Here is a 288,358-nt window from a genome sequence, read left to right on the forward strand (position 1 = left end):
CCATTTGAATTTTGAAAAAGAAGCGTGACGTGTGCGGTATTTTATTTTTTTTTCTTCATGTGTGTCAGCATGGTTTCCAGATAATGGAAGACTGTTCCTTTTATACTCTTTTCATGAATATAACAAATTGCTGGTCATTTTTGTCAATTCATTCAAACCTTTGTGAGCAAGGCAGGAGTCACTTTATAAACGCATACAAATTAAACGATAAAAGTAGGTTTTCACATCGAGAATTAAGAAAATCAAAACCATCAGATGTTGTAAATAACGTCAGAATTCAGGCTGTCTGTTCACCTCGCAATCTCACTGGAGCCGAACAAGAGAGTGGAGGACTCATATGCTGTTTTCTAAATGAAGCATTTAAAAAAAACACTTTAATAGAATTCATACTCTTTGATAAGAGGATATTCTGCCATGTAAGTGTTTGTTCTGTACATGTGATCAGTAGAAATGTACTTCCCTCTTCCTCTGTAATTGGTTTTTGATATGTTTTGATGTGCAAGTGAATAAATTCTGGAATTACAGCCTTAAACTGTGGCGTCTTTTTAATGTCTGTGTGTTTTGTTTTTTCAGATATGACCAGTTTTGAACAGTGTTCCTGTTGAGGGTTTAACGCTGTAGGTGACCGTACATATTTAATTAAAGCAGAATAATATAGGACAGTTTTTACAGTCAGGAAGATTACCACAAAGCTGTGGGCGGAGTGTAAACACCATGTAAAGCACTAGTTCTTTTGTCAGTGTTGATGTTACATTTTTGTGATGAGCACCGTTCTAAAGTAAGATTTGAGGCAGATTTTATCTCTCCTGGACTTCTACAGGGATAGAACTGCATCTGTATCAGCTTCAAAATGGTGCTGTACAGCCCCAGCATAAAAACAGCACAGTGACATCACTACCTTAGGTTATAGGTATGAATTATGAATTAATATTATAATGTTTTCAATAAATTCACTTAATTTTTTAAAATAATAATTGTTATTAGGTGTACTACCTTCTGTTACCTGCTTCATTTCCACTGGGAATGCGGCGAGAAGTGGACATGTACCGTAAGAGTGAGAAACGAGGAATGTAGCTGATGATGTACTGAAACACAAATTCATCCACATTATCTCAAAATAGTGACTTATCAAAATTGCAACCTATTTTTGACAATTATTTAATATTTTGACATACTATGTCGAAATGTCTTGTAATAGTTACTCATTTGTAGTAATGACTTGAAGTAATGACTTTTGTAAAAATATTAATTTATTTAATTTTGGTGATAATTGGCCAAAATTGTGAGTGAAAAAGCCATATATTAATATTACAACATTAGTGCAAAATCTCTAGAAAATACATCATAATTTTTTATAGACAATCAGTTATTACTTTGGCATGAGTAAAATCTTGATGTAATCGGTACGTTAATTAAAATTAAATATTTTGAGAAAATAAATACTTCTTGGAAAAGTCATACTTTTGACTTTAATTAAATATTTTGGCACACTGATCCTCAGAAACAGAGAAGAGGAAAAACATAAGAGGGTTTCACCAAAAAAAAATCTTAGGAGTAAAAACGTTAAACGTTAAATATTCCTTTAACATTAGCCGTTGACTATGGCTGCGTCCGAAACAGCATGCTAGCGTTCTAAATAGTATGTAAAAATTAGTGCACTCCCTTCAGAAGCCCCGTCAGTAGTGTAGTATGAATAGTACGGATAGTATGCAGTTTTGGACGCAGCCTAAACGATACACGTCGCAGTGCCGGATGTGACGTTCTGACCCCCACACAGCTACGCAGAGCGGGAAACTCGAGAGGAGTAAACAGAGAAAGACCGGCGAAGTTTGTTTTCTGATCGTATTTGGATTAAAGATGAGCAAAAAGGACTCTGGATGTGCGTAGAAACTCATTTGATATTTGTTTCTGGTGCAACAAACTATGTTTTATCATCTATTTCGTTTCCTTTTTTGGTGTCAAGTCGGTGGGTTTGTTAAACAGAACAGTGAGTTCGCGTTAAGTTAGCTGACCTGCTATCAGCGCAAACTCTGCGTCTTAGCTTAGCGTTAAATGTCCCACGGCGATCACGGGAAACGTGAAATGTCTCATATTATACGATATCGATGCTCTATGATGCCTGAAAACGACGCTGAGTCAGCTTTGTATTCTCCAGCTTCTTGTTCGAATTTTCCCGTTCCACCTTAAATGGTGCAGCAGTTACATTCTGGCTGCTGAGCCGTCAGAACGTAGCTGCTGCGCCATTTAAGGTGGAACGGGAAAATTCGAACAAGAAGCTGGATAACAGGTAACCAACTTCAGCCTCGACCGGATCGCGAGGATACTAACTTAATGAAACACTTTAAGGGGTTTTACTGCACACCACAGTCTCGATTTGTGGCTTTAGTGAGCGCATGGAAGTAGCCAGTGCGGCTAACCTGTGGAGAACAGACTCTGATACCAAGCTGACTGATGCGTTATTGGAGAATCGCTAACTCACTTTGCCAGATCAAAGGGACACCCCGGGCGAAATGAGAAATGTAACCATCGCCACATATGTTGTATACATGTGTAACTTACTGTACTCGCATCCTACAGTGGAGCCGCAGTGAATTAGTCTGTATAGAGAGAGATTTTCCGATTTAAAGACTCAGACAGTCCCCTTCTGATGATCTTTAAGGTGGCTGGACCTTCGGAAAAATCGCGTGCACTTTGTTGTTTGCTACGGAGCCCCGCTGGTGACATCCTGTATAAATAAAAATAATGCGTGGCCACGACTTAGTAAGGCGTGGGAACGAGATGATTAAGTCGTGGCCACGCATTAGCATCTCGTTCCCACGCCTTACTAAGTCGTGGCCACGCATTATTTTTATTTATACAGGATGTCACCAGCGGGGCTCCGTACTTTTTTAATATTTTTAAATATATTTCTTTTTAATAGAAAGCAAACCATGGTACACAACCTCAGGTGCATTTAAAAGGAAAATATACATAAACAGTAACTATACCCATAAATTTGCTGGGGGGTGATATACATAACAGTTTTAATAGCTTTTTGTTTTAAAGAGGGCAGAATTAATTCAATATAACGTTCCATCTTCTTTCCAAAGGCAATAAAAAATGGCCTTTTGCCTCAGAATCTACCCTTGTGAATATAAAACCCAGCCATTAAGAAAGTCAAATATCATGTCTTCTGTTTACTCTTTTGACATATTTGTGCAATGCATACTGGGTATTGTAGTGAAACAACATAAATGAAGGAAAACGTGAAATTACAGAATAATACATGACAAAACTAATAACACATTAATCTCTTTCAGACATGTCATCCCCTCGCTGGGTGCCTGTAATAGTCATATTGGTCTGTTTGATGTGATTATCAGGTGCTGACATTATCCTCACCTACTTGAATGAGAAGAACCGACCCTACAGTGCCCAGGATGTGTTTGGTAACCTGCAGAAACAGCATGGCCTTGGCAAAACGGTATTGTAAATGATGCCAGTTACTTTATTTCGTTTACATGATGTTGCATAAAGAAACATTTGGCCTACATCATGACCAAACTTCTGCTAGATGCATGCTTTACGTGTAAATGTAGAGAATGACACAGTTATCAAAGCACTGTGTAGCTTAATATAGGCATATAAATGATATGTGGAAATTAATTCAGGATATCTGTACTTGTTTGTCTGCATTGTCATTTCATGTAGTGCATATAGTAATGTATAATACAGCACTATTGATGTAATTTGCCCCAAGTGTGTTTAAATGTAACTGTGCACTAACAGGCTGTGGTGAAAGCCATGGAGCAGCTGGCCCAGGAGGGTAAGATCAGAGAGAAGGTCTACGGCAAGCAGAAGATCTACTTTGCTGATCAGGTGAAGTTACTGATTTAATACAAAAAAAAATGTGCATACTGAATTTTAAAAATTGTTGGCTTAATTTTTGCTCTTAAAATATTTATGCTGTCCTTGCAGTCTCAGTTTGCTGATGTAAGTGATGCTGATCTGAAGGAGATGGACCGTCGCATCACAGAACTCAGCAGCCAAGTGCAGACAGTCTCCCAGGACTGCAGGCAGCTTGATGCAGGTACATATTATAGCTTTATTTGGCTCTGATCTTGACCCGAATGTAGCCTGACAAAATTATCACTGAACCTAAATGTAGTCAGAACAAATTCTGTCTGAACCCGACTGTAGCCCACAGAACTCTGTCTGAAACCGACTGTAGCCCACAGAACTCTGTCTGAAACCGACTGTAGCCCACAGAACTCTGTCTGAACCCCTCTGTAGCCTAACAAAACTGTCTGAACCCCACTGTAGCCCACAGAACTCTGTCTGAACCCCACTGTAGCCTAACAAAACTGTCTGAACCCCACTGTAGCCCACAGAACTCTGTCTGAACCCCACTGTAGCCCACAGAACTCTGTCTTAACCCAACAAAAAACTGAACCCGACTGTAGCCGACAGAACTCTGTCTGAACTCGACTGTAGCCCAATAACAGTTCTGTCTGAACTCGACTGTAGCCCAATAACAGTTCTGTCTGAACTCGACTGTAGCCCAATAACAGTTCTGTCTGAACCCGACTGTAGCCGACAGAACTCTGTCTTAACCCAACAAAAAACTGAACCCGACTGTAGCCGACAGAACTCTGTCTGAACTCAACTGTAGCCCAATAACAGTTCTGTCTCAACTCGACTGTAGCCCACAGAACTCTGTCTGAACTCAACTGTAGCCCAATAACAGTTCTGTCTGAACCCGACTGTAGCCGACAGAACTCTGTCTGAACTCGACTGTAGCCCAATAACAGTTCTGTCTGAACCCGACTGTAGCCGACAGAACTCTGTCTGAACTCAACTGTAGCCCAATAACAGTTCTGTCTCAACTCGACTGTAGCCCACAGAACTCTGTCTGAACTCGACTGTAGCCCACAGAACTCTGTCTGAACTCGACTGTAGCCCAATAACAGTTCTGTCTGAACCCGACTGTAGCCGACAGAACTCTGTCTGAACTCGACTATAGCCCAATAACAGTTCTGTCTGAACCCCACTGTAGCCCACAGAACTCTGTCTGAACTCGACTGTAGCCCACAGAACTCTGTCTGAACTCGACTGTAGCCCAATAACAGTTCTGTCTGAACTCGACTGTAGCCCAATAACAGTTCTGTCTGAACCCGACTGTAGCCGACAGAACTCTGTCTTAACCCAACAAAAAACTGAACCCGACTGTAGCCGACAGAACTCTGTCTGAACTCGACTGTAGCCCAATAACAGTTCTGTCTGAACCCGACTGTAGCCGACAGAACTCTGTCTGAACTCAACTGTAGCCCAATAACAGTTCTGTCTCAACTCGACTGTAGCCCACAGAACTCTGTCTGAACTCGACTGTAGCCCACAGAACTCTGTCTGAACTCGACTGTAGCCCAATAACAGTTCTGTCTGAACTCGACTGTAGCCCAATAACAGTTCTGTCTGAACCCGACTGTAGCCGACAGAACTCTGTCTTAACCCAACAAAAAACTGAACCCGACTGTAGCCGACAGAACTCTGTCTGAACTCGACTGTAGCCCAATAACAGTTCTGTCTGAACCCGACTGTAGCCGACAGAACTCTGTCTGAACTCAACTGTAGCCCAATAACAGTTCTGTCTCAACTCGACTGTAGCCCACAGAACTCTGTCTGAACTCGACTGTAGCCCAATAACAGTTCTGTCTGAACTCGACTGTAGCCCACAGAACTCTGTCTGAACTCGACTGTAGCCCAATAACAGTTCTGTCTGAACTCGACTTACCCTGATGAAATTTTGTTTGTTCACCCACAGAGCTGAAAGAGCTGAACAGCTCGTTGACCACAGCAGAGATGACATCACAGATCCAGGAGCTGAAAGCTGAGTGTGAAGGCTACAAAGAACGTCTAAACAAAATCAAATCAGCTACAAATCACGTCACCCCTGCAGAGAGGGAAAAGGTCTGAAGCCACTTATGGCATGATTTAAAGGCGTTTTCACACCGGGCAGTGCGTTGTGGCACAGTTGCTATCCCTTTGCTGTAGCAGTGTGAATTTCTCCGTTGTGGGACTAATAAAGGATTATCTTATCTTATCTTACAGTACTAATCCAAACCCAGAACAAGCTGTACCCTGAGTACTTAAGTCTGTTCTTACAAACAGCAGTTGATGGACATAAGCAGCAATTCTGTGACAGTTGCGTTGGTCCAATCAAATGTTGTGCACTTTCTAGCTCTAACTATACATTCTGTCTTGGGATGCTTGGTAATTCAGTAAGAAGGGTAGTAACCAAATTCAGCACAAGTACTCAGGTATGGTATGGTTCAGTGGAAATGACAACTGTACCGCACTGTCCAGTAGACAAAAAGCAAGTGTCCAGCACAGTTTGGTGCTCTCACAGGACTGAAAATAGACACTCCTGATGGTGCTATTAAGGGTGCATTTAGACATGGCTGATTAATCAAGTTGTAAAACAAAATCTGACTATAAGATAGTTTATGAAGCTGCACAATTTTGCTGTGTAGCTTTAGGAAATTGAACAAAATAGATATATTTAGTGTTTAGGCATGATTTCAAATGGATTCTGACATTTTACATAAATTCCTGTTTTGTCCAAACCACAGGTTTACAAGGAGAGATGCCTGTTTGTGAAAGAGTGGAAGAAACGAAAGAGACTGGTAAAGACTTCAGTTTATCAGCTTTACCGTTGTATACTTATCACAGACACAGCATTTACAGTGCACTGATATGTTTATTTTGGACTGATCATTCAGGCGTCTGATATGATGGGAGCCATTCTTGAGGGTTACCCAAAGAGCAAGAAGCAGTTTCTGGTGAGTCTCTAAAAATAGAACAATGTTAATATATAATAATATTGTTTAAACTGTGTAAAATCGCTGTAACACATGGTCTCTTGTGGCTTATTGCTTAAATCTGTCAAAATACAATATGACTAAAATATAGCACTATTGAATGAAAGGAGCCCCAAAAAGTATTCAAAAAGTAACACTAAAGTATTTGTCAAGCTGAAAAATTCATGAAGTTAATTTTGCCAAATCATTTATTTTAAACAGACCATTCTAAGTCTGTCATTTTGTTTTTGGCCAAGTATTCATTCAGTCGACATGAGTTTCAGATCTGGTGAGTTTCAGTTTGTTACCTTTTAAGCAGTTTCTTTGCAGACACCTGCAGGTTTGCACACAAAATTACTTCTGCATTCATGATCCCCATCACTGTAAGAAAAACAGCCCGACTTAAGACATTTTTACCTCAAGAGTCGACCATCAGTTTAATGTTGTACTAAAAGTGCTTCTGAAACAGATGTAATTCTGTTAAATATTTTATGAATAACATACCTTGCCCTCCACAAATATTGGCACTCTTGGTAAACATGAGCAAAAAACAGGCTGTAAAAATGATTCTTTATTGTTTATCCCTTGATCTTTCATTTAAAATATACCTTTATTTGAAGTACAATGATTAAAAGAAAGAACCCATATCTTGTCATGGCACAAATATTTTTTTCAAATATATGTGCCACAGTTGTTGGCACCACTAGAAATTCTTATGAGCGAAATCTAACAAGTATATTCACATTCATATTTCATGTTTTAAAGTTCATTTGGGTGAATAGGAACTTAAATATTCAGCCATGGCTTCCTGTTTCACTGGGGTATAAATATGAGGTGACACACATGCCAAATGTCCTCAGTTGTCCGTCAGTGTGAGAAAGACCAGAGAATGTATCAGTGATGTGCGACAAAATGTTGTTGAGCTGCGCAAATCAGCAAAATGGCTTCAAGGAAATGTATAAACAGTTGAAAATGCACATTTTCACTATCAGAGCAATTATTAAGTTTAAAGCAGCTGAAGATGTTAAAGAGTCTGTCAGGGGAAAAAACAGTGTTTTTTTACAGCCTGTGTTGCTCATATTTACCGGAGGTGCCAATATTTGTGGAAGACACCGTAAAAAATTAAGTGGTTAATGTTAAATACTTTAATTAGAGTCCACAGTAAAAATAATTTGTGCATTTATGCATTTGTTTATTTATTTAGGAGGAGGTTGGGGTTGAAACCGATGAGGACCATAAAGTGGCCATTCCTAACATCTGATGCTGAATGCTGTTTTGACTGGGTAACCATGGACACCGGTTGCCAGGGCACCACCAGGACAGTAAGACGTGAGGCACCCAGGACAGCGAAGCGTTTACTGAGCAGGTCTGTCCACACCGTGATGGGCCACCACACTGAAAAAGTACTGCACTGAACTTGATTCAAATGTGTAAATAATTTCACATGCAAAGGTTTGGAGTTTGTTTTGTTGATTTTTCCAGTCAGCATCCTCTACTGGGAACACACTTGTGTACATTTTAATGCATGATTACTGTTTATTTGTATTTAACATTAAAAAAATGTGGGCTGTGCAAAAGTTAAGGCACATTTTAGTTTATTTTTCTACCAATATGTTAATCTCAGAAAATAAATAGAAAATGTGCACTAAAACATGGAGAAAATGTCATATTTAAGCTTGTTCCTTATAGAGGATGTTATTTTAAAAAAATTTAAAAAATCAACAAAATGTAAATTGCAGGGACTATTCAAACTTTTGTGTATGACTGTATAGACACAATTTTGCCTTTTGGTTTATGTGCGTTTGCCAGTAACTGAATCAAGGCAGCATATTTTATCCATGTGTAAATGATGTACATTTTTGAATCATTCATTCAAAGCAGAACTTTTTTCAGTGCAATCTCTGCCTTTGTTACTCACATGAGTGATGCACAGAACTGTAAATAATGTACATAAGTTTAAAGAATGCACAGAACTGTAAATAGGTTTCAACATTAAACATTTATTTTCTGATTACAAACTGCGTTCATACAAAAATATTTTTTGTCTAGAATTCTCTGGTCTGAATCAGCAGACAGTCTTAGGAACAGTGCTGTCTGTGATGCACTGAGTCTCATTTGCATGGAGTCTCTGGTCTCCACTCGCTCCACATTATGGCTAAAGACAGAAAGAGTCCCTTTTTTCCCAGCACAGGTCATTCAACAGCCTGATTAATCGTCATTCATTAAAACACGACCTGAATGTACAGAGATTCAGTTTTCCTGAGTACCCAGTATTCTTAAGGTAAACATTTCCTCATTTTAATTAGTCTTTGATATACATTCCCATTTTAATTACACATTTTTCTTCAGAAGCGTACGTTAAGCTATGTCCTGGACTCTGTTTTCACTTTGTCCTTTAGTCCAGGACTAGACTTAATCCATATGTTGAAAATAGAAATCGCAATAAGTCAAACTGCAGTGTCTTTGTGCTGAACTAAATGAGTGTGGTACAAGGGGCAGCCATAGCCAACAATATAAAATCAGTTCACATCATTGTCATTTTAGACTGAAAACAAACCAAAAAAAACAAAACAATATTTGCGACACGCATGTCTCCCTCCCCCTCCTCATTTTTAATCATTTGTGCGCAGATCTTTGGCCACAGTGCCAAAGAGTAAGACCTCCTAAACTGGCACCCCATATGATCAGAAACGAAATAGAAATATTACTATTTGTTTGTGCCGCATTTGTGTGGATACAGGTTTTGAGAAATTAAGTATAAAATTTTATTACCTGTGATGTCACTCAGCCCCCCATCAGCCAAATTTGTTACGTTTGCGCTATTTTAATTCTCAGGTTATAAAGCCGTAATGTTTTGAGGAGTGATGTCACTCAGCACCTCACCAGCAGTCAAATTACACCACGAGCTTGTTTGTGTGTGCTGGTCTGTGCAGCTAAGAGGAAACAAATGAGACATTTTTGGTGTGATTTGGACGTTTGTGTGGGGCTGAATGACTTGTTCAATTATTCCTTTTTTAATTGTTCTTTAGCCAATAATCTGATAAGACAGCACAAATACGATTTTGGTGCTATTTAGCCGCTGGTGGGGGGTCTTAATGATGTTAATCAAAAAAAAAGGGCTTTCTAACTTGATAATTAAGTTGCTCAAATGTTTGTTTTACTATCACAAAGACCAATTTGATCCATCACAGGGAATTTTTCTCAAAAACAGAACAAGCACAAAAGATTGTTACATTTTCTGGCACGAAAATAAAAAACTAATATTTTTATTCCATTTTTGATCATATTGGGATGTCAGCCCCATAGAGGTAGGAGTAAGCAACAAGTGTCTGTCTCATTTCAGCTTGTATATTCATGAATCATTATTCTGTATACATTAATCAGAAAAACAAAACACAACTGTAATAGATAAAACCCCACGCTACCTTTAGCCCCAGCTTTAAAACAACACAAGCAAAAGTCTGATTTATATTGTGCTTTGGGATGTGAATGAGGTAAGAGAAGATGATTGCGCATAGTACACCAGCCTCATTAAAACGAGTTGGTGGGGAATATTTCAGCAATTTGCTTGTATAGATCACATTATATATATATATATCAAACCTCCAGCCAAAGAGTTCTGACAGTAGAGGGTTTGATATCAGAGGTAAGCAAGAGACGATGCACACTTCAGCTGGAGCAGGCGGGCAGACGCACAACCCAACAGGAGATAATCAACACTGACGTTATTGCATTGCTTTCAGAAGCACTGGAGAGGTGCAGATAAATTCCCTGTGGAACTGGGGTGTGGGTTATTTACTTATCTTATCTATTTTTAACCCTTCTTGTTATGTTCTTGCACAAAACAGCTTAAATCTTAAAACATTTTAGCCTTCTTTTTACATGAATAAACCGGCAGAGAAAAATCCTTTCAAGATTACAAAGAGCTCCGTTTTGTACGCCTTACTGCTGACTTTTTAGAGAGCTTATTAACTGTTAAAGAAACGTGTTAAAAATGTCAGGCTGAACACAGATTAGGCTTAGTTCTAATCTAAAAAGAGTACACAATTGGGAATCTCCAATATCTGTCTGGTTTTGTCCAAAACTAGCCTTAATCTGTGTCCAAATAACTCTGACCAAATATGAGTAAAGATAAAGCAATAGTATCAGGTATAAGCATAAATAATACATATATTTAAGACTTTTCCCTGGTCACATTATGATTACATTTACATATTACATTTTCAGAATTTATTCTATTGATCTAAATGCTAAAATTTAGGTCAATAGAATATACCAATGCTAAAATGTATAGATTTTAATTTTACAATCCAATGGTTTTAGGTAAACAGTGTTTTGCCGACTGATATGATCATCAGTTCGCAATTCTCAAACTTCTCCAACTCAAATAAACAGCAGAAACTTTTTAAAATAATACAAAAATATTGTAGCACCAGTGAAATAATTTGTTGTTTTGGTTTATTAGTTACCTCTTATTTTTAAGGATGCACTGATGTAGAAATTATGGCACAATATCCAATGTTTTTAAGGTACGCATCTGCTAATGCCAATTTTTAATATGTGTATATATCATTTTTAAAAATTCTGAAGGGTTATAAATGCAGTAAAATGAATAAAATACAGACATTTCGGTGTAGTAACCCAGCATAACCTAAACATTCTGCTCTTAAAGAATACAATAAATACTTGATTAAATATTGAAATATTACTAAACATGCTGATATTTTTAAGAAATTCCAATATGATTCCACTTTTAACTTGCATCCTGACTTATTTTTATTACTTCATTTACATACACGTCATTGTGTAACATGCTAAAAGTTATGTTTGGATACATTTAAAAGGTTTTGTTATTCTAACCATGATGGTGTTCCATTATTCAATTTACCTATGACTTGTATGAGGTTACAAACCAGAACAACCATCTATAGTTTCGTCCAGTTGGGCGCAGAATGCAAACCTTAGTGACGCTGCAACCAAGAAGACCAACATGAATAAAAAATGAGTTGTGAACATTGGCTGATGTCAGTCAAGCTCCAATCCCAATCAGTTTTGTAGCAAAGTAGCAAATAAAAAATGCTTGGAATTCACATTTTCTGAACACACCCCAGTCCAGATGTCCCATGTCATGCAATGCAACTTTTAATTAGAAACGACTATGTTAACCAGTATTGATGCATTGTTTGTCTAAATGAGACGTAATTTTCTCCATTTCAAGATTTTGTAAAATCATAGTCACATCACATTCAAATTGTCTGCTCTAACAGTCTAATTACTTAGTCTCACTGCGGGAAACCAAAAGGCTCAGCTGTTAGCCACTTATCACTTGTGTGACAGCCAATTAAGGACCCTTACAGACCGCCTGCTTTAGGTGGCATTAGTGTGTTTGTGTGTGTGTGTGTGTGTGGATAAACCCTGCTGGTAGTTGTGCAGCCAAGAGTAGCCTGACCGCTCTACACAAACTCCAGATCCACAGCCTGAGGGGGAACGATCTCCAAAGTTTCAGTACAGCTGTCCATTCAGCTGCCTCAGAACGCCCACAACAAACTCCCTCAGCGTCTGTGGAAGAACACATACTCAGTGAGGACTACACAGAACAGAACACAGCCGCACTGGAAAACAGTGGAGTAACTGGCCTCAGATCTCTGTAATGGTGTAATCATCAATGATGCTCTTTTAGGTGTGTGTCTATATCGACAAAATTAGAGGACTGTCATTATATTGCTAAATTTTGTGATGTCTTTAAATGTATTAAAACCCCACTGGTGAATTAATAATGAGCATGTTTGAAGAATGGCCTGCACTGTTTTTGAACATCATTGTTTACTTTTATTGAGTTATATGAATACAATGATTCATCAAATATCTGCAAAAACTGGCGTGGATTGAGCACTTTGGGACTGGGTAGAGGACTCAGTTGCATATGGCAGCTTTCTGCGATATCAGAAAGGCCACTATCACTATAACAATTAATATACACATTGTGCAGCCCAGCCAAGAAACTTCCATTTTTGTCAAGTACACTAAGTGCAGTCAGTACACTATGTGCAGTCTCAGGGTCAAGCTACATTTGTGACTATCGACAGATACTGTGGTGGGTTTTGGTACTCAATGTGGTCAACTTTTGACAGGAAGGGGGCATTTGAGTGACATGCAAAATGGCCAATCAGACACTGTTGTTAGCAGTCACTGCATTTCACTGTCTTTTTTCTGAGCTTATGTCTGATGTATTTTCTTCCACCTAACAAAAGGACAAAGGTTTTAATGGACTCAGCTCAAAATATTCCTACATGTATACATACACACCAACCAGCCACTTCATTAAGTGCATGTGTTTGTAGTTCTACTATTACAGACTGTAGACCATCTATTTGCATAACTTTTTAGCCCCCTTTTACCCTTTTACAACTCCCACAAGACCACCTGGTGGTCATTAGGGGTCTGGACCATTGAAGTACAGGGTAAAAGAGGGACAGAAACAGATGGACTACAGTCTATTATAGTAGAACTACGAAGTGCATCTATACAGTCAGTGGAGCTGATAAAATAGACAGTGAGTATAGAAACAAGGAGGTGTATGTAATGAAGTGGCTGGTCGGTGTGTGTATATTATTGCACAAAATAGTTCAAAAACAGAACTGAACAATATGCAGACTAATCTGTGGTGTTCACACAAACACACATCAGGTTCTCTAGCTCACTGAAAACCAGTGCTGATTGTTTTTCTACGCCTGAATGTTGCTTCATGCCCCATACATCACACTTACATCTCTAAGCGTCACTCTGCTGGAGGCTTTCCTTGAGCTAGTGGGGTGCTATGCTAAAGGCTAACTTGAGGCTACAGGCAATTACTACTACACTAAAAGTCTGATGGCTCCTTCCAAATGTCCCTCTAAAGTTCGCTCCTCAGTAACAACCTGGACTAACATTAACACAGACTGTAACTGACTACACAGCGGGAGATGAGATTACTGAAAGAAGCGGCTCAGCCAGTCAGGTGACGTTAAGTGACTCCCATTAGTGTGTTTTGCAATGCATGTATGTTGTTACCTGGCTTATTTGTGGCATACTGGTGAAACTAAAGCCTTAGGAAGAATTCTGGTACATCATCAACTACCACTGCCTTCCTGAATATTTTTGCTGCTGGTGAGCCCACACCACATGCACGCGTCAGTCAGCAGCTTTGTGGTATTGGTATCCCAGAGCTGCATTTAAGTGCCAGTACTGGCGCTGAGACCAATACAGTATCAGTGCAACCCTATTCAATAATACTGACAAACAGCCTTCAAATTAGGACCTTTCCAGAAGAGTCAGGGTAAAACTGCATATAGAACAAAGAGTATGTAACTTGTACACTGAATGCTGTGATCTTAAACATTTCAGTCCAATTCCTGCATCTTGCTCTAACTAAAGCAGGGGTGTCCAAAGTCCGGCCCCGGGGCCAAATGTGGCCCGCGGATTGACTGTAACCAGATTTCCGACTTATATGTTGCAACTGTTCCTTTCACTTGACTGTGGCAGTAGTGCTGCAAGCCTACAATGAACTTACAACTGACCTGCAAATTAATTTACCAAAAGATATTTACTCACAAAAAGTGCAGCTGATAGTGACAACCAGCAATTTCAGGAGTAATGGAACACTTATTCATTAAGAGCCATAACAAATGTGCACCTCATATGTCAAGAAACTGTAGTTAATTCCATATGAAAATACATTATGAAAACTAGTGTGGACATTACAATAAATATTCAAGTGGAAAGAAGGCAAAAAAACTAAACCAGCTTTTTAACTGAACAAATTCAATAGTTTGTACAATAAATGTCACTTGTTTTATATTCTTGTTTTTTTCATATTTTGACTATAGAATATTTAAAGTAATTTATAAGTAATATTTTGGGAAAGAATGACCGGCCGTCAGGAATGTTGATAGGGTCCATTCTGCCCCCTTTAAAAGGTTTGGATATCTCTGCTCTAAAGGGTTCATTATCGTCACAGTGCAGGCAACTGCTTGCTACTGGTGACTAGCTAGAAGTTAGCTTGTTTCCTGACGGACTGATAAAAATAGATGCAGTTAATCAAAGTGTAACTGACCAAATTTCAACAGTTGTGGCCCCAACTTAGCGTACAATAAATATCAGATGGTCTGTTTTCCTGTTATGAGGCTGACACTAAGTCTCAGGAAACGTATGTGTGGTGTTACCTGGGGTTTGCAGTGCTCCTCAATCCAGCTGAAGACGCAGGCAGAGAGCTCCTGAAAGCTGCTGACGGAGACGGAGGTGCTGAAAGACTGGAACAGAGAATCCATGATGTTCTGGAACACGCTGAACTTCACCTGGTCTGACACCTGCTCGCTGCCCTGCTGAGGGTTATTCTGGTGGGCCTTCACTATGTGCTCATAGTTGCTGTAGAACACATGCAGACAAAACATGTCAGAAATACAAGAACATTTGCAATGAGCTGGACAAAATAGCAAAAAATGTAATATCATGTAATTTTCATGATACATGATATGTCAAATTATGAATACAGTGATTTGTACTCAACAGTACATACTGTGCTGCATTAAATCCAGTGAATTAAGATGCTATTATGCTCTCTTTGTACTCAAACATGCAGCTAGGAAGTATTTAAGTTCTGATGATGTTCACAATATATTCAGAAAAGCGTACTGTGACATACTGTGATGTCATTTATCATGATAATGATAAAACACTGTCATATTGCCCAGCCCTACATTTGCATATGGATGCATATTCTAAACTATTATATTGTCAAGCAGAACAGAAAAATTAAAATGTCCATTTTAACCACTGGAACCCTTGGAACTACAAAAAGATGGTTTTATTTGAAACACAGTTAATCAAAAAAAGGAGAAATTCTAATGAAAGTGCAGATTTCAAACTCAATCCACATCACATCTGCGTTTGTACGTGGAAGATAGATATATATATATATATATATATATATATATATATATATATATATATAAAATATAAAATGTGTCATGTTTTTCATTACTTGACATTAAAACAAATAGAAAAAGCTGTTGACACATGATGTAAAAGTAATTAATTGAGTCATTCGCCAGATAATTATCTATGCTATTACATAAGTATGTAGTATAGCAAAACTAAACTAATAATATGTGTCTTCTGAGAGTAAGATTTAAAGGGGGTAGTGATAATTTACAGAACTACAAAGCTGCAAAGTAAAAAAGGTCATTCAGAATGTGCTTTTATTAAGTTAGATGCTTTTATTTGGCTAAATCAAGCTGTGAAGCAAAGACCAGCACCCCCTGCCTCATCTGTCTATTTCATTAATTCAGTGCGCTGCAGGGTGTTGCCGCTGCTGCTAAAGTGGGTCACAAGCCACGTCCAGCTCTCATCCTCTGTGTTTATGTCTGAGCAGTTAGCCTAGTCATCACAAACGCAGCGGGACAAAAACTACAGTCCTGCTAGTCCACCATCAGAAAGCTTTACAGAATACTAAGAGACATGCAGTCTTACCCTCCTAACATAACATCAAGAAATAAGTTCATTCACGTGCATATATATGCATGTGTGTTTTTAGTGTACTATTTCTATTAATTTGCAGAGTTTAACATATTAGGAATATACATATAAAATGTGCCGTAACTTTGGACAGACCACATTTTATGTTTCCTTTTCTAATATGTTAAATTCAGCAAATAAACAGTAATTGTGCATTAAAATGTGCAGAAGTAAATGCACTAGCCCTGCTAGTCAACCATCGGAAAGCACAGTTTTCCCTTCCTAAAATTAAGAAATGCGTTCATTTATGTGCATTTTATGATTATTTATATTTTATATATATATATATATATATATATTTTATTCATGATAAATAGCCCAAAAGAAACAGCCCAGAATGACTTGGAAAAAAGTCTGGTTCCACTGACTTGCATTAAAAGTAAAGTATGTTTTTTCCTTCTCCTGTAAAATTACCACTTTGGTAAAGTGATATATTTTTATAATACATTATAACTTTGGACAGGCCATTTTTTTTCTAATATGTTAAACAGTAATTGTGCATTTAAATGTGCATTAATGTGTTCTCTCTAGAGGCTGTCAACAAAACATGGAATTTTCCCAGTGGAACACAAACTTTTGCATACGACTGTATATAAAAGGCCTCTATAGACAACATAATCATAAGGTCCACTTACGATGTTTGTGTGCTTTTATGTACCAAGTAACAATAATTATTTTGACTATTTTCTAGCCTCTCTTCAACCTTTATTAAACAGCCTTTTTTTGTTACAGTGCCTTTAATATTGATATACGTAAATGTGCACCTTTCTGAATGGCTGTCCTGTATTGTGCCTCATTCAAAAATCAGCCCAGGCTGGAATCTTGTTTCTAACTTCAACATGAATGGGTGGGGCTTAACTGCTGTGACATCACACAAACGACAAATACTAAATGTGCCATTTTCCAGCTTAGTAGCTGTTTATGCACATCAAAATTCTTTTACATCAAAATAACAAGGCAAACTGGGTTTTCTATGATACGGCCCTTTAATGAAGTGTTTTAAAGACTTGTTCATCTTTTTCCAGTGAAGTGCTTTGGAGTCTCTGAAAAGCGATGCATGGTGTGATCCTGTTCTGTTAGCTTAATTTTAATTGTCTGTCCCTTTTTAAAAACTCTGATTAATCATGAAAATAATCAGTCAATTACTAATATAAGAGACTGTGCAGCTACAGAGTCAGTTCATCACCCGTTGTGACAAAATGCAAGTACCCAAATCAATAACAAACAAATTAACCCATATTGCATCACAGTGAACTTCAGTCTGATTGCTTGTGTCCCGGTTCTTGCTGTTCTCTCAGTTGTGTGTTATCTCCTTCTCAGTGAGTGTGAGGGTCAGATAAAACCTTCTGATGTCCTGCCAAATACAAGCAGGCCAGCCTAACGGGATAAGCCCACTTACACTTGTGTACAGAGACATCCAGCCAAACATAACAGTGCCAAAAGAGCCGTGTAAGTGGAATTATAACAATAATACTAGCTAACAGGGCTGTCATTAGCGACATTTAGATGGTAAATTATGTGATCAGATTTTTGCAAAAGGCCAGACAGTTAAAATGGAGTTACCATGCTGTAAGCTTTCAGAGATCATTTAAAATATATAAATATATATATATATATATATATATATATATATATATATATATATATATATATATATATATATATATAAACTACACATACTTTAAAAAGACTTTCTAAACTTTTATAAGTACTATGTAGCAAAAATGGGCATCTCTCACTGTAAAAATTTAAATAAGCATAATTATCAAAATGGACAAGTTATTATTACTAATTCACTGAGAAGGTCAATTTTAATCCTTTTTATTTTTTCAATCAAGTAGTTGGGACAGCCTGCTTCTCAAGCTTAACTAACTGGATGTAACAGGATTTCAGTTCTGGGCTCTTTGGCTTTGCCTGGCTTCAAGTCTCACAATATGGTAAAGCTAACACATGTCATGCTCACTCTACCATGCCCCATGATCTCTGAACCTCACTTACGTTTTCATAATCTTCAGAGCCATCACTTCCTTTCTGAGTGTGGACACTTCCTCTTCCTGCTTTTTCTTCTCTTTATGAAGGAACTGAATGTAGTCTATGGCTGAAAAAAACACAGACAAAGCGTCGCGTCGAGAAACCAATCAAGCAGGCATTAGTCAGTTAGAAAGTGATGCTCTGAATTTACTGGAGTCAAATTCACACACCTACTATATATATATATATATATATATATATATATATATATTATATATATATGAGAGAGAGAGAGAGAGAGAGAGAGAGAGAGAGAGAGAGACCAGTCTCCTGTTAGCAGGGTCCAGTGGCTCAGTTACCAGAATAAATTTTTTGTGGTTTTAATATGAAATAGTGTTGCACTCTCAGACTAAAATACAAAGTTAATTGCTGGGGAAATATTTATTACATTGAGTTTAACAACTATCAAATACAAAGAGCATCCAAACATTGTACTGTTTCCTAGGTATTTTGATTTACTGGTTGAAAATCTGTGAATTTCCATAACAAGGTCAAAAAGCCAGAGTGCATGAAATTTCCTTTTGAAAACCCACATATATTTTAAACAGACACCATTCTAAGAACCCATCATTCGACTGGCTCCGGATGTAATGTACGACATTACATCAAAATTTTAAAGCACCATTGTGTAACTTATAGAAACACTTACTTTTCTGCAGCACTGTGGCTTTGCTGATCTTCTGTGTGGCCATAGCAAACTCAGACTGCTGCTGACAGGTGGGCACTATAGACTGCAGGTCATCATAGCCTTTCTGCGGGTATGCATGCAAAGCAAATACATTCAAAAATGATATTGGTACTGTACTGGATGTGAAAACACTGAATACATTCAAGAACTAGCGTGGGTGCATCAGAAACCAAATGGGCAGGGAGGGGAAAGTGGGGAGGGGCTTTTGTTATACACACACGCACATTAAAATTACTGGGGTCTTTATTATACATTTGAGGGGTTAAGAATTTTGGGGTTTATGTTCTCAGATTAGATATTAGGTAACGGGTATTAAAAAAATGTCTGTATGAGAACAGAAAGTTGTTTATTTCCTTCTTTATGTGGGCCAAACCAATCTGTGTAGTAGATAATTTGCTCTGTAGAATCATTTTTAATCAATTTGAATCATCAAATTGAATTTTGACCTCAGAACTGAAAATATATCTGACAATGCAAACATGATATTCTCATTATTTCTGCTGTATCAAAAAATGTATTATAACTGAAGTTCTGCATTTTGTGTATCATTATAATCCTAAATAGTATCATTTGAATTTAATAAACTCATTTGTCCACTACAGTTCCTCAGTAGGCTGAGTGGGATTTTTACAAATGTTCTTGTCCAACCGAAAATACGTTTTTGTGTGCAAAGCATGGACAGAATGATTCTTCTTGTTTATCTATGTTTTTCTTTATTTCTCTTTCCTCAGCCTCTTTCAGATACTCAGTTTCTTATACCTTAATAGCGTCTCTGCGTTTCTGCTCCGCCTGCGTGTGGGCTTGTCTCCGGCGGTCTTTATAGGAGTCCTTGTAAGTGGTCTCATGTCTGTAGTCGCTGTCTTCATCATCTGAGGCATAAAACCAAAACATAAATCAGACGGCAACTACATAACTGTCCCACTGTGGAAAACGCAATGGCTGCCTTCCAGTTCCGGCTTCTCTAAGTGTTTAAAGGGCATATGCTACATTCGCCTGTATTTGTTTCCCTTAACTGTGTGGTTTTGTGTACCAAAAACAGTTTTATTTGACCATTTTCCAAACCTATTTTTATTCTTTAGCATTAGACATGCTGTCTTTGTTTCTGTGTCTCTAAGACTGATTTATGTAGATGACCACTGTTCTAATGGGCTACTCTGTATATTCAAAAAGAACTCGGAGCTCAAACACCCCTTATAACTTGAGTGTGAATGTGAGGGTTATAGGTTAGAAACTTGTTGTTTGAATAAGTGGATATATGTAAATGCATAGGTTTTCGTGACATCACAGAAACACTGTATTGCAGCTTTATTCCTACATATCGACTGAATGATACATTCTGCAACTTCAAAGTCCAAATAACATGGACAACCAAATCTCTTTCTTTCGAATAAAGAGTTAAGTAATATGCAAACAATGTCAAAGTTTCAAAAGGTACCATTGACTACTCAGTCTGTACAGTCCACATATGGAAACTATGCTGCACAAACAGCCCATTTTGAATTCATTGTTTTTATGATGTCATGAGAACCAACTCATTACATATCAAGGCATATTCAGCCTACAGCACTTTAGCCCCACTCATTCTTAATGAAGCTCTAAGGAGTGTTTCAGCTCTGACTGCTTTTTGAATAACACAGAACAGGGCAGCCAATCAGCTTATTTATCATCAGTCTCGTAATTTCTTTTCCTTTTTTAACATTTGAAATCATCTGTTGCCATGGATCTCGAAAGCCTCAGGCTTTATCTTCAGCTCAGCATCACAGTCTGAACACGCTGCTTCCCTGGGTGAGACTTTTGAGCGGAATCAGCCGAACTGCTGTGCACATAAACCAACATACAGCAAACATTGACAGAACAGTGAGATTCATACATTTACATTGTTTATAGATGCGAATATCCACTCATCTCATTCTGTTTTCCATCACCAAGATTACACTGCCATTTATATTTACAATGAGAAAAGAGCCTCTGTTTAGACTTGATGTACTTTCTGCTGTTTGTATGTAAACAGTTTACTCCACAGGAGTTACTAAACTGGTCATTAACAGAATGAATAGGCTTCACGTAAACACTGCCACTGTAGAAAGAACCCTGCAGAGAACAGATGTAAAATGCATTCTGATCTTTTCTGCACACACAATGAATTATTAGTTTTGACTGTGGGACAAAAACAGGAGGGTAAAACTGAAATAGTCACCTGTATTTGGTACTGAGGAGGCGCTAGTGGATCCTATACTGTTGGCTCTGGAGACCACTGTTCCTTTACGAGAGTTCTCTATGAAGAAACCTATTAAAGAGGAAATGAAGCAATACTTCACATAGGCTTACATGGAGAAATAAACATTAGACAGAGCATTAGGGAACTGCTTGATCAAAACCCACTAAACTGCACATATCGTTACATACCTCGACGAGGAATCAAATGTCAGCCAACTAATAACTATTTTGTATCTTTTACAACAAATACACTAAAAAAAGCAATGAATTTATTAAAATAGTTATACATATTAGGCTACATGTTATTAACTATAAACTATATTACATTAACACAACTTACTTTTGGAAGTAATTGTGTTCACATAGTACAAAACCTTTGTCCAAAAAACATCACCTTAAAATAGTAACTTCCTAACTTTTAATGTAAGTTAATGTAAAGTGATTCCAAGTACATTTCTAGTTGTCCAATCAACAAGAAATTTTCACACAATATAAAGTACAGCTGCTGTTTTAGATGATAAAAATAAAAACTGAAATACATTTCTTTTTGGACAGCAATAACATATAAAAGCTATACTATGTATGTTTTGGGGATTTGGAGCCCTCTCTGGTGGAAATGTGCAATAACATACAACATTTTGTAATGTAGGTTGTGCTTCGGAGTGATCAAAGCAAACTAAGTCTAAACTTGGTGAAGGACGTGTCTTCTGAGGACGTAAGTGAATTATCTGCTATTGCCATCATATTTCCAGCAGTATACTGCTGATTTTAACAGAGCCGGACCTTCTTTTTGAGCCTGAGATGCTGATACGTGGATTTTCAGGGCAGCTCACAGCAGTGCATTCACACCGCAATTTAGCCTGTTTTTTCCTCAGACTCAGTAAAGCTACTTCTTTCAAGTTTTACCTAAAATACATACACAGAGCAACATGTACAATTTATATACACATTTAAATCAAGCAAATTCAGTGTGTTACTTTGTTCAGTGTACAGTACAGGTTATTACTGGACAAACTGGTTTAAGACAATCTTACAAGCAGTCTAATTATGTAAAGCACTTAAAAAAAAAAGTTTAAGCACTTACTGTGGTCAAAGCCATTGTCACTAAAAGTGCCGTCCGTCTGCTGAGCCATGATGAGGTGAAGTGCAGAACAGGGAATAAAGAAACACTTGGATTAGTTCATTCAAAATGACAAAATGATGCTCAACGCTTTCTCTTTCCCTCACAGAGAAGGACTGAGAGAGACACACCGAGATATAAACCACCAACCAGAACTGAAAGTTAACACACCTACACACATGGCACGTCACGTATCTGGGGCGCCAATACTCCCTACTGCGATATGTCCTCAATAAACAACCATAAACACCCAGCCATGCCAGGCAGTGAGGTTTTACTGCTTTACAAAGTGCTGGCACCATGAAAGGGCATGCACTTTAACTACCACTAAGAATTAGACATGCCACTTACAATGCCAGCAGTTACGGGGTGGGCAGTACAATCATACTGTATCGTTATCGTGATAAACTATGTCACAGTGTACTTTTCTGAGCGTATCATTGAGATCGTCAGCATACTTCTTTACAGAGAGATCTTATTTAGTCCTGTTCAGCTTAACCAGATCAGTAAGACATTAAATAAAAATCAAATGAGTGTGTTTACATGCACTTTATGATCCGATCATCACCGAATTAAAGCAGTTATCTCACGTGGTCATGCAAACATGCAAACTCCCATTTCTTGGATTGGATTAAAGCCTCAGTCTGCATATGTGAGAAAACACAGCACTGTCTTGGAAATAGTAGCAACTAGGACCAAAACAGAAACCAGTTACATGCTGCAAAAGTGACTCATCATGTTTATGTCAGGTCTTATTCTGGGAGTTTTTTGGCTGGTTAAAAGTCAGAAATCTGACTGCCTGCCTCATGCAGACCCAGAGTTTTCCCTTTATCTGATTACCCAAGTGCATGTAAACATGTGGAACTAATTACTGACTAAATCTAATCTGCAGTTATCAAATTGTGCATGTAAATGTACTCATTGTACTCAAATCTTCTGTTTTTAGAGGGGAATTTTCAAAATTTCTGCATAATTCAATCATTTAGATAAAGAAATTTACCAACTCTGATTCTTTACAGTGGTGGTGATAGGAACCAGGGGGTGTGATGTATACAATGCAAACACAATTTTTTTGTTTACCATTCAAAACAACCAGTGAACCCAAACATCTTCTGAGCTTTCATATGTAACGTTGATGATGGTAAAATAGTGGTAAATCAAAAGGTTTCTTTATGGACTATTTGACCATAAAAAAGATTAAAACAAATGAACTGAAATACATTTAAGTCAAAACTTTAGCACAAAACTACCATAAAACAATATGCCAAACACCAGACAGCAGATATCTAATCATATATTATAATAACTTTCTGCGAGGGAGCTTTCAGAGGCATTAAAGTCTTCAGATGTCTGGTTCCCATCACCTCCACTGTGAACAATTCTCACTAGGCAAGTTTATCTAGAACTGAGCGCTTCACATCAAACCACTCTGAACGGCTTTGTTTACATCTCAACCATTTAGTTATGTAAATGTTCTTAAAAACCGGTGGAGTTCCCCTTTAATTACAAAGTAAACAAAACACGTAGGTACGCTGTGGACTTCATTATGGAATAGTAAAGTCCCCTAACTGAGCTATTAGGCTAAAGCGTCAACTTATGGTGTTTAAAGATTATAAAAAGCGCAGGGAATATGAACCATCTATGGCAGAAATAAATAAATAAATAAATAAAAAACACAACATATTTCTCCATCATCGCAGTTGAGCTAGCTCAGTTACCTCATCTTATCCAGGGCACGTTAGCTCAACTAACTGGCTAGTTTAGCTGTAGGTCTGTGACAAAACAATGGCCGCGTCCCAACTCGCATACTAGCACACTAAATAGGCTGTAAAAATAGCGCATATACTATTATAAGTGCACTCATTAGTATAGTATGTGAAGTACAGAAGTGTGTGGTTTGGGACGCGGAAAATGTTCTAAGAGATAGGCTAGCATTTAGCAAGCTAGCTTACGTTATTAAGTTAATCTGCAGTGACAGGAGCTGTGTGAGAGTTGACGACACTGAAGAAGGCGATCAATCATTTCACATAAATAAGTTTACAGTTAAGTGAAAGTCAGCTTTGTAGCGTTAACTGAAAAAGTGTGCCGAGTTAGTTAAGCTAAGTTAGCTTAGCATAATGGCAGCTAATTAGTGAGAGGTCTTACTGAGGGGCTCAACTATTGGTATCTTGTTTTTCACCAAAATTGGTTGTATTACAGAACAAAATTAAGAAATTTTTTTAAAAATATGAAGATGTTAAGCTCGTTATTCAGCACTAGCCAGCTCAATAATGCTGAAGTTGGCGTCCTATTTGACATGACTTTTCCGTTCCACCTTAAACGCAGCAGTTAAAACTCTGGAGTCTGCTCAGGCGAGAGAATGTCGACGGCTGCACTGTTTAAGGTGGAACGGAAAATCGAATAAAAGCTAACTTCAGCTTCGTATCAGCTCCTTCCGAGATAATAAATAGGCTGATAGATACTCTTACTGTTTGGTATCTAAACTAACGTTATACATTTTGAATAAAACTGCTGAGAGGAGGTGTTTTACAGGTTCTCACAGTCTCATAATTAGCCAGCTAACATACTTTCTAAGAGTCTTGTTATTCTCTGAGAAGGAGCTGGCTAGCACTAGCTAGCTAGCTAAACAATAAAGCTGAAGTCAGCTTCTAATTCGCCAGCGCCCGAGCTGCCACAATGTTACTGCTGCACTGTTTAAGGTGGAACGGGAAAACCTGAACAAGAAGCTGGGAAGCCAACTTCAGCCTCGAAGCTGAACAAGACAAACGCTCCAAGTTGCTTTTTATTTAGCTAGCCCGCTAACTTTAAGGTGAAAGGAGCTGATTCCAGCGTGCACTGAGCGTCATGTGGTGGAAACCAGACGCGCTAACTATCTGGTTTGGCTTCCAGACACAAACAACGAAAACAGCTTATAATGTTATGATTGGTTTTCCTACTTTTTGCCAGGGATCCTCCGGCGACGTGCTGGGTTCCGTCATTTTGGGATGAACACAAAGATCACGGGATGAGAGGATGAGAACAGGCTGAATAACAGCGCCTTCTGGTGATCACTACTTTTTAGGAGTCAGAAAGAAAACAAGTCAGTCAGTTTCCGCCACTGGAGAAAATACAGCTATAGCCATTTAGTAACTCATAATAATGAGAAGGTTTTTCATAATTATGACTTAGCATCTCATTATTATGATGATGATGATTATTATACTTAATATCCCATAATAATTACTTACCATCTCACATTAATGAGAATATTTTCACATAATTCTGAGATGCTAAGTCATCAATATGAGATGCTAAGTCATAATTATGAGATGTGAAATCATAATTATGGTCATAATTATGAGATGCTAAGTCATAATTGTGAGAGGCTAAGACATTATTATGAGATGCTAAGTCATAATTATGAGAGGCTAAGACATTATTATGAGATGCTTAGTCATAATTATGAGAGACTAAGACATTATTATGAGAGACTAAGACATTATTATGAGATGCTAAGTCAAAATTATGAGAGGCGAAGACATTATTATGAGATGATAAGTCATAATTATGAATATGCTAATTTATTATAAGATGCTAAGTCATAATTATAAGTTGCTAAGTCATAATTATAAGAGGCTAAGACATTGTTATGAGATGCTAAGTCATAATTATTAATTATGAGATGTTAAGTTAGAATTATGAGAGGCTAGATGCTAAGTTTGTCAGGTTCATAAGGAAAACCTTCTTGGTTTCGCCACTGGTGGTTTTTTCCACACCTCCAAAGTTTACATTTACATTTACATTTATGGCATTTTGGCAGACGCTCTTATCCAGAGCGACTTACAATTTGATCATTTTACACAGGTAGGCGAAGGTAGTGTTAGGAGTCTTGCCCAAGGACTCTTATTGGTATAGTGTAGGGTGTTTACCAAGGTGGGGTTTGAACCCCAGTCTACAGTGTAGAAGGCAGAGGTGTTACCCACTACCCACTACACTATACCCACCAAAGTTCAGTCTTAGGCGTTGGTTGCACTTTCTGCTTCTCATTATTGAAACAGTCAGTGATGTGAAGGTCTGGACTCTGGGGTGGACAGTCCATTGTTCTGAGAAATTAAGGGTGGTCTCTGACTTTTGCACTGTGCTATACATTGTTTCTGATATACAGAATGTGTATTGCTATATTTCATTAATGTGGAAATGATACACATTTAAATCACGTAAATTTAATGCATCACCATCGTGTCAGTGCAGCATAGAATGTACCATAAGAAGACGTATAATAGGGACGGGGTGAGATGGAGCGGGGGCAGACAGAAGCTGGATTGCTCCAGGGAAGCTGTGGAGGTGAAATTGTGTGGGTTACATTGGCCTTGAACTGTCTCTGTAAATGCAGTTTGGTGAAGAGATGATTGTCAGGATGGGGTTGTGTACAGGTCCTCTCAGTTCTCGTTCTTATTCAGGGCACGTACGGGGCTCCAGCGATGGTTACTGGCACAACTGATACAGGCAGTTGCCTAAGGCAGTGGATGCTTCGAGCACACATACACACAATCTGTGTTTATGTCTGCAGTCAAAGAGCAAACCTCTCAAACTGTCTCACTGTACAGCTCAGTAAAGTTACATTCAACAAAACATTAACACATGCAAACATATGGAATACTCTCTCAGTCACTTGCAAGCTAGCAATTTGCATCACTTAAAGCAATAATAATAATTTAAAAAAAGGCCTATCATTACTCTGTCTGTGTGAGTGATGTATGGTCAAACACTTATAAAAATGATCCAATAACATTAGAAGAAACTATAGATTTCTATATAATATATAATAATTCTCAATTGATAATATTTCTTATATGTCTTATAATAATCTACCATATGTGTGTAGTGCCCTATAGTAAAGTATAGTGATTCTAACAGATTACTATAACACAAATAGGATTCCTCTTGTTGCTGTACACCACGTAATACCATATTTATAAATCACATGAAAAGATAGTACTTGGGTGAGTCATGATGACTATTTTATATATTAAACCATTGAAGTGGCTAAGCATTAGCTAGCTAGCTCATAACACATTGCTAGATGGAGTTATGACTGACTGGTTAGCAGTAACTAATGGTATTTAGCCAATCACCAATAATCCAGTTGAACCTTCAATTAAAGTTCATCCTCGTGTGAAACACTGGAAACTTTTCATCATGTTGCCCAGGGCCTCAAATGAGCCAGGCCTGCCACTACAGGGCCCCGATAGCAGGGAGCTCAAGGCTAATAACCTTTTTAGCACCGGAAACAAGACACTGTAACCTCAGGGTGGAAGTAGTAATATAGGGCAGTCTCAGTAATGGCGGAGTATAAAGGGGTCAGGAACTATTTATGTAGCTGCCTAAGCTAACAAGGCCTCTGCTGAGCTTCACTGCCATTCATCCAATTTATTATATTGGATAAACATTAAACTAGTTGATTGACTTGTTTCATGAAGTCTAAGAGGAATGTAAAGCTGTGTGTCATCAGTAGAATTGTGAAAATTGATGGAAATTATGGAAATGATCAAATCAAATAGTCTATAGTTGATTCTCATTCATTCTTGATAACCATGCCATCATGTCTCCAAATTGACAATACACTGTGATAGCAGGGCGAGACCTGGGGAGGCGCTACTGCTGCTCCAATGCAGTGCTGCGTCTGCTGTGCTATTTAATAACGTAACGTGAAAAGCGGAACCCCTGGCTCAGCCAATCATATCAGACCATGAAAGTGGTAAGCCAATCATATCAGGCCTTGTTGGTTGTAAGGAAATCATATCAGCCCTTTTGGATGTTCTCTGGTTTGCTCTCTTAGTAAAGTAACCTCAGTCGGCAAACCACTAAAAATACTTACCTGGCAGGGGTGATACCATGATCACGAAGGTGGTTCACCCAGGGCGAGGCTCAGCCATTGCACTATGGTTGTGCTGACCCTTGTGAATTCCCCAAATGCGGGACTCTCGACTGCATAATTTCTGGTAGTGGGGGACTGTGTTCACGATCTCCTGTGACAAGATTTTTGGGGGCGGTCATGGGCTGGAGGTTAGGGAACCAGCCCTGTGACCAGAAAGTCGCCGGTTCGATCCCTGAGTCGACAGTACGTGACTGAAGTGCCCTTGAGGCACCTAAAGCCCAACTGCTCCCTGGGCGCATGAATAGGGCTGCCCACTGCTCCATGCAAGTGTGCTTACTGCCCCCTAATCTATGTGGATACACTAGTGTGTATGTGGTGTTTCACTGCATGGATGGGTTAAAATGCGGAGGTGAAATTTCCCCGTTGTGAGACCAATAAGGGTCTCTTAATCTTAAGCTGAAGACAGGAGTTTGGCTAAAAGCTCACTAAAATAAACATTAGGCCTTATTTAAAAGCTATAATATGCAAACAGTAAGTAGTTACAGAGAGAAGACAGCCTCCTACAATGTGGATTTATGGCAAATTATGGTCAGTTTAGCTGGCTGTCCAGTTTTACTAGGTTGCTAGCTAGCTAATTTTGGGCTTAAGTGAGGCAAAGAAAAAGTGATAGCACTAACGTTAGCTAGCTGCAGACATGCCAACTAGTTGAAGAATATTAAGAAACTTTAGCATACTATATAATGAGAGTGTGAAGGAGCGACAGTAACAGAAATAACGTTGTTGACAGCTCTTTATATTCTTTGTGTTTATGTTTCTCTTCAGTATTTGGAAACATTGGCACCAGTATTTGCCATATGTTGTTGTTTACTGTAAGTCAATGTCAGTGAAAAGGTCATATAACAAGTGTTGATCATAACACAGTTGTAAATCTCTCAAATCCTCAACCTGTAGATGGAAATTAAGGACATTTTCACACCAGAGCGTTTCACACCCAGGTCTGCTTACTCTGCGAGTTTGGTACGTTTGGTCAAGTGTGAAAGCTGTTTTCGAGCCCAGGAATTGGTCAGAGAACCGTTCTCTGGTCCTCTTTAAATCAGTGGTCTGGGGTTTTCCAGCGAACTCTGGGCGGTCCACTGCACATGTGGAAGCTATCCCCTTAGGGCGCCACATGAGGGGTTGCATGATTAGTTCATTTTGTAATCTGATCTCATCTCAATACTTCCCTTTTTTTAAGTTTTCTGATGATGGGAGAGGTTTGTTATGCACAGTTAAAACTGAATTTAATTGAGCTTAACTGAGAAAATGTTTTGTCACTTTATTTTATGGTCATGTTATTTTATGGTCATGTTATGGTGATAAAATTCTGTCAACTAGTTTATTAAACATGCCTACAAAGCAAAATCACACTCTTTCTGATTATACCAACTGAGGCTGAACTGATCTATGATCTTTGTATTTGAATAATGTATTTAGGATTTTGTAGCTTGTCTGAGTGAGAGGAGATAGCATTGCGTGATTTTGTTTGTTCTGTGTCAAACTAGCTTTATGCTTAATACAAATTACAAAGAGACAGATCCACTGTGTGTCAGTTTGACCAAATATCCATTTTTGATACATTTTCTGGTTATTCCTACTTTAAATGTTCATGATGAACAGACAATTTGGGGCCATTGAAAAATTCTCCTGGGGCATGCCCTCCCTTAGTACAGGCTTAGCCCCCCGATCCATAAACCTTTAGTGACACCCCTGGCAACATATAAAATGTAAAAAGGAGTGGCCCAACGACAGACCCTTGTGGTATACCACAGCAAATGCCTTGCTGTCTGGATACAAAACTGGCAAAGTGATGAAATACTGTCTATTAATTCAACGTGTAAATCTTTCCAGAAAGTCTGAAAAGTATAAGGATGAGTAGTGATACTTCGCTCTCCCCTGTATTCAATGTTAGGTCATAAATTACTTTTACCAAGACTGTTTCTGTACCTGACCTGATCTAAATCCTGATTGAATTTTTTCATAGATGTTTAAGTGAGGAAAAAAACATTAAGGTGTAAGATTCAACTTTGCCAGGAAAGAAAGGGCAGATAAAAAATCTGTAATTGGCCATGAAAGAAGAGTCTGAATTGTGTTTCTTAAGTAGTAGTCTTATGGAAGCAATTTTAAGTGGGTCTGGAAAGCAAAATTAAAGAGACAATTAAACAATTAAAATGGTTTGCTGTAACTAAAGTCCATGGAATTTCCTTTGGTATTATTACAGTCCTATTTTATATGGTTAATCACAGGTGGGAGTGCTACTAGCTTGTAGACACTGAGATTGGGTATGGTATCCATTTCTGGGACTGGGACAATGGTGGAAACTTTAAAAATAAGGACTAGCTTTTTGGAGATTAAAAAAAAGCGAAATCTCTCTACTGCAGTAATCACCCGTACCACATGGTGGCGTTCCAAGGTAAGGTTATTGTAAAGAAAGGGTGCCAAAAGGGTGTATATGAGGCCCTCTGTTACAAACCAGATAATTTTAGTGCTCTACTACCAGGTTTATCACATTTCTCTGGCACGATTTCATTAAAAAATAACATATTTATATATATATATATTCATATTTTCATCTTGATAACAGTACACCCATGCCAAATCTTCTCTCTCTCTCTCTCTCTCTCTCTCTCTCTCTCTCTCTCTCTCTCTCTCAGTTTCTCTTGCACTGTTTCAGGAAGCGCTGTGCTTCTGCTTTTCTCTGTGGTTTCCTCCTCTTGCACTTCTACCCTCCCTTGTGTCACTCATAAACGGTTTTTCAAGCAACGAGACAGAAGCACACTCAGACAGGTGTCCTTATCAAACACGGCTGTTTGGAGGGGAATCTCCAGAGCTGTTGGTCAGAGAGTGGACGCTGGAGAAGTTTGAAGAAGGATGCTTCAGTGTGTGTCTCCCTCAGCCCGCCAGCAGAAGAAGATGAGCAGACAGAGGCCTTACACCGAGCACATTCAACACTGAGCCTTAGTGCAGAGCTGGAGGGCGTTCAAAATTGGATTCACTTTGCCTGAAGGACTGCTATTGTTTTTAAAGTGAATGTTAGCATTGTAAGTGGCATTTCTGGTTCCTTTTTTGCCAAGCACAGGTTTTTGTATGTGTCTGGTTGTTTTTTCCCTCCATTTTGAAACAGGAGGTTGCTCAATATAGGACACGTCTTGCTTCTTCTACTTTAAACTGTCAGCTTTTTAAATCATTTTTGCTTCTTGTAATCTATTTTTTTGTTGATTATTTTTGCTTAGTCGTTGTAATTTTGCTGTATAAAAGCCCCTGTGATTTCTCAACTGTTGCTGTATCTGACAGCATGTCACAGAAGAGATGCTTTGACCTCTATCCTGGACCTAACTGACCGGAGAGCACTGTGGAGTTATCAGCTTTAGAAAGGGCGGACTACTTTAGTGAGCTGGCCGAAATTGGTCAGAAGCCGTCTGTTGTGGGGATTGTCATTGGCTGGAGGTTGGTATCCTGGAATTCCTACGGAAAGTAGTGATGGGTAACGTGGCAGGTGGCCCTGAGCCAGAGGGCGCAGAGGCCCGGGCCTCAGTGGGCGGGGCTAATCCCACACCCGGCACACCCAAGAGGAAAACGGCTCCCCCTAAGCTCCCCATGCCCCCCGAAGAGGAACTGGAGGAGCGCTTCAATGTGGTTTTGGTGAGTGTAACCTTTCATGCGAAGGTCCACAAAAGTACAGATTAATGCTAAAGTAAAACAACCCACCACAAACAAACAGATAAAAATGGGCCTATATACCCTCAACTGATGTGCATAAATGAAGAATGTACAGATGTGACTAAGTGCATAAATATTTTCAAATGAACAAATAAAATCTTTCAGATGTGCTTAAATCCTATGAAGGTCTAAAAGTGAATACAGCTTAATGTTAAAGTAAAACTAACCACCAAAACAGAAAATGGAAGAATGTACAGATACCCTAAATACCCTCAAATGTTCAGATATAATTAATACCTTCTTGTATAAAGGTAGAAAATACAGATTACTGCTAAAGTAAAACAAACAGACAAACAAATAGAGGTAGAAGAACAGACAGATATGGCTAAATACCCTTATGTGATCAGGATAAATATTTTTAAATGTAAAGATGTGCACAAATGCTCCAATCTTATAAATATCCAAAATAAACTACAAATGGAAAGTCACCACAATAAACAAACGAGTAAATAAGTAAGGAAATAGCAGAAAGTACAAATGTGCTTAAAATACCCTCAAATGTACAGATCTAGATAAATACCTTCTCATAAAAATGTCCAAGAACAACCAAACAAACAGAGGGAGTAAGATGTGTAAATGTGCCTAAATAGACCTGCATGTACAGATGTGCTCAAATGTACAGGTGTGGATGAATACTTTGAAATGTACTTACGTACACAAGTGCTCTGGTCTTATAATCTTATATTCAAACAAATAAAGTACAAATGTGCCTGAATGTATCCCACATAAATAGGTAAATGAATTAATGAATAAATAAATAATTAATTAATAACAGATGGACAAAAGTATCGAAATACCCCCAACTGTACAGATGTGCACAGAGAAACCTTAATATATCTTACAGTGGTCAAATAAATATAGATGCTTTAAGAAATATAGATGAATACTGAAGTAAAGTAACCTGGTTCAAACAAGAAATAAGCAGTTAAGTTGAAGAATTCCAGCATTAATTTGTCAGATAATCACAGTCTGAAATGACAAATCCAAAACAAATCTGTGATTAAAAAAATATACATCAATAAATTAAATTAAATGAAAAAATCACCATGTTTCTGCTTACAAAACAGACTGTTTTCCTAATGAACCATGCTGTGGACCCTTACTTAGAGAAAATGGCTAGTTAGCTGTTCAGTGATGTTAGAGAAACATTTATTTATTTATTCTAGGGAACAGATGCTTTTCAAGCAGTTTGTTTAATGAACTAAAGCCTGGACATCTAGTTCTCGACTCATGGGGACAATATTAAAAATGACTTATGCTGAAGATATAATTTGTACCTCTTGCACTTTTTGCATTAGCAGGACCCCGCTAGTGTGAGATTAGCGTGTACACTGAGTACTTGCACAGAGCAAAAATATGACAGTGTGACACTGACCTCACTTCCTCTTTGCTCTCTTTTTTGTAGCACTCTGTCTACACCAACATGGCAGGTTTCAAATCTGTAAGTGTTAGGAGGGTGGAGGCCAGGCCTTAACGCGAAAAAATATGATTGAAACTCAAGTTGCTTGGAATGTTTGCTGTCAACGAAAGTAAAGTAATTAGACTGAAAAACAGACTGACAGACAGACAAAAGGGAGAACTCAGATGAATCAATAGTGGACAAAGTACCGAAAAACTCCGCTCAATAAGAAATGCTGGTATTTCAAAAGATCTGCTTAAGTAGGACTAGACATAATGTAGGAAAAGGGAAAACGTTATTGTGGAGGAAAAGTAGTGATGTAAACATATTCATCACTCTCGTATTAAAACTTTAGAACTTTTGCATTTTTACTTTTTGAAACCATTTAAAAACAGCAGCTGCCTTTTGCTTTGTGTGAACATTTTACAACTGATCCAAATTACCTCATTGTCTTTACATAGACATACAGTACTGTGCAAAAGTCAGAGATTGCCATTCATTTTTTTAATTTCCAGTCAAAATGGCTGAAAACATAACAGAAAATTAAACAGAAGCCTCAGCGACTAAATATAATATTAGACTTTTCATAATTTAGTGTGTCTATTATTTCTCTTTATTACAGCTTCCATTCTATTCAGGAGACTAACTTTCAGTTTCTCAACTAAATCTGCAGGGATTTTTTTTTCCACACCTCCAAAGTTCAGTCTTAGAAGTTGGTTGCGTTTTCTGCTTTTTCATGATCCAAGCAACATTCAGTGATATAGAGGTCTGGACTCTGGGGTGGTCAGTCCATCATTCTGAGAACGACAGCAGCTTCTTTGTTTGATGTGTCTGTCTCCTTTTCTCAGTAAGAGCTTCTTAACAGCTACACATCCTTTCAGACCCATAGTGCTGAGTTGTCTTCTCATAGTGGAAGGATGGACAGAAACACCTGTAGATGGTTTCAGATCTGGAGCAGCTTGATTTTCTCCTCTCTCTGAAAGATAAAAACTCTGAGTATCTCATAGTTTTGATGTCTACCAGGTCTTGTACGGTTGTTAGTCCCAGTTTCTCTAAATCTTTTGGAAAGTCCTGTTTTTTCACATATTTTCTCTTGGTTTTCTCCTTCATTATGCAAGTGGATTGTCTTATATCTAATCTGCTCAGAAATGTCTCCTGAAAACTGAATAGCTTGTACTGAATGGTGGTTTTGACTGAATATTAAATAAATGACAGTGGTCTATGCTGAGTTCTTACCCTTGCTCAACATATATATATATATATATATATAGGCTACGTTAACTGCTCGAATGAAGTTTAAATATATTGCTGGTTATTATCATTTCTCACTAAACCGCAGTGGCTTCTTGCTCCGTCCCCATGGTGCAGGCGCCTCCCCACCCCAGCACCCAAGTACCTTCACCCACCGACTTACAAAAAAAGAGAGAACGCCCAAACGGAAACCACAGGCTAATGCAGGAGGAAACACCCAGAGCATGTGATACTGCTTGTCCCCTCAGCGTTACACCCTGTTCTACACCTCAGTCAACGTTCAGAAACAGAGCAGCAAGCCGTTATGGGCTACTGCACTGAGGTGTGGCAGGTGCTTCGGATTGTGCATACAAAGCATTTTGCCTTCTACTTGGTACTTAGAGTCTCTCAGGAAATATTCTGTCCCAAAAGTATAAAACTATGTATTTGCTACAAACATACTGTTTGCATTTGGTATCACAGACAGTGTCTAGATATAATATGTTTTTGCGATCATAGTCAGCCACTATATACAATATGCATTTACTATCACATTCAGTGACTTTTCCACCTTGCCTCAGCCCATCCTAAATGAGTTCAGGCCCAGAGAAGGTGGCAGTGTTTCTGGATTCTGTTTTTATATGGCTTCTTCTTTGCATGGTAGAGTTTTAACTTGCATTTGTGGATGCAGTAACGAACTGTGTTCACAGACAGTGTTTTTCACACGGTTCTATAATATTCTCCCAATACATACTGTTCTAGAATGTTCTTCCATTTACATGGTTCTAGAATGTTCTTCCATTTACATGGTTCTAGAATGTTCTCCCCAATCCACACTGTTTTTTTGTCATTTAACACTTCTTTTTCTAAACACTCCAAAACAACTGCTGACATCAGAATGTTGGTGTTTGTTGGAGAATGTCTGGTCAGTGTGCTCTGGACTTACACACCTCTACCAAATTACAGTAATAGCCAAATATTAAAAAATATTATTAAATATTTAAAAATTGCCCAAGGCCTTTCAAAAATTAAATCTCCGTTCTGGTTCTCCATGAATTTACTCTTTTGTGCTTTTCTTTCGTTCCATCTCTGCAGAGCTCCATGAACCTGCCTCCAGATAAGATGATGCTTCTGAGCCAGTATGACAATGAAAAGAAATGGGAACTGGTCTGTGATCAGGTAAGATGTAAGAAGTGGAATTTACTAAACAAGGACATCAGCAGAACTTTAACTGACTTAACCCACAAAGAAGTTCCTATAGACACTAATACTCTCAGTTTTATATGCATTATGAATTAGTTACTTTCAGGATTACATCAACATTTGACTTTTTAGCAGTAAATAAAGATAAGAAGTGAGAAGACACTGAAGTGTCTGTCATACTTCTCTGATCTACTGTGATTTCCTGTAGCCTTCTTTTTATTTTTCTGACATCACACACAGCTTCATGATAGCGAGGGTAGTTTAGCGCCAAACTGTGGTCAGACAGGTTATTCAAATGAACTCTGGGAATTTCAGTGTTGTTATTTCAGTAGTAGTTGTTTTAGTAAGACCAGAGATCACTGTCCATAATGATTTTTGCTTTCAGCTGTGGGTTTACTCTGCAGGCCACACTACATTTCCAATGATAGGCAATTCACATAAGAAGCCAGGCATTAGGGAGAAGTGAGAAATGAGAAGGAAGCAGGTAGTGGAAAGTGGTACTTCAGACATGTGCTGTTCACTCTGTAGGAGCTTCACTGACACTGAAAGATAAAAGTAAAATGAAAAATTCATGCATTGCTTCATCTCTTGATCTCTTGATCACGAGGAAAGAGAGTTATTTATACCTCATCTTTTAGCTGTCCATCCATTCAAGCATTAATCCAAGCAACCATCCATTCATTCAGCCATTATTCCAATCAACCAACCAATCATCCATCCATCCATCCATCCATTTATCTATCAGTCCATCCATACATTGATTCAGCCATTCATCCTTCATACTCATCGATCATCAAGGTACAAACAATGTAAATGTACCCTCAAAGGTAAAATAGTGGTTTTAGGGGCTGATTGTGAACCTTAAATGAGTAAAAATGTTTTAAAACAGAACAATAAAATAAAAAGCCTGGAGACGAGACAGGGTATGCGGAGTCAGTACAGCTTAGAAAATATCATTTCAGTGGATTATGGTACAGTTATGTTCCCTGAATAAAGGTACTGAGATGTACTCTTGGGGAACCACCCCAGTGACAAGAGGGGAACTGCCCCAGTGACAGTTTCATACCTTTTATCCTGAGAGTGTAGTCACTGAATAATTGTAAACCAGTTTCATGATTAATAGCTAATTAACCGGCCTGCAGTTTAGGGTTTAAGCTGATTAATAACAGAGTCTGTATAGTGGTGTCTTGTGGTGGAAAGATGAGGACAGTGTTGTGGTAACAGTGGAGTGAACCTCTGAGCAGGAGTTCAGGTGCAGAAAACAAAGAGCAGCTCCGATCATATGCATGTCTAGGAGGTGGCAGCACATTTCCTGTGTTAATATTTACATCTCTATGGCAACCACAAGATGCTCGCTGACATGTTGTGGGTGCAAAGTTGTCATAGCAATGCAGCCCACAGGTCTCAAAGCTGTGACGACGTTCTTTTTTTCTCTGTGTGTTTTGATGTGGTTAGTGTAAGTAGGTAGTGGTGTAACTCAGTCGACATTCTGCACCAATGTCCAGATGTACTGAGGTGACTGGTTCCAGTTATCCTATCCATGGACCGAACAAAGCTTCACTCACAAATGCAGTCTTTCATAGAGACTGTTACTAGGATGGGCAAGCTTTGCACAGAAAAATAGTCCATTCATTAATCTATGCAAAAATCAGATAACATCAGAAAACATTCCATCCATCTATTAGTTGATCCATCCATCCTTCCATGCATTCAATCCATCCTCCCATGCATTCAATCCATCTACCCATGCATCCTTATATTCATCCATCCATCCATGCATTCGATCCATCCATCTATCCATCCATCCAACCAACCATCCATCATCCATCATCCATCCATCCATCCATCAATGCTTCCATCTATAGATCCATCCATCCATCCATGCATCCTTATATCCATCCATGCATCCATCCATTAGTCCATCATCCATCTATGCATCCATCCATCCATCCATCCATCCGTCCGTCCGTCCGTCCGTCCATCCGTCCGTCCATCCATCCATCCTTCCATCCCATCCATCCATCCACCCATCCATCCATCCATCCATCCATCCATCTCTATCTCTCTGTGTTTATTAGGAGCGTTTCCAGGTGAAGAACCCTCCTTCAGCATATCTGAATAAGATCAGGAGCTTCTACCAAGACCAAGGAGGAGTGACGCGCAGGGTAAGTTCCCTTCTCTACACCACTCATCTGTTTTCTTCATCTCCTCTATTTTGTAACTATGCTCAGACCTCTTTCAAAGAGATTAGTCTGTAACACTTGGAAATAACTGTAATCAGTTCACAATCTTATGGTAGTTTTCAGAGAGAAATATTCTGTCTAATAAGGTCATTGAATCGGTCTGTCTGTGATCCCACCCCACAGTTTAAGAAGCGGATTCAGGAGTCCACCCAGGTCCTGAGAGAGCTGGAGATTTCCTTGAGGACCAACCACATCGGGTAAGGCCTCATTTCAGTCCCACCTTTACTTTTAAATCAGTGCTTCTTGTTCAGTGCAGAATGTTAATTTCTCTCTCATTTTCACTCTCTCTCATCCCTGTCTCCTCTTCTTTCTTTCTCTCTCTCTAGATGGGCTCAGGAGTTTCTGAGTGAAGAAAATCAGGGCTTGGATGTGCTGGTGGAATATCTATCCTATGCTCAGAGTGATGCACCGTAAGTTCACTGTACTTTCAAGAGAATTTCTCCACTTGTTTTGATAAGCTATCTAACAAACGAGTGACAAATAATGAAACAAAAGGTTTTCAAGGCGTGTATGCAGCTAGATTTAACAATGTGTAGTCTTTCATTATGGACACACAATATGCAAATGCCTCTGAATGCCACTGTGTACTACAGGTTTGAGGTCAGCGAGTCAGTAGAGAACGGTGGCTCAGTTACAGATCATAGGAAGCTGTCAGAGAGGTCAGTGGAGGATCTGACCAAAAACACCAATCATTCACCGACCCACGGCATGTCCAGGGCCGCCCGAGCTTTCACCGTCCGGTGAGTGACCTCCCACACCAGCCTGGCTCAGCAAACTCACGCGGCAGTGAATAGATGTTGCTTACTGAAAGAGCTCTGACACGGATCATCGTCCATCCATACATACATTTAATTATTAATCCATCCATCCATTTATCCATCCAAAATCATCTAACATCAAAAAAACAGTCCATCCATCCATCCGTCCCTCTGGCTGTCCATTGATTCATATTGTTTTAAATATATTGTAGTGTTCTAGTGTTCACCACTATTAGTCATGGTGCTTTGTTCTCCAGCTGTTGTTGGCCACAGCTGTGTCATACATAAGCAACTTTCTCTAGCAGTTCGCTGACTCAGCTCACGTCTTTTATTTCTCTTTCTGTCTCTCTCAGCTCACACCCGCACAGCGGGGTGTGGTTCTTAGCCCTCCCTCTACAATAAGAGTCTAAAGGCTACAGAACACATAACCTAAAACTCGCATGCAAAAGCAGTTAATGAACACACCACAATATTAACATATTGTCTAACTCAGCTCACGTCTTGTCCCTCTCCAAAAAATGGAGTTATAAGCTTTTTATAAGACATCTTTATTTTAATTTGGAGCAATAATTCATATCATTATGAGCTCTTTTTCTCCTTTTTCTCCACTGCTCTGTTTTCATGTATTCTTTCATCTTCTCCCAGGCTGACCAATCTGGCCCACCACAGAAAGTCTCTGAAAAGCGCCCGCCTAGCCAGCCAAAGAGATGACGTCCATGTCTGCATTATGTGCCTGCGAGCTATCATGAATTATCAGGTACAGCAATAAGCACAGAAATACACTGAGATGCTAGTTTATTATAAACAGCTCTCGTGTGCTTACACTCACTGGCCATTTTAATCAGAAACGCCTACTATATCTATTTTTTCCTTTGGCCATTGGTCGAGTTTAACCCCTTAAATGGCCAGGGCCCAGTGTACCAGACTATATACTAGGATGGTATGTTGATGTGTTGAATGTTTTTTTTAGAATTATTACTCATAGAGTGCACTAAGGTAACGTAAGCTTTTTAAGATGCTAACACTATTAGCATGTATGTTAGCTTCCAGACAATGAGTGTGTTTGCTCATAATTTTAGAAAGAAATATAAGCTTTGTTTGATTGTCCACACGATTTTGTGTAATTGTAGACATTTTTGTGGATATTTGAGCACATAAATGTGCAGTTTATCATTTAAAATCATCCAATTATTTAAGCTTACTAGCAAGACAGGTAGCTTATAGCCAAATCAGATGCTTTAAAGTGACATAAAATGTAAAAAAAGGCAATTAATTAGTTATGCTTATTATGACAGTTTCAGCCGTCTCAGGAGGACAATCAAGTGGAACTAGAACCACATGTTGGTTCCAGTTTGGCTCAGTGTTTGTTTTTGAATGTGCATTGGAAAAATGAAGTGTACATACAATCTAGATGTAAGGAAAGGACAGTATAGTGAAGATTCATGTGTGTGGGTTTTTTGTTGGACAGTCTGGCTTTAACCTGGTGATGAGTCACCCACGCTGTGTCAATGAAATTACGCTCAGCCTCAACAACAGAAACCCCAGGTAAGAGTGCGTGTGAGTGTTGTGGATGTTTGTTGATTTAACTATTACATTTGCATACTGCATATAGCAGGAAAGACTGTATGTGTCTATATACAGTACTGTGCAAAAGTCTTGGGAGGCCATACAAATGGGTTGTCACTGTTTATCTTGGCAGTAAGAGTGTTTTTGCTACTAAGAACACTAAATAACAGTCAAATAAATATAAATAAATAACAAATAAGTATAAATACAGATTTATATTAAAACAACATACAAATAATAAACATACAAATAATAAACACATAAAATAATGAATACATAAACAATACATACACCTTTGAACACTTCACAACAACTGAACTGTGTATTACTGCGCCACGGCACGAAAACCCCTTGTGCTGTTAATGGAATAATCTTTGACTCTCATGCTGCTCACATAGACCACCGAGTGTATTGATGAGGCAGGAACCTGTGTTTCTTGTTTAAACTGAGGGGCTGGAAACTCATGTTCTTAACTAGAACTAGGCTGGTCAGCTAGCTAACAGGCTAAAGGATAGCTAACAGCATAAACAATTCCATCATTAATATCACAGCCTTGAATTAAAGTACTTACGGTATGATTTACTGTAAAACTGCAGTATAAAAGTCTAAAAATGTCACTTAAATGGATAAAATGCTTCAAATTTCCATATTTTAGTCAGAAGTCACATCAAACCCAGGCTGAATCCCAAACAGCTCTGTACTCCCTAAATAGTGTGCTAGCTGTGAAAGTTTAGAAGTTCTAACCTCTACAGCCAAACAGTGCATCATTTATCAAGTGTGGATGTGTCTGAGGCCCAAATGACTGTTTCTTAGCTGTATTTTGCTCTGTTGGGCTGCAGAATCCAGTATTTAAACTCCTCTGTAGTGCACTATGTAGGGAGCAGGGAGCCATTTGAGATTCAGCCCCAGTATGAGAGGAGGGTGCCGCTGGATTGGTGCTAAATAAGACTTGCTGTGGTAATTTGGTGACTTATAAAGCTGATGTTTTTGTATTGAAACAGTGCTGCGTTATCATATGTTCATTGTTATTTGACAAAAAGTAAAAAAATTCACGAATGGCCGCAATATAGGCGACCAACCGTTCTCCTCATTCAGTGGTCCATGGTTGCGTGGCAAAGATACCACACTCTAAAGGAACTACTTTTCTTGGCGGAATACTTGTTTACGTCGATTATCATTCATAATAACAAAGAATTTTCTAAAAGTTTTGGTATTTTATCATATTTTATGTTGGCCACCGATTTATAAAAGGAATAAACTGCTTTACTGTGAATTTATCACAGGGAAGGTTGAAAAGACCTCATTTGCATATATCAGTGTTAAAGGTGTGGTAACAAAAGCAGCGTGTTTAAATTCTAAGAAATAAAGAGAGACTGAAAATGGTGACGAATTATGGGCATTTTTGGTACATAAAACCAAAACTAATGTTTTAAGTGAACCTCAAAAGAAAAGATACTAGACGTAAAAATGCAAGAAAAATGTAGAATATGGGCCCTTTAACATCGTCACATAAAGTCAGTGTGTTTATTTGTGCTTATTATTTGTATTTTTAAATTGATATGTATTAATTATACTGTTTTTTTAAACAAACAAATGCTTACTGCCCAGATAAACAGCCATACAGATCATTTACTCAGACGACTGAGACTTTAGATCAGTACTGTATGTGTACGTGGGTCTGCATGTTGACTGTTACTGTTAGATTTGCATGCTGGTTATATTTAACACTGTGTTTGCTATTTCCAACAGGACAAAAGCTTTAGTGTTGGAGCTGTTAGCTGCTGTATGTCTTGTCAGAGGTGGACATGACATCATTATTTCAGCCTTTGACAACTTTAAAGAAGTAAGAACTGCGCGCACACAGAGTTTCCTCTTATAGATGTGAAGGGGGTTTCTCAATCTTCCTTCCACTCAGTTTGTGCAACATCCTACTCATGACTATGTCATATTTTCCTGTCATGGTGGAGTCACTTGATTCTGCATCTAAACTAAACATCTGAATGTTCCATCCCTACAAAGACAGTAAAACAAAACGCACTGCACAGTATTCACAGCAGTTTAAATGATATGTTGAATCTTTAAACATTCTCCCTCAATTTTTACATAAAAATACAAAAAAGATCACTAGAGCAGCTTATCAGGTTCGTCACAAGGTTATTCAGCAGTTCCTGACACAATCTGATCGGTTGAAACACATGTTGTTATGTCTGATAAGTTGGTGAAGTAACTGAGTAACAGATAACAGTAACAAATATTGGTATTTTCTTGTTTTAAAAAAAACTGCAGTATAAAAGCAATAGAACAATAAATATCATGTGTTTCTGTGAATAACATGATGGCTGTAATAATCTGTGGCTGAGCTGACCAGGCCTGGCCCTGGTGATCTACTGCCCTTAGTTTCAGTACATCTGGCTCTAATATTCAGATGCTCCTGAAAACCTTGATTAACCAGATCAGGTGTGATAGGTTAGGGCTGTAGCAAAACTCTGCAGTGGGGACAGATCATCATAGATCAGCATCATCATACTCCATTAAAAGCCCCATATTTTTATAATACTCCTTTATAATTCTTACCATTATCAACATACACCATTATAAGCCTTATTTTTTCATAAATACTCCATTATATTCCTTATTTTAGCATAGTACTCCATTATATTTTCATGTTCTAACATCCTCTGCTGGGGACAGATCCTCAGGATGAGGCTGGGCCCAACCCTGTATTTATTACATTATCATCATGCTCCATTATAAGCTATATATTTTCATAATACTCCATGATATTTATTACCATTATCGTAATACTCCAGTATAAGCTTTATTTGTTCATAATACTCCATTATGTTAATTACCATTGTCATCATACACCATTATAAGCCTTATATTTTCATAATACTCCATTATATTCATTACCATTATCATCATACTCCAGTGTAAGCCTTATCTTGTAACATACTCTATCATATTCCTTTTATTTTCATCATACTCAATTCTATTTCTTATATTATCATCAAACTCCATCATATTCCTTATACTTCTATCATGCTCCATTATATTCTTTACATTATCCTTATATTATCATCACATTCCATTATTTTCTTGATCATACTTTTACTCCATACACTTACATTGTATTATATTATACTCCCTTATTACACTCCATTAGTCCTAACATTACCATAATATTCCCTGCATAGTTATATTTCATGATACCCTTTATGACACGAGCCAAAGTGACCACATCACAGCTGTGATAGTATTCGTGATAATACACTCCCTCTTGTATTGCTTAACTATATTAGAGAATACTACAGTTTTATTTCGGTTTTTGGTATTTACTTGTTGATCTACCTTGCCTTCCTCCTTTTCAGGTGAGTGGAGAGAAGAACAGGTTTGAGAAGCTGATGGATTATTTCAGCAGTGATGACAGCAACATTGACTTTATGGTGAGTCCATTACTGCCTGTTACATTCATATTCCATTATATTAATCATCATATTTCATTGTATCCCTTACATTATAATCGTACTCCATTATATACCTCATATTGTCACTATATTCCAATACATACCATATATTATGATGTTATAACCCTCTGGTATTTACCTAATATAGTCATAATCAAATGTTCTCTTTACATTGTCATTGCAGTTCTGTTTTTTCCTATTTTATCATTATGCTTTTATCATATCACTGCTGTGGGAACAAAACCTTTTACGTCCATTTTGTCGTTTTTTTAGTTTTTGACGTAATTTTAAAATGCCTGCTTTGCATTGCGTGTAACTTTTTATGATCAATGGACTGAAAGAAATGGCCCGAAACATTCATTTGCATCAAACATGAAATCTTTTTTGCGTCTCCTGTAACATTATCATTTTCGACAATGTACAATGTTTTATTCCGACAGCAGTGATATAGACGTTATGTATTTAGGATATTCTCATACATATAGCATTATATTGTATTATATTCCTCATTATCCTCCATTATAGTCCTAATGTTAGGACTGAACACCTTATATTGCTGTCATATATATTAGACTCGGTAGATTACTACAGTATTGTATTATGGTGCATTATGTTCATTATATTTCACCATTATTTAGTGAATAATTGTTCACTTGTACTGATTATGTGGAAGAATATACAGTCCAGTCAGTCTTTGGATTATTTTACTTTAGTTGTCGTGCTGGCAGTTACCAGTTACACAGTAAAAAACATCTCTGCCATCTTCTTCGGTCACTTTGTCCTTACTCTCTTACTCTCTCACCCTCTAGGTGGCCTGTATGCAGTTCATCAACATTGTAGTTCACTCAGTGGAGAACATGAACTTCCGTGTGCATCTCCAATATGAGTTCACTCACCTGGGCCTAGACCAGTATCTGGAGGTCAGAACAGAGCAGGATTTTTTATGAATTTGTGTCTATAAGCCTTCAGTATACTCTATTAAAATAGCAGTGCTGCTTATTTCGGTGCTTAATATACACACATATATATATATATATATATATATATATATATATATATATATATATATATATATATATACATACATACATACATATATATAGAGGTCGGCAACCAAAATGTTAAAAAGAGGCATTTTAACATTTCATGTCCATTTTATTGAAGTAATGTTTCACCATATTGACTGTAAATATGTCTCAGTGTGTGCTAATGTGCTAGAATAGGCTAAAAAATAGAACATAAATAAAAATGCAGACTTACTTTGCTTTACTTTATGCTACAGCTCAGCTATAGCTGCTTTTCTTGCATCTTTCACAGAAAACTTTTCCACAAAAGTAGAATAGTTTCTTGTAAAATGTCTCTTAATGTTTGACTGAAGTCAACTTCACATTTGCCACCTTCTTGTTAGAATTTTCACATTCCACCTTAAATGTATGAATGTAGATGACTATGTAGCCAACTGTTGCCAGCAGTCTGCGCACCACCCTTCAGGGTTAAAGGATGCCATAGCCACACGTTGCCGACCCACGATATATATATAGGTTCAGCTCTATTTTACCTGGCGTCTCATCAGTGATACATTTAAAGTCTTTTTCTCCTTTATCTCATTAAAATCTGCCCCAGAATAGCTGGTGAGCGTGCATGTCCATGTTAATCATAGTAAAATGGATCAGCATGAGGAACTAGAGCTTTCTGTGTGCTACCATGTTTCCTATCACTGTTTAAAAGAAGCTCCACATTGTTTATATTGTTGGGTGCACTGAGAAAGTTATGCGCGAGCGTGTGCACACATTCAGAACATCGCTATAGAAATGCTCATTATTAATTTCATCATATTAACAGTAAAAAGCCAGTGTAAATGCATATTCATGTGTTTGCTTGTTTTAAAAGGCAGCAATAGATAATTTTTTGCTTTTGCATTAAAGGAGCAGTTTGGTGAAAAATCTAATTTACACAGTTTTTCCACTTATCCAAGATGTACTCGATCAGTCAAGACATGATTGTTGCCCAAAGTTTGCTTCTTTATATATAACCTGGAGCTATGAGGCTAATGTTGCTAACAAACACTACGAGTCAATAGTCACCCAAATCTTTTCTGTAAATACTTCCCCAAAGCTTCTCTCAAACCACATCCGATTCTTCATTAAGGTTGTGCAGACTAGTTGGTGTGGTTTAGGAAACAGTGTGACTTACTGTGGACTATAAAAATGAACAAAACTTCACAGTGTAGCTGAATATAGTGGGCAGCCACTTCAGACAACAGGAGTGGTTTGCTGAACTCGCCTTTGTGTGCACAGTGTTACGCTTACGCAGGCATATGGATGCTACAGAATACGTTTATGTTTTCTTTTGTGTCTTTTTATAAATAACTGTTAAAGGGGAATTCTGCTGGGTTTCAAAACATCTGCATAATTAGATTGTTGAGATGTAAAGACATTCAAAACTTGCACAAACTTACCAAATTGTTCAGAGTGGTGGTGATAGGAGCCAGATGTGTGAAGAGTTTAATGCCTAAAAGCTATGACATGTATGTCAAATACATTCATGGCAGAGTGGAACATGAAAGGCTTTGTAAAGCAATGTAGCACCAAAAGAAAACATCAGATTTATTACTATTTCTCCATTATCAGTGTTGCATATAAAAAACTCAACAGACTTGTGTAGGTCCACTGGTCATTTTGTGTAGTAATAAAAAAAATGGCTATATTTGCATTATAGACATGGCAACCTCAGGTTTCAGTCACCACCACTGTAACGAAGTCAGAGTCAGTAGCTTTCTCTACAATTAACCTACAAATGAATATAAAACCTCTATGATTGAATTCTGCTTTTTTATATCACTGCAGTTCCTCTTTAACCTTATATTTTTGAGCTGAAGATACAGTGGGGTCCAAAAGTCTCTATCTTCAGTTTAGAAGTGACCACTATTGAAAATACTTTTATTTTGCCTTCCTTTCTAATTTAATGCACGGCTTTTCAATACAAATTATATTGTCAGCATAACAATTTGAATGAAAAGTAGTCTCTTCGAAATTTTAGCATGAATCTATTTGGTATGTCCCCTTTTTGCTTTAACTGCAGTGTGCAAAAAGGTCTGATGGACAGATTAGAAAGAGTGGTCTGAAGATGAGCTTCAGTAGAAGAGATAAGACTCAAAACACACAAAAAAAACGTTTTTATACAAAGGCCTTAACATGGTCGATGTGAACAGTGACCTAGAAATACTGCATAATATTGAATCATTTTACTTGTTTTTACTTATTTTTTTTCTAAAACTGGTTATTTTGGGGTTTAAATGAAAAATATCCCACATTTCCAATGTGATCTCAGACTTATGGACCCCACTGTATGTGTTTATTTGTAGAAACAACAAAAATCTCAAATGTAACCTATCACGCACACACATACAAAGAAACAAAATGTGTACACTAAACATGTCTTGGCTGATTGACTTGGGCTAAGTGGAAATTTGGGTCCTACTTTATAATAAGTGCCTCTAATAACTGTGTAGTTACACATGAATAACATATGCAACAACACTGTAACTGCTGATGCTTTAGCCAGTGTTACAGATGAATTACACAAGTACAGCCTATGTAATTACACGTGTATCAACTTCAGTTTTGCCTCATGTAATTACACAAGTGTATCTTTTTAAATCTTTTCCAGCAGTTAAAGGAAGTATGTTTTATATAACATTATATTTATGTTTTACATAATTACTGTGGAATAACTGTGTTGTAACAAGATAACCTAATCACAATGCAACACATTTAATTAATGTCATAAAAGTTACATTTTAAGATAAGGTGACATCTGCTGTACTGTCACATTACAGACTGGTTTGAAGCACTAGCAACATAAATGCTAGCTAAATGTTAGGGAAGCTGGCAGATACAGTGTAAGTAATATATTAATGTAAGTTATTACATACTTTCTTTTACTGCTGGAAAAACCTCTGAAAAAAACTGCTGTTTCAGTCTGATTACAAATGTAATTACATTAATGTTATTACCCTTGTGTAATTACATGAGAGACAATAGGCTGTTACAACTATTAAGATACCCTTGTGTAATTACATCAGGCAAAACAAGTTGATACACATGTGCAATTACATAAGGTGTACTTCTGTAATCCACCTGTAACAGTGCCTAAATCATCTGTAGTTACATCGTTGTTGCATATGTTGTTCACATGTAACTACAAAGTTATTAGACACTTAATATAAAGTGGGAAATTATGTATTTTGGTGAACCATTCCTTTAAAGGCTTAATGTATGTCCACAGTTTCAATGTTAGATTGTACGTTTGTAACATTTAATATGTGCATGTTTTCAGACCCTGAAGCTGACGGAGAGTGAGAAGCTGCAGGTTCAGATCCAGGCCTATCTGGATAATGTGATAGATGTGGGCGCTCTGCTGGAGGATGCGGAGAATAAAGGAGGAATTATGGACCATGTGGAGGACTTGCAGGAGCTCAATACACAGGTCAGACACATTCAGAAATGTGCACACAGTCATGTACAGCATGCTGTATAGCCACGGGTAAAAAAGTACTTTAGTAATCAATACTATCCTTAATAATTATTTTGGAAGATTTGTACTTCTGTATTGCTAAAACGTAATACTTTTACTGAATTACATTTCTAAAAGAAAAAGCTTGCTGCACATTTAAATTTGTTGTTGTTCTTATGATTGTGAAATAAAACTTCCCTTTTTTGCTGAAACCACATCACACATCACCAAACAAAAAAACCTTTATTAGTTATGTTATAACTTACGTTTGGGGGGAGGAACATGGCTCCCTTCCTTATTCCCATCTAACACCCTATAAATTCACATCCTCACCTTCCGTTCCTGTGACGAAGGGTTTGCAATCCCCACCGCCACCCCATCTCCTCCCTGTTCCTCAGTCCTGCATCAGTCCTACTATAGCTATGAGGGGGGTCTGCCCTTCTAGCTACAGACAGAAGCTGCCCAGACCTCCAGCCCAAGTTCTCAGATTTCTCCTCCTCCCTCAATCAGTCTTCTGTCATACTATCACCATCATGTTGAAGGCATTTAAAACAAAATATAAATTTATTTTTTTATAAATTTATTTGCTAAATTGTTTGCTTTTTACTTTTATATACCTGAGTTTGTTTAAATGTAGATACTTGCTGATTTTAAGTCTGAGTACAATTTTGATGCAGTACTCTTTGAGACTGCTTTATACATTTACATTTTATATTTACAGCATTTAGCTGAGACTTTTATCCAGATCGACCTCCAAAAGTGCTCTGTTGTCAACTCAGAGAATGTATCTTAGCTAGTGCAAATAGGTTAGAGTAAAAGCTAGTCCTCAGATATTGCTAGAAACAAAAGCCCATGTTGATACCTAGAGAAAAACAAACAGAGTTAGACATTAGACAGTGCAATACAATACATTTCAATAAGTACTTATATCAGTGCTCATTTAAGTGCTATATAAAGTCTGCGTTTGAAGACAGCAAGAGACTCTGCTGTTCGGACAGCCAGTAGGAGTTCTTTCCAGCACCTGGGTGCCAGTACAGAGAAAAGTCTTGCTGCTTGTCTTCCATGCATCTTGAAGGATGGCGGGTCAAGCCGAGCTGTACTTCAAGCTCGAAGGGGTCGAGGTACAGTTCGAGTTTTGACCATTGCCATTAGGCTGGTCCGAGGTTTTAGATCTGATGCATGCAGCTACAGGAAGCCAGTGAAGAGAAGCACAGCAGTGGGGTGATGTGACTGAACTTGGGGAGATTGAAGACAAACTGTGCTGGTGCATTCTGGATGAGTTGCAGAGGCTTGATGGCCTGCATTGGAAGACCAGCCAAGAGTGAGTTGCAGTAGTCAAGCCCTGAGATGACAAGAGACTGAACGAGCACCTGGGTGTCCTCTGGAGTGACAAAGGGTTGAATCTTCCGGATGTTGTACAGGAGAAACCTGCATGACCGAGTTGGGTTCTTGATATGAGCTGAGAACAATAACTGGCCATCCAGAATCACAACGAGACTTCTTGCCTCTACAGACGGAACAATCAGAGAGTTCTCGAACGAGATGTCAACATCACGGTGAGGACCTGTAGTTCCAGGGATGAATAGCAGCTCAGTCAAGAGGGCGGTGGGGGAGGTGGAAGAGGAGAGAGGAGACGATGCTGAAGAGCTTGTGTGGATCAGATGCTGATGCTTCCAGTTTCCCTCTGTAGAAAGATGACTTTGCAGCAGTTACTTCAAGTGGTGGTGGCATCCTGTGTAAATAAAAATAATGCCTGGCCACAACTTAATTATCTCGTTCCCACGCCTTACCCAGTCGTGGCCACAACTTAATTATCATGTTCCCACACCTTACTAAGTCATGGCCACACATTAGGATCACATTCTCACACCTTACTAAGTCATGGCCACGAATTAGGATTTCAGTCCCATGCATGGCCACAACTTATTATCTCAGTCACATGCCTTACTCAGCAGTGGCCACAACTTAATTTTCTCGTTCCCACGTATTACTACGTCATGACCACGACTTAATTATTTCGTTTCCAAGTCTAAGTTGTTGCCATGGCTTAATTATCTCATTCCCATGCCTTACTAAGTCGTGGCCACACATTAGGATCTCATTCCCATGCCTTACTAAGTCGTGGCCACACATTAACATCTCATTCCCACACCTTACTAAGCTGTGGCCACAAATTAGGATCTCATTTCCATGCATTTCTACGGCGTGGCCACAACTTAATTATCTAAGTGGCATGCCTTACTCAGTCTTGTCTTTAATATACTGTTCCCACACCTTACTAAGTCATGGCCACACATTAGGATCTCATTGTCACGGGTTACTACAGTGTGGCCACAAATTATTTTTGTTTATGTGGGGTGTCACCAGCAGGGCTTCATAAGTGAGAACATAGAAAGGAGAGATTGGTAGGAGCGAAGATCGGAGTTAAGCTGGGAATTTCATCCACCTTCTCTCCACCTTTATTAGCTGTTGCCGGTTGCTGCACAGGACACCTGTCAGCCAGGGTGTGGGCACAGCTTTCTCATATAATTTAGAGCCTTTCACTTCTTTTTGATATTTAGATATTTAGGAATAATACATGTTTAATTATATTTTCAACCTATGTGACATTTTTTACTTTCATTAAAAGATTGTTAGATATTACAACTTTGCTTAGATTACTTCATAATGAATTTAAAATGTGTGTTTTGTATCCTCACTGCTTCTGTGTGTGTGTGTGTAGTTGAATTCAAGGCTACAGGACTGTGAGAGCAGAGCGATGGAGAAAGTGGCTGAACTGGAGCAGCAGCTCATGCAGGCCACCAAAGAGTCTGCTCTACTGAAGGTACTGTACGCCATCTCTCTGTTTCTGTCTCCCCTGTTTCTTCCTCTCTGTCTGCCTCTCTGTTTCTCTCTTTATTTTTACCTGCCTCTGTCTTTCTTTATCTCTTTCTGCCTTTCCCTCTCTCCCTCTATCGATATTTCTGTATATCTGCCTCTCTCTCTCTCTCTCTCTCTCTCTCTCTCTCTAACCTCTTGTTTATGCGTGTGTAACAGGAGAGTTTGCGGGAGTCGTGTGCTCAGGTGAGCTCTCTGCAGCAGAGGGAGCGTGAGCGAGAGATCGAGAGAGAGATAGAAAAGGAGCGAGAAAGGATATCTCAGCCTTCTCAGGTAGAGAGAGAGACAGAGACAAGTAAAGAGAAGGACTCAAGGCTGGAGGTGAAGCTAAGAGAGCTGCAGGAAAAAGGTTTGGTCAGACTGGAGCGAACTGCCTCTGGGTGTTTGGACATCGAGGTCATCCCTGTTACCATAGTGCAGACTGTACCTGGACCTGCCCCAACAGCTGTCGCTCAAGCAGGTACAAATCAGACCAAATGGGTTTTGGGATCAGGATCACAATTTGAATTCTCTAAAGATTTTCAATTGTGAATCACTACTGATACTACAGTGTAGTCATGACCTAGACTGCCATGTCCAGGAAATTGGGACTGGATTGAATGGTTTCAAAACATTTTCAATTTACACCTTTCTGAATTAAACAGGCCATCAGACAGTTTGATTTAAACTTTCGCTGACATTTCACAATGTCACTGTCAACTTACTCATTGTAACATTTAATTGGATCACTAGGGGGTGCTATAACTATGATTAGGATCAGTTGCCATTTACTGCTTGGACCCCGATAATTGCCATTTGCGGCTGTGTTTTTTTAAGGGTTTTTTCCAAAATCAGGCTCTGGTTTAAAGTGTGTTTTTGTAATATGTGACTTACTTAATAAATGTCCTGCTTAACGTCATTCCAACAGACTCAGGACTCGCCAAGGAAGCCGCTCCATCCTCAGCTGCTCCTCCACCTCCTCCTCCTCCTCCTCCTTTACCTGGATCTCCAGAGCCGTGTGGAGGCTCAGTCCCACCTCCTCCACCGCCTCCACCTCCCCCAGGATCTGGAGCTCCCCCTCCTCCCCCTCCTCCTCCGCCCCCAGGTGGGGGTCCGCCACCTCCCCCGCCTCCTCCTGGCTGTGGACCGCCACCTCCACCTGGAGCTCCGCCTGCTCTAGGGGGTGAATCAGGTAAAGACGGGGATAGAATGCAGTACAACATTGAGAATGAAGTTATGACAAATCAATAGAATGGAGTTATTATTATCAATATCTAGAATGTGCTGCATTTCAAAAGTGGTGATCAAATCTGGAGGCAGAACAAAATGACTGTTAATAGATTGATGCAGATTATTATTCATCATTTAATAACTTCTTCTTGTTCCCAAAATCTTGAAATATTGAATCTAATCTAAAAGTACCTTTTTTCCGGACAACTTTTTATCTAAACTGTTTTTATTTTTTAAAAATATCAAAAATCATGATTTCAGACCTTTAATCTGCAATATTATTGCACTTTTAAAGATGATCGCACACATGCAGGTACGAGGAGAAGAGGATTCATTCTCTGTGTTTTCCCCCAGGTGTTAAGAGCCGCAAGCCCATCCAGACTAAGTGCCGGATGCCGCAGCTGAACTGGCAAGCTCTGAAACCAAATCAAGTGGAAGGAACAGTGTTCAAAGAGCTGAATGACGAGCATCTGTTTGAGGTACAACCTGCACAAACAGCAAATATAACTGTAAAAACCCTTCAGCGGAGATCATTTCATGCTCTTTCCATTTCATTTTAATCACTTTATCTAACCATCTGTGGTCCCACACTTCAATTTCTCACTCTAATAACTACATTACTTACAAATAAGTTTAATAGAAGCTTCCAAATCATTCATAGTTGTAGTCATATGCAAAAGTTTGAGCACCCCAGTTAAAATAAGTGAATACATCCTCTACAGGGAATAGACTTCTGCATATTTTAATGAACAATTACTGTTTATTTGCTGAATTTAACATATTAGGGCCAAAATAAAATTTAATATGTGGCCTGTGCAAAAGTTATGGGACATTTTATATTTTGTTTTATTTTTTTCCAGTATGTTAAACTCAGCAGATGAATGGAAATTGTGCACAAACATTTGTAGAGAAATGCCATATTGGAGTCTCCTGTAGAGGATGTGTTCACTTATTTTCACTTAGAAAATCAGCAGCACATGTAGTTTGACCAGGAGTGTTTAACTTTTACAAACGACTGTGGTTGCTGAATAATATGCCTTTTTTAATGACTGAATAAAAGTAACACAACTGTAGTCTAAGTAGTTAAATCTGCCTGCTGATTCCACGTCTCCTCTCTTTCCTTTTCTCTCAGTTAAATTAGCTTTTTTCGGTATTAAAATATTACATACTTTTTAGCCTAAACATTTCTGTTTACATTTGTTATACTCATATGCTGTTGTGACGTTTGTTGTCTGCTGTTGGGTCCAGTATTTTCTATCATTGATTTTGTAAGCAGCCTGGAGATTCTACATGTAGTAGAATTATTACATGCAGTAGATTTTTTGTTGTTTTTAATATATAATGCAAACTGTAACTGAAAATAATGGGTTTTATTCCAAAGCGCATCAAATGGCACTTTCTCTCTTTTATTTATGTTCTTGGAGATCAATGCTGTATTATGTTTAATACCACCATTATCTGAGTATATTTTTTCGGAGTACGTCAGCTGTTATTCTTTGCAAACCTCTTTATATCCAAAACTGTTGCAAATGAAAATACAGCATTTTGAATTGAAGTCTTTAAATGGTATTTGGTTATAAAAACCTGGGTACATGTCTCAAAGTGATGCTTACTTTCCTCTCTTTTCACTCAGGAGCTGAATATGGACCTGTTTGCAGAGCGGTTTAAGACGAAAGCTCAGGGTCCTCCAGCAGACCTCTCCAAGCTGAAGGCGAAAACTCAGAAACCTCCCACTAAAGTCTCCCTCCTGGAGGCCAACAAGGCCAAGAACCTGGCCATCACCCTTCGCAAGGCCGGCATGAGCCCTGCTGACATCTGCACCGCCATTGAAATGTATGTAGAGCATCCCTACGTTACTGCATGTCGCTGTTTTTGGATGAAAACCTCGTATCTCCAAAATGGTAACTTTATAGGAGAAGGAAAAAACCTACTTTACTTTTAATGTAATTCAATGGAACCAGACTTTTTTTCCAAGTAATTTTGGGCCGTTTCTTTTCGTCCCTTCATCATGAAATGTACATGCAATGTAAAGGGTAACAGGTATTTTCAAATTACGTCAAAAACAAGATACAAGGTTTTCTGCCAACTATAGCGATATGTGGGTTTAAACAGGCCGAGCTGAGAGCAGTGATATACCTCAGTTTTGGTCCTGTAGTCCCTCTCCCTGGCACGCTTTAGTGTTTTACCTGTTACAGCACCTAATCACAACTCCTCAACTCATTACTTCATGAAGAAATGATAAAAAAGGGAAATGCTAAGGCTGCTTTCATACCTACCTCATTTGGTGCTGACCAATCAAACCAATCAAAATCAGTTGCTGCTTGTTAGAATGCATTTTTCATTCATGTTCCACACTAAAGCTTGCTTTCCTGTTCTCGAAGCAGGACGTCAGTGCTGTACTGTCCGCACAATCTGTTTATAGACACTCATATCTTCGCAGCATATGCTAATAATGGCAAGATGAGCAATAAAAAAATAGCTAAGCAATGCATTTGATTTTGGCACATGGATTGTGGAATGTTTTGTTGGCCAAGCTTCAGCGACCTTTGATCATAAAGAAGCAAGTATGGTTAATTTTTATTGCTTTGATTGTGATTCACATCTGTTAAGTGTCTCTATTATAGTACAAAGTAGGTGTAGGGTGATCTAGATTATACATGAGAGATAGATATGGATGTTATACAGTGATAGGCTAGTGAAAGACAAAAAATGTAATAAATCAACAAACAGCCATGTGTGTAATTTTGCGCACTTCAAATATTGTGGTGTGAAACCAAGAGAACCTAAAGAAAAAAGATACAATGTCACAAAAACCCAAACTCTGGTGCACACAGAAAACTAAGTGTGAAAATTCCCTCCTGTGTGCATATATATATATGTATATATGTATATGTGCATATATACAAAAACTAAGCTGCAAAAACAGCCCATTTTGAATGTGTTGTGTTTGTGACATCACAACCATGAACACCTCTACATAGGAATTCCCTTTCAGTCAACAGTAGTTCTGCACCCATTCATGTTGAAGTGATGCAGAGTGTCGTTCCTGCAGTCTGTAGCGGAGTTATTGCAGTGGAAGATTTGAGAAAATGATTAAACGTTGTACTGTTCATGGCTGTCGGGAGGCAAATACATCAGTGTAGTCTTCCAAAGCATTCACGCCTCTAAAAGGACTGGCTGAAGTTTATTTTCAGTTCCAACTAGAACAATTTGTTGCACATTGCAGCCTGGACTGTTTCTGAATGAGTTATAATACAGGGCAGCCAATCAGAAAAGAGACCATTTACATAGATCAGTCTTAAAGGCACAGTAACAAAAGCATCTTGTTTAATTTTAAGTGTAGAGAGGTTAGAAAATAGTCATATAAAAACAAATTCTGACTATTTTTGGTACAAAAAGCCATGCAAACATTATAAATGCAATCCAGGGAAAAGATAAAATCCTTTAAGCAATAACTGGTGAAAAATAAAACTAAAGATGGCTGATGTTGTACAACAATCTCTGAAAGTTAATTTTACATGACCATTTCTTCGCTGTCAGAACATTTTTTTACATAAATTGAAAATGACAGCTGCCCCTTACATTGTGTTGAAATTTCATGATGAATGGACCAATAGAAAAGGGCCAAAATAACTAAGAAAAAAATGAACAATTTAACTCCTGTAAAGTTACCTTTTTGAGGATATGGTGATATTTTTTCCCACAGTGAAGACAGTTTCCTTGGCTTAAAGGTGAAAACTTTGGAATCACTCTCCTTCTTGCGTTCTCTCTCAGGTATGATCAGCAAGCTCTGAGCCTGGACTTCCTGGAGCTGCTGGAGCGTTTCATCCCGTCTGATTACGAGCTGAAGCTGCTGCAGAACTATGAGAAGGAGGGTCGTTCACTAGAGGAGCTGTCTGAGGAGGATCGCTTCATCATGCGCTTTGGCAAAATCAAGCGCCTGGCTCAGCGGATCAGCACCCTGACCTTCATGGGAAACTTCTCCGACACAGTCAAGCGCCTGCAGCCGGTCAGCACAGTACTGATTGTGTGCACTCACATTAAAGTGAGCTGGGCATTTTAGTGTGTTAATGTCTTTTGTTCTTCTACCTTTTACCACAGCAACTGAACTCCATCATCGCAGCCTCCATGTCCCTCAAGTCTTCCACCAAGCTGAAGAAGATCTTAGAGGTAAGCAGCTGAAGGTGCTGTTGGTCACAGGAGAGCCAAAGATAAAGGCATAAATGACGTTCAAAAGTTTGGAATCACTGGTTTCAATAATTTAAAACGAGGCAGATGTATAAAATGATTCTACTATGATGTTATTGTTCTTTATACGCTTTAAAATGCTAAGTGACAAAAAAATGTCTTTTTTGTTTATGGTGTCACAATGTTTGGGTAGTCCTAAGTAAATGGGTTCATGGTTGTGACATCACAACCATGAAGAATTTTCAATAGGCAGTTTTTGCAGCTTAGCTTCAATATTGTCACTGGTATCTCCAAAAAGATTTTTCTTCAAAAGATTTTCTTAACTTTGAATGGAAAACTTATCTACTGGTTTACTGCAAATCAAATGTAATTACATTGTAATTTTGTCACATTTCTTCAGTTCATGGTGATTCTAATAGAAGATTTTGCACTAAATTCAAATCTGTTTTTTTAGTGACACAATGCAAATGAAAAAAAAGCATAATTAAATTAAAATTTAGTGGAAATAGAATAATTTTGCTTCTGTAAAATTCAGGAGGCATAACATTAAAAATGAAGTTATAATGAATGAAGTTATAATACAGCCAGAATGACTCTGGTGTGGTGATCAAATCTCAGGACAGATGCCTCAAAATACAAACACAGTTCCAAAAAAGTTGGGACAGTAAGTAAAATGCAAATAAAAACAGAAAGCAGTGATTTATAAATCCACTTTGACCTGTATTTGAACAAAAACAGTACAAAGACTATCAACTTCATTGTTTCCAGTAAATATATACGTTCACCCTGAAATTGACACCTACAACATGCTGCATAACAGTTGGCGGACAGGAACATTGTGAAATTTTCAGAAAGCATCTTGAATGAGTGATGCAATTGTGCTTAGATATAAAGGAGTGTCCAGGAAAGGCTGAGTCCTTTATAAGCGAAAATGGGTCGAGGCTCACCACTTTGTAAAAAATCCATCAGCAAAAAATCCAATAGTTTAAAAATAACTTTCCTCAGCAAGCGATTTTAAAGAGTTTAGGTATTTCACTCCCCACAGTGGATAATATCATCAAATAATTCAGGGAATCCATAAAAAATTTCTGTGAGTAAAAAAACCTTTGAAATACCGTTGTCAATAAACATCATCTGTCGCCGCATCCACAAACGCAAGTTAAGACTGTATTATGCACAGTATAAGTCACATGTCAACGGTGTCTAGAAACACTGCCAACTTCTCTGGGCTTGAGCTTATCTGAAAATGGACTGATGCACAGTGGACACGTGTGTTGTGATGGCTGCGTCATCAGAGAGTGCAGGTGCTAGATAGGCCTACTGGCAGTCCAGAACTGTCTCTCACTGGAAACATGTTTTATTAAACTCAAAATATGACAACAAAGGCTCTGTACAGTTGGACAGCTGAAGACTTATATAGTAGAAGAACAGCAAAAAATTAATCTTTCAAAACTAGATCAGTTTGTGTCTTCAGTCCTCAAAAGATTTGTATATGCTGTTAAAAGGAAAGGTGATGTAACCCGCTCCAGCTTTTTCTGGAACATGTTGCTGGCATCAGAGTGCGTATTTACCGAAAGCAATCAAGTTCATTAGGTAAAACGTAAAATATTGTGTTTTTGTACCGTTTTCAATTTTAATACAGGCCAAACAGATTTACTAATCACAGGCTTGTTTTTTTAACATTTCACATACTGTCCCAACTTTTTGGGAATTTGTAGATAAAAAAACCTGAGACAGTAACAAAAAAAATGTAAATACTGCATAAAACATTTACAATAAAAGTTTACAATAGAGTCTAGATGGTGTAATTTACTGTCAGATAGGAAGATAACAATGATGATTAATATGACCCCGTATGAATAATCTCATTCCAAACTTTCTTCTTCAGATCATCCTGGCCTTTGGGAACTACATGAACAGCAGCAGTAAGAGAGGAGCAGTTTATGGCTTCCGTCTGCAGAGCCTTGATCTGGTAAGACTGAACATTCTGTGATTCAATGTTTGTATTAAAACCACCCATAAGATTAGGAGAGAGGAACACTTTTGGGTTTATGCTAAATCATTGTCAAACAATTTGTGCAAGAGTAATATTTTTTAATACAAATAACTCACAAATAAAACATAAACCGTGGGTTTCCAGCACATACCATCTGTCCATCTGTGAACAATTCAGCTGAAAGTGCAAATGTTAGAACTTACCTTACGGGGGAGTTAATTGTAACACACTAAAGGATTCATTCCGAAAAATGCCTATATCCATAAATATACACACATCAGGAGGTTAATTCGTGAAAAAAGAGGTTGTCGAACACTGGCGAATTTAGTTTTTACTACAAAGTGGAACAGCAATATAGGTAATATATATATATATATATATATTATATACCATCTATAATTTTAAAATGCCTGTTGCCTTTTACATTGTGTGTAAATTTTGTGATGAATGGACCAAATTAAATGGCCCAAAATTAAAAAAAAGTCTGGTTCCATTGACTTACATTGAAAGTAAGTTATTGTTTTTCCTTCTCCGGAGAAAGTTTACCTTTTTGGAGATACATACATATATAAATAACACAATAAACACATACACATACCTTTAAACCAAGGAACAACAACGTTAACAACACAAATGACAACATTTAGTGTCCATTTGGTGGAGGGGGCGGGGCATGTCACGCCACTCTGTATACCACGCCTCTAAATCCCCTTCTGCGAACCAGAGCAAGTGTCAGCTTCCACAATGTGTGTGTGCGGGTGTGTGTGCATGTGCGTGTGGCTCACCGCTCCTACCACTAGGCTACAGGCCAGATCAGAGACGTGTTTTACTCCAGGCTTAAGCTGAGTTACACTTTACCCTGCATTCATTTGTGCCCCCCTCTGTTATACATATGTGAAGTAAAACTAAAGACAAATGTGAAGGTAACACAACCCAACCTTATCTGAAGATTTCAGGACTATAAGAGATCTTATTTGTTCTCTCTCTGTCTGTCTTTCTTAGCTGTTGGACACCAAGTCCACTGATCGCTCTCAGACACTGCTGCACTTCATCGCAAACATGGTGCAGGAGAAATACCCTGACCTGGCCAACTTCCACTCTGAGTTGCACTTTGTGGACAAGGCTGCACTGGGTAAGAGCTTTCAACACATTCAGAGCACACTGACCATTGACCTGCACTCTTCAAAAAAGCAGGTTTCTTTAGGGTTCCTGGCTTGGACATACAGTTCTATAAAGAACCTTTGATTAATATAGAGATTTTATGTGGAAACCTTTTTAAACCAGAAGTGGTTCTATGGCAGCACTTCAGAGAACCCTTTTTGGGGCTTTTATTTTTAAGAGTGTGAGTGGCAAACCTCTTTCTTTCTCGTAGTGTCTCTGGACGGCGTGTTGCAGGACGTGCGTGCTTTGGAGCGAGGAATGGAGGGAACCAAGAAAGAGTTTCTGGTGCAGGATGACATCCCAGCACTGAAAGAGTTTGTCAAGGTCAACAGTGACCCGCTGGACTCGCTTGTTAAAGATGGAAAGACAGCACAGGTCAGACAACATAAGGACACATACACAGAGTCTCTAACTGTATCATTTCTATCAGTTCTTCTCAAACCAGTCCTCAGGGCCCACCAGGTGTCCCACATTTTTGATCTAACTTAACTCCCAGTATTCTTGCCCCCGGTGTTCAATGTTGTCAATAACTTGGTTCATTTGTTGCTGGGAGCCCAAATGAGGGTCGTCTGGTGGGCCTGGAGGACTGTGTTTCAAAAAACACTGACTTATTTGACTTGTTTTTACGTATTGTCAGTTTTACTCAGAGCTTTCTCTTCCACTCCTCTAGGAGGTATATATGTCAGTGGTGGAGTATTTTGGAGAGAACCCAAAGACCACCCAGCCCTCCCAGTTCTTCCCTATCTTTGTCAGATTCATTAAAGCATATAAGGTGAGTGATTGCTGTTATCTCAAGTGTTGTTCTGCTGCAAATGTGAAAGATGTATTCAATGCATTAAGACTTCATATAGCAGATGCTGCAAAAGGTTCCTAAAATTGACTTTGAACATACAAAAAGCTTTAATTTAACTCTTAAAAATAAAGGTGCCTGAAAGGTTCTTTCTACAATGCCATATAAAACCATTTTCGATTCCCTGAAGAACTTTTCAGTGTCCTTTAGAGAACCATTTTTGTAAATGAGATGTAAGAAGAACCTTTTTAAAGTCAAGTTGAACCCCCACATCACAAAGAACTATTACGTTGTGTGAAGGTTCTTTAAACCTTTAAAAGGTTCTTTATACTCACAGATATCTTTATCAAACACGGCTCTTTTGGTAACCAAAATTGTTTCTTTTACGGTATTGCTCAAAGAACCTTTTGTGGCACCTTTGTTTAAGAGTGTGGTCTAGAACTTTTACATTACATAAACATTACAAAGATATCTAAACTTTACAAAGGTTCTTCACACTTGCATATCCAATATGTAAAAATGGTTCTTTATTGAGGCTTTTTCGGGAAACCAAAAATGGTTCTTCTATGGCCCATAAGTCAAACATAAGATCAGGCCCGCAACGCAATCTTATCCATCCATCCATCCATCATCTAAACCGCTTATCCTTCTGGGTCGCGGTGGGTGCTGGAGCCTATCCCAGCTATCATTGGGCGGAAGGCAGGATACACCCTGGACAGGTCGCCAGTCCATCACAGGGCAGCAATCTTATCTGGCCCACAAAATTAATTTAATTTTCTATTAATATTAGCCAATTTTACCCATTTCATAATGCCCTGTACTACAACCCCCAGCATGCACTGCAATGTAACGTGTGCTAGTTCAATTATATAGGTAGGTTCAGACTCCTGGGGGCTTTTTATTTTAATATTTCAAGTTTTCATGTAATATATCAAGGTCTGATACAAGTGCCTACATACCTACGTTTTGCTGCCCAGTTCAGGTTAAAGCAAAATATTATTTAATAATAAAATAAAAGCAAAGATGTTCTCTGGCATATTTTGGTGGCCATTTTTAAAAGATTTTCAATCATAGAATTTATGCATTTACATTTATGCATTCAAATAGCTCTTTAAGTGTTTAAGGTTCTGTATAGAACCATTGCCTTTTTAAGGAAGAACCCTTGAAGACTGTAGGAATTGTCTCAGCTCTTTCCTGGTTCAGACAATGAAAAATAAAGTAGCTTATTTTAATAAAGGTTTTTATTCGCCAGATGTATATAATACATACTATTTTCTCTAGAAAATGTCTTTAGTATCTTCTACTTTAGAGAATGAATAAAAAAGTATAATAAACAGCTTTGAAAATAACACAGAACAGGTGAAATGCTAAACTACGCTTTCAACTGTTTTAATGATTTCATGTCTCTGACAGCAAGCGGAGCAGGAGAACGAGCAGAAGAAGAAGCAGGAGAGTGCTGCTGAAGAGCAGTCAACCCCCTCACCCAAAAAGAAAGACAGCACGCCACAAAAGGTCAGACTAATATCCCCTTTACCTTTGTTCCTGTGTCCTTTATCTCTCTTTTATTTTCAGTTCCTGTGAACACTCTTAAAAATAAAGGTTGTCATAAGGTTCTTGGTTTGAACTCACAGATCTCGGAAAAATATTATAACTGAAGTTTGGGGGGAAGAGCATGACTGAAACCCCTTCTTCCTCCAATCTAATGCCCTATAAATTCACATCCCTTTACTTCTTTATCACATCTCCTCCCTGTTCCTCAGTCCTGCGTCAGTCCTACTACAGCTGTGAGGGGGTCTGACCTTCTAGCTACAGGCAGAAGCTGCCCAGACCTCAAGCCCAAGTTCTCAGAGTTCTCCCCCCCTCCCTCAATCAGTCTTCCCTCATACTACCACCACCATGTTGAATGCATGGTTGGAACTCACAAACTGGGTTTAAACTTTAAAAAAGTATCCTTCATGCTTGCACATCTGCACATCTAGCAACCACCTGGTATTACCATAGCAACCACCTAGCAAAGCCTTAATAACCACCAAGGATACCACAGCAACAACCTAGCAATACCATAGCACAGTATAGTTCTTTAAAGAACCATCCATTGATAGCTTCTTTGTGGGAATGAAAAGTGGTTCCTCTGAGGCTTCGCACCAAAGAAGCGTTTTTGGCATTATTGTTTTTAAGAGAGACTGAAATGGCACATACATGGCAGAAACAGTTGACTGACTTTACTGTTCTGTTTTGGTGTAACTTCTCATTTCCTGTGACCATCATCCTCCGTCAGGGTCCCATGATGCCCAAGATGCCTCAGATGGACCTGATAGCTGAGCTGAAGAAGAGGCAGGTGAAGGCACCGGTCACGGACGGGGCCATCGAGGGAATCATCACAGGTAAATAAGAAAATAACAGGAACATAAGAGCTTAATTTAAATATATGATGTGAATTGTGAATAATATGACATATGACAGGAAGATCAGCTATCAAGGTAAAAAGGTCCATTTTAATTTTGACCTTACAAGTATTGGTATCAATGATAATATAGTAGTTTTCATATCGCTCTAGCTTTCATTTATCACATTTTTTATAATGATTTGAAATAAATGAAAGAAATCTCAAGGGGTCAAATGCTATACAACCTGGTTGGTTTTGGGGTTTTCCATGCAGTCTACTACTACAAGGGCCGAGTCAGGAGATTGACTTGACAAAGCAAGCCCCTTCACCTTCTTTCGAAACCAGTCTAGTTATTTTGGGTGTATGTTTGGGGTCATTGTCTTGTTTGTTTCTTGGCTGAGGTGATTCAGTTCATCGCTGCAGTCTTGCCTACTTTGTGGACGTGAAATGTTCCAGTAGGATCATATGCACAACCTTCTCTCTCCAAACCTGACCAGCTTAATTATTTCCAAAGAGTTCTGTTTTTGTTTTATCTGATTAGAGTACATAGTTTTGCATGGGGTGAAGGAATGGAGATGATTATGGTGCAATTCACTGCTTATTGTTCTCTGTATGACTGTAGTTCCTTCTGTTTTCAGTCATTCTGTAACTCTTTTCATGTGACTGCTGGCTTCTGCCCTACCTTCCCTATCATTAGTCTGAGAGTGTGTTGTGAAATCTTGAATGGTGCACCTTTCCAGGCATGACTAGTTGTGGTTCCGTCACTTTGCATTGGCATGTTATCAGACCAATTGTATGGGAACTGAGAACTTTAAGAAGCTCCTTCACCTTCACCATAGTTACTACTTGTTGCATGAAATCTTTCCAACCAATGGCAACATCTTTTATAATGATGCCTAACGCAATTTGTGCAAGAACATTTTGCATGATCAATATCTAGAATAATATCTAGTTTCCATTCACTGTAAACACAGTGTTCCCATGAATGTATGAGCCATTCTCCATTTGGAGTGGGAATTCAGGTGGATACATTCTTAAAAAATATATTTTTAAATAAATAATCTTAATAAATAATCTTAATATATCCAGTAATACGTTCAGTAAGGTACAGTAATATCTCCTATGCAAAAAGGAGAGCTTAATTCCAAACATAGTTTACAGTCACTGGTATTATATGAATATGGTGTAACACCAGTGACTGTGACTCCAGTGACATTCAGGTTAAAACTGAGGATTTTGTAAATTGGCTGACTCATTGGTGGTCAGGTGACCTTGACCAGCTATTTAAAATCAGTAATAAAAATGATATTTGGCATTATGTTGACATAATTTTAATTACCCAGTCATTAAAGCACATAACACCATTGACATATAGAAGTTCTGTGCTTCCTGATGAACAAAATTATTCATAAATTAATTAAATATAGTGAGCGAGTGTGACTCACCTTCTCATCCCTTGAGACGCTTCCTCTCTGATGAGCCTCGATAACACCAGTGATCAGAATCTCTGTGATGAATGTTTTTTAAATAATATACACATTTTTTAAACGTAGTATAACATTAATGATATAGAAGTCAACATGAATCTGTTTTATACAAATTCCTAAGTTAAACCTCTTAAAAATATTGTTTTATATTAAAAATTATTTCTCAAATGTTGAACATTGTTTATGTGACGAGCTGTTTTACAGATGCAGAGGGACTATGAACCAGGATAACAAAAGGGGAAATCAGAGAAATTCTAAGGGAAAAGTGTTATTTAATCTTAGATCAACTGTGTAAATGTACATACTGACTTTTGGAGCTGTGCCTGATATCTTAAGCCTCTTTTTAAGTCCTGCAACCTTTGTGACACGGTTTTCCACTCCAAATGGAGAATGACGCGTATAGTCCACCCAAAGTCTTTAACCGCATTTCTTCTCTCTGTGTTTTGTTTTGTTTTGCCAGACTTGAGAAATTCACCATACCGGAGAGCAGATGGCCGAAGAGCAGCCCAGCGACAAGACAACTAACACAGTTATTCAATCTCACACATTCACATGCAAATATATACCTGCCTACACATAAACAGTGTTATAGTCCTGAGTCTTATTATGCTTATGCAATAAAAACAGCGCAGACACATTTTTAGACCGTCTCATATGGTGCCGCTAGCAAAATATAAAGAAGAGCAAATATGTATGATACTGAGTACACAAACACACAAAACGCACACTAACAAACACACACCATACACTTACTCACACACACAAATACTTTTTATGTACTGTCAGTCATTTAAACCATTTATAATAACTGTATATAAGCCAAAAAACATCATTTATACTGTATGCTAACCTTATATATACCACTTAATACTTCAGGACCTATAAACTACAGTGCCTTTTTACAGCTTTGCTCACACTGATAAAAAATCTGCCAAAGTATTTGTAAAAAAGACAGCTGTCATTTTTACAACATTAAAACAGAGAGATGGTCAGCGTCAGTGTTAAATGGTGCATTTTCGAACAAAGAAGCAGCACTTACATTATAACAGCTGCTGAAATATTTGTAAAGAAGTGTTTTTAAAAGAAATGTGAAAGATGTGTGAGACCATTTTTACAACATTAGGACAAAGAGACAAAGAGCATCAGGGTTTCAAGCACATAAGTGACAATTCTATTTAAATAGCTGTATATTTAAGGCCTAAAATCTGATTCAGAACCACTTGTCTCCTACATGCTGTATGCTATCCTTATATATCTAACATTTATTACTTTTGGATTTATGGTATCTACTATTGCCTCAACTTTGCCTTTTTTAAAACTTTGTATTAATACTGCCAAACTTCATAGTGCCAAAGTGTTTGTAAAAAGTTTTTTTAAGTGAAAAATGTAATGAGATGATTTCTACAACATGAAAACATAAAGACTCAATAAAAATCAGTCTCAGTGTTAAATTGCTGCTTCTTTATTGTTCTGCTGTGTGCCAATTTGTGTCATAATTCTTGATCACTGGATCCTTTTGGATCCTATTTATATATGACCATGGCAACCCTTCCAAAAAAAGAAGCTCATTCAAGTGTGCTATTAGTATGCTTCTTTTAAACTAAATGTAAGTGAGTATGCCTTCAGCATACGTTTATGTACCGATTAGAGATATACTAGACAAAATTATACTTAAGTATACTCGGCTCATACTTACAAGTATACAGAAAAGTTTAACGGCATGGTGACACAGTGGGTTGCTATCTGGTGTCGACCAGAGGAGGATGGGTCCCCTTTTGAGTCTTGGTTCCTCTCAAGGTTTCTTTTTCTTGCTCTGAGGGAGTTTTTCCTTGCCACTGTCGCCACTGACGCTCACGGGGGCTTGGACCTGGATTTTTCTGTAAAGCTGCTTTGTGACAACACCTGTGGTAAAAAGTGCTATATAAATAAACTTTGACTTGACTGACTTGACTTTGACTAGCACTGTTGTCTCACAGCAAGAAGTGTCTGGGTTTGATTCCCCAGCCGGGTGACCAGCGTCCTTTCTGTCTGGACTTTGCATGTTTTCTCCATGTCTGTGGGGGTTTCCTCCCACAGTCTGAAGACATGCAGTCAGGCCAATGGAGATATATATATGTGTGTGTGTGTTTGTCTGTATATAGTTTTACTTGTGGTATACTTCAAAGTATACTTTTATAAACTAAAATGTGGGCCAATTTAGTCTCAAGAAGTACTGAAATAGTACACTTACAAGTGTACATTTTACTTATACTTTACTACATAAAGTATGCTTGGGAAATATACTTGAACTTAAGTTTACTTAAGAAAATGAACTTTAAGTACACTTTTTTTAAGGAAAAAGCGCATCAATTATAAAGCTAATCAATTTACCACCATCAGTGATCAGGTTTGAGGTCTTTCCTGTTGCCATACGCTTTGTTTTTTTCACATCTCACCCTTAAAATGTTTTTCCAAGGTATGTTTTGTGGTAATGTCAGAGAATGCAAAAGTCATTTCCAGTCAAAACGGCCATTAAGTACATGTACAAGAAGAGGAGCTATAAAATAATCTCCAAAAGGAAGGAGAAAGTTAAAGTAAGTGAATGTTAAAAGCTATAGAAATGGGGCTCCTGACAACCATACAAGACCTGGTAGACGACCAAAACTGTCCCCGTCAGATAAACACCACTCCAAGCTTTCATCTGTGAGAGAGAGGAGAAAATCAAGCTGCTTCAGATCTGAAAACATCCACAGGTGTTTCTGTCCATCCTTCCACTGTGAGAAGGCGACTCAGCGCTATGGGTCTGAAAGGATGTGTAGCTGTCAAGAAGAACCTCACTGAGAAAAGGAGATGGACACATCAAACAAAGAAGCTGCTGGTGCTCTCAGAATGAAAGACTGACCACCCCAGTGAATGTGTTTGGGATTATTTGGATCGAAAATGCAACCAACTTCGAAGACTGAACTTTGGAGGTGTGGGAAAAATCTCCCTGCAGATTTCTTTGAAAAGCTGAAAGCGAGTCTCCTGAAAAGAGCAGAAAATGCAATAAAAGTAAAAAAATGGATTCGCTAAATACTGAAAAATGTGATATATTTAGTTGTTGGGGCTTCTGTGTGATTTTCTGATAAATGTATGGTTTCTGCTTTTTTCTTGATGCTAAAAAATGAGTGACTGATACTTTTGACTGGAAATGAAATAAACGAATGGTGGTCTCTGACTTTTGCACAGTGCTGTATATACAACCATAACAACTAAATTTAATATGTAAAATGGTTCTTCTCTTGTTGTATATGGTTCTTTAAAGAACCTTTTTAAATGGGTTCTATATAGCACCAAAAATGGTTCCACTATTGTTACAAGTCTGAACGTTTTCCTCAGCACTGTATAAAACCCTTATTGCTAAGAGTGCATCACTTATTTTTTTCCTCTATCTATACGATCTGCTGCATTTGAATTTTAAAACTATGCAAAAGTTTGTGCACCCCTGCTCAAATGACGTTTTGTTGATTTTCTAAGTGAAAGTAAGTGAACACATCCTCCACAGAGAGTACACTTTAATACACACACTTTATTTGCTGAACATATTGGGAAAGAAAGCAAAACATAAAATGAGGCCTGTGCAAAAGTTTTGGCACATTCTCTATTTTATGTTTCATTTTTAGGTATTGGTTAGATGCATTGTTAATATGTTACTTCCATTACGAAAAACCTAACCTTACCCAACCTTCCCCAATACCTAACCGTCAGTCTGTCCCTAATCCTAACCCAAACCTTAACCTCAACCCAAAACCTAACCCTCACCCTGGCCCTATTCCTAACCCTGACCTTAACCTCAACCCAAAACCTAATCCTAACCCTGGTCCTAATCCTAACCCTAATCCTCACCATCACGTTTTTGACGTTACTGAGACTCTGTTGAGTGTTTCATCTAAAAGTACCACCCAAAATAAAGTGTCCCCAGTACTTCTTGTTTGGGGACTCAGTACAAAAAAGTCAGTGTGAGTGTAAAATGATGCGCTCAGAGTGTTTTTTCCCTCAATAATGAGCCACTGAAGCAGAGCTGTAGAAGAGAGCTGAAGTTTATTAGACACACAACCACAGCAAGTATGTACAAAAGAGTTCAGCTCTCTGATTCTCTTACAGGGGAAATGTCACATTTCTCACAAAGTTATCATCATTGGCATCCACACTGATAAACGTCTTTTTTCTCCAGTATAGGCATCTATATTTATACATTTATCTTATTTATGTAGAGATCTATAGTTTCGAGTTGTCGGTATATCACACTATTCTAGAGATGGTGGGGGGCACGCTGGGGTTCGTGGGGGTCGCACCGCGCGGTTGGTGGGTCGATGGCGGCGGAGGTGAGTTCACCTGGCTGAACCACTCTACACACTCAGCACCTGTCAATCAAATCTGGTCACCACGTCACCACAGATTACAGTAAGATCGGACATGCCTGCGCCACGAAGATATCTGATGTATAAAAAGTAGTTTTTTTTCTTCCTACTTTAACTCTACGGTTGTAAACCATTTATATCTTGTGCCCTTCTCTTATATCTCTTTTTTTTCTGATAAAACATGTAGACAACTTTTTTTTTTTTAACAATGGCACCGTGCGACTGTGTTTAGAATATACATGCATTGCTATTCTTTTTTCATATATACTTAGAACTCCATCTTTTTAGATAAAACTTCTTTTTTTTCTGGACATAACATTTTCGTATAACTCTAAGAATGATGCTTTTTATTTACATATACTTGTACTATTAGTCTATTTTTTTTAGTTTACTCTGATGCCAAGATTCTGTAACATCCACACGGTCAAGTAAAAGTTTCCTAAAGGGATAAAATTTGACTACAATAATCTACAGAAACTTCCATATTCATTCCATAGTTCATAAACATGTGCTTTCATTGCTTATACCAGTGTGCTATAAGGACAGGACATAACTAGCCAGCAGCAGAACCTTAACCCAGCTACCTTCCTCACTTTCCTACAGGTCAAGCGCTTATTTTTCTAAAAGAGTGGACGGAAAGTGACGGTTTGCCCCAAATTAGTGAGTACCTGCCGTCTGAAAGAGAGAACAGGACACCGCAGTACCACTCATCCACCACAGGGCGCATGCAGTTCAATGCGATTTGACATTTGTTTAAGTTCTCGCACCAGAAAGGACACAAATGACCAGTTCTCCTCAGAGGACATTACAGATTAGGGCTACAGTAAGTGCAGAAACAGTGCTCACAGTTTCAAGACTCACCCCAACGCACGATTTCGGGTTTTCTGTTGGCGGGTAAGACAAAGAAACCCAAAGAAATAAAAACCAAATCAAAATCAACTAAGAGCCTCAGATTCACCCCACATTTCAAATACAAGAACCAATAGAAAATTCTTATTAACAAAACTGCTAATCACACATCTAAAATGATACCAACTCTATATTACATATGATCAGTACTGTACATTTAGGTAAATATATATTCAACTCAATATATAAAATGTCTTTTCTTATGAATAAATAATTAGCAAGTATGATATAGATTTCCTAAGAATTACAAAAAAAATGAAACAAAAAGGGAAAAAATAAACGTATAAAGGAAGTTCAGTTAATATAAAACAAAAAGATGACAATGTAAAGCTTTGCATGATTCATTTTTTCTGTGTTATCTGTATTTCAAACACAGTTCTAACTAAATTATGACTGTATACTGTGGGCTCCCATTGGAAAGTGAAATATATTATTATATTGAATACATACATTTTGTCAGGACTCAGAATCCCCCCTGAGTAGGGGGCTAGATTTAATCTGGGTGCAGAACACCAGGCCTGTGTGCTGTATGTGGATATGTAAGAATCTGCCTCGAGTGAACACGAAGTCCTTCCCATTTTCATCACTGGAAATTTGTGCACATTTTCTCGGACCCTCCCGCAGCCCTCCAGGGTTTAAGAATATTAAAAACTCCTTTTTCGCTCTGCTTGGTTCTGCTCTTTACTCCGGGGGAAAAGAGAGAGAGAGAGTAGAGGGAATGGATGTCATGGTCAGTGCTGTAGCTCTTTTTTTTTAGCTGCTCAGCGTCTCCAGCAGGGCATGAAGCCCACTTGTGCCTCCCAGGACGAGCACAGCGCTCCGAATTAGGAGCTTTTTGTGGATTTGGCTCTGATCACTGCTGCATGAATAAGCAAATTTCTTGTGTTTGGCTTAACTTTCTAAAACTCTGCGTCTGAGAGCCTTTTAAGCCACAGCATGATGCTAACTTAGCTGACTATGAACATATAAATTCTGTAGCCTTTCAGATCAATTCAGAGATTAAGTACCTTTCGAAGTAAAGCAGGTCTGCTTCATACATTTTGGGCGGGGGGAACAGGGGGTCTATGCTCTGCCCACAAACACGTTCTTTCATAGCAACTGTTGTGAAAGCTTTACAGAACCACTAGAACCATAACACTTACTACATAATCACCTGATCGCTATCTAATACAACTAATCGCAATTATTTTTACAATTGTATGTTTATGTTGCCACAAACAGAATGTGAATTGGGTGTGTTTTCATCGGTTGGGTTTGAGACAAATAATATATGGAAATAAAAGAAAGCAGAAAATGCATTTATTGACACAACATGTCTTAAGAAAACACAACAAAAGCTATAATATCTTGTTTGTTAACAACACCTTTAGGTGGCGGCACTGAGTAATATTTGTTTATTTGATGTTTGCTAATAACACCTTTAGAGGGCGGCGGTGAGTGATGTTTGTTTATTTGATGCTTGTTAATAACACCTTTAGAGGGCGGCGGTGAGTGCTGTTTGTTTATTTGATGTTTGCTAATAACACCTTTAGAGGGCAGCGGTGAGTAACGTCCGTTTATTTGATATTTGTTTATAACACCTTTAGGGGGCAGCAGTGAGGCTGAGTTATACTTTCGCAGCAGAGTGTTGCACATGATTCCACACCTGGTGAACAAGTGAACACGTTAGCATTCATAGAGCTCTCCTGCACGTGCCTGTAGAAGCGAACCAGCTTAGCAAATCTCCCTGCACATTCATTCATCTTGAATAAAGCAACGTGAGCACCAAGCTACAAAAAGTCTGATGTCCACGGTCACGCTTGGCCAGCGCACAGGGTCAGTGTCGCTATGAATTTGTTGCGCACACCCTCGCGACACTTACCATGCATCAAGTATAAACCTAGCTTAGCTGAGTAGCGTAGCATTTTAAACTGAAAACTCAATGTTGCTCCAACCTAAACTTCAATGGGACTTTTTGCCATTATTCTATAAAGCTTGTCAAATCTAGCAACAACTGTCATAAGGGAATTATAAAACTTAGCAATCCCTAACCTAGCAACCGTTGCTATATAAGAATTTGTGTGCGGAGCATGGAGCTGTGCAGGCCTACTAAAACGACAATTACATGCACCCTCACACCTACACGCCCACACACTAAAGACTCTCCACACGTCATCTGCAGGTGTCTTTAGTGTTTTGTACCCTGAGCCATTAGAGTCTGTAAGCCTAAAAAAGCACCCCAGTGCCACTCAAGCCCCTCAACTCACTCTGCAAAGCTGCTTGAGACCCCACATCAAGAGCTCTCAGGAGAGAGAGTGTGGCACGACTCTCTCAAACCAAGGCAAATCTGGAGCAGGGAGACAGTTTTGTCTTTTACTTTTTCCAAGAAATGGTAAAGAACAGGGATGCAAAAGCGATGCTTCAACTACGTTAATTTTCGAATGCTTAAAATGAATAATAATAACATTAAATACCCATTTAGTAAAGTATTCAATAAAGCATCTGCTCATTTTTCAACATATTTAGTATTCAGTGCCATTTACTGAAAAACATTCATTAAAGTATTCAGTAAAATAAAGTATGTGCTCATTATTCAATTGCAGTATTTAATATTCAATAAATATGTTCTCCATTTTTGGCCAAAATATAATTTTCTAGCTATTTTCAGTTGTAAAGTACAGAACAAAACTATTATATTGATTATACTGATGGTCTATATTGCGCTGTATAGGTAGCTTCTCTAGCCATGTTTTATATATTCAGTAGATTTAAAAAAAATAACTCTGAACTGTACCAGAATTCTCATGAAATATATGATTCATAATTCATAATCAAGTCAGATCATTATGAGGTAAAAGATCTGCACCAGTAGCACACTGGGCAGCACTATATATATTGCACTTTAAATCATAAACTAACAGAATGCGATGGATTTTGTTATGTTAGCTAAAGCTAGAGGGTGTTGGCTGTAATTAACCGGATTCCTCTTGTGGGACAGGACAAGCTGGAGATCCAGCACTTCCAGCCTCAACTATCCTGCCGAATCAGCCGTGAGACACTGAGCGTGAGTGCTAATCTCTCCTCCGGCAGCCTGCCGCTAACACCGCCCCCCCACTCACGCCATTGTTTTCATCCCTGCGCCAAGACGAATCCAGTTCAAACGCTCGTTCTGTCAAACAGCTGAATAGAAAACTACCCTCATTCTCCTCACTGTCTGTTGTTCTTTTGCTCTCTCTCCATTTCATTCTCTCTCTCTCTCTCTCTCTCTCTCTCTCTCACCCTCTCTCTTCAGGCTATGAGCTCTCTGACAGGAAATCCGTAAGCCGTGTCGATGACACATTGGCTGTGTAAGACTTATGACCCACAGCAAGAAAGCCATGAGCATGAGTGTGTGTTTGGGTGAGTCAGTCACGAGGTTAAGAGCAGGCAAAAAGATAGCTAAGGTCAACCAAGGACTCTGGCGCTTCTGACTCTTGACCACAATGTCTGTTATGCACACAGTGATGTCACGATCATGAAATTTTACCTGATGATTTGCTGCCATATAAATAACTGCAATTAAAATATGTCTTACTGTTTGCTGTGTGCAGCTAGTGAAGCAGAAGTCTTGAACCGTGGACACACAGGACTGCCACCTTGCTATTTTCTTTGTGGGGGTGGAGCAAAAGAGGGGCAAGTACAGGGGGTCCTGATCTGAGGTAGTTTTGGGAGGAACACAGTTCAGTAAACAGTTTGCTGTAAGTGACAATCGACATTATGTTTACTGAGAAACTTTACAATTTTTCAGGAAGGAAACGCCACCGCTCGTCCTCTTGTCTTCTGCTAGCTGATGATTTTGAGGTTTCGTGAATTTGCGGGGTTAAAGTTCTCCTGGATGAATTTGCCGTAAAGCAAACTTTAATGTTAAATTTGTGTTTTTGGTTCTTTTCCTATTCTAGAGAATTGACTTTTACGGCAGGCAGATTTTACTTGCATTTGGTGTGAGCGCAGCTTAAAGTGGCTACCCAGTTAGCAAAATTTGTCCGGCCCACTGGTGGGCCACATCCTTGTTTGTTCTGGCCCAATATATGTCTGGGTCCTCAGCCCAGATCTGGCCCACACACTGTAAAGTGAGTAGAACTAAAGGATATGGCCCAAATCTGGTCCCAATCTGGCCCAACTACATTCACAACATTCATGCCAGAATTGCCCCACGAATGTAGACACGAAGCAAAACCATAGGAAGCTGTCCAGGATCTGGCCCTATTTTGGCCCACATGCCTAGCATTTACCCAGTAGTCAACCAACACTCAATAGGAAAGCTAGAATTGGCCCAAAACTGTCTGTTATCTGGGTAACTGGTTGTTTAGCCATCTTGCTGTCTAGTTATCAATACTTAGTAGCTCAAATGAATACACATGACTCACTACTGCCCTCTAGAGGTTGCATCAACATACATTAAAAAAACAAATGTTACTACTGCCCTTTGAAGGTGTTATAGCATCAGTCATAAGTGTTGTTGTTTCTATAGGACCCAATAAATGAATTGTGACATGCATTTGCCTCAGTGCAACAGATGGAAACACACCCAATTCACATTCTGTATGTTGTGAAGTCAAAATATTGTGAAAGCTAACAACTGGGGTAAATAACTGATGATAGCTCAAATCATCGCAATCAGGTGATTGTGTAATAATTGTGACAAGCCTAGTCATCATTTGATGTATGTGTGAGTGGCTGCTACTAAAGTGTTTGCCAAATTTCTTTAATTTTCACCTATAGGCCTCTTTTAACCCTTACAAGTTACACTTATTGTCAATATCATTTCTCACTGAAAAAGCAGAGAAATCCTCTGGAATTTTCACAACATTATACATGTGGCAATTCAGCAAGGCTGTGGATTAACACATTAATGCAAAAAATAACATCCTTGGTCAAGAATTGTGATGGTATTATCATCCAATTTTCCAAGCTCTGCATTACATAGCTTAGCTTTTCTCTACTCAAGCACACTGGATTTAGCTCAAGAACAGGTTGATAATCATCTAATGATATGGTGTGCAGGGAAAATACAAAACTATGTACCAACGCACCATTTCAGTACTGATTCACATGCCCTCACTGGCTTGACCTCACAACTCTGTCTAGTGTAGCGTTTACGGTGCTGAAGTGGCTGCTTGTTGGGGAGGAGGGGACAATGAAGAGTGTGTTGTTCTATAGGACTTATCCTCAGCTACGCTAGCCTCAGTGAGCTAATGAGCTAGCTAAGCAAACTTTACAATAAAAGTTTAAGAGGTTTGAACATAAAATACACAAACTTCATGAACGTTTATCCTTATCTGGCTTTAGAATGAGAAACGCGGTGTGTTTCCTTTTTGTTTTTGCTAGTGATGTGTAACTTAGCTTGCTAGTGCACAAACTACATCGCTAGTGAGAACAGAAAGGAAAGCAACACACCACGGTTTTCATTCTAAAGCCAGATAAATACGTTTTTCCCAAAGTTTGAGTATAAAGTACATAAACCTTATGAAACATTTCATATTTTCTGGCTTTAGAATGAGAAATGTGATGTGTTGCCTTTCCTTTTTGTTTTTTGTTAGCGATGTATGACTTAGCTTGTGAACTAACAGAAGTTACCTCAGCAGTCAAGTATCACAGACGGAGTTAGCTACATAATTTTCAGTTTGAACATTGCAAATCAAATACTGGAGATAATATCAAACACTAAAGTCTTTTCTAAATGAGGTTTGTGTGCCGTTTGTTTTTGTTTTGTAAAACATCAGATCGCAACAGTTTCTGGGCAAATGCTGCTGCTGAAGTTCCACATTTATGATAACTTGAGTGTTTACCCCTCCAAGGGGTCATCTAACAAGCTTACTGAGCTAACACAAAGGAATGGACGTTAAAATGGCCTCTCCAAGGGGAAATGATGAGGACAAGTCAATGAAGGCATGTTACAAACTACTGTTACAAACTACTGAAACAGAATACAGTTGGAAAACACTGCGCTAGCAAACCAGCCTGATTTGACCATCCACAGAAGAAACTACTAGAACATTAGACCCCCTTCTGATTGGCTTGTTAGGAGAAGCCACTGAGCAGGCTAAAGCTGTTGAGCGCTCAACAAAGCTTCAGTCCACATTCCCACATCGGGGACTCATCTGTCTGTGTTTCTACATCTTCGTTAATCTGAAGCTTCTCACTGTGGCGATTTCAGAGGGTAAAAATGAAGCGTTTGTGCCAAATCTTGTGCAGATTGTCAGATACAATCAGAAGATTTCTTCTATTGTGTTTTTTTCACCTCTATTTACGGCCAGATTTTGTGGTTTGTGCTTTTTGTGCAGTGACCACATCACAAATGTTGTAGTAATGCAGCTCAAACGGCCTTTGGGCAGACAGCTCTCTTAAGGCATGTTATCTGGGCCAAAACCATCAGTCTCAGAGCCTCCTGCTCTTTCTGATTGGACCACGTCCGAAGAAGCCGGCCAAACTGCCAGCGTCCCACAGTCCATCTGTCGCCGCGGCAACCTTGTGCCAAGTAACGAAATAAGGAAAAATGACAAACTAGCTGTATTGAAAGCTATTCTATCTGTGTGTGGCCTGAAGATGGAATGTGTTGGATTGGGGCAGTGTGGTGTGCATATAAGAGGGATCATCTATTATATAGAAAAACATGACCATACTTTGTATTCCTTTTACATCAGTTTAAAAATGTCACTAGGATGATAGCACCAGTATTGTTTTAGTGTTATTACCCAGAGAAAATGGTTCCGGAACTCAAGATGCTGATTACAGCTTTGTTTTTGCTGTTTTGTCTTTCTTTTTTTTCACATTCTGTCATTTTAAATATTTATATGACTCATAAAAATCTGAACACACACTGACTACTACTGTACTGACTTCTTCGATTATTATTGCAGACTCTACTCGGAATTGGACAGTTTCACAGTCTAGCTATTATTACACTTGATGAGAAAATCTACTGGACTTCACAAGGTCTCCAACATGTGAGATTTGGCAAACAGACTGCAGGGTGGGTATAGAGTCGTTTTCCTCGGCAGCGGTATGCTGGCCTTGTGGTGCTATGAAGCTCCAGGCTGGAGACTCTAGGGGGTGGGTGTCCAAGCCCATCTGTGGGCTCCTTACTTGGGGATCTGGCAGTATGGCTGAGTGGCTGGATTTCAGGAGGATCCAGATGGGAGTAAAGCAGGTCCGTGATGAGGGAGACATGATAGCACACTGTTAAAAATAAAGGTGACAAAAAGGTTCTTTGGAGTGACACCATAGAGGAACCACTTTTGGTTCCCTCAGGAAGGTTCTTTATTGAACCAAGGGGCAGACTGACTAAAGGAAGTGGTAATTACCAATGGTCTACAGACAGTTGCCATTTTAGAGGGTTATCTATGAAGAATGTTCAGGCAAATGAACACAGGAGCAACTTCCTAATGAACATATGACCAGCTCAATATAAACCCCTCCTGACCTTTTTGAATGGAAGCCTGTTTCCAACAAGTAGGAGAAAAAAAATCGCTGTTTGTTTGTAATTGATACTTTTTCTGGCAGTATGTCCATGTTTTTACTTTTAATGTCAAAAGTCAATATCAGTAAGTCGTTATTCAGAATTTCAAGAAGTCAAACATGAGGCACAATTTGACATGCTGCTGCCGGAAACAGGAGAAAAAAAAACAACAGGTGACTTCTTTCCACCTGCCAGAAAAAAGCTTCTGTCATGTTAGCGCCAGAAATAAGAGAGGTTTTTCACAGGTGTTACAGTCGGAATTTACTATCAGTCTACTATCAGGTAAATGGGAGTTACATTATAATGTACATAATAATCTTCCCCCAGTATTTTGCGCTTCGAGAAGGAACCTCTCTAACGCATATACAACATTGCAACAGCTCAAAATGTTAGCAGATTTGCTCCCAGTAGTGATCCAAAGAACTGGTTTTGGCACCTTTATTTTTAAGAGTGCAATGGCGTGTAGGCTGAAGTCAGCATCTCTCCAGTGTGAAGTATAAAGGAGTGTTTGATGTGGTTATAGTTGAGGAAAGATGCAGGAGAAGAATCTCTTTAACCTCTTAAACTCCAGATGCCAACCAGCAGGTCCAGAGTTCCCTTGTTGACCCTTGACTTTATAATAACTCTGATTTCTGTGCAGATATTGAATAACACACCTTTGAAAGTGGACACAGGAAGCATAAGAGGTTTAAGTCAACTGCTGATCCAAAGCTTGCTCCATTGCTCTTTTACCTCACTGTGGATATCCTTGGTGTTGAGGCTAAACCCTTTAGCAGCTGCATCTTTTCACCGCAAAAGGCTGGTGGGAAAAAAGCCAAGCATCATATGAGTGCGTGTGGGTTTGGGTGAGTGAATGATGATCAGGCAAAAAAACATCCTTTCATTCTTTTGAAGGTGCATCCTCATTGCATGTTAGCACTTGAAGCAGAACTAGCCACAGCTTTGCTAGCTTCTTTGTCATCCTTGCTAACCTCCTTGTCCTGCGTGAGGCTGCAGTTGGCCAGGGGCTTCAGGGCCAGTGAAGAGAGGCTGAGAGCAGAAAAAGGGGAAGGGGAAGAAGAAGAGGGGGAGGATGGAGAGGTAGGGGATGTAGGCGAGCGGCCGTTGGACACCGGAAGGGGCAGCGTAGCCGAAGAGTTAGCGCGCTGCTCCCGGAGTAGCCGGTGGTGCCTGAAGGTGGAGGACAGCAGCAGGGCCTCAGCGGAGAGGCTGGTGGTGGCCGACAGGCTGGCCAACAGGGCTTTGGCTTGGCTGGAGGAGGACAGTGCCCCCTCTTGGGGGTACTTACGGAGGCCCGATGGCAGCCGGCCCGAGAAGCTAGCGGCCCGGGTGCTGGAGAGCAGATGGTCGGACGCTGAAGATTCCCCCAGAGCCTACGTTCAGCAGGGAGTGAAGGAATGGAGAGAAGAGCGAAGAGAAAGAAAGAAGGAAGTGAGGAGAGTGGACTGTTCTTTCATTGTCAAGGGCCTGGCTAATGTTTGGTGGGGCACTGGGCATATTCTTCTTTGTTTATTTGTTGTTTACTTCTATTTTTTTCACAGACAATCAGTCACACACACAAATGTGGACATGTAGGCCTGGTGGTTGGGTGTACAGGGGGCCAGTGTTGGGGGTGGGGGGGTGGTATAGACAAGGCCTAGTAGGGTTGGCTTCAGTGAGAGAAGACTCTGAAGAGGCAGATGAGAAGAAGAAGAAGAAGAAGAAGAAGAGGAGGAGAAAAGAGAAAGAGAGAGGTGGTCGAACGAGCCTGGTTCAGATCAGGTCATGTTGTCTCTCTTCTCACTGCTGCGAGGGTCACAGGGTCAAGGGTGTTGGGTTGCCATGGGGACACAGTGGTGAGAGCATCATCGCCGTGGAGATGATGGCAGGTCACGGTGAGGATGAGGAGGATGAAAGAGGGAAGGTAAGGAAGAGAAGGGATGGAGGGATAAAGACAGAAGACAGAAGACAAACATCAGTTAGTATCAACCATGCATGATACCAGGCAGGTGCAGTAAACATGGCATGTAGTCTCACAAGCCAGACATTTACGTAGTGACAGATAGTGGGTAGGTTTCATTGCTCAATGTGGCCAAGAACGGTCTACTTTGACAGGAAGGGGCTGATTGACTGACATGCAAAATCTGTGTTTTAGCGTGATGTAAAAGCGGGTATTTGTTCAAAAGGTGCTACAACAAAAACAGACATTGAAACAAAGTCCCATGGGCAATAGCTTGTTTTCTTGTGGTTCACTGGTTCCATCAAAACTCCTGAAAAACCTTTAAAGGTGCTGTAAACTTTATAATAAGCTCAATTTATATTGCTCAATCTCAGTATAATTATAAACTTCATATTTTGCCCTGAAAGGCTTACTGTAAACACAGTAATCAGGTAGCTGCTATCTACTGCCAACTATCTAGCATTTAGGTTCATTAGTCAGTCAGATAGTTAGTCATATAAAAACCGGTGTACAGATGTGCGTACACATAGTGCAGATAATGTAATTTACCACCACAAAGCAGGTTCTATTTGGGTGGTGGTTCATGCTCAGCACTGCAGTAACACTGATGTGGTGGTCGTGTGTTAGTGTGTGTTGTGCTGGTACGAGTGGATCAGACACAGCAGTGCTGCTGGAGTTTTTAAACACTGTGTCCACTCACTGTCCACTCTATTAGACACTCCTACCTTGTCAGTCCACCTTGTAGATGTAAAGTCAGAGACGATAGCTCATCGGCTGCATAGTTTGTGCTGGTCATCCTCTAGTCCTTCATCAGTGGTTAGAGGACGCTGTTGGCTGGATATTTTTGGTTGGCGGACTATTCTCAGTCCAGCAGTGACACTGAGGTGTTTAAAAACTCCAGCAGCACTGCTGTGTCTGATCCACTCAGACCAGCACAACACACGCTAACACACCACCACGTCATAATGGTCATAATGTTTTGCCTGATCGGTGTATAGTAGCCAATGAGAGCACTAGAAAACTCTTAGGGAACAAGGAGTGAGCCATCAATATAGCCACACTGAAAGAATTTTTGGAGAGTCTGCGCTTATTCACTGAGGGTTCTGCTTACTGCCACTATAGGGTTGGGGTAGACTCACATTCTCAGCTGTGCAGGCCACCTGCATTCTGCACTGAGGCTATAAGGCTAAATAAAGAGCATGTATCCTTGTTTAAAATCTTTAAAAGTCCATTTTTTCTTCACTTTTTCCAGCACAAATTAGTGCAGTAACAACAGCTACAGCAAACTGCTCAAGCTCCAGTTTGACACACGCCAGTTTTGTGTTTATTCCGTGAAGCAGTTGGGTTTTATTATTAGGTGCATTTGGCACAGATCTGACTGGGTAAAATGTTGTGAATTCAATCACTTGTGTAGTGTCCACCATTACATCGACAACAGCAGGTCTCAAGTGATAAATGTCATGTAAAGCAGCAGTACAGTGTGAAAACCTCTGTGGGCGGAGCAGTAGAGACAGAGACTACATGGCTTGTAGGTTTCACAGCATAAGGAAAAAAATCCACTTCACTCAGACATTTTTCAGTCTGCTAACACTGCACCATTATTAATGCAGCAGGCTGTAATAGTTCACTATTTACTACAGACATAGACAAAAGTTTGGGCACCCCTGGACAAATCACACATTTTATTGATTTTCTATACTTCTGCACATTTGACTGCATTACTGTTTATTTGCTGAACTGAATATTTTTGAAAAAAATAACATAAAATAACAGGCTTTGCAAAAGTTATGGCACATTTTTTATGCTTAATTTTCCCATTATCTTAATATCAATATCAATATTAGAAAAAAAACAGAATTTGTTCACTAAAATTTGCATCAAAGTGCCATATTTAAGTTTGTTCCCTGTATAGGATGATTATACTTATTTTCACTTAGAAAGTCAACAAAGCATGTCATTTGACTGGGTGCAGTTTGCAAGCAACTCTATCTAATCAGGTCTAATGAATATGAAGGCACATGTATTTAATTCAGCTCAGTTCATTCAATATCAAAATTCAGTAGCAAATGAAGTAATTATGGGGCCAATCATAATTACTTCATTTTTGTAAGAGTTAAGTGTAATGAAACTACTTGGCATCCATGATTTAATACACTGCAAACAATTGTTAAGTGTGTCCAAAGTAGATAGAAGATAAGGCTGGAGTGTCATCAGCACATAAATAATAGTTCAAGCCATGCTGACAAACAATGTGACCAAGAGGGAGAATATAAATACTAAATAAAAGTGGTCCAAGTACTGACCCTTGTGGAACACCATAGGTGACAGCAGATGTGGCTTACTGCGTCGCATTATCTCTCACAAAGCGCTGCTGATTTCTCAAATAAGACCAAAATTAAGACAGAGTGAGGCCAGTGACACCTACACGACACCTCCACATGCTCTCCATTTGCATTTGAAAGAATGCGCTCCACAGCAGAAGTGCTCCTGTACTTTCAGCACCTGAAGGATCAGAGCCTTTCCCCTCAACTAATCACCACCCTGCAACACCCCTGCTAAATTAACTTAAATGGCTTTGATCCAGTAGTGCTCCAGATGGTGCCTTACTAAAGCACATAAGTCTAAGCGTAGGACCAGACAGAGAGAAAGAGTCAGGAAAATGAGAGAGAGAGAGAGAGAGAGAGAGAGAGAGAGAGAGAGAGATGTGAAGGACAGAAGGAGAGAAAATGAAGTCTCAGATCAAAAGCAAGAGAGAGGTTCACAGACAAAGATATGAGCTGTGGGATCTCTGATTTATTATCCTTGCAGATCTCACATGCACTCTTTATTTATTTAACATTCGGTTATTTATTAAACATAGACAAAACATTCACGGCAAAACGCTTTCATCTCTCATTACATTTCTGCCCAGTTTCGTTTCAAACAGAGGCCAATAATACAACAAATAAACAAGTTATTTAAGAATTAATGAGCAATGAACAAATCTTTTAATAATCAGACAAAATAGTACACAAACTGTGAGCCTCAGATATTCAGCCTTCACAGTTCAGTTTATGATTATTTATTTATATTATTACAAATAGGGAAGATTAAAGAGAGACGCTGGATAGAAAATAAAGTGGATAGAAAAGAAAGAGGGTAAGAGAAAAAGAACAAATGGCAAGAAAGATGGACTAAAGGAAATAGATGGAAAAAAGCAAAGAGATGGAGAATAATGGGAAGATATAGAAAGGAAAGAAAGGTAAAGATGGAGAGAAAAAGAAGAGCTAGTGAAAGATGAATAAAAAGGGAAGAGAGAGGAAAAATAGAAGCAATAGAAAGGCGAGAAAAGGAGAGAATGGCAGGAAGGGGAAGAGGGAGAAAATTAAAATATGGAGAATAATGGGAAGAGTTGGATAGAAAGGGAGGAGATGGAAAAAGGAAAGAAAGAAATAGAAGAGAACAGAAAGACAGAAAGTTACAGAAAAAAGAGAAGGAATAAAGAGAAAGGGTAAGAGACTGATAAAAGAAAATATAAAAAGAAAAGGAAAAAAGGGAAAGAGAACAGAGTGGCAGAAAAGTAAGTGATGGACAGAGAGGAAGGAGACGGAAGAGATGGATAAAAAGGGAGGAGACGGAAAAAGACAAAAAATGGAAAGAAAGGGAATAGACAGATAGAGGGAAGAGGGAAGAGAGGGAGAGAATTGGAAAAGGTTTTGAAAGAAACAGAAAAGGAAAGAAAAGAGATGTAAAGAAAGAAGAGATTGATGGAAAGGGAAAATACAGAAAAACGGATAGAGCTTACAGACAAGACTAAAAGTTTAGAGATGTTGAAAAGAAGGGGGATGGAGGGAAAAGAGAGTTATTACAAGAAGGAGGGAGAGAAGAAGAAGGTAGAGAGAGAGAAAAAGAGAGTGTTCTTCTGTGGCCTGAGGTGGCCGGTAGAGTTTGAGCCAGGCCGTTTATTCCACTCTGATGGAGCAGAAAAAGAAGCTCGCCTCTTTCTTTTCTCCTCTCTCTCTCGTCCACCTCACTCTGCTCTTCCCTCTCTCGTTCCCTTCATCTCCCTCACCAACACTGCAGGCTTGCTGCTCCACGCTCTATTTAGCCAGTCCTTTCATAAGAGCCTCAGAGCGCAAAACGCAGCAAGAGAGGCTGAAGTGCTCTCTGCTGATGGGGATAATAACCACGTACAGTAAAAAAAAAAGAAAAAAAATATATATGTAGCCTCTGATTGTTCTTGCATGTGGACTTATTCTTAAAAATAGCTAAAACTTCTTGCCGTACAGGAAGTAAATGACAGCTGAATGGACTGCAGAGACATATTTCATATAGAATAATGAGCAAGGCTTGCCTCAGTTTTCTCACTGGCTATTTTAATCACATATAGCAACTTCAGCACTGGCATTATTTAATGTTTGTCTTTTTAAAGCAACAGACTGATGAAAAATCATATTTATACAATTTTCCACCTAATACAGTCGATGGACCAAGACAGGTTTGGTGTCTTAAGTTTGCTTCTTCAGTTTTGCACAGGAGCTACAAAGCTAAAGTAATGGAGGCTTACACCTTACTAATTAGCACCATGCTAACTGCATGTCTAAATCATCGGACACTAACTTACTCCAACTGTGTCGAGTTGTTAATTAATCTCAAGTAGACTACAATCTGTCTACCAGAAATGGGGACTCGAGTCGCGAGTCAGGTCAACATGTTACTTGAAAATGACTCAAGGCCCCATTTCTGGAAGCCACATTGTGGTCTGAGTTTTGTCCTTGTTATAGGTAACAGTATATTATACACAAAGCAGGTCTACGTAAAAGCAACACTGTTTGAGTGATTCGGTGTGTGATGATTAAGACATTACTCTCAGTACCAGCTGGGATGTGCAGCACGTGTGCTGTTGTCCATGCCAGGCTAAAGTCTAATGCCAGTTTCCTTCTGTATCATTCTCTAACGTCCTCTCCCTTAACAACAAACTGGAATAACTCAGAGGACAACTGGCTACACAGTGGGAGGTGGGGGGCTGCTGCATTTTCATTTTCAAAAAGCATGACTGAAACACTTCTGACTCAGCCATTAAGCTAAAGGGGATAACAGTAGCATGTGTGTATGTTGTGCTATTGTGGTGTACCGACATAAAAGCCATGTAAAATTAGATCTTAAAGCAGAATTCCAATGATTTATCACAATTTCGGCATAATTGAATGGTTAAGATGTGAAATTCTAGAGACACTTTTACAGTGGTGGTGATAGGAATCTGATGTCTGAAGGGTTTAATGCCTCTAAAAGCTCACTCACCGAAATGGTCGTGAATACACTGCTTGATGCATGTGACACTGTTTTACAACAGTTTTGAAATAAGCTAAGATGTATTTTTTGAAAATGTATTTATGACAACGGGGTACATGCATGCTTTGTATGGTCGGCAAGACCATCTAAGCTGAGTTTGCACATCAAATATGTGTAGCATCAAATAAATCACATCAAATGCACATGCATCACATCAAATAGTGACTGTCTCCGAAAATGGCGGGTGGGGAAACACAGGGATGTGAATGTGAATGGAGTGAGGAAAACATTTTTACGACAATTTAAAATGCATTTAGCACATTTAAACATATATTAAACAACGGATTATCAATATGAAACACAGTATGTTTAATACTGAGTTGTTAATGTGAGTTTACACCGTCAGCCAGTTACCTTAGCAGACTCCTTGCAGCTATGCGGCTTTATACCCCTGCCTCACTTTACCAGGCTTTTTTTCCATGGTAGCCTCGTTCATTGCACTGTTTATACTAATTTGTTTTTTTAAATATATAATAATTAATGCACATTTTTAAGCAATTAGATTTCATAAAGCTTAAAATAAAATGCAGCAAAATACTGCTTCTTTTGTGGAAGCAGGGGTACGGAAAATTGATGACACAGATGGCATTTTTTTCTGATTTCTTTAAAAGTATTGACCCAAATATATACAATCAAAATTTATTTTAGTTGCTAGGCAGATTTTGCTTAGTCCAACCAATCATTATATTCATTTGTCTTCGAGTATTTCTGCAAGAACTACTGAAACGCCAAAAGGGTCGAAGTACTGTATGGAATACAGCACTCTTACGTTGCCAACAAAACTAAACCACATGTAGGTTTAACTGGTCATATTGGATAGTAAATAAAAAAGGTAATAATCATGTTATGACCCCTGGTTCCTATCACCACCACTGTAATGATTTAGGCTTGCTTGCACAGTGCTAACTGGAAGCAAACATTACTTGATAGCTACATTAGTCTCATAGCTTGAGTGCAATTAGAAGCAAACTTCAGACACCAAACATGTCTTGGCAGGTTGACTGCATTTGGGGAAAGGTATAAAACTGACTTCACACTATTGTGTTAATCCACACACAGGGTTGGCCAAAGGGTCACAAGGTCAAAAGGTCAGGTTTGAGATGCTGTCCAGACACACAGGGGGCAAAACAAGGGGAATAAGAGACCGTTACCTTGAGCTGAGAGCCCAGCAGAGAGGAGACCCATGGAGGGCGTGTCTGAGTGTCAGTCAAAACAACAACAATAACAATCAGTCAGTGCATGGAAATGTGGGACTGGTTGCTAGGCAACACTAGAGAATGGGACATGGCCTATGGAGATAAGAGGCACAGAGGGTCACCTAGCAACAGCAGAGGGTGCAGGTCACTAGGCAACTGAGATAAGGAGGCACAGTGGCTCATAATAATAGAGTCAATTGAACTCCTGCATTGTTCAGTTATGGAGAATAGGAGGGAGCAGGAGTGAAGTGTATATTGCTTATAGATGAGGTCTTGGAGCGAATATGCATGGCTGGAACAGAAATGAATTACTGTATGGGATAGAAGTGCTACGACGTACATATTAATTTTCATTTTTTATATGGGGTTTGGAAGACAATACACACACTGAATACAGAAAAAAATATGCAATAAAAATATTTGTGACATAGGAGACATGCTGATATAAATTTGAATGTTTTTCATGGAAATCATATAATCAAAATCATTATAACATAAGGCCTTATAACATAAGATGGCAACAACATACAATATGATATACAATATGATAAAATGTTCAATAGTTTGTTTAGAGTGTGTTACTGTTGCCAAGCAACAACTTTCAGTCACTCATCCCTGAATACTGCAGTCATCTCATATACTTTTACATTTTTTGTCAAATAATTATGAACATATCATAATATAGCAGTGTTTAATGCAGAAACATGCTTTTTCTTAAGAAATTATCACTTCAACAATAATACTAATTTTTGCTAGCACCTCTGTGGGATTTTCTGTGTTATGTTAGCATAACACACTGGGTCTAACCAAAAACACAAACATTGGAACTGAACATGAATTTCATTCTGTATCATTCAGTAAATACTTCACTACAAAGCTTAAGACTGAATGTTAAAGGAGGAGCCTGCTAACCTGTTAGCTGTCTGCTGAGCTGATCAGCCAAGTTCTCACTGTTAAGCAAATAGGTGTAAACAAAATTGTGTTCTTATGCAGGCTATATATACACACTGATGAGTGTGTACAGAATTCAGTCTTTGTCAGACATGTAGAAGCCAATATTGTAATAACTTCCCAAATGTAATAACACCAAAAATGTAATAAAAAGTTGAGCTTAACCTGGTGAGAAATGTAATAAAACCCAATTAATGTAATAACTTGTGCAGGAATGCAGTATGATGTCTTAACTGATACTGTAATAATACTTTCACTGATAATGTGATATTTTATTACATTATTGGGAATTGATTACATTTTCAGGTTGACCATATATTACATTACATATACATTACTGGAAATATATTACATCATCAATGTCCAAAGTGAAACATGTGTCTCCAAAACAGTAAATTTTTAGGAAAAAGCAAAAACATTCCTAACTTTTAATGTTATTTACTGTAAAAAAGTTTAATTCCAAGTGACCTTCAAGCATTTCTTTTGATCCATCCATCATGAAATTTTCACACGATCTGAAAGACAGTGAGTTCAAATGATGTAGATAGTTTTTAGATAGTAAGTCCCTCATTTTTGCTCATTATCAGTAAAAATCTTATTATATGATCAGTTCAGACATTGCATTACATAATTGTGAAAGTTATAATGTTAACTGGTTTTATTATATTTTTGACCAAAATCGTATTACATTATTACATTACTGGGAAATGATTACATTATTGGACTATAGGACTACAAGGTGGTTATAGGTCATATACCAAACACTGTACAATGGCTTTGAACGTGGCTCAGTCAGTCAGTCCTTAAGGCTGAAACTATCCACTGCATGATGTTCTATTAAAATCACTCTATAAACATTATTTCACTAAAAGAGACAACCACAAAAGTAAGAAGAAAAAAAGACCCATCTGCTCTGAAGGCACTTTGTGTGTATTACAAATGATTTGTCTTTTAAAATAATGATTTGTTTGCGTTAATTATGCTGCACCAGGCACTGCAGTCTTGCTTTGGGAATTGTACATTCATCAAAACATAAAAGCAAAATAAAAGCTAGCATTCCCTTTTTATTCTGTAGCAGAAAAGTGCTGTATTGTAGTAAAAACACCGTACATATTACTGTATTGCTACACCCCTGATATGTGGTGTGGTTTACCATCATAACAATAACATCATCACAATAACAACAGTTTGTAGCACCAGAGCTGATGATTTACTGTCATTAGGAGCCTGTAGGAGTTGTAGGAAGGAAAGAAAGTGTATAGTAAATAATGGATCCCTCTTCAGTGCTGGGTGAATAAGCTGTCTCTTGCTCTGTCTGCAGTGCTGTGCAATGTGTGCAATGCTACTGGCATCCAGACTGACACCCATTTAGATTGTGCTTGTAGCCAGTTCACATGCTGTTATATCTAGAGTGGAGTGGAGCTGAGAGGACTGAGAGAGGATGCTGAGTGTGTGTACAGGCCTGTGGAGAAAGAGGAGCGTGTGCAAGGAAGCATCAGCTAGAGAGAGAAAAACAGATGGACAGAGATACACAGGAGAGAAGCTTTGCTTTGTATGTAGACCATTCTGCTAAATTAGTTCAAACTGTGGACCCACAGTGAGAAAACTAAAAACCTAAAAAACAAATAAGTATTCTGGCCTCAGATATTTACTAGGACTGTGTTATGATCTATGTAAATACAGATCATTATCAGAGATAGTAATAAGCTAAATATGTACAAAATGATAATTTATATGGTATTTTCTATTGAGAGATGTCTGTCTTGAACCCTAATCCCTACAGTCACACTTGTGAAAATAATACTTTTTTTGTTTTAATGTTTTTGAAGATCTCTTTGGACCCTCCCAGAGCAGGTACTGTTTGGGTGGTGGGTCATTCTCAGTAGTAACACTGACGTGGTGGTGTGTTAGTGTGTGTTGTGCTGGTACGAGTGAATCAGACACAGCAGTGCTGCTCTAGTTTTTGTAAACACTGTGTCCACTTACTGTCCACTCCATTAGACACTTCTGCCTTGTCAGTCCACCTTGTAGATGTAAAGTCAGAGACGATAGCTCATCTGCTGCTGCACAGTGCGTGTTAGTCATCCTCCAGTCTTTCATCAGTGGTCACAGGATGCTGCCCACAGGACGCTGTTGGCTGGATATTTTTGGTTGGTGGACTATTCTCAGTCCAGCAGTGACACTGAGGTGTTTAAAAACTCCAGCAGCACTGCTGTGTCTGATCCACTTGTACCAGCGCAACACACACTAACACACCACCACCACCACGTCAGTGTTACTGCAGTGCTGAGAATGATCCACCACCCAAATAGTACCTGCTCTGTGAGGGTCCATGGGGGTCCTGACCATTGAAGAACAGGGTGAAAGGGGGCTAACAAAGTATGCAGAGAAACAGATGGACTACAGTCTGTAACTGTAGAACTACAAAGTGCACCTATATAGTAAGTGGAGCTGATAAAATGGACAATGAGCGTAGAAACAAGGAGGTGGTCATAATGTTATGCCTGATCAGTATATATATATATATATATGAATAAAGAGAGAAAAAAAAGAAAAAAGATGATGAGAAAATGAAGATGAAGGTGATGAAAATATAAGCTTGAAATGAAAGAGCAAATGTGTGCATGTAGGTGCTGTGTGTGTGTGTGTGTGTGTGTGTGTGTGTGTGTGTGTGTACACATCTATATGTGATAGTCTTGGGCTCATGTCATCCACTTCAAAGAGAATAACTGTAGAGCCTAATCTCTGATCAAAGCCAGCTTGGCTGGAGTGCTTGGATTTCCCTCTGATTTCTCACTGTAATTCCTTCCCTTTGTGAATCCCACTGTAATTACTACCGTAATTACTACTGTCATTCTCACGGTAATTCCCACTGTCATTCCTGCTGTAATGTCCACTGTCATTTGCACCGTAATTCCCACTGTAATTGAAATGGTCATTCCTACCGTAATTCCCCTTGATATTCCTGCTGTACTTCCTACGGTCACTCACAATGGCATTACCACCGTAATTCCCATTTTAATGCCCACTGTCTTTTCTACACTCCTTCTCATTGTCATTCCTCTTTCTTATTACCACTGTAAATCCCACTGTCATTCCTATTATAATTCCTGCTGTCATGCCCATTGTAATTCCCTCTGTTATTACCACTTCAATTCCCACTATAATAGTATTAGCCCTCTACTTGCATCTCTCTCAGCCAGAACAGGTTATCCTCACATATTCAGGACTTGCTGTACAGGGGACTGAGGACTAAGACTAAAATGATTTTTTAAAAGAACAATTTCAGCAGACATTGGTGTTACTACTTTGTCCCAGAGAAGAAGGAAAAATACACTAAACGTTTGTAGAGCACGATTTTTCCATTCTATGTTGCATAAAGGCCTGTAGCTGTTCATGCATGAGTCCACGAGACTCAAAGTGATTCACTTGTTTCCTCTCCACCCTGCCTCTGTCTTTCTCTTCCTCCTTCTACCTGTCTCTTGTGCCCTAACTTAAGTTCACTCTTCCCTCCCCCCACTCCCTCTCTGTCGGGACCCATGGGAGCGCCTCAGAAAGTTTTCTTTTTTGTTGTTCTAGAGGGAAGATATAAGTGCACTTCACAGTCCCTGATTGACGTTGCTGTTTCTGCTCTTGCATAGACGCGACTCCCATCACGGCTGGAAAGCTCTTTTTCAGCCTCGCTTCACTTGTGACTGACTGACATGCACCCGCGCGCCCCTCCCTCCCCTGGGTCAGCTGTAAGCACAGGGAGAGAAGGAGTCTCTGTGCAGAAGAATGATTTGAGGACAGCTTGTGGGAAAACATTTACATGGCCATTCTGTTTCTAGAAAAAGCTACTGAGCAAGCTTCGAGATCTACATCTGTATATACAAAATATTTTTGACATTATGATGAAGTGTTATAGTTGTATGCTAAGGTTTGGGCATCCCTGGTTAAATTACATGCTTTGTTGTTTTCCAAGTGATTTTCTAAGTGTTTATTTGCTGACATTGAACATACTGGGCAAAAAAAAACCTAAAAATGTGGGCGGTGCAAACGTTATGGACATTTTGTATTTTATATTATGTATATTTTATTTTTTCCAATATGTTAAAATCAGCAAATAAAAAGAAATCGTGCACTACAATTTGCAGAAAACTGCCACTGTTCTTTTGAAGCTTGTTCCCTGTAGAGGATGTGTTACTTATTTTCACTCAGAAATGTTCAACAAAACATGTGATTTGACCAGGGGTGTTCAAACGTTTGCATACCAGTGTACAAACTACTTTTTGCATACCATAAAAAAACTGCTAATACTAGTACTTATAAGGCATTCTTTCCCCTAAGTACACTACTGTTCCAGTGTTTGGAATCATGTGTGATATTAATAATTGATGTTTACTGTATTAAATAATAATTTCTATAGTTCTATAGTGCAGAAGTTATTACGTCTCTAGTGTAGACTGACATATTATAAACTTCAAAGGGTATTTTTAGATATTTGACATATATGCCATTTGACAAACACTCTGATCCAGGCTTACAGTTCAATCATGTTACAGATGGGGGCGAATGCTGTGTTAGGACTCTTATTGGTTTAGCATGTTTTTATCTGGGTAGGGAAATCGAACCCCAGTCTGCTCCATGGAGGGCAGCAGTGTTACCCACTTTGCTATCATAGCAATCTGTTGCTGGTTGACGATGCCTCAGAGAAAGTCAGCAGGCATGGCCATACAATTGGACTTTAATGTTGTTTGAATGTCATTACTTATTAGTGTAAAGAAGAGTTTTATGTTATTTGTGGTTTATTGTGCCTGGGGTTGTGGGTGTTTTGCATTGCTGGTTGGTTACTGTGAGGATAAAGCCTATGGCTAGTGGTGACCTCCCCCACGGGTTCAGTGCTTTGTATGTGCCTTTCTGCTGATGTTTTAATAAAAAAGTACTCCTCCTTTGCCAATGCCACACTGGGGTCAGAAGTTGGACAGTGCCATCCAGCAGTCTGCAAAGAACTTCAAGGTGAACGGTGAGAGAGACAGCTTGGCAAGAGACAGTGATGGTATGGACAGTGCTGCGAGGCAACACCACACTATTTTTATACTGATTTGTAGTCATTTTCAATCTTCTCAAGTTGTCTGCCTTGGGAAGTTCAGCATTTTTCAAATATGAAGCATGTTAACTTTCTACATTTAGAATAATCCAGGGGTCTGTTCATCAGTCTGGACACATCTAACAGTTCTTAATTTTCACAGATTTCTACAAATTAAACCTATAAATCTGTAGAATACCAGCGTTACATATCAGTAATGAAAAAGTTGGATAAATCAATGTTCAAAACAGTGTATAGAAATTTAAAACTATCAGTGATAAGCCTGAATATGTATGGCCCATATTCCAAACTTCTGAACAGTAGTGTACGTTTACTGGGGAGACCTACTTTTTTAATGTTGAGTACAATATGTGCTGCTGAAATATTGCCTTGCTCCTATTGCGTTAGCGAAAATGTTGAAACTCTACCTGCTGTTCCCCATTTATCTCCCCCCCACACCTCAGCTTGTTCTGTTATGCTGTATTCAAAGCCTGCGAAAGAACTGCACTGAAGAAAGTGATGCACTGTTTGTACCTGATTTGAAAGTTTAATCAGGTTTCAAAGCAGCTGCAAATGAAGTAAAGCACTCTGAAGGTGAGGGGGAGGGGGAGGGGTCAGAACACTGTCATACCTGTTGCTGTCCCTGACTCTTGATGAAGTCGTCTCTCTGTTTGCCCAGTTTACTCTTCTCAGATCCGCCCTGCTGAAGATGCTTTAGACGAGATATCGCTTTACCACTACCAGACTGAAAGAGAGATAGATAGATAGAGAGAGAGACAGAGAGAGAGAGAGAGAGAGAGATGGAGAGAGAAGAACTGTATTAAATTACTAATATACAAGTGGTGCTGTCTGTATTATCAGCAGTGAGAATGTGTTCTCCTGTTGTCTAATTTACAGTGAGACTGTGAAGAAGAAGGAAGCAGCAGGAAGGTGGAAACGGAATATAAACGTCACGAGTTCACAGTGTATATATATATATATATATATATATATATATATATATATAACTACATAATACATCCTTAATACAACTTACATAAGTATCTATATGTAAACATAATATGTTCTGTAAGTATGTATATGTAAGCACCTTTATGCAAGTCCTGCATGTATTATTACATACGTTCCTTTGTAAGCACAATGTGTCCCATACGTATTTTATACAACATAATATGCCCCATATATATTAACCCTATGTATTAAGAACCAAACCCCAACCTTAACTGCTATAACTAGAAAGAAACGTGTGTGTTGTTTCAGTTTTAAGAAATAAAACTTTCTTGGTAAAAAAACTTTAAAGAGTTGGGAGCATTTTGTTGCTCCTGCAGTTTAGCCCTGTTTCTCTCTGGTGAAAACATTTTTGTTCAGAAAAGAATAACACACTATCACAGCTGGGTACTGACTCAGAAAAATATTCCACCTCCAAAGCCTGGGAAATAATAACAGCTCTGTCTCTCAACCTATTTCCCAGTCAATTTTCTGACCATTAATACTTCTTTCCCCTGTCTGTCCAGTGACTTAGCCAGAGCAGAGGTCAGCTGATTGAGTCTCTGTGGATGTGCCCGGCTGTAATGAGGTAAACCTGCTGTACCAGATCGCTTAGATAGCTCAGATAGCCTGACGAAACCACACACAACAATTCTGCAACCAGTCTGACAACCAGGACTGAAGGAAACTCTCAGAAGAATGACGGGAGAGAATGACATGCAGCAATACAGACATGCATGATAAATCTTAAAAATGTTCAATTATACAGGAGTTCATTACAACCACACAGCCTGATCAGCTGAGAAATGAACTTGTGTAGTTTGATAACAGCATGTTATGTTTTCACCATGTCTGCATTATTCCCTGACCACCAGTTCCGAGGTAACAAAACGGTCAGTTCACTCTAAGGTAATGAAAAACATTCGAAACTATATTTGCGGATTCTTCGCTTCCCTTTTTTCTTTACTTTCTCTTTCTTTACAAACCAAATGCTGTTTAAAAGTAAAGGAACACTTTTAGTTATGTGTTATCACAACAAACACACTCTCTTTCATGCTCTGTTGCTAAATAAATGTGTCTAACCATGATAAAATCCCATTCAGCCTAATGGGAAAAGATAAGGCACAACTCAATTCTGTCAAAATACCTACATCTACAGTATGTTGTTAATTTTAAATTGGATATTTTTTGAATGCATTTTTTGTCATGTAACAATCAGATGGTGGCAAATTTGTTGTTCCAAACTGCTCAGTCTCAATTAACTAATGTAGTCCAGTTTAGTAGCGTAACATTTTTAAAATTAAAACAACAATATGTAGCAAAGCTAAACTGCAAACTATGTTCAGACAGACAAGTTCTTGCCTGGTTTAGCTCATAACTGACACACTGCTTTAAAATATATCTTTAAACAGGGAGTTTCCATAACAGAGAAGGGTGCAATATGGTGTCCCACAGGGCTCTGTTTTAGGGCCCTTACTGTTGTCCCTATATTTACAGATTCTTAGGACATATAATGTGCAAACACAATGTTGGTTTTTCTCATCACTTTTATGCTAATGATACACAGAACCTAAATCGTTTTCCAGTGCAACAAATGGTACAAAGACTTTGCTGTAACACTGGATGCTAGTTTATCATTTGTGTCCCATATCAATAATATCTCTAAAGCTTTGTCCACACATATCTGGATAGTTTCTCTAAATCTTTTTGAAAGGTCTCACTTTTGAGAACACAAAAGTGACCAGAGCACATCAGCCCCGCAGGGGGCGATAAAACCTCATAAAATATGACATCAAACACCTCCGGAAGAACACACTACGCAAAATATACGTCGTGAAGCTAAAGCAGAGTTTTCTAACACAGTATCACACAAATTCAAAGTCTGATTTCTGCCAGAAAATAAAAGCATAACATGTGAAAAACAGCCTGCTGCTGTGGGGGTTGTTTACATTGCCATGGCTATGCCACAGTCTCAGAAATGTCCACTCCCTTCTGATTAGGCAGAGAAGTGAGTTTTTGTAGCTTGTCACTCCATGTGAATGAGAAATTTAGGATTAGGATTAGAGTTAGGATAAGACAGATGCTAATCCTACAATGCTGAGAAATTAGCTCATGCCAGGCAGAAGCTTCTGCGTAACAGGACTTTTAAGGGAGAGACCTACTGATGAACACCTATCAGTTCTATATGTTTCTGCTTGAAACAGTACAGTACAGTGTGTTCACTGTTAATATACACATACATGAAATGTGAAAATGATCTTGTCGTTTAAAAGAAGCAAAATCTTTCATAGAATTGAAACCTCTAGATTCGTCTACTGTTACGTTTCCTGGCTCTGAAGAGGCTTGATCAATGCCAAATGAATGCCTCTATGTTGAATTGAATAGCCTCTATCTTTTTAATAAAGAAAGTCCTCCAAATGGACAAAGCCCCTGGTAAGAGCCTGAACTCATACATACTTGACAGACAATCACTCTGGCATAATAGCAAGGCCTACTAAACCTCGAACAGGCATGATGCCAGCTAAAAAATTTACCTTGACTCAACAGTTGAAGCAGAGCAGACTTAAAACTATCTAGCTTGAATTTTACTGTCTATAATTAAGACATAAATACAGAGCCAGACCACACTATCACTGAGATAGAAGGTCAGACCCAAGCAGGCTGTCATGGGAAGTAAAATAAAGATAACCCAAGACCTTGCAGTGTTTGAAAGGAAACGAGCGAAGGAGAATAAGGGAGAAGCAAAAGCAGTTTATTTCCGTGATGAGACAGTTATGGCCATGGTTACAGAGAGCGAAAAGGAGAGGAGAAAAAAGACCAGTTTAATCACCATTGAAAACAACCCAGACCCGCTGTGTTAAAGAGGAGAGAGCGTGAGCATCAATATATGTATAGAGAGAGAGAGGGACTGAACGTCTCTTTAAGAAAGTAAACAGTAGACATTAAGGGTGTAAATCTCTGATTTGACTTGATTGCCATTTTTCAGGAAATAATTAATTGAATTCAGAATCATGTAAAGAAATATACTGAATATACACAAATGAGACTGGAAGAACTATTTCCATCATCGTCGAATATATAATTTCAAAAACTACACTAAACTTCTAAAATTACTTTTGTTTTTTTTTATTTTTATCGGTATCTTGAAATTTAGTGTATTTATATGAATTTGGTTCATATAAATACATACTATTCTACATACGGACTTCATAACATATGAATGAGCATTGAATGATGTATTTAAAAAGCAATATCTAGGCATTAACAGCTTATATCAGCATTCATAAGATGGCATATGATATTGACCCTGTATTGACATAAGAGCTCTTAAACTTAAGTGATGGACATTTATTACTTTTATAACACTGTTTTGAAATATCATTCCAAAGTAATGGAACATTTAAGGCAGAGGCCTAGTTAACCCTTTAAAATCCCAGACTTATTACATGCTTTTTATTCAGTAACAACAGGGATTTCATTGCAAACTGGTTGAGCTATTCTTAGGTTATAGAAGTGTGTAATAAAACTTTGGGTTCATTTGCAGCCCCATGGTCATTTAAGGGGTTAAGAACACTGTATGTATATGTTCCATTACAGTGTTATAGATGGAGCAAATGTCTGCAACATTAGTTTTAGAACTCCTAATGTAAATACCATGTAATTTACTCAAGCAATGCTTTATAAATGCATTATTAAATGCTTATGCCTGTGTTATGAAGTCCTTATGTGGATAGCCCTCAAATAAAGTGTCAGAATTTTGTTTTTGGCTTAAAAAATTAGATATACATACATATAATAATTAGTTATAACATTCCAAATTTCAGTGCGGGTGGGTCACCACCTGCAGATGCGTTTTACACCCCTATTGGGGAGCAAACTGTAGGAGGACGTGGAGAGGCAGAACCCCAGGAGAAAGCCCAGAGAAAGAAGGAGATGTTAACCGATGAGTGTGGGGCTGAACCTTGGTTAAATCTGTGCTGATGGAAGGTTTGGGTGGGACAGGGGGTCTCTGGGACTCTCCTGGGCTCTTCACTCTGGGTTCAGAGGGAGAGGCGGCACTGCTGGACCTCTGTAGCTGGCTAGAGGCAGTGGGACACTCTGCAGAAGGGCCGTGAGGCTGAGGTAGGGTTGGATAGTGTCCCATGTTGGGATGAGTGCTGAACTCCATCAGGCTGAGCTCCAGCTCACGGATGGTCTCCTCCAGACTGTCCAGACGGCGGTAGGTGCTGTGTTTAATGTCCTCCTTACCGGCCTCCTGGCCAACTCCTTGGGTGCGGGTCACACTTCCGAGGGCTTTTGAGGGCTCATTTGGTTCTGGCATCGTTCTTCTCTGTGGGAGCATCCCTGGTCTCAGATCTCCCTCACCCATGTCTGTTTGGTCCTCTTTCTCAAAAGACTCTTGGATCCTCAGCTCAATCTTCCTTGGCTGTTTCTCTGCCTTCTCCTCAGGCGAGGCTGAGGGTGTCCCAGACACAGCCGGAAAACTCCTCAACCTTCCCTGGAACTCCTTCTGGTCCCTGTCCAAATTCTGCAACTCAGAACGCTTTTTTTGACTGGCTGCCAAGTCCTGTTTCCATAGAGACAGACTAGGAATCTTAACGATGTGGCTAAAGTAACTGAGAGCGATGTCACTTCCTGTGTTTCTGTCCCTCTGTGGCACGTTGGAAAGCTTTTCCATGTCAGAAAAGCTTCCTCGCTCTGAGCTCTCAGTTGGGGAAGTGGGAAGAGAAGTGCATTCTGTCAAAACTATCTGAGGGACTGAGGTGGAGGAGGATGGGCCACGCTGAGCCTGCAAGGCAAAAGTCCACAATTACACATAAAGACAAGCTTTTTGGATAAAGTGCTATTCCAGCTGGATTAGTTTTACCAGAGGAGGTTGTGGAAGGCCACAGCAGAAAGTGTCTATGTAATTTCCATAAACTCCACAAATTCCAGCATTACTGCACACTCAATAACAATAACAACATGGCTGTGTCTATTAGCAGGGTTAGTTAATTTATTAGTGTAGATCGGAAAAGGACTACTATTACTTAGCGAGCTCTGGGTTCAGCCAATTACAGAAGATTATACACAATTATTACTGTGAGACTGTAAAAATTGCAGATTCATACTGGATTAAAATTACTCCACAATTATTACCGTTAGGCTGTAAAAGCTACATATTCATACTGAATATAAACTCCCTCCACAATTATTAATGTCAGGCTGTCAAAACTACACATGCCACAGATTCATACTGGATTAAAATCGCTCCAAAATTATTACTGTAAGACTGTAAAAACTACACAAACTGCAGATTCATACTAGATTAAAATCGCTTCACTAGTATTAGTGTAAGACTGTAAAAACTACACAAACTGCAGATTCATACTAGATTAAAATCGCTTCACTAGTATTAGTGTAAGACTGTAAAAACTACACAAACTGCAGATTCATACTGGATTACAATCACAGATCTCATTGAAACTCACCTAAATTATAATGCCTCCCTAGGTAAAATGAATCCAGCTTGAATAAAGCTTCATTTTTAATTCCAAGACCTTGCATATTGTATGTATATCTTACATACACTGCGATGCTAACCTGCAAGTAAGCTGCTACCTTGGTCTTTGAGTTGCTGGTTGTTACACACTAATATTAGTTTGTTTTACATGTAAACTGTCTTTTATTTCTTTCTGGCTCATAACGTGAGCTCTCAGTGATGACACATTAGATTTATTAAATGCATTGAATATAAATATAGTACATAAACAGGTAGCATTAAGGAGTTGGTCTCTTACCTGTGTGTCCAGTTTTGTTTCACTGATCCGGTCATGTAATCTTCCCTGAGACTGTGTGAACTGCTGATATAGGAACATGCAGAGTGTGACACCTCTAATACACACACACACACACACACACACTTAGCCAGAATATTACACTCTCACAACAACCTGGAACATTACATGCACAAACACACAAATACAGGCATACATGAAACTCAGCTGCAACAACGTCTTCAAACCAGACATGCACTGGAGCTCAAAAGTGATTTTTGGGTGGGCTCTTGTGCGGGCAGCATGTGGTGAATTTGTGTGTTTGTGTGTGTGCATACATTAGTGTGTAACTGTCATATATCTGTGCATGTTTGCTATCAAGCACCGTAAGGCACAATCAAGGGGACATTTGTGTTGATGTGGACTTTTTAAAGGAACAACAAGTACAGTATTGTGGAAAAATCAGAGATCACCATTCATTTATGTCATTTCCAGTCAAAATGACAATTAAGCACAAGTTACTCATTTCCAATGTCAAGGAAAGAAGCAGAAAACAAACGCTATATGGATGAATGCCTGCCTGACTGCATTGTGCCAACTGTAAAGTTTGGTGGAGGAGGGATAATGCTATGGGGTTGTTTTACAGGGCTTGGCCTAAACTTGGAAAGAACCTTCTGTTCCAGCATGACTGAGCCCCAGTGCACAAAGCAAGTTCCATAAAGGCCTGGCTGGGTGAGTTTGGTGTGGAAGAACTTGACTGGCCCTCACAGAGCCCTGACCTCAACCCCATCAAACACCTTTGGGATGAACTAGAATGGAGATTGTGAGCCAGGCCCTCTCGTCCAACATCAGTATCTGACCTCACAAATGCTCTTCTGGATGAGGCAAAAATTCCCACAGACACTCCAACATCTTGTAGAAAACTTCCCAGAAGAGTGGAAGCTGTTATAGCTGCAAAGGGGGTCCAACTCCATATTATTGCCTATGGATTTAGAATGGGATGTCATAAAAGCTGCTGTAGGTGTGATGTGTAGATGTCCCAAAACTTTTGTCCACATAGTGTCCATTTAAGAATTTTCAGGAGACTCACTTTCAGTTTTCCACAGTAATCTGCATCTTAAAGTTCAGTCTTAGAAGTTGGGTACATTTTCTGCTTCTTACAATCCTAGTAATCTCAAACACATGCAGTGAAGTTGAGGTCTGGACTGTGGGGTGTTCAGTCCATTGTTCTGAGAACACCAGCAGCTTCTTTGTTTGGTGTGTCTCCTTTTCTCAGTAAGAGCTTCTTGGCAGCCACACATCCCTTCAGACCCATAGCGCTGAGCTGTCTTCTCACAGTGGAAGGATGGACAGAAACACCTGTGGACGTTTTCAGATCTGAAGCAGCTTGATTTTCTCCTCTCTCTCAAAGATGAGCTTTAAGTGATGTTTATCTGATGGGGACAGTCTTGGTGGTCTACCAAGTCTTGAGAATTAGGAATTCTGTAGCTTTTAAAAGTTTATCACTTATTTTCCTTTTACTTGACTTCCTTATGGAAGCGTATTATCTGCTGAAAAATCAATCATTTGTACTTAATGGCTGTTTTGCCTGGAAGTTAAATAAATGAAGGGTGGTCTCTGACTTTCCTAGCACTGTAAGTGTGGAGGAAACAATCCATCTCTCTGCACACACTTGTATGTGTGTCAGCAGAGGGCAGCAGTCCACGCAGGTTCACACTGAGGGTCGTTACCTGTCCTGCTGCAGTAAGCAGGTGCAAGCTGGAGGGGGGAGAGAGGATCCTGGAAAGGGGACGGGGCTTTTGGAGGGGGAGGGAGGGGCTGAGACGCTCTCCACACAGAGCTCGCTCAAACTGCTGGGGGGTCACAAGAGCGTATGAGAAACAGAGAAAAAAACAGCTTAATAAATTCTAAGCATAAAGGTCAAATACTGGAGCACACTCATCAATAGTGTAAGCTTCTTCATCTAATAAACAGAGCAGCACTGTTCCAGCCCCAGAGTTTGCATTTGTAGGAAGACCTTATGATATATACTCCATTCAAGAAGTCTGAACAACGTGGGGGGGGCTGTGATATACTGCACTGGGTTTTCCATTACAGGTGCACTTTGTAGGTGCACAGTTACTGACTATAGCCTATCTGCTCTACTCCATTCATCAATAGAAAGGAGTGGACCACTGCTGACCAGATATTACACACATCAATGTCACTTGGGTTGAGGGTAGTCCACCCAGGGGTGTTGGCTGCATATAAAGATCCAGGGTCTAGTTCAGTTTATTGCAGGATTGTTCTGGAATATTGTCCTCACACTTTTTATACCCTGTAAAATATGCAGTTGCTACTTTTTAATTTAATATGAAGATTTACAACAACAAAACATGCAGGGATTCAGCAATGATTGGCATGTCTTCCAAATTCCATAGCAATGGCCTAACAGCGCATTAGCAACTACCTGGGATAACCCTGCCAACAGCCTAGCACCACCTTAACAACTGCCTGGGATTCCATAGCAATAGCCTAGCAATGCCTTAGAAACCACCTGGGATACTATAGCAACATTCTAGCAACACCTTAGCAACCACCTGGGATTCTATGGCAATGGCTTAGCAACATCTTAGTAACCACCTGGCATAACATTGCAGCACTTTAGCAACCACCTTGGATGCCATAGCGATGACTTTGCAACCATCTGGGATTTCACAGCAATGCCTTTGATGAGATAAAGTCTTCTAGCTTTTCTGCTTTTCTGTGTTACTTACAAAGCCCCTTTAGACGTCCATGCATAGACTATTTCCTCAATATGTCACAAAGGTGACGTGTGTTATACAGTCACTGACAATAAATCAACACAGCTCTTCAGTTATTAAACAGATAATGAAATGTAATTCACAGAAATGTTAATACTTTTTTGAAATACTTTTTAAGGTCTACTTAAGGAAGTATCTGGAGAAATAACAGACAAAATAATTAAAATAGCAGCATCTAATAATAGCATTCATGTTCCTAGGCATCGCTAGTGTCTAAGGGCTCTCTCCACCATTAGAGGATTGTGAGTGAATCCCAGAGATGCCATCTGTGGTATGGAGTCCAAGAGAGTGTGTGATCTAGGGAGTCCTAACTACTGAGTGAGAACTGGCTGTGACTAAACTGGATAAAAACCAAAAAAGTAAATAAAAGCTGTCAGACTTTGAACTTTTTTATTTAAATAGTAACTGTAAAGTATTTATTTATAGTAGTCTCTTGGCAAGATATCTGCCTCAAGATTTCATCTTCACTTTTCAATTGTGTGCCATTCTGTATATTAATTTCATGGTTTATTATTTAACCAATTAGTTTGAATCTCAATATTATACTTTCCAAATCTACAATTCATCTAAAATTTCTTCAAAATATATGATCAAATCAGACTGATTTGTATATTTTTGTCCTATTTCCTATTTCTATTAAGTTTGCTTGTTCAAAAAGGTAGTTTGTGAGACAAACTAAGTAGAAACCTATGAATTTTCAGCTTTGTTAGTTAATGTCAAAATATGTCAACTACAACACCATTACTGGGAGGAGGGATAAGAGGAATTATACAGCAGAAATAGCCATAAAATAGTTTCGACTTTACAGGGGAATTCCACCAATTTTTCAAAAATCTTGCATAATTAAATGTTAAGACGTAAACAAAGTAATTCAGAGTGGTTTGATGTGAAATGCGCTGTCCTAGAAAAAATACTCACAGCGGTGGAAACAGACGTGAAGAGTTTAACGCCTCTAAAATCTTCCTCACATAAAGTTATTACATAAAATGCATATGAATACACTGCCTGATGTCCGATACACTGAGTGTGTTTACATGCACTCAATAAACTGATCATATTTCTGCATATATTTCTGCAGTTACCTGATTATTCAAATGGTCATGTAAACGCCATACTCCGATGTAGAAATCCAATTAAGAAATCTGATAAAGAGAGCTGGATTTTAGCTCAGTAATCAGATTTCTCAGTGCATGGAAACTCTTACTCTGATTTCTTTCGGATTTCTCAGTCTGTACATGTATGAAAACAGACTGCTGTACCAGAAAATAAGCAAGCAGCGTTGCCATGAAACGCAGCAAAGCACTTTTGGAGCGATGCTGAAACCAAATACATGCTTGACCAAATGAAACATTTAAATATTCCTCATCTTCTAGATGTTGTATGTGCATGTTTTCAGCTAAAGTGGTGCGATGTTTTTAAAAAAAGGCAAGACATTAAGAAATCTGCTTACTGTCTGACTCATGTAGACCTGGTGTTTCCCCATTATCTAATTACTCAAGTGCAAAAAAACTAATTTATTTAGATTTATGACTATTTTACCATCATCAGCATTACATATAAAAACTCAGAAGACAAGTGTAGGTTCACTAGTGGTTTTGAATAGTAAATAAAATTTGTGTTGTAGACATTGTGACCCCTGGTTCCTATCACCACCACTGAAAGAAATCACATGAACCATTTCACATTAAACCCCTGAGTTACTTAATGACTCAATGACTAAATTATTCAGAAATGTTAAAAAAGCTTCCCCTTTGAAGGGTTAAACATAAAAATATGCAGTCATCCACAGGACATGATAATGAGCCACTACAGCTCTACTGTAGGCCAGTAAGTGAAGGAGCCAGACCGGTGTGCTAAGACTCACTGGGTTTTGGTGAATGGTCAGTGAAAGGTCAGTGCACCAGAGTATGGGCCTTTCCTGGGGTTTCCCACAGAGAGCGCCAGGGGCATGGAGGACATGTGGCATCCACCGCTCTGCCCTCTCAACCGCTCAACCAAAAGAGCCCAATCTGCCTGCCTGCTGACGCTAATGAGCCTCGCAGAGAGAGTGTGAGACAAGTGTGTATTTAGCCCGTAAGCTAGGAGAGCCCAAAATGAACAAACACCAACAGAGTTCAAGCATTGTTACACTCCGCATCAGTGTGTGTGTGTGTGTGTGTCTGAGGATGTGTAATGCTCAGCTGGTGTGCAACAGGCACATCTGCTGCTACTTGTAGCGCGAGCAGAAGCCATAAGCTCACAGCAGCGTCAGCTCTGTGAGGATACACTTACGCAGGGCTGCACGAAGCTGGGGAAAAAGTCACACTGCAGTATTATAGTAAAAATTTGGTGAACATTATTGTTGAAAAATGGATCATGTGAATACTTTAATATATCCGAACCCGAACGTCTGTGATCCTGTGAGCGTCAGGCTGCTCACAGTATTAACACAATGGTGATTGTTTAGATTCTCTTTTGTGTGCAACAAATTATTCAGTAACTTCTACACATTATTTGATAACTACTATGAATTATTCAGTAACTACTATAAATAATTCAGTAACTACTATAAAATAATTGATAACCAAATTATTCAGTAACTACTATAAATTATTTGGTAAACACTATAAATTATTCAGTAACTACTATAAATTATTTGGTAAACACTATAAATTATTCAGTAATTACTATAAATTATCTAATTACTAGAAATTGTTTGATAACTACTATGAATTATTCAGTAACTACAATAAATTATTCAGGAACAACTATAAATTATTTACTAACTACTATAAATGATTTGATAAGTACTATAAATTATTCAGTATCTATTCAGTATAAATCATTTGGTAACTACTATGAAACTGTCTGAGATCTGTGTTTATGAGAGAGCAGAACAGAGGTGTGTCCCACAACCAGAATTTAAAAAGTCATAAGACATTAATGGCTTTTAGCCTCTGTGTGAGGAGGATTAGCTGTGACGATGTATCTGTGTTTAAGCTGTGATGTTGATTCTACCTCCAGCTCTGCTGCCACTTTCTCCTCCTCTCCATCCTCTCTCTCTCCACCTGCCACTGTGGGTGGGGTGGAAGCAGGTCGGGGGGCTTCAGACACACTCCTCCTCAACTTTACATGGGGCTTCTGAACCTCTGTCTCATCGGATTCTGATTTCTACAAATAGAAACAGGCATTAATGACTCTGCCACATTAGAAAAGAGGTGGATTAATGGGTGCATCTCACTCAAGGCCTTTACACACCAAACACCACACAGACAAACGGCACAAACGTGTGAAACATTCAGGAACTGTTTCCACCAAAACTATGAACACTGCAGAAGATTACATTGCATGATTTTTTCTGAACACTGTTGTATTTTTTTAAAGGTTTGAAAAAAACATGAACAAGACAGACAAAAGATCTTCTTGAGGTGATGAGAACGTCTTATTTTCCTCTAAAAAAGTGCGAATGCCTCCACTATTCTATAAAACAGGAGCCAGAAGAATCTTATTCAGGAGCTGAAACATTAGTCTAATGAGTTCTCTCATAGGTTCTTTCATGTCTGTTATGCAGTGTGAGTAGCTTTTGGAGATGTGAGCTCCACTAATGAAGCAGAGGAGAACCCTGTAGGCAGTCAGTAGAGCAGGGGTCTCTCAAAGCCTGTTCGACTAAGTCTGGGTTAGCGGCTTCACGAATGCCAACAAACGTAACTGCAGTTAACTTATTTTACAATGCTGAGTAACAATGCTCTCTCTCAAAGGAATGGTTCTAAGAAAAATTATTAAAGCAATAAGCCGCTCAAGGCCGTGGGTTACTGCAGTATTATCACGGGGAAGGGTGTTCTTTGGCACGACGCGAAGTGGAGCGCCTATAACTCCCCTCCCCGTGATAAAATCACAGTAACCCACGGCCTCGAGTGGCTTATTGCTTTTATAAAACGGCAGCCAATATAAAATATATTAAAATACACAATGTTTTAGATAATTATTTAAATTATTATTAGTAATAATCGACATAAACAAGCATTCTGCCAAGAAATGAGTTTCCTTCAGAGCATGGTATCGTTGCTAAGCAACTATTGACTGCTGAATGAGGAGAAGAATGTCGCCCATCGCTGTGGACTGCAGACATTTCATGATTTTTTACAACTTTTTTCATATAACAGTGAACATATTCGAATGTAGCACTGTTTAAGTAATTTTTGGTCACCAAATCATCACCGCGGGTCTTCTGCCAGTCTGACGGCACCACTTTTCTCACGCTGGGTCTGAATCTCAAACAGCTCCCAGCTCCCTACATAGTGCACTACTTAGGAATTTAAATACTGACTCTTGCACCCCAACAATGCAAAATATCTCTAAAAATGGTCATTTGGGATTCATCCACATTCGTACTCGACAAGCAGTGCACTATTTGACAGCAGAAGCTAGAATTTCTAAACTTAGTGTTACACAGCACACTATACAGCAAGGAGTACAGAGCCGTTTGGGATTCAGCCTGGGTTTGATGTGACTTCAGACTGAAACACGAATGTTTGAAGCGTGTAAGTCACTCAAGTGACATTTTTAGACTTTTATACTGCCGTTTAACAGTAAATCATCGTAAGTACTTTAATTCAAGTCTGTGATATGAATGATGGAGTTGTTTAGCATGTTTGCTATCTTTTAGCCTGTTAACTAGCTGACAAGCCCAGTTCTAGTTAAGAACAGAAGCCAGCCACACAGTTTAAACAATAATGGGTTCTCACTTTATCAGAACACACGGTTAAAAAATTAATCCATTTACTGCAGAAGGGTTTTCGTGCCGTGGCGCAGTAATACAGCTGTGATATATCGTGGATTTTACAATGGCTTCGAAAGTGGCTCAGTCAGATTTTAGCACCGGAACAGTTTTATAAACACATATTTTCACTTAATGCAGATGTACTCAATTGGCCAAGACACGTGTGGTATACACATTTTGCTTCTTTAGTTTTAAACTGCAGCTACAAGGCTAATGTTGCTAACACTAGAAGTCAATAGTCACCCAAATCCTTTCTGTAAATACATTCCAAAAACATCTCACCACCCACTCACACCACATCCAGGTCTTTACTAAGATCGCACAGACCTGTTGACATGGTTTAGGACACAGCAGGACTCACCGTGAACGGTAAAAACGAACAATTTTTTCCATGTAGCTAAAAGCTTCAGGCAGTCACTTTCAACAGCTAATATTGTGCCAAATTCTGACTCCCCCACAGAATCTGACTCCCCTTCATGTTCACACACATCACACATTTTACATGCACAGTTACTGTTGATTTTATTTATAAGCATATATTTTAAGCGTGAAAATTCAAGATTAACAGTTATTAATAAAAAGAATTATGAGCGCAATCTGTAACGTGCATATGCCTGCGTGAGGAGTCAGAATTTGGCACAACACCTGTTGTCTAGACAAATACAGTGATACACAGTGTTAAGATTCACAAAGTTTTGTGCATTTTTTATAGTTCTCCGTGAGTCACACTGTGTCCTAATTGACATCTTAAAGTGTGCATGAGCTTAAATGAAGACCTGGATGAGGTTTGAGCAGGTTGTGAGAAGTTTTGGGGATGTATTTACAGAAAAGATTTGGGTGACTATTGACCTCTAGTGTTTGTTAGCAGTATTAGCCTTGTAGCTCCAGTTCTAAACTAAAAAAGCAAAATTTGGACACCAAAAATGTCTTGGCTGATCAGCTACATCTGGGTTCTACGGGAAATGGCATCAAATCAACATGGCTGCTCACACAGTCAACAGTAATAAAGACTCATTTGGTACTTTTAAATAAGATCTGCTTCAGATCCGTCAACATACAGACACAGTAACCAGTTAAATCTGTAACACTGACCATACTGTTCCCTGTGTGGAGAAGATAAATACATCATGAATGTTAATGTTATCACTCACATCACTCATTTCAAGCTCCCCCTCTAAGCTAATTCCAAAGCAGTCTTTGGGCGAGATTCCTACCACTACATTTGCATTACTCTGAAATATGATTAGACCATCCGTCTGGATAAAAATGCCACATGCTGTAAATTAAATTGAACTGAATTCACATTCAGGTTGTGCTTTTTTTGTTGTCTGTGCTCATCAATCTAAACAATGCTAGCAAACATGTTAGCTGATTTAACAGAACTGGCAATTAATGACCTCCTTTATGCGTGATGATCTCCTCAATGACACTGCATTAGCATCAGTTCAAAACAAGTTCCCCTTCCTATTCCAGCACTGTATGATGCAGGTGGCCATGACCACACTGGTGAGTATAGTGCCTCTGCCTTCTACACTGAAGACTGGGGTTAAATCCATGCCTGGACAAGCACCCTACACTAAACCAATGAGAGTCCTTGGGCAAGACTCCTAAAACTACTACCTGTGTAAAATGATCAAAATTGTAAGTTGCTCTGGATAGGAATGTCTGGCAAATGGCAGAACCGTAATTGGTAATAAAACTGGAAAAAATCAAACAGAACTGCATTTGCAATGTGTGCTTTGACATAAATACTATTTTTGATGCACCGAGATTGTCATATGTATGTTACCTTCAAGCTCTTGCCGGGTATGATCACCTCTCCGCTGCGCGTGGTAAGGCCTGGGGAAGAAGGAAAGCTCCTTCGGGGTGGTGGGGGAGGTGGGGATTTGGAGGGTTTCTCGGTCCGATACCTTGCTACTGTAAGCTCATCGGACCCCCGTCTGGACCCCCCCTCCTTGCTGGACACCTTGTGGGCATGCTGGGCTTTGCTGGGTTTGTGCTCAGGTGTGGAGTTGGCGATAGAGGGTGCTTCACTCTGGTTCTGGTTTTGATTCTGATTCGGGTTCTGGTTTTGGTTCTGGTTCTGCACTGGTTTGATCTGCTTGGCGGCGAAGTCCAGGTCCGGAATGGCCTTCATGAGCTCAGCCTGGGTCTCCTCCAGCAGCCGGTTAATGTCCTGAGCGCTGTACTGGGTCAGACTGGCCCGCTTCTCCTCCCAGTCCCGCTCAGCAGCCTGGATTTATTGAGAGTGAAAGAGTGAATGAAACAGAGGTGTAGTCTGATGATAAGTTGTGCGTTCAGTCAGAAGTGCAGACTTGAACATGTTAAACCAGAATGTAAAGGAAATGTAAGCGAGAGACCACCATTCCTTTATTTGATTTCCAGTCAAAATGGCCATTAAGCACAAGTTATTCCTTTTTCAGCTCCAGGAAACAAAAAAGCAAAAACATACTTAACAGAAAACGACACAGAATCCTCAACAACTAAATACGATATTAATATATGAATATTTTTCAGTGTGGGGTTGGTGCTAGAGGGTCCTTATCACTTTAATGTCTTTATCTTTTCATGAGACTTGCTCTCAATTTGTCAAAGAAATCTGCAGGGATAGTTCAGGGATAGGAAGGGATAGGATACTGCAGGGACAGGAAGTTCAGTCTTAGAAGTTGGTTGCTGTTTTGTTTTGTTTTTTTTTGCTTATCACCATCAAAATAACCCCAACACAGCCTGTGATACTGAGGTCTGGACTCTGGGGTGGTCAGTCCATTGCTCTGAGAACACCAGCAGTTTCTTTGTTTGATGTGCTACACATCCTTTCAGACCCATAGCACTGACTCAACTTATCACAGTGGAAGGATGGACAGAAACCTGTGGATGTTTTCAGATTTGAAGCCGTTTGATTGTCTGCTCTCTCACAGAGGTGAAAGGTCTTGCACATTTGTTTGGAGTCCAATTTTCTCTGTATCTTTTTTTTTACTTTTAGAAAATTTTAGAAAAGTTTGGATTATTATTGGATTATCTTGTATCTAATCACCTCATAAATAGCTTCTGAAATATGAATAACCTGTACTTATTGCTATGAATGGATTTACCTTAACAAAACAATTTCACCGTTTAATGAATATTAATAAAAAATTTTAAATAAAAGTAAAACACTAAGACACTAAATTGAATGAAAGTGAAATTGCACAGAGATGCTATTGGGGAAGTCACAGTGTGTAATAGCTGGGCTAGTCTAGTCAAGCAAGACTCGATCAGCTTGTCATAGTGGACGCATTATTTCTGACTAAATACACAGTGATATCTGAACAGATGTATAAAAAAAGATTAAAAAATACACATTAAAATGTCAATTTTCAAATTCAAACTGTCGATCAAAGTGAACCTAATCCAGCACTTACCAGTCTGACCTCCACAGATGAAGCCTTATCGGATCCTCCTCGTCCCCCTAGTTCCTCCAGAACCCGCCCCTTTAGTGACCCAACTCCATGAGAGTCCCGCTCACGCTGCCCTGACGAGGGGTTGCCGTGGGAGTGGCCGTGCGTGTGGGTGTGGACATGAGGGCTCCAGTTGGCCAGGCTGGACTCATTGAAGTTGAGCGGAGGGCTCGTGGGAATGTCAAAGTCAGAGCCTTTCCTGAAGTCTTCTCCGCCCATGTGTTTGGAGGAGGGGCTGGAGAAATCATCCTGATTCTTCCAGATTCCCTCATTCACCTGCCTGCAAACAAAACAGGGAAAACTTGCTTCCAAAAATGTTTCTAATATTAATTATTAGTTACTTCATTAAATTGAACATCACCAGCATGCAAATATTTTGCACTTGAGTAAAATTGGTATTAAAGTCAACCTGAAATCAAAATTGACCTTTATTACTCTGTTATTTGTCCCTCGTCATATTAAGTATGATCATTTATTAACAAAACTCTTGTTTCTTGGTAAATTATAATTAGAATGTAATAACTTCTGCCTGCCTCTGTTTATCTTTTGAGTTTTGACCTGGTCACTGTGCACCACTGTGGGACATCATTGTGCAAAAAACACTCAGCTGGCTCAAGGACCCTTCTAGGTATTGTATTTTACTTGGACATGCATCAGGGTATGGAAGAAAAGCAGAAGAGGAGATATTTTTTTAAGTATTTTATTAAGAATTTGTTGTTGTGTCACTGAAATCATTGAATCAGTCGCAAAAAACGTGGAAATGTGTAACTGCATGCAATGTGTGGAAGAACATTTTTGTAATGTGAGCTGTGCTTCGGGCTCCTTCCCTGAGCGGATGAATTTGATGATTTAAAAGGGTCCTCTGCCTTGCTACTCTTTTTTTATTCCCCTTTTTTCTTTTGTCTTGTGTATACTGTTTGTATGTTGTATGTCAATTCTCACATGTTTATTTCCAATTAAAACCAATAAAAAAACTTTACAGTTACACTGCATTTAAAGATGTTGTTGATAGATGTAAAGTTAGTGTGTATATGTGTGTGTGTGTGTGTGTGTGTGTGTGTGTATGTACCTCTTGAGTGTGGCAAGTGTGTCAGTGATGGTTTTGCAGCGTTTGAGCAGCGCGTCCAGCCTGTGAGGCTCCTCCTTCAGAAACTTCACCGCCTCCACCTCCACCCTCAGCACCACACGCATCTTACTCTGCAGCCCAGGAAACTGATCTACTCACACACATACACACACACATACACACACACACACAGGAGAAGCAAAACATATTTACTCATATAAATATACACATATTTTGCTTGAAAAAACCCACACCTTGTAATGTTAGAACGCTGACTATTACTGCATTCAGAAGTAACAAGAATTTATTTTTTCAAAAAAGTAGTTGATATAGTTGAGCTAATCTGAAAAACAGACATTTGCTTCTGGATTTCTCCTCAGTGCCCCCAGCCATTACATGGATTTGATAAATTCCACCATTAGTACAAACGATTTAATTTAATGAAGTATAAAAAAAACATATCAACGTTCGTTGTTTTGATTTTTTGTGCATCATTTGAAAAGTCAAGTTAGAAAGGTCCATTTTTGCCTTGAAAAAAAGCTCACTTCCATTACATGTTAAGAAAGTTTTTTGCTTCTCCTGTAAAGTAAAAAAACCTCCTTTATATATCTAAAAATATCTATATCCTATAAATCACAAAAGAGAAATTAAGCCACTGTCATTTGGTTAACTCATAGGAGTTGAAGTTGCTGTTGAATCATTGAGTGTGTTTACAGGAACTCAGTAATCCGATCATTATCAGATCTATGCAGTTATTTGATTATTCAAATGGTCATGTAAACAGCACACTTCGATTTCTTACATCGCAGTAAAGTCTAGAAATCCTATTCAGAAATCTGATAAAAAGAGCTAGATTTTAGCTCAGTAACAGATTTCTCAGTGCATGTAAACTCTTACTCAGATTTCCTTCGGGTTTCTCAGTCTGTACATGTGCAAAACAGACTGTGGAACCGAAAATAAGTAAGTGCCGTTGCCACGAGATGAAAATAACTATAAATAATAAATGTTTGATGAAATGAAATGAAGGATTTAAATATTCTTCATCTTCTAGATGAAGTATGTTCATAGTTTCAGGTGAAGTGTTGTGATGTATTAAAAAAAAGCTGCGTTTTACATTACATTTACATCACGTGAGGTTGGTTGCACAGCAGAAATCTGATTACTGTCTGACTCATGTAGAGCCAGAGTTTCCCAATTATCTGATTGCTCAAGTGCATGTAAATGTGTTGATTGGATTACCGACAAAATCTGATTTTCTGCAGTTATAGGATTATTAAGTCATTTAAACATTCACTGGTGATAACAAAAGCATGGTTTAATTTATATGTAACTGATTTCACACGTGTAGCTCATTAAAGCAAACTGGGAAATTCTGTTCAAAGTGTAGTACATCCAATATTTGCGCTTGTATGTCTAAGAGGAGTTATTTTATCACAGAAAGAATAACATCTTTTAGATTTTGCCATGTTTTGTCATTTCTTGAGAAATAAAAGTCAGAATGTACAGAATGTGAATGTAATTCATTGTGAAACTAACTATGTCATTAATTACAATGTTATAGAATGCAATAGTAAGTCAATATTCACTCTAGACTACTATAGATCTAAACTGTATGGTTATGAGCATGTGCTAATGAATGGTGGTAGCTAGTGAATGATGTTTGTTGGAGTAGGTGATGTGACTGTTCTCTCACTCTTTAGCTCGGTTAGCGTCTCTCCCAGTCGCCGCAGCACCGTGGCCTTCTCCTCCAGCTCCTGCACTGTGATGTGCCTGTGGTTCACTGAGCTCTCCTTCTGGATCTCCTCCACTGACTTCTCCAGATCACTGAGAGACACAAAGACATCCTCTGATTAGCCAGCCATTAATCCTCCTGGCTCCTCAAAACATCTCATCTTATTTTGTTTTTTTTCTCACTCTTAGTTCACTGAATCTGTTGAAAGTGTGGATTCAAGACCTTCAATTAATTGTGTTAATAAGTACACTATGTGCAAAAGTTCCTCTGAAATCATAATAATAGAGAAATCAGAATAATAGAGAGTTTGTCCCATCTTTGCTGGGATATCAGGCTCTACTCTTCTGAGAAGGGTTTATAGTAGATGTTAGAACATTGCTGTGAGGAACAGATTGCATTCAGCCACAAGAGTATAGTGAGGTCACCGATGTTAGATGATCAGTTCTGTCACTCTAATTCATCCCGAAGTTAATAGATGGAGCTGATCCACTGCTGCACAGCCTAATGCTGGGGAGGCTTTATCTCCCTCTAGCTGATGCTTGGCATCGGACATGCATTGGCTCATGCACAGTTTCTCCAGAGTGTCCCATTCTGTTGGTCTATGCTTTTCTATGGAGAAAATCAAGCTAGCATTAGTGTAACTCACAAAATAGACAAAATAGAGAAGAAAGCAGGGACTCTATCTTTATTTAGCTCAAAATGGACACCAGAGACTAGACACAGAGAAAAGAAGTCAAACTGGGGTAAGGTATCCAGATAGCAAGCTGCCTTGCTCGCTTTAGCCTTTAGCTTGTCCTCCTCATCTAACAAGTCATTTCTTTTGAGTCATAATTTTTTCCAGTGTAATGGTGATTTGAATACAGTCATTACAGTAAAAATAATAAATAAATAGGCTACATTTTTCTTCTATTTGTTTTTTTTCCCCCTCAGGTCCACGTACAACATTTGTGTGGATTGATGTACCAAAATGGTCATAATTCATTTTTCCATGACCATTTTTCAACCTCCCTTTATCCCTCAAGACCAATATAAGATAAATGAGGTCTGCTCTGATTGGCTGCCCCGTATTGTGCCTCATTCACAAGCACTAAGAGCTGAAACTCTCCTTATAACTTCAGATGGAGTGGGCGGGGCTAAACTGCTACAGGCTATGGGCTGTTTTTGTAGCTTATTGTCCACATATATGGACATTTTTCAAAAGTTCCAGCCACCAAGGAGTTTTCCTAGTCTTTAAACTGGAAAATCTCACTCTATACTTTACTGCGGCACCACTGTAGGAGGTGAGTATGGATGTTTACAACAGATGTAGTGATGGTTACATTTTGGGTGGATCTTTCATTTTGGGTGGAGTGTCCCTTTACGTTCTATGGGCTGCCATGGTGCTTCAGGTTGAAATGTTAGAGAACAGTTTACTCAGAGGCCTCCATCCATGTTTATTTGACAGGAACAATAGAGAGTTGATCTGAACTCTCTACAACTTACAGAGCAATCTTCATTCTTTCTCAGCAACAAATCCCTCCACTCTTTCTCTTTCCCTCTTTCTCTCTCTCCCTCTCTCTCTGTGCGTGCGTTTTTGCATCTATCTGTCAATAGCAGTCTATGTGAGCCAGCCCTGCTGCAGATACCAAAATAAGCAGAGCTCAGTCAGGGTCTTTACACTGATGAAAATCCAATTTAACCACATCAAGCAAATCCACTCCCCACCATATGCTGCAGAACACCAGCGCTGTGTAAATAATTGAATCACATCAAATGGCTGTTAGCTACACTTAATAAGCAGCATCAATTAACAAGAACGCGTCGGATTCAACAGCAGGTCAGAGATGCAGATTAAGAGTCTTAAGTGCTTCAATTGTTGTGGAATGAATTGCTCAACACTGTCATTTGACAGGTTTTGGATCTTGAGCAACGTGCGATTGTGCTGAAGTTATGTAGAACATATTTTGAACATACAATGAGAAAGGTGGACAACATTTTTCCTGAGTCTGGTGATCCATGAGCATAGCCCAAAAGTATCCAGACACCCTTTCTAATTAGTGAATTCTGACAAGGTGTTCAATTGTGGACATACGGCTTGAAAAATCTCCTTAGAAAAGCATTGACCAATAGAAAATAGCCTTATTATGACGTTATCAATCAGTGAGCTTCTGTCTTTGATGTTCTTAACTAACTAGAGATGCAGCACTGATCTGCCTCAGGGTGGCGCTGTTGCAAATTTGTTCACCCAGTTGACAATGGCAGCAACGATAACTACGTCCAATATACCTCTGAAAAACTTTAAATTGCGAGTGGCGAGTGAGTTAGAAACCAGTCAATGTGGAGTAGCCAGCCAACATGGGACCAAGGGGTATTTCACACATTGGCTAGAGGGGTACAAGGCCCCCAGCACTGGGCTGTGGAACAGAGAAACTGTGTTCTCTGGAGTAATGGAGCTCCATCCAATTCCTTTAGGATGAGCTGGAATGATCAAGAACTGATCATCTGACATCAGTAACTGATCTCACTAATTTTCTTGTTAAATTCAATCAAATCCTCACAGCAATGCTCTAACATAGTCTAAACCCTTCTCAGAAGAATAGAGGTCATTACCGCAACACAGAGGAACAGCAATGGGTGCAAGAAGCTGAAAGCACTAATCAGAAAGGCTGTTTGGATATTTTTGGACATATAGTGTATAAAACGTGCCATAACTTTTGCACAGGCCATATTTTATGCTCAGTTTATTTCACTAAAAAGTTAAATTAAACAAACAACTATTAATATGCATTGAAATATGTAGAAGTGTGTTCTCTGTGCACCAACTTCTGCACACAACTGTATGTGAGTATAACTATTATAGGCATTATAAAGAAGGAGGAGACAGTTTACCGTTTGGAAATAAATGGGAAAGCTCGGAACGCTCAATATGGCGTCTGTCCACGAAGAAAGTCCCACCATTCAATAAAAAGGGAAAAGCTGCAAGCAGGAAAATGCCCCTTCATTGTGGAGTTTGTGTGCAGTTGCATGAAACAGTGCCTAAAACCCCTTCCCTGTGATAAAATCACAGTAACGCACAGCCTCTAGTGGCTAGCCAAGAAAGGTAGTTTCTTTAGAGTATAATAACGTTGCAAAGCAACCATGGACCACTGAATGAGGAGAACGTTTGGTCTCCCATTGCTGTATATTGTAGTCATTTCATGATTTGTTTTACTTTTTGTTGTATAACAGTGAACATATGATATCACAGCACTGTTTAATACACAAACCTTTGCTGTTTCAGTACTTTTTGGTCACCAAATTATCACCGTGAGTCTTATTTAGCACCAATCCAGCAGTGCCCTCTTCCCCTGCTGGGGCTGCATCTCAGATGGCTCCCTGCTCCCTACATAGTGCACTAAATAGGAGTTTAAATACTGGATTCTGCAGCCCAACAGAGCAAAATACGGCTAAGAAACAGTCATTTGGGACTCAGACACATCCACACTCGATAAATGATGCACTGTTTGGCTGTAGAGGCTAGAACTTCTAAACTTTCACAGCTAGCACACTATTTTGGGAGTACGGAGCCATTTGGGATTCAGCCTGGGTTTGACGTTCTTTTTGACTGAAACACGAAAGTTTGAAGCATTTAATCCATTCAAGTCACATTTTTAGAGTTTTATACTGCAGTTTTACAGTTAATCATATCGTAAGTACTTTAATTCAAGCCTGTGACGTTAACAATGGAGTTGTTTAGACTGTTTGCTATCTTTTAGCCTGTTAGCTAGCTGACCAGCCTAGTTCTAGCTAAGAACATAAGTTGTCAGCCCCTCAGTTTAAACAAATAACGGGTTCTTACTTTGTCAACATACTCGGTGCTGCATGCGAGCAGCATTACAGTTAAAGATTAGTCTATAATAACAGCTCAAGGGTTTTTTTGTGCCGTGGCGCAGTGATACAGAGTTTCTTGTGATGCGCTCATAGGTGTGCATTTATTGTGAATTTTACAACGGTTTTGAATGCAGCTCAGCCAATCAGATTTTAGGAATTCCAGAATTATCCGTCATATAACAGCGATTTTTATGTCTTTTAAACATCAGTGGGGTTTTTAGTTTAGGATTTATAGCTGGGGTTTAGCTCCTGTAAGGACTCACTGTAGCTGCTGTATGATGAGCTCCTCCTCGTTGAGGTATTTGAGTCTCTCCTCTTCCACCAGGAGGCGCTGTCTCTGCAGTGGATCCTCCTGCTTCCTCAGAGCATCAGACACCCGTATGCTCAGTTCCGTCTCCGTCCGCTTCATCAGGGAGCGCACTGACTCCTGATTCTGCAGCTGCGTAATGACAACAACCCAACATCAGCTTTCACATACATACAAACGTTCAGATGTCTGTTTTCAATAATATGAAGCCACAGTTTCCTCGTACATACATGAATAAAATGATCCTAATATACTACATCATGTGCAACTTCATAGGTTTCACACAGAAAGTTAGGAACATGAAACAATTTGTAGGAAGCCGTAAAAAAGATGCAGACAGTCCCATAATCACTGAGAAAGCTGAATACTGAGAATGAAGGTCTAATAAAATGAACATCCAGAATGAAGATGTAATAAAATTAACTGCTTACTTGAAATATTGAATAAAACATCCTGAAGTACCTTCCTCTGGCTTTAAGTATTTAAATCTACACTCTGTATGTAAATGGATTCTGAATATGAAATATAAAAGAATATGAATATGCATATGAATACCAATATACTGAATATGAAATACATTATTAATATGAGAAGTGATTCCAAACTTCTGAAGGGTATATAAATGCATGTATTGACCTGCCTTTGACCGTGTAAAGCTCTTACTTCATCTCACAGTCAATTTTTGTCTACTGAACTGTCCTTGATAAACTCTGTGTGTGTATGTGTGTGTATGTGTGTGTGTGTGTGTGTATGTGTATGTGCGTATGTGTATGTGTGTATGTGTGTGTGTGTGTGTGTGTGTGCGTGTTTAAGTGCAGTGTGTCCTTGGCAGCTTTGATGTGTTGAACTCATTTTGGATCCATTCAATTCAATAATGACTGAATGTAGATCTACAGTTCTGTCCTTGAGTTTAATATCCTAATAAACTGAGAGAGAGAGAGAGAGAGACAGAGAGAGACTCAGACTCTGATAAACTGTATACTGTGCTTGGAGAAGAAACTGATATATATATACATATATATATATATATATATATATATATATATATATATGTATATTAGTGATATTAGTTTTCTGTATTACTTCTAATATTGAGCACTTCTTTCATCACTTTGCTAACATTTGTTTACTGCAATTTGTCAATAAAGCTGTTTAAAACTGAAAAAAACTGAAAACTGATAGTCAGAGAGAGAGAATAAGAGAGAGAATGTGAAAGGGTGAGAGACTGTGATAGAGAGAAAGAGAGAGAGAGAGAGAGAGAGAGAGAGTGCTAAATTCTGATGGTGTAAGTGTTTTTGCAGATGCTGCTCTTCTGCCCTCAGGAAACTTTTTTTTAGTTTTGTCACACATACACCACACACAATAGTGCGTCACTGTAGTGTGTGTACTTGGCTGAGTGTGTGTGTGTGTGTGTGTGTGTGTGTGTGTGTGTCTGTTGAATAATTCATGAGCTGCATGAAAACTTTACACCCACTGCTGTCTCCCTTGGCAACAGGCAGGGTCAGAGTTACACACACACACACACACACACACACATGCAATTTAAGTGGTATCCAAAGTTTTTGTGTTGGGGGGCATATGTTTGTTGGGAGCTGAGGGTCAAAGAAAACAACATTTTATTACTAAATATTTCAAAAGAACAAACAGAAAAACTACATTAACTAAATCTAAAACCAAAATCAAATCAGCATAAGTCTGTTCTCCTGTTGGGGGGGAGAATTTTCTGGTGGGCCAAATCAAACATCCTCACAGGCCAACTTTCTCTCTCTCGTTCTCCATCTCTCTCTCTCTATCTTTCTGATTATGTCTTTGTCTGTCTCTCTCTGCTTCTCTCTCTCGTTCTCTACCCTTCTCTTTCTACCTCTCTTGAAAATGGAACCATGAACCTTATGCATGATTAAAGGGTTCTTTGCACCGTGAAATGGTTCTTCAGGTTGGAGAATGTGCTGAAAATGGTTCTTCACAGAACATTTTTGAAAAGGGTTCTGTATGACCCCAAAAAGGGTTCCTCTATTGTTACAGACTTGACATCGTAACAACAAACACAGCAGCCCTATAATGTCCAAGCAGCAACAACTATTTACAACCTTTAAATCTCTCTCACCGCTGCAAGCCAGAGTGGAACGCTACAATATTACTGCAGCAAAATGCTAAATATCGCTACATCTACACGTATCCTAACCTTAACGTTCAGCAACAAAAAGATCAGCTTTGGCTCAGTGGCATAGCTAGAATTAAATTTTTAGGAGGGCCTGATTGCAGGTTAACAGGGCCAGCTAGGAAGCACTATGTCCCAGATGAGCTTACCTAGCCTACTTCATTGTAGCCACCATAACCAGAGAGAAAAACAAAACTTTAACTGACCCGGCATTTAACTGCCTCGTTACTGTAACAGCTGACAGAGTTCCATGGTGGGTAAATCCTAATCAACCACAGTCCTGTCTTTCACAGCACTAGCAACAGGCCTGCACAAAGACTTAGCTGGGTCCCTGAACAATTCAGCTGTCTGCTTCTTTGTGATGAGCAGCCTCAGCGACATGATTGAGGGCATCTGCTGACCACAAAGAGTTAAATATATAGCCACACACATACACACTTACTGAGCAGCTGAACGCAGCTGGAGTTTGCAGGCTGGGAGCTCATGTTCCACAAAAACAAATCATGTTTCCACATCGAAACTAAACAAAATGTCCCCACACTATCAGAAAATTCATATTTTATTGTAATCGTGGGAATATTTTTGTCCCTATAAAGATACAGACACTCACACTACCACACTTTTCATCATTTTACTATTTCACTCGTGGCCCAGGCCTGTCAGAGCGGCGACTGTGTGAGGATTCTCAGTAAACTGTGTGGAAGCGGCGACTGAACATCCCTGCTGTTTCTTCTGTCTGTGTGTTTTATGCGATGTTAGACGCGCCGTGTTGGAGACGCATGCTGTTCGGGGACGGCTGGTCTGCGTCTGTAAGCTGATAACTCATTTTTTCTTGTTGCGCTTGTAGAGACACTCTTGGGCTCGGAAAGACCCCAATGTGTCAGAAATGTACAGGCCTGTCTCTGCTCCCTGTCTTGCTGGAAATTTCCTCTGAACTACCCTCTTCACATGGCGGGAGCGCGTTCTGGAGTTTTTGGCAGCTGCACTGGTGCTCGCAAACCTAAAGGCTTAGCGAGTTAAAGAAACTTAGCTATGAAAACAAACTGAATAATTAAATCTTAACTTTATGATTTGTGACAAAAATGGTCATTACCCTGCTGTAAAATCAGCACAGACTAGCATGCATTCCATGATGGTCTATGCTGGTCTAGGGCTGGTTTAGCTTGTTACCTAGCATGGTCATGCTGACTGACCAGCATATCAGCATCCAAAACACAATATATGCTGGTTTTACTGTGCTATAGCATATCTGCTGGTTTTCTAACAGGGTAGAGTGTTGCTTCCCCTTGAGAATTCACTCTAAATCCCAAACATAGTCAGTCAGCCAAGACATGTTTGGTTTGTTTTTTTGCCACTGGAGCTATGAGGCTAATGTAGCTCACAAGCAATGGAAGCTGGTTGACCAAACAAGCCTTAACTGGCCAACTTTCTTTGGACTAAGGGGAAAAATATGAAAATGTCAGAATGCTGTCAGAAAACTTCACATTTCACAGCAAAACAAAAACTTTTTATCCAAACCAATGCAGTGGTTTGAGTTTGCACTGTGCGATGTGCTCTGCTTAATGGTCTGATTCACCATATCATTTATTCTGAGAGCGCCCCCTGACTGTGATTGGTCCTAATCACTGCATTGTTTATTAAGACCTCCCCCTGACTGTGATTGGTCCTAATCACTGCATCGTTTATTAAGACCTCCCCCTGACTGTGATTGGTCCTAATCACTGCATCCTTTATTCTGACCTCCCCCTGACTGTGATTGGTCCTAATCACTGCATCGTTTATTAAGACCTCCCCCTGACTGTGATTGGTCCTAATCACTGCATCCTTTATTCTGACCTCCCCCTGACTGTGATTGGTCCTAATCACTGCATCGTTTATTAAGACCTCCCCCTGACTGTGATTGGTCCTAATCACTGCATCATTTATTGAGGCCTCCCCCTTACTGTGATTGGTCCTAATCACTGCATCCTTTATTGAGACCTCCCCCTGACTGTGATTGGTCCTAATCACTGCATCATTTATTGAGGCCTCCCCCTGACTGTGATTGGTCCTAATCACTGCCAATTATTCTAAGACCTCCCTTGACTGTGATTGGTGCTAATCGTTTATTAAGACATCCCCCTGATTGTAATTAAGGTCCTAATCACTGCATCATTTTTTGAGACCCCCCCCCCGATTGTGATTGGTTCTAATCAGTGCATCGTTTATTAAGACATCCCCCTGATTGTAATTGGTCCTAATCGCTGCATCAGTTATTTAGACCTCCCCTGATTGTAATTGGTCCTAATCACTGCATCATTTATTCTGAAACCACCCCCTGACTGTGATTGGTCCTAATCACTGCATCATTTATTGAGACCTCCTCCTGACTGTGTTTGGTCCTAATCAGAGCATTGTTTATTCTGAGACCTCCCCCTGACTGTGATTGGTCCTAATCACTGCATCTTTTATTGAGAGCTCCCTCTGACTGTGATTGGTCCTCATCACTGTGTCATTTATTCTGAGACCTCCCCCTAACTGTGATTGGTCCTAATCATTGCACTGTTTATTGAGACGTCCTTGGTCATAATCACACTGTATTTTTTTAGGGACCTCCCCCCCTGACTACAATTGATTTTAATCACCACATCATATTTTCTGTGGCCTCCCTGACTGTGATTGGTCATCATGCACAAAACGGGCCTCTTGCAGTGTTAAGTACCTGGCAAGTTTATTCCCAGGGGCCTTACTCCCTCACAATGAGCAGGCGCATTGAAAATAAACAGTGAATGCAGCACCTGTTTACATATGTATGTGTCCGTGTGTTTGTATAAGAAGGAAGAGATGCGTTACCTGAATCTTTCTCAGCTGGTCGAGCTGCTTCCGCAGGTCAGTGGCGTTCTGTTTGAGCTCATGTAGATGGAGCTGCATCTGCAGTCGGGACACATTGGAGCCCTGCGGGGTCATGGCAGGGGGCGGCATCAGGGCCAGCGGGGCTGACGGGGTCAGAGCTAGCAGACAGTACCGGACAAGGTCAGGAGCTGGACGGCGCCATCATGTGTTAACTGACCTATCCACACTCTGCCCACAAATGTATTCTTTCATAGCCACTTTTTTGAGGTTGGACATACATAAAGCTTGTCCACCCTAGTCATGACAGAACTCATGTGGGGGCGGAGCATAAATAGGCCAATAACACCAGCACTAAAGCACACACATACTCAAACACACACGCACACCTGACTGTATTAAGGCACACAGACATGCCACTTCAGTTCACACCCGCCACCGCACTTTTACCCTCTTTCACACGCACATAAATATAGACTGGGAGCACAGCGCACTGTCTCCTCTACAGTCCATACGGTAGGAGTGAGCATGCTATTAGTGTAGATTAAAGTAGAACCAGGAATAGCAGCATTCTCTAGTGTCCTAAATGCTGGGGAACTTCCACGTGAACTGTGCAAGGTGAACTGTGGAATTAATTTACTTTCATAAGGAATTCTATGTCAATGCAATGATAAGATTGTCATTTTGCGAATTGTAAATCCATAATCAGATTTTTAAATCTGTACAGTCATATGCACAATATTAGCACCCCAGATTTTATCGATTTTTTTAAGTTAACACGTCTTTTTCAGGGAACACACTTAATTATGACCTTTTTGCATGTTTTACTGCATTTTTACTCAGCAAAAATGAATAAAAATAAGACATAAAATATAAAATATGCCATAATTTGGCACAGGCCTTTTTCCTATTATGTTGAATTCAGCAAATAAACAGTAATTGTGCATTAAATTGTGTAGAAGTGTGTTCTCTGTAGAGGATGTGTTGTTTTATTTTCACTTTTCAACAAAACATGGAACATTTTGGAAGTTTGACCAGCAGTGTCAAAACTTTTGCATATGACTGTAAGTGTTTGCAACCTATATTTTGCAAGCGCAATACAACAATATTACAACTACTAATCCTTATTTACTCCTTTACAGCGCTTATGTAGTAATTATGACTTACAGTTTACATATTAACAACTTTCATGCTACAAGTATGAATCACTGTTTATGCTGCTAAAGCTCTAATTCACAATTCCAGGCTTTTCACACTTAAACGTCTCATGTTTTGAGAGGTGTAATCCACGTAGGTGGCTCCAGAGAGCTGAGGAGGCTTAGATGAAGCCTAAAAAACACCTGATCTTCATAATCTGTGAAAATGTGTCTATGTCAAAAGCAGACTAGTGAAGCAATCAGGGACAATGTGCAGTCGGGTTGAACGAAAGGCATCACTGAGTGTGTTTACATGCACTTAATAATCTTATCATAAGATTACCGCAGTTATCTGCTTATTCAAATGGTCATCTAAACAGCATACTCTGATTTCTTAGATCAGAGTAAAGTCTAGAAATCTAATTAAGAAATCCGATAAAGAGAGCTGGATCAGATTTCTCAGTGCATGTAAACTCTTACTCTGATTTCTTTCGGATTTCTCAGTCTGAACATCTGCAAAAACAAACCACGGAACTGGAAATAAGTTACGGGCATTAATATGAAGTTACTCCCCCCTCCTTTGTGGCTATAGCAGCCTCCACTCTTCTGGGACGGCTTTCCGCAAGATTTTGGAGTGTGTTTGTGGGAATCTGGGTCCTTTCAGTCAAAACAGCATCAGAAGTCAGACACTGATGTTGCACAGAAGGGCCACTTCATCACAAAGGTGCTCAGTGGGGTTGAGGTCAGGGCTCTTCAAACAGTGTCTTTATGAAGCTCACTTTGTTAACAGGGAGTCATGCTAGAACAGGAAAGGGCCTTTAACAAACTGTTCCCACAAAGTTGGAGTCATATAATTGTCTTAAATGTCTTTGTATGCTGTAGCATTAACATCACCATTGACCGGAACTAAAGGGCCCAAACCCTGTAAAACACAGCCCCAGATCATTATCCCTCCTCCACCAAAGTAGTCTATGTATAAATGGAGTTAAGAGTGAAGTTACAGATTTGAAAAATTGATTATGGATTTGTGATTCAATAACTAAAATTATGATTTTGCATTGCATTCACATACAGTTCCTATTGACAGGAAATTAAGTCCATAGTGATGACATCATCAGGAGCACACACACACACCACACTGCAACACTCAAACACACACATGTTGTGAGGAACTGTGTGTTCGGGAGAGAGGGAGTTAGACTGTGGAGGAGAGAGAGGGAGCCATAGTTAAGGCACAGAAACACACGCGCACACACACACTAAAGCTTGTGCGTGTGCGCTTGCACACACAGGCCAAACGACTGGAAAGACACTCGAGCAGAGACAGAGCTACCTTTCCTCATCAGCCGGCCAGCTGAAACATACAGTACAGGCGGTCAGCTCGTCCAAGTGAGAAAAAACAAACAAACAAACAAAAAGAAAACGCAGAGCAACCAAACAAATACAACAGCAGAAAGAGAAGGGACGCTACATCAGAGGAACTGGCCATAGTTCAAAGTCAGGGTGGGACACTGAGACCCCTGAGAAATCTTCTCAGTGACCTACTACTGAGGGGCTACAGAGGGGTAACTGATATTACACTCGGGGTGGAAAACCTTCTAAGCCAAATCGAACCCATCTGAACCCCTCAGCAGTGTATTTGAACTAGCCTTTAAAATGCACTCTCTGAGGACCTTCAGAGAGAAAGAAAGAAAGAGAGAGGGAGAAAGAGGGGGGGGGGTGATGGGTGGAGAAGCTAATGGAAAAAGATCACACACTAAAAGTAAGTAGGAAAAGAAACCCAAAAAGAAGGAGAGAGGGGCAAACAAGCTGTATAGTGTATATTTGCTAGCCAACAAGCTAGCATAGTGATACCTGCAAGCAAAGGATTTACTATTGTTTTTTCTGTTGCTTACCAGCTATTTTTTAGGCTTTTCAGCTTTTTTAATCCAATTTTCTCACTAATTTAGTCACTCACTGGCTAGATCTCCCCCATTACACGATGCTACCAACACTGGCAGGGTGAAGACTAGCATGTGCTTCCTCCAACATATGTGAGGCACCACTTTATCTTTTCAAACCACAGCTAATCGTGGCATCACTGGACACTTCAACACGCTTGGAGGAGAACACTACCTGCCAATTCTGTTACGTCAGCCAACAGACACCCACGTTGGACAGTATCACACTGAGTGATGGGGGGAGAGATAATAATAAGTTCAGCTAGTTTGCATTAAAGTCCCTGTAGTTACTGAATAATAAGCCTTAGTACATAATAAGCCTGGGATTTTAAATGGTTAAGCATTCACATGTTATCTTTGAACTTCAGCAGTATTTCTCCTTTGACGTGAATAACTGATACTAAAAAAGTTTTATTGTAGGTATTAAAGGGCCCATATTGTACATCTTTCTTGTACTTTGTACTCTTGTGGTTTTATGTACCAGTTATAATTCATTTCTACATGACCATTTCCCAACCTCTCTTAATCCTGTAGAATGGAATTGGCTGTCTTTGTTACTGTGCCTTTAAGACTGATAGGTGTTCTGATTGGCTGCCCTGCGCTAAGCCTCTTTCACAGGGCAGTCTGGGCTGAAACACTCCTTATAACTTCAAAGTAAATAAGTGGAGCCAAACTGCTGTAAAATTAGTTGGCATTCGTGACAACGACGAGTTTGAAAACTTTAACAATGTTTACATGCTACATAAGAGTCTTTTATTTTGAAATAAGTGAAGACAAATCCATTGCATGATGGGCCCTTTAAAAATAAATGTATGAACCACTGATAAACAACAACAGTCATATTTGTGTGAGTAAGTAATGTTAACTTTGATATTCAAGATTTAGCTAAAATGAATGCCTTCTACATCGAGTTATCCTTACATAGCTAACTAGCTTGTTTGCATTGGCAGCCCTGGATGTCCGCTGACCCTAGCACCGCTCCTGACCCAGGGTGCCTCTGATTCTTTTATAATGATAATTGCAGTAGGTGACGACTGCTTTTTGTCACCAATCAACTCCGTCCTGACCTTGACATGTCAACATGCCTCAATAACACAGGAAGTAACGTTACTCACTTCCTGTGGCGGAGCCGTCGCTGGTGGATTCCGTCTTCTCGCTGGAAGAGAAAGGGAAGGGCCGTGAGAAGTCCGCCCCCTGGTCCGGAGGGCAGCCAGCCATCATGCAGAGACGCAGCAGGCCGCATCTGAGGATCACACAGCCGTGATACTGACGCTGCCCCCAACACACTGCAGAACGCAACACTGAACCAACACCGCACTGCAATCACTAACCCTCCATAACCGCTGCACTGCTGAACCTAACGACTCCCTAAACACCAATCAAACCAACGCCAAGAAACAGTGACAAACCCAGCAGCCAGGTCTGAAATGGAGTGAAATGAAATAGAGGAATTTTATGATGTTATGCCTAAACTTTTTATCCCTTCTATTTAACTTCTTATGTGGGGTAAATTTTATTTCTTTTACTCCCTGACATCTCCTCCACCCTCCCAAACTTTATGTCTAAACTGTATCAGTCACACATATATGTAACATGGACAAGTGCTCACTTGCTGAAAGATAAAGTGTAAAAACATACCAGAATTATGGCCAGTGATACAGTGATAAAAAAGGGCCGCAAGATTAAACAGGACTAAAATCTAACACTTCACAAAAATGTGAATGATAATTAAAACAAGCACCTTTATTTTTCCTTTGCTCTTCTGTGCTGGTCACGTTCAAACAGTTAGAGCAGCAGCAGATCAACAATTGGAAAAAAAACGTCAGCTACATGGAATAATTTCATGGTTTCTATGAGGAACGTTAGACAAACAATTTATAATCTCTGATCATGTTGAGTATCGAGAGGAAGTGCAACGCCCAAGAACTGCTTCATTACAGGTTTAATACCATTTGCCAACATTACATCCTGCTCAATACGCAGAATACAGGAAAGCAACAGAAGCAGAAGGGAAAGTCCCTGTTAGCATGATGCATCTGTAGCCACAGTTTTGCACTTAAAAAAAATGTTGTTTGACCTTAAAAAAGCTGCCAGGCAGCCTTAAAATTTAGAGTTAACTGAAGTTCTAATAGAAAATGAACAGAACAAGAATCTGTGTTGTAAATACTGTTCAGTTACTATGAGAAGTTCAAGCAGTACTGCTGTGTGTTGTCAAGGCAGTTGGATTTTGTAGCACATCTGCTAACCCACATACTGTAACAATTTTAGTACGTTTTAGCATCAGTTTTATTTTATGTAAAATTTATTGTCAGCTCAGTGTTGTCCTATCAATTTTATCAGCAAGAAAAGTGTATTTTCCTCATTACTTTATAGTTTTTACACTTAGTCTGTTTATCCAAAAACAAAACAAAATGTAAAAGAAAATACTTTTCAGTTTTCAGGTGCATCTTCAATTTTCAGTTTTTGATGCATCACTAATAAACTGTGATAAATTTTAAAACTGCAATGGACTTGAACACTTGGAAAAAGACCCTGCCTGAACTCTACAGTTTTGTAGACTCCTAAGACCAAGAATGAGTCTGGGAATTCTAGGAAAGGCTGTCTTTTCCAAAATCAGAATCCGAGTTTGGACTGATCTTTCATAATGTCGAACTTGTGTTTCTGTGGTTTGGTGTAGGCTAGTTTTTTTATTGTAAGTGTGACTATAACATAGGCAGTTGAAGACTGAAGGTTAGGGAACCAGCCTTGTGATCAGACGGTTACCGGTTTGATTCCCTGACCCGACAGTACGTGACTGAAGTGCCCTTGAGCAAGGCACCTAACCCCCAACTGCTCCACTGGTGTTGTGGCTGCCCACTGCTCCGGGCAAGTGTGCTCACTGCCCCCTTGTGTGTGTGTGTGTATGTGGGTGTTTCACTGCATGGACAGGTTAAATGTGGAGGTCAAATTCCTGTATGCAAGCACAGTTGGCCAATGGTTCTGACCTGAACTGAACATGAAAAATAAGCACTTTTTTCATTCTTAACCGTACAACAAACTTCAGGGTGACTGCGGAGTGTCCTATATTGCACTTTCTCTGCATTTTTTCTCCTCTTTCTGTTTCCTGTGACAAATTCTTGCCTTTCATCCTGACTTCTACACCTACTTCTTAGTTCTTCAAAGGGGCTGCCTGATCTTCTAGTGTAAAGCAGCCACCACCCAGCACTCCAGCTGAAATCTTCAGAGTTCCCTTACTTCCTACAGTCCAGCAGTCCCTCATGATATTACAGCCACTCCTCATTATAGGCGAACTAAATATGTGGTCTGCACTCACAAACATGCTTACAAGTGACTGTGGTAATGTCTTTAGAATGATACCAGTGTATCCTAAGTCGGTAAATCACTTTTTGGGGCCCCATGCTCGGCACATCACAGCTGCCCCAGCATGTTAGGAGCTTATTAATTAAAGAGACACTACAGCCAAAATTAATAATGTAATCATCGGTACATCTGTGGTAAACATGACTGCTCACATCCTACAGCAGTGCTGCAGTAGAGAGAGTGAGATTTTTTGGTTTAAACACTAAGCCTCCCTTCTGATGATGTCTAGAAGGTAGGATGGACTTTTGAAAAACTACAACTGCTGGAGAGTGGACTTCTGGGGGCAGACTGTTTTTATTTATATACTTGTTGATGAATGTAAAAGGAAGGTTGATAGCTAACGTTACCAGATGCTGAATATCTTATCACAGCCATTTAACTGTAGTTTTCAAAGGATCATCACAGTGAAGAGAATGGACTTCTCAAATGGCAGAAATGACTCATCAGATGAAGAGGACAGCAAGCTAAAAGCTAAAGTTCGCAAGGTAGCTGGCTAGCTTACCTCAAAGTTGGTCTGTAGTGTCAATTTTGTGCTGAATAAGACAGAAATCACTGTTTTCACTAGAATTTTGTTCAATAACCGAAGTTTATTGTATTTATGAGCCTGTAGATCAGTAGCTATGCCAGGGGTCGGCAACCCAAATGTTAAGAAGAGCCAAACCACCTTGGGAGCCACAATATTTAATGTTTATCTTACCATCTGGGGTTTAAATATGTCTCAGTATGTGCTAATGTTTTAGTATAGGATAGAAAAAAAAGAATATATATATATATATATATATATATATAAACAAAAATGCAGGCTTACTCTGCTTTAAGCTTTAGCTCAGCTATAGCCGCTTTTCTCGTATCTCTGGCAGGAAACTTAGTAAAATGTCTCTAAACGTTCAACTTTTACAAGGCTGAAGTCGCTGTTCATTTGCCAACTTCTTGTTCAAATTTTCCTGTTCCACCTTAAATGGTGCAGCAGGTGAATGAGAAGCTTCGTGACTTTAGTGTTTGACAGTTTCTCGATGCAGATTATACGTATCAGGAAACCAGCCAAGCGCTTATAAATGCAAAGTCCATTCATCTCCAAATGATCCATTTTTGTCTAAAATCTTTCTCTTTGCCTTTTCATTAGATCCTAGGTAGGCGAGATTTTTGTCTGCGTTGCTATGGTGATCAGCAGTCTGCACACCAATCTTCAGAGTTAAAGGTTGGCAAATTAGCAGTTCTACATTAACTCCAGAGTTTAAGACCATTTATTGTTAAACTGTGCTTTATTTTACTGCAAAGGAGGATTATTTTATTATTACCTACAAATCTAATTCTGCTGTGGAGCCACAACAGAACAGTAAAAGAGCCCCATGTCGCCAACCCCTGGGTTAGGCTAACAATTGGTCACAATTGGTTGACACCACAGGGATGGATATATGATGTATTTGAGCAATGCATGCTGGGTATTGTAGTGAGAGAATACTGATAAACAAAAACATGAAAACTAGGGAGCGTGGCAGGCTTGGCAGGAGCCGTGCTTGCGGTAAGGAGAGACTTAATGTTTACCTAAGTTGTTTTTGTTAGCCTTGTGTCATTTTATGCTGAGCTGTGGTCTACCATGAACAGAGATTGTGTGGCTAGAAGTGACCTGCCTGCTATCGTGGCCACGCTGAGTGGCGGATCTGTATTCAAGTGTAACGTTTCCTGTGTCGTCTTCTTCGCTGATGCCACAATATTGTAAATTCTGTCAGACTGATGAGGCTGAGGGATATAAGGCTGGACTATAAAATATTGTGTAACAAAATAAATAGATCTTAAACACTAGTTTTATTCCCCTTTAGTGAGTTGAATCAGGTGTACTAGATTAGGGAATTCACAGAATGGGCATAGTTTGGGTTCACCGGTTGACAACTTGCCAGGATGTAGAAGTTGGTTGGTATTGGTTTGATCAGTGCAGAAGAGCCTTAACAATGTACTGGTACTAATTCTTCACTCTTCTACTACCAAACTTCAGTTCTATAGCAGCTAATAGAAAGCTAACGCTGCTCTATAGACCCTACAGTTGTACTCATCATAACACTACTATTCAAAAACTTCAAACATAGCATATACTAACCTGGTCTAACATAGTAAAAAAAAAGCTGACAATACTGTAACTTTCACAGTTATACTGATCTGCATGGTCTCTACGTTGGTCTACACAGTCAATGCCAATGTTGATGGGCTTCAGATGTCCATTATGAATGAATCTGACCGATCATCAACACGGATATACCAGGACTGAAGCAGAGGAGGGGGGGTGCGTCCGCGATGCAGCAAAACACTCCACAGACAACAGGCCGCAGCCACAGACACAATGTACACAACAATCCACGCTCGCCGAGTGAAGACACGCTGGCTTTCTGGGCTTTACACAACATAAATGGATGAGAAGCGCTGAGCAGCAGTCGATGGCTGTGCAATCACAAACATGAGAGCAGGAACGAGACATTCTTACAAGACAATCTGCAAGCTTTGAATGAGGACTCACATCAGTCACATAGTGCTCTATGTGAACGCATGTAATGTGTAGTGTCGAACAGTCAAATGCTTTCTGGTTATGATTTCTAATGATCTTTGTCAAATGACTGACATTTTACATGAGTGGAAAATGTCTCTGACTGGTTACTGACACTGTTGTTTGAGATGTCTATGGATTCAAATGGGTTTTTTATGGCTCTATGTGTGCGTGTGTGGAGGTCTTACGTGCTGTCGCTGTCCGGTGCTCTGGTGAGTACGCTCTGGACCAGACCAGTAAGACTGGCGATCTGCTTCTCCATGGCCTCCATACGATCCCTACTAGCAGACATAACAAAAATGAGCCAATGGACACATGCATGCAGTGTATCATCTCTGTCGTAACAACCTCATATCTCCAAAAATGATGACTTTGGAAAAAACTTCCTTGACTTTGAATGGAAGTTAATGGAACAATTTTTTTCCAAGCAATTATGAAACATTTTGTTTGGTTAATTCATCATGAAATTTTAACACAATATAAGGGCCACAGGTACTTTTCAATTCTGTAAAAAGGGAAAAAACGACAAAATACACCGATCAGGCATAACATTATGACCACCTCCTTGTTTCTACACTAATTTTATCAGCTCTACTTACTATATAGGTGCACTTTGTAGTTCTACAATTACAGACTGTAGTCCATCTGTTTCTCTGCATACTTTGTTACCCTGTTCTTCAGTGGTCAGGACCCCCAGGTACTATTTGGGTGGTGGATCATTCTCAGCACTGCAGTAACACTGACGTGGTGGTGGTGTGTTAGTGTGTGTTGCGCTGAGCTGAGTGGATCAGACACAGCAGTGCTGCTGGAGTTTTTAAACACCTTCATTGTCACTGCTGGACTGAGAATAGTCCACCAACCAAAAATATCCAGCCAACAGCGTCCTGGGGGCAGCGTCCTGTGACCACTGATGAAGGACTAGAGGATGACCAACACAAACTGTGCAGTAGCAGATGAGCTATCGTCTCTGACTTTACATCTACAAAGTGGACTGACAAGGTAGGAGTGTCTAATAGAGTGGACAGTGAGTGGACATAGTGTTTAAAAACTCCAGCAGCACTGCTGTGTCTGATCCACTCATACCAGCACAACACACACTAACACACCACCACCACATCATTGTTACTGCAGTGCTGAGAATGATCCACCACTCAAATAATACCTGCTCTGTGAGGGTCCATGGGGGTCCTGACCACTGAAGAACAGGGTAAAAGGGGGCTAACAAAGTATGCAGAGAAACAGATGGACTACAGTCTGTAACTGTAGAACTACAAAGTGCACCTATATAGTAAGTGGAGCTGATAAAACGGACAATGAGCGTAGAAACAAGGAGGTGGTAATAATGTTATGCCTGATCGGTGTATATAGGCTTTCAAATTGACATTGCAAAAAATGATATCTTGGTAAGTGGAATCATGTTAAATCTAATTGATGTAGCTAATATTTCTCATGATATGATTATGTAACTAATTTCTAGACATTATTTTGCTTGTGTTAAATAATTAATCCATTTGCATTAGCATTATTTCTTGAAACAAGCAATATTATCTGTAAATAGAATGAGACAGTTTCTCTAGTTAAAATTCCCTAAAACAAGTAAAACACACCTATAAAAAAGAACCTACAATCACTGTTGAATAAGTTCAATAATCTTATAATATTCAGTAACACTTGATCGTAAAGGACACATATTAGAGGTTTGTTAAGGTCTTGTTGTTTGTTCAATAAAGCCCAATTTAGACAGCTCTAAATCATGTATACACTGCATTAAGCTTCATTCATTATGCACTGTATTAGCACAGAATCAGGAGCCTGTTATGTGAAAAATATTAATCATTTGTTATGTGCAGTATACATTCTGTTAAGGCCTTATTATGCAAATTATCATATCTTATAAACTGTCATGTACCGTACGCTTCCTACAGGTTCTAGGCCATGTGGGTTCTGGAGTGTATTGCATTAGAGCTACGAGTTTTGTCGCTGTCCAAACAAAACCATGTATCTCCATTTTTGTTGATTTTTATTTTTCTACATCATTTCAACACACCAGCTGTCCTTTAAGGTGTGTGAAAATGTAATGATGATTGGACAAACTGAAACGCTTCAGAATCACTTGGAATAAAATCTCTACATTGACTTACATTAAAAGGTAAGAGTGTTTTTGCCTTCTCCTGCAAACCTACTATTTTGGAGATACTTGTTTTTCTTTGGACACTTCAAGATGTGTTCCATGATATAAAGTGCCATTTTATTCATCATTAATCAAATGATAAAAAGGCTGTTTATAAGTCAATTAGCATCACAAATTTAATACCTGTTCATTTCAGTTGGAAAACATTGAAAAGTCTTCCACACAAGAGCTCAAATTATCCACAATAGGTTGTTAAAATGGGCTGAACTTAACAATTCTCATGAGTCAAAGATGTTTCTTTTAAAATATGGGATGCAAATTAACTTACTGAAAACTTGTTTAGTGCTTTTTAGCCTCTAATTAATGATGAATACGAGTCTACTTTGGAACATGGAGCATCTCCTCTGCAGACTGAACTGCTCTTCAGGATCAATAAAGACAATCTAATCTAATCTAATATCTAAGTATTAGTGACTTATTAAACTCTTACTAGATCTAATTAATAAACTTAAGAAGTCAACTGATACTATTTAGAACCTATAGGAATCTTACTCTAATAAGACATGAAATTAAGTGATCATTTCATTTGTATCAATAATTTGCATAAAAATGTGCCGTAATTCGTGATTTTCACACAACAGACTTCCAGGAATGTACTAACAGAGCTCATCATGAATAAAGCTTGATGAACTTTTTTGAACAAAAAACAAGGCCTTAATAAAACTCCAAAATGTGTTCCTTAAAATAAAGCGTTACCTAACATTCTTACAACAATCTCAAAGTAGAAATATTAGATATACTGAACAGATCTAAGATGTTTTTATATTCCAAGATATGAATTCTGCAGGGTATCTACATCAGTGGTTCCCGACCCTGACTAGAAAGTAATAGTAAGTTTAGGGCTGGCTTAAATGATTAGAATACTCAAGTATTTTTTGTTATGTTGGTATTTGGCCCTCTGTTTAGTATTCAGAAGTTTTTTTCTTTTTTTAAGCCACAAAAATTTTAGCCCACAATACATTTTAAAAATAAATCAATTATTGCTGGTTTAGTTGAACATATCATAAATATATAAATACAAATTCACAAGTTTACTGCTGTATCAGAGAAGACTTCCTCCACATACTGTTAGTACAGCACATGAGCTGCTCTGCAACTACCTGAAGATTTGGAGACCCCTCTGGTGGAAATGCGTTGTGTGAAGAACAATTTATAATGTGGGTTGTGCTTTGAACCCCTTCACGAACAGATGAATCAGATGATTGTGAGAGCATTGAAAGAGTATTCAAAGAGAACTTAATCAAAAAAAGTCTTTTATAGTGCAGCATTAAATTTTGTTTAGAACGCTATAGAAAGTGCGAGTGTGTGATTTGAATGGATCTCTATGGAGTTCACACTTCACTCATGTGCAGGTTACAAAAAACAAGACAGATCAGAAGTGCTCATGTTTTGACAGTGTGTAAGAAGAGGATCTAGCACAGGCAGTGGATTGAAACACCAAATGGAAGCATATGTGGATGACTAAAAAACACTTTAAATATTACTTTGTTTTTAAGTTTTTTTTTGTTTTTTTTTGAGTATGTGTTTGGGTACTCGATCAGAACACCAACAAGTATCCAAAGCCTGTAAAATGCTGTTAGGCCAGACCTAAATGTTTATTTTATACTTCTATTTATGTTATATCTATACTGCACTTTTCCAAAGCTCAAGGTCACTTCATAGAGCATTGAGACAAGGTCAACAATGAAGCACAAATCACAAAGGAATACAAAAGAAAACAAGGGGGAGAGTGGAAAACAAGACAGCGCAGGTACCACTGGCCTGTTTATTTTGATGTCTTCCCTGCTGTAACACACCTGATGCAACTATTCAGCTAATTAATGAAACCTTTCCTGAGCGGAAGTTTGCATGTTAGAGCATGGCAATCACTGAACATGCAAGCCTGACCAGTGTAATGGCAAATAGTGTTTGGATAAATAAATAAACAAATAGACAAAATGTAAGGAGATGCATTGACCTGACTTTCACATTTAAATTAATTTTATAGTGTAAAAATTATTAAAACATATAGAGAAAATTGGACTCGGAAATTGGACTAGAAAAAATTCTTAGAAAAGATTTTTAAGATCTCAGATTTCTTAGAAAAAAAACCTCTATTTTTTTCCTGTCGCTGAAAATGTGTACTTAATGGTTGTTTTGACTGGCAAGGAAATATGTACAGTCTCAGACTTTTGCGCAGTACTTTAGACACATTTCTTCTGTTTTTGAAAAATGCATCAACAAATGGTGGGTGTAAAATTAGGTACTACAAAAAAGCCATGGACAACATGCAGTATTTGAAAAAAGGATGTGAGGACATGCCTCCAGTGTCCACAGCATAAATGATGCCTATGTCCAGGACCAGGAGTGGAAACCACTGACGTGCTTGAACTCAGACAAAAACACACAGACTTATCCTGCCTCTCACACAGGGTTGGGTGGTAACAGAATACATGTAACGGTGTTATGTAAACAGGATACATTAAAGGTAACTGTATTCTGTAATAGTTACAGAGAAAAATACAGTAATCAGATTACAGGTACATTCTAAAAACAGTGATTACCAGTAAGATTGCATTCCAAAAGCAAACTCATCGTTTTTGCCGAAATTCACTGTTTTATTGATAAATATGTTGCACAAGTTGTTTTAGAACGATAATATTTCTACCAGACTGATCATTTGACTTTGGCTTGATAACAGATTTGTAAGAAAAAGTCCCAGGAGGGCAATAACAATATTGCAATTGATCCAGTGTACTGAATCGTTCTACAGCAGCTGCTTGTTCCTTGTGTTTTAGTCTAAGAGTTTTCAGTCTTAGTGTTTTTTTTGTTTTTTTTTTATTTTCTTGAAAAAAAAAATCACTCTTTTTTCCTGTGGAGCAAAACTTGATTTCTGAACTTCAAAGATTGGGTATACACATCTAAACTCAAACAAACTGTACTGTTATGCAAATTGATCATTTTTATATTTTAAATATTTCCATATATTGCTCCACTTAGGTTTCACTGTAAAAAATGGAAAGTCTGCTCAACATAAAATGATACAATAACTGTTCACACAACTCAAACATCTTAGTTGAGTCAAAAATCCTCACAGCTACTGGTTCAAGCCTTGCATCTCAGTTAGAAAAACAAAATCACACATTTTTTCACTCAATTTCCCCACTAGCTGGCACCCCTATCACACAGCCCCATCTGGCATATTTTCTTCATGGGCTTCCAGATGGAAAGCTGTGGTATTGCTGGGATTTCAAACTCACAATCTCCTGATGTTGGGATGAATTATTAGACAGTTGAACCACATGAGATTAGGCAACTCTTTGAAGTTTAAACAACTATTGGTTTCTCCAGTGTATTAAACATGTATGGACATAAAATTCCTGAGTGGTGCAGTGGACTAAGCTATCGTCCCAACAGGAGGTTGTGAGTTTGAGCCCCAGCAATGCCATAGCCATTCATAAGTGAGTACCCAAGAGGAAAAATGTCTCGCAGGATTGTGTGATGGAAAGAGTCCTGGCTAGTGGGGAAGATGAGCATAAAAAACAAGATCACTTTATGTTACTAACTGAGATACAGAAGTAAAAGCATCAACAGAACTTTTGACTTAACTGAAAAGTTTAAGTTGTGTGAACTCTGGTGTCCTCAGGTTGAGTCAACTCAAGAAAAGTAATGTAATCAGTTACTATGTCATTTTGAGTTCAGCTGACCTCTCATTTTTAACAGTGTTGTCTAATATCACAGAAATTTACGCCAATATTTCAGTCACCTGTAATTTATCTTACTGATTCATAAAACAGTGCAGTGTTTTGTGTTTGGCATGTATTAAGTTAAATTCTTGTTAAAAAGCCTTGTTGAAATTATTTTTCTTTTTTCTTTATGTCTTAAATTAAAGACAAGTAATCCAAAAGTAAGGGAAAGTAATACCAATTCATTAATATAGCGACCCTTTGGATTAGGTAACAATGGCATGTTTTAACAGGTAATCAGGTAATCATCTATACTGGAGTACATTTTTAAAGTAGCCCTCCCAACCCTGCATTACACACTAAGACACTAACGCATAGACCTCCTTCCACTTACCGTGTGTCCATCTCATTCCCCGCCAGCGGTGACCCGAATCCAGACGCACTTCTGCCCACGTCCCCCAATGGCTCAGAGCTAGAGCCGGGCCTGGACTTGGGGCTCTCCACAAAGACAGACGAAGAGGCCGAATCCTTGCGGAAGCTCTGCCTGACGGGCGAGCCACGGCTGGGTGGTCCAGAGTACGAGTCCCTGTCCCGCAGCGGCACGTCCGGGACCTTCTGTGGGGACGATGGGGGCAGTCTGAAGCCCATAGTCAGAGTGGAGGAGGCGGGGCCATAGGCATCTGAGTATAGTGACCCTCCAGGCTTGTAGAGCTGGTCCTCCAGATCCCCCTGCAATGCTGCAGCTGAATACGTGCTGAGCGACCTCACTGATCCCCGTCGGTAGAGACCCCCAGACACAGGGAAGCTGAAAGGGTCAGCGATGGTAGCCAGAGACTGCGTGGAGGCAATGCTAAGCCGCCCCTCGTGAACCAGGTTGTAGGGGTCAGCATAAAGGCCCTCGTTCTTAAGAAGCACCATGTTCTTGCCGGACACTTCCTCGTCTGGCTTAACGTCCCGGCGCTCCAGGATGGCGGAGGGAGATGCCGTTAGGCCCCCAGCCCCTGGACCATGGGAGGGGGACGGGTGGTGCCCATGCTGGGAGCCGCCCGATGGGTGAGGATGGCCTGGACCACCAAACGAGGGAGGTCGACCACCTCCACCGTAGGATAGACGAGAGCGTGAGGGGGAGGAACCGGACGGTGACGAGGTGGAGGACGGTAGTGTGTTCAGACGACGAGTAGGTGACGACTCACGAGACGTGTACACCATCTCTCTCTGCAAAAGACCCACACAAATAGAGATAAAGCAGCTTGATTGGTCCATAAACCTACATTCATTGCTAACATTAGGTATAACAGACACGCCATCTCTCTCTGTGAAGACGTAGAAAAAAGACACAGCTGGGTAGTCGATGCCACAATATAACCATTTCTCCTAACATTGAGGAATAACAGCAAATAAATTGGAGAAAAATATAGCAAACCACAAACTGCTACTGCACTATATGTTCTTCTGTTTGTTTAGAAGTGAGGTGGTATTTTAATGTATTGTCATCAGCATAAACTATAATATTTTTCTTAGGTAACGCCAGCTGACTTAGCTAATGCTAGTTGTCTTTAATCTAACCACTCAGGCTAGCTAGCTTAGCTACAGTAATTAGCCAGAAAACAAATTTTGCTAGACTAGCACTGAAAATAGTGAAGTTACCGACAGAATGGTAAGCTAGGTGTTAATTTTACCATGGTGTTACTTAGCCAATGTTAGTGCTAATCGAGCTAACGCCATGGCTGTTTGGGTGCCCTTTCATGGTTTACCTGCCCATAATTACATCACAAAAACAAGCTGTTAAGTTGAAGCAATGGAGAGAGACCAAAAGGTTGTTATCACTGCTCTATAACACATAGGCCTGCTGTACAGAGAGTCACAGAGGCTATTAAAAGTAATAGGGAAAAGTGTCCTTCACGGAGTAGGTTTGCCGTAAGCTGTCCTTATAGATCTTTACAATTGGATTGTACAGTGAGCTAACAGTGATGATTAGTTTCTCCTTCATCTTGTTTGTCCTGTTTAGACTGAAGCAAGACTGAAGCCCCACCTCAGACCATCTCACACTGGCTGACTCACTGTTACACAGAGAGCTTCAACTTTTTTAACAGGCAATGGAGTGTAATTGTTGCATACTGCCATGTGTTGGTGTCTGTCAATGCACTGTTCCTGTTAAAAAACAACGGAGAGAGGTGTGTTTTTGATGGATGCCAAAATGTCCTTTTTGAATGTGGCCTAAGAGATGAGCCACCAAACAAGGAGGAGATGGATGAGGGAACTCCATCTCAACTGTGTGCTCTCTGCAAAAAATCCACAAGTAGACAGAGAATCTCTGTTCTCACAGAATCAGTTCATGCTAAACTTAAGGTCCAACTGATACACTGGTTGCCAATAATATTAGCCTATCTTGGCATATATTTACAGATAAGACTGTAGGTTGTCGGTACAGGCCAGAATTATTGGCCAACTGAAATACACACAGACACATTATCTATACCGCTTATCCTCCTGGGTCGCGGGGGGTGCTGAAGCCTATCCCAGCGGTCACTGGGCTGAAGGCAAGAAGCACCCTGGATAGGTCACCAGTCCATCATAGGGCAGACACTCACAGACATATACAATCACACCAAGGGGTAAGTTAGTGTGTCCAATCGGCCTGATTGCATGTTTTTGGAGTGTGGGAGGGAACCAGAGCACCTAGAGGAAACCCACGCAGACAGGGGGAGAACATGCAAACTCCAACACAGAAAAACCCTGGTCACCCAGCCGGGGAATCGAACCTAGGCCCGCCAACTGATATACCATTTACTATATATTGGGCCTTAATAGCAACACCCTAATCAGTCACAATATTGCAGATAACATACCGATAATTACATAATTGTTTGGTTGCAGCATTGCAAACTTCAAACATTATGGGAAGCTCTGCCTCCACGGCTAGTAAATTTATATCATTTAAAAAGTGATTTTCTTCTCATTGTTTAAGTTTAAGGCTTATTTTTTTTGGTTAAAATTGAAATAAGTAGCATGACTAAGTCAGAAGAAAAACGTGAACTAAAATATGGTGAGTGTCCGCTGCTGTGAGCCACCCTGTAAAGCTTCAAATAATAATTTAAAAGACAGAGGCATCAGGTCGGAATTTAGCGGGAGTTTCTCGGACCCCGTCTTTATGTATTAACGTCACATGCACAGGCTCGGGAAGAAGGCCAGGCTTGATGTTTAGGTCTCAAATGCAAAATCGACATTATATTGATGAAGATATGATAACAAATGTAGGTAATTCACTCACATCCTCAGAAAACACGTCCTTTATCAAGTTCTATTTGAATACTTTGAATAGTCGTTCAACCTGCTTGCAAACATCAGATTTATCCGCTCGGCGAAGTACAACCAATGTTACAAAATGTTCTTCCACATGTTGTGTGCAATTACACATTTCCACCAGAGAGGTCTCCAAATCCCCAAATCTTACATAGTGTAGCTTTAAGAAACTTGAGCACTGAACTGGGCGTCATATCAGGCATTAAAATATAGCTTAAACAAAAGAATGAACTAAAAACACCTAAAATATAAAGTTGAATTTATATTCAGTACTGATACTGGTTTTCTTAATATCGACAGCCATAATTTTTATATACCGGTTGGCCCCTAGCTGCAGTACAAGCACTATCAGTCACTTACATTCACTATGACATATAGGCCTACTGTACAGGTGGTACAAATCACAGAGGAGATTAAAATTAATAAGTGGAAACAACCCCAGTGGGGACTTCATTTCCCTCTTGAGTGACACAGGTACATGGTTGCCATGGATACGAGCATGAGTGGCAGTGTCGTGTTCCGCAGCTGTGGGCCAAGCTGGCCCAAGAAAGGTCTGAATGGCATTCATTCTGCTGCAGTACGAAGAAACAGAGAGAAACAGAGTGAATGGAGAGGAGACTGATAGAGAACCTGGTGACTCAGAGGTGAAACTAAAGAGTAAAAAAGACCTACATTGAGGCAGGCAGGTAGATAGACAGACAGAAAGGGAGAGAGACAGAGCAGAACGTGTGCTGTGAATGAAGCTCCAGACTTTCTGCTTCGCCTCCTTCTTTTCATCAAGGTAATTCGACTCTAGAGAGCTTTTCAGTCTATTCAGTGCTTTCACCCAGCCCAGTCTGAGCCACTGCCATAACATCGGATAACATGATGCTGGTATTGAGATGCGCTCTGAGCTGAACACATTTCTCCCACTTACGATGAGCAAAGAACCTTACGCCGAGTTTAACTAGCTGCTTATTCATTCACCCCAACCAGAACAAAGCCGATACTCTGTTAACGCCCGCTGTTCTTTTCTTCCACAGCACCTCTTTCTCTCTTACTCTCTCACTCTCTCTCTCTTGCATAGGCAAACTTTCCCTCTTTATAATGAGATTTGTTCAAATCCCTGAAAAAAAGTCTTTTGTGCTTGTCCCTTCGCCTCACATCCTTTCTTGCTATTCCAACCTAAATGCTCGTTTTTCTTCTCTTGCAGATTCACTTACATTTATCTTAACCTCTTTTATGCCTAATCTCAAAACATTTATCTTATCTGTCTGTCCATTTTCTCTCCTCTTTCCGTCTGTCCTCCCACAGTAGGGCTGCGTGATACAGACAAAATGGCACAGAATCGTGATTATGTTGCTAAAGATAACCTTGGGGTTTCTTTATGCTATCTAAAAACACAAACGTCACTACATTAAAGAGGCACTCAAAGCCAAAGTCAAGATTGTACCCATCACTACAGCTGTTGTAAACATGTTTATGCCCCCTGCAGTGGAGCCACAGTAGTTCTGTAGTAGTAGTGACTCGATTCCTCCAAACACCTACAAAAATACTTCTGGAGCATCTGTGATTGGCCAGGATGTTCACATTGCAAAATAATACTAATAATAATAATAAAAATTTGTGGGGCTACTGAGTGGTGCAAGTGCTGGCTCAATTTCTGGGACACGACAAGTTTGATCCCCAGCAATGCCACAGCTGTCGGTGGCCTTGAGTCTAGGAGAGTGTAACTGTCCTCGCGCTCTCTGTGTAGGTAGGACCAATCTAACAGAATTGGCTTTTGTAATATTAGTACTGTGAAGGCCAATATTGTGGTGGTGAAGATACACCGTACAGCTCAGAGGTTCATCATTATTGAATGTCTACTCTTTTATTGAAACAAGCAGAAAAGGCCTCTGAAAAATAGCAAGAATGGTGAGGAAAGGTCACTTCAAGCCACACAACTTCAAGACATTAAACCCACACTAACTAACCCACAGGCCAAGACAACAAAACACAGTCAACACAAACACATCTTAAACTAACGAATGGTAACATTAACAACAACAAATGTCCTTTAAATGAAGCTGGGGGTGGGGGTTGGGGGATAGGGGCATGTGTGGTGCAGCTTTGCATATACTGCCCCTAAAACCCCTTCTGAAACACGGAGTAAGTGGCAGACGCCACAGTACTGTAAGGTCAGTATCGCAACAACAATTAAGAAACGATACATCGTACAGACCACAGTTCAGTCAGTACTGTGAAGCCCAATATTATGTTCATGTTTAACAAACTATTCACTGTACAGCTCACAGTTTCATCAGCACTGCAAGATCAATGCTGTGAGAACAATTAAGCTCTTAAGGGGTCATGGACATATCTTGTCATATTTAAGTGTAAAATAGAGATACAACAGACTATCTAAAAATGTTTTATATCACCTGATTCAACACAAACTCAGTTTTTAAGGAATACCGGTTATTGAACACAAATATTACATGTTAGACATGTTAGTTATGCTCTCCTGGATTCCCGGCTATGGACGGCTGTGGCATAGCTGGGGATCAAACTTGTCATGTTTACAAGATGAAAATAGTATGCAAATGCAAAAAAGGGCAAATCTGGGTTAAGATTGGGCTAAAGATCTTGCAGTGTACGCCCAGCTTAAGGCATTTCATGGATTTGGGCACTATATATGAGAGCAGTTGACATGCAGCCTGTGTTGCGTTACAGATTGGTCAGAGGAACAGAGAAGGAATAGTGTCACTGTTGGGGAAGAAAGTGCCAGACACTTCAATGTTTGTCAAAGGACTGGTGCTTTTGTACTGATGTGACCGTTTCATTTTGGGGACGTTTCAACTTCTGGTGTTTACATAAGTTGTAGAGGTGCGGAATAGAGAACTAAACAGATGCTCAAGTGTGAGCACACACACATGCACACACATACTCTACAAATAAGTGAACAGAAAGCATTTACATCCTGAGTCAGACTCAGGCGAGTTCAAGGGGTTTGTCTGGCAGACTCAAAGACGGAAACGACAAATCTCTTGCTCCGAGCGAAGGAGGAACCATTTGATGAGCAAACTGTGGCTAAAAAGCAAATGCATTTCAAAGAGAAAGCATCACCTGCTTGTTTGGCAATTAACGTCTCATGCATTAACAGTCAGACACTGATTCAAGGTGGGAAATATACAAAGCTCCAAAAGTTCCCTGCATAACTTAAGTGAAAGAACACCAAACATGCTGTTTTTTAGGACAGAAATGGTAGCAGCTCTGAAGAACGTTTAAAGAAGCAATCATAGTGGGTTCGGGGGGGCTTGCTTGAGATGCGGTGTCATGCTGGAGTATCTCACATGCCTACTGGTCCACTGTGGACTTACTAATGGGGACACGTGAAGACGAATGTTTGTCTCTTTCTTTTTTCTTATTTCCCTGAAACGTCTCACAGAACCAACCATAACTTGACCATTGCTGGCAGTGACCATTAAAGTGGACTTTAGCTGAGGCTCAGAAACTGCTCTGAGCCTGTTTTACACCAGACGTGATAACTGCGCTGCTTGATGTCTCACACCACATAGCCAGCACCAGCGCTACCTAATAAGCAACATAAGCAGCAGTTTAGGGGCCCTGGACACGAGGGGGTCCTCTAACAACTTCTGGGTTATTACAGTGCCATTATGTTGCCTAAAATGCTCGAGTGAGACGAGAAAGCAACTGGTTAACCTCTTCAATGGTGGGTCCACAGGTAGGCCCAAGACCCTCCTATAACCTAAGAATAGCTCAGCCAGCTTGCACTCCCTGTAGTTACTGAATAATAATTAGTATGTAATAAGCCTGGGATTTTAAGGGGTTAATCATGTCTCAGAAAAGAATGCACACGGCTGGAGCTGAAAAACAGAAAGGAAGAAGAGAAGAAGAAGAAGCAAAGCTTAAAAATAAAAGTATGATATTTTCATGTTATGCCACTTGTTTTGGCTTGATCGCGCATGTGAAGGAATAAAAAATGCTTTGCGTCTATTTCTGATGCTTACCACGCACAACATGCTGACACTTTCTAACCAGAAAACATTCAGTGTTCTTCCTGAATTGTGCAGTGCAATTCAGAGTGCTCTGATGTGAAATGATTCATTGTGGAGAAACTTGCAGACTCTGACTTCTTTACAGTGGTGGTGATAGGAACCAGGGGTCTCCATGTCTACAACACAAATATAGCCACTTTATTTAGGATCTAAAACCACCAGTTAATCTACACGTCTTCTGAGTTTGTATATGTAATGTTAATGATGGTGAAATAGTGGTAAATTGGAAAAAATTATGTTTTTTGGGGTCCTGTTTTGCCTATTAACGTCCTGCATGTACTTCTCCACCATGAATGATGAAGTCAGTAGGTTTCTCTAGAATGGAGCATTTCACACCAAACCGTTCTAAATTACTTTTTTTTTACATCTCAACCATTTAATTATGCAGAAATTGTGAAACGTTTGTGAAATTCCTCTTTAATAGCTATACATGCATAAAGTTCATTTTATCTGTAAACTGGATGGAAACATCTGCAGGTTAGTAATATTACCTTTTCTTTACTGAACAAAAAATAAGAAAATGCTCTTCGCTCTTTATTAAGTGCCTACAATGTATTCAGGCCTTATGTCATCCATCTGGTGGTGCTTCAGCTCTCCACAGCATTAGTGGACTCTAGGAGAACCCTATGTCCAAAAACTCTATACACATGCTTTTGTGGATCTACCACCATGCAGAGTTTAGAAGTTACCCTCATCCACCAGAGCTGTTTTATTATCTTCAGAAGTCCATAACTAACTAAATGAAATGTGTTAGATTGGGGTTGGTGGTGACCTTCAAGAACACTCTTGGCTAAAACTATTAATTGGTATAAGAGGTTTATATTACACGGACGTTGTCTGATCCTTCTAAGGTTCATCTCTTTTTCACAAATGCTTCTTTGAGAACCATCCATTGAAAGGTTCTTTAGGAAGACAACACTGGTTCTTCTACAGCATTGCTCCAAAAAAACCTTTAAGAAGAGAGACAGTAGATCTCCAAGAGGATAGTTGGTATCCATGCACACACATGCACTCACCCTCAGGTCACCATTGGCCAGGTGTGCCGCAGTGGTGTAGGAGCTGTAGACGGGTTCCTTGCGGTAAATCTTGATGATGCTACGGTCCTGGATGTCCCGCACGTCCTCCAGCTCGTAGAAGACGTTGCGTGCCTCGTCCTTGATCAGGATGGCCGTGTTGGGCGACTTGAGCATGCTGGCCGTCAGCTTCTGGGGGAACATGCGGACGATGAGCGCATGCAGGGTCTCCAGACTGCTCAGCTCATGGGTGATGTGCACACGCCGAGTCTCGTCACCAAACTGCAAGAAGAGAACGCCTAAAGAGAGAGAGAGAGAGAAAATAATACTTACAAAGGTTGATCATTTAGAGAATTAAAACCAGGTTTAGGCTAAAAAGTGGACCAGGCATTTTTGATATTTATAGTACAAACACCATGAATATTCACTTTAGGCAGAGTTTACAGTTATTGCACCATATTTGTGCACTGATAGAAATAAAGGTTCTGTTCAGGCACATTTTTCGTTCATCAAGGTACAAACAATGTAAACGTTCCCTCAAAGGTACAACAGTGGTTTTAAGGCCCAACTGTGTACCTTAAGTAAGTTTTTGGTGAAAAGTACACATTTGTGCCTTTTCATAACCGAATGTTTTAAAACAGAACAGTAAAATAAAAGCCTGGAGACGAGACGGGGTGTGTGGAGTCAATACAACTTAGATAATGTCTTTTCAGTGGATTATGGTACAATTATGTTCCCTGACTAAAGATACTGAGATGTAACCCTAAGGGTACCACCCCAGTGACAAGAGGGGGACTGCCCCAGTGACAGTTTACTACCTTTATTTCTGAGTATATAGGTGACTTCATCCTAATTTACTAACAGCAAGCTACTTTTACCATGGTCAGATGTGTTAAAGGGACAAGTGGAAAGATCTGACCATTGTGAAATCTGTTGTAAATATGCCTACTAACATTCTACAGAGGTGCAGTATTAGGCTCGGGGGTTGGGTTTTATGGACAAAAGACCAGAACAAAACCCTTTCAGATGTTGTATCTTGAAGGTGAGACGAACTATACGCTCTTTGGGGCAGGTACAGGTGGGCAGGCTGCCAGCTGGCTAATGTAGAAGCAAATAGATAATGTGATTGCTAGTAAGCCAAATATCACTTCTTTAGATATTAGCCTCTTTATCAGTGGGCTTCCTTATTGCTGTGGAGGGGATTTCTGATGGATGAATGGTTGTGAATTCTGTCAAACCGAAAAGGCTGAGGGATGCAGTGCTGCACTACAGCATTTTACGTAACATGACAAATAAGATATTGAACTCTAGCTTTAGGCTAGACGGGCTCTTTCATCAAAGTCAGGTTGTTTAGGCAGTGCTTAGCTCTTTGGACTTCCTCATGGCCTGTCAGGAAGTCCACATCGGTGTAACAAAAACAGCTGACGCTATAAAAAGAGGATGCATTAGGCTTAAAGATCTGCACACGCACAGTGTACAAACAACAAAATGTGTGTAAAAAGTTGATGCTCACCTGCGTTCATAGTATGAATAAACATGAAGTTTTCAAACAGCATTATATTATATTATTTATTATTATATTGCATTATTTAGTATTCAGTAGTTGTTCAAAAGGGATGGGAAATCTTGTAGCCACTGTGGATTAATCAGGACATGAGCTAATGCTAGAGCTAACATGTTAACGGCAGATGAAGGGCAGTTGTTATCTTCTACATGAAGCAAATTATTTTCTACTCAGTGAATGATGTGGAAACAGGTTGAGGAAACACTGAAAACAGAGAAATATCTTTTCTAATGTCAGCTATCATAGTTATCCTAGCCGCACTAACGTACTTCGGACTTTGCAGTCATGTCTGTGGAACATTAAGGCACTTGCGTGTGTAGTAGCATTAGCAATGCAAAATAATACAGTGGTAAGACACTTCACTGAGTGAGAAGGCACTGAGCTGCCAATTTATTAGATATATCTATCTTGTACCTCTCCGTAGCCATTTTTCTTGCACACCTACTAAACACTGACCTGAACATCATGTTGCTAAGCTAAATGTTGAAATGTAACTATAGTACCATTTATGAACCTTTTGTACAGTGTCAATTTTTTTCAGTATCAACTTTTACCATTTACAGTTCCACATTCCTCAGGGAATCTCGCATCTTATGATGTTTTATTTTTGTTACACCAGCAGTCCGAGCATTATTTGTTTGCCTTTGTTAACTGACATAACAGAATCGGGCAGTTAGTGGTTTCCTCCAAGCGTATTGATCTGTCCAATGACGTTGCATTAGCAAGGCAAGTGAAGTTTATTTGTATTGCACTGTTCATACACTGCAGTCATTCAAAGTGCTTTGCAAATGAGAAAATACAGACATAGCATCATTTGAAAAGATGCAGAGGCGCTTCATGTTAGAGATCTGCACCCCTGTGGACTCCCGTGGGACCCTTGGGACCCTTGGGACCCGCCACAGTGTCTTGCGCCGCGGGACTAATTTTCAGTGTTGTGCGCAGGAACAGGCAGGAAACCAGCCCACTGCAGGAGGGAGCAGGCCAAAGCATGCACTAAGAGAAGTTCTGCAAATAAATGTATAGCCTAAATAAAGTAGAGCAATCACTAAATCACTATATATGTATATATATGTATATATATATATATATATACATAACAACAGAAAATGACAACAGTAAAAAAGTTAAAATGAATAAAGTTATTCTAAAGAGTTGTGAAGCAGCCGATCACATGAACAACACACAAATTCTCGTAGCTTATAGATAAGGAGGAGCCTTCAATTCGTTCTAATGATAATAATAATAAGAGGATAATGAATTGGTGAATAGATTTTGTCAAATATTGGATGTCAGTTTGCCTTGATGGAACTGTGCAGGTGGGAGTGGGACAAAGCCTTTCGGTTGTGGGCTGGAGTGGGACAAATGCTTCTGATTTTCTGCAGTAGCGGGTTGAAATCTTGCGGGAGCGGGCAGGAGTGGGACTGAAGAAACAGTGCCGCACAGACCTCTACATCATGTGTCTCAGCAGAAGCACATGCTAGCCTTCATGCCCTTAGGTTGGAAGCATTGTGTGATAATGGGAACCCCTGCTAGCAGTGGGTGGAATTGATCACGACTACATTGGTAAATGAAAAAACAAGTATCTAAATTTTTTTACATTTACATTGAAAAACTGGCATTTTGGAGATTTTTCTTTGCACAGCAACGATGTGCATTTTGTCCTGGTGGAACAAGCTTGTCTTAGACATTCTTACAATTAAAATCTTCCTGAAAATTTATGAAACAGAGCATTAAACCATGGGACGTACACTTAGCCTAATACTACTTTATTGCAGAAGGGGGGCATTTAATGTCAGTTCACTGTGGTCTTGCACACTATGCCTTCGCACATTAGAGAAATGGGACACATTTGGACACTTATTGGAAAATATGTTAACACACACAAACCCTAAGTGTGGAGACAGACCAACAAACCCTCCCCAAGACATCAATAAACCCTTAAGACCTAGCTGTCAGGTAACAGCGGTTTAGCATCCCATGCTAATCACAGAAAAAATTATAGCCTAGCACAGACAGCTTACAGGACAGTAACTTAAGAGCCTCTATATCATGCTTTGCTGCTAATATGAAAGACAATACAAAGTGAAAAAGCAGGGTGATTCATGTAATAAAACACCAGAGTGGACTAACCATGATTAACTGAACAGTAAATTCAGTTAACAGGAACACAATATACAGGCTACAATTACTGGCCTGTCCAACGAGGTGGAAAGCAGTTAGCGGCTAACACCGCAATATAAGGTTATCTTCAGCTAATAGGCAATCAGAGAAACATCTTCAGTGAGGAAGTGTGTGCATATACACACAGACACATTGCCAATCAGGACAGATCTGCAGAGGGAATACAATTAAGACACCAAGGAAGCTCTAAAGCCTGGTCACACACTGCTCGAGTATAAATCATCTGTAGAACGTGTGGGACATTAAAATGATGCTTTGAGCCGTTCGGCCCAAAGCTACATGCTATTGTCACTTAACTGAAGGACATACATGCAGTGAAGGCCCACTCCCTCCCCCTGCAAGCGTGTGGGTAGTAGGCCTTAGTCCTTATGGACTCATCCATTACATTTGAATAGCAAAAATAGTCTAAGGAAATGTCCAGCTTTTTCATCCTAGTGCAGATGAAATCTGGCCAAGTTAGCTAGCAAAAAAAAAAAACTAGCTAAGAAAAAAAATGTCAAAAAAGTCAGAAAGAAAGAGGAAAACTGATGCTGAAAATCTGCATTTTGATGAACAATGGAACAAATAATTTATCTTGATAATATAATTTTGAAATGCTTATCCAGCTTGTCTAATCCACAGCGAACTCCAAAGGACTTCTCACTGGCCTAAAAACTTCCCACTTCTCAACTGCACTAAAGGCTGGTATAATAACCAACACTAAAAGAAGGCTAATCTTACCTATTTCCGCTGTGCAGCTGTTAGCTTTTAAATCTATTCTTATAAAGTGCAGCCAGATGAAGAATTTGACAGTGCTGCACTGCTGGTTACTCATTAACTAACTCTTTTTACCTGGCCGTTATTCTGTATTCTCTGTGATTAGACTGTTCTCTGCCCTCAATAGTTCATTGGAGAGCTAACTGCACATTTTCAATGCTGAATGCAAGTGCAACTTACCAGCTTTCCACCTTTGCTCCTCTTAAGGTTTAAAAAGCTTTAAAAGACTCCAAAAGTGAATTAAAAACGTTTCTGAATTAAACATTTCTATTATAAAGTATTCAAGGCTAGCAACAAAAAGTGCATCAAGGACCTGCAATAGTGAGCAACGACTAAACAAGGACATACAGTACAGTGAGCGAGTAAAATGGGCAATAGTGTAATTTCTTCCTAGCAATGTTTGTACATTTTTAGGAATATTATCTAAGATGCTTATTATTCTGGGTCACAGGGGGTGCTGGAGCTGTCTAACCAGGGAACTGAACCCAGGCCCTACTTGTTGTGAGGCCACCGTGCCGCCCTATAAGAATGTTATTTCATATATTATTTTAAGAATATTATTAGGAAAAAAGTCAATAAAAAATCAAAACAAAAACTCAAAAACCCACCTAACCTCCAATACCATCCATATAGCCCACCACCCCCCTCGACCCAGACTAGCCCACTGAAATCTGACTCTAACAAAAATGTAAAAGTTGCTAGCCGTGTGTCAACTTTGTTGTCACCATGCCAACTGCAGAGACAACAGTGATTGGTCAGTGAGTTCACAGCGCTGGTGAAAGTTTACAGGGTGAATAAAATGTAATAATTTTGCTAAAGATTGCAGTTTGTGTCGGAGATATCATCAGTTATACACGTCATCAAAATAATTTATTGACGAATAAATTGCACAAATAAATCACAATTGGCTTGTAATGGCCTTTTAAGCCTGGGTGTGTGTTCATGTGTTTGTATTTAGCCATTTTTGGGGACCAAATATACCCAGGATGATGGAATATTTTGATGTTGTGGGGACTTAAAAGAGGCCAAAGCTGATCTTTTGGCACACAAAGACAGAAATACAAGCTAGAGTGTGTGTGTGTGTGAGTTAGTGTGCTCTGAAGACAGTGTTTAAACTGGTCAAGACTGAGTGAAAATCAATGAGCATGTAAGCTGTCACGGCAGATGTATGGTGTGTGTTTGTGTTACCTGGAGAGCGCAGTTTGCTCTGGCTGGCGGAGCGGGACAGCGGCAGGCTCTGACGGAAGCGGTTCATGCGGTTGAAGCCCAACGGCATGTCGGCCTCGGACATGGTCTCCAGAGACTCGGCAGAAGCGTAGGACAATTTGGACGCCTGGTCAGCTAAACCAGACTGAGTAGACTGGGAGTGACGGGGACTGCGACTCTGTACAGGAGAGAGAGAGAGAAAGAGAGTAATACTTTAAAAAGAGCCCCTATGAGCGTCGCCAATGGCAACAGTGGCAAGGAAAAACTCCCTAAGAGCAAGAGGAAGAAACCTTGAGATGTGCTGTATTAATTCCTTGTGCTGCATTAAATCCAATCAAGCATGATAATAATAATATATAATACTCTTATTGTAGTGAAATATGCAGTTGATTAGTTTTCTATTAGTATTGATGACATCCATGATACTGTGGCATCTGCCACAGGCCGCATTCCTGTGGGAAGCTTAGAGAATGCGGCCATGCAAAGTGTCTCTCAGGAGGTGCCACTCTCCTGGTAGAAGAAAGACCTTCGCTGTACCTGTTGTTGTTATTGCAGTTGTGTGTGTTAATGTATTGCATTTGGGCTTTGTTTGAGTTTGTCCATTCTCCACGTGTGTCATGTCCTCCCGCATTACCCCCTCCCCTCTACCCTGGCTTCTTGTTGGGGTAGCGCTGGGCTGGGCATTTTTGCTGCCTCTGTTGAACTGCCTGTTCAGGATAAAAGAGCATTTGCCCATATTCGTAATGTTTCCTATGCGCTGATGCTGCAATATACTCACAAAAGCATATTGTGACAAATAGGGACGTAATTTATCATGATGACTATATAAATAAATATCGTCAGATTTCACAGCTCCGCTTACAAATGCAGTAAAACGAATAAAATGCAGACATTTTAGTGCAGTAACCCTGCATTGCCTAAACATTCTGCTCTTCCAGAAAACAATAAACGCATCATCAAATATCAGTTTGAAACAGAGGTAAAATCCAGATGTGTCCAATGCGGATCATTTCTTTAAGCAATTACTTGCTGATACAGATATGAGCTCTGATCATTGTATATTATTAGATATCACGAAGGCCAGCACAATTACATACAGTGCCCTCCACAAATATTGGCACCCCTGAGAAAAATGAGTTGTATAAATATTCTTTATTGCTTATCCTTTTGCTCTCTGGACCGAGGTATATACCCATCCATATTTATAGCAACTGGAGACCTCCTACATGACTACAAGTTGTTTGGGAGAGTTGCCAGAAGAAAGCCTCTGCTGTCAAGGACTGACAGATGTTACTGGAACTTTCAATGGGACCATGTTCCAAAACAGAGCCTTCTGGCAACAAACAACAGAGGTGTACACAAAGACAGCCATGTAGAAAAGTACCTTATCCCCGAGTGAAGTGTGGTGGTGGATATCATGTGGAGCTATTTTTCTTTCCAAGGCACTAGACCTGAACATGGTTTCATGGACTCCATCATGTACTAGCAGAAATTAAATCAAAACCTGACTGCCTCAGCCAGGAAGCTCAAACTGGGCCGTGGTCGGATCTTCAAAGTGGACCTCAAAATCGGCACAAAAATGGTTCACTGACCACAGAATCAAGGTTTGGCCATGGCCATCCCAGTCCCCTGACCTAAATCCCATAGAAAACCTTTGGGATGAGCTGAAGAGGAGAGTCCACAAGCATGAACCTCAGAGTCTGAAGGATCTGGAGAGGCTCTGTATGGAGGAATGGCCTCAGATCCCTTGACATGTGATCTCCAGTCTCATTAAGCGTTATAGGAGAAAAGCTGGTATCTTTGCAAAGAGAAGCTGCACGAAGCATTAAATGAAGGGGTGCCAACAATTGTGGCACACACAGATTTGAGGAGAAATTTTATGTTAAGATTTAAGTGTTTTCTTTTAATCATTGTATGTCTAGAGAAGGTTAATTTTTTATATCTTGAATAAAATTACAATAATAAAGAATGTTTAAAACCCGTCTTTGCTCATATTCATGGAGAGCACTGTAGTTGTAGGCTATATATATAATAATAATAGCAGATATATTCACACAGACTCTCTAACAGTTCAGGCTAACGGCTGATTGATAATAAGCCTTCTTATGCTCTCTTCTCTTCTCTCTGTTTCTCTCTTTTTCTCTATCAGACACTCTAATCCACAGATATCTCCTCATAATGAGAGAGGAAGCGCGTTACTGTGTGGTTCTCCGATGCTGAACAGTGGTTAATGAAGAGACTTCCACATCTCAGCACTCAGCAGTAATGAGCTCCCAGGATTCACTGGGGGAAAAGCTGTGAGCCGATTGGTGAAACAGGGCAGAGTCTGCAGAGCGAAAGACCTCTGTTAAACTGCCAAAAAGAGCAGGTCGTCCGCTTTCATCAGCTGTTTTTTACGCTCCCAGATGACTTCCATTCGTTTTCTTGCATAATGATCGTAGATATTATAATGAAATAATAATCAGATAAAAAATTCATCATATGCAATAATACGGTCAGAGAGGCTTCCTGAGGCAAAAAACATGGTTTACAAATACATACATACGGAGAGAGAGAGAGAGAGAGAGAGAGAGAAATCTTGGCAGAATTTCTATAAGAAAGACAAAAAGGCTAATTGTTTAGTTAAAATAGAAAACAAAAAAAATTAAAATAGGAGCAAAATACAATAAAATTAACCATAAATTTCTCTCTCCCTTTCCTTTTCTTTCGCTCTGCCTTTCTCTCTCTCTCTCTCTCTCTCTCTCTCTCTCTCTCTCTGATTGATGACCCCCTGTGTGACTGTAATTGTGCCATTTATCCACCACAATGACCAGAGTGGCCACACACACACACACACACACACACACACTCACGCACTCTCAAATGTCCTCCTTTACTAGACCATGCAGCTTCTCATCAATGTAGTGACCATTTCCAGCAAGTTGGACAATGACTTCCATTCTATTCTACTGCATTCTAAACTATCCTGCTCTATTCTGTTGATTTATGCTGTATTGTGTTACTGCATTCTTTTCTATTATATATTGTTGTGCTGTTTCATGCTGTAATGTATTCCAATATACTGTATTATGTTGACCAGTATTACATTTAAGCAATAGAACACGAGGGGGGGGTGGGTGTGTTATAGCGATAACACACAACCTCGAGTGTTCTATTGCTTTTATACAAGAATTAAATAAATAAAGTAAGAAATTAATAAACAGGGCTGTGAACGCGGCACTTAATATGTTTTAATGTGAGCAATTCCTTCCGCCAAATTATAGTTCCTTAACAAGCAGCTCGTTGCTACATCAGAGTAACGAGCTCCGCTCACTCGCTGCACAGCCGGCAGTTCGTTCTCCAGCTCCACACAGACCAACTGAGAGTTTGGGAATTTAGTGTGGTCTCATCTTCAGAGTCTGACCAAATCGGCTGTCGGTCAAATGTGATCTTAAAAGTATCCATTTTCTGTTTGTGGCAAAGTGAGAAGAAAAACGTTCAAATGGCTTGAGCGTCTCCTATCAAAGTCGTTGCTTAGCAATGGCGTCTCAGCGGAGTGATACAGTGTTTGTGAAAAACCCGTGATGTTATGGTGAAATATCAGCACGGTTAGAACGCTTCTCAACCAATCAGCTTGCGTGGCCGGAACTAACTGTTGTAGAATACACTGTATTGTATTATGTTGTACTATATTCTTTTTTTATTGCATTGTATTTTGTCCTATTGCTTTCTAATTCTATTCTATTTTATTGTTTTCTATTCTATTCCACTGCATTCCATTGTATTGCATCATATTGCATTCATTTGTATTTTTCCATAATTTATAGTTTTCTGCTCTACTGTATTGTACTGCTTTCTATTCTATTCTATTCTGTTGTTCTATTTTGTTCTATTCAATTATGTTCTGTTCTATTCTATCCTATTATATTCTGTTTTGCTCTATTTTGTTCTATTCTATTCTATTGTATTCAATTATATTCTGTTCTATTCTATTCTATTCTGTTCTATACTATTCCATTCAATTCTGTGACTGCAGATTTATTTGAGCTGCTATGAATGAGTATGTATGAATGTGTGTGTATGTGTGTATGAATGTATGAATGTGTGTGTGTATAAATGTGTGTGTGTATAAATGTGTGTGTGTATGAATGTGTGTGTATGTGTATGAATGTGTGTGTGTGTATGTGTGTATGAATGTGTGTGTGTATGAATGTATGTGTGGGTATATGTGCTTATGAATGTGTGTATGTGTGTATGACTGTGTGTGTATGAATGTGTGTATGTGTGTATGACTGTGTGTGTATGTGTGTATGAATGTGTGTGTGTGTATGTGTGTATGAATGTGTGTGTGTATGAATGTGTGTGTGTGTATGTATGTGTGTGTATGAATGTGTGTATGTGTGTATGACTGTGTGTGTATGCATGTATGAATGTGTGTATGTGTGTATGAATGTGTGTGTGTGTATGACTGTGTGTATGTGTGTGTGAATGTGTGTGTATCAATGTGTGTGTATGCATGTATGAATGTGTGTGTGTGTTCTGTCTAAAACATTTACTGTCCAAGAGTTAAATAGAGTCAGCCCTTGTCCTCTCACTGTGCATCACATTTAATCTAATAATAACTCACATTAACACACACACACACACACACACACACACACACACACACACACACAGATGTAGATGTCTGCTCCCTCTGCTGGAAAAAGATGGGCTCCAGCAGAGAAGAGGATAATCTTAACCAAAACACATCAGTACACAGAACTAAATGGAGGAAAAAAGAGAAGAAACAACTGAAGTATGAATTAAATTACATCTCTCTCTGTCTCTCTCTCTCTGCCTTTCTCTCTCTCTGTATCTCTCTCTCTCTCTCTCTTCTGTCTCTATCTCTCTTTCTCTCTGTCTCTCTATATTTATAGCGGTGTTTCTCACCCCTGGTCCTGGAGTCCCCCCTGCCCTGAACATTACAGTGTTTTATAAATACTCCAAACACCTGATCCAACTAATCCAGGGGTGCCCAAACATTTTGTCTTGGGGCCATAAAGAAGACTGAAAGGTTTCAAATAGAGTTGATAAAAATGTACAGTGCTGTGTAAAAGTCTTGGGTGTTTATGTTTGTAAAACAACCAAATATCAGTAGAATGAATGCAAATCAACATAAATACAGTAAAACGCAATTTTGTTTTATTTTCATAAAGTAGTTGATCTTGTGAGCTAATTAGAAGAATAACGTCTGGCACTTCCAGCCATCGCATGGATTTGTTAAATTCCATCACCAGCACACCTGATTAAACATAATGCAGCACTGATTTTCTAAACCAAGCATTAGATGATAGCTACAACAATTTAGAGGAAAAGTTCAGGAAGAGTTACATGAACACACTGACATACGTAAAACCACTAGTGATTTTATTAATATTATGTGTATATATTATTATTAATATTAGATTTTTTCTGAGCAAATGAAATTTGCTGGCCAAGTAAACCGCTTTTTAATCGTCATTTTTTTTCAAGTGCCTAAAACTATTGCACAGTCCTGCATAATGTAATTAATTATATATAGCATAAGTACATGTTCTCTCATTGGATGAGGGGGAGGAGTTAGGGCAACTTTTGTGTTGAGCCAAATCAAACACCTACATGGGCCAGCCTTGTGCAGGGCAGGGTTACTCCAGGGCCAGAGTTGGTAACCTGTGGGTTACAGGAAGAGAACTACAGGCAATATGAGGAGAAACTACAGCAGCATCAAACTGTAACCATACAGTGTCAATATTAAAGAGTGTTGGGTACCAAGGCCCAATCCCATTTCACCCCTTGCCCCTACCACTTAGCCCTACCCCTCCGTTTTGCATGTTCACGTCTAGCGATAGGGTGTCAAGAATTAGGGGTGGGCGATAATAAATAATCCCCCGCCGACCCCCCCCCCCGCCTTTGAAGGCATATGATGTCCTAAACATAACTAAGGCCCAGAAGTGAGGAGCTGAACTTTACCCTCCTCTGCTATCACTGCAGACTGGTAGGGTCGCCTACAGAGCAGCGCTGGTAGCTGTTGAAGGAGTAATGTTCTTTTTATTTGAGAGTTACATTTAATCATTTTTCTGTGTGTTTTTTTCATTCTGTTCTGTCGGCTCAACATCTGTTCTGCTACGTGAGAAGAACAGACTCTAACACACTTCAGCCCCGATGCTGATTGATGCTGGATGTACTCAGAAGTTCCACTGCAGTTCAGTAAGTTATTCAGTACTTAAAAAGTTTTTTTGAGCTGCTGCTTTTACTGTAGTCATTATTTCATCAAAGTAAGTTAGACTTACACTGGAGTTTTAACCACTCTAAGGTTTAACTGCCTCTCTCCCTACGTCTCTGCCTCTCCTTCTCTCTGCCTCTGTGTGTCTGTCTGTCTCTCTCTCTCTCTCTCTCTTTGCTGCTCTCGATCTTTCCTTTGCTAGTGTACATACTCTCTGTACACTCTGTCTTTTCTATCTTTATCTCTCTTTCTTTACCTCTCTCTTTTTATTTTCCATCTCTTTCGTTTTCTGTCTCTCTCTTTCTATCTCTTTTCATCTTCTTTCCTTGTCTCTCGCACACATTTTCTTTCTTTCTTTCTTCCTTTCTTTCTTTCACACATTGTTTTTCATTATCTTTCTCAATCTCTTTTTCACTCTCTCCGACACTTTTTCCTTTCGTTTTTTCTTTTTCTTTCTTTCTCTTTCACAGTGTCTTTATTTCTCTCTCTTTTCACTCTCTCTGACTTTTTTCTTTCTTTCTTTCTCTTTCACACACTATTTCTTTTTCTGTCTTTTGACTCTTTCTCTCACTTCTTTCTTTCTTCCTTTCTTTCTTTCTCTTTCACACATTGTTTTTCTTCATCTTTCTCAATCTCTTCTCATTTTCTCTCTCACACAGTTTTTCTTTTTCGTTCTTTCTTTCTTTCTTTCTTTCTCTTTCACCCAGTTTGTCTTTCATTTTCTTTTTCTCTCTCTTGTCCTTTTACTTTTTCTCTCACACTTTCTTTCATTTTTTCTTTCCTCTCTCTCTCACACACACGCACACACTCTCTCGTATATACATTCTCTCTTCTCTCTCTCTCTTTTCTCTCTCTCTCATACACCCTCTGTCTCTCTTGTTCTCTCTCTCTCATACACCTTCTATCCCCCCTCTCTCTCTATCTCTCATACACCTTCACCCCATACACCCTTTTTTGCTATTGTAAGACACAGAAAGTGAGGCTAAAATTGCTCTGCATAGTTGAAATTGCTGTGCTAAATTGCAGTAGATTGGTGCCTGATTCTGTCTTTTCCTGAGAGAGAGAGAGAGAGAGGGAGAGAGAGAGAGAGAGAGATAGTGTCACACTGGGCTCCAGGTAGGGGGTCATGAAATAGCTCTCCATTCATCGACGGACAGAAAAAAACGAGAGATGAAGAACGGAGGGATGAAAAGAAACATGGAGCCTGCAGCTCCTACCACGTCTTCAGCTCTCCAGAGAAAAGACGACTTACTGAGAAGTGTGACCACAGCATCCACTGACTGCAGCACAAACCACGTCCACCAATTCAGCTACTAAATTGGAGTAACAACTTAGTGTGTGTGTGATTGTGTGTGATTGTGTGTTAGTGTGTGTGAGTGTGTGTATTTTTAAAGTTTAGAATGAAAGACAAAAAAAAACATTTTTCATTCTTTTAGGCTTAAAGAGCAAAACCTTTTTTTTCATTGCTGAGTTTATAATTTCTGCATTTCCACTTGTTGAGGGATAAACAGTGATGTTCAGAGTGGTTTGGTGTGAAATGGTACATTTGTAGAGAAACTCACTGAATCAGATTGGTTTACAGTGGTCGTGATGGGAACCAGGGGTCACCATGACTACAACACAGATATAGCCATTTGATTTACTATCAAAAACATGTGAACCTACATGTTTTATAAGTAATGTTGATATATGTTATTTTTATCTAACAATGTGTAAAACGTGTGTGTGTGCGTGTGTGTGTGTGTGTGTGTGTGTGTGTGTGTGTATCAGGTAAAAATAAGCCTCTCTGATTCCGCAAGAGAGTGCTTGTAAAGAGCTGCTCTCTAATGATAAAGACAACAAGAGAGGCTCATCGCAGTCCGGAGAGAGATTACAGTCGGAGGGACAAAACAAATATTTAGTTCCAGATTCAGGGGAGCTCAGACGAAAAAGGAGCAATTTTCGCAGTGGAAGAGCAAAAGAGCCGAAATAAGCCAAGATTCTGACAATAATTTTGACGAGAGCTTAATTTCAGCCAGCGCTGTGTGCCAGGAGAGCAGACTGCTTTTATATCAGCGTCTGTTCAGGGAGAGAACGTTCCAGAGATTATCCAATATTCAGATGATTAGTGCTCCATCAGTGACTGACAGACACACACACACACACACACACACACACACACACACACATACAGGCCAAACAAACTTCTGCCAGTCAGAAGTTTGGGGAGCTAAATGCTTTTCAAAATCTTCTCCATACAAACCTTTTCTATGTCAGTTTGCAATAACTTAATATATTAAAGACTGAGCAGGTTTATTTTAATAAAAACAATATCATGTGTAAATATCTGTGACTATTAGTAACAGTCCTGTGTTTGTAAGATTAAGAGGAGATACTGAATTATGCTATGGATTAGAATAAATGTTGTATTTGTTATCATAACTATAACTTGCATAATAATGTACTACACTATCTTGACTGATGACGATGTCTTACCAAATTGTTTAGAATCATTATATTTTCAAGTAGATTATATAAAATCTTATTACTCCATCATGAATTTTATTTTGTTGATATTTTTTCCAAATTAAGGATAATAATTCTGTCTCATAATGAGGTATTTGTTGTTTGTTTGTTTAGCTGAAGGGTCTTTGCTATTACTTACTATTATTATTTGCATAATAAAAAATATAACAACAACAAAAATAACAGCATTTCTTATTTTACTATTTATATTATTATATTGTCTATAATTGGGAAATAAATACATTATTGGGTTCCACATGCCCTCCAACTGTGAAATGAACACAGTGAGCACACGAACACCACAGGCATGTGTTTGCGCGCGTGTGTGTGTGTGTGTACGTGTGTACAGGAGCAGCAGTAACATGAACAGAGTCTGTGTGAGTGAACGTGAACGGTCAGATGGAGTCCAGTTACTCTACTTACAAAACCAAATGAACGAGGAAGTGGAGGACGGAACTGAATAGACCATTTAACCTTTTCCACCAGGCTCATTATTCAGTTATCCATCTTAAGAATTATTATAAAAGTATCTACTATAAATCATTCAGTAATTCCTATAAAACTAATGAGAGACTCTAAAATAAGAAACTAAAATAAGTTACAGTTCAAAAGTTTGGAATCATTTTTTCACATTAATAACTGTTATTTTATTCCATAACAAGCCATGCAGTTTAGGCTGAGCCATTATTATATGTTATGATTACTAAACTGAGCACCACATTTTTCACCCTATAGTTATATATTTGCCTCCAGATTTGATCACCACTTATGAAATATGAGGCATTCAGGATATTAATTTGACTAAAACATTTCATGTTCCACAGCTTTCTCAGCCGTTATAGAATCATCCACAGCTCTGTTCATCATTCTGGACACGTCTAACCATTCTTCATATAAACTGTCTATTTGAACATATCAATTTGAGAGCAGTGATTCCAAACTTTGAACCAGTGGTGTCTGCAGTAATTGAGTAATAGTTTAAGTGAACTTTGAATATACATTGTTAAAAAGACTGTAATTTTACAGTAAATTACAATACAACAGAATTTACAATGATATATTTACGATATACCATTGTATTTTGCTATGGATTCTGGGAACTGATGTCCAGAACAGTTTACTGTACACAATTTCTGTAAAGAATAATTCTCTCAGATATTGTTTCAAATTCCAGTGAGTAAATATTACTTTATATTTGTGTAGGGTGAAGTACTGGCAACTCAACTAACCTTCACTTTAAATTGGTTATATTACATTATATGTATGCTTTCCATAGACTTAAAAGGTCTGCCAACTATAAATTTTGAAAATATTATCAGTAAGACTTTATATATGAGACTTGAAGATCAGTAATTAAAGTTAGATTTGCAATATTTTAAACAATACAAGAGCAAATAAAGCATTAGCAATATTTCAAAGTGCAAAGCTAGACCAACTCACAGCACTTAAACCAGGACAATCTGTATGTTTCCAATAAATAAAACATGCCCTCATTTTTTAAAGTCTCATATTTTTAGTATGGAAACACATCTAAAATATACTTATTTGCATTTTAAAGTAATGCATTTTGATTATACTTTAGTGTGCTGTAAGGACATAATCATGTATAATCTTATTTCTTGACATATTGAAGTACACTAAAACAAAAGCATGTTCAACTGTCATTAACGTTAGTGTATCATACAGAAGGATAATTCAGAGCAATGACTTTTAAAGTGTGCTTTAGTACATTGTGTTGCATTTTAGTTACAATACAACTCAAACTAACTAGCAATCAAAAACGGCCATCTGTACATCTAAAAGTAGTTTCATGAATAGCAGAAAGTTGTTCTAATTTAGAACACAAATCATTTGTAGACAAGATGTATATCAACATTACTTAAATATAATGTAAGTACATATATGCTGTGTTCAATTATTTCTAATAATATACATTACGTTTATAAACATACACTTAAATGTTTTATTTGTTAAATGTTTTTAAGTGTTTATTTAGTGACACTGAAATTGAATTAAAATCTAGTATTATACTTAGAATATATTTCAAAATGCGATAACAATTCTTACAAATTACAACTTAAGTTGTTCAAAAAAAAGTACTCAAAAGCACAATTAGGCACATTAAATATATATTTAAATATGTAATCATTAAATTACAATAAAAATATGTTGTTTAAAGTATACATTAACATTAAAAATGTTTTCAGATTAAATGCACTTTTTAAAAAGCACATTTAAACACATTTTTCTTTCACCAGAGTCGTGATATGCATCATGAAACTGCCTAAGTGAATTGACTTGATTCAAATGTGTACATCATTTCCCCTTTGAATGAATAACTTGTTTTACAACAGCACTGTGGATCAGGTCACCTCCTCTGGGCAGTGAGTGTGTTGATGTAATATATCTTATTCATGTCAAAGTGAAATCAAGTCAGTTTGTCAGCTGCAGTTTAAAGAGTCGCTCTTGTGAATAAAAGCACCACAGCAGGTTAGAATAAATCATTCACAACTACATACTGTTAATGCTGCGTATTGTAAACAAACATGATGACAGCAGTTCCAGCTGTGTTACTGTACACTGACTCACAGCACTTTCAATATCAGTAACCACCCAGCCTGAGGAGTGAGGAGTGAGATAATATAACATCATGCTTCAGCACAAGACATACATCACTGACCTTATCACACACACACACACACACACCTTCATAGCAAAACTAACTCACACACACAAACTCACACAATCATAACGCTGCTGTCGGAACAAAACCTCGTGTCTACATTTTTGTCATTTTTTTCAGTTTTTGACATAATTAGAAAACGCCTGTTGTTCTTTACACTTGTGTATAAATTTCATGATGAATGGATCAAAAGAAACGACCCAGATTTACTTGGAAACTTTTACTTTTTTGCTTCTCCTGTAAAGTTACCATTTTGAAGATACAAGACAAAATGAGCCTCCTAACAACCACCTGCAAGACCTGGTAGACACCAGAACTGCCCCCATCGCATAAACAGCACTTAAAGCTTTCATCTTTGAGAGAGAGGAGAAAATCAAGCTGCTTCAGATCTGAAAACATCCACAGGTGTTTCTGTCCATCCTTCCACTGTGAGAAGACAAGTCAGCACTATGGGTCTGAAAGGATGTGCAGCTGTCAAGATGCTCTTACTGAGAAAAACAGCAGACAAAAAAGACATCTGCAAAGAAGCTGGTGCTGGAATGACGGACTGACCACCCCAGAGTCCAGACCTCAACATCACTGAATGTGTTTGGGATTATTTGGATTGTGAGAAGTGGAAAATGCAACCAACTTCTAAGACTGAACTTTGGAGGTGTGACAAATCCTCCCTGTAGATTTCTTTGAAAAAATGAAACTGAGTCTCCAGAAAAAAAGCAGAGGCGTAATAAAGGTAATAAGTGGACACAATAAATACTGATAAAATAATTATATTTAGTTTTTGAGGCTCCTGTGTGTGTGCTATTCTTTATTATTCATTTATAAAAAATGAATAATAAGTATGGTAGACAAAGTCATGAACACATCCTCTACATTGTTAGGTACAATGTACTGTTCAGGTACATTTTTCGTCCATCAAGGTACAAACAATGTAAATGTTCCCTCAAAGGTACAACAGTGGTTTTAAGGTCCAACTGTGAACCTTAAATAGATTTTCCAGGTGAAAAGTACATATTTGTACCTTTTAGCCTGGAGACGAGACGGGGTGTGTGGAGTCAATACAACTTAGAAAATATCATTTCAGTGGATTATGGTACAATTATGTTCCCTGACTAAAGGTACTGAGATGAACCCTGGAGGGTTCCACCCCAGCGACAAGAGGGGAACTGCTCCAGTGACAGTTTAGTACCTTTATTTCTGAGAGTGCACAGAGAACACAATTACTGTTTATTGGAATAAATTTACCATATTGGAGGAAATACAACATAATATGTGGCCTGTGCAAAATAGCACACTTTATATTTTATTTTTTCCAATATGTTAAACTTAAAAAAATAAACAGAACATTAAAATGCAGAACAATGTCATATTTAAGTGTGTTCTCTGTAGAAGATGTGTTAACATATTTACACATAGAAAACCAACAAAACATGTTGTGACCTGGGGTGTTCAAACTTTGGAACACGATTGTTTATACAGGTTCACACACACACACACACACACACACACACACACACACACACACACACAAACACAGCAAGATTGACTAAAAGTGCTGACCTTAAAACTCCAGTAGTTTGGCTGTTGCTGTGAGAGAGAAGAGAGAGAGAAAAGAGAGAGAGAGAGAGGAAAGTTAGACATTCATATTTTCTCCTGCAGACGAGAGGAAAACAGTCTCAGCACTTTCTTTCCTCTGACAGTCAGCCTGGTGGGAGAGAGAACGGCGGAGAAACGGAGAAGGACGTCACGCTGAATAAATGAAAAGCTCATTATGCTAACGGAGCTCTTCTCTTCACACCCTGCATATTTATAACACTCCTTCCTGAAGAAACACGTGGCCTTCCATGTCTTAGATTTGTATTAAGGAGCTCCACTTTATCATGAAGTGCACGAAGCCGGCACTTCACTCCAGCCTCTTCACGCCGAGCCCTCTGCTGCCCCTCACTCCGCATTGGATTAGAGCAAAGTGTGTGAGGATGAATTAAACACACAGTGGTCTGGATTCACAATGTAATTAGGAACTGACAGTGGAATCAACATCACAGGTTGATTTACAACGGGACGAGTTTTGTGAGAAAAGACGTCACTCTAGGTCTTCTGGAAGTCCTAGAAGCATCGCTGACTGAACACAAGTGGTGGTCTAACTGTATTTCATTCAGTGGTTAGAAACAGGAAACAGCAGTGGCAGTAAGATGTCAGGACTTCTTAGTCACATAAAACATGACTTTTACAAGCTTCAAATCTTCATGTTTAATCTACAACAGCCAAAAAATGTTTGGGTGAAGTACTGTTAGCTTAGCGCTAATATACTGCTAGAATCCCACAGAATTTAAGCACTAGCAGAAATTAGCATTATCATAATACTCTTTTTTTGACGAGTTTTGACATTTATGGCTTGAACTGAAGGCTGAGCTCTAATGTCACAGTTCAGCACTGAGTATCACAACACTTGATACCAAACCCCACTATAGCAAAAAGTTAAGTGCGTACTAAACCTTTGGGCCCTCCGGTGGGCTGTTTCGGTAGTGACTGTTTCGGTTGTTTTAGTTAATTTTGAGCACAACTCAAAAATGCTAGCCAGTACATGACTAGCAAACAGCTTTTAACAGCTGTACACACATAAAATCATAATATTTTTCATTAAAACAAAAACAAAGTTTACTTAATAGTAGAAAATATATGTTTCAGTAGTGACTATTCTTAACGTTCCACACTGATTTTCAGACACAATTATTTCATGACAATGAGATCTAACTGCTCACCATGTGGCAGTGAGGGACAGGGATGCAGTCTTACTTCCTGCTCTAAAATTCAGGGGTGTGGCTAAAATAAGGCTCCGCCTATGGACTGTGTTTTGGTAGTGACATAAAAACATGGGATAGAATTTTTGAATAAAGCTTTATTTATTTTTTTCTTAAATGAAACTGATCATAAATTTTAATCTTTTGAAAAAAAGAAAAATGAACAAATAGAAAAAATACTGAGAATGTAAGTATTATTTTCACAAGTGTAAATTTAGAGGTTATGGTTTAGGACAAACACCTGTAAACAGAAAGTACCATATGAATAATGATTTTGTGTATATTTAGGTTATTACCATCTCAATTATTGCCTTGATTTGAAACAGTTCATAACATAATCCCTGTAAAAGGTCAAAATACTTAATTGCTTTTATTTATTTATTCTTTATTTATTTATTTATTCACTATGGGACCACAGTTTGAAGAAATTCAGTAGAATGGTCTATATAAACGCTATTATTAATGAAGTTAATAAAGAAGCTAGTTATTAGTATAGGTAATATACAATTTTGTTGTTTTTCATGTCTTCACATGATTGTAAAATACCTACTGCTCTTTACCTTGTATCAAAATTTCATAATGAACAGCCCAACAGAAAAACTTTAAAATAACTTTGAATGGAAGTTAATGGAATAAGATTTTATAAGTTATTGACTTTTTTCCCTGTAAAGTTTTTGTCCTGACAGCAACAATTCTGCATCATTATGTAGTTATATATTATTATATTCATTATAGTTGTATAAATATATAACTATATAATTTCTTTTTAATATAACAACATATTGACCATTTATCAGCACATAGTGATACATACTGAAAGATAGAGTCTAGGTTAAAAATCGCTAAAGTATTGCTTTAATACGGCCGGGTTGTAGTGATTAACTCCACACCCACTGGGATGGGCAAATGAGCGTTTTAATTTCTCTCTCTGTCTCTCTGAGGTACAGAATGAAATGTAGAATAGAATATAATCAGTGTGTGTGTGTATGGTGGGCTAAAGCTTCAATGGTCAGGGAAGACCTCCTGAACCCAGAGAAATTACACATCCGGAGCAAGCTCATGAATTTTAATTCACATTGCACATCTCTCATTCTCTCAGCTTATTCTCTCCACTCTTATCAGCAGAGCACGGCCCACAGCACAGTTCACACACACACACACACACATACACACACTACACACACACACACACACACACACACACACACACACACACAGGTTTATTGAACGTGGTATGGGGGTTGAGGGATGCCGCACAGGCTGTGTAGATAGTACAACAAACACACATGAACCATTAGCAGGAGAGAGTGAGGGAGGAAGGATGCAGCACACACCATTTAGATAGCAAACAACACACACACATACACACACACACACGCATACACACACACGCATACACACACACACACACACCCTTGGGAAATTGCATGCTCAAATTTTTCTCTGACCTGCTCACTGCATCTAAACAACAACAACAACAACAACAACAACAATAATAATAATAATAATAATAATAACAATACTGCTACTACTACTATTATCACTACTACTACCAAAAATAATAACTCTCAGAACACCAGGCACTATTTTAGAATCAAACCTTTAGCTGGCAAATACAATGTATACTGTATGGTGCTTAATAAATCTATTGTTTATTTTATAAATGTCTCAATTTTACGGTTTTTATTTTCACACACACACACACACACACACACACACACACACACACACACACACATATATATTTATTATTTATATATTATATATAATATTTCATTCAGTTATATTTTAAAGTTTTATAAGGTGAAAGTTTTACTGTCACAGTTTAAGTTGCACTTTCACAGTTCAAAGTTTAAAATTTAAAGTTTAAATATCTGCTTTACCAGTTCATAGTTTTACATTTATAGTTCAACATTTTATATTTGCAGTCAAAGCTTCACTTTCACTGTTCAAAGATTTACTTTACAATTTAATGTTTAACATTTTTAGCTTAGAATGTTACTTTTACACAGAGGTGGGTCGTAACTAGTTACGTTTACTCTTGTACATAAGTAAAGTATGTATGGAGCTGAACTCTCCGGAGTATTTTCAAATGATAATACTTTTACTTCTGCTCACATATATTAGTGAAAAAAGGTATCTGTTTTTACATTTAAGCCCTTCATATTTAGTTACTACTTCCTGGTGTTATATGTAGCAGATTCTGATTGCAGTAGCTCAAATAAATAAGGGGGTTAAAGTCCAAGCAGAGTTTTATAGATGAGTGTAAACCAGTGGATCACCATAATCAAACAGAGGAAGTATAGTCATTTGAATAAGCGTAAGTTTGGCTGATGGGGTGAACAAAGAGCACTTTCTACATAAAAAACTGAGTTTTGCCTTAACCTTAGAAGTGTGATGGGAAAAGATGATGTACTATCTAACCACATTCCTAAGTACTTGTAAGTGGTGACCTGTTCTAAGACTATTCCCCCTCCTGGTAGTGAACTCAAAGCAAGGAGGGGGTTCCACATCCCTCCAACCAAACCACATAACTTCGGTCTTGGTGGGGTTTAATGATAAATGGAGGTTATTGAAAGCCTGTTGAATTTGGAGGAAACTCCAAACTGTTGCATACTAAGGCTTATTATTCAGTAACTACATGGACCTCAATGCAAACCAATGGAGCGATTCTGGTAGGCCCATGGCTTGTTAAGAGGTTCATTTAATTATATTATGTTTTTGGACCAAAAGGATCCAAGAAAGAGAGGAACAGGGCTGTACAAACTTCAGTTCTAAAGCTGATAGATGCTGGATTTACTAAGTTCCACTGCAGTCCTTGAAGTTACTCAGTACTTAAGTAGTTTTTTTTTGACTTGATACATTTACTCTTTATTTTCTGGGAAGGTACTTTTACTTGAGTCATTATTTTGCCCCAGCAATACTTTTACTTGAGTACACTGTTAGAAATAAAGGTTCTGTGCAGGTACATATTTCTTCTTTAAGGTACAAACAATGTAAATGTCCCCTCAAAGGTGGTGGTTATAAGGCCCAATTGTGTACCTTAAACATATTTTTCCTGGTGAAAAGTTCGTATTTGTACCTTTTCATAACTGAATGTTTTAAAACAGAACAGTAAAATAAAAAGCCTGGAGACGAGACGGAGTGTGTGGAGTCAGTACAACTTAGAAAACATCATTTCAATGGATTATGGTACATTTATGTTCCCTGACTAAAGGTACTGAGATGTACCCTTGAAGGTACCACCCCAGTGATAAGAGGGGTGCTGCCCCAGTGACAGTTTAGTAGCTTTATTTCTGAGCATGTACAGATTTATGTTACTCTACTCATCTCTGCTTTTACAGTTTAAGGTTTACTTTCATAGTCCAGGTTAATTTGGCTGCATTTCATGTATAAAAAGTGCTATTTAAGTAACATTTCCTCATTATTTTTCTTCATATTTTTCTGTTATTTTTATTATTATTACAAATATTGGTAAGAGAACTAAATGTTTTATGTGCTGTTGTGGAACAGGGGTGCACAACTCTGGTCCTGAAGGGCCGGTGTGCAGTTTAGTAATTTATCTGCTCAACTCATCTACTAACTCTCAGGTACAGTGTGTGTGTCTAAGTAGGGAAACCACCAAACTTAGCTAGCACCGGCCCTCCAGGACTTGAGCTGTGCAGCTCTAGACTAAATAGCGATGCACACAGTCTGTACGGAGTAACAGTGTGTGTACATGTGAAATAGATTATACCTGCAGTTTTTCAATAATGAATTTAAATAATTAATCCTGTGCCTAGACAGACCAGGATGTAGCTAAACCTTGCTAATACAACAACAACGGAAAATCCTTCTTTCACTAGAGACACGATCAACCTCCAAGTCAGGCTTCAGTGAACAATTCCTGCGGTTGTGTTTTCTAGCTGCCAATAATCGTTTGAGATTTTGGTCTAAGAGTGAAACCAACTTTACACACCTGCAACCTTGAACAGGCCTTAAACACTTCCAGGATATGTGTGTGTATGAATGAATGCTGGAGGGTGAAATGAGCAGAACTTCATGCTTACGCTAATGCAGATACATCTGTGGTGTAATACGGGCTAAACAGTGTTCTGTAAGTTCATTCACACACGCTGCGAGGCTGCTTTCATCTCAGTGCGGTGTGTTCTGCTCCAGGGACAGCCTTCGATTGAAATGCAAATGCAGCACAGGAGTAACTAAAGCTGTGTCCTCAGAGATAGGCAGGGAGATACACACGTGCAAGCACATACACGCATTTACAACCATTCAAAAGCTTCGAATCGCTAGTCATGTTAGTAATTGTAGCTCATTTTCAGCTCAGAACTGAAATATATAGTGTACGTTAAAAAAGATGGTTCTTTAAGGGTTCTTTAGAAAAGGGAATGGTTCTATGTAGAACCACGCACACTCAAAGAACGATTTGAATGTTGAAATGGTTCTTTGCATGGTGAAATCGTTCTTCAGATTGATTAAAAATGTGTTGTATATGGTTCTGTATACAGCCTTTCTAAAAATGGTTCTATACAGAACCAGAGAGGGTTCTTCTATTCTAACAAGCTTGACACTGTAACAGTAGAAGAACCTTTTTTCGGTGCTATATAGAAGCATTTTCAAAACTCATGGCTCTAAATAGAACCACTGTCTTTACTGAAGAACCATCTTTTTTAAGAGTGTAGTTGTTGGTTTATCCAATGTTTTAAGTCTTTCAAGGACAGTAAGAAGTGATTAACCCAAAAATGCAAAAATGTGAGTATTTCTGATGTTAAATCTGCTTATAAACACAATTTATCAATGCTGTTGTTGCACTAATTTGATTTGTAAAGAACATGAGCTAACAAAGCTGAAATTTTGTCTTTTTTTAATTTAGTTTGCTCACAAGCTACATTTTTTCAACAGCAGTGTTAAACACCATTTGTATTTACAGTACAGTGTTTTCACAGTGAAAATACCTCTTTTTTAACAGTTAAAACTAACCCTGCTGTGTGGAGGCTGCATGGTAGCCTGGCTAGCTTTCACGGCATGCTTCAATAGGCTGCTATATGTTACAGGCACCAAGAAGGTGAATAAAATAACATAGGTTTGAATTCTGTGTCATCAAAAAACACTTACAATGAAAAAAGTTGCTTTCACAGTATAAAATTGTCTAAAAGGTTAAAGCTTGAAAATTATCGATTGCAATTAAAATGTGCAGATGATGTAACTGGAATCAGAAACGATGACCAAAAGTATGTTCTACTTGAATCTGTGTTGGGTTGTACCACTCAGTCATGTTTAGATCATCTTAGGGAGAGCATTCAGTGTGATGCTCATTCTACCTTTGAAGAAACACCTTTGTGCTAAGATGCTTTTGGGAAATTCAGCCCTGTTCGTCTTTCGAGAGGAAACATTTCTTCATGTTTTTCAAGCTTCACACTAATTATTTAAGGCCTATGAAGTAGCAGAGTAGTAGCGTTATATTATAGTAATTTCATACATGTATCTGCTACAGAATTGCTTTTCTGTTATTGAAAACATTGATTCCAAACGTTTGAACAATAATGTACGTGTACACTCGAATGCTGACCACTGATGAAAGGAAACGTTCACAAAAGTCAAAACCCCATGCTCTGATGTAATCTGATCCACCAGCCTGTCTATGTTCCGTCTGTCTCTGCCCTGTGTGTGTGTGTGTTGCAGCCCTCTCAGGTGACACACTGTATGGAGGCTGAGAGCAGGTCTGCCTGGTTCTCCTGCTCTGACTCTTTTATTAGCTCTTACTGCAGGAAATGGCTGAATCTGCATGTTCCATTACTGTCATCCTCGCTCTCTTACACTCTCTAAGACTCAACAGGCCAGTCCAGAAACGAGCTGAGTTTTGGATTATGGGCAATTCACATGCAAAAGGCATGATTTTCTAAGGGCAATCTTGACGCTCTGAATCGAGACAGTGTAAGGTTTATGTTTAGTGTAAGTTTCTTTTTTGATACTGTTAGCAGTTTGAGAGTTGAAGTGAAATTTACACAATGAAATGTTTCCTTTACTTCAAATACAGTCAATCAGCCAATGTAAAAATAGGCAAAAGTACACTGAATGGCTAAAACCTAGAGCTGTGAAATGATTTTAAATAATAATTAATCATGATTAATCACATTTTGTGGTGTAGCAAATTGCGATTAATCACATTTGTCACATTTGCTTAAGTTTGACCTTGAAGGAAGACTTTTTCAAGCTATAAAGCAGTGAATCTTGTTAGAGCTATATGAGTATATAAAATAGGCCTCATCAGAATGTCTTTAATATAAAGCTGATAAACAATTTGAAGGATTAATCATAATAAACTGTGCGCTTTTGTGTAGTTAATCGCAAATAATCGCCTTGGTCTTATCTGCTCAGATTTAACATTAAAGAACGATTTTCCACTGAAAAAGCAAAGCTATACGTGCAGACAAAATAAACTTAATCAGAATATACTTATCATAGAGCTGTTAATTAAAATAATTGATCTTGATTAATCACAGGGAAATTCATTGCGATTAATCACATTTGTACTTATTTCTTATTTTACCCTGAAGACTTTTACTTTCAATGATTCATTATAATATTCATAATATTCAATAATATTATTTTCATCATGTAAATGCAGAGTTTACATTGAAACAGAACATGAGAATCATGTGACCACAGGCTTACCATTAAAATAGGGTGAATTCAGTTTCCAGTTTCCATCACCATCTAGTGAAAATACGAGTGTTTATGTGTACCAACTCCTCAACTGTAGCCTCCCGCTATGCTACATCATATTTCAGGGAGGACTGGAGCTTTCCACTTTGCTGTTGCTTTTGTTAGTTTGCTGCTCATTCATTTATTCATTTTATCATTTTGGATTATGGGCAGTTCACATGCAAAAGGCAATCTTGATGCTTTGAATCGTGACAGTGTAAAGTTTTTGTGTAAGTGTAGTTTTTTTGATAGTGTTAGCAGTTTGATAGTTAAAATGAAATTTTACACAATAATATTTTCCTTTACTTCAAATACAGTCAGTCAGCCAATGTAAAAATAGGCCAAAGTACCCTGAATAGCTAAAACCTAGGGCCGATGTTGCTTTTGTTAGTTTGCTGCTCATTAATCTACACTTTTCCTGTGAGAACTGTCCAGTGTAGCCTGCTAAAGGTGTCTTTCAGCACTAACGGTACTGATATTACTGTTGTTGCTGCTTCAGTACTGTGGTTTGCTTGTAAATGATACTTTAGACTTGATGTACTTCTTTGATAAACAAACGAACAGCAGCAGTAGCTGGAAATAACTCTGGTTTATCAACAGGGATGGATTTTGTGACTCTGTGGCTTCAGGTAAAAGATATATATGTATTGCATAACTTTACAGGAGAAGGAAAAACCCTAATTTTAATGTAAATTAATAGAACTAGACTTTTTCCAAGTAATTTTGAGCCATTTCTTTTGGTCCATTTATGGTTCATTTTACACAATGTAATTGAACCACAAATTATCAAAAACCAATGAAGCTGTCTACACCAGCTGTGAGCGGCAGAGTGCAATGCAGAGCAATGCAACACATCGTTTTCATAGACAAAAATAGTTTCTATTTTTGACGGTTTCCATTTCTCTGCCATTCCACCTCTAAATGACTGAGGAGAAACTCTTCCATTAAGTGGAAAAAGGAGGGATCTACTGTTTGTTTTGTGTCACTGATTGATAAGGACACTTATAGTGTAGCAAGTCTCAAGCTATTTTCTCACAGGTTTGTGGTTTGCTTACATTTTGTCTTGACGTGCGTATTTGACATTGCTAGTGTAAACAACTGAGGGTGTTGCAATATCGCTTTTGAACGCTCACTTGCTGTAGTATTTGCGATTCCTTACTGCACTTTTATTTGAATTTCCCTGGAACACTGAACACCCAGGAAATCACACCGAAGAACCTTTTATCCAGTTTCTCCTCATGCAATTGTGTCATCATGTAACAACATGGAGTAATACCTTATAATCAACTCTGTCAATGCAGTTTCCTAGTTTGACCCTTCAAACCATCTGCAACAATCTGTTGTTTATATATATATATGTGTATATATATATATATATATATATATCGCTGCTGTCTGAACAAAACCTTGTAGCTCCAAAGTGGTAACTTTATAGGAGAAGGGAAAAACATACTTTACTTTTAATCTAAGTGGTTTGCTTGTAAATTATACTTTAGACTTGATGTACTTCTTTGATAAACGAACAGCAGCAGTAGCTGGAAATAACTCTGGTTTATCAACAGGGATGGATTTAGTGACTCTGTGGCTTTTTAATGTAAGTCAATGGAACCAGACTTCTTTCAGAGTAATTTTGGGTCATTTCTTCTGGTCCATTCATCATGAAATTCACACACAATGTAAGGGACAACAAGCATTTTTTCATGTCAAAAACTGAGATATGTGGTTTTGTTCAGACAGCAGCAATATATAATGTTAACGTTATTAATTAAGTATAACTACTACTAAGTATAATTAAGTATAACAACCCGCAGCTTAAATTATATCTGTTTTTTGTTCATTTTTATAGATAACAGAATGTTATACAGCATCAGACACCACATACGCAAGTCTATTTGAGGGTCCTTAACAAGTTAGTGCAGCAAGTGTGTGAAGATTTCAGCATGCAGTTTGTGTAATGCTAAATAGTAGCTATGCGCTTGTTAGCTTCATTAGCTTTATAGCTCCAGTGTAAAACTAAAGAAGCAACCATTAGACACAAACATGTCTTGGCTGATCGACTACATTAGGGGTAAGATGTGTAAATAAAATTTTTCACTAAGATTTTTATTTATTTTCCTCTACAGATGTGGTCTTGCGCTTTGCCAATAGCATTTTTAGCATGTTTTGATGAGCTGCAAGGCCATAGATATACCTAGATTGGGTCCAGTCAGACACATCAATGGCACCGCCATTTTAGGGCAGTCAACATCGCTGCTGGACTGTATTCAGTACCATTACAGAGCGGCAGTTTAAGAATGATACTGTCCAAAATTATACTATTTCTAGAATATTACACTCAGAAAGCAGGATAGGATTATATATAACGGAGGGAACGCAGCGATCCACGCTCATGTTTGTGTGATGTTTATTTATTGTTGTGTTGATATGGCCGTATGGTTGGTGAAGCACAGAGAACCTGCTGATGTGATTGTTTTTCCTCTGGTTTTATATTAAGCTTATTTCATTTAATAGTCTATTCACGGGATCTTAACTTTTTGTAGTAGTTATTTATTTACAATGATGGATAATGATATGTAGCTATAAATTATAGCATTCCTTAATCCATGTAGATATTCATAATAGATTAACGTTAGCACTTTACACGCAGCTGAAGTTATAGCTTCTTATTTGCCAGCTTCTTGTTCGGATTTCCACCTTAAATGATGCATCAGCCAGCATCCTGTTCGAATTTCCCCGTTCCACCTTAAACGGTGCAGCTTCAGGCACCAGAAAGTGACTGCTGCACCATTTAAGGTGGAACAGGAAAACTTGAAGAAGAAGCTGGCAAATAGGAATCCACCTTCAGCTTCGTCCCTCTTACTGTGTTTTGGGGGCTTGTTTTATTTTTATGTGGATTAAAATTAGAAGTGATTCACACATTGATGGATTTGCTGATGTGTGTGAGTGTGTGTGTTTCTCGCGCTGAACTCGGTTTTTAATGTCAGGTACAGACTGAATACTTTCCTGCTGGTCCGGACGGCTAATTAGCACAATCAGTTATTAAAGAAATAAAAGCTACCGAGAGCAGTCCGTACAAGCTAGATTAATATATGTTTGAGGATTTTTACAAAAAAAATCTTGACTGCTTCAATATGGCGGAAGCGCAGACGTATCACCTCAGATAAAGAACAACAGGCAATGCGGCATCTAGGTATGTATATCTATGTGCAAGGAGTAGAAAATGACGAAATAAGCACAACATCAGTGCTCATCAATGAAGAACCAAATTTTGCAATACTCACATATGCACCACTGTTAGCAAAGCACCAGACTGAATCCATAAAGATTAAAGACATTTTATTTACCACCCTAACGCGTTCCCACTGGAACAACTCATACCACATTCTGTATTCTCACAGCCGCAGCAGGAGGCACAGCATCCCTGGAGCACCTCGGAGACTTTGAGCAATTCTGTCTGGTTCAAGGGCAAACTAGGAGATTCCAACTGCAGCTTCCAGCTGTGCTCAGATTCCCCTTCATTAGTTTGCAGGGCAGGGTGGCTAACGTAGTGCACCCACACAGCTACTCTATATGTACTTCACAGCCTACCTCAGCCTGAAGTGAGATCACGCACGGTAGGATGACACATACCTTCATTATCATGTCAAACACGTATGTTACAGGCTAAATTAACCCTTTCAAAGCAACAGTTATTACTGACATCTTGCTATACTATCTGAATGCAATGTGTAACTATAGCATTATGGAATGAACGACATTTCCATTCACTTTCATTCTGTATCAACAGCTCCAAGACTTTTTGAAAAAACTGTTGATGTGAAATGATAACTTTCGTCAAATTCACATCAGAATAAAATAATCTCCTCCTCTTATAAACACAAATGAGGACATTTTATAATCTGCATTGCTACAGAATTTCTCAATGAGCTGTGAGTAAGAAATACTTATATTAAATTACAGCGGTCTTTTGTCACCGCTGCCAATAACTACTACTAACAACTTTGAAGGATTAAAAGGGAATTCCACCAATTTTCAAAATTTCTGCATGCTTCAATCGTTGAAACATAGACAAAGTTATTCAGAGTATTTTTATGTGAGATGGTGGACCGTACAGAAACTTACTGACTGATTTCTGTACAGTGGTGATGATAGAAACCAGGGGTCACGATGTCTATAACACAAATATAGCCATTTTATTTAACCTACATATGCTTTCTGAGCTGTTACATGCAGTGTTTATAATGGTAAAATAGTGGTAATTCTGAAAAACTGTTCCTTGGTTAGAGTTTTTCCCTAAAATGTCTTGCATGTATCTCTCTGCTATGCATGAATTTCATAAAATACATTGTAAGCTAAAATATTCTCTCAAAACTGTTGTAAAACAATGTCACAGCTTTCTGTGAAGTAGCTTTGAGGGTCACTGAACTCTTCGGATGTCTGGTTCCCATCACCACTGCTGTGATCAAGTTGGACTCTGTAAGTTTCTCTAGAACGGATTATTTCACATCAAAACAATCTGAATGACGTGTTGATATCTTAAATATTTAACTGTACTGAAATTTGTAAAAATGGGTAGAATTCCCCTTTAAAGCCTGAGACCAGAATCATCAATATTTGTATGTATTTAAATAGACCAGAGCCAGATTCTCAGGGCACTTTGCATCAGTTTGGTTTCCACTGTTTGTACATGTAAGCAGCTCTGTGTAGAATGTTTGTTAAAATCACTGTTTAACCCATTAATGTCCATATTTGATCATTTTTCAGGCAAGACAGCTCGTCGGAACACAACAAAGAAACAAACAAACAAACAAATAAATAACATTGATCAAATTATGACTAAAGTGAGTTTTTATCACTTCATTCATCATAATAAATTCAGTCGAGACTACTGCTTTTAAACAAAACATTAGAAAATCCAAATTTGATCATGAATAAAAGCATGAAAATTGCATGTGATCAAGAAACTCAAACTAACACTATCACTCAACATATCATTCACATGTTTTGCTGATTTTCTAAGTCAAAATAAGTTAACACATCCTCTACAGAGAAAACAGCTAAACATTTTTAAGGAAATTTTAATGCTGTTTATCTGTTATACTTGTAAATTATTTCTATAATTATATTTATATGTCATACATACATCTATTTATAGTTAAATATATTGGAAAAAATAAAATATAAAATGTGCTGTAACTTTTGCACAGTCCACATTTTATGTTTTTTTTTCAACAAATAAACAGTATTAGTGCATAAATATGCTGAAGTGTGTTCTCTGTAGATCAGTGGTCATTCCTTCCTATAGGTTTCACCTCCAACCCCAATCTAACATACCTTCTTCAGCTGATGAAGGTCTTCTGAAGGCAGTAATTAGATGGATCAAGCGAGGTTGAAGCTAAAATCTGCAGGAAGGTAGATCTCTATGAGCAGGGTTGATGAACTCTATGAACTGGGTTAACTCATCACTTTAGAACATGTTCTGTAGCATTTTCTCTTAACATACTAAAAAAAAACAAAATAAAAAGTTGAGTGGATTTTGTTATCTGAACATAAAATGCATTGTTGAACTAAATTGAAATATATTGGTGCAATTTATCTGCCTTTTATTAACAGGAATGTTTTCCGGATCATAATTAGTGAAATACATTCACTGTAACGTGCCTAAATTCATCTGATTTTACGACACTATTTATTTGTTTAATGACAGCATATTCACAGTTTGTACGTCAAATCCTATTGGCTCATTTGTATAACTGTTGGACATGAATGGGTTAAAGTCACTCTGCCAGTGATGACCCAGGTCTAAACATTTGCCCTGTCTAGCTTTGCACTGACGGTGCTTTGGTCCTCTCTCTAATGCACTCCATATCGTTCAGAAGCACATGACAATGAACGGTGCGCTCAGTGCAGTGGCTGAATACCGGTGCAGGTTCCAGTCAGCCTGATGATGTCATCCTCAGCCATCGCGCAGCGTCGCCTGTTGCTTAGTAACGCTGTAACATACTGTCGGGGGAAAATTGACCATTTAACCTGCTGCTGGATTGGCCGAGTGTGCCAAAGCGCACCCAGCAGTAATGGCCACTCAATTACAGGGGGCTAAATGCTAAACAGCCAGTCTGATCAACTAGCACGAGACAGGCACATGTTTGTATATCTGTGCTGATGATGACATCATACAAGTGGTCCTCACCATTCATTCAAGACCAAAAACGACAGCATGGACACAAAAGGGGCCCAGCTGCAAGTATTAACATCCAACTGAGCAACATATGTCAGCACAGTGAGAGATGCACTGTAGAGCAATTTAAAGGGGAATTCCATCCATTTTTTCAAAATTGATATATATAATTCAGTCTTTGAAATGCAAACAAAGTCATTCAGAATGTTTTGAGGGGAAATGTTTCATTGTGGAGAGACTTCAGAAATTAGACTTCTTGACAGTGGTGGTGATAGGAACCAGGGGCCATGATGTCTACAATGCATGTGTATATATATATATTTTTTTTTATTTACTATCCAAAAAGTGTTTTATGTGTTTTTATATGTAATGTTGATAGTCAGATAGAGACTATTTTGCCGTAAAACACCTTTCATGTACCCTTCCACCAAAAAAAAGCTCATCTCAAAACTGCTGTAAAACAACATATAGGTACACATCTCTGGTATCAGACCTGTGTACGTAAATCTATAACCTGTTTATATATATATATATATATATATATATATGTTTTATACCATAATGACATATTTAATAATAAACATAAAATAGTGGTAAATCTAAACAAAAATAAGCTTTCATTGGGGACTATTTTGCCTTACAATGCCCTGCATGTAGTTCTCCACCAATACATCAAGTGTCAGCCTGCGTATTCATAACCACTTCATGTAATAACTTTCTGTGAGGGAGCTTTAACAGGTATCAAACTCTTCAGACCTCTGGTTCCTATCACCACCACTGTGAAAAATTCGGACTCAGTAAGTTTCTCTAGAACTGAGCATTTCACGTCACACCACTCTGACTGACTTTGTTGACATCTTAATCATTTAACTTGATTTGATTATGGCGAAATTTTGAAAAATTGGTGGAATTCCCCTTTAAGAGCCCTTCCTTTATAGCCAGTGTGCAAAACAGTTGAAGGAGGGACACAGCAGACACGCAACACCTGAGCTGCATGCAAAACAGCTCACATACGAGCACACACCTTCCTCTCAGCCATAAACTCAGTCATGCACACATATACAACCACCTGCGCACGGTCACCACGACAACTCTGCAAGCCATAAACAAACAAACGCAGCGTAATCTTACCTGCACCTGGGCGCCTGTAAATATGTGTATAAGTATGTGAGCTTTTGCTCAGTCAGTCTGAGCAGCTGTCAGCTGTCCAGTGCACTCATTCTTCCCCCCTCTCTCTCTCTGTCTCTCTCTCTCTCTCTCTCTCTCTCTCTCTCTCTCTCTCTCTCCCTCTCTCTCCCTCTCTCCGGCTCATAAAGTGCCAGTGCTGTTTTATTTAATTCATTACCACATCGTCGGCTGCTGCCGCTGCTGCCGCTGCTGCTTTAACTCTTCAATGCTGGAGTCACAACACAGGCTGGGGGGGGTAATTAACTCCCTTCTTCCTCGTTTACATGCTGCTGCACTCATCCTTCCCTTCCCACTCCTCCTCTTCCTCCTCCCCATGCTCCGCCTCCCCTCCCCCTATCCATTTTTTCCTCCCCCCTTTTTTCTCTTTCCAATGAGTCCCAAGCGATCCTGTGATGCGTATTCCTCTGCTCTCCGCCGCGCTCCTGCAATGACGATATTTCCTCCTCCTTTTCTCCCCCTCCTCTCTCTCTTTCTCTCTCTCTCTTCCTCGTTTTACCCCTCCCCCCTCCCCCCCTCCTCTACATCCTGACCTTTGCAATTTGATATCACTGGTTTCCTTATATGGGCTGTAAGGTTGCCACGGCAACCACGGACTCCACCTGTCTCTCACCAACCTGTCCCTGTCTCTCTCTCACTTGCTCACTTTCTTATTTTCTGATGTTTTCTCTCTCTTTCTCTTTATCCCTTTTTTCTCTCTCTAGCTTGCTCACTTTCTCCCTTTCTATCCACCTCTTTTGCTCTCTCTCTCTTTCTCCCTCTGTCTTTATCTCTCTCTCTCCCTTCCTCTTTCGCTGTCTCTTTTTTCTCTCTTTATATCTCTTCTGCTCTCTCTCTCCCGCTCTTGCTCGCACTGTCTTTATCTCTCTCCCTCTCTTTCTCTCTTTCTCTTTTCGCTCTCTCTTTCGTCCCATCTCTTGCTCTATATTTCTCTTTTTAACTCTCTCTTTCTAACTCTTTCTCTGTCTCTCTCTCTCTCTCTCTCTCTCTCTCTCTTACTGTTTCTCCCTCTCACTCTCTCTTTCTCTGTTACTCTATGTCTGTCTCTATTTCCCTCTCTTTCTGTCTTTCTCTTTCTCTCTCTGTCCCTGTCTCACTCTCTCTCTCTCTCTCGCCCTCTCTATCTGTTTTTTGTATCTTTCTCTCTAGCTCACTCACTTTCTCCCTCTCTTATTTTCTTATTTTATATCTTCCCATCTCTTTTGTTCTATATCTGTCTCTCTTTCTGTCTATCTGTCTATCTATACAGCTGCATCATGATATGATTGAATGAAAGTGAGTGGTGTGTGTATGTCTGTTACCTCACATCTCAATGCTACATAAATGTGTATATATAAGCAGCATACAGGTAACGTGATGTAACAGACACACAAACACACACACACACACACACACACACACACACACACACACACCACTCACACTTTCATTCATTCACAGCAATTATGTATGATGCAGGTGTAACTAGAGAAAAGAGAGAAAAATGAAAAGGTGAGAGCTTACAGGAAAAGATGAAAGACGCACAGAACTGAGGAAGAGCAAAACACGTCTGAACAGCAGCAGCTGGAGTATTAAAGTGACTCCAGATGGAGAGATACAAGGAGGGATGAAAGAGGGATGAGTGGAGCGATGAGGGAATAGAGAAAGTAATAGGTGTAGATGAGTGGATTATCTACAGTCCCTCCTGTGTGAAAAACACCTCAGAGCACATGCGTTTACTGCACATTAACATGCGCTCGCGGTGAAGCTCTATAAGCTGCGTGTCTCCACAACAGCAGCTCTGCCAGCACAATCACTCACTGATCCCACAACACACTGTGATTCACCAGAAGACGCAACATGTGTGACTGTTCATTTTCATTAGGGATGCACTGATCATCAATTTTTATGAGCTGATTTCAATCCGGTTTCTTCACAGTCAAGTTGGTTGATAACTGATTTAGTCAGATTTTATAACCTGAAGCTCAGACTGTGTGGGCTAAATGAACACATAAAACACAACAGCACATTTCTAGCACTTTCTATTAGTTAGTATTGGTTCTTTAAAGGGCCAAACTTAAATGGAAGTCAATTGCCATATAGAAATAAGATGACACTCAAAAAAGGGCTACAGTCATGTGCAAAAGTTTGAACATCCCTGGTTAAATTCCTTCTTTTGTTGATATTCTAAGTGAAAGTAAGTGAACACATCCTCTATAGAGAACACACCTCAGCACATTTTAATGTACAATTTCTACATATTTGCTGAGTTGAAATGCACTGGAAAAAACACAAAATACCAAATGTGCCATAACTTTTGCACAGGCCACATTTTATGTTTTATTACTTTTTCCAAAATGTCAATTTCAGCAAATAAGCAGTAATTGTGCATTAAAATGTGCAGAAGTATGTTTTCTGTACAGAATGTGTTATTTTCACTTCAAATTCAACAAAATGTAATCTGACCAGGAGTGTCCAAACTTTTGCATATGACTGTACTTTGAAAGTAAGAGGTAACTTGCTAATAACAGCGTTATTAACGTCATACATTTGCAAAACTGATGGGCTAAAATAAAAAAAAAATGGCCAATTGCTGATTGTGTGTTTGGAGCAAAAATCTGCTGATTATGATTTTGAACAATTACCTACAGAACCAGTTAAATATGGTACAGTACAAGGCACTTCCATACATAATACTTATTGATATACTTATAATTACTATATATAAGTACCTACATATATATAATACATATGGGACATAATATTACTACATATTTGCACATACATACATAGTAAATATGGGACACACTATTACTACATAAAGGTTCTGTACATGTCCTATACAGTCCTGTGCATTTCTACACTGCTGCTTTCATTCTATATGTATATGTATGTGTGCATGTTTGTAGAGACAGAATAAGCCAGATGTTTAATGTTACTGAATTACTGAAGCAGAGTGTAGGGAAAGTGTTTTTCTATAGAGAAATCTGTTTTTACTCAGTTACTCACTGTCACCAGCCTCTAGATAATCAAGTTTCTCTGAGGGCTGTTTTTAATTGACTCACTGTATTTTTCAAAACAAACACTTTGGCAGTTCAATTCAAGTTTAACATCTCAGTGCTACACTGAAGTGACATGCTTTGAATTTACATGGTTTAAAAAATGACAAAATATTCCACATAAATCGGTGCAATTCTTGCCACAAGAAGTAAAATAAAACCCAGCAATTCTGTAGATATCATAATATTACTTTATTATTCTACTAAAAAGGAAAATCCTACACTGAGAACACTTCTTATAATAATTAATGTTCTTGTGTTCAATAATAACTTACAAACAATCATATTTAATGCTGTGTAGATTTAAATATTAACAAACTAAACACTATAAGGTATTTTTAGATGCTTTGGGAATTAGAAATAACAAATGATAAATAAATAACTAGAAGGGGAAATTCGTAAAAAATGCTACAGTTTTCCAGGTGGTTGCTAAGGAGCTGCTGTAAAAATGCTATGGAATCAATCCTATGTGGTTGGTAAGATGCTGCTAGGCTATTGCTAAAGATTCCCAGGTGGTTGCTAAGGTGCAGCTGAGCCATTGCTAAGGCACCTCAGGTGACCATACAAAAACCATGTGATCTGTGAAAGCAAAAGTTTTTTGGTTCTAGCTCAAAAACTGTGACCAGTGAAAAATGGTACAAAAAAGCATAGAACAATTAAACGAAGAATAGTAAGTTGGCTTTGTTGTGCCAACTTAATACAATTATTAAATGATAAATATTAGGCTTCAATTATGCATTAAAATAATTTCTTCAAGTTATCTGATCATCAGTTCAGAAATATGAGTTACTCTGAATATTACTTTTATTATAACTAAATTATTTATATTACTTTTATTATCATTTTGTTCTGGATATTAATTTAATTCCAACTGCAGTTCATTCTCAATGTTGTTAGGGAATCATTACAGCTCTGTTCATCATTTTGGACATCAAATTTTTTTCCCTACCAGTTATTTGACACTTACTGTTGTAAAGCATCACATTAGTACCATTTTATACACATATCAGCCCCAAAATGTGAGTGTGTTTGTACCTGTTCTCGTGCGCTCCTCTCAGACGCCCCCCTCATGCTGCTGTGTGAGGGGGACGGTGATGGTGGCAGAGAGTGCTGTGGGGTGTATTTGTTCTTCAGGTGCTCCATGAAGGCGTCCCGTTTGCGCTCCATGTCAGCCTTGTGCAGGTTGCTGAGGGTCTCCAGGCTCTGGGCTGCGATGACCGTGTGCCGGTGTTCGGACGTGTGCACGAGGCCCACATTAGAGAAGCGCCGGCCATTCCCCAGCGTCCGGTACTCACGTGGGTACTCCAGGTCATCAGTGGACATGATATGACCCCCACCACGCTCAGGGTCTGGGGGAAGAGGAGGAGGAGGAAAGAAGAGAATAACTGTTATAGTTTATCAGTCATGTTATACTGCTGTGTTACACACAACAGATATTAAGTAACATTATGCTGCTATGTTTCCTACATAAAGGTTTTTCAGTCCTAAGACAACAATCACTCCAATCATGTTATGTTGCTGTTATGCACATGTAGCAACTATTTGATTGGTATGTCGCTAGACTGCACACATTCAGCAATTATCCCACCATGTTATTTTGTTGTTGGTAAGTATTCAGTGATGTTATTTGATATGTTGAGCACATATAGCAATTATTCAATCATACATGTTGCTGTGTTACACATAAATAACAACTATTTAATCATGTTATGTTGCTTCATTGTAGACACATAGCAATTATTCCATTGCCTTATGTTGCTGTGTTACACACTAATAACAACTCAACTATGTACGATACGCATATAGCAACAATGTAATCATGTTATGTTACTGTAACAGATATAGCGATTATTTAATCAGCTATGTTGCGCACAAAACAATAATGCAGTCCTATTCTGTTGTTGTGTTATGCACTACTTATCAATTACTAAGTCAGGTTACGTTGATATGTTACATACATATGTACACCGATCAGGCATAACATTATGACCACCTCTTTGTTTCTACACTCATTGTCCATTTTATCAGCTCCACTTACTATATAGGTGCACTTTGTAGTTCTACAATTACAGACTGTAGTCCATCTGTTTCTCTGCATACTTTGTTAGCCCCCTTGGACCCTCACAGAGCAGGTACTATTTGGGTGGTGGATCATTTTCAGCACTGCAGTAACACTGACGTGGTGGTGGTTTGTTAGTGTGTGTTGTGCTGCTATGAGTGGATAAGACACAGCAGTGCTGCTGGAGTTTTTAAACACTGTGTCCACTCACTGTCCACTCTATTAGATGCACCTGCGTTGTTGGCCCACTCTGTAAATGTAAAGCCAGAGACGATAGCTGTACAGCTGTACAGTATGAGCTAATCATCCTCTAGTCCTTCTTCAGTGGACACAGGACGCTGCCCACAGGCTGCTGTTGGCTGGATATTTTGGGTTGGTGGACTATTCTCAGTCCAGCAGTGACACTGTGGTGTTTAAAAGCTCCAGCAGCACTGCTGTGTCTGATCCACTCAGACCAGCACAACACACACTAACGCACCACCACCACCAAAATATTATAAATGCCATCACTCAGTGCTTCAAGTGAAGTGATTGATATTTTATGCTATTTTATAATAAATAAATGATAAGGTACCATAAACTTTTGTAATGTAAGGTGGACACATTTAATTCCAAACAAATTACAAAAGCACAGGCACATTATTGCAAGATAAATACTTTAGGTTCTGAAAGAAACTAGTAAACACAATTATGTTGTGCTTTTGTTTGTCCTGCAGTGTCTAACATGACCAGAATACATAAGTTGCACCTAATTAACCATGCAGGGCAGGAAGCTCTCACAGGTGATTTTGGAATAATAAACATATGCAGTGTGCAGTACAGCACACACGGAGACACCCATAATCAGTACAACAATCAAATGTGACTAACCTAAAATATTCATCTGTTTACTTGAAGCACTCAGTGATGGTATTTTAAGTGTTCATATTTTTTTTATAATTGTTAATGTGTATCATAGGTGCTTTATAATTATGTGCATGTCATTATCTCTGTAAAAGGCATAATAATGAGTAGTGATTGTGTTACAACATGTTTATAAATCATCAAAGAATGAATTGTAGTACATTATTGCAGCCTTATGATTCATTATCAGAGTTTCTAAATCCTAAAGTTACTACTACAAAACGTTATAAGCACATTTATAACTACTCACAAATACAGGCATCTTATTGAATAATGACAAAAAATGAGAGCTAATAAACAGAAACCAAAAATGCTAAGTATTCTGGGTAGTTCTCCCTCCAGGGCCACAGTATATTATTTAAAACTGCGACTTTCTATTGTGCTATTCAGTTTATGAAGTGTGATAAATGAGAACCAACAATCGGATCAGTCAGTAAAGCACTGTTTACTGTAAACTAATAATAATAATGTAATAATGTAAATATAAATATAAAATTACATCGGTTGAAATCATTGATTATCTGAATTTTTAGCCACCTTTAATCTGGTATCGACTGCAAAACTTTCATATCGGTCGGGCTCTATATGTTACACACTCATACAGCAATTATTCCGTCATGCTACATTGCTATGCTACACATATAATCATTCAATCATGCACGCAGTCACCCACACACATGTGCTGCACCACACATGCAGGTATGCAGACACATTCAAACACACAGACAGAGGAGAGAGTAGAGGACAGAGGCAGAAAATGAGCGAGAGAGAGAGAGAGAGAGAGAGATGGGATGAGCTGTTAGACGAGGGTGTGTGTGTGCGCCTCCTGCAGAGTTATTGATCTCAGGTTTGAGGGAAAAGAGAAAAGGCAAAGTAAAAAAGTAAAGAGCCATGCTTCACATCAAAGCAAAGAATGGAGCCGAATTTCCCTGCCAGGAGATTCCATTTCGTTTTGCCTGTTTGTCATTTGAAGTGCTGTTTATTGCTTTCTCGACATGCACACACACACACAGACGTATATTTTTCAACAAAACTGTTGAAAGGCAGAGCGTTACAAAAAGACGACCAAAGACGCTTTCGCACAGCTTTCTACACGCATCTGACTTTTACACATAAATCCCATAAAACTGACTCGAGTTCTGCGCTCAGACTCCATTTAAATAAACTTCTACATTCTGTTTTTCACACACTCATTTCTTTCTCTCACTCACTCTTTCCTCCCTCCCTGCATCTATGTCTTCCCCTATAGACCTCTGATCACTCCTCATCATTTTGTAGGTTGAGGCCGTTTCTGTCTATGGGAAAAATGAATGGTGTTTTCGATTCACCCTCTCCATTGCAGTCTTAACTGACCTGTTACAGAGCCAGTGTTTTTCTTACGCACATTTTCCCCTGAATGACACTGTGTGCTTTGATTTACTAGGATTACCTAGTTAAAATAGGAAGTTTGCTACCTGAATGTTAAAAGCAAGTTAACAGTGAATTTAACTGCATTGTATTGACATCATATGAAAAAAACTGTACATAAACCAGCAGGCGTTGTTAAGCATGGTAGTTATATATACTAGTGTAGAAGTCATGTATAATTATTGCATCAGCCTTACTTTCATATAACTGATGTCAATTACTTTCACACAACTGATGTCAATTAACCATGCTTGAGTTTTAGTTTAGCTTGTAGTATGTATTATAGCGATATTCCTATTTTGACTACTCAATGCAACTAAGACAAATGTATTGTGCCCTTATTAAAATATTCAAATCTGCCCTCAGAGCAGACCTGGTGTCAATGCATGAAGGGGTTTATGCCCTTAAAATCCCAGGCTTATTACATACTAAGGCTTATTATTCACTAACTACATGGACTTCAAAGCTAACTAGTTGAGCTATTCTTAAGTTATAGAAGTATGTCATATAACTTTGGGCCCACTGTCAGGCCCTGGCCATGTAAGGTGTTCAAGCACATTTCAAGCACATTTCTTAAAACAATGCAAAATTATCTGCAAATTAATTAATTTACTTAAAACAAGTAAAAATGTATAGTAATAAGGTACATAATCTTAAATTAAGTTTACAATAATCTCAACAGGAGAAATATTAGATTTACTGACTATATTTAAAATAATTTTACTTGACATCATTTTTTGCAGTGCGGAGCTAAAATACAGGACACATGAACAAAAAGAGAAAAGAGAGAAAAACAGACAATAAATAAAAAACAGTTCACTTAAAAAAAAAACATATTAAAATGATTTACTTGAAGCACTCAGTGATGGTATTTTAAGTGTTCATATTTTTTTTTAAATTGTTAATGTGTATTATAGGTGCTTTATAATTATGTGCATGTCATTATCTCTGTAAAAGGCATAATAATGAGTAGTGATTGTGTTACAACATGTTTATAAATCATCAAAGAATGAATTGTAGTACATTATTGCAGGCTTATGATTCATTATCAGAGTTTCTAAATCCTAAAGTTACTACTACAAAACGTTATAAGCACATTTATAACTACTCACAAATACAGGCATACATATTAAATACATATTAAAATGATTATAGTATTAAGGCTACAGTATGTGCCTAGAAATCCAGCATCCTCAGCAACAGAGAACAAATGGTCGTCAATGGTAATGAACTGTGACGGTATTTTTTAGTTATTTAGTTATATGCAATTTTGTCAATGTTGTTAGAGATTTTTTCATCAGAAATGTACATTTTCCATTTGGCTGTTTCTCAGGATGCACTTAAGCTGAAAGTGAAAGAACTAACAGCTTTTTAAATCAGTATTTCTCCTTTTTATTATTATATCTGTAACATTTGGATATCGCCACTTTGTTGTAGGCCTATTTAATCACTGTTGTGTTTGTTTTTCCTCTGAGGAGTGAAGAGTGCTATTTCTGACTGAAATATTTTGTGGTGTATCCCTGGTATATAAGGACATTTTTGTTTACAATATACTTCACTAGCTGAGAATAGGCGAATTTAGAAAACACCATTCATTTTTCCCATAGAGAAAAAGGGCCTACTGCAGCCCCCCCACCTCTACCCCTTTTAGACCAGTAATTTATGACCCAGTGTTCACTGCTATGAAACATGCCACACTGACAGCACTCAGCGTCCTTTAATGACCCTGCTTAATTACAAGCAACACACACACACACACACACACAGACTGAAGACAGAGTGTATGACGAAACGAGACCGTGTTCGGCGAACGTCAATGACACACGCGGGACTGGCCAGAGAACGACTCTGATTGGCCAATGACGGACTAGACTGAGCGGACGGTGGGTTTTGATTGGCCGGGTGCAGTTTACCTTGCTTCGGAAAGCAGGCGCCAGCGTTAGCTGCAAAAGAAACCACAGTTAATCCCATCAATCAAACACGCACTCACGCTCATTCTCTTGCTTGCTGAAAGAACACAAGGGTTCAAATCTCTTTCATTCTTCCTTTTCTGTCATACGCCAAGGAATAAAACATTGATCAGTCAATAATATGAATTAGAGATGAAATCCTCACCCAAGCACTGATTCACTTCATACATGATTTAAAGAGTCTCAGGCTGCAAATTCCAGCGTGTTTAAACAACAAGTGTATGATAACTGAATGTGAAAAGACACATCTCAGGGGTTCTAAAACAACTGAAAACCCTCAAGGTCAGAGCCACATGTCTGCGCCAGATCATAGTATATGTCTCATGGATTTTCCAGTAGATGATATTAGCCCCAGCAGGCTAAAAGGTTCATTGAATTCTGTCAGTATAGTGCATGTAATAGCATTTCTGTCTGAATAAAATGCTAATCGAACATTTCTGGACATGTTCTGGTTTGAGCAGTTTGAGATGGAGCCTGGGAAGAACAGGAAATCTCTTCTCTCAGAGCCTGAGGGCTGGATTAGAGAAACGTCTGGAGAATAACCACACCACTCCAGCTCGGCACATCACCAAACCGCTCACACATACACACAGGCCTCACAGTGGCCTGATCTGGATCTCTCTTCCATCCCTTATTCCGTTCTGTCACTTCTGCACTGATCATGTGGTGCAGTCGCAGTGAAACTGACCATCTGCAAGCACGGTAGACCTGATTACAACCGGATATTAGCAATAACCCGACTGCAAGAGGATATTACCACTCTACATCATAATACGTTTTGTATTAAATAAACTCTATGGGGCTTGATTTTTGTTTACAGTACATTTATTTTATTACTCATTCATGCCTCAAGCGCTCAGCTTCATGAACAGGAATACATGAGTTTACGATTACAATGGCAGGGCAAAATTAACAATGACGGGGCGTTTAGATGACGCCTTTTCAACTTCTCTCAAGCGCACTTTTCACTTTTTATAGTAACCTATGGAGCAACATGTTCCCACACTGAAAAGTGCCCCCCTGCACTAAAGGCTTCACATGTTAGATTACCCGCCAACATAATTAGGAAGTAAAATCAACCAATTATGCTTTGATTTCAAGTGGGTGGGACCAATTTGGCAAGAAAAAAGGTCACTCTAAGCCTTTTGGAAGATTCTAGATACACTATATGGCCGAAAGTATGTGGACTGAGTTGAACTGTTTCAGACACACTCACACACACTTACAGATGTATAAAAACAAGTGCATAGCCATGCAATCTCCATAGAGAATGGGTCGTACTGAGGAGTTTAGTGCCACTGTCATAGGATGCCACCTTTGCCACACATTAGTTCATGAAATTTGGGCCCTGCTAGATCTGCCCTGGCCAACTGCAAGTGCTATTACTGTAAAATGGAAGCATCCAGGAAGAACAGCTCAGCCACAAATCAGCAGGCCAAACAAATTCACAGAGCGGTAGGGAGTAGAGAGTGAACATTACCTCTGTTGCATTACTTACTACAGACTTCCAAACTGTCTCTGGAAGCAACATCAGCACAAGAACTCTGAGTTTGGAGCTTCATGAAATGGGTTTCAATGGCCGAGCAGCTGCACACAAGCCTAAGGCCACTATGCGCAATGCCAACTGTTGGCTAAAGGGGTGGAAAGAACAATGGACTCTGGAGCAGTGAAAACGTGTTCTGTAGAGAGCTCCATGCTCCTTATTTGGCAGCCTGATGGGCGAATCTAAGTTTGGTGGAAGCCAGGAAAACAAAGCGAGCTCCATAAGACATGAGTTGGCCTGCACAGAACCTTGACTTCAACCCCACTGAACACCTTTGGGATGAACTGGAACATTGATTGTGGCCAGGCACTCTCTTCTAACACGAGTGCCTGACCTCACACATGTGCTTTTGACAGAATAAGCACAAATTCACACAGATACACTCTAAAATCTTGTGGAAAGCCTTGCCTAAATAGCGGAGGCTGTCACAGCCGCAAAAGGAGCTCTGTATTAATGCACATGGTTTTGGAATGGAATGTCCAATAAGCTTATACAGGTGTGGTGGTCAGGTGTTCACATGCCTTTTCACCATATAGTGTAACTCACTGAAATGAGAATACAAGCTGTAATCTAAGTAGGCTTCATTTAGACATGGAAAACAGGGCTATGTCAAGGCTTTTTACTATAAGAGTTGCTGTAAAACTGCTACAAGGTAAAATATATGTTAATGCTTGTTACAAGCTACAAATAAAACATCTCAAATTTCTTTTACAAGCTTAGAATGTTTGTGTTTAATCTAGAACCACCATAAAATGTCACTGTGAACTGCTGTTAGCTTAGTGCTAACATACTCCTCAAATCATATAGGGCTGCTAGCAGAAATTAGCATTATCATATAATTTTTTTATTGTTTCTGGAGCATGTTTTGACATTTATGGCTGGCACTGAAGGCTTAGCAGTAATAGTCATGGTTCACCACTGCAAATTGAATATGCATCTCATTTCACATATAAAATTGACCCAAATTGGAATTTAAATATGTAAGAATGATCAGATTCAGATCTAATCTGTTTCAAAATCAGACTGAGGCAGTATTACCTGCAGTGTGAATGCATTTTAGCATGTTCATTTCTACCTAGAACTAATATCTAGAACTCTATGAAATTTGAAGGATCAGTATGTTTCCAATTCATTCCTTCTACTTTATACAGAAGATATTGCATTGGACTCATATTACTGCATTCATGCTCATATTACTGTTCTATGAATTTATATAATATAAAGTGCAATATGCCTCATTAATATTTTAAAAACACAATGGCGAACAGTTATGATTAAATATTAGCCAATATTATTTTAACTACAATTGATTTTTACTCTATAATGAAAGCATTCATTTTACAAAACAACCACAAACTCCCAACAGGAACATCTGAGACTGGACAACGATGCTCACAGGTCATAATAAAAATGTTACAATGCTTATTTACATTTTACAGCCTTCTGCTTTATCAATATTTCAGAGGACAATATTGCAAAAAGACTTAGCAAACAGTAGTTGTGCGGCCCTAGTGTATCTTTAATATGTCGTAGGCCGATACAGAGAGCAGCAAGGTCACAATCCAGCAGCAAAGATCTTTAATCTCACTTACTATGAGTCATATCATTTCATTTATTAAGGTAATCTCTGTGGAGATCTGGATAATCTCTATTGGCTGTCTCACTGCTGCCGTAGCCCTTGCGCAATAGTCTCATTCTTCCACAGTCAGCCCAGGGCACTTAGGAATTTACCATTCGATGAATTATTCACATATTATTTCAATAATGCAGTATTAAATGTGAAACCAGTCGGCAGTTTATGAAGGATGATTGGTGCTTTAAACACATAATGGAGTAATGGAGAGCTTGAAGAGAGGCTAAATTGAGTGACCCTGTGGTTAATACTGTTAGCATTGAATGTTTTAACACACACACACACACACACACACATACACACACACACACACACACACACACACAGAGGGACAAAGGAAACAGAGGCTGAAACTGTGACACTGGCTCTACCTCAAAATTAGCTTGATGAATGGTGTTAGTATCAGCGCTTTCATTAGCGATGAAGATGTATCTCACCCAGGGTAGCAAGTGTGCATGATTATGTGGTACAGATACATAATACATATTATGATGAATTGTTCAGCATTACATTTTATTTCTTCAAATATTAGATAAGTTACTAAAAGACTTTACAAGCTTATGCTCTACCAGAGCTCTCCATTTCTGCACTGTTTTCAACTTGTTCTTCTCTGCTTATCCTCACCGTTTCCCTTAGGAAAATCTCCAGTGCCATTGTATCCTCTTTCTACAGGCCCCCTAGTGACCAATCCACTGGTATTACCTATTATAATTATTTTCCATTGTTGGCTGTTTGTGTGTGGAATGTTGTCACTCTGTGTTAAGCTGCTAGTGAGCACAGAGGGGAGAAAGGGGAGGAGTGAGAGACCCCTGCTGTGAAAACAGTTCACATTTCGTCAGTTCATCCTTTTCAACCCCCTATAATACCTCAATCGGAAGAGAATACGTTCATGTAAACACCACATTTGGAATAGACTAGTCCGATTGAGGCTATTCAGAATACAGTTTCTATCCAATTGAACATGGTGGGTAATCCTGTAAATTATCCGTTAAATAGAAGAATAGTAGCCATGTAAACACCTGTATCTGATTACATTCCCAATCGGAAAGTTTAAGTATGTTCTGCGCATGTGCGTTCACGTGAAAGTTTATATCGTTCAGCATGGCAGGAGCAGAAACTGGTCTGCAGAGGAGACGAAGTTTATGCTCTGATCTTTAAAAGACAGCAGTGGGACGGATGTCCAGCTTATGTGTCTCAGACAGACGTCTTCATGTGAAGTACGTTTTCCTGAGTCTGACATCATTTTAAAGTAATTAAAAACACAGTCACTGCTCACTGCTGCTCATCTCACTCTGACTGGACTCACATCATGCTCGTCATGGTAATGTCTTCACTAAGTGGTACTCTAAGCATGTGCGTAATTTTGGATTGGATTACTTGTAGTGAGCATGTAGATTTTCCATCAGATTAGTGAGTAGAGTGAGAATATAAAAACCTCAGTATTGATCTATAATCGAAATGTATCCAGTCATACTGGCAAACATCTTTGCATGTAAGCACAGTCAGTGAAGAGGGAGAGTTTGGAGCCGTCTATGGCTGCTGAAGTGGACAACAGAATGTCCAATCTCCAAAGTGAGCTTATGGGAAATAGGCTAATTTTTCTATCTGTTAGGTGGTCGTTAGCTCTGCCATTTCAAGCTATGCATGTGAGCTGAACGCTGGGCCACATTAACAATAAGCAAAGTATTTTGACCAAACTTGCATATGAAACAAAGGTATGTAGCATCGTTAGCGATAAGGTGTTTGGCCACATCTCCCTCTCCCTCTCTCTCTCTCTCTCTCTCTCTCTCTCTCGCTCATGCCCTCTCTTTATCTCTTAACCCACCCTGATCTAGCTGGCACACACTCACTCTCTTAGTCATGTTTGGAAGGAAAACAAAAAAGACAAAAGGAATGCTAAACAAAGCTGAGGCTAAATGAATCTCTTTCATTGGCTGGGGCGTGGCTAATTTGCATGGTCTGACCCAGGTTACCCATGTGGTCTGAAAAAAAAAGAGTGCAAAGATAAAGAGGCAGTGCCAGCTAGCGTCCAAAAACACAGGTGATATACAGTACTTACACTGTGGAGCTTTGAGAGCATTAGCCTCACAGGCAAAACCAATGCAAAACAAACCCACACAGTAGATATGAAAGAGAGTGGGAATGTGTTAGTTAGACACTTTGACAGAGAGGTGGGAGGGGGACTGTGTAACTCCTTAGTGCCTTACCGATGAGAACTGCAGTTACGTGCGAGCTTTGTGATCACTCTGTCTGTTCTGTTGTAAATTACTGTCTTTTATCTTTTTACTACAGCTATAAACTCTGAGCTCTATCTCAAAAGATTAAAACAACAGGCCTGTTTTCATGCCCAGTGATTTTGGCTACATGTCAGGATCAAATAATATAGAAAATATGGAAAATACACAGCACATAACAATCAGTGAGAGCCTGCAGTGATCCAAAATAAGTATCTGAGAAATTCTAGAACACCAGCATTCCACGAGCATTCTGGAGCACCAACTCAATCTAGAACATTGGTGTATTCCATAAGATTTGTGCATTCCAGAATATAGGTACAGTCTACAACTTAAGTGTACTCTACATCACAGGTGCATCGAACGCAGGCCTGTATTCTATACTGAACTTGTGTTTTACAGTGCTTTGCTGTTCCGTATCGAATACAGGTGAATTCTAGAAGACTGGTGCATTCCCTAAGAGTTGTGCATTCTAGAACATAGGTATACTCTAGAACTTAAGTGTACCCTACGTCACAGGTGCATCGAACGTAGGCCTGTATTCTATACTGAACTTGTGTTTTAGAATGCTCTGCTGTTCAACACACAATATGGGTGCATTCTAGAACATTGGTGCATTGCAATACATACATGCATTCCATAACATTGGCACATTCTAGAATACTGATGCACTCGGAACCACAGGTGCAATCAAGAAGACTGGTGCATTCTAGAACATTAGTGATTTCTAGAACATTAATTTATAGAATATAAATATGGAATCTGGGGGCATTCCAGAACATTTACATATGATAGAACACCAGAGTATTTTAGAACACTGGCGCAACATTGGAGCATTTTAGAACACTGGTGCACTATACACTCTTAAAACAGATGGTTCTTCAAGGATTCTTTAGCAAAGACAATGGTTCTATTTAGACCAATGAACACTGAAAGAACCATTTGCGTACTTAAAGAGTTATTTGCATGGTGAAATGGTTCTTCAGATTGATGTAGAATGTGTTGTATATCGTTCTATACAGAACCTATTTGAAAAGGGTGCTATATAGAAGAACCCTTTCTGGTGCTATTATAGAACTATACACAACACATTCTCCATCAGTCTGAAGAACCATTTTACCATGCAAAGAACCCTTGAAGAAGCAACTTTTTTTAAGAGAGTAGGACACCTGAGTAACCCAGAGCATTCTAGAACACTGGTGCAACACAGGTGCTATACCAATGGTTGGTACCACACTGACGTAACACCTGTGTTTTCTAAAGTACTAGCACATGCTAGAACACCAATGTATTACAGAACATGAGTGCACTACAGAGCACTGTATACAACATCTGGAACCTAAAAGATCTAAAATGAAAAGATGAAACACACACACACACACACACACACACACACACACACACACACACATACACACACGCACACATGCACACACACACTATAATCAGGTCTGAAAACAGTCAGTGATTCTGAGGCACAGGCTGAGTATCAAGTTTTAGTGCGCCCTCAAAAGCAATGACCTGTTTTACAGTGGCCTCTAGAGGCTGCCAGCTCACAAACGCCAGTACCTTTTTTCACACAAGACACAAAATACACAAATAGATGTAATAAATCCCCCCACCCCCATTTTGTACTTCAAAAAACCCACCACCTGGCAGCAAAACACCATCTGCTAATTACAATAAGAGCATAACAGTAAAAACAAATGCAGTGAACCCGACACTAACACATTAAATCTGCTGGCCAAATAATAAGTGTGGTAACAAGTAAATCAGACTCTGGGGCTGACTGGGTGTGAATGAAAATTACAGCTGAAAATTAGCCAATTAGAAAGCGCATTAAATCATTCCGCTGGGATTGGTCAGTATCTGTTACACAATATGCAGTTATGACTGGCCTCTGCTCCCCACCCCCTACTTCTCATTCTCTTTCTCTCTTTTTCTGCCTTTCTCACTTTCTGCTTGTTCTTCCTCCTTTTCTTATCTTTCTTTCTCCTCTCTCTCTCTCTCTCTCTCTGTCTCTCTCTCTCGCTCTCTCGCTCTCTCTCTCTCGCTCTCTCTCTCTCTAGCCGCTGGTTGGAATGTGACAGAGTAAAGTGTCCTCTTCCTCTGCTGAGTAATTGCCATTACCGCCCAGGGGCCATCAAACTGACTGAGAAACAACTCCATTCCCCACCCAGCAGGTCCATTAGAGCTCACACACACATACACAGGGTAAACAATGGCACACACAATGACACACATGTAGGTACACACTCCTACACACACATGCAGACATATATACATAGATGTACATATGTAAATGTGTCTATGTACACATTTACATATGTACATAGACACACACATACACACCTGCACAATGAGAGTTATAGTAACTATATTGAACAGTGACTATATTGAAAACATATTAAAATCTATTCTTTTGGAACTTTGGAATATGGTGAGAACATTCAATAATATATATTATCTTTTCACAAGAAAATCCACAAACATATGCATGCAAATCGCTGCTGTCAGAACAAAACCTTGTATCTATATTTTTGTCATTTTTCAGTTTTTTACATAATTTAAAAGTACATGTTGCCCTCTACATTTTCTGTGAATTTCATGATGAATGGACCAAAAGAAATGGCCCAAAATTACTTTAAAAAACATCTGGTTACTTTGACATTAAAAGTAAAGCATGTTTTTCCTTCTCCTGTAAAGTTACCATTTTGAAGATATGAGGTTTTGTTCTGACAGCAGCGAAATACAAAGCACACACACATTTTATATGATGTCAGGATGTGGGGTTATATGTTCCATATGTATTATATGTAATAACAATATGTCAGTTAGTGAGTAAATAAATATATGCAAGAAGATATATGCAATATTAATATGTCCCATATGCATCACATACAGCACATAATGGTGCAAAAGTCACCTAAACACATTATTTAAAACCATAAATATGGACAGTATGTGTTTTTGCCTGTAACACTATATTAGATAACACTTTATTGGATGGTCCACTGTAGACGCTTTGTAGATGCCCAGTATATCTTTAAGTAATATTCAACTAAATATCTATTAAATGCAACTGAACCTGAAGTTGAGTTAAATCTATACCTAACCCTAACCCTAATCCTAACCTCAATGTAAAGCCTACACCTTCTCCTAAACCTTACTAACCATGATGTTGTTGATAATCAACTGAATATCACCAGAAAGCTTGTTAATAATTTAACCCTTGTGTGGTGTTGATGTGTTTGTTACTCAGTGGTCTGGTGGACCTACAGCATTATTGATTTTTTTAAATCAATACAGCCATAACAATTTATGTAAAAACGCAAGATGTTTAAAATACCACAAGCGGTCAGCGTAGGGTTCTCCTTTAGCAGCTGTAGCCAGTCAGCAGCCTGTCCATGTTGTCCAGCCTCACACACACACACATATACAAACACATACACACACAGACTCACACACACTAACAGCAGGCCATGTAGGAGGAGAACAGAGTGAAGGACACAGCACCTCCACACTTTTATTCCCTGCGCATTCACCCCAACACCACATGTGTAATATAAATGTGGGGGGTGAACAGTGTGTATTATTTTACATGTTCTTCACAGAAAATGAGCAAAGGCCAAGGAATCTGGGGTTGAAATAATAATAAATCACTTTTTTTTTTCTTTCGGTAAACATTGAAAATGGGTCCCACAGACCCCAACACCACACAAGGGTTAAGTATCTGTAGACCATCTATAGGGGACCACCCAAATTAAGTCTGACCCTATATTATTATAAAAAATACAAATATATATAAGCACAGTATAAAGTAGCAAGAATTTATTTTCAAGGAAGTAGTTGACATCTTGTGTGCTGCCTAAACTCTAATCAAACCTCAGTAATCAAAAGGACATGGTTTAAAATATCAACTTTGAGATCAGCACTAAATCTCTAACATCTCACAAATTTCCATCTTTAACTCACGTTTCCCATGATGAAGTTTTTGCACTTCATCACTGCCCCATGTCCTCCGACCTATCGCTGTTCATCAAAGTGTCCAGTCTTCTAGCTCAAGCAGAAGCTGCCCAGATCTCCAGCTCACATTCTGAGATTGCTCTTCCCTTCTAAAGTCAACCTGCCTCTTCTTATATTTCAGTCATAAATCGAAGACATGGACACTTTACAAAGTCAGGATCATTTTGTTGCAGGTTACCCTGTTTTCTTCTGGACTCCAGACAAGTCCAGCACATACACTCACAGCAGGTGGGGAGAGGTAGTTGCCATGTTGCCTGCCCCTAGTGCTCACAATACACCATTTTAATTAAACTAAACAAGAGATCACCCCTCCATCCCTCCCTATCTCTCTCTCTCGCTCTCTCTCTCTCTCTCTCTCCCTTCTGCTCTAGACACTCTCTCTCTCTCCTTCCTCTGTTCTCCTTCCTCCCTCCTAGCGATCCTGAGAATGATCCACAAGCAGATCTAATTAGCTTGGCAGTTGGTGGCAAATCAAACCAGGATGGAAAGTTTTTGCTAATAAGCAGCCTTTTCAAGCCAACCCTAGCTTCTCTCGCTCTCTCTCTCTCTCTCACTCGCTCTGCACTTAGCAGACTTTGTGTACCATACTGCTGCTTTTTCAAGTTGTCAAGGAAACCACAAGACATTCCAGCAGTGCTTTTTTTGTCCCACCATCTTTCAAAAAATACACAGGCACAGAACATTTCAACAACATTTGAAAAGTTACATTCAGACATTGATGCAGTCCATATAGTCCTGGACTGAGTCGCACCAGGTTTGCGTAGGTTTGTACTTAAGTTTGTGCGTAAAGTCTTTACTGAGTCCTTAGTTACACTAGTTAGATACAAACTATTCTTTTACTAAATTTGGTTGCACCACAAATCCATAACTAGTAACATACTACTTAACTAGTAACAACTAACTAATGAGTACATCGCTTTAACATGATAATGACATGTTCAGAACCAATCAGTAAGCCCGCTGCCATGGAAACGTGACAGCAGCTTGCGCTACTTCAATGGAAAAAAACTCCAGCATAAAAGAGAACGATGTGTAGAAGTTAAACTGAATGAAGCTAATTCTATACAATCTACAGCCACTGTCTGTTTATTCCTTAATATTCCCCTGAGAAAACCACGTATGCAGCTTTTTAAAGGATGGTTTCTGGATAACAGACAACAGCAGATCAGTTTAGCCGTTTGTGCAGCTGCTGTGTCTCACTGAGCTGGAGCTGTAGGTGTTTAGCTTCATGCCTGGAGTTTAAACCAGGGCGATGATTAGAGCTGTGAGTAAAATCATAGCGTTTCGAATTTTTAGTTTAGTTATCCAAAAAGTCAGGTTTATGGGCTTTGTTTGTGCTTTCTATATGATTTCTGATGGTTTCTTACACCTGCTCAGGGGGAGGTGTAAATATTTAATAACTACTAAGCTCAAAGGTTTAGGATGCCCACATAGCCTAGGTTTTAACTTACGCATACCTGGTGCAACAGGCCACTGTAGGGGATGTGTTGACTTATTTCACTTAGAAAATCAACATGCCATTTGACCAGGGCACCCAAACATTTGCATACGACTGTGTGTGCAACCATTACAGGTGAAAACATTCATCTAGAATATTAGCTCATTTTTAATACGGATAATTATGCCCTTATGTCCTAATGTGTGGCTAACACTGTTTGCCGAACCCTGCGTACGCTGCTAGAAGAGGAAAAGCAATAAGTTACACAATAAACAGGAAATCAATAAGACTCTTTCTCACAACAGCCGCAATAAAAATAGTACGACCCTGGCCAAGAGTGAAGTAATTTTCCCACAGGGTAACATAGGTTTCAGTAACAGTGTTGAGGGACACAACTTAAAGGCACATTCTGGTCTAAAACTAGCATTTAATGTGTTATTCATCAAGTTATGTAACATTCTGTAGTGCAGCATTTTATCCCTCGGCCTCATTGATTTGACAGAATTCATGGTTTTGTATCCATTTTCATCCATCAGTGTCCTCTCACTACAATACCCAGCAAGCTTTATGCAAATACATCATACAACCATTGGGAATCCCCCACTGCAAAAAAGAAATGCACTGATATAAAGGTTATAGACTTGATATTTGTCTGTCTAGCAGTAAATTTAGCCATCTGGCATTCGTCTGCATTAGTGGAAAAACAATCCACCCAACCCCACCTTCAATATACATCATCAGAACGTAGATTGGATAGTTTTAAACTGGAAAATCCCACTTTCAGGACTGCTGCAGCCTCAGTACAAGAGGCAAGTACTCATTTTTACAACAAATGCATTGCTGGTTAAATTTTACATTTTGGCTGGGGTGCCCCTTCAAGTGTACAATTATGGTTACTACAAATTGCATTGTTACAATGTTATAATCGTCACAAATAGGAAACCATATTGAATGTCTGACCAATATCTGGTCCATTCAATAATGTATATCGTGTAATAAAAAAATATATATTTTGTGATATAATTTGTATGTATTCTTTAAAACTTTCATTTCAACTGTCATTTCACCCATCATGTCCACTCTGAGCAACACATTAGCTTTCATTACAGGATTATGTTGACAAAGAGGGAAACTGTCCGATGTAGGACACACTGAGACATTCAGGCGTCCTTTTATTGGTAATCAAGGCCTTCAGACATGAATACAACCATCAAACCCCTTAGAAATACTAACAGAATTAGGCAAAAGAGAACAAGTAGCAGCTGTTTGAGCTGGATGAGGCGGCAAAAATAGACCGAACCAGCTGCCACTGAATTTCCGATATATGACAGCCAAAGTGCCTGTTAAAGGCAAATTCCCTCACTTAAAAAAAATGAAAACACTGTTGAAGTGGAAAATGCACCCCAGTCCACACACAAAAACAGCCTGTTCTCAATAGATCATGGTTGTGATGTCATTCAGCTTATAGTTTAGCCTATGCATTCACATGTATAGGTGATCAAGAGTGATGTTGCCGCACATTTCTTCTCTGTCTCTCTCTTTCTTTGACCCCCTCTTTTTCTATCCTTTCTTCCTTATTGTTGCTTCTCTTTCTCCCCTTTCTCCATCTCTCTTCCCACCTTTGTCTCTCTCTCTGTTGCTTCTCTCTCCCTCTGTAAAATCACTTACTACCCTTTCTATCTCTTTCTTTCCATCCTTTCACTCTCTCTATCATTTCTCTCATTTCTCTCTGTTTCTCTCTTTCTCTCCTTCCCTTCTCCCCTCTCTTTCTGTCTCCCCTTTCTCTCTCTGTTTTTGATCCTGTCTGTCTGTTTCTCTCTCTCTCTCTCTCTCTCTCTCTCACTCTCTCTCTTTTTTGACCGTCTTTCTGTTTCTCTCTCTCTGCTTTCTTTTTGGACCCTGTCTTTCTGTTGCTCTCTCTCTCTCTCTCTTTCTCTCTCCCTCTCTCTCAATCCGTCTCTCTTTCCTTTCTTTTTTGACCCTGTCTTTCTGTTTCTCTCTCTCTGTCTCTCTCTCTCCTCTCTTTTTTGACCCTGTCTATCTGTTTGTCTCTCTCTCTCTCTCTCCTTTCTTTTCCCTCTCTGTCTTCTCTTTTTTGACCGTCTATCCATTTGTCTCTCTCTATATATCTCTCTTTCTCTTTCTCCCTCTCTCTCTCTCTTTTTTGACCCTGTGTTTCTGTTTCTCTCTCTCTCTCTCACCCTCTTTCTCTCGGTCCTCTCTTTCTCTGTTCTGGCTGAGTGGTTATGAGGCTGTGACTTACAGCCGTTAATTAAAATGAGTTGTTAGTGTGGATGAGCAAACATGATAATGTGAGATCAGAGGACAGGTGAGAAGGTTACACACACACACACACACACACACACACACACACACAGTGTCTTCTCTGACAGAATTGAGCTCCACTAGTAGTTATCAGTGATGCAATATTTATTAGGCATAAACATTAGAAAAAAAATGCCCTGTATTAAAAATTTAAGTCACTGGCAGAGAAATATGACCCGTCATCACAGCCCTGGAACCCAACAACCTAAAAAGTGAAAGTGGAGTGAGGAAAAGAACTTTTCACTGCCCACTACTTGTCAGGCGGAACTTATTTAGGCCTGGCTGGCTCCAATAAAAGTTTGGATAAATCTTGAGGGGATGGAGGGTGATTTTTTTTTTTTCACTTTTTTTCCACTTGTTCCAGAGGAGTTGTTAGGTTAGGGTCAGTTATATGCAGCTGTACTCACAGTTGTATCCTGTTATACAACACCAGGATGCAGGGAGTCAGGATAGCGCACTGAAAGTTAAGATTTATTTAGGCTGAGTGAATGACTGCGGGCATTTTTCTACAGTTCTCTCTCTCTCTCCCTCCCTCCATCTCTCTCTCTCTCTCTCTCTCTGTGCTGAATTGGTGGGGTCTGCCAGGTCAGACATGGAAGAGTCACACTTCATATAACTCTCTCTCTCTCTCTCTCTCTCTCTCCAGTCCTCCCAGCGGAGAAGCGGGCGGAAGAATCGACCCATTTCGAGCCACCCTCATAAAGACGAGACGGCCCGCTCGCATCGCAAAACAAATACAAGAGCGGCACTAGCTGAGCAGAAAGTTCACTTTCTACATCCTGCTAAAATGCACACTGTACTTCAGACAGCACTGTTTGTACAGTGGGACTGAGGCCGCACTTACAAAAATGTTCATAATACATTGATTTGTAATGTATTCTCTTTACATTCTGGAGTATGTCAACAATTTATTGCAGTACTGTTAGGAAATTGAAACGGATCAGACGCTCGCAGATTAAAAAACATGGTGATACTTTACGTAGAGGCTTAGGAGCATCACAAAGTGGACAGTCATAACAATACAAGGTCAAAACCAGAGAGCTTAATAACCATAACCAAAGGGACATCAGGAGAGTGAAGCCAGATACCAGTCCAAGTTCAACAACTAAGAGATCAATATAATCACAGCAAACAAACCGATAAGGGCAAACACGAAAAGGGGGGGGTCCAAAAACACAAAAAAGGTCATACAAAAAGGCTTAATAAAGACACTAGAGCACATTCTTTATGCAACAAGGAAGGTTGGCAGTGCTTCGCAATGTGCTAGTCTAAAGCCCAGGCTTAAAAACTGACAAGCTAATGCCTAGAGAGACCAGAATTTCAGTGACGAGGAGCATAGGAATGAACGTTCATTGGTGGATGGTGAAGTGAGGGGAGTCACATGATCTTCCAATGGCTCATGGGAGTTGAAGTCCTCTACACAGTTCATGGACACAACTGATCCCACAGGAGAAAGATAACCGGCAAAGGAGGCATCCTCGGCAGGAGGCGTGACAAACACATTCAATTTTTCAATGGACAATGTACACTGTGTGGCCGAAAGTACATGGACACCTGACCATCACACTTATATGAGATTGTTGGTCATCCCATTTCAAAACCATGACCATTCTGCCTTCCCTACCCCCTCACCTTCCCCCACCCCTGTTGTAAAATGCAATATAAAAAGCTGATTACACACACAAAAAATGGACATTAATATAGAGCTGTCCATAGGCAGTGTGGAGTCCTGTAGTGACTGATGCAGCAGAAAATGTAAAGGTTGAGCTGTTGACCGGGGCAGATCTAGCAGGGCAGAAACTGTCATAAACTGACTTGCGGCAAATGTGGGATCCTTAAAGTCACAGGGCTCTTCATTATGACCCATTCTACTGACTGCAGTTATTCTGAGCAAGCACCCAAAGGGGAATTCCACCAAAATTTCTTAATAATTCAGTCCTTGAGGTGTAAACAGAGTCATTCAGAGTAGAGAAAATTACACACTCTGATTTCTCAGTGGTGGTGATAGGAACCAGGTGCCATAATGTCTACAACACAAATATAGCCATTTTATTTCTTAATCAAAACTACCAGTGAACCTACACAAGTCTGAGTTTTAATATGTAATATTGGTGATGGTAAAATAGTCATAAATCTGAACAAATAAGTTTTCTTTGAGGAATATTTTGCCTGACAACACCCTGCATGTACCCATCCGCCATGAATAGATTAAAATGAATGGATTAACATACATTTTAAGCCAAAACATTATCACAAAACTATCAAAAACAATGTCTTAGGTAGCGTATTCATAACCATTTCATGTGATAACGTTCTGTGAGGGAGCTTTTAGAGATGGACCTCTGGTTCCTATCACCACCACTGTTTGTTTACGTTTAATTACTTAGAATTTTTGAGAAATTGGTGGAGTTACCTTATAAAGGGCCAATCAAATTTGGCCCCACCTATTCTAATTACTTGTTCAGTTTTTCACGTAGCACATACCCAGCATTTTATCTGGTTATACATTTCACTTGCCGGCACTCAGTGAATAGAAAGAAGTATTATGCAGAAAATAAATTATTGGAAGTGGAAGCAGGCAAATATGACTCAAGAAGGCTGCTGATCCTCCAGGAGAAGCCTATCTGGTCACCATGACAACGGTCAGTTCCTCTCCACCATTAACCCACGGGACGCCATCATCATACACAGGCATACACGCTCAAAAAGAAAGGCCAGAATACCACTCGAGGACAAGTCTTCAATACCAATCCAGACAGAAAGCGTATGCCTATGAGAAAGTACCAAGAGACCAGAGGGAATTGGGTTAAGATCAATTCAAAAAGAGTGCTGTCTCAAAGGAAATACATCAGGGTTAAAAGAGCGTCCTCCCCCAATGAAAACCTGTCCGACTGACAGCTTTTAAAGATTACTTTTCACACCCTGTGCTTTCTGCAAGTCATTTACTGCTCATTAGCTGACTGGCTGTGATAGGAGTAGCACGGCTGCTGCGATGATTTATGAACACAAAGTGTCATAAATGTGTGACTCAGGGTTCTGAATGTGATTTAAATTGTCACTGATGTATTTGGCCTACATTTTACTCATAAAAAAAAACTTTCCAAAGCTTTCCAAATGAAGCGTGCGCTTGTGTTCGGTTACAGTGTGTTTCTGTTATTGATCTGTAAGCATCGATCTGGACTCTGAGGCGTTAGCGTATTAGCGTATTAGCATCCAGCTGACAGATCAGTAAGGCCAAGTATCTCCTCTCCATCTTCGTTTCTCTCACACTGTGCTGGTTCAAATATAGATTTCTATATATATTCATTGATAAACAAAAAGATATATTTTCCAAAATATAACATTAAAACAGCCTATATCGCCTGAAAATATTGTTAATTATTTTTACATTATAGTCTTAGTCCAACTTTGCATTGTGACTTATGGAAGTAAATGATGATGAGGTTCTACTAAAACTTATTCAGAATCACCACCTAAAGTCAACTGAATATAAACCAAACAACATACATCTATTTTTATTATTAAAGTGAAACATAGTAATTAACAACATTCAGATCTGCCCTCAGTAGATCTTTGAATTCTGGAACCAATAAACATCAACAAATAATATCCAGTTAAGTCCTTTTGAAAAGATTAGTTAGATCCTCAACCAGCAGTGAACAGATTTGATTTTAACATGTGGAGAAAAGACTGCTTTATTCTGTTTGAAGGTTTTGTTGACATGTTATGTACTTTATTGGTCCTACAAGGGAAATTCGTCATTTTGCTGCCTAACTATGCCCAATATGGGAGCAGCACAGCGTTTGCCAGCAGAGCAGCACCACCTGGCGCAGTGGGGCCACAACCAGGTATTCCTGGTCAGCCGTGGGATTTGAATCCACAACCTTCTGGTTAATGGCTCACCTCTCTTACCATCATAACTGATCAGAGGGAGGCGTCGCACCCCCCCGACACCAAGACAAGACAGAGTCTGAAAGGGGTCAAGGCCGAGATTGTTCATTTAGACTTGAGTACTACCACACTACCCATTGCTATCTGGCATTGCTTCAGTTGAGCTTTAGCAGATGTTCACAGAGTAGAGTCTGCCGTTTTCTACCCATTTCCAAAGCCAAAATTCAATAAAAAAAAAATTGTCATCAGCTTATGAATTTATGCTTAACAGTGCTCTTCTAAAAAATGCAAGTCGGCTCAGTCAAAATGACAAAGTCAACCCCCTCAAAGGTAAAATAAAGGTCTATAAACTTTTAGTGGTCTCCTTTAGTGTAGGATGATTTATGAACTTATGCCGTCTTCAGTTGGGTGAAGTCATAAGTGGACGCATGCTTTATGGGGAAGGGTGTTGTTGGCTAAGCGATCTGTACATAGTCTTCGTATTGTTTTGTCTTAAGTGACTTACTGCTTTATTCTTTTTCTTTCTTTCATAAGCAAAACAAGAAAGCTCTGTTGCATTATTTCCCATACAGACACAGGCCTACTAAATATTTAAATAATACTGTCTGGCTGATTAGATTCAGCAAAGCTTCATCTCTTGTGATGTTAGGAAAGTTCAATCAATTATTCAGTCAATTAGATTGTATTCACGGCAACAACAATACATTAATTAATAATACAAAAAAATTGTCAACCTGACCAGTTTCTGTTACGATATACAGATTGCAGTGGATGTACATAATGTGTGCATGTGCCTGGTGGGGGCAGATTCTAGTGGGAGTTAAAGGGTTAGGGGGGGCTTAGAGCATCAACACTCAGGGGCACATGGGGTCTCAATCCAGCCTTGCCAGGAACTAGTAACGTTATCATAAACAGTGGCTACCAAACGCATGGAAGAACAATGAGGGAGTGGCTATCCTAGCCATACAAATGGCTATTTTAACTGAATGGTGGGGCTTTCCCCAGACACAGGCGCCATGTGGAGTGTGACAAGCTTTCCTGTTCATTTTTCAACCAATGAACGGTCTCCTCCTCCTTTATAATGTCTCTTTAATGTTAGCTAATAATGTATAAGGCTTTTACAAGACAGCCAAATCAGCTTCTAGGTTAACTGATTGACTAAGTCCTGCTGTGCTGCTCTTTTGTCTGGGAAGTTTTATGGAAAAGTTCAACTTAACTGGCAAGTAGGAGCTTGAAATTCCATCATGATCAACATCCATGCAATCGAGTTAAAAGCTGGTAAAAAAAAAAACATGGACAACATGGGAAAGTGAGAATTAGAAGCAACGAGGAAGCCAGCTAGCGGCTGTAATAACATTAACGTTAATGAGGTATTTACCTATTCAAAATAAGGATACTGGTCAAAGTTCAAAGTTCTAGATTTTACCAACTAGTTAAGGACATCTGCCCAACTTGCCAAGTTAGACTTCCAAATTGATGAGCTGTTTTCTTTGTTTTTTCCCAGTTAGAGGTGAAAAATTCCAAATCAGTCAAATGCAGCACGAGACAAAGGTGATTACAGGTTATCACAGTCAGTAGTAGGCCTTCAATAGGTGTCAGAATAGGCTTTCATGCTGCTAATAAACCACAAACACAACACGCCTCTGCTCACATGACTTTTCATGTGACTCAAGATTGACACCTGATAATCAGTTCAACAACTTCAGATTCAGGAAACACAGATTTACTGCTACCACATTAATTCTGTTTCAGGGTATTTGCAGATCATATTCTGTCAAAGTTTAAAACAGCCTAAAACAGCATCTTTGATAGTGCTCTGAAATATATTCAATAGCTGCTAAATATGTCAGCATCAAACTTCCAGTCTAATCTCTCTGCTGTGTTCAGTCTCTCCTACCACAGTGCTGCATCATCTTCAGCTTGTCAGCACAGTGGCTTCATCTGCATCTAAAAACGCATTCATCAGGCTTTTGTTGTCAGTGCTCAAATGGAAAAGCTGATTGATGCTGAGGGTCTTCCTTGTTCAACTAAATCCTGCTTTTTACTGTGCTTGACATTAAGCCGTGTAATATTTCAGTCACGCTTTGCTTGTTTAGTTGAACCAAAAAACAAAACCAAACAGGGAAATAGAAGGAACTGACAGTGTACTAAGATCAACAAAAATCACATTATTTTTTAGACCTAAATGACAGAAACGCATTTAATTTGCACCTAAACATATTTAATTACTGTATATATGAAAGTATACAACTTATTTTCATTACTATTATCATTATTATTATTATTATTGGCCATGGTGGTACTGATGTTATTACTGATGCTAGCACTACCCATACTTTTACTACTACTACTCCTACTATTACAACTACTACTACTACTATTACTACTACTACTGCTAATAATAACGATAATAATAATAATAATTATTATTATGATTACAATTTTAAAGCATTTGCTGGTTAGCTATGATGTATTGGATTCTAATGTACAGTAATCTGGGTGGGAGTGTTAGTAGGGCTCCCATAAAGTTTGACAAATGTCATAGTGGACACATATTTCCATTTAAGTCTGAGTAAAATATCAGATACGTGCTTTATTAGGATCAACTGTTTTACTGTCACAGTTGCTCACAGACTTTCAAAAGTAAAATACTAAAAATACTAAAACGCTGATTCAAATATTGAAATTCTTGAACAGAAATATAGCAAAACATGACAGCTCCTGTAGGCTGAACCAGTGTAGATCTACCTCATCACAAAGCTCTAGACATGGATCTCTGGCTCAGATTCCTATTTCAACCCCTTACACTGCAGACTTATTATTTAGTTATGATGCTACCTGGCTGCATATTCATGATGTGTTAGCAGTGCAAAAAAGAAGCAAATTTCACACACCAATCATGTCTTGGCCGATCAATTACCCTTACATAAAGTGAAAGATTATGTAAATTTGATATTTGGGTGAACTTTCTCTAGGAACTGAAGTGAGGTTCCAAATATAGGTTTAAGATGTTAATTCTTATTCTCTCTCCTTAATTTCTCCAATGTTTTCTATCTTTCTCTTTCCTTAGTCTCTCTCTCTCTCTCTCTCTCTCTCCTTAATTTATCTCTTATTCTCTCTCTTTTGCTCCTTAATTTCTCATTCGTTCTCCTTCTCTCTCCTGCTCTCTCTTTCTTACACACTTCAGTTTCTCTGTTGCTCTCTCTCTCTTCGATTTTTCTCTTCTCTCTCTCTCTCTCTCTCTCTCTCTCTCTCTCTCTCTTTCTCTTCCTCTCTCTAGAAAGCCCACTGGGACTGTCCCATAAGGAAACAGAAAGGGCAGGGCACGCTCACAGATGGGCTGGTGGGTAGGTTTCCGTGGTTATGGGGGAGGAAGAGGATGACGAAGAGCCAGCTGGCGGAGGAACTGAGTGAGGGATGACACGTCCCACCCCTCACTGACCCCACCCTCACCAACATGGCAACATGCCCACCACACACATAAAAATGGCTACTCGCAATGCACGTTCAGACTGCACACACATACAGCTCCAGCAGCACAACGGCTCGTTTATATATTGGAATCATCAGTAAATTTCAGTATTATCAAGACCAAAACTGCATAACGTTATACTGTACAGCCCCAGTTTTAAGGGGAATTCCACCAGTTTTTTCACCGATTCTGCATAATAGCCAAGACAGTTATTCAGATTGTTTTGCTACAATGAGATTACACTCATCCTATTTACTGTCCAAAAAGATCAGTGAATCCACGTGTCTTCACATGTGTCTTCTGAGTTTTTCATGCTGATAATGCTAAAAAAGTGATAAATCTGAAAAATATGTTTACCACTTTGCGGTAGGCTAGCTGACTAACTAAGCTAGCTCTAGGACACGTCTCTGGTTTAATACAGTTATTATGCGTATACTGTGTATATGATTAAAGAAGATCAATCACATCAGAGACCAGGAGGCAGGAGAGAGGTTTTATTCACATATGGATGTGGCTGTGATACATTTACTATTTGGCCCTACAACACCTTGCATGTACTTCCCCACCATGAGTGAATAAATGTGTTTTGATCCAGACGTTTATTGTAAAGTACAGCAAGTATAAAGTAATTAACTTAATAATGCAACCGGCATCCTCCGATTTCTTAGATCTGAGTAAGGTCTAGAAATCTGATAAAGAGAGCTGGATTTTAGTTCAGTAATTAGATTTCTCAATGCATGTAAACTCTTACTCTGATTTCTTTCAGGTTTCTCAGTCTGCACATGTGCAAAAACAGATGACGGTACCAGGAGATGCAGTAAAACACTTTTGCAGCAACGCTGAAACCAACTACATCCTTGATGAAATGAAGGATTTAAATATCCCTCATTTTCTAGACAATGTATGTTCATATATTCAGGTAAAGTGGTGTGATGTTTTTTTAAAAAAAAGCTGCGGCATGAAGTTTGAGTTTTACGTTTACATCACATTTACGTCACGTCTTCTTCTGTGAGTTTGGCTGGTTGCAAAGCAGAAATCTGATTACTGCCTGACTCATGTAGAACTGGAGTTTCCCAATTATCTGATGACTCAACTGCATATAAACGCATTGATTGGATTACTGACAAAGTCCAATTTCCTGCTGTTATCGGATTAAGTGTATGTAAACACACTGATTGTTAAAATCTTAACAAGTGAATTATGCAGTTTCTCTCTGAACATACAGAGGGGATAAAAGTCTGAGAACAAATTGAAAATTGTGTTTTTTCATTTCAACCTGGAAATTAACAGAAAATTTTTGAATTGAAAAATGTAAAATAAGGAAAAGTAATGAAGTAAAATGACAAACAACTATTCAAGATTTTGCACTATTTCTAGGCCACTAGTCAAATTTGTTACATTGACTACATTAGGGCCTTTTTTTTGAGTCTTACATCTCCCCCTGAAGCTCGTGTTCAGATGACTCTTCTAAAAAATTCTGAAATAAATGTCAATATTTCAAACAGCCTACTTTTCACATTTTTGCTGATAGTATAATTTATAATGAAAATCTGTATTAAATTGAAAAGGAATGGAAAATAGAAGCAGTCTCAAACTTTCGGTCTTCACTGCATATAATTTATCAAACAGCTGATTGAACATCCTGGGGTGTGAGTGTGTGTATGTGTCTGTGTGTGTGTGTGTGTGTGTGTGTGCGCGCATCTCCTGCTGCAAGTGGATTACTATGAAGATCCAAACCGAATCCACATTCCAGCTCCAGCCAACACAGCAGAATTTCAGCTGCTATCAGAGAGTGGGTGAGTGAGGCGAGCGCGGTGAGCGAGAGAGAGCAGCGTTTTGAAATGAGTTTTATGACAATGTGATTACTTTTGCTTGCTCATGAAATTCTTTCTTTTTTTGTGCAGGAGGTGAGAGCTGACGTAATGGAACTCACTCACTTCAGGAATGGGGACTCGCAACTCAACTTGACTTCAAGCTGGCTTTACATGGTGAAACTTTTATGCAACTTTTATACAGTTGCTTGAAATCTACATGAAACTAAATTGCGCTCGAGTTGTGTAATGTACAGCATCCTGCAACTTACTTGAAACTCAGCCGCAACCGTTGCACCCGTCTCAACTTCGTAAATCAAGTTTTATGAGACAACAAACCAATCAAAACACTGCTAGTGCATCATGTGATCATATCGAACAACATCATTTCAAATGGTTGATTAATGGACAAGAAAATAAAACAGAAGTTTGTTTAATGGGCGGAAGTAGAGGTCCTCCTGATCAAATTTATGCAAGATTAGTAGTTTTTTTTGAGGCAACGTCCAACTGTAGTGGCTCCTAAAACATTATATTTCAAAAGCTACACTATGGCAGCATATTCCGAACTTTATTCAAATTCAAATGCAAGTTTGAACATAAATGCTAATTCCATTGTGCACTTACAGCTTTTCCTATGTGAGTGCATTATTTAAGACATAATTCAAATTGAAATACAAAATGTGTAATTGCATTTCTGTGCATAATGGCTGTTAAAGTTAATATGGAAAAGCAAAGTGCTTTTGACATTTCATTTTCATTATCTTAATGGAGCAACTCTGACTTATTAAAAACAGAAGAACAATCATCTATTTACAAATGCGTTTCCTCATTGTTGCGCTCTAGTTCTGCCAAAATAAAAATGCAATTCCCACCCTGTTTGCAGTTGTAAATTTCACTGACAACCAGGCACTCCCGTTGACGTCGAGAGGGACTTTTAGTTTGGAGAGTGTTTCAAGAGAAAGCGATGAAAAAGTCTGAATTATGGCGGTACTGCTGTTTTAGCAACTGCTAGTGACCAGCCAGGCCGAGGATCAGTGTGTCCAACATGATTTACTGCTGTTTCATGTGGAAGTGATTCTTGACCGACTAGGAGAGCTTGTGGCTGCACAAGCACCAAAGTTAGTGACCTCGTGACTGGCTTTGGACAGAGGCAGGCAGGACTGTCGGAGGAGCTGGATTTGATGGACAGGAGTGCCTGACAGTGCTTGACAGTGCAAATGCAACTGCAAACAGGATTGCTATTGCATTTTCATTTTGGCAGAGTTGAAGCGCAACAGAGAGGAAATGCAAATGCAAATGGTTGATTGTTATTTCATTTTTAATATGTTACTGTCAATTAAGATAATGAAAATGTAAAAAAAGCTTGTGCTTTTCCATATTAACTCTAACAGCCATTATGCACAGAAATGCAGTTACACATTTTGCATTGGAACTTGAATTATATCTTTAATAATGCACATTTCCAGGACAAATGCAATTATGAATATACAGCTGAATTAGCATTTTGATATTTGCATATCAATTGCAATAAAGTATGGAATATTCTGCCACACATACACAAAACAGATTTAAAAATCAAATATATAGTAGAATAAAAACAGATTGTTTTTAAATTGATTCATGTAACTGCAAAGTTGCATGAAAAGTATGTTGCATGCAACTACTTTGACCTTTGTATAATAGAAAAACTTTCAGTTTGAGGTACAGAACTGTGCTACCCTTAAAAAATGTCTTTAGTAAATGGAACGGTTCTAAAGGTGAAATAGTTCTTTAGATTGATGAGGAATGTGTTGTATATGATTCTATTTACAACCTTTTTGAAAATGGTTCTATTTAGAACCACAAAGGCTCCTTCTATTGTTAAAATGTCAAGCTTGTAACAATAGAATGCTTTTTGATGCTATATAGAACCATATACAACACATTCTCCTTAGCCCCTTCAATGGCCAGAGCCCACCAGTGGGCCCAGTTTTATTACACACATTATAACCTAAGAATAGCTCAGGCAGTTTACTCTGAAGTCCCTGTAGTTACTGAATTATAAGCCTTAAGAAGCCTGGGATTTAAAGAGGTTAAGCATGTAATGGTTCTTTATAAAACTTGTGGTTCTAAATAGAACCATTCTTTTTACTAAAGGACCCTTGAAGAAGCATCTTTGTGTGGTGCAGTAAATGCGTAAAAGTACCAAACAGCTTAAAGCGGTTGGCTAGCATGTAGTATGTGCAGCAGGTATGCAGTTTGTGTAGCATAGTGGGTTCTGCTGCCCTGTATGCAACCGACTGGGGATCAACAGGCAACCACACCATGCTACACCAATAAGAATCCTTGGGCAAGTCTCCTAACACTGTATTGACCTACCTGTGTCACGTAATGGATAAGAGCGTCTGCAAAATGTAGCGCACTAGTTAATTTAGCTGAAGTTTTAAGTCAATCCAGTGGAAGTTGTAGTAAATTGCAGATAGATATACCTTTAAAACCCGATAGACTAAAACTTTAGCTGGATTACGTAACTGTTAGCATACTGAAGACTGGAGGTTATTCTGTGATAAAAGGCTCATTATTTGAAGTTGAGTTGAACTTGAAAGGCTTTCAGTAGGAAGAATGCAATGTCTGCAGCTGATAATGAGACTAAACTAAAATTCTCTACCAAAGACTCAAGACTCGGCTCACACTCACATGAACCCACACACACACACACACACACACACAAACCGAGGTGTGGCTCACTCTCTTCAACATTTCTTTCCAGGGATACGCTACAAAATGACATTTTCAAATGATACGAGATCTGTATCTTAAACGGCAATTAACTGATAAGTGCAGTGCAGTGGAGCCAGCAGGCACAAAGGCAGGCGGTACAGAAACACAATCTTTCACTCTTTCACTCTTTCATTCAGCAGAAAAACACTCTTTCATTTACACAAAATCGATCTATAAAATCTTCCTCAAGACCCTCTAAAAGCTCACTTCAGCTGACGAACCAGTGGAGAAAACAAACGGAGAAACTGAGCACAAGAGAGAGACAGAGAAACAGAGAGAGAGAGGTGGGGGGGGTGAGAGAGAGAAATAAAGAGAGTGAGTGACAGAGAAAGAGAAAAAGGGAGCATTTGAGTACCTGTGTCAGCAATGGGGGAAACTGAAAGTATCTGAACTCATTGATTAGAAGGGGGTTCTGGATACTTTTGGATACACAGGGAAGATAGATGGAACTCCTGTGAGCTGTGGAAGAGGCTTGGCCCCCTCGGTGAGCTGGGAAATGTCAGCTAGACAGTGTGTGTGTGAGACGTGGGGAGCTAAGCGCTTCCTCTCTGAAGGAAAATGGGCTGTGGGCCAAAACTGCCCTTTAAAACCTGATTTAAACTGATTACTGTCTCTCTAAACCATTCTCTACAACAACCACACAGCCGGGGTCAGAACAGAGAAGAGCACAGAAGATTTGAGAAGACAAAAGAAGAGAAGAGAAGACAGAGGAGAAGAAAAGAGACGAGAAGACAGAGGAGAAGAAAAGAGACGAGAAGACAGAGGAGAAGAGAAAAGAAGAGAAGAGAGAGGAAAAGAAAAGAGAAGAGAAGACAGAGGAAAAGAGAAGAGAAAAGAAAAGAAAAAAGAAGTGAAGACTTGAGAAGTCAAGACGAGAAAATTTGAGAAGTTTTAAGAGGAGAAGATGAAAGAGAAGACAAGAGAAGATTTGAGAAGAAATGATTTGAGAAGAAAAGATTTGAGAAGAGAAGATTTGAGAAGAGAAGATTTGAGAAGTCAAGAGAAGATAACACAGAAGAGAAGAAAATAGAAGAGAAAAGAAGCGAAGCGAAAAGAAGAAAAGAAAAGATTTGAGAAGTCAAGAAAAGAGAAGAGGAGAGAAGAGTAGAAACAACAGAAAATATTAGAAGAGAAGAGAAGAGAAGAGAGAGAGAGATAACAGAAAAGAAGTCTTTCTTTTTTCTGTCTGTCTGTCTGTCTGTCTGTCCATGCTTCCTTCCTGGCTTCCCTTTAGTGTAACACCTATGCAGTACAGGTCTTTAAGGCTGGACAAAACTGGACAAACATGAACAAACATTCTGTTTCCAGCTGTCTTTAAAATATTAAGAAAAGAGCTGAGAAGTAAAATAATCTAGAGTGAACAGGAAGAGAACGAACACAGATACGGCCGACTAACCAACCGTGTTTGTCCATGTTTTCCCGGTCAGTGTACTCTGGCCTTCAGGAGTACATTATTAATTCACCTTCTCTCTGTTTCTTCTCATGTAAAACATTTCCATCCCTGGATGTGATGTATGTTTTTATGCTCCTCTCTTCTCGACTCTCTCATTAGCGCGTGTTCTCTCTCATCAGCACGCCCTCGCTCTCTCTCCACTCATCTCCTGTTTTGTTCTCCTCTTATTCCCCTACACCTGTCATTTCCTCACTTCCCCTCCGCACCAGCTATTATACACTTATTATCAAGCTTCCATCTCTATTATTTCACTCAACTCACTCTCTCTCTCTGCCTCCCATCTCTCTCTCTCTACCTCTCATCTATCTCTCTCTCACTGTCTTTCTCCTACTATCTCACACGTCTCTCATCTCTCTCTCCCTCTACCCCTTATCTATCTCTTTCTCTCTGACTGTCTTTCCCCTACTATCTCACACGTCTCTCGTCTCTCTCTCCCTCTACCTCTCATCTCTCTCTCTTTCTTCCTCATTCTCTCTACCTCTCTCTCTTCCTCTACCTCTCATATCTCTTCCTTTTATATGTCTCTCTCTCTTCCTTCTCTCCCCCCTCTTTCCTGCCTTCTTGCATTCTTTCTCTCTTCCCCTTTTTTCTTTCTATCTTTTTCTCTTTCTGTCTTCCTCTCCTCCTCTCTCATTCTTTCACTCTCTCCTTTCTTTCTTCCTCTCCATCTTATTCTCTTTCTCCCTGTCTCCCTCTTTTCTCTCGCTCCTTCTCTCTTTCTTCTCTCTCGCCTTCTCCCTTTGTCTCTTTCTTTTAACCTCTTTCTCTCTCTACTTCTCTCTCTGTCTATTTCTCTCTTTCTTTTCCTCTCTCTTCTTCTCCCCGTCTCTCTCTTTTCATCTCTCTCCTTCTCCATCTCCCCTGTTATTTTTGCTCTCTCTCCTTCTCTCTTTCTTCTTCTCTCTTGCCTTTTCTCTTTCTCTCTTCTTTTTCCCTTTTCTCTCTCCCCTTCTCTCTGTCTCCCTTTTTTCTCTGTTTTTCTTTTTCCTTTCTCTCCCCTGTTCTTTTAAAAATAGACAGAGTGGGAGAGAAAGAGAGGAGAAAGTTGGAGAGATACTTTCTGTTTTTCCTCCCCCTCTCCCTCCACTTTTTCTACATCTCCTTTGCCTGTTTCTCTTTCTTCTCTCTTGCTCTCTCTCTTTCTTTCACACTCTCCCTCCTTCATTCTCTTCTCTCAAGCTCTCTCACTCCTATTCCGTCTCTCCCTTTACACACACTCTCTCTCTATCTGCTTCTCTATCTCTCTGCCTTCTTTTACAGAGAAATGAACCCAGGAAAGAGCAGAAATACAAGCAAGAGCAGAATAACTGAACTGTTACTCAACTCCATTTCATACCTTTACACCACACACACCCACACACACACACACACACACACACACACACACACAGACACACACACACACACACACACACGCACACACACGCACACACACACAGACACACACACACACAGACACACATACAGACACACAGACACACACACACACACACCCCCACACACACACACAACTGTCTCATGAAAATATAGAACAGAAGCTTTTCAAACATCCTAAAGTGTAATAGAATAAGAAGTGATCTTCTCACCAAACTGAGTCTGAATCGCCTGAACAGCAGAAACACATGTTACTGAACTGAAGGTATATTTCTGAAGGTATGTTCAGTCCTGTGAAAACTCAGACCAAACACACCTTAAACCAAGATTTCCAAAACTATTCACGACACAATCCACATGTAAAAGTACTGCTTGTCCTGAGACCCAACAAACCCCCCCTACACTGTGACCCACTGTCTTGTAGCTTGAGAACTCCACCCAGTTCAGACTCTCTTCAGTCATCTTGTAACATGTAAATACAGATGTCTGGAAGGCTAGAATGAGTTATTTTGCTTAATTACTTTAGTTATTTATAAGTAATTACATAATTATTACATAGTTATTACATATGTGATGAATTATTTTAAATTCTGCATTGACAGGAAACACTTTACTTGAAGGGTGTCTACATAACACATTCATAACATCTTACATAAACGCTTCATGACATGTTCATGGATGTTTAAATCAACATTCATAAAGCAACATTTTTCAAAATAAAAGATCTCAAAACATTTACATTTTTTCTTTAATGTGTACAAGCGTGTTTAAATGTAAATTTTGTTTTATTTACATGTAAGTACAGTTATATAGTACTATGCTGTATATTCATTTAGGATAATTTTGGGTATAACACGTTTTTTGAAAATAAGTACAGCAGATATTGCTCTAATAAAGGTGGTACTAATCATAATATAGCACTTACTATAACACTAAATCCCACTCCCAGTACGATATACTCCCAGTATATCATGAAATAATGAAGATTCCTCAAATTGATATATAATGTGTTCTGGAACAAAACCCTTCAGTTTGGTTTCATATTTCCAGTTCTAACTTAGCAAGATTTTGATTCCATATGTTTACTTAAGCATATTTCTTCTCTTCTTCCTCCATCCCTGACCAAATTCATGAAATAAGACGTATAAAATGTCCTAAAAATCTTTTAAAGTCTTTACATTTTCAGTCAACATTTACTCAATACACTGTTCTTTACTGTGCTGAGGTGCGTTGCCGTGACAGGATGGTATACATAGTAAAACTGTTTAATACTTAAACATTGAAAATGAATACACCTAAATCTTTTCAGGCCACATTCCTAACACAGGAGCACTTCGGCAGGGGCAGTGGTGGAGTGCATAAATGACATAGTTCCCTCTTATAATCTAAATTGGCCTTCATTTTGCTCTGCTTTCATGAAAAGCCTTTAAAAATTATGACCAATTCATCCCCACTTCATAACCCTATAACACTGATAACCTCAGGTCTGGATATTCCACCCAATTCAGACACTCTTTTGTCATCACACACTCTTCAAACATGTGAGCATGGACATATGGAAGTCTAGAATGAGTTATTTGGCTAATCATTTAATTTACCTTAGTTATTTTATGTAATTACATAATTATTACATATGTAAAAAATTTAATTCTGCATTGAGATGCGTCTGAGATGTTTTTTATTTGTTGTTATGTCACAAAATGGCAAAAATGCAAAGAACAGTTTTTTTTTCTCCACCAAACAAAACACAACAATGCACAAACCAATACTAATATGCACAATGTGATCTTTTCATCAAATTCAGATCATAATGAAACATCTCCACTTCAATCACAAACAGAAAAGAGGTAAGAATGGAAAGCTGTATGTAGCATGAAAGCTAAGAGGGTTAAATAACTTCACGAGACAATATGTGGGCGTTAAAGTTTTAACATACAAGTCCAGGCAGATCTGCACTCCTGTATCCGCTCCCTCTCAGTATTCCCCATAGACGCATGACAGCAGACATCAGTGAGACACAACAGACTGTAATGTCAGACCAACCTGCTTCATCCTGCTCCTCACTGTCCATCTCCCCTCTCTCTGCTCCCTTATGCTGCACTCCATCACTCTTTACAGCCATCCATCCATCCATACAGCCTTGAAACGGTGTCCCACATCACTCACAAGTGGAGGAATGAATAGGCACAGAGAGAGAGAGAGAGAGCGCGAGAGAGAGAGAGAGAGAGAGAGAGAGAGAGAGAGAGAAAGAGAGCACGAAGGCCCTGGCGGGTGAGCTGGATAAAGAGGGCTGCCAACTCCTCTCTCTCTCTCTTTCTCAGTATATCTCCATGTCATTCTTGTTCTCTCTTGCTCTCTTGGTTCGTTTGCTCATTCTTTCTTCTCTCTCTCTCTCTCTCGCTCTCTCTGTCCATTTGCTTGTTCCTTTCTGTCCATCTCTTCTCTCTCACCCTCATCTCTTTCATTATCACAGCTGACTGCGTGTGAGAGCTTTGAGTGTGTGTGTGTGTGTGTGTGTGTGTATGTGGAGCAGTGATAAGAGGAAAAGGGTCAGTCAAACACCTACCTGACAAAGCTTAATGTGTGTTTGTTTATATACATTTTCACATCAGAACTGTTTTAATTTTATAGAAAACCAGAGAAAAACACATCTAGAAAAAACAACATGCACCTAACCTTGCAAAATTCTTTTTCAAAAGCTCCATGTTATATTTTTATTATTTTTTACATGTAATAAATATAACTTTTTTTTGGTTACTGGGGTCAACATTAGAATTAGACTTAAAAAATATTATTACGTATTGATACTCAGGCCTGGATATTTTGGAGGGCAGGGAATGAAATGGAAAAAGAGCAAAATGAACATGAACAGTTAAACAGTTGTTTTTGCATTTTTCCAAGGTTTCTTCCCAACTTCGTTATGTCCAATACCACCTGCTAGCTTCCAAACACAAGGCCCGCGGGCCGAGTCAGCACAATCCTATTCGGCCCATGAAATTATTTTACCTTTCTATTATTCTGTTTCACCATGAGCTGCACTACAATTCCCAGCATGCACTGCAACATAATGCGTGCTCTGACCCCCTTCCCCTAACAACAATCTACAGGCCAATCTAAAGTTTTAATCAAAAAATATTTTTGAATAGTTCAAGTATTCAGTGCCTATTTTGCTGTTGCAGTTTTGGCATATTTTGAATATGGACAGTTTGCATCATATTCATGGCAAAATTTAAGATAAAAATGAAATAAAAACACAGATTTGTTGAGATTTTTTAATATGGCCCTTTTAGTGGTTGAGTTTGACACCCCTGTGCCAGCTAGATCTTCCACAGTCACGTACACTACCAGTGCTGGGAGGGTGAAGGCTAACACATGCTTCCTCTGAGTCACAAGAAGCATCACCTTATCTTTTCAAACTGCTGCCAGCGCAACATCATTACACAGCTCGACATGCTTGGTGGAGAACACTAACTGCCCATTTCTGATATTTGGCTGGGATCAAACTTATGATCTCCCGATGATAGGGCCAACACTAAGACCACCATGTTATGGAAAGAGATAATCAGCATTATACGAGTGCGATTTACAGCACTGTGCTGAAGCATTGCAGGGGTTAGTGAAGAGAACCGCAAGTGGTCAGTGCTGCACCCCCAAGCCAACCCACAAGTGCTATTCCTGGGCAAGACTGAGCCTCATCTCACTGGAATAGATCTTGTTGAATGGCTATGCTCTCTTGGACTCCTTGCCATGGATGGATTAGGCATCACCAGGAACTGAGCTCACTCTAATGCAGCCACTGCATAGGGCACCTATTAGGAAAATATTATCATGTAATACACATGGGACATATTCCTAATACATACAGGTACTTACATATATGTTTATATCATACATGTGGGGCCATATATTCATACATAGATACTTACATACATGTAATACATATGGGACATATGTCTGTATGAGTAGTTTATGTCTGGCTACACAAACACTGAAACATCAATAAAATTAAAGGAAGGACATTCTCTTCCTTTGGGGAAAAACTGAATTTTTCCTTGAAAAAGAACACAAGAGAGTGACCAAGAGAAAGAATGTGTGTGTGTGTAGCAGCAGACGGAGGTGTTGTTCAGTCAGTGGGTGATTGATAAAGTATGACGTATCAGTGAGGCATCAGTAATCTCTAAGCCTGGCTACCTGACAGTCCTGCTGAGAGTAAACACACACATGCTTTCATACCTTGTATAAAGAGCAGGTTCACACCCAGTGTACTGTACTTACATGTGTACTTCCATATGATATGTCTCATGTGTTATATACATGTAAGTACCTATATGTAATTATAATTTGTCCACTATGTAATGAAAATATCTACATGTAAACTGTTCCATATGTAGTAGTAATAACAATATCTCATATGTATTATGGATGTCATATATATATTAATATATATATATATATATATATATATACATATTGGCCCAAACCGGATTTTTGTCTTCACAAGTGACACAGATGTGTGTCTGTATGTCAGTGTGAACAGCAAAAACACACTGAACATTGACATTTTCAATTCCGATTTGATTTTTCATATCATATGTGTTGCTGAAATCCGATACGAATCTGATATGCAGCAATGAGACTCAGTCTGATCAACCAGATCGGAATTCCGGCTACTTTTATGTCAATCCAGCTCCACATTTGTCATAATTTCGTGCTGCTGAGACTTCATAAACATTTAGGCTGATGTTTCTGTACAAAACATTGAAGGCTTTTATCGCAACCGTTTTATGTAATAAAAAATGTCCCATATGTATTAAATGTGTGTAAATATGTGGTAATGATATGTCCTATGTACATATACTCTCAGCAGAGGTAACTGCAGCTCTTCAACCTGAACAGGTTTCCTTCATTTCTACAGTATAATCTCACTGCCCTCGTCTTCACTCAGAGTGAATTAAACATTTACTGAATCATTTTCTCCCTTTCCATGAACTCTGAGCACCTTTTGCTTTACTAATGTATCAAATAAAGAGCCAATTTGTCTCTAAAGCTGCACCTCTGAAAACATTTTGCAAGTTTTCTTTGCCTCAGGAGCAGACGGCCCTGAGCTGTTTTTAACTTAACCATGCTCTGGCGTCATGCACGGCGTATCTATTTCCACCGGGAAAACTGCTAATGCCGGGCTATAAAAGATGTGTGAAGTGTTTAACTGAAGCTGCCTCTGCTCTCCAGCACAAACTCAAAATACTAAATCCACTTCATGACCATGTCCTACCAACAGCATTAGCATTTCTACTGAGGGGGAGGTGGGGATGGTTTTGGCTCGGTGACAGCTGTCATTTCTTTTCCCTCTAGACAAATCACTTTGCAGCGATGGTGGAATATGTGTGCTATGTGTGCTCACATATCCTCATACACTTACTCTAGGGTTGGGTGTTGTCTTGGAGAAAGTGGTTGGATTGAAGGCTAGGCCTTCAGTTTGGCCATAAATATCAAGACACCCTTGTGGTAATTCTAATTTCTGCTGGTACATATATTGGATTTCTATTATTATGTGGACAACTTTGCGTCCGACCACCAAAGCATCGGAAACAGAATCAGACCCTCGTTCACTGCCAGGTTGAGTCATTTGTTCATTAGCACGACACTGTACTCTACGTTTACGCCCCATGGTATTTGGTGGTATTGTATGCTTGTATCGGTGCATTTTTATGAGTATGAGTAAACAAGCACAGTATCGGGCCAATACCCAATATAAGAATCGGTATTGATGCCTTCCTACACAAAAGCGTAAAATAATTTGTGTTTGTGTGTGAGGCTCCAACTAAGTAATGCCCCCCCACTCCTGAAACCAAAACTTTGCCCCTGTTCATGTGTAGATGAGGTCTATTCCATTGATTAAAGGTGGATTTTGAATAAAGCAGTATTGCTGTGTCTCAGCTGAGCACTCATCATGCCCCTGTCCAGAGGGTTACGCCCCCAGCTTCTCACATCTGCGTTTTAATTGGCTGGAGTCAGGACCTTTAGTCTGTGGAGCTGAATTTTAATTGGCCGCTGGGTAATTATTATGAGTTTGAGAGCTTTCCAGGCAGATCCCTTGCTGCAGTTTAACTTCAAATCTGTCTCTGGGTATGTCTGACTGTGTGTGTGTGTTTGTGTGTGTGTGTGTGTGTGTATGTGTGTGTACTCAGACTGTGTCTGCCATCTCATACTTATCTTCCCCAGTGTGTGTGTGTGTCAGAAATGCATGGGTTGAATTAGTGGGCTTTATGATAAACACACCAGTCACTAGTTAATTAGGTACACCTACCATGTATGTACACACATTAGAAACACTCACCATATTGATGCCCTTGTTAAGTGTATGATTACTGACTGGAGTACATCTGTTTTGGTAAACCACCCTCTGCCCCATCCTCAATGTAAAGGGACTACCATAAGACTACTGTTGACCAGATATTATTTGGGTGGTGGACACAAACAAGTTGCAAGTCAGTTAAGAGTGCGCCCTAGTCGAGTCATGAGTTAGTTAAGAGTGCGCATCCAAGTCAAGTCACAAGCCGGTTAAGAGCATGCACCTGAGTCGAGTCATGAGTCAGCTGACATCCAAGTCATGAGTAAAAAGCGTGCAAGTTAATGAGGCAATTGAAAGGGCACATCCAAGTCAAGTCAAATGTCAGTTAATAGCACACATCTGAGTCAAGTCACGAGTCAGTTAAGAGCATACATCCAAGTCAAGCCATGAGTCACGTAAGGGCATGATTCCGAGTCAATTCATGAGTCAGTTAAGAGCGCAAATCCCAAGTCAAGTCAAGATTCAGTTAAGAATGTATCTAAGTCAAGTTGTGAGTCATTTAAGAGTGCACATCTGACTCAATTCATTCATCCGAGTCAAGTCATTTAAGAGCACACATCCAAGTCAAGTCAAGAGTCAGTTAAACATGTGTCTGAGTCAAGTCATAAGTCAGGTAAGAGTGTGTCTGAGTCAAGTCATGAGTCAGTTAAGAGCATGCATCCAAGGAAAGTCATGAGTCAGTTAAGAGTGCGTCTGAGTCGAGGCATGAGTGAGTTAAGCACATATCGGAGTCGAGTTTGAGTGAGTTGAGTGCACATCTGTGTCAAGTGTTAGTCAGTTACGGTCAGTGGTTCTAATAAATTGCCCAATCAGTGTGAGAACCTAATAAACTGGCAACTTAATGTACAGTGACTAGAAAAGATTCAATTTTATTCAAAGTGGCAGAGAAAGGCAGCGAGTAACAAGGGAGATCAAGTGAGCAGAACACAAAGAGATGGAATCAAAAGTGACACAAAGAGTGAACTAGCTTTATTCCAAAGCTTTGCTCAGATGTGGAGAAAGGGAAAGAGAGAGAGGGAAAGAACAGAGAAGGAGAGAAGAGAAGACAGATGAAAAGAGAAACAGAGAGAGGGAGAGAGGAGGGTAAGCAGAGAACCATAATTTCCACTGGGACTGAAAGAGAGAGGTAAACTGTGGAGCAGAAGGTTTCCCTCTTATGATGAAAGAATGGAAAAGAAAGGCAGGAAAGATGAATAATGATGATGAGTTCATGATGTGTATCAGTTTTTTTACACTTCTAGGTCTCACGTGGTGTTTGACTCTTCTTACATTTTGTTCTGCTATTTCTCACTTGTAGCTCATCAAAACAACAGGAGGAAAATTGTGTGGAAAGTGCAGAGTGAACTTTCAATTCATACCATTTTATTTGGTAAATTAGAAGAAGAGAGACTGTCTTTGCATTGTCGCCCAGTTTTCTCATTTTTTGATACTGAAACAGGAAAAAAATGTTGATGCAGAATGTAAATTGAATAATCAGGTGAAAACTTACTACATGAAATAAATACTTTAAAGAGAACCAATTCATCCGAGATAATTATGCTTGCAACAGTTGAAGGTAAAAGAGGAAGAGGATGACCAGCAGGAAGATGGATGGAGACAATCAGAGATAAACAAGCCATTCAGAAGTCTGACAACTCAAACAGAAGAACAGGATATTCTGAGACACTATCTATGTGGTCACCAGGAGTCAAAGTGACATCATGGCTCTTATTAATAATAGTAATCCAATATAAAATTATGTTACTACATTTAAATAGTTCAGCACAACAACAACTACTTTTGGTTGCTGAGGTTAAGGCTAGGTTAGGGATGAGTTAGATAGATCCTAACGAGACGAGCAAACAGGCGAGATGGCAGACGGAAGGGGCAGTCATGGGCTGGAGGTTAGGGAACCGGCCGGTTCGATCCCCTCAGCTGACAGTACGTGACTAAAGTGCCCTTGAGCAAGGCACCTAACCCCCAACTGCTCCCCAGGTGCCGTGGATAGGGCTGCCCACTGCTCCGGGCAAGTGTGCTCACTGCCCCCTAGTGTGTGTGTGTTCACTAGTGTGTATGTGGTGTTTCACTGTATGGCTGGGTTAAATGCGGGGGTCTAATTCCGATGTGTTCAGACACAGTTGGCTAAGAAAAGCTTCATTTCATTTCAACTTCTGACTCTTATCAGACAGTCTGAACTGAGTTTTATCATTTAACATGGTAAAGAACCGCCTACTTTGACAGGATATGGCTATCTGACAGGGATGCATAGTAACCAAACACAGACTTTCAAAACAGGGCTACAACAAAAACACACCCCTGCTAGCTTGTAAAGCTCATTTAATTAAACAGAGTTGTTAACCACTTTTTAAAATGTGATACCATGAACTTCACACACATCCAGCGACTATATCTTGCTCTAAAAAGACTCTTCACGACGTGCAGAGTAGGCACTGTTTATTAACATGGGTTTCCCATCAGACAGTATAAAACTGGTGCACAAAAAAAAACGTACATGTGAATAGCTGTCAAAATTTCTAAAGTTCTGGCTAACTAGCGAGGGATGGATGTCACACACTCCATGTACCTCTGTGGGAGGAGCATCTGCACTCCAAAAAATGTTGAACTGACTCTGGTATGTGTTATGAAAGCAAATCAAGTTGATGTTAATTAAACCGATTCATTTTAAAACAATGCTTAAAGTATTACAGTTAAAAGAATGAAACTATCCCAAGCATTAATTCAGCCAAAGTCAACCAAGTCAAATGGATTCAAAAGAGAATGAATAGTGTTTTTCCATGTTTGATGGGATTTCCACCTGCTACCACAGGATACATACTCAAATAAATGAAATACCTTGTACTTAAAGTAGTATTTACTACATTAGTGTTTTGATTTAGGGGAACCTTTTTGATGATTTCATGTAATCAAATGGGATCTGAAATTTAGTCTAGTTGTTTTCCTCCATCTTTCCTTGGGTGTATGCTTACATTCTATATTCTGGTTAACTGCCTAGCCTTACTGTTGACTGTTAAAGTGAGTGACCAGATGTGTGGTTCTAAATTGACTGGGCACCACTTTTACACCAGGACTTCTAAGATCAATCAGACCAACATAAGGTAAATCAACACTAGCAAATTTTTGTAAACAATGTTGGATCAAAGTTCTTATTTTGAATGAAGGCCACTTGTGTGGAAATCCTTTCCATAATTCAATTAAGTTCAGGTGAAGGATGATTTTTTGTAGTTTGATGCTGAGACTTGGCAGCATTAACACACACTCATTCAAAAGCAGATGGAAACACGCAGGAACACTTATACACACAATACAAAGCGGTGCATGTTCACGGTAGGTGCCAATAGGAGAGATTTGCGTCCATTTCAATCCTGTACATATCTAGCAATGTTTTCAGATTTAGTTAGCATCAGGTGTTCACAAAAATCAGTCAACATTCAGCGCCAGAGCAACAAATCACATTACGTCACACTAAATATCAGTCAGATCCAGGTAGCCAGCCAGTGCTAACATACTGGAGCTTATTGCCTGGCAGTGCTGATTAAATTCAATGTCAATATTGGTGAAATATATCACTGTAAGTTTATAATAAAAGTATTCATGGATCCATGAAAGCTAAAAGAATGTCCGAGTACAGCAACTTAGTCATTACCTAATAGTTTGATAATAAGGATACAATAGTTACACATTAATACATGAATGAATGAATAAATAAATGTACTATCAACTGTTTACTTAGTGATTCTGAATGGTAGAAACCTAATTATCAATAACTGATTGTACTGTGTAATATTCATTAATTGGATGCCTATTATGAAGTTATGACTTAATAATAGGAAACTTTATATTTATAACTATATATTGCATTAGATGTGCTTTAATACAAGACATGAATAAAGAAAATTAGAGGGTTTTCCTTTTTCATGGTTAAACAATTCAAATTGTATCACTAAATGTAAATGCACAAGTAATAACTACTACTATATATCACTGCTGTCGGAACAAAACCTCGTATCTCCATTTTTGTCGTTTTTCAGTTTTTGACATAATTTGAAAATACCCATAGTCCTGTATGTTGTGCGTAAATTTCATGATGAATGAACCAAAATAAATGTCCCAAAATGACTTGGAAAAAAAAGTCTGGTTCCATTGACTTACATTAAAAGTGAAGTATGTTTTTTTCCTTCTCCTGTAAAGTTCTCAATTTGGACATACAAGGTTTTGATCCGACAGCAGCGATATATTAATTATCATTAACAAATGATTTATTTTTTTTTTTAAATGATTAAGTTGCTATTTATAGAGGCCTGTTACTGTAAAAATGTCTTTCAAGTTTTAACTGGACTGTTTTATTCTCCGTTCATCTCTTAAAATGACACAAAAGGAAAACTCAGCAACAACTGTAACAACTAAGCCACCAGTCAGCTGATTTCACTCACTCAGATTTGAGTCTTTATCCTCTAAACTTGCCTCAGCGCAGCATCAGTGAGAGGGAATTGCTGGTGGTTTAGCCTTCTTGCTAAGCTAATGTTAGCCTCTGGTGATAATGACTTAAAAGTAGCTTAAGCTAACAGCTCCGCACACAAAAACAAGATATGAGTCTTTATTCTCTAAACTGAAGCTGAATAAACCCACATTGTCATGTGTAAAGCTGTTTAGGTCTTCTGCTAAGCTAATGCTAGATTTTAGAGCTACCAAGGGTATTGAAGCAAAAGTAGATTAAGCTAACATCTCCAGAGTCAAAAAAAACACAGCATAGACCAGCATGCCTGGTCACCATTAAACATAAAAAAACTGCATTTTTAAGTGCAAGAGGTCTTTACATACATACACACATACATCATCTAAACCGCTTATCGCTAAACCGGAGTCCCCGGAGGAAACCCACGCAGACACGGGGAGAACATGCAAACTCCACACAGAAATGACCCTGGTCACCCGGCTGGGAATCGAACCCAGGCCATTCTCCACTAATAACAAATATGTCAGTATGTTCTGAAAATCAGACATTAATATTGATATGTATCACCCAGCGCTATTGGAGTTTAAAGCATTTTTTCAGCTACTACTGATGTTATCATGCATGCCACGTCTCAGTTACTGTCAACAAAACTTCAAAACTAACTACAACTCAGTCATGATCACTTCCTGATGTGCAAGGGAAAGATGAAACGAGCCACACAGACACACATACGAGTGTAAGCGACCGCTGGGGTGCTAATCACTGCTGTGTGTGTTAGCGCTGATGATTGAGTGCCTATTAGCATGGCGGCTGCTGTTTCACTTGCTGAACCCATGCTGGCTTCACCGCGCCGCCGGCCTAATTAAGAAATCATCCTTTATTTTTGGCGCAAGACACAAACCATTAGCGCTTAAAGAACACAAGTGGCAGGATGCACATAAATTACCATGATTTGTTCTTATACCCCAACACCCCTCCCCACCCCCCACCCCCCCGTCTCCCTGGCCCCCTGGCCCAATCACTTTTAGCCTTGTTTATTTGATAAACTTGGATAATAGCTTTCAGGCAGAGAATTAGCCATGTTTTTTAAAGCATGTATGCGTGTCAATGTGTTCGTTGGAGCTTGAAATATTTGTCAGAACCCGACGGGACTTGACAACAAGCACCTTGCTAGTTTTAGGCGTCCCTCAATGCCTTGGGCCGGGCTCAAATTTCATGTTCCGATTCCTACTTTTAACAGATTTGACCCCTGCTTTAGTTTTTCTCTTCACTTTATTCTTCCCCTCTACTTTTATTACCTTAAGGCAGGTTTTGGTAACAGTTTGTATGAATACCATGTCTATAAAAATCTATGAACACATTCATAACGTATCCTGCTGCATTCATAAGGCATCATTATCATGGCTGTAAATATATGGACAAAAACACATTACACTTCATAGCCATGTATATTATGCCTTATGCATTGTTAATATGATGATTTAATGAGTTGTATGCAAAAGTTGGGCACTCCAGTCAAATCACATGTTTTGCTGATTTGCTAAGTGAAAATAAGTAAACATCTTCTACATTTCTTCTAAGTTTAACATATAGGAAAAAAAACAAACATAAAATATTAAATGTGCCATTTCTTTTCCACAATTTTAGCCATATTTTCCAAAATGCTAAATAAACAGTAATTATGTATGAATTATGCATTGTGCACAAATGTGTTCTCTGTAGAAACTGTGTTAACTTACTTTTACTTAAATCAACAAAAGATGTAAAAACCTTTGCATACAACTACAAGTATTGTTTGGGGGGAGGGGCGTCCTGGGGGAGGGGCCTGGAGGGTGGTGCTAATATGACACTGAGAATCCAATGAAACACATGGCAAGCTGAAATCAGGATCATCTAAGTAGCGTTACAAAGGAAAGGAGACTTACAACGTGAAAGTGTCCATATTAAATTCTGCTTTATAGTCACACAAATGGCAAAAACGTCAAGAAAAGTTCATGAACTCCCTTGAATATCGTTCGTTATTTTGTATTGGTACAGATTGTGCTAGGTACGCTTACATGTGCTCAGACAGCTGGCTAGTGTTAGCTAGCTAGGCTAATGTTAACTAACTTTACCTCTAGTTAAGTATAAACTTGCTGCATTTACTCTGCTTCACAGATATTAATGCAGCTCAGCAGCTCTTTTAAATTTGAATAATGGAAAACTGAAAAATAAAATGAACTGCAGTGAAGATGATGGTACTTTTTTTTAGTAAAGCAATAAGCTTCACTCTTCACTCTAAAGTTGCAGTAAGGCACTGCCTTGAGTGGCTTATTGCTTTTATAAAATGGCAGCCAACATGAAACATGATTAAATAAACACTGTTTCAGAAAATTAACGTTATTATTAATAATAATCAACATCATCAAGTATTCCACCAAGAAAAGTATCATACATATTCTTTACAGTATATGTGTGTATAGTGAGTATGGTGGGCTTATTAGCATGTTTATTTGCCTCCTGGGTGAGCTGTTGTAAGTTTCTTCCAGTGCACAGACCACATTTGGGCCCGGAGACAGAAGCTGTGCACTCTTGGGCACCGCAGACATGTTTCTGCAGAGCGGCGATGAATAATTGAAGGAACAGAGCTGTGTACGGCAAGAGTGACTGTTCAAACCCCAAACCAAACAAAAGCAGCTCTCTCCGTCTGAGGCCAACAGCAGAGCAGAGACACAGAGGAGAGAGAGAGGGAAGAAAGACACCAGGAGGACGAGTTCAGGAGCAAGAGAAAGAAAGGCATGAAGAGAAGTTAAACCCAGGAGAGGTAAAGTCAAACTCTGTGTTTGTGTCTGTGCAGATCTGCAGCAAGAGTAGAATATGTTTAAAAACAGTTTTAAAGAGCAGCATTGGTGGTTTTGTGGATACTCTGAAAAAAAAGTGCACTGAATTTATTAAATTTGAATGTGTGCATTGTTTCCATGTATATTACACCAGTACAGTTACTGCCAAAAGTGAAGAAACTAAAGGACAAAGTTGTACAAAGGATACTTGAGTAAAGGCAAACGCAGTAAACAACGATGATGACTCGCAGAAACACTGGAATGCCCTGGAGTTTTGTTCATGTGAGCATTGCGTCCAGTTTTGTGAGTAAGTGAAGCGGTTAACAGCATCAGTTTATGGATAACAATGATTGCAAGGGCAGCGTAACAACACTAGATCTGTGGGTAAAAGACATAGTTTCATGGGAAAATAGCAACAGCGTAACGTAACAGTAGCAGTTTATGGTAACAGCAGTACTTTAGGGTCAACAGCTGTAGTTTATGGGTAACGACAGTCATTTTATGGGTAACAGCTGTAGTTTATGGGTAACGACAGTCATTTTATGAGTAACAACAGTAAATGTAAGTGTAACAGCAGACGTACCCATGTTATGGGTAATAGCAGTTAAGGGTTAGTTCATAGGTAACAGTTGTAGTTTAATGGAAACAGTGGTAGTTTATGGGTAACAGTAGTAGTTTATTGGTAACAGTGGGAGTTCATGGGTAACAGTAGTAGTTTATTGGTAACAGTGGGAGTTCATGGGTAACAGTAGTAGTTTATTGGTAACAGTGGTAGTTTATGGGTAATAGCAGTAGTTTGTTATTAACAGTGGTAATTTATTATTAACAGTAGTAGTATATTGGCAACAGTGATAGTTTAGGTATGACATTAGTAGTTTATTGGTAACAGTGGTAATTTACGGATAACAGTTGTAGTTTATTGGTAACAGTCATAGTTTATGGGTAACAGTGGTAGTTTAAGGGTAACAGTAATAGTTTATTGGTAACAGTAGTAGTTTATGGGTAACAGTTGTAATTTATTGGTAACAGTGGTAGTTTATAGGTAACAGTAGTAGTTTACTGGTAACAGTGGTAGTTTATTGGTAACAGTAGTAATTTATTGGTAACAGTGGTAGTTTATTGGTAACAGTAATAGTTTATTGGTAACAGTGGTAGTTTATGGGTAACAGTGATAGTTTATTGGTAACAGTGGTTATTTATGGTTAGCAGTAATAGCTTATTGGTAACAGCAGTAGTTTACGTGTAACAGTAGTAGTTTATGTGTAAAAGTAGTAGTTTATGGGTAACAGTAGTTGTTTATGGATAACAGTAGTAGTTTATTATTACCAATTGGTCTGATGGGTGTTTGTTTTGTTTATGTTTATATTGAGTAAAATAAATTCACAAATCTTTTTTTGAATCTACACATAGGTGATATAAACACACATATACATAAATGGAGGCATTACCTCCTAAAATATATGGACCTGTATAAGGGCCCACACATTAATTCCTCACTCTCATGGCTACGCAACACTATTTTTAAAGTAGTTACTGGTGGCATTGCTAAAAAAGAATGGTGTCATTTTATGTTGACACAAATTACTTCATACTCACAGCTCATTGACACAAGCAGAGAGATTCTGCTGAAAGTGCAGATTCAAAACTTTCTACCCATGCTGCAGAGAAGCAGGGAAGAGGTGAATGTGTGCAGTGCAGTGGTTCCCCAGGACTGGAGCCGATAACCACTGCTGTAGGCAACTTAGGGTTATTGCTTAGTAACTAAATGGACTGACAGAAGTGCATAATTGAAATGTGAACCTGGCAGAAGCTCCTGGACATTAAGGTGTTAATACAATTAATAACATTTATAATAAGTCTAGGGCTCAAGAGGTTAAAGGCAGGTGACACTTGGTGCACTAAGAAAGATACAGAAAGAGAAAGAATGAGAGTGAGAGAGAGAGACTGGGGGCGGCGTTGGCCGCATGTGTGTAAGTGTGTGATCATTAAAATAGTGTGTGTGTGTGTGTGTGTGTGTGTGTTGTCCCTGAGGCCAGACGACATGCCAGACTGACATTTAGCCTGTTTAACTCACTTCAGTGTCAACAGCGGAACAAATTAGAGGACACAGGAAGAGAACCAGAGAGAGAGGAAGAGAGAGAGGAGAGAGAGAAAGTCATGCCAATAAAGCTTTCTTGAACTTGAATTTGAGTGAGAGAGTGAGAGAGAGAGAGAGAGAGAGAGAGAGAGAGAGAGAATCATAATATCTTTGAATTTGAGTTGGAGAGGAGGAGAAGGAGAAAGAGAGAGAAAGAAAAGGTGAAAGAGAAGAAAAAGGCAGAAGGAGAGAGAGTGAGGGGAGAGAGAGAAAGAGACAGGGAGGGAGGGAGAGAGAGAAGAATAGAGAGAAAGAGAGAGAGACTGGGAGGGAGAGAGAGTGTAAGAGAGAGAAAGATCTCAGTAATAAAGCTATCTTTAAACTTGAGTGATAGAAAGGGAGAGAGAGAAAGAGAAAGGAGTGAGGAAGACAAAAAAGGGTGAAAGAGTGAAGGGGGGATCCTTTACCCTTCTATGTGTTGATTTAATTAATAACACACGGACAATAAGCCTAGAGTTCAAGAGGTTAAAGACAGGAGACAGAGACGTATATATATGTATAGAGAGAGAGAGACAGGGAAGAGAGAGAGTGAGAGAGACCAGGAAGAAAGAGAGAGAGAGTGAGAGACAGAGAAGGTGTGGGGGCAGAAAAAAAGAGAGCGAAAGAGAGCAGGGTAGAGAGTGAGAGAGAGAAATTCAAGCAAGAGGCACAAGAGGCAGAGAGATAGATAGAGAGGGTGATAAGTTTTCTGGAATCACTTTACAGAGAAACGTTAAATAACACAGCCGAAGGAAATGGCAGATAAGAGCGGAGGGAGGGATAAAGGAGAAAAAGAGAGTGCAGAAAAGAGGGAGGAGAGGAATGAGAGGTGAGTGGGATGAGAAAGGGATGTGGAAGACAGGGAGAAAAACGATATGCAAAGAAAGAGAGGACATAAGCAGCAATCCATATCACGCCAGCAGCGCTGATCCGAAAATAGAACCTTACCATGACCTTGTCACACACACGCACACACACGCACACACACACACACACACACACACACACACACACACAGTGTATCACACAGAGAGAGCACACACAGATGACCTGTACACTGTCATTAGTAACAACAGAACACAATATGAGACTTACTTTTTATAGAGCACTTGTCCAACAGCAGCTTACATCAGAACAGTCCTGAACAGAGCCGTAGAATTCCAACCGCACAATTCCAGCCACAGAATTCCAGAAAAATCCAGGAAGAGTGTGTACTGCACACGTGTGTGTGAGCATGTGTGAGTGTGTTTTCCTCACATGCCTGAATGACAGGGATGTGTGAACATGTGAAAAGGGCAGAATTCGACACCCACGAGACAAGCAGCCAATCAGAACGCACCACAACCGGCAATCGGGACTCTCTCTCTCTCTTTCTCTCTTGTTCTCTCCAAGTCTCTACTTTTAGTCTCTCTCTTTCTCTCTCTCTTGCTGTCTGCCACTTTATCTGTCTGCTCCTCTTCACTTTTTCTCTCTCTCCTCTTTCTGTCTATCTCTCTCTCTCTTTTCTCTCTTTTTTGTTCTCTCTTTTCTGTTTCTCTCTCTCCTGCACACTCGATTTTTTCTCTCACTCTACACTTTTATCTCTTTTTCTGTCTCCTCTGTTTTTTCTCTCTCTCACTGACCCTTTCTCAGACTTTGTCTATCTCTCTTTCTCTCTTTCTTTCTCTACACTTCTCACTTTCAGTCTCTCTCTATCTTCCTTGCTCTCTGTCAATTTTCCTCTCTGCTCTTCTCCCCGTCCTCTCTCCCTTTCTCTCCCCTTTTTCTCTATTTCTTTCTCTCTCTTTCGTGCTCTTCACTTGTATACTTCCTCTCCTTCTCTTTTTTCTCTCAGTGATTCGGTTTCTCCTTCTTTCTCTCTTTCTTGTTCTCTCTTCTCTGTTTCTCTTTCTCCTACACCCTCGATTTTTCTTTCTGTCTCTACACTTTTTCCTCTCTGTTTTTTTGTCTCCTCTGTTTCTTTCTCTCACTCGCTGGACGCTTTCTCAGCCTTTATCTATCTCTTCGGTTTCTTTCTCCCTCTCTCCGTCTAAATTTTCTTTATCTCTTTGTCCTCTCTCTCTCTTTCTCTCTCTCTCTCTATCTCTATTTCTGTTGCTCTCTACTTTTTCTGTCTTTGTCCCTCTCTCTCTTACTTTCTCTCGCAGTTGCTCTCTTTCTCTCTCTCTCTCTCACTCACTCATGCTTTGTCTCTCACTCACTCATGCTCTTTCTCTTCCACTCTAACTCTCTCTCACTCCATCGCACCTGTTTTCTCTCTCTCTTAGCCTTCGAGGAGTGTGTGTGTGTGTGTTTGTGTGTGTGTGTGGTGATAATGGAAGACTGTCCATCACGTAGAGGATGACCCAGATTCAGCACGAGACAGCGAGGGATAAGAGTGAGGAAGAGGAGGGGTACGGGGGAGGAAGAACAAGGAGACATGGATGAAAAGAAAAAGAGAGGGAAAGAAAAGAAAAGGAGGGAGTGGATGTCAGCCATGCTGGGGTGATTGGATTAGACTGCCTGACCACAGTGCCTCCGAACGAGTCTTTTAAGCAGACAGAAAAAAGTGATAGACACTGAGAAGGACAGAGAGAGACAGAGAGAGAGTGAGAGTGAGAGAGAAAGACTGATTCACTCTATAGCTCTCCTGCAACACAGCGCCTCATAGTGGCATCTGATCATGCAGTAACGTTTTAGAGCTGTACTGATTACTCAGTTAAATAAAACTACCTTCTCAACGACTTTGCACTGATAATTTTCATGAAGATAATGCACACATATGTTCTCCTACTGCTCCCTCCGTAAGAGACAGAGACTGATGGACCCATAATTCTTTGCAACACCGTATCTCAACTCCTTAACAAGCCATGGACCCGCCCACCCAAAGTTTCATTACACACTTAAGAATACCTCAACAAGCTTGCACTGAAGTCCCTGTAGTTACTGAATAATAAGGCTTAGTATGCAATAAGCCTGGGATTTTAACCAACTACAGGCACATGAAGCATTCATGATACACCCATTAACCACACCATAACACTTTATTATAATCATAATCATTTTGAAATGTTATTAAATGCATTTGTTAATTATTAATACATGTATAAAGTAATAAATTGAAAACTCGCTCAGCAAAGCTTCGCATAAACTTCATGATATGTTCATGAATGCAGTTAAATGCACATTCCTTCTTTTCAAGGAACAAATACAATAATAAGCACATGATACAAAACAGCACAAATAAATGACACTAATTATTCTTGTACATTACACGAAAATTTTGCAGGCTTGCAGTTACTTTTAATAACTTGCTCATGATACTATATTATTCAAGCTCAATAAGAGCTCAGTAAGACTTCTGAATGCTAAATCACATAAACATTTTGAACATTAATGAATATAATCTGGGTTTATCTTGTGTAGGCTGACCATGTACACAAGATCATAGGCTGTTTATTCCCTAAACAGATTTGAATTTACTCACAAACATATCATTAAGTGTACACCAAGCACCAGAGTCTGTTCTCAATCCATTACATTAAATGTTCATTACTCATTAATGAATGTATTTAATGAATGTTTCTGAATGATCATATGATTGTAAAGGAGCATTACTGCATGGCTCATGAATATACCATGAATACTTGTTAATAAAGCCTTTTGAGATGTAATTTTTTAAGATGTTTATTAGATTTATTCATGTATCCTTTTACAACACATATTCTGGAATGTTATTGTTCAGTTAAGCCTGTTTTTATTATCTTCCCTTTTTCAGAGCTCTGTTTCCTCATTTAACCCTATCAAACCGAAGAGTCTTGCGGAGAGTTGTTTATTGAATCTCTCTGTAGAATTCCCCTCACAGCACTAATCAAATGTAGCTGATGCAAAATGCAAATGACTCTGTAAATCAGGCTGTAGTTTTAGCTTTGGGTGTGGTTTAACCACGGACTTTGTTGCCCTCGAGACAGCGATGAGTGTTAAGGGAGAAATTTTCCATGGTGAATGTATAGTTTATATAGAGATGCAAATGTGCTGTTATTTGGCTTAGCTTGTGGATTTTTGATCAATGCTACCTTGCTATTGTGGGACTACTCCACCTGCACATTGGCCTCCATTATAAGTGTATTTTAAGTCAACAAGTCCTCGTTTCTAAGTATAGGAAAATAACTGTTCACAGTAATTGACTGTACACTACAGATATGGAAAATTAGGCGAAAAAGTCCAGGGTATACCTTTTAACTATAACTGGAAAAAAAAACAGCATTTTAACCACTGAGAGCACTACAGAAAGGGAGGGCTACACAGAGGAAAGGAGAGAGAATGAAGGTGAGAGACACAGAGAGGCAGGAGTTCTCAAGCTCAGCAGAATGAATTAGTGGAGCCAACACCATTCAGCACATAGACAGCGCCACCACTGCCAACACAGTCGACACACAGTTCAGCACCATGCACAGCTCCGATTCACTCTGCCTTCCTGCAGCTATAGAGTCATAAACCTTCAGCACCATGGACAGCACAACTGCTACACGTAATCAGCAGATGGTCTGAATCCAATTCTTGCTCATGCGAGTCCTTATTTTTACTCTGCTGTAGCACTCATCTCAACCAGGTAGCCAAGAACTCTAGTCCTTGATTCCAGTACTATAATTCTCACACTTTAATACTCTTCAGCTGCACATGTTTATTTTGTTTTCATTTAGAGAATACTAGAATAGTTTTTTGTAGAAAACGTTATTCTTTACAGTCTATATGTGTAACTGAGGTCTCAACAGGCTTGTTTAACGGCTTAAAATCCCAGGCTTATTATTACACAATAAGGTTTATTATTCAGTAACTACAGGGACTTCAATACAAACTGGTTTAGCTGTGCGTTTAGGTCAACTTTAGGCCATGTAAGAGGTTAAAAACACTTATGATAGTACTGTTTTTAACATGCCCTCACCATAATAAGGGCTACTTCATGACTGTATTACTTTACATAAAGTTGTTAGATGATTCCTTTGGAAGGGTGAAAAGTTGGGTTAATATAAATATAGCAGAACTTGCTCAGAAATCTTTGGCTACTTTCATATAGCAGGTAAAAGTGGCCCAAATCTGATTTCTCACCAAATCTGATTTTTTTGTTTGTCTGTTCACAATATCTTTTAAATGTTTCCTGTACGGGACCCGCATGAGCAAAAGAACAACACTTCACATTGCTTTATGTGGCTCATCCAGAGGTAAACAATCGCAACGGCCAACAAACGCCAGTCGCTCCCGGAGGGTTCAGCTTCAGCTTAGCCAGCATCACAGGAGCCATCATGAAGCTTAACTGACTGACAGTTGGGCTTATCACCCAGAATGTTTTTGAGCTCGCCGTAAAAAGGGCGTGGTCACTCCTTTGGTTTGACGCTGCAGCCTCGCTCTCCAATGGCCATTTCTCTCGAAATCTCTTCGAACACGGAGGGTTTTGTATGAATCTCTTCTAATTTTTTGTAAAGAAACATCTGCCCAAACGCGTATGAGGTCTCAGCAGCGTGAAATGATAATAAATGTTAAGCTGGACTGACGTAAAAGCCGCATGAATTCTGATCTGGCTGTTCGGACTGAGTCGCATTGCCACATATCGGATACGTATCAGATTTCAGTACCACATATGAAAGCATCTCAGATCAGAATTGAAAATGTCAGATTCAGGATGTTTTTGCTGTTCACACTGACACACAGGCAACACATCTGTGTCACATATGCAGAAAAAGATTTGGGCCACTTTTACCTGCTGTGCAAACAAAGTGTAATCTGATGCAATTTTTCTTCCAAACTTGCCACACAACATTACATATAAAGTGTCACAATTACTTAAAATGCTTAATGTTTAAAAACTGCCATTCAACTTGATACGTTTAAAGGTTCAGGTAGCAAATCTTTCCATTTGTTATACATGACTGAGGAGACTTTGTTAGTTACATTACTCTGCTAGCTTGCTAGTCAGAAAGCATAGAACTAGACAGCAAAACAATAAAAAGAATGACAGTGTTAAAAATTCAAAGTTATTACAAATTAGAATTTATAACAAAAGTCTTATGATTTGAAACCACAACCTTCCAGTTACCGGCCCATCTTTTCTACCACTACCTTGCTGGTCATCCATTAGATCAGTGCTTTACCTCCATTTAATATATACATGTTTCCATTGATGATGAAGCCCTTAATAAACAAAATCAATAATTGTGTAAAAGCAGGGAAAACATTGATACTATGCTGTACTCTGGTCCTCCAGGAATAAAACAATGCAAAAAACAATACTGTTCTAAATCACTGAAGACATTTATACCCTAGATCTCATACTTATTACCAGCAAATACAAAACCAACTTTCATTTTTACATGAATGATGTCTGACTGGAAAGACCTCAGAATTACACAGAATAAAGCAGAGGTGCTGATCCCTGCCTGATGATATAGAAGGTAAATTGAGTGGCTCATAGCTATGTAATTATGTCATAATTTCATAGTATAAAACATTTAGGACAATGACAATTAATATGTCTAGACTTCTTAGAGTTATGAAATCCTACATTCTTAAAAAAGATGGTTCTTCAAGAGTTCTTTAGTAAAGACAGTGATTCTGTGTAGAACCATGAACACTCAAAGAACCATTTGCAGGCTTAAATGGTTCTTCGTGTGGTGAAATGGTTCATTGGACTGATGGAGAATGTGCTAAATATGGTTCTATATAGAATATTGTTATAAGCTTGACATTGTAACGATAGCAGAACAATAGCAGAGTGTACACCTCAGCAACAGAAGAGCAGATCTCAGTCTCAGTCCTGAAGATGAGATGCGCTGCACAATTTTTTATTTCCTGAAGTGAAACAGACGCTGTTCAGCTCCTTAAGGGCTTAATAAATGTGTTATATTGAATCAGGTGCCTTTGAGCAGGTAAACACAGAAATGTGCAGCATGTGGGGGCACACATCACTGAGATCATAGCATTTAGGAGAGAACCAAAGCAAGTCTACTTCAGGACCACAGACAGCTCCAGCTCATTAGACTGCAGGAGTCCAGCACTGAGCCGCAGAAACCACTGAACCCTGCAGAGCTGCGGACAGCAGCGAGCGAGTGGACAACCATCAAAGCCTGACAACACAGCAGAGAGGCAACACTAAGTGGTTATATGAGCACTAAGAACAGACTGTTTTAAAGTCTCTAGGAGTTTTGTGCTCTGGGTTTTATGCAGCAGTTAGTTCTGACCACACAGTCTGATTGGCTGTAAAGTGCTCTGCCTGCAGTGCTATATTTAATAACATCACATTTATTTCACTGTATCACGACTATTCTACTGTCCAACTGTTGCCACAATGCTCACAGAAGAAACTGACAAAATTAAAAATGTACAAAGGCTATATATATTTCGCAGACGCTCTTATCCAGAGCGACTTACAATTTGATCATTTTTACACAGGAAGGTGAAGGTAGTGTTAGGATTCTTGTCCAAGGACTCTTATTGGTATAGTATAGTGTGCTTACTCAGGCAGGGATTGAACCCCAGTCTACAGCGTAGAAGCCAGAGGTGTTACCCACTACACTACACCAACCATATACATATTGTACAATTCACATGTCATTAAAGTGCACACTCCTAGGTTTTAATAAAGGGTATTTTTAAACATTTTGCTTTTACCATGTAGAAATTATAGCAGCGTAGTTCCTTTTTGCCTCCACATTTTGCTCTTGCTATCGCTCTGATACAATTTAATCTTGGTCTCATGTGTTCACAAGACCTTTTTCCAGAACTTTGCAGGCTCTTTTAACCCCTTTCCAGGCTTTTTACATACTAAGACTTATTATTCAGTAACTACAGGGACTTTAATGCAGACTGGTTAAGCTGTTCTTAGCTTATTGAAGTGGGTAACAAAACTAAAACAGGCTTGTGGGCCCCAGCCATTTAAGGAGTAAAGTACTTTATAGCTAACTGTAACATGGCCATCCTGTTTTTATGGCTAGCCAGTTGTTCTTGCAGTGTAGCCTCTGTATTTTCATTTTCCTGAGGACTGTAGTCATTGACAAATTCTCACCTGCCTCCTGAAGAGAGCTTGTGAACTGTCAGAGGGTACTTCTTCATTGTGGTTGACCTAACAGTCCCTTTATGGTTACTAAGCTCACCAGGTTTCTCTCTTAATAGTGTTCCAGACAGTTAATTTAGGTAATTGTAAGGGTTGGCCAATGTCCCTTACAGTTTTCTTCTTGTTTCTCCACTTTATAATAGATTCCTTGTCTTTCATTGGCACAACTCTGGTCCTTGTGTTGACAAACTGCACAAGCAGACTCGAAAGGTGACAGCCTAGAATCAAGACTAGATACATGCACTAATGAAGCAATTAAACACACCTGAGTAATCACAAACAGCCATGAAGCCCTATGTCCCAAACATTAAGATGCCTTGAAATGAGGCATAAAAGGTGCAGTAATTTCTGCATGGTATAACTAAAATGCATCATCTGGAGATCGCGAGTTCGATCCCTGGTGATGCTATAGCCATTCAAGATCCAAGAGAGCACAATAGGCCTCATGCTGTCTGGGTGGGTAGGATGGCCCCCCATCTCCCCCATCACTTAGCGCGATGCTAGTCAGCGCAGGCGTCTGTTAGCGGCCATAACAGAACTGGCAGTTGGTGCTTTGTTTGCTTTACATTTTTCTCTACTTCTCAAAACTGTTGTATAAAAACAATTGAACACAATAACATGTGTTATCATAAACAACATTGTGGCTGCAGTGATCTGCAAACACATCACTCTACCATGTGATCTGTTCTTAAGTCCCCCTTTAAAAGTAAAGGTGCCAAAAAGGGTTCTGTATGATACTACGGAAGAACCACTTTTGGTTACTTTCAACAAATGGTTCTTCGGAGAACCAGTTTTGTAAACAAAATGTGTGGGTGTAAAGAACCTTTTTAAAGTTTTAAGAAGCTCCTCAAAATGTAAAGATTAAAAAAGTTTAAAAGGGTCCTCCAAAAAATAAACATTTTTTTTCTTTAAAAGAACATTTTAATAAATTTATTAGCAGCAGATTTTCAATATAAGGGGCACTCTTGGCCAAAATGAAAAATTTAACTATACTACATCTGGAGTAGGAGAGGAGTAGGTAAAAACGCCTACTCGCCTCCTACAGTGGTGCCTGTTGTCCTGAGAGACTTTCTGGCTTCAAGACTAGGAAAAACGCCCTCTTATGATGTCTTGAAGGAGGAAGGAACAACATACAACAACTACAAGTGCTTTGGGACGAGTACAGGAGGACAGGCTGCTCAAAGTGTGTTTTTTCCTGCTAGCTGAATAGCTAATACAAAAGGAAGCTGGCATTACTGCTAGGAAGCTGAATACCATGTTGGTATTTATTAGCCTCTGCATGAGTGCATTTCTTCACTGCATTGGGGGGGATTCCTAATGGCTGTATGACATATTTGTCTAATGCATGCTGGGTATTGTAGTGAGAGAACATTAATGGATGAAAACACTAAAATAATCCAAAAACTGTGAATTCTTTCAAACTGATGAGGCCAAAGAATATAATTCTGCCCAAAGGAATATTACAAAGCATGATGAATAACATATTAAATGCTAATTGTAGGCTATAATGCCCCTTTTTACGGAATCTCCTCAACACAGGCTCTGAGGTAAAGGTTAGACCTTTGGCTAAACTGTGACATGTGCATGTTATCTGGTGAGCCATTGGCTAGACTAAAAGTACAGGTTAAGAGAGGAGGCAAAAAGAGCGAAAATAGATGACAGATGGGGAGAGAGTGATGGAAACCGGTCTTACTCTTGGCAGGGTTAAAGTAATTGGTGCTGGCTGGGGAGCGGAGGTGAGACCAAAGTGAGATGTTTTGTGTGCGTGTGATGGAGAGATTGCGTGCCTTCACTCTCACTGGAGTCGGAGATGAGCAATCTCGTTCACTCTCTGCCCTCCATCCGCCCTTTGTCTTTGCGGAAATGCTTGCCATCTTCCCTTTGCGCTTTCATTTACTTGCTTAAATCAGTCCTTTTCTCTTTTCCCATAATTTCTAATTTTTTTTTCCACTTTTAACTTCAAAGTGGTTTTATTCTCTTGCATCTTTTCCCTCCGTTTATTCTGTCTTATGAGGTTTGTATGCTTTTATGTTCTAAAAATGTAATTCATTTACAAAATCATAATTATTTTTAACTCTTAGGCTGTTTTTGTTACTGTGCCTTTAAAAATTATGCATACAAATGAGCTCTGTCCTGATTGGCTGCCCTGTACTGAGCCTCTTTCAGAAAGCAGTCCAGGTTAAAACACTCCTGATAACTTCAGAATGAATGGGCGGAGCTAAACTGCTGTAGGGTGAATAGGCTGACGTATACAAACGCATTTTGTGACATCACAACTATATTATGTTCAAAACGGGCTGATTTTACAGCACAGGTTCCATGTAAGGACTGTATGGTTTAGGGAGTGAAAATGTCAATGTTTACATAGTACAAAAAGGCAGGAAAATTCAGTTCTCCATGACATTTGCCCTTTAATATCTGTATTTTAGCCTTATTTTCTCTTCCTAATATCTCTAATAATCTATAGCCATCCCTCCTTTTCTCCACGCGTCTCCCTCCTCCATCGTACTCCAACCCTCGCTCCACCTCTCTTCTTCCCCCTCTGTGCACGCCGTACGTCACATTTGTCGTTTTTTTTCCTCCCCGCTGTTCGCTTTTGTTTTCTGAACAAAGGACGCGTAATCTCCTCATCTTTTCCATCTGTCATTCAACCAGCGACTGATGGAGAGGCGGAAGACAGCAAGAGAAAGAGAGAGAAGGAGAAGGAGGGATGGAAGCTTTTGAGTTTTGAGCGCTCATTAATTTTTCCCAGCTGTCTTTGAGGCAGAACGCCGCTCCCCTGCTCTATATATAGAGGCAAGGCAAGGTTTGACACTCAAGTGTTTTGTCATGGTAATTCTCACCTCAGTGAAGCATCACACAAACGTTACTGCTGGATTTTTTCCAAAAGGTTATGGGAACATTTTTTACACCTTTTCAAATTTGTCATCTTTTTAAACAGCCTACATTACGGAAAACAGTCTGCTCTTTCCTTTTTAAAGGAAAGGTTTGCTGAAAAATCACAGTGTTTCCTCTTAACCCAGATGTAGTCGATCAGCCAAGACATGCTTGGTGTAAAATTTAGCTTCTTTTGTAAGGCTTCCTGGAGCAGGGAGGCTAATGTTGTTTACAACACTGGAAGTCAATAGGCACCCAAATCTTTTCCGTAAATACCTCCCCAAATCTTCTCTCAATTCTTTCAAACTGCATCCAGGTCTTCATTAAGGTCGTGCAGACTTGTTGATATGTTTTAGGACACACTATTAGCCTCGCAGCTCCTCGGGTAAAGAAGCTAAATTTGGACACCAAACATGTGTTCAGGCTGATCGACTACATGTGGGATAAGTAGAAAATGTAAATGTAAATGTGTAAATTCAAATTTTTGGCCAAAGTAATCCTTTAAAATAAGAGTTTGATATAGTATGTAAACACTGTTCATGTTTTAAAGTGAACTGTTAACACCCCAGGTCACACAGTCTATATATGAAATCAAAGCAAAAACTTTTGAATTTTATTGTTTTTGTGATGTCACATGGCATATATGGTCATAGTTTGACCGTTCCTGGACAAATTACATGTTTTGTTGGAAATAAGTTAACACATTCTCTACAAAGAACATACTTCTGTGCATGTTAATGCACAATTAGTGTTTATTTACTGAATTATACATATTGAAAAAGTCATGAAACATTTTATATTTTACGTTGTATTTTTATCCCAATGTACTAAATTTGTGCACTAAAGCTGAGAGAAAATTCCCTATGTAAGTGTGTTCTCTGTAGAGAATGTGTCAACATATTTTCACTTAGAAAATCAAAAAAACAAGCAAACTGACATTCAAACTTTTGCATATGACCATATCTGTAAAGGCATGAAAAATGTAAGACACAGCCTCCTTCACTACCATTAACACTGAGAGAAGTAATACTGTTTGCTTGGTATTAGAAATAAACCATTACAGTGCCTTAATATAATAATGATGCAATGAGGAGCAGTAATAGTACTGTAATATTGAAATAACTGGTAATGCTAAGCGTAGCCATGAGAAAAACATGATGTTTATCGTGATATACTGGCAGATGACTTTATGAGGAACAGCAGTGAGTGTATTTACCAGTCTTAATTACAAGAAGTGCTCAACTACACTTGCAATCAGCATGGCCCAGTGCCTTGCCAAAAAAAAGCCATTTTCTAAACCGCGCCCCAGCATGCAGAATGGCTGTACTCTCTCAGCTTTGTGGCCTGTTGATTAAAAACCTCCTCAACATTTAAAGCCTCTTTAAGCAGTCTGACAAATGCAAGGTCCAGAGTGCGAACAGAGTGAGGAAAGAAACCGTAGGGCAGTCTCTGAGAGTCTGTATGGAAATGTCCTCTGACAGCCAGACCAGCAGATTTCCTGCTACAGAGGAAGCAATAGTTCTGTGCTCACTGTGAGGTTGCTGTTAAAAATGATTTATTTCTTCTACTAAATGAATCTATCAATCTACAAGCTTTGCAGAACAATCTCATTCAATCTAATAGGCAGTGTTGGGCTGAATACTTTAAAAAAGTAGTGATAGCTGAATGTCCTAAATGTATTCAGTAACAGTCTATTCTCTCTACCATATACATTACTGTGGGAGAAAGTCTGCTGTAATTTTTTTCTTCAGAAATTCTTGTGTTAACATGCACTATGAAAAATATACTTATTTAAATGAAGCTACAAGCTTTACTTTGGCTCTCACCTGCTTTATTCCACTGCTGTTCCCATAATCTTACTGCCTCAATCTCATCACCTAAGCAAACAAATCTCCATTTCCCAATAAAAAAATCTGCAAATTTAACTATAAAGTGGGCAGTTGTGTGATTTTCAGTTAATGGCATGTTTGTAACTTGCCACAAAACACACGCACGCATCCTCAGTGCCAATGCTAAGCTTATCACTTGTGAACATGTTCACTACTGAAGAAACTGCTCAGTTCCATCATCCATCAAAAGAGCTCAGTAACACTGAGATTAATAACTGATCATCACATTGATTTATCAGTCTACTCAGGCTTTAGCAGAGCTCAGTAACACTGAGATTAATAACTGATCATCACATTGATTTATCAGTCTACTCAGGCTTTAGCAGAGCTCAGTAACACTGAGATTAATAACTGATCGTCACATTGATTTATCAGTCTACTCAGGCTTTAGCAGAGCTCAGTAACACTGAGATTAATAACTGATCATCATATTGATTTATGAGTCTACTCAGGCTTTAAAGATCTTCAGTGTTTGTAATGAAGCTGTTTTTAAGTTCTTCTTTAGAGTATGTCTTCACACACCATGCACTGATTTAGAAACAGTTAATAAACAAGCATTGATGGTGTTTCTTTTTAAAATGGTATATATTTTAATGTATTTAATGTGTAAGTATCAGTCATGATAATCGACTACCTTTTTGATATGTACATATATAATGGTCTGGCACGTCCTTTTAGAAAATAACCTACTATTAACAAGCCAGCACAGAGCTACTAGCAAAAACAAGCTAAACAAAAAAATATTGTAGTAATTTTGATCTGTGAAATCATACAGTTCAGGATACTCTGCAACTGCAACTATCACTGAAGACCTGCCTAGACCCTAGCCTACTTGACCACTTTGTGTTGAACTTTTTTCAAGACTGGGTGCATGGAGACAAAAAAACAGCTGGACAGCGGACATAAAACACCCCTAACAACAACAAAAACTCATACTGTGATGTTATCTGGTTACAACACAGAATTTATGTTGACTTGAAAAAATATGAAAAGTTCTAAAAAAAGTCTACATCATTTTTTACATTGCACAGAGCCTCGGAGAGAGGAGAATGACTACAGCACGCAACAGATGACAACACACTGCAAACATTTATGAATCAACAAGAGAAAAAAATGAGACAAACATTTACAGCTGTTTTTAAAACTTTTTTGTCATAAAAAATTAATAGATGCATGTCTCCTGATATTCTTTATCCTAGAATATTCCAGCAGTGCTGTCAGGACAAGATGAGAAGAGAACAATACACAATAACTGCAACATCAAAAGACTTCACAGGCACTGAGAGAGAGAGAGAGAGAGACAGAGAGAGAAACGGACAAAAGACACCAACTCATGACAATAACTGAAAATTATTCTCCGTTATCTGTTAGCTTTTGATGGAATGCCCTTTGACGTATCCATGTGTCAGAGAATTGATCGACTTCAGTCAGTCACATTGATGTCTGTCACTTATGAGTATTTACACTTCAGCTTCCTGCTCACATTGAAAAATAGGTACAACAAATAAGCAACACATATCAAGGATTTTTAGCTGGGTTAGTTCAACCAGCGGAGTTGTGTAATGTAATCTGTGGGATCTGATTGGTCAATTGAAATATCTGTATCATTTTCCCAAATTCTCACAGCCTGGACTGACAAGTCAGATGTTCACATCAGTGTTACACTAAGCGGGGGTCGGCAACTCCTTTGCCCTCTTTTACTGCCTTGTTGTGGCTCCACAGCAGAATTAGACTTTAAGGTAAAAATGAAATAATCCTCCTTTGCAGCAAAACAAAGCTCTGCTGATCGTTCAACACAGTTTTAACAATAAATGATCTTAAACACCGGAGTTAATGTAGAACTGATAATTCACCCTTAAACCCTGAAGACTGGCGCCCAGACTGCTGGTCACAGTATCGCAGACAACAGTCTTGCCTAGCTAGCAGCTAATAAAAGGGCAGAGAAAGATTTAAGATGAATATTGATAATCTAGAGATTAATTTAATTGCATTTATAATCACTTTATCTGGTTTTCTGAGACATTTAATCTGCAACGAGAAACTGTCAAACACAAAAATGTCAAGAGTTTCCAAAAGTGGAGCTTAAAAAGTGGTTAAATGCTACAGAGAAAATGGGACTCATAACAACGATGCAAGCTTTCATCTTTCAGAGAGAGGAGAAAATCAAGCTGCTTCAGTTCTGAAAACATCCACAGGTGTTTCTGTCCATCCTTCCACTGTGAGAAGACAACTCAGCGCTATGGGTCTGAAAGGATGTGTAGCTGTCTAGGAGCCCTTACTGAGAAAAGGAAAGAAGAAAATTTGCACATCAAATAAACAAGCTTCTGGTGTTCTAAGAATAATTGACTGACCACCCCAGAGTCCATCACCACTGAATGTGTTTGGGATTAATTTGATTGTGAGAAGCAAGAAAATGCAACCAATTTCTGAGACTGAACTTTGGAGGTGTTTTGAAGAAGCATGGCAGATTTATTTGAAAAGCTGAAAGCAAGTCTTCTAAAAAGAATGGAAGCTATAAGAAAGGCAAAGAGTGGATACACTAGATCCTGAAAAATATTTAGTTGCATTTATTTATGCAACATTTATTTTCCTTTTTCCTGATGCTGAAAATGAATAATTTTACTTAATGGCTATTTTTAAACATAAATGGGCAAAAATCTCTCAATGAATTGACCAATATTGTTCTTTATTTGGCAGCACAAAGCACATCCATGCAGTAGTACAGCTAAAGACATAAACAGGTTAACAAAATAAGTTACAAAATAACAGCCCCTTTAAATTACAGTACCTCCCCCAGGTACTGTAAATCTGGCTCCAACAGAGCTTTAGTCTTTGCCAAATGCCGAAGAAGCCCTGCTCCCGTTACACCATTACACTCATACAGAGACACAAAGCAGACGACCAGAGAGCACAACGGCCGTCTCGAGCTTGCCAACAATTATAAGGAGCCGATTTTAAAAAGAAGACAAAAAGCTTTTTAACTTCTTTGTATCTGAAGTCCAAACAGTTCAGCCTAATCTGCTGGGCAGACAGAGAGACAGACAGTCGGAGCCTGCTTCAGAGGCTTTCTCGTCCACTGTGAGTTAACACACTACCAGCTCCTCTGAGTCTGGCCCCCAGGCTAGGCTTAGAGTGATAGTCTGGTCAAAAATCAAATGTACACAATTTTCCCTCTTATCCCAAATGTAGTGCATCAGCCAAGACATGTTTAGTGTCCAAAGCCTGCTTCTTTTGTTTTGCGCTGGAGCTACGAAGCTAGCATATCTAAACAGTTAGCATGCTGTAGCGACCAAACTGCATGCCTAAATCATCACATACTTTTAAGTTCTAGGTATTTACCAGGCGAGGGTGAGGTAAAAACATAAAGCACTAGATAACCGTGGTGAACCATGACTATTGGAGATTAATTGGAGTCCTTTAATTCAGGATATAAATGTCAAAACCTGACCAAAACCTCTATGATAATGCTACCTTCTGCTAGCATCTCTATTGGATCCCAGCTAACAGTGATTTACATGAACGGTTCTTGGCAGTTCTAGTCTAAACACAGACAATGAAAGCTTCTAAAAGACATTCAATGTTTTATTTAAGCTTTGACACACATCTTAGCGTATGTTCTACTTTGTAGTACTTTTAAAATAACTTTAAGTTCCCCATAAGGGTCCAAGCACTTACTGCATGGAGTCAGATCTCCTGAGTCCATCACATCTTCTTCTTCACTATCCATTCCAAAGAACTGAAACTCTTGCTGAAGCATGACTTATACACTGCTGAGTGGGGAAGACTGCTGATAAGGGCTGCATACACACTCCACCGCATTAAAATGGCCCATGCTGGACATACATGTACATACATATCCTGACCATCCCCCTCATTTACAAAGGACTCTTCAGTGGGTGAGAGAGTTGGGTCAGTGTGTGTGTGTGTGTGTGTGTGTAAACCAATGAGAAGGCCTATTTCCGTACTGTACATGGAAATCAAAATTAAAAAGCTATTTGTCTGGACAGTAAGTGTTTATGTTCTCAGTACCAGAATACAAACAAATAATATTAAAACAATAAGCAGTCATTTTACATATATAAAAGTGGAAACATCCAGAGGAAACTGGATCTAAACTTGGTTCTTGGTTCTTCTAACCAGCTAATAAAATATAATTTTTCAAAATCTGTAATTTTATATAAATGTATATGTATATATACGCATGTATGTATATTCTATTCTTAATCTTAACTCATCCTAAACTATTTTTTCTTGTTTTTTTCTAGAAAAAGCTTCACATAGTGAAAATTGTTTGAAATGTATGAAAACAAACACACACACAAACGCGCATACACATTTAAAGCCCACATCTGTGCACTTCAGAGCATCCTTTTTCAAGATGAGAATAAAGACAAGTACTGGAGGCTACGGAAGCTCTCTCTCTCTCTCTCTCTCTCTCTCTCTCTCTCCTCTCTCTCTCCTCCCCTTCTTTTTTCTACCCTTTCAACAACCCTCTCCTGACCAGTGTGCCCAAAGTTCCGCCTGCTGGCTTCACATCTTTCCCCTTTCAAGCCAGCCACGCCAACCCTCTCTCTCCTCTTTAAAGACTCCCTCTCTTTCTTCTGTAGCAGGGCGAAGGATAGAGGAACAGATGAAAGAAATGAAAGAGAGAGTCAGGATGCAGCTCTGCTCCATATGATGGTTAATGAAGAGAAATTACTTCATATACCATATTTATAAATGCAAAATGTGCACGAAAAACTCTCGCAAGATGAAAGAAATAAGCACTGCTGCACTCACATACACTTGAAGAGAGAGATATGCTGAATAAACTGAAACTGTATATGTTTCCATAATGCACAGGCCTGACATACACACATACACTGACACTGACACAGTTAACGCAATTTATCTCATTCTTCTCTATAGTAAATCAGGATTATATATATATATATATATATATATATATATATATATATATATATATATATATATATATATACACACACATATGCACAGGCATATGCACAGAGCTTGAGTCCCTGCTCTTTTGCCCTCAGGCCATACAACTGCCCTCTTGGTTGGCCTGTATAATATCTGTGTTTTTTTATGACAAAGTCTGTTTCAGCGAGGCGAGCCTTCACCTCTCCCCAGCAATAAAGCTAGTGGGTCGGCTTAGACTCCACAATCTTCGTCGCTCTTGGTTGCCCCCTCTGTTGCAGTACCAGCATCTGAACACCTCACCACAGTGCTGAAAATTTCACCAGTAAAACAGTGATCATCTCTTTCAGAAAGCACCAATGCATAGCCATACTAATGGCATTCAGTGGTGGTAATAGGTTGCTAAACCAAGTTTTGTTTTTCCATAAAAAACAGGGGTCTATGCCTGGCTCTGTTGAGCTCCTAAATACAGTTGCAACTCTATTTATAGCCATTAGACAGTGTAGTGGGCCACACTGCAGTCTGGAGACCACTATTTGGGCAGTAAAGCTACTATTTTTGTCTGCATGTATCACTACATTTGACTTAATCTGAAACATGATTATATTAATATTGATATAATTCAAAGTTTAATTTTTATATCTTCTTCTCAAACAAAGGGGCCCTTTACAATAGTAACAATTAACAAGGAGTATGATACGGTATGTAAATACTGCCTATTTCAAATTAACTGTTTCTGTGACCAACTTATCTATATTTAACACCCTATACAGCCTATAGCAGTTTAGCCCCGCCCACTCATACTGAAGTTCTAAGGAGTGTTTCATCTCTAAGTGCTTTCTGAATGAGGCACAATACTGGGCAGCCAATCATACCAGAACTCTTTAACCCCACTAAAATCCAGGCTTGTTACATACTGAGGTGTATTATTCAGTAACTACAGGGACTTCAATGCAAACTGGTTGAGCTGTTCTTAGATTACAGAAGTGTGAAGTAAAAGTTTGATCCTACCGATGGACCCTGGCCATTTAAGGCGTTAATCTTATATCAGACTTGAAGGCACAGTAAAAGAAAGAGCCTGTTTAATTCTAAGGGATAAAGAGAGGTGGGAAAATAGTCATGTACAAATGAATTATGACCATTTAGGTACATAAAACCACACATGTTATAAGTGGACCTCAAGTGCAAGAAAAGAGTAGGATTATCAAAAAATATATCAAACTGCAAAACGTATATCACTACAACCCTAACACACACACACACACACACACACACACACACACACACACACACACACACATCCATGCAGACAGGCGCACACACACAGCTTTAGGGAGCGAGGTAGCGGCAAGCTTTTTAAATGTCAGAATTAACTTCTATTCAACCCCAGAGACAATACTGAAAACATATCAACAAAAGCAGCAGCCAAAAGCCAGCATCAATCCGTCTGTAAACACCACTCTCGCTCTATCCTCCTCTTTTTATCTCTCTCTCCCTCTCCCCCTCCGCTCAGAGCCGCCAAATTGTATCCTTTCTGCTGGCTCCCAATTAGACTGATTAGGAGGCTGTGCCATGGTGTGTGTGTGTTTATGTGTATGGGTAAAGCAGGGAGAAAGAAGAATAACATGCCGATTAACATAAAAGGAAAATGAGAGTAACAGTGAGAGCGATGAATGGATTTGTGCATGTGTGTACATACATTTATGAATCCTTCAGTATGGTCACCATGTTTTAGTACTGTGTATGATTTATGACTGACTCAGATAAAGTATTTAACTACTCAGAATTCTAGCCAACTAAAGTACTGCTGAAGCTGGATTTCTGTGGACACCTGCTTATCCAAAGTTTCTTCTGAAATCAAGGGTATTAATAGGAAGTTTGTCGCCTACCCCTTTGCTGCAATGTTGTGAAAATCTGATTGCATTCAGCCACAAGAGCATTTGTGAGGTCAGATACTGATGTTAGATGATTAGTTTTGGATCACAGATGCCACTCCAATTCATCCCAAAGGAATTGAGAACAGAGCTTCACTGCTCCACAGCCTAGTGCTGGGGGACTTCTACCCCTCCAATCAACACTTGGCAATGGGCATGGTGACCTTAGGGTTATGTGTGGCTGCTCTAAAGTGTCCCTTTCTATTGGTCAATGCAATGTCAGCAATGGTTGCAGCTTAAAGTAGCTGAATTCACTAAATAAAAGCAAAGTCTCGATACTACTGGAAGGTCACGGCCTGGATTCACATCACTACAGGACATGCTGAATATCAATAACAACACGGCAGTGTCTCTTAAAAGGTTTTGTTATTCCATTAGTGTGAAGTGTATTGGAACAGGACTACAATTACTGAGGGAGCTCTGAGTTCAACTCATTAAAGAAGGTCACTCACTACTGTACAGACTGTAAAACCTATACAGACAGTAGATTCACACTGGGTTAAACTCACTCCACAATTATTACTGTCAGGCTGTACAATCTACACATACTGTAGATTCATACTGGAATATCACTTCATAACTATTACTGTTTGATTTTACATACTACACATCGCAGATTCATACTGGATTAAGATCACTCCGTAATTATTACTGTTAGATTGCACACACTACACACATTGTAGATTCATAATGGATTAAAATCACTCCATAACTATTACTGTTAAACTGTAAAAACTATACACACTGTATTCATACTGGATTAAAATTACCCCACAATTATTACTGTCAAACTGTACACACTACACACACTGTAGATTGATATTAATCCAGTATGATTCTACAGTTATTGCTGTTAGATTGTACATACTACACACACTGTCGATTCATTATGGATTAAAATCACTCCACAGTTGTTACTGCTAGACTAAAGTTACAAACAAACCAACACTAAAACCCACACACAATGCAGATTCATACTGGATTAAAATAATTCCACAATTCTTACAGTTAGACTGTAAAAACTACAGAATTAAAAATCACTCCACAGTTAAATTATATAACTATCCCAAGTAAAACTAATCTAGTTTGAATAAATCCTCATACAAAGCTAATTAGCATGTGTAATTTACAATATGTGAATACTCAGTTAACCAATAGAAGTCTTAGTATTTGAATACTAAAATCACTTTCTTGGGTATTTCCTGCATCGCGTCAGGCGAAATCAGGGAGAAAACACAACATTAAAGTTACATATTGTTGATATTGACCAAAGTTTGACTTGCCTCCCATGGTCAACCAAATTTCCATTCACTATCTCATACAGACAATCAAATACAACAGTGGTTCAGAATGTGCCTCCCTAATACCTGACTCTCATTAACAATCAGCTCATTAACAAAGTCCTTCCTGAGTTAAAGCTAAAGGGAAACTCCATATTATAGCCATGTCTCTAACATCAGGCAGAGAGAGTGGACAGTGCATGTCAATAACCATTTATACACCATGAACAAGGAACAGAAGGGAAAATCCTGAGGGAGGAGAGAGTGAGAGAGAGAGAGAGAGAGAGAGAGAGAGAATCAATACTGATTCTCACGCCTAGCACACAAACCACACTCGGTAGAGAACAAAAGGGACAAAAATGGAAAGAGACAGCGACAGACTTTGAGAAACAAAGGCATGAATAAAAAAACAACATCTGAACATATCAGGGCAGCAACAGAGGAAAATAAGAGTCAGACACGTTTAGAAAATAAAGAAATGACTAAATGCTGGTCAAAACCTGAAAAAAGAGAGCAAGCGCTCACATCTCTCTCTCTCCTTCTATCTCACTCCACTCTCTCTCTCTCTCTCTCTCTCTCTCTCTCTCTCTCTCTCTCTCTCTCTCTCTTGCTCACACCTTTAGTTTTTAACTGTTCCTCTCTGTTTTGCTTTCTCTCTCCTTCTCTCTCTCTCACTCTCTGTATAGTCAATCAGTTTTCACCCCAATCAATCTTAAATTATTCACCTTGTATTAAATCCTAATCACATAATGTGACTGCCATCACGCAACTTGAAATGAGGATCTATAGGATAATCATTGAAATTTCATGCCATAAAGCGCATCTATGACTTCCTTTCAGAAATTATTTTCATGTTTTCTTAGAGATATTAATAGAAGTACACAAAACCGCTCTGTATTCTAACAGTAAAGATTTCTACACTTCGCTGTTTTGCATTTCTCACCTTCAGCTGTTTAGTGTTTCATCTTCGCAGTGATCGCCTAGCTTTCCCAAATGTTTTAATACAAATGAGCAAGTTTTACTTTGCTGGTTTGAAATAGCGTAACATATTAAAGATGATTCTTGTTTACTTACAGAGGAAAACAACACCACTAACAGCTAACAAGAGCCTGAGAAAGGAAACTGTCAAAGCCTGATGTGATCAAATTATTAACACAGGCAGCAGCGCCTCCTAAGATGAAAGAACGAAATATAATCAAACTACAGCTGAACACACTGTCGGAGTATAACAAAAAGAACTCAGTGTACGTCTTTCTAGGACACTCCGTAATATCACTGATGGGGTTTTGAGTGGAGCCGACGTCATGGCAACAAACAGAAGACAAATCAACAAATAGCAATGATGGCTTTTGGCTGCAGCATATTTGGCAAAAAAGGAACACATGCAAACAAGCAAAACAAACCAGAAATCAAGCGTTGCCGCTCCATGCAATGACACCAAAACAGTTTCAAAAGAAGGCAAAGTGTTCCAAAACCTTTGATTTTGATGGCCAATGTATGAAGGCAGTTCAGGTTTAATAGAGAAAGTCCAAAGCAAGGTTAGGATGACTTGAAAGGGCATTCTGGTCTGAACCTAGACCTCAATATTGCAGTGGCTGCCAAATGCTCTGGTCAGAGAGAGAGAGGGCCTTTAGGGGCAGGGTATGCAGAGTGCATTGTAGCCCCTGTAAAACAGACTATTTGTGTTGTTTAATGTTGTTAATGTTGTTGTTCCTTAGTTTAAAGTGTTTATTGTTTTATTTTGTGTTAGGCTGTGAACAGTTAAAAAATAAAAGTTAGATTAGGATAATAAGAAAGTGCTGATACAGAGGAAAAGTGTCTAGAAACGCTAACAGTGTTTTAAACTCAGCTGAAAGCTGCTCAAATAGAAATGTTTTGAGCCTGGATTTAAAAGAGCCCAGTGTGAGGGTTCTTCAAATGCTCTCTGTCAACTGGTTCCATTTAAGAGCAGCATCAGTGTAAGGATTTAAGAATGGGGGATGATGTGTTCCCTTCTTTTACTCCTAGTGAGACTCTGGCAGCTGCATTTTGAATCATCTGAAGCTGTTTGACTGCCATTTTTTGGGAGTCCAGCCAGGAGACGATTACAGTAATCAATCCTGCTAGAAATAAAGGCGCGGATGAGTTTCTCCAGGTCTGATTTAGACAGAAAATCTCTGATCTTCATGTTCTTAAGGTAAAAAAGCTAATTTTAGTAACTGCTCTGACGTGACTGCTTAAACTAAGATCAGAGTCCATTAGTACACCAAGGTTGCGTACAGGTTCTTTAGATTTTAGGGCTCTTGAATCTGGATATGCAGCTAGTCTGTGCCTCTCATTGCTATTCCCAAATAAAACAATCTCTGTTTTATCTTTATCAAACTGTAAAAAAGTTCTGTCCCATCCTGTTAGTGATGTGGTCAAAAGTGAGGAGTTATGGCTAGAAATGACCTGCCTGCTACTTCTCCCTGTGTTTCAGTGCCTTTGCTGCCTTGCTCTAAATAAAAGAGAAATGATGCCACAATATATTAATTTTCTGTAGCGCAGCATTATATCCCCCAGCCTCTTTGGTTTGATTTTATCTCGTTTTTATGTTTTCATTCATCACCACAAAACCCAACATGCATTACGCATACAACCAATGGGAATCCCTGCTGTGTCAACTGATCATGACTGCTAGCCACTCATCCGTAGGTTAATAAATACAACCAAGACAGCACTAGTGGAATTAAAGAGTTCTCTGCATCATGAAATGGTGAAACGATGGAGGAGAACATGCTGTAGATGGTTCTGTATAGAACCTTTTTGAAAAGTGTTCTATAAAGCACCTGAAAGTATTCCTCTATTGTTACAAGCTTGACATCGTAGCCATAGCAGAGCCCTTTTTGGTGCTATATAGAACACTTTTCAAAAAGGATCTATATAGAACCATCTGCAGCACAGTCTCCATCAATCTGGAGAACAATTTCACCATGCAAAGAGCCCTTTAATCATGCAAAGGATTCTTAAAGTGTTCTTAGTTCTCTATAAAAGCATTTTCCCTACTAAGGAACCCTCGAGGAACTCTTTTTAAGAGTGTAGTTAACAGCCTTGCTACTGCATTTAGCTAATAACAGCCTGCCCCCAAAAATCCACCCCAAAGCAGAACCTTCAAGATACATCATCAGCAGGGGGGTTTCTGGTCTTAACAGCAGAAAATTTCAGTCTAGACACTTCTGCAGCAAAGCTGTAGGAGGTGAGTAAACATGTTCACATCAGATGTCGCGATGGTTGTTTAATGTTGGCCTTTAACGAAATGCTCTGGATACTGAAGTGTGAGTTTCTGAGTTTGAAATAAAATAATATTAAAAATCTATTGCCACTGTGTCATTCAGGACCACAGCACTGAGTAAAAGACAAACTGAGAAAGCACATGCATCTTAAAAATCTCCCTCAAATATCTCACCCACTATGTTATTTCAGTCCTGATTTGATCTGAGAATGTGGTTCTGATGCAGTTGCGCTGTGCTGGAGCAGGTGCGTGGGCTTCTGTGTTCAGTGCTTAATTACACTCAACCAGCAAAACACTCCAGCACACAATAGTGCGTTTGGGCAAATTTACAATTAGCTGAATTTTCTTTTAAAAAAACACAATTACGAGACTGATTTGGGTGAAGCTTTAACTGTGAGGATTAAGGAAGAACATTTTGCACATTTTAGCCACTTCTGTTATTCAGTTTATAGTATTATATACAATACTATAAATATAGTATTCAAATATCCCAGTATGAAAATATTTGATATGTTTGGAATAAAATAGATTGCATGAGAGGTGAATCAGTTGATCTTTGTGTTTGGGTTTTAAATGAACAGTATTATATGATGATGTATCTTGAAAGTTCCACGTTGGGGTGGATTTCTGGGAGCAGGCTGTTATTAGATAAATGCAGAAGCAAGGCAGCTAACTACACTGGTTCTTCAAGGGTTCCTTAGTGAGGAAAATGCTTCTATATAGGACTATGAACGCTGGAAGAAACCTTTGGCATGATTAAATGGTTCTATTTGTGGTGAAATGATTCTCCAGACTGAAGTTTAACTGATAACTCACAGTTGGTTACACAGTACAAATGTGTCTTCTGTTGGTGTGAATTATTTTCACATAGAGCCAGATACAGAAATTTCATTGTTGCCACATTACTTAACGTGTTGCCATGTTTGCATGTTGTCATTTTGCTTAAAGAGTGGTTCTTCTACATTGCATATATGATTTACTTTCTATAATAATAAGATGGGTTCAGAAATACAGGACATGTCTTCTCCCTCTGGGGAGGCTCCACTGAACATATCCTGTCTGGAATGGCTCATTCCAGCTCTTGCTCTTTCCTGGCCCCACCCCTCCTCCATTACACATACTAATATTACAATAAATACAAATAACATTAATACAAGAAGTAGTGATTTAATGTTTCCATCAAGCCATTTGAATACCTCAAGTCAGCCCAGCATTAACTGCAGCAATCATCCAATACCTATTTTGTCTAATCAATACTTTATTATAATAAAACAGGTGTGCTGTTGATGGAACTCTACAAATCTGTGGCTTGGCTAGAGGCATCAAAGAGAAATCTCAAACCAAACTCTGTACTGTTGAATGTCTTGAAATGATTACTTTCCACTGTAGTTATGTTTATTTGCATATATTCTAATGACAAATGGTGTTTGTGTAAGTAAAAACACACTTATTGCCGAGATAAATGTCTTTAAACAATGTGCTTAAGTGCGTATGACTTTTGCACAGTACTGAATAGGTATGTGTATCTCTACTGACAGAGCTGAGTGCAGTAATTGACAGCTGTAAAAAGTTCATCAGAAGGCGACTGTACAGGACCATCACTCCTGCACTTCACTCTCACTGTGACTTAACCTCCCTCTCTCCCTCTCTCTCGGCCTCTCACACAGCTGGAGGCTGTCTCATCTACATTATCCATGAATATTTCATTCGCATAAGTCACAACACTACACAAAATGGCCAAACACATGCGCAAGTTTGTATTCCTGTCTTTGTGGGATGTTTCTATTCTCTTCTCTATCACTACTAGAGACAGAAAGCGAATAATCTCCTAATAATTTAGGTGAATAAGTCTTTAAAATTGGATTAACCAAACCACACACAGCCTTTTAAAGATGCCAACACGAAAAAACGTTCCTCTCTTTCCTCCTACAACCGTCTTGCACTGTTCCTGAAATGGAAAGTCACGTAGCACTTGGCTCTGAAAGTTGCTTTGTATACAAATGCCTGCCAAATGAATGTCAGTGTAAATGTAAATGCTGCTGAGCCACTCATAACCTTCACACTTAAAAATGAAGATTTATTACCATCACTTGACAACAGTATTTGAATGTAACTATGTAATTACATACTTTATTACATAGGTAATTACAGTGAAGAACATTTACATTGGGTATCAACACATTCCGCAGTTTAAATTTTTTGAACATGATTTGTTGATGCCAAACAGTGACAAAAAAGCTAAATTTTCCTTTCCACAAAACAAGACACATTCAAAGGTGGGATGCACTGATGTGGGAATTCTGGGCCGATTTCCAATATTTTTACATTTCTGCCATTGCTAGGACTAATGCCTACACATAAACACTTAAGACATGTGGTTGTATAGCGTAGTGGTTAAGTCCTCTGCCTTGTACACTGTAGACTGGAGTTCAATCCCTGAGTGGGGGGTTCAATCCCCCACTCAGGCAAGAATCCTCCACTGTACCAATAAGAGTCCTTGGGCAAGACTCCTAATACTACCTATGCCTACCTGTGTAAAAAATCATGATCAAATTGTAAGTATAAATGTAATGTAATAAAAAATGTAGAAATTGGGGCTACATTTACCTGAATTTGCATTATGGAGAAATACAACAACTATTTCTATGAGGTTACAAATGCAGTAAAATGAATAAAATTCACATATTTTAGCACAGCAGCCCAGTGTCGCCTAAACGTTCTGCTCTTTTACAGTATGATAAAATGCAGTCAAACAATAGGTTAAAACAGCTGTCAAATTTAAACATCTGTCCAACGCCAATGCCTTTTTAAAGCAAATATCTGCCAATACTGATATAATTTTGACAATAGCATGCCTCATCAACCTCTCACATGGCCAGGACCCACAGGCAGGCCCAATGTTTTACTATGCACTTCTATAATCTAAGAACAGCTCAACCAGTTTGCTTTGACGTCCCTGTAGTTACTGAATAATAAGCCTTAGTATGTAATAAGCCTGGGATTTTAAGGTATGAAGTCTTCTTAAAGCTCTACAGAACGGTTCTGTTGTTTGACCTTGTCTTGTCATCCATGTTTTGCCATTTATATTTTATCATTTTATTCATTTATTCATTCAAGGTGACTTGACTGGACTTGATCTCCACTTTTACAAGCAAGAATATGGTATGGATTAAAATCCGCACTTCTGACAGAATTTCTCCACTTGTTTCAATGAGCTACGAGTGTGAAATAATGGAAGAAGAAATAAAATGTAAGAAGACAGTTGGAAAGGCATCATAAAGACCAAGTGAGCTTAACCTCAGAAGAGAAAAAAAAGCTACCTGACCTTTTTTCTTTTATCTAATAAAAGCTGCAATTAAACAAAACATTTTTCCTCCAGCAAAGTTTCCCCGCGACCATAAAAGGTTCATGTTTTCATCAACCTGGAGACATTGGTCCCTGCAAAGAGCTAAACACAATCACACAGACACAAATCAGGCACTGAAATCAGGTTCCGGTCACTAATTCAATAATCTTCCCTCAGTTTCTCTCACTCTGCCTCATTCCTGCCTCTTTATTTCTCCTGCAGCCCCAGGCTGCAGCAGACCAGAGACAGAGCCATATTCCGTCATCTGCTTGTTTCTGTGTTTCTCTCCTGATATTGCTGGAGACGAAATCTAATAAGAAGCTACTTGCGAGACCTTCTCGTCTGGCAAACAGGAAAAACACACACACACGGCTAGCGTTTCCACCTGGCCAGAGGAAAAAAAAAGGCTGTATAAATGAATCCGGTAAAACACAGAAGGCTTCCCGGGGGAATCGCCAGCGTTCCGCATCAATAATTCCAGCAGCTCATGAATATTTGAGAATTCTATACCTGAGACTGTGACAGGAGGAAAGCAAGCCAAAGACAGATATAAAATATAGTGAGAGAGAGAGAGAGAGAGAGAGAGAGAGAGGAGAGAGAGAGAGAGAGAAAATTGGTGTTGGGTAGATTTCTTAGAGGAATAGTTTGGCAGGAAAATTACACAGTCTTTCCACTTACCCAAGATGTAGCTGATTAGCCAAGACATGTCTGGTGTCCAAATTTTGCTTCTTTAGTTTAGAACTGAAGCTATGAAGCCAATGTAGTTAACAAACACTAGAAGTCAATAGTCACCCAAATCTTTTCAGTAAAAACATCCCCCAAAAAACTTCGCATCTAGGTCTTCATTAACTCCTTACCAAGCCATGGGCCTGCCGACGGGCCCAAGGTTACATTACATTCTTCTATAATCTAAGAAAAGCTCCACTGGTTTGCATTGAAGTCCCTGTAGTTACTGAATAATAAGCCTCAGTGTGTAATAAGCCTGGAAAGTTAAGGTCGTTCAGACTTGTTAATGCGGTTTAGGACACAGTATAGCTTATGGATAACTATAAGAATGAGCAACATTTCAGTGTAGCTAAACACTGCAGATTAGAGTTGCAATTCATCAAAACACTTATCTAAAAATGGCTGCCTTCATTGGCCCTATTGGCAAGCCTGTGTGACCTTAATAAAGACCTGGATGCAGTTTGAGAGTTGATTTTTTATGACTATGGACTATGGTGTTTGTTAGCAACTTTAGCCTTGTACCTCCGGAGTTACAGCAAAGAAGCAAAATGTGTACACCCAGCATGTCTAGGCTGGTCGACTTTATCAGGGGTATAAGGAAAATGGAATGATTTAGATTCCTCTAAGCCACTCCTCCCAAACTACTCATCCCAAAGGCACTGGAAGGAGCTCCATCACTCCAGAGAACAAAGTTCCACTGCTCCACAGCCCAGCCAATGCTTGACATTGGGCATAATGACCTTAGGTTCATGTGTGGCTGCTTCAGAGTATCCAATCTTATTGGTCAGTATGTCTATAGAGAGTATACAAACAGTGTGTGCAGTTGAACATCTGTGTCAACAATTGGTGCAACATAAAATAGCTTAAATCTCTACTTGTACACTTTAGGACATTTGAGTCTGTCTACACTCAGAAGGAAGTGTCGGATTGCAATGCTATTTGAAAGGAAGAGAAAGGTTACCAGGAACAATAAATTATTAAAAATTTAGACTGACATGGGCAATATTTATTGAGCTATACATACAGAAGTAACGCAATATGCCAGATGTCTCAGCATGGAGTTGTAGAGGTTCCTAATGGTGTCCTGATATAATCCATCCCATGCAGCTTGAATATTCTCATGCAGTTCCTGCAGATTTTGCAGTATGGGATGGTATTTTGCGGTATGGGATTGTATTTGTGTCCAATACCATCCCTCACATTTTCATAGATCTGGCGATGCGGCTGGTCATGGCATTATATCTGTGTCTTCAAGGCAAGCTCTTGAGACGGCAGCAGTATACAGTCATCATCTGTTGGAATAGCACACCGGAGTGTGCATTCAGAAAAGGTAGGGCTGCTGGTTGCAGGATTTCATTAATGTAACATTGGGCTGTCAAAGTCACAGTAATGAAGACCAAAAATAATGTGTCATCGTATGAAATTGCACCCCACACCATGACACCAAGCCTTCTGGACGTGTGACGCGTGACAACAAACCATTCATCTTGGCGCTGACCACGGTGCCTCCACACACGGATTCGTTGGTCATCTCCACCAAGACAAAAGCAGGACTCGTCACTGAAGATGACCCACTTCCATTCTTAGTCACTCCATGACAGTCTGGCACCACACCATTGCAATCTTTGGTGACGCTGACATGGTGTTATGGCCAGTCATCGTAATGTTCTGTGTGCATGTAGTCCAGCTGTCGTGCAGCTGTCTGCCAATGGTGCTGGCATCATTGCTCGCTGAATGTCCGCAATTGTGGCTGTTGGGTCACTCCACGCATGTCGGACAATACGCCGGTTCTCCCTCTCCGTGGTTCGCATAGGTCTCCCAGATCCTTCAAATCACTGGTGTGTGGCTTCTTCTATCCACTGCCACCAACAGCGTGCTATGGCAATATACTCACGACCAGTATGGCGCGCAAGACCATCCCGCTTCCCGGAGCCCTATGATGTGACCCCTCTCGAACTCTTCCAACTGCTCGAATTGCTTTTGAACTCTTCTCTGAGGCATACTTCGCTTGCAAAGGATGCTACCAACACAACAGCACGAGTCAGAATGGAAAGCACGTGCAACAGGATGACCTTATGTAGTCAGTCAGGTATAATGATAAGGCCCGTCCTTGCTTAAGTCACATGTGCGGCCAAGCGAGAAACTTGAATCATTCGTCTCGCGATGTCAATCCTACCCACCAAGTTTCATTTCTGTGGGTTGATTCCTTCTGGGTGCAGCTATTTTTTGATGATGAGTGTATATATCTATCTAATAATGCCTGTCATAGTGGCATAGCTATTACACAGTTTGTGTGCACACTCAACAAATGAAGAATTAATTGACTGATTTATTAATGTTGCTTATTTAAAAATGTAATTATCCTAAATAGTGAACTATGGTGGCTAAGAACACCCAACAAAAACAAGCTGTAAACTCAGAAAACACTACGATCAAAATGACGACACCAGTGCTGCATTTTACAAACACGCTGCCAATACAAAAACACATACAGCTTCATAAACGCTGATAAGCCAGTCACAACAACACGGAAATATTTCGGGAGGACAGTCAAAGAGAGCGGACCATTCAGACTTTGAAATTATATGCAGCATAACTATTCACCAGTAAAAGTGAGTGAACTTTTATTTGAGAAGGTTACTACTATCACCGCATCATAACAGGAATTAGCTGTAACTGTAACTAGTACTACTGAACTACTAATACCACATAACTACCACAGTGCTGCTGTGACATAGCAAACCAGCCAGCCAGGTTGTGGTCTGTGGTCTTATCTACTTCTGTCAGTGATTTTCCATCATACATATTCCATCCCCTTTGAGTCTTCCAGAAACATTTCCGCTGTGTTGTGGCTCACTTTTGTTGTGTTGTTGGCTCTGCAGCGTTTCTGACGCTTTTCTGTGTTTTCTTTATTTGCAGCGCATTTCTAAGTTGCAGTTCAGTTGTAGTCGTTTTGATAAAAGTGTTTGCAGTGCGTTTGAGTTTGCAACATGCTTTAATTGCACTGTGAGTAGGGTCTTGTTGACCACCGTAGTGAACCATAAAAAATGATTTCAATCCGATTACGTTAAGTTATCCTACTCTGATTTCAAGCCCAGATTACATAATTTGTTTTATATCTCTTCGCTGTCTAAAAAATTCTAGATGAATGGACCAACAGAAATACTCCAAAATCCCTTTACATTAATGTACATTAAAAATAAAGAACATTTTTGCCAAGTTGCCATTTTGGAGATACTTGTTTTTTTGGACAGAGACAATATAGGCTGTTACTATCCAACACTGCACTCACACACAGACACACATACTATAATAACCCTATGAAACCGAGCATCTCACCAGCAATCCATTCTGAAAATTTAGCAATGGCTCATTAAACTCATTCAAAGCTGCTTCCAAAGGAGTCACAGTACATGCAGGTCCTTGTTAGCCACAGTGAAACATGTCAGCATGTGGAATCAGAGCTTTCTATGTGCTACTGTGTTTTCTATCTCTGTAAAAAATAAGCACAAGGCTTCCTTACTATTGAATGCACTGTGATTTTCTGAGTGAGCGTGTGAGCTTTAGAGTTCAGATCTATAAGAGCTTATGACTGACTGGGTTTATCAGAGTAATGATACAACATGGCTGAAGTATAACCTATTATTCTTGTTCAAAAATGCAATTTGTGACAAATTAAATAAAAAATCATTTTTTTAGCTTTTTATGTATCAAATGAATATAAAAACAGCACTGAGAAGTGAAGTTATTAACAGGAGAGAATTCCTCCATTTTTTCCACATTTCTGCATACGTTTCTGTAAATTGTTGAGGTGTAAACATGTAAACAGGGTTAGAAAGGTGAAAAGGTGCATTGTAGAGCAACTTACCAACTCGGTTTTCTTTACAGTGGTGGTGATAGGAACCAGGAGTTGCGATGTCTACAACACAAACGAAGAGTTTCATTCCAAAAGGCTGTATATCCATTTGTAACAATTTTGGGTATAACAAACAGAAAATACTGTTTACATTTCTCTAATAGAGGTCATTTTAATCATAACACAGCAGTGATATTTCTTGCATGTGTAAAGCACACTCCCAACAACACACATCATAAAAAAGAGAAAAGCTTTAAAGTGGTCTATAATGCACTTTCCAATGAAACCCTTCAAATATAGCCATTTTATTTACAACCCAAAAGCACCAGTGAACCTTTTATGTGTAATGCTAATGATAGTACAATATCGGTAATTCTGAGGAATACATCAAAAATATGTTAAGCCAAAGCTTCTCTCAATATCAGGCAGTGTATTATTATGCAATTTATGTAATAACTCTTAATTAGCCATCAAACTTTGAAATTTAGAGGTATTAAATGCTTCAGACGTCTGGTTCCTATCACCAGCACTGTGAGCAATTCTGACTCAGTAAGTTCCTCTAAAACGGAGCATTTCACACCAAACCACTCTGAATGACTCTGAATGTTTACATATTAACCATTTAGTACTCAGAAATGTAAAAGTCTTTCTTTTAAATGGCAGAAATAGCCACTTTTTTGCACAGCCTTAAAGAGGAATTCCACCAATTTTTCAAAATTTCTGAATAATGAAATGGTTAAGACGTAAACAAAGTCATTCAGAGTGGTTTGATGTGAAATGCTCTGTTCTAAAGAAACTCAGAGTCAGAATTGTTCACAGTGGTGGTGACAGGAACCTCTTTTGACAGGTCTACCACTATTTTACCATCATCAACATTACACATACAATCTGTGTAGGTTCTCTGGTGGTTTCGGAGCGTAAATAAAATGGCTTTATTTGTATTGTAGACATTGTGACCCCTGGTTTCTATCACCACCACTGTAAAAAAATCAGAGTTGGTAAGTTTCTCTACAATGCAGCATTGCACATTAAACCACCCCAAATGACTTTGTTTATATCTTATTGACTGACTTCCAGAAGTAAAAAGAAGAAAAATCAGCAGAATCATATTTCTAAGGGTCAATTTATGCTTTTTTTTAATTCTGGCTGAAAGTCTTTCCCCATTTCGGAGACAGAGGAGAGGATCAGCTTTGATGAAGTTGCTTATCATGAGCAGATTTGTTTTGATGGAGAGTGTTTGTGCATGTGAGTGTGTGTGTGTGTGTGGGTGCGCGTGTGTGTGAGACGTTCTGAAGAACGCCCACACTGACAGCATTCCGCCTGCACAGATGCCAACCGGGCACTGGAGGACCCGCTGCTTTGATAGTCATCCAACGGTGATGACATCAGCACTAGTCAGCGCAGGAGGGGGCAGCAGATGGTGTATATAAATGCATGTGTCATCAGTTATGGTCTTCACACACTCGCACACCCCACTGTTTCACCCCAGCAAGTGGCTGGGACGGAACATCGCTACAAGAGCAAAAACGTGGGTGTGGAGGGGAGCCCGAAAAGAGAGATCTAGGTTTAAATCCCAGCTGTGCTGCTTATCGTTTGGCCAATGAAAAGCCAGTTATTGCTGGGTGGCAGTCTTCCCTCACTGCTAGACGATAACATCCAAGTTGCAAAATACAGGTGTGTTAACATCTTTGACCCCTGAATTTCTCATAATCAGAATTCTGAGGGGTCCCTGAAAATCAGCTTATCATGACATCATGCTGTTGTTTGGTGAATAGAGTGAATTTTTACTCATTTCCCAACTGAAGACAGCAGAGGAGATGCCTAAGATCTCAGCCATCTCAAGATCTCAGTACAGTATGTGTGGCATACTATATTAAGAAACTATAAAAGAGCGTTTCCAAACATTTTGCTGCCTTTAACGCTAGCATTAACGCTGCTATGGCGAGTGAGTTAGCAGCTAGACAATGCTGGAGTAGTCAGCCAACATGGGACCCCCCAAATACCAGAGGGTATTTCACACACTGATAATGTCGATCACTTAGTAATCTCCTTTGAGAGTGCTGAGACACTCAACATGTTTCAGCGTGTAGAGTTTTAGAGTTTCACCATGGAATCAGGAGCCCCACATGCTGGAGCACCACATGCTGGAGCATTGCACCGCGTCATGTAGTGTAACATCACGACGGTGCTAAACCACATACAGCGCTTCACAGTGAGAGTGCTGATAAACGTCAAGTTCAAGTTGATTCTTGCGCTCTTCTCATATAAATGTAATGAAATAAAACTTTCAGCATAATTTATCACATTTGGTACCAGTTACTGAAAAAGTCTGGGCAACATCTCAAACAAGACGGTGCTTCAAGGGTTCTTAAGCAAAGGGAACGGTTCTATTTAGAACCAATAGTTCTCTATGGAACCATTTTATGTTTAAATGGTTCTCTGCATGATCAAATCGTTCTTCAGACTGATGCAGAATCTGTTGTATACGTTTTTTTATAGAACTTTGTTGAAAATGTTTCTATATAGCACCAAAAAGGGTCCTGCTATTGTTACCATGTCAAGCATATAACAATAGAGGAACCCTTTTTGGTGCTATATAAAACCATTTTCAAAAAGGTTCTATATAGAATCATACACTGTTAAAAATGTTGGTTCCTCCAGAGCTTTATAGTGAAGAAAATGCATCTGTATAGAGCCATAAACACTCAAAGAACCCTTCGCATGATTAACAGGTTCTTTACATCATTAAATATTTCTTCAGATTGATGGAGAATGTGCTGTAGATGGTTCTATAAAGAACCTTTTTGAAAAGCATTCTTTATAGCACCAAAAAGGGTTTTCCAAGCCTGAAACAATAGAAGAACCCTTTTTGGTGCTACATAGAACCCTTTTCAAAAATTTTCATTGTTTAAATGCTTCTTTGCATGGTGAAATCGTTCTTCAGTTTGATGGAGAATGTGCTGTATACCGTTATATATAGAACCTTGTTGAAAATGGTTCTGTATAGCACCAAAAAGGGTTCTGCTATTGTTATGACGTCAAGTATATAATAATAGAAGAACCCTTTTTGGTGCAGTTTATAAATTAATTGGTTCTATATGGAACTCATGGTTCTAATTAGAACCGTTTCCTTTAGAAAAGAACCCCAAAAGAACCATCTTTTTTTAAAGTGTTGTAATGTTAGCTGAGGTGACATAACATTAGCATTTGTCTGTTCATCTAAAAGACTTACTGCATTTCTCTGTGTACATTTCAATCACATGCGATCTACAGCTTTCTTTTGTTCAACTATGGTTTTAATGTAATGTATGGCAAAATGCCGAGTGGAGCGCTGTGACCTGCTGAGAAACTGTACAGTTTTCTAAAGCTGTACCTTCATTGAAAACAATGTTTTGAATTTTTATGTGCAGTGTGCAGCGGCCTTCAGGACAGACCGTACTGCATGCTGTAGTTTTAATCTCAGAAGAAATTCTGACTTGGCAAAACAAAATGAAAACATGATGGACTACACTAAATAACTGATCCAGGCTTGGGCCTTCCAAACTTTCTCTTAGTGAGCAGAGTTCCTGCTACATCACCGTAGGCACACATATCAGAGGTAAGTGGGGTAAAACTCATACTCAAACAAAAGTAATGCAACCTTGGCAAAAAAAAATGCCTTTCCAAAAAACAACTTGAACAGAAGGACAAAAGTAGCAGCTCAAAAACTACTCAAAAGAATGGAGCAGTGAATAATATAACCTACACATTGTTCCACTTACCCCAGATATAGTCAATGAGCCAGACATGTTCGTTATCCCAATTTTGCTTCGCTAGTTTAGCGCTGGAGCTACGAGGATAGTGTAGCTAACAAACACAAGTCAACTGTCACCCAAATCTTTTCTATAAATCCTCAGAACTTCTCTCAACCCACTCAAACTGCATCCAGATCATCACTAAGGTTGCTCAGACTTGTCAGTGTGGCTTAGGACACAGCATGACTTACTGTACATCTCAACTAGGGATGCATCGATACCGATTCTGGTATCAAATATCGGCTCGATACCGCACTCATTTACTCAGTCATAAAAATTTACCATTATCGGCTGATACAGTGTGACATAACCCAAGTGTATGCTGCCACACTAATGAACAAATGCAGTAGGGGAGGCTCTGCTTACACATAGAAGAGTTAAGTGTGACTCTGTGATAGTCGGACACAAAGTTGTTGATCACTTTAAACGTTCCGGCCTTGGCAGATTCCCAACAGGAATACAGTGTGTGATTTTAGACCATTTTAAGCACTGCTGCTTTCCTAGTATGGGTGGAGACATGTAGGCCAGCTAAATGGAGGCAAAAGAGTCGAGATTTGCTACTGAAGTCTATGTATGCTGAGTTTATTTTGTTTGAATAGAATAGCGAGGTATAAACATTAATATGGTGATTTTTTTAAAAACAGGTTGTGGAGAGACTGTGTTGTCCTATTCATGTACATCACCAACCAGTTTAGCTTTATTGCCAGTGTTAGCAGTGCTGCTGTATCAGTTTCTCAGTGCATGTACTCAGTTCTCGGCACGCAGGATGTTATTTTGAATGAAACAGCTTTATTTGAAATAGTCTGTGCACAGAGCTGTCTGTAGAGGCGTAGCATGCCAGTCAAACCGTACAGTGTGAGTATAAACTGTAGGTTTTGTCCATATATGATCCATACATGGTCTATAGAACGTACAGTGTGAGTCACCAATGAACAAGATGTCTAAAATCACACAGTGTATATTTGCCAAACAAAAGACTCAGAGAGGACATAAAATTCCACACGTGACTCCTTGGATGCATTAGCCTCAGATGTGTTTCCTGCTGTCACTGTTGTTGAAAGACCAACTACAGCTGTACAGAAATGCTTTTCCGACGTGGAAGAAAACTCCACTACAGCGCTACTCAATCCAAAGTAGCGTTAAACAATGAAGCATAACTACCTAATGCACTTTTAAAATCAGCTAGATTTAATGATTTAACTGTTAAGATATATTGCACTCATTTACTTTAACAACTACTTATTTCTAAGTAGATTACTTAGAATGGTATCAGGCTCTGTATACTAAAGTACTGAGTACTAAAAAATATGTACTCGTACTTGGTCTGAAAAAATTGTATCAATGCATCCCTAGCCGAAAAAGGGAACAAATGTTCGCAGTGTAGCTGAACTTTTGTCATACTTTGTCTTTGACAAGTCTGTGTCACCTTAATAAAAACATGGATGTGGTTTGGGTGGGTTCTGACTAGTTTTGAGGATGTATTTACTGAAAAAAATCTGGATTGGCTAGCGTTTGTTAGCTACACTACCGTTACAGTTCCAGAAGTAAAAACGTCTTGGCTTATCGACTATATCTGCAGCGGAACTTCTCAGTACATCCAGCATAGGATCTGAAGTGTGTTCGGCTCTATTCTTCTCTTTTTGAAACATTTTTGGCCAAAAACTGCTGCTCACCACAGACATTTGAAAGACTACATCAATATTACAGAGCTGAAGCAGTACTATTCGATATTTTACTTAAATGTCAGACAGATCTGATCTTTTCACGTCATCTTAAAACTACATTCCTAAGTGATTTTTCATTGATTTCATATGTGACATGAGCCATGTAACATTTCACCAACCAGTTCTTTCTCAGTTGCCAAGGAAACACAGCAGTGGTACCAACTTAACTGTAAAAATATCAAGGATTCTGAAAGTAAGTTTAGGGAAAAAAGTTAGCGGTTCCTTGCAGTGCAAAATGCCTTTTATTGTATTGAGCAATGTCACTGGTCCATTCCAGTAGCTATATGTACTGTGCACATGACAAATGGCAGCAGCTAACATAATAAAATGTATGCACGTTGATCCTTTCAGAGCAGCGGTATGCTCAATAGAAAAAGGAGGGACACTCACACACATGAACATAAAGATTAGAAATAAGGCAAAAGATCAGAATCGAACAATAAGGCTTGTAATGCGAATGTAGACAGAAAGAAAATGCAACTGACTTCACAGACATCAGCAGAAGAATGTGCAACTTTCCTTCTTTGCTCATATTGTTGGCACTGTTGTGCAGGAAGGGAAAGATTTATTGCGCTGGGAACTGGCTACAACTGAAGTAGGCAGACTTACAATATTCAGAAGCTGCAGATGGCTACATCTGTTTGGCATGAGTACTTCCACAGGCAAGAATATACAATATGCAGAATATACCTCATAGGGTGCATAGGAACCATCATCTGCATGTTTAGGGGCATGACTGTGTACGAGCAACAGCATCACTATTCATGTCTTAACAATGCTAGTACCCATAAGTAATAATATGACCTATATGATTATTACAATAACATTTAATACAAATAAGCCATACATGTCCTGATGCTGTACAAAAACAAAGCCGTATATGTGTGAGTGTTTTGTCCCTCTTTTTCCCCACAACATTAAGAGCCCTGCTGATTACAGCATGCCCTGGTCTCCTGCCTCTGCTGGAGGAAAGAATTCGTTCAGAAAGGTTGACTCGTCCTTTTCAGCAAGGCCTATCGATTGACGCTTGGAACCCTAGTGTGCCAATGGGGGTGCGGCACAGAGAACAAACAGGCACACACACAAAGTGCCTGCCAACTGCCGTGCACACACACCCTGCTGTGTCAGAGGAGCATGGGAGCATAGAGAGCTGTCACCCTGCAGATTAGCTCACACACTCACAGTTTTTATACAATGTCAGGACGTAGGGTCATATATGTGTCCCATGAGTATTTTAAATGGGTCATATATATGTCCCATATGTGTTCTATATATGAAAATATCCATGTAATTATAATATCCCATTATATAACGTCCCATTATATATGTAAGCAGCTATGTGCAATGTGGTTATATATGGTAATATGTAATACTACACCCAACATGTGTTATGTGAGTACCTATACACATACACATATGTAGAATTAAGTGACTCTTTCATAATCTGCCGCTCAAAATATTTGATGCCTCTGATGATGAAAAAGCTGCTAACTTTGATGATGAAAGTGTGAAGAAAAGTCTGTTAATATTAATTAATTACTAACTATACAGCTTCATTTGCAGAGAGAGAATCAGAATCAGAGGGAGAAAAGAATCTGCATGATCAATGTCATGCTGGTAGCAAAAAAACAATGGCCTGGTATTCCAATAAATGCAGCATTGACAGCATCACAATCTCTCTCAGACACACACACACACACACAACGGAGGAGGAACTGCAGTAAAATCTCATGACTTCTGTTTCCTAGTAACCGTCTGAGACATTTTGCGCCCAGCAGAAGGAAGAGGGTGTAGAACTCTAGAAACACATTTACGACTCATAACATATATCACCAACAGTTTATGTGTATGTGTGTGTGTGTGTGTGTGTGTGTGTGTGTGTATGGGTGTGTGTGTTGGTATGACTGCTCCAGTGTATTAGTCCCCCTTCCTCTTGCTCCTCCTGTTCTTGACAAAGGTCAAACAATAGATTAGTTTAGGCCAACTTATAAACTCACACACCAAACTCACACACAACGTTCTTAACTAGAATTAGGCTGGTCAGCTAGCTAACAGGCTAAAAATAGCCAACAGCCTAAACAACTCCATCATTAATATCACAGGCTTGAATTAAAGTACTTACAGTATGATTCACTGTAAAACAGCAGTATAAAAGTCTAAACATGTCACTTGAATGGATTACGTGCTTCAAATCTTCGCGTTTCAATTAGAAAACACGTCAAACCCAGGCTGAATCCCAAACAGCTCCGTACTCCCTAAATAGTGGGAAATGACTGTTTCTTAGCTGTATTTTGCACCGTTGGGCTGCAGGATCCAGTATTTAAATTCCATTTGAGCCATTTGAGATTCAGCCCCAGTATGAGAAGAGGGTGCCGCTGGATTGGTGCTAAATAAGACTCGCTGTGGTCATTTGGTGACCAAAAAGTGCTTATAATGTGAAGGTTTTTGCATTAAACAGTGCTGTGTTATCATATGTTCATTGTTATACAATGAAAAGTTTTAAAAAATCGTGAAATGACCGCAATATACAGCGATGGGTGACCAAACGTTCTTCTCCTCTTTCACAGGTCCATGGTTGGCATGATACCGTACTCTAAAGAAACTACTTGTTTATGTCAATTATTATTAATAATAACTTATATAACTCATATTTTATGTTGGCCACCATTTTATAAAAGCCACTTCAGGCTGTGCATTACTGCAATTTTTTCACAGGGGAGGGAGTTTTAGGCTTGCTGTTGTGACTAGGAACACCCTTGCCATGATAATCGCAGTAACGTATAATAGATATAATAATAGATAATAGAGACTAGCTGTCATTTCGCTTGATCAACGAATATTTTTTATCGAAATCTGATAAAACCTGGTGCACGGAAGAAAAGACATACATGAGAGGGAAGATTCTGATACCTGTGATAATTTAGCATGCAATATACAATTAGATGGTTATTAGAGTGAATGGGCCTCAGTCTAACTGAAATGCAAAAGAAAATCTTCTGCTATGTGTATCCACGTCGACACACTGCATCTGCCACTAGCCTGTGAAACTCTCTGTAACACTATCAAGCTGAGCGTCTCACCTGTGATGGCGTCACAGACTTTGTCGTTGGCCATTTTAAATCGTTCAGAAACTTCAGAAAACCTTGGAGTCCCAACGCTAGTCATGCTGCTAATATACTGATGTAACTGCGGACAGCAGCGGTTGCTAAGCGGTTACTGGAGGGTTTGTGAAAATAAGGCGGAGCTTGGCAGATTTTGATTGGCCATAATACAGTGACAGTGGTCACAGAAAACAAATCACATTTCATTATCATAAAATATGAAGCATAATCAATTTCTGTCCCCACTTGGTTAGGTCTGTGACACCATGGCTGCGGCCTTTAGTGGACTACTGTATCATCATAACGGCACCGTTTTTACAGTTAATCTCATGAATGGAGAAAAGTGAAGGGAAAAAAATTCTTCTGAAACTACCCAGGTGCGGACTTCTGTGTCCTCATAGCTAGTTACGGCCATGTGCACAGGTACTCAAATACTCAACTGTTCGAAGAGCAAATATTTGAACAATGAAATCACTATGCAGGTACTCGTTACTTGGCTTGTTTAATGAGAGTAGTGAGAAAATTTCACATATATGTAACTTATATTCTTATTCATGCATTTTCTTGTTCAAAAAGGCAGTTTGTGACACAAACTGAATAAAACTATGCTTTTTCAGCTTTGTTAAATCACGCTCTTTCCATATTAAATAAATGCTGAGAAATCATGTTAATAAAGGAGAAGAGTAGATTAAATGGTAGAAACAACATTTTTCTTGTGTCGGCGTTAAAGGGCTAACCAAGGATAAATTACGACCGTCATACTTAAAAATTATTAGTTGTGCAACCTCTAGTATATTTGTTCTGTAGTTTTGCTGCAAGGTCAGAACATGTTTGTCCTTAAAATGTACAAATCAAATGCACAAACACGCCTTCCCAGCCCAGGTGACATCACTTCACTCTTTCCTGTTTCTCTTCACGTAGACTGAAAGCTGAGAAAATGACCTTTGAAAATGATACAAATGAGGCATGACATTTGCCAAAAATTTTGAATCAACAGAAACTGAAATAGTAGAAAACATCTGATGGGTTCTGGCATCTCCTAATGTGAAAAGGGAGAAGTGTAGATTCTGATGTGATCACTCATGCCAGGGCTGTTTTGTGCTCGAGTAGTCTTTCAGGCTTCAGAGAGCTCATCCCCGTGGCATTGCTCAAATCCTACCGGAAATAAACACTCCTGATCTGCTGCGCTTCCACAGGACTTCATATTTTCACCAAAACTGTTCACAGATATAATCATTTGACTGAGCCACTGGATTGCTCCCAGTAATGTTACTATCTGCTGTACTACAAGATGAACTTCTGTTCCCATGGTTTCAGAGAGATATGAGCCATGATCACTGCTTTCAACACTACTTACTGCAAGTCCTGTTAAAAATCTTCAGAATGTTAAAATTACATTACTGTACATCTCTGTATATGACGTGCATCCTCCTGTGTAAGAAAACCTTGGACACAGAGTGTCTGACATCTATGACTCACTAAGCTGGCCATAACTGTCGGGACTGTGTCAGGTGCATTCTGGCTGGCTGAATGCACCTCCGCATGCATGCATTTCCATGCCCCATTTCAATCTGTCACCTGCTCTATGCACTGTGACAACAACAAGTCTTTCAACGCAAGTTCATGCCATCAATTTCATGCTATCAGTCATGCAATCAAAAGGTAAGAGTTTTCTTTGCAGCAAATAATGAGATATCCTGGTGCGTTCTCTAATGCACATCCCTTTGTTTCCTGTGGGTGTGTTTTTATTGCAGCCCCATAAAAACCACCTGCTGCCACACGTTAAAAACAATAGCCTGTTGTTTTTTATTGTTCATGTCAGATGACCCTTACCTGTTGAAGCAGTGAGTATACTTCAAACAACGAAACAACTGAATGAAATCAAATTACCAATGAGCACATAAATATACTTAATAAGAACTCAGAGTACATCTCCTGCTGGGTTTGTACTGCAAGAAGCCCATTTTAAGCGGACAAGCAGTCACAGTGGGAGGTCTCTGAACAGATGATGTGGTAATTAGGACCAGTCAGAATCAAGGGGAGGTCTCAGAAGAAATGATGCAGTTATAAGGACCAATCACAATCAAGGGAAGGTTTCAGAACAAATGCTGTAATGATAAGGACCAATCACAGTCAAGGGGAGGGCTCAGAACAAATACTGCAGTGATAAGGACCAATCACAGTCAAGGGGAGGGCTCAGAACAAATGATGCAGTGACTACTCCTGGCTGCCACCAGAATATTGCTGCTGTCACAACAAAACATCATCTCAAAAATGGTAACTTTACAGGAGAAAGAAAAAAATATACCTTAATTTCAATAGAACCAGACTTCTTCCGAGTCATTCTGAGCCGTTTCCTCTCTTCCATTCATCATGACATTTATACACAATGTAAAAAGCAACAGGTACTTTCAAATTATATCAAAAACTGAAAAATGAGGTTTTGTTCCGACAGCAGCAATATCCTACATGAAAAGGTAAGCATTCCAATCTTAAAAGAAATTGTGAGATAATCCGGGCTTGGATCCGGATTTCTTTCTGTAATGCTAATTTCCTTGTAAAGCTGCTTTGTGACAACACCTGTTGTAAAAAAGCGCTATATAAATAAACTTTACTTACTTACTTACTTACTTATTGCTGTCACATGAAAACCTCGTAAATCTGTGTTAATATTTTTATTTTTACTCCACTAAAGAACATCATACGCTTTTACATTGTTTGAACATTTCATAATAAATGGGTCAACAGAAATGGCCCAAAATAAAATCCTGCTAAATTAACACACATTAAAAGTGAAACCGCTTAAATGGTCAGGCCAGCAGGTGGAGAATAACTGTAGCACTGGACTCCATTAAGTCTGGGATTATAAGGGGTTAACGCTTTTTCCATCTCTTGGATAGTTACTATTTTGATACAAGATTCTAGGGGTGAAACGATCAATATTTAATGTGATTCACGATGCTTGGTTCATGACTCGGTATTGTGGATATTCTGAACAAAATTCAAATGAAAAAATATTGACAAATCACGTTATTACACAACTTACTACCGACACGAGAGCTGTGAGGCAGGAGGTGTGAGGTGCTGATTGCTGCTGATCGTTTGCAAACTTTGGTGCTCAAACAACATTGGGTGGCATAATTAATAGCATGTCCATTCTCCTCAATGTATTCTCACATCTCCACCAAGCACTCTGTCAGACTGCAATATCACAATCTCATGATATATTGTTACAGCACTATTCTGCACAGAGTGAAATGCAGGAGTGGTGAACTTTCCCTTTAACAGATCATCACCCCGTCCTGCAACTGACAGCAGACAACGAACAAATCGTCAAAGCTCAGGCTTAGACTAGCTTAGGGTGAGAATGTAGAATGTAAGAAAGGCTTAGACACACACATACAAACACACACACACACACACACACACACACAAATGGTACCAGTATGCAGGGCAGTGATACAGCAGAGAGAGCAGTGAGGAAAATGATGCACACCAGGCTGAGGGGAAAAGCCTTGATGATGCCAAACAGCAAAATTGCACAGTGATACTACTCTATCTGCAATTTAACACCAGAGGAAAAAAGGAGGGATGGTACTGGTCAGGGAAATGAGAGGGGAGAAAGAGAGAGAGAGATAGAGAGAGAGAGAGAAGGTGTCAAAAGGACAGAGGGACAGATGGAGCAAGCAAAGTACAGCATCCCACTCTACCTCTCTCTATCTCTTTCTATTTATCTTTTACTCTCCCTAGCCTCTCTTTCAGATCTCTAACTTATCCCTATTTTGTATTCTGGAAGGTCCATCCCTCGTTCGCCCCTCATTTCAGCCTAGCAAAAGGCAGAAGTGATGGCTGAAAAAAAGAGGGAGGGAGCCGAGTGTTAGAATGAAAGAGAGAGAGAGAAGTGAGGCTGAATACTATTTACTATTTTAGAACACACACATTTGTTTCTATACCTTGTAGTGTATGTATTATATATATAAGTAACTTCATGTAACTATATGTACATATTATATACATGTAAGTACCTATATGTAGTACAAATATCCAATGTATATATATATATATATATATATATATATATATAGATAGATAGATAGATAGATAGATATAGATATATCTCCAAAAAACTTTACAGGAGAAAGAAAAACATACTTTAATGTAAGTCATTACAGTGGGTCGTTTCTTTTTGTTCATTCATCATGAAATTTACAGAAAACAGGGTAACAGGTATTTTCAAATTATGTCAAAAACTGAAAAACGTCAAAAACGGAGATACAAGGTTTTCTTCCTTTCTTCTATATATGTATGTGTGTGTGCTTGTGAGTAATTTTGGGATGTTGAGCATTTGTATGTATGTATATACATATATATATGTAACAATAATATCTGTCACATATATATATATATATATATATATATATATATATATATATTTTATATATATATATATATATACACATTTCATTTGAGCAGAACTGCTCAAATACTCCTCATTACATTAAGGTACATTAACATTTAGGAAGATTTAATGTCTTCTCCTGTAAAGTTGCTATTCTAGAGATACATGCTTTGTTTGAACAGTGACTCTAAGTATGGATGTAATATATATGTTCATGTATTACACATGTATAAATACATATATGTAATAACAATATTTCCCATCTGTATTATGTAGGTACCTATATGTAATAACAACATGTCATATGAGTGCTGACTCAATAACTGCAGAGTTTCAAACCTCTTCTGGGTTTAACATCAGCACAAAAACTGTGCGCTGGGAGCTTCATGGCATGAGTTTCCATGGCTGAACAGCTACAAGCCAGCCTTACATCACCAAGCACAATGCCAAGCATTGGATGTCAGTCTGATGGACGAATCTGGGTTTGGCGAATGCCTGGAGAACGTTACCTGCCTGACTGCATTGTGCCAACTGTAAAGTTTGGTGAAGGAGGGATAATGATATGGGGTTGTTTTTCAGGGGTTTCCTAGACCTCTTAAGTTCTAGTGAAGGGAAATCTTAATTCTTCAACATACTAAGACATTTTGAACAACTTCATGCTTCCAACTTTGTGGGAACAGTTTGGGGAAGACCCTTTACTTTTCCATCATGACTGAGCATCAAATGCACAAAGCAAGCTCCATGAAGGCTTGGTGGGTGAGTTTGGTGTGGAAGAACTTGACTGGCCCACACAGAGCCCTGACCTCAACCCCATCAAACACCTTTGGGATGAACCTGCATCACGAATCATGCGTGTCCTGAAAAAGTATAAAAACTAACACACACACACTTATAGAGGTGACAGTTGGGTCACTTGCTCCACTCAGAGAAAGTCTGTTTAAAAATGCAGCTGATGTTAAACGTTTCACTCTCTCACTCACTCATTATTAAACACCATCCCCTCAGGACACACACAGACAGACGACAAGACAGACGACCCCTCTCTTCTCCTCCTCTCTTCTCGTCTCCCTCTTTCCTTCCCTCTCTAACTCCTTAGACGACCCTGCCTTGTGGCACACTAATCAAATCCAGAGTACCGACTCTATCCCAGTCAATTTGCATTTGCTCTGACTAGGCTAAGAGGCTGTGCCAAGTTCCATGAAAAGTTACACTGACTGCTGAGCAGCTCTGGGCTACGACGTGCTGCCAGCCGCCATTGTAAATAAGAATCTGTTCTTAATTGGCTAACAGAATTAAACCCTTAAACTCCAAGGAACTCTTGGTGCTCCAGACTTTAATTCCTCACTCTCACAACTACATAACTTACAGATCAGTTTCATAGTAGTTCCTGAATAATTTAGAGTGGTAAATGAGTAATAAGCCTTAAAGAAATGCTTCTGTGTTTTTCCACCTAATCTTCATCTGCTGTGTCTATGGTGTACTGGTGATGTTCACAGGCGGTAATGTTAGTGTAATTTTCTTGTACTTAGAAAAGAAGAGAAATTCTGCTGACTCAAAACAAACATATAATAGCAGTATAATAGCTAGATTCTGTCATTAAACATATTTTCAGAGAATATGTTGATTAATCTTTGTCAAAAAAAACTTATTGGGTTTATATAGTAAGTCCAGGTAGTTGCTATGGTGTTGCTTCAAGGTTGTTATGGTATTCCAGCTGTTAGGGCAATGCTTTACTAGTTAGGTTAACATGCTAGGGTGACGCTAGTCTGTTACTATGGTTTTCCGGGTTGTTGTTAAGGTGTTGTTAAACTATCGCTATGGTATCCCAGGTGGTTGCTAAGACGTAGCTAGACCATTTATATGGTATCCTAGGTGGTTGCTAAGGTGTTACTTGGTAGTTGCTATGCTATCCCAAGTGGTTGCTAAGTATAACTCAGTTTCAGAATGCTAAGCATTTCCTCTGGTATCCCAGGTGGTTGCAAAGTTGTAGCTAGACCATTGGTATGGTATCCCAGGTGGTTTCTAAGGTATTGCTAGGTTGCTGTTATGCTATCCCAGTTGGCTTTTAGGGTATTGCTAGGTTGTTGCTAGTTGGTATGCTATCCAAAGTGGTTGCTAAGTATAACTCAGTTTCAGGATGTTGAGTATTCCCCCTATAATCCAATGAAAAAAAATGTGTTTGAACAAAGTTAATCTGAATAAAAAAGCACAAGCAACCGTTTTAGGTATAGACTCTATACCATCCTAGAAATGTTGTGGTTCTAGTTTGAAAGCTGTGGGAGGAATTTGCGGAAGGAAAGAAGGTGTGGGCGAAGTTTTCACAGGTTCAGAGGTGTCGGGTCATGCACGTCATGCATCTTTACATATCAACGTCACAGGCTTTAAAAAAACAACTGGCTCGATGTTTAAGTCTTAAGTGCAAAATCAACATTACACTGACGAAGGTATGATGACAACAGTAGTTAATTCACTTACATGTTCAACATACCCATTATAATTAGATTCATCTGCGTGAGGAAGAGCAAAAAGTTCTTCCACGCATGATGTGCAATTACAATTTTCCACCAGAGAGGTCTCCAAATCCCCACGTCTTACATAGTGCAGCTTTAAGTAACCGGAAGTGTTTTTTAAACTGTGTTAATGTTCAAAAGTTGGATAAAAACTGTAACAGTATATCCTTGGTAAAACATCTCCTTACGTCCATTTCATCCTAAAATCTGCACTACTAAAGTGTAACAGTAGTAGATTTGAGTTCACAGTATAAAATCATCATGTATTTCAAACGTTTTTGTTTAGCAACTGCCTAATTGCTTCTATTATGAATGACTGTGAATGGGTTTCCTGTTCTTTACAGGGATAGAGGTAAGGGTTGGAAAACACTGGAGTATTCCTTTAACTATGAGACCACAGGAGAACGGAAGACATATGAATGTATTCAGTGCAAAAGGCTGGTACAGAATGAAGCAGGGGTCCTCACTGTTTTTTATTTCCAAAGAAGCCACCTGTTTGTTCAAGAAAGAATCAACAGCCACATTTACAGCAGTTCTTTCTGTTAATTTGTCTTCATGTATTCATATCCAGCATTAATGTACCCACATAATGTAGCCAATATAACCGTAGCTCCTTCTTCTTCATTGTTTTTCAGTTGATTTTCAGTTGCACTGTGCTCTGAGTTATCCTCAGACTGTTTATTACTTTTCCTCTGTTTTTTAAACAGATATTGATCCATTTCTGTTTATTCTTGCAGGCTCTCTTTTACTAACACTAAAGCTCATCATCTTGCAGCAAAGTCAGTGAGTGAGCGGCTAATGCCAAGCTAAAACCCTCTGCTAGCACAGGTCGTCACTGGGGCTGTTTTGTAAGCCGTGTTACACTCTTAAAAAAGATGGTGCTTCAAAGGTTCTTTAGTGAGGAAAATGGTTGTATGTAGAACCATGAACACTCAAAGAACCTTTCGCATGATTGAAGGGTTCTTTGCATTATGAAATGGTTTTTCAGATTGATGGAGAATGTGCATGAATGTGGTATAGACAGTTCTATATAGAACCTTCTTGAGAATGGTTCTATATAGCACCCAATAGGGTTCCACTGTATAAACAATGTAAGTTGAAGGCCCTTTAACAATGTTTGCAAAGTTATTCAAATTTTTTTTTTTAACACAAAAACAATGACAAATCATTCTTCCATGATACAGGCCCTTTAAATGCCAAGGGAGTCAAATTCAGGCTTTGCGAGCTGCACAATGCTTACAAGCCACGCAACTGTGAATAAAGAGCAGTTCATCCAGTGTGAGCCTCAGCCAGAGGACCAACTATCATGCTGTTAGTATACATTGTTCATGATGGATGGCTGTGGCTAAAAGTTCAACTAATGACTTCCATTAGTTAAGTGAGTAACTGAGGGGGCTGCTTACGGGGTCTAACTGCTAATGGCCATTGTCCATAGCTAATGGCTAATTGCTATTGTTCTTAGCTAATAGCTGCTGGCTAGTGCAGGCTCAAGGGGCCTGTGTGAGTGATGAAGGAGTGCTTGTGTCTGCAGTGTCAGACGAAAGGCTCCAGCCAAACCAGACTGACCTAGTTGTAGTGCTGAAAGAGAGGAATTACAAACCTGGCTGAGCTGCAGAGTGGAGCGCTATTTCAGTCGGGCAGGTGAGACAAGATGTCAGGGCTACTTTACTCAACGAAGAGAGAGGAGAGAGAGAGGGAGAGGGCAGACAGAGACAGAAAACGAGAGAGAGAGAGAGTAGATAAAGAAAGAGGGAGAGGGAGAGAGACAGAAAGAGTGAAAGAGATGATGGGAGGGAAGAAAACAGGGAGGGAGAGAGAAAATAAGGGGGTAGGGTGAGTGAGAGGGGGCAGAAAGAGAGAAAGGAGATGGAGATAAATGATAGAGAGAGTGTGTGAAAGAGAGAAGGGAGAGAAAAGGAAAAAGAGAGTGAAAGAGTGAGAGAGAGGGCCAATGAGAGGAAGGAGAGAGAGACAGAAGAAGTGAAAGACGGTGGATAGAGAGAGAACAGCACAAGAGAAAGTATAGAGAGAGAGAGGGACAAACAGAGAGAGAGCGAGAGAGAGTGAGAGAGACAGTGGCAGGAGAAACAGGGAGGGAGAGAGAAAATAAAAGAGGGGTAGGGCGAGAGAGGGAACAGAGAGAGAGAGAAAGGAGATGGAGACAGATGAGAAAGAGAGAAAGCATTAACAAAAGAAAAGAGAGAAAAGGAAAAAGAGTGAAAGAGAGAGGGGGATAATAAGAGGGAGGATAGACAGACAGAGAAAAGAGAGAGAGATATTAAGAGAAAGCAAGGAGAGGGAGAGACAGAAAAAGTGAGAGATAGATGGGGGAAGGGAGGGAGAGAGAAAATAAAAGATGGGTAGGGCGAGAGAGAGGCGATGGAGATGGAGGACAGAGAAAGAGAGAGAGTGTGAACAAGAGTAGAGGGAGAGAAAAGGAAAAAGAGAGTGAAAGAGTGAGAGAGACGGGGATAAAGAGAGGGGGATAGAGAGAGAGAAGAGACAGATTAAGAGAGAGCAAGGAGAGAGAGAGACAGAAAAAGTAAGAAAGCATGGATAGAGAGAGAACAAAAGTACAGCGAGAGGGACAAAGAGAGAGAAAGAAAAAGAAAAAAGAGCAAGAAAGAGAGAGGGAAAAAGAAACAGGACAGAGAAGGTGAGAAAGGGGGAGAGAAAGAGAGAGAGAGAGAGAGAGAGAGTATGTATGTGTTTAGTCAGCTACCAGGGGACTAAGAGAGAGAGATACTTACATATGCATGAAGGCTTACAGGCCTTCAGACTTTACATGATTCTTCTCTTATTCCAAAAAAACCTCCATAAAGCTCATCTTTCCAGCAAAACTGAATAATTGAAAATAATTCCACACATCAAGGGCTGAAGTCTGTACGTATACGAGCCACGCAGACTGTGCTTAAACATGGCAGATGTGAAAAACCTTGCCTTGCGATTAAATCTTTGGAATAACTTACTGCTTAACATACTGCTAAAACGGACCGACAGAAAACACAGTCACATGGTTACCGCGGCACCCAGCCTCTTGCACACGTCGTCTCCACGGTGACGGTGCAAAAGCCAATCACTGCACTGACTGCAGGAGAAGGCATGGAGGATTGGCTCCCTGCATGGCTGCTGCAGTGAAGAGTGATTGCCCCATAGTGAGAGTTAGAATAGGTAAATGATGGAGAGAGAGAGAGAGAGAGAGAGAGAGAGACAAGGAGAGAGATGCACACTTCTTACTCCATCTCCGAAGAGAGGCAGAAATTGAATTTATCATAAGATTATTTATCTAATATGAATAAAAAGGTCATCAATGAACCCTCCAAGGTGCCGACTACAGCCAAACTCATCGGCCACTTTATTAGAAACACTCATTGCTCCACTTTGCTTCGTACAGTTGGAGACTGAAGCCCATGTTTTTAAGCACAATTAATACATCCTCTGGCCCTACATGAATGGTCAGTTTCTGACCACTGAGCTGCTCATAGCTCCCTTTCAATCTAGCGGTGGCATTAGCCAGGTTTTCATCCATATGTTTTTACATATTTTGGCATATTGAATTAAAAAGACTTGATGGAATAGACTTGCCCAACTTCGCATAAAGGTTTGTGCACTAGTTTAAGTGTAATATTAGACGGGAGGCCGACAGAAGATGCCTAGTCAATCGATGGACATTTCCTGAGCCACTGCATTTACGTTCTGTCTCCATGCTTTTATAATGTGAAATACAGCCCATGAAACAATAGAACAACGAGAAGCTGCTCAACGTTAAAGATTTCTCTGTAATCTGTGTGACAGAAACCTGGTTAAAGACGTGTGTACAAAACCCCATTCATCCTAAAAAGAAACTGCAGTGCATGGTGTTTATTTTGTATGCGTATGAAAGGTCACACTATTAGGACAGACCAGGTTTAGTTTTTGTCGTGTAATCAAGCGTTAACGTTAGCAGGGACACAAGTTTGTTGCTGTTTTGATTAGCTACAACGACAGGCCTAGGCCCATCACAATCATGAAATCATGTTAATTTTAACTGTCTTTACTGTCTTTACATTACAAGCCTGAAGTGGCCAAAATAGTTGCTTAGCTTTTTTGCTTCCTAACATACATATTACATACATATTAGCTCCCAACCGATAAAAAAACACAGCTCAAGAGCAAATAAGCAAACATAACTCACCACAGCCCTCTAAAGGTGATATTAATAAACATGAAATAAACAAATGTTACTCACTGCTGCCACCCACAGGTGATATTATCAAACATCAGATAATCAAACATTACTCACTGCTGCCACCCACAGGTGATATTATCAAACGTCAGATAATCAAACGTTACTCACTGCTGCCACCCACAGGTAAAAGTTTTTGGAATTTCTTTTATTTACGCATATTTTCTTCAACCCAACTGATATTCTTTTTCTTCTGTTTTCTTGACTATAGGATTGTGAAAACTAACGACTAATTGCAGTCAGCTTAAATACTTGAAATCAGCTAAAATAATTGCATTCAGAGAACATATAATACCAAGAAAGGTGCATTTCCTGAAGAAAACATAGAGTTTCTGCACAGCTTAAGCCTTTCCTATGTGGTTGCTAGGGTGTTACTAGGAAGTTGCTATGGTATCCCAGGAAGTTGCTAGGGTGTTAATACATGGTTGCTGTAGCCGACCAAGCCGCTCCAAGCACCATCTAACAACTTAATTTTCCCAACACATTCTAAACAGGCAAACATTATCAGGAGCCTACTGGGCAAAACACAAAGAACAAGCAATAATGAGAGCACATCCCCTCTTTGACCTTTTCATTAGCAGGCTCTTTATGGGCAGAGAGATGGGGGTAGGAGGAGAGGAGAGAAAGAAGTGGAGATGGGAAAGAGAGACGTCGACTGAGATCTGTCCGCTCATTCATAAAGCTCTATCGATCCGTAGGAGATAAAAAATGCCAAGAAAGCATTTGGATGGCCCTTTCTGTACAGCACAGCAGAATTACACACTGACTGATTTATGATTCTGCCTCATGTAAAACATGTCAGCAGCTCAGGACAACAGGATTTATGAAACATATCTGGCTGGGGTGTGTATACACATTCAAAATACATAAAGTACCTCTGGGAGGTGCAATTCTTGAGTATTTAAACACAGTTTTTCTTGAGGGGTAAAACACATTTAACAAAACTGGGGACGACTTTATCTTCACCGCCTATTTTAACAAAGCATAAGCGTCATTTTGCAAATGTGTTAATGTTCTCATTGCTTTCAGTCATATTTCACATACCTTTACAGAGCAATTAACGAGGATCTCATAGAAACATTGGATTCATTGGATAATTGTGCAAAACATTTCCTGACAGCTTCTAGAAAATACTCTCACAGTTATAAATAACAGCACCCATGTGAACAACATAGTGCACAATAGCTCACTCAGCAGTCATCATCGGTTGCTGAGGTAAGCATTGATAAAGGAGCTTTTAGAGAAGTGTTTATCAGATGAGAAATAAGTAACAGGTAAAACTAATTTTATAAAACTGAGTTAAAAATGACAGATGTACCTACTGAGACAGTGAAACACGCAGACAATCGATTCTACCAGAGACACTATAACCGTGTGTTTCAAAGCAATTTAATGCACAACCCCATCTACCATAAAAAAAGATTTCATCTGAGATATTCAGAAACATTTCTTTCTTTTTTCTGCTCTTTCCCACGCTCAAGGAACGAGAAAGTTGAGAAAGTCGTTCAGAAAATCCGTGTCTGGCGCCCACAGCGAAAGCATATCCACAGCTTCATTCGCTGTAAAATCCGAATCTCAGGGGGTAGTAGCACAGCGCACATACAGGCAAACCAGCGCTTCACTCAGGTGGTCTAACTCGAGGTATGAAGAGCATACACTGCTGCTCTAGTAAGGGCCCGGAGCAATTTTGCAGCTGCCCTGGGAAAACGTACTGTCTAGCATTGCGTTAGCGTGACATTCACTGCTGTGAGGGAGCAGGATGTCAAGATGCCCAAGATGAGATGGTATATATTTCCACATTTTAAAGGTGAAATGAAAAAAATAAATGCAGTACAAGAATGTGCAGACTAACGTATTGTAGCGTCGTAAGTAGTTAAGTTTTTTTAAGAGAAGATATGTTCTTGTTGGACTGTTTTAGGTTCATTTGTACAAGGACTTTTATGTTAAAGAGTCTGAATACGAATGGAGTGGTGGGTTTTCCAGAGTAGAGCAGAGAGCTGTGTTTTTAGCTGTTAGCACTGGAGAGGCTGTGTTTCTTTTGTGTTTCTTCTGGCTGTATTTGGTACCATTTTCAACAAATTAAAAATAGTGTTATGCACCGTAACCTCGAGTCAACTAAGCTTTTTCTGGGAACCCCAAAAGTTACAGTATTTTGCAGTTGAGGTTTTTAAAAAGTTAGACAATGAACAGAGTCATTTGAAGGAAAAGTAAACAAAAAAGCTACTATTACTGGTGCTACAAAGGGAAATACATAGCAGAGCAGTTGCTGGAAGATCCCAGAAAACATACCTCCAACAACGTTACCAACCCAATTAAAGATCTTATCAAGACGTCCTTCCAGAGCAGGGTTCGGAATAAATCTATAAAGATCTGCAAAGTATTTATCAATATTTTCATAATTATCTGAAATCATCTGAAGTCTAAGACCTTCCTATTCTCCAGCACTACTTCCCGTAGAGCACAGAGTTCATCATTTACTAAGCAGAGAGCTTCACTGGTCTCAAATGCTACAGTATGTTGACGGGTTGCTCTCTTTTTCCATGTTCTGTCATGGAAAAGCCATGATTGATGATCTGGTCTATAACTGGTCTACAGTTCACTGTATATTTCAGTAAGATCTGTATGTAAGGCCTTCTTTGGGCCTCCCTGACACAGTAATGTATACTCAGGCTGAGGGTTTGGAATTACTTTGGACTGTGTTCAGTGCCTCCACCACTCTCCCCTTTGTTTCAAGGGTGTAGAAGAAAGAAAATTAGTAACTTTTTTTGTTACTGAACACTTGCGATGATTATTTTTTCCTTTTTTTATAGGGTCATATCGTACATTACACTGAAATGCATCTCTGGTAAAACTAGCCAGGAGACAAGAAAAGGTTTCACATTGTGATATTCTTACACTTCAGCACATTCATCATCTGTTTACAATAAGGTAGTGTCAGATACTACAGCATGGATATACAGCACTAATAAGGGCTGAAACCTGAGAAACGGAAACCCGTATTTTGTGCTTTTTTGGTTGCTGTTTAGTGACTGACTGAATGAATTCACTCTCCTGATAGTCAGTTGCAGCGTTTAATGGAAAAGTTGACTGTTTAATGTTTAGTGTTTTGTAAAGGTTTGACCGCTTTGCAAAGAAAAGGCATTGTTTTGGCCAGTAAGCCTCTGTTTAGTATCATGTGTGATTTGTTTTTCAAATATGGCTTCTGAATGGACAAAAGTGCTTAAGCAACTGAGAAAAACTGCACCTGGCCAGCAGCTGTCAGCAGGTCCAGGCTTCTATTCCTCACTCATTTAATCTGACCCCTTAAAAATAACTAAGTCACTTACATATATGGACCCTGAATTAGTATCACCTGAGAAATGTAATGAGTTTGCATACTTTTTTAACAGTAAATCCATAGTCAGGCAAGTCATTAATACATCTATATCCACCAAAGATCCTCACCATCACCTCATAAAGATATCATGGTTAAGATGTCCTAGTTTAGTGCTATCAGTAATGAAATTTTAATCGATACAGTGAATCATCTTAAATCATCCACTTGTAGTCTTGACATGTTACCAACCAACTTTTTAAAGAACACTCAGTTTACTCAGTAGCAGCAGATATTCTTCAGACAGTAAACACCTCACTCATGTTGGCGATTTTCCTGACAAATTAAAAACTGCAGTTGTGAAGCCTTTCTATAAAGTCTAGAAGCAACTCTACTGAGTAATTACAGACCGATTTCAAATCTACCTTTCATTGGAAAAATGATTGAGAAAATTGTATTCAAGCAACTTATTGGCTTTCTGTCCTTAAATAGCTGTCTAGACAAATTTCAGTCAGGTTTTTGGCTTAATCAAAGGACTGAAACAGCTCTAATTAAAGTTATTGAGGACATTCCTTTAAATACACACCCTGGAAAAAACATCTGTTCTATTGCTGCTTGATCTCAGCACTGCCTTTGATACCGTTGACCATTAAATTCTCATAGATCGGCCTGAGAACTGGGTTGGGCTCCTAAAAGGGTTTAGTTCACGCCTGCAAGGAAGGGACTACTTTGTGGAAATTGAAAATTATATTTCTGAGAGAGTGCCAGAGACCTGTGGTGTCCCTCAGGGTTTGATTCTTGGGCCACTCTTATTTAATTTATACATGCTACAAGACTATGGGATATTTTTTATTAATACTACAAGACTATGGGATACCTTATCACAGCTATGCAGATGATACTCAGATCTACTCGGCCCTTTCCCCAAACAACTATGGTCTCCTTGACTCACTTTGTAAGTGCCTTGAGCGCATCACTAACTAGATGGGACAAAACTTTCTGCAGTTGAATAAAGATAAAACAGATGATTTTATTTGGGAATAGCAATGAGAGGCACATGAAAGGAACGTGAGCATGAGGAAGAACCACTGACAGGAACCAAGTCAAACGAAAAAAAACTCTCTAAGAGCAAGAAGAAGAACTACTGCAACCAAGAACGGATATCTCTAAGAATAAGTGTCACAAGCAAAAACAATGAGAGTACCTAAGACTCAAAAGTAAATCCCTAAGAGCACAAGGAAGAACCAGTGACAAGAATCAAAACTCAATAGGAAAAACTCCCCAAGAACATGAGGAAGAAACACTGAAAGGAATGAAGACTCATAACGAAAAACTACCCAAGAATGTGCAAATGAGCCAAGAACCCATTTTCCTCTCAGCCACACCAGACACTCAAGATACAAATTCACTAGAGGTCAAT

At 39.1% G+C, this 288,358-nt stretch overlaps 4 protein-coding genes, 1 long non-coding RNA gene and 1 other non-coding gene across 11 annotated transcripts; 3 read left to right on the forward strand and 3 right to left on the reverse strand.

Annotated features, from left to right (window-relative positions):
- Nucleotides 1–1,615: 1,615 nt before the first annotated feature.
- On the forward strand, nt 1,616–8,395 carry LOC118821213 (PSMC3 interacting protein). The gene is made up of 8 exons (XM_036589720.1): nt 1,616–1,879; nt 3,363–3,463; nt 3,769–3,858; nt 3,958–4,069; nt 5,801–5,946; nt 6,609–6,662; nt 6,759–6,818; nt 8,041–8,395. Exons 1-8 carry the CDS (start codon nt 1,858–1,860, stop codon nt 8,095–8,097), a joined length of 642 nt encoding a protein of 213 aa, XP_036445613.1. The 5' UTR covers nt 1,616–1,857; the 3' UTR covers nt 8,098–8,395.
- A 421-nt stretch (nt 8,396–8,816) lies between these two features.
- On the reverse strand, nt 8,817–25,482 carry mlx (MAX dimerization protein MLX). 2 transcript variants are annotated; one of them, XM_036589721.1, is made up of 8 exons: nt 25,381–25,482; nt 22,409–22,448; nt 21,305–21,394; nt 19,867–19,976; nt 19,069–19,171; nt 18,387–18,486; nt 15,038–15,239; nt 8,817–12,395 (listed from the first exon to the last, which is right to left on the reverse strand). In XM_036589721.1, the coding sequence occupies exons 1-8, from the start codon at nt 25,420–25,422 to the stop codon at nt 12,339–12,341; spliced, it is 744 nt and encodes a 247-aa protein (XP_036445614.1). In that variant the 5' UTR covers nt 25,423–25,482; the 3' UTR covers nt 8,817–12,338. The 2 variants fall into 2 exon arrangements, with proteins under 2 accessions (XP_036445614.1, XP_036445615.1); XM_036589722.1 differs by having other exon boundaries at nt 22,409–22,445; nt 25,381–25,474.
- A 2,811-nt stretch (nt 25,483–28,293) lies between these two features.
- Nucleotides 28,294–28,455, forward strand: LOC118821884. The gene has a single exon (XR_005008386.1). It is a non-coding gene; the product is annotated as a U1 spliceosomal RNA (small nuclear RNA).
- Nucleotides 28,456–31,051: 2,596 nt separating this feature from the next.
- On the forward strand, nt 31,052–65,983 carry fmnl1a (formin-like 1a). 2 transcript variants are annotated; one of them, XM_036589659.1, is made up of 27 exons: nt 31,052–31,378; nt 31,632–31,979; nt 35,782–35,865; nt 37,968–38,054; nt 38,256–38,329; nt 38,459–38,542; nt 38,726–38,872; nt 39,536–39,647; nt 40,359–40,435; nt 42,206–42,299; nt 43,828–43,902; nt 44,733–44,843; nt 48,262–48,411; nt 51,161–51,262; nt 51,475–51,775; nt 52,223–52,486; nt 52,879–53,003; nt 54,158–54,357; nt 56,299–56,533; nt 56,626–56,694; nt 58,601–58,684; nt 59,711–59,840; nt 60,081–60,244; nt 60,540–60,641; nt 62,073–62,171; nt 62,938–63,043; nt 64,993–65,983. In XM_036589659.1, the coding sequence occupies exons 2-27, from the start codon at nt 31,818–31,820 to the stop codon at nt 65,055–65,057; spliced, it is 3,303 nt and encodes a 1,100-aa protein (XP_036445552.1). In that variant the 5' UTR covers nt 31,052–31,378; nt 31,632–31,817; the 3' UTR covers nt 65,058–65,983. The 2 variants fall into 2 exon arrangements, with proteins under 2 accessions (XP_036445552.1, XP_036445551.1); XM_036589658.1 differs by having other exon boundaries at nt 31,052–31,979.
- Nucleotides 52,396–55,337, reverse strand: LOC118821178. Its single transcript, XR_005008319.1, has 3 exons — nt 54,801–55,337; nt 52,788–52,940; nt 52,396–52,470 (listed from the first exon to the last, which is right to left on the reverse strand). It is a non-coding gene; the product is annotated as an uncharacterized LOC118821178 (long non-coding RNA).
- Nucleotides 65,984–78,377: 12,394 nt separating the features above from the next.
- On the reverse strand, nt 78,378–232,885 carry si:ch211-278a6.1 (SRC kinase signaling inhibitor 1). Of its 4 annotated transcripts, XM_036589467.1 has the most exons (19): nt 232,804–232,885; nt 182,705–183,018; nt 163,326–163,352; nt 150,340–150,535; nt 144,654–144,949; nt 136,689–137,509; nt 130,627–130,716; nt 125,658–125,785; nt 121,470–121,627; nt 116,436–116,611; nt 112,285–112,415; nt 110,595–110,742; nt 109,490–109,805; nt 107,878–108,321; nt 104,327–104,479; nt 98,550–98,612; nt 96,731–97,558; nt 92,414–92,527; nt 78,378–79,082 (listed from the first exon to the last, which is right to left on the reverse strand). In XM_036589467.1, exons 2-19 carry the CDS (start codon nt 182,990–182,992, stop codon nt 79,077–79,079), a joined length of 4,383 nt encoding a protein of 1,460 aa, XP_036445360.1. In that variant the 5' UTR covers nt 182,993–183,018; nt 232,804–232,885; the 3' UTR covers nt 78,378–79,076. The 4 variants fall into 4 exon arrangements, with proteins under 4 accessions (XP_036445360.1, XP_036445361.1, XP_036445362.1 ...); XM_036589468.1 differs by lacking the exons at nt 182,705–183,018; nt 232,804–232,885 and adding an exon at nt 178,792–179,080 and having other exon boundaries at nt 130,627–130,719; XM_036589469.1 differs by lacking the exons at nt 182,705–183,018; nt 232,804–232,885 and adding an exon at nt 178,578–178,767 and having other exon boundaries at nt 130,627–130,719.
- Nucleotides 232,886–288,358: the final 55,473 nt, after the last annotated feature.

The sequence above is a fragment of the Colossoma macropomum genome, unplaced genomic scaffold, assembly GCF_904425465.1.
Source record: "Colossoma macropomum unplaced genomic scaffold, Colossoma_macropomum, whole genome shotgun sequence".
NCBI classification, from domain to species: Eukaryota; Metazoa; Chordata; class Actinopteri; order Characiformes; family Serrasalmidae; genus Colossoma; species Colossoma macropomum.

What these genes read in the sequence shown, in the direction of transcription:
- si:ch211-278a6.1 (XM_036589467.1), bottom strand. Translation starts at nt 182,992, where the DNA reads ATGTCCACTGATGACCTGGAGTACCCACGTGAGTACCGGACGCTGGGG. An exon ending in AGAGGAGCGCACGAGAACAG is followed by an intron (nt 163,353 to 182,704) that starts GTACAAACACAC and finishes TCTCTCTCACAG; the next exon opens with CAACAGCCAAACTACTGGAG. An exon ending in TACCCGGCAAGAGCTTGAAG is followed by an intron (nt 104,480 to 107,877) that starts GTAACATACATA and finishes TTCTATTTGTAG; the next exon opens with AAATCAGAATCCGATGAGAC.
- mlx (XM_036589721.1), bottom strand. Translation starts at nt 25,422, where the DNA reads ATGACGGAACCCAGCACGTCGCCGGAGGATCCCTGGCAAAAA. An exon ending in CGGAGGATCCCTGGCAAAAA is followed by an intron (nt 22,449 to 25,380) that starts GTAGGAAAACCA and finishes ATCATGGCTCAG; the next exon opens with CAGACGGACGGCACTTTTAG. An exon ending in CTCCTCAGTACCAAATACAG is followed by an intron (nt 19,977 to 21,304) that starts GTGACTATTTCA and finishes TTTATGCCTCAG; the next exon opens with ATGATGAAGACAGCGACTAC.
- fmnl1a (XM_036589658.1), top strand. Translation starts at nt 31,818, where the DNA reads ATGGGTAACGTGGCAGGTGGCCCTGAGCCAGAGGGCGCAGAGGCCCGG. An exon ending in GAGCTATCATGAATTATCAG is followed by an intron (nt 39,648 to 40,358) that starts GTACAGCAATAA and finishes TTTGTTGGACAG; the next exon opens with TCTGGCTTTAACCTGGTGAT. An exon ending in AGCTGAAGAAGATCTTAGAG is followed by an intron (nt 56,695 to 58,600) that starts GTAAGCAGCTGA and finishes TTTCTTCTTCAG; the next exon opens with ATCATCCTGGCCTTTGGGAA.
- LOC118821213 (XM_036589720.1), top strand. Translation starts at nt 1,858, where the DNA reads ATGAGCAAAAAGGACTCTGGAT. An exon ending in AGATCTACTTTGCTGATCAG is followed by an intron (nt 3,859 to 3,957) that starts GTGAAGTTACTG and finishes CTGTCCTTGCAG; the next exon opens with TCTCAGTTTGCTGATGTAAG. An exon ending in CTGCAGGCAGCTTGATGCAG is followed by an intron (nt 4,070 to 5,800) that starts GTACATATTATA and finishes GTTCACCCACAG; the next exon opens with AGCTGAAAGAGCTGAACAGC.